Below are 249,444 nucleotides of genomic sequence, written 5' to 3' on the forward strand. Positions count from 1 at the left end.
CGCTTTTCCGCAAAAAGTGCTTTTCCAAAAATGCTTTTAACGGAAAACTTTTCCGTTAAAAGCATTTTTGGAAAATCATGCCAGTGTAGACGTAGCCCTTGTGACATTTATGTGCCAAGAAAGAAAAACAACAGGACAGGAAGAGATTGTTTACAGGCACTTGTGGCTGCCACTGAGAGGTTTGTAAAGCCACATGCAGCCCGGATAGACTGTCATGGGAAAGAACTACTCTCTGTACACACTGTGGGCCTTATTCTGCCATGCTTATAGGACATTGACCCTTCGCAACATAGGTGTATAATGTTACTATTCTGAGATTTACACCCATTTTGCACATAGGTAAATGAGAGCACAAGATGCGTGGCAAAGGAAAATAGGGCCCTGTGTGCTGGCAAATTGAAACCTGCACTTGTGCCATGCCAAACAGCACAACTGTGAATAGTCACTGTCAGAGAACGTATCCTCTTATCTGAAGTGAAGACAAACATTTCCAGCCCAGTATGAATAACACTAGATTGTGTAGGATTTCTTGAAAGACAAGTGCACACAGAATGAACCTTGGTTAGTGTGCTTTTCCATTCACAACTGCATACACAGTCTATCCAGTAGGTCTATTGCTGATCTCCCAGAGCAAAAGACAAACTGCTGTTCAACAAAGAGTTTTCCTAGAATAAATCTTATTTTTATATTATGCATTGGCATAGAGCCCAAACATTTTGCCACACCTTCACTGAATAGGTGCTTCATGAAACCTAGTAGGCTCAGAGCTTTTGGAAGTGGCCAGTCCTCTTAAGACAGAGGAAGAGCCTCATGCTGCTGGCCCCAGTAAGTACTTAATTGAAAAGGCAGAAGGGAGAAGAAAAGGGGTAGAGATCAGCACTAACAAGAAGATAAAAGGGAGAGGGAAGATAAGACTAAAGAGGGAGAGGCAGTAGAGGAGACTAAGGACAAAAATGGAAAGGAAAACCAGCAGAAGAACATGTTACCTAGTAATCTGCATTTTATCAATGTCAGTTCTATGAATGCTGATCACCTGTCCTGCTGAACTAGCCCTGCCAAGGTTAGTGCAGGATGCAAGCGATTGGCCAGAGGCTAGGTTTCTGGAAGGACCTTTAGCCACTGACAGTGGGCTCTGGTAACAATGACACAGTTGAGATTTTTTAAAATCTGTACTCCTGTACATCTGATCATCTCTAATCTACCCATCACTGTAGCATCAAGTCGTCCCCAAAAAGGAACTGGAGAGGGAAATGGACTCCGATCATGCTCAATGGTGATGCCCATATAAATGTTATTAACAGAGTTGTGGTCTATAAAAATGGAAGTCACTGAGGCAAACTTTTACAGAGTTAAAATTCTAGGCAAGACTCCCCTCTCCTCCTTAATGACCTAGCAAAATACCAACTATGGTTTAGATGTCGACAGTCTGGATTCACCAAAACACTGGCTTTCCCCCAAAATTATCAGCCCTCCCCCCACCCATTCCCTCTTCATCTATCCAGCTGTTCTGCCACCAGAATCCTTGTTATGTCTAGTCACTCCCCTGTGGAAAGGAATATGGGTCTATCACAACACATTAATGTTTATATTTCTTTGTGTGGGCACTTGCGACGGGGCGTGCCAGCCCCTCACTGGCCTGGCAGGGTTTAGCTTGGCTACCTGGGCTAAAGGAACCCTGCCCCCACAGCCCTGTCGGGCATACTCAGATTGCTGCCCAGCTATAAAAGCTGGAGGAGAGGCTCAGTTAGGGGTGGCTACGAGAGGGGAAGGAGCCCAGGCGAGAGTGTCTGACCCGCCCCTCCAGCAGCAGCCACTCCCCCGATGCAGACGCCATCTCAGCAGCCGCACCCTCAACTGCAACAACCACAGCTGCCGCGACCGCCCAAGCCAGGGAGGCAATCCAGAGGGAACCATCATACAGTGCGACACCCCGAGAACGGGGCAGCAACCCGAGTGATAGGACGTGGCCCAGGGCTGAGGATTGTCCTCCAGGAGCTCAGTGTGTATCAGCAGGAATACCTGCCAAGCAGACAGTAGAACTTGCCGCTATCTACAGGGCCCTGGACTGGGACCCAGTGGAGTGGGAGGGCCTGAGTCCTCCACCTCCCCACCCTGCCACAATCCAGCTCCCCAGACTTTGGAAGCAGGCTTACCTGTGAATGTGGCAGCAGAAAATACCCCAGCAGAGGGGCACTGGTGTTAAGCCAGCTTACAGACCGGGCCTACCCGAGGCATTAGAGACATGTGTATTGTCGAGGGGGAAGCGTGCCCCTCGATAGTACTATAATACCACAGGGGACATTTTCATATTAATTCCCAGATGTCAATATTTGGTTTAATGAGTTGTATATAAAAACTACATGCCATTTATACATGATGTGTTACAGATATTTTTGATTCACACTAGCAAAAGATGGACACCTTGACCTTTTCTTCCCCAGCCTGTACGCATGTGCTTGTTTTTTTCACTAATTTATTGTGGTATCTGAATTCCTTACACCACTGGGCCTGGACTCTAACCAGATAGAGAACCACCCCTTAAGATGCAGCAGTCATGATCTCAAGCCTGTTTTCAGGGAACTGGTAGCAAGCAGAATCCAGAACCTTGTCTGTTAACTCATTCATGCTAATCAGCTGCAAAGATGTTGCTAATCAGCGCTTTGCGTTACTGCCTGTGCTCTGAGCATGCTCAGATGTCACTGTGCTCTGAGCATGCTCAGATGTGTCCTCACATACTGAGGACCACTTCTCCTACATTATGAACATTTTGAAAAGGTGCAATGTGTGAGCATGTCCAAAGCAGGACACTGAGTTGCATGGGGACCTGCCACTCACTGCATCTTTTGATGTAGATAAAAGGGATATCTGCAAGGGAACAAAGCCCTAGAGAGTGTCCTGTGGAGAATCCACAGCACAAAACATGGAAAATAGCATCTCATGTATTCTCCTGGACACGTTTTCCTCTGATCACTGATAACGGTCTTGCTTTGCCATACACAGTGAACATTCTCCACAAAGCCAGCAAAGGCAATTGCTACTGCAGGCTCAGCTGATTATGATGCCTGCCACCTCGCTATGACACAGGAAACCCAACCTAACAGACACAGAACAGCTGGCATGGCCAATTCACATAGAACAGCAGCACCGGACCATTTTTTTTAAATGGACAGAAGTACTGATCCTAGACTGGTCAAGCTCCTCTTAGGATGCAGAATGCTACACTGAAAAATAAGGAAAGCAATTCAGGGAGGAGAAGAGAGGATGTGAATATATATCATTCAACAACACTAACAAAAAACAACCCCTGGCAGCAGCCAGCTATGCAATGCCTTGTTTATGCCAATCTCGGTTGCGGTTCCTGCTCTGATCAGAAGCACAACAAATTGTCTACTCTTCTGAATCCAATGGGCTCTGATAGCTACTGACCAAAGTGACAGAGCCCATTGCCTGCATTTGAATGTGAGAGCTGAGGAACAGAAAGATCCACGCTTGAACACACAAGTTTGTTTTTTTTCAAACCTGCAACTGCATTTGCACATTCTAGTTTGTCATGGGATAGAAATTCAGGCAACATTATTTGAACAGCAAAGTGTGATTTGCATGTTAGAAGTGTGAGATTCTTTTAAAGAATTTTTAAAAAATCATTTTTCCTCCATTCATTTTCTTTGAGTCCAGGGGAAAAAATGTAAATTAACAAGAGCTCAGACTGCAGTGTCTGGCTAAAGGTCTTTCATCTGAAACAAATAAAAATAGAAAAAGACCACCAGCATCCTTATATTTTATGTACAGTAATGCAAGTTATTTTCCACTCTGCTTAGACTTTTTACCTTTCTTTCATTTACCCTGTTTTTTACAGTTCAATAAATATTTTCCTAAGCTCCACTTGCCAAACAAAAGAGTTTAGCCTCAGTGTTACTCCTCTGACAAATATCCTTATGGTGTTGCACATGTGAGCCATTGATAAACAAATTAAAATTCTGTCCCAGCTCAGAGCTCAGCTGGCCCATTTCATCTTGCGGTATGGGTTTGTAAAGGTCTGGGTGTCTGTCATCCTCCCCTAACCTTGTCTTTGTCAAAGGGATACAAAAGCCTGTACGCTCGGGGCCTTACGATACTGATTAGTGTGAGTGACAAAGTGGAGTAGCAAGTCCACTCAGCCCTTCATAATAAATCTATCAAAGAGTAATAGAATTCCATCAATCCTGCATCATCCCCGAGGGTCGCTATGCTGGGATGGAAAGTGTGTTCCGTTGGGATTGTACAACTGTTATTATTCAATTACACTCTTTTCTTCCTAGTTAAAGACCATGATATCATTATCACTTAATGAATGCATATAATTGGATCTGGACTCTATGTTTGGCTGATGAATACCACTCACTATTCATTCAGTCTCAGCTCATCTTCTGACCATTTATTATAGACTTTTGGCTGAAAACCATGATGACAAAGGGAATTTGAAATTAGCTGAGATTTCATTCAATGCTCAGTTACACACAAAGGCAAAATACAATTCTGATGCCTAAATGAGGCTGAGGCCACATGGAGAAGTTATGCCTAAGTTAATAGCTCCTAATTTGTACATAAAATATATAGTTAAGTACAGAGATATTTTGCAAATGAGTCTCATAACTTTGAAAAACAGACAATCTGAGATTTCTCCTTATTTTCCCTACTTCCCTCCCAAAATATCCAAAAAGTTAATTCTACATTTTTTAAGTTAATGCTTTATTTTCCAATTTAGGCAAAATATTAGCTTTAAAGATGTCATCTGAGCCCATTATGCTCTTTAACTCAGCCGGACTAACCCAAACACCATTTTATGATTAAATAACATTTAAATTTGACAAAGCAAAAGTGCTTTCAATACAGTATATTTATTACATCTAATATCAAGACCATCATTAAGTTTCATCAAACAGTGTGCCCCCAAAGGAAACTGGCCCTCCTATTCATATTGTTGGGAGTAAATGTAGCATACCTCCTTTGGATCACTGGTGAACAGGCCACCTCATTAATCCTAGTTAGTAGGTGCTGCTGGGCATGTGGAGCAGCCAAATCCAGATGCTACCCACAGAGCCTCTCCAGGCAGTTAGGGAATCACAGAGTACCACCTCAAGCCTTCCATACATCACTTCAAATTAAATTTACATTAAGTGCTACTCCATCAGAGCTGAGGGAAGCTGACATCTTTGGAAAATGCAGATGATAATCCATTAAATCCTATTATATACATGTCTTCTAATTTTACTTAAGCTCATGCATACCAAAGTGTGAGTTTGTGTTAAAAATTAAAGACCCTTTTACTAGAACAAAAGACTTTATGAACTGTTGACTTTGGGAGGGTTTATTACAGGATCAGGCTATTCTGTCAAGACAAGTAGACTTTTTTTCTCCTCTTTCTCTGTAAAATTTCTGGTTAATCATTTGTTCCAGGGATCTTTTTTCAAATGCATAATGAGTCTTTGCTACTTCCACCTCAAATTCTTTGTTCTCTCAAATAAGAAAGCAGCCTCTTTAGCTTAATCAAATGTTATGAATGAAACAGTGGGGCACATATTGTCTCCTTTTGCAATTAAGAAAATATTTGCTGGCAGCTTCCAAACTGGCAACAGTGAGAAGGTGCTATAAAATCATCACTGTGAAAAAAGCTAAAGATTTAATTACCCTGTTACCACATATGTTAATCCCTTTATGTTTTCATAGTCCTTAGTCACAGTTACTTTTACTTTGATGAGTCTCTTCTAATTTCATAGCAGTGATCTTATTATTTTTGATTCAAGGTACTTACACTTTTAAATTTAAGTACTGTGTTTTATGTTTATGTTTGTTTGATTTACTTTTGTTGGAGAGCTAAACTAAAACTGTAAAAAACAGAATTCAAATATAAACTCATTATTAATATTTCAAAAACAATAAAAGCAGAAGTAACACACACAATTAATTAAACGCTATTTATCAAACCTTTTAATTTTTAATCAGAGTTTGGATTCCAGGCACTAGATGTGCTGTAACTTTCAAGTCATTTGTTCAAAACTGTTCCACTGTATATGCCTGTTTTGTAGTGCCAACAAATTGGAATATGTATAACTATTACATTTCTTAGTGAGATCATCCTTTTAATTGGTGTCAATTGTCATGGATCTCTCTTTCAGTAGAACTGATGTCAGGGTAGATATGCTGATTTACCCACACTCAGAATCTGGTACCCTGAGAGTATTTTTCTGTCGAGGATCTAATTGGCTAATTTTGACAGGTTGGGACTTGGGATATTCCATTCTGTTTGCAGAGTGTGCCAATCTTACATTTTACTTAGTGCCCAGAAGCTGTGGCAATAAGCAACAAACTAATCTATATTTCAATATATTGATCAGTTAATGAAAACTTCAACTTTGCATTTGGTCTATTTTTTGCACTAATTAAAAAAACTCAAATAATCTCTTTAACCATGAGTCACTGAGGACACAGATACTGATGTGAATAGACACAGTGCCAAGACTTCTCCCAGGATATGTGTGAAGTACCCCTTCATCATCTCTTTAGCATAGATATAAAATTCCTTTTTGAAATTTGTATTAGCTGTTCTAATGACATTTTACTCACCTGCCCATCATTAAGGAGGGCAAATGGCTTCACCTTTTAGATCAGCAGGTGGGCAGTGCAAGGAAGGCAGATGCGATTCATTCATTCTTGAGACTAATGGGATTTATGCACATAACTGCCCTAAACATAACTGGGTTCAAAAAAATAAATGGATAAAATGATAGAGGATAGGTTCATCACTAGCTGTTAGCCAAGATGGACAGGGAGGAAACCCCATGCTCTGAGTGTCCGTAAACCTCTGACTGCCAGGAGCTGGGACTGGACAATAGTGGATAGCTCACAAAAGGTATGTCTACACTACAGAATTTTGTCAGAAAAATGGCTGTTTTTCCGATAAAACTTGAGGAACGTCCACACTGCAATTGTGTTCTTCTGCAAGAAAATCAAAAGGACGGAGGGGTTTTTCCAGCATTGGTAATCCTCATTCTATGAGAAAGAAGCCTTTTTGCGAAAGAGCTCTTTTGCAAAAAGGTGTGTGTGAATGGGGAAGAGGAAGTTCTTTCAGAAGAAGAGGAAAGAGGAAAAAGCACAGGTGCCCTGATGGCCATTCCACCCATAGCAATCACAGCTTGCATGTGAGTGTCCATTCAGTCTGGGTGCTCTCTTTTGAAAAAGCAGAGCACTTTTTCGATGCACTTTTGCAGTGTGGACGCTCTCTCTTCGGAAGAAGTTTTTTCAGAAGAGATCTTCCGAAAAAAGTTTCTTCCGAAAGAAGCCTGTAGTCTAGATGTAGCCTAAGTGACTTGCCCTGAAGCATCTGGAGCAGCCACTGTCTGAAGACAAAGTACTGAATTGGATGGCTCATTGGCCCAGTATGGCCGTTCTTACATTATTATTAATGTTAATAGGAACTATAAACAAAATTTTCCTCCCACTGAAATGAGAACATACCCCCAAATGTACACTCCACGATGTATTTATCCACCCTGATTCCAAGCAATTCCAAGCTTATTGGAAAGCCGGTTGGAACAAGCTGCTATAAGTTAGAGTTGCCCCTGCATAAGCTAGGAATACAGGGGCACAAAGGTGGCTTTATGCCACTTTTGTCTTCACCATATGGACTCTCAGGAAGTACAGCCCAGAATCCAGCCAGGCATTCATGCTGCAGTATTTCAAGTCACATTTTACTTCCTATATATTTTGTTTATTAAAACTTAGTTGCAGCCCAAAGAAAGCAGAATATAGAAGTAGTTTATATGTTACACTGAAAATATCAATAGTAGGTTGGGAATGGTTGCCTTTTATTCTCTAGGGGAAATCTCTGTGTTTTCATTTGTTTAGATGTTCTTGTCATTCACTGCATACATTTTACAAATGTGTCTCTGGATATTTGTCAAGGTAAATCATCTTGCTCTGAAAATAACCTAGTAACTACATCACCAGAACTAGGGCAATTTATACCAGTGAAGCATCTGGCCTAGATCAATTAGTCAAGTCACAAAAAGACTAGCTCTGAAAAATTCTATGACATTTAGTGATACAAAGATGTTCTGTCTATTGGATGCACTTCTTAAATAATAGATCCCAGGAACGATGGGAAGGAGGGTGCAAGGGGAAGAAAATCCAGAGCCAAGCGAACATAAGAATAGTGAAGCAACTAAAAAAATGGTGAAGCAACTAAATACCAATATCCGTACAAAGCTAGGCAATACATGTTAATCCAATGTTTAGACATACATCTAGGGCTCGTTCCTACTCTTACTGAAGTCATCTGGAGTTTTGCCATTGATGTGAATAGAAACAGAATTGGGCCTATTTAAACATAATATCATTATAAGCAGGATATTAAATAATTTCTTTGGTCACATACAGGATTGAAATACCCATTTAACCTAAACATCCACCACTCTGCCTACACTGTGGCTGTGTCCAGACTCAGGGGTTTTTTCGGGAAAAGTAGCCTTTTTCCGAAAAAACTTCACCTGTGTCTAGACTGCAGCCGCGTTCTTTCGAAATTAAATCGAAAGAACGCGGCTTTTCTTTCGACGGTGGTAAACCTAATTCCACGAGGAAGAACGCCTTCTTTCGAAAGTGCTCTTTCGAAAGAAGGCGTTCTTGAAAGCAAACAGGCTTTTTAGAAAGAGAGCATCCAGACTCACTGGGTGCTTTCTTTCGAAAAAGCGGCTTGCTTTTTCGAAATTCCGTGTGCAGTCTAGACGCTCTCTTTCGAAAGAGGCTTGCAGTCTAGACATAGCCTGTGAAAGCAAAGGGCTCCAGCAGTATGGCCATACCTTCGTTTCCCATTCCGCACAAAATCAAGTAAAGTGTAGTACACTTCACTCAAGGTCAGTTTCTGTCATTAAGGCACATCCCAGGCATGAGAAGCACTGGTCTGCCACAAGAGCAGTGCTGGGGAAATGGTGGGATTGAGATAATGTGCAAAGTACAAATCTGGAGCCATTGCCAGATTTCAGTGTCAGTTGTTACAGAATTACAGAATTGTGCAGCAGGAAGAAACCTAGAAGAATCATCAAGTCCATCCATCTGAGCTGAGTAGAGGCAGGACACAGTAAACCTGCACCATTCCAGCAGGTGTTTATTTAACTTGTTCTTTAAAAACCTCCAAAGATGGGGATTCCGCATCCTCCTTTGGAAACCTATAATGGTATGTCTACACTATAAAGTTAGTTCGAACTAATGGACGTTAGTTCGAACTAACTTTCATAGGCGCTACACTAGCGCTCCATTAGTTCGAATTTAATTCGAACTAACGGAGCGCTTAGTTCGTACTAGGTAATCCTCATTCCACGAGGATTAAGCCTAGTTCGAACTAGCTAGTTCAAATTAAGGGGTGTGTAGCCCCTTAATTCGAACTAGTGAGAGGCTAGCCCTCCCCAGGTTTCCCTGGTGGCCACTCTGGCCAACACCAGGGAAACTCGTCTGCCCCCCTCCCGGCCCCGGACCCCTTAAAGGGGCACGGGCTGGCTACGGTGCCCGTGCCAGGTGCAAGCCTGCCAGCACCCAGCCAGCAGACTCTGCACCTGGCACGGATCGAGCCACCCACCCGATGCCCCCCAGCCCTCCCCCTCTTCCCGGGACCAGGCTGGTGGCTCCCGGGAGCTTGCCCGGGACCGCAAGAGGTGGGCACCCGCCTGGGCTAGTGCGGACATTGTGGACCTTGTCCACGATCTCCGCACTAGGCACAGGAAAGTGGCCGGCTTGGGCAGGATAGCTGCCAGCCTGGCCACCCAGGAGCAGGTGTGCAAGAGAATCAAGGTGGTCCACTGAGACCCCCGACCCTGAGCCCTGAGCTTACAATGGCCGTCCTGGGTCAGACCAAAGGTCCATCTAGCCCAGTAGCCTGTCTGCCGACAGCGGCCAACCCTAGGGACCGTGGAGGGGATGGACCGAAGACAGTGACCAAGCCATTTGTCTCGTGCCATCCCTCTCCAGCCTTCCACAAACCTTGGGCAGGGACACTACTCCTACCCCCTGGCTAATACCACACCATGGACCCAACCTGCATGACTTGATCTCACTTCCCTTTAAACTCTGTTCCAGTTCTAGCCTTCACAGCCTCCTGCAGCAAGGAGTTCCACAGGTTGACTCTTTGCTTTGTGAAGAAGAACTTTCTGTTACTAATTTGAAGCCTGCTACCCATTCCTTTCCTTTGGTGTCCTCTAGTCCTTCTTTATGGGAACTAATGAAGAACTTTTCTGTATGCACCGTCTCCACCCAACTCCTGCTTTTAGAGACCTCTATCCTGTCCCCCCTCCGTCTCCTCTTTTCTAAGCTGAAAAGTCCCAGTCTCTTTAGCCTCTCTTCATATGGGACCTGTTCCCAACCCCTGATCATTTTAGTTGCCCTCCCCTCTCCCAGCCTCTCTCTTCCCCTCTCCCACCTCCTTTTCCCAGTCTCCCCAAGTTTTGTTCAATAAAGACAGATTCCATTTTGGAAGACACGTTATCTTTATTTTGTACATCAGGAAAAGGGGCTAGGGAAGGGTAAGTGGAAGGAGGTGAGGGAGGAATGGGGCATGAGCCCCCGATGTGGAGGACTGGGCTGGCTCTGTGGGCTTCTGGGGGTGGAAGCACTCCTGCAGCCCCCCAATTGCCCCCTCTCTCCAGATGGCAGCCTGCGGCAAGTGCAGCCGGTCTGATGGCTGAGTGCTGTGATGTGCCCAATGTGGGCACTCTGGGCAATCCAAGCCAGGACTGCTTTGTAAGCGGGACACCCCTGAGAACTGTCTGTCCAGGGTGGGGGTCGGGACCCTTTAAGCACAGCCCTCGGCTAGCCTGAGACAGCATCTCCACGCTCTAAGTCCTCCTCTGATGCCCTGCCGGCACTGCTTCCGGCCATCCTTAACCCCGCTTCAGGGTCCACTTAATGTGGACACGCTAGTTCGAATTAGCAAAACTCTAATTCGAACTAGTTTTTAGTTCTAGATGCGTTAGTTCGAATTAGCTTAGTTTGAATTAACTAATTCGAACTAAGTTAGTTCGAATTAGCGCTGTAGTGTAGACATACCCTAAAAGAGTTTTGCTACCCTGGTTGTTAGAAAGTTTTTCCTAATATCCAACCTAAATCTCCCATATTATAGATCAAATCCCATTACTTCAGTGAACACAGAGAACAATTGGCCACCATCCTCTTTATAACAGCCTGTAACATGTTCCAGAGAAACAAGTCATAAAATTGGGCTCAGGATCCAGAGCCAAATTTTCCCAAACTTTGGGGCAGTTCCAATATGGGCTTTTTGTTTTGGGTCAGTAATGTAGTCATTGATCCAATCCCTGGCTGCTTAGTCCAGGTCACAGTATAGGGAAAACCTCTAGGGTGACATTAGCACTGTCATCCTGGGAGGCTGAGCGCCAGAGAAATCCATGGGGATTTTCTGTGTCTAGCAGTCTCATTTAAGAATCCCCTTTATATTGATTACTATTGAAACATGTGCATTGTGAAGCCCATCTCTAACATCTACAAATCAAAGAAGCACAGGTTTTGGAGATTATTATACGCCCCCCCCCCCCCCCCCCCCGTCGCCCCCGCCAGCCCTTGGAGACATGAAGCACAGGATAGAAGTAGAAAGGAGAGGAAAATGGAAAGGGTGAAAGTGTGCAAAAGTGCTTAAAATGTTTCTCCTTCCTCATCTGTAAAATTACTTCACTGGAAAAGGAGCCAGCCAGAGTGCATTCACCGTCTAATTCACAACTCAAGCGGGTGAGTTATAAAAATGGTGAGTAGTGTGGAAATAATTCATGGAGGCAAGGAAATAAATAACTCTTCATGCCCATATAAATACTGATCAGATGTTCATAAGGGAAATTTACATGGAGCCTTATTCAGTATTAAGGGCTAGTCCCCTATCTTCCATCATTCTTGCCGTGAAGGCAATTCAAAATATGGTGGCACAGACAGTACGCCCCCTCCCCCATCTAGCCATAGCACAATACATATAAAGCATTGTATTTGTGCTAAGTCATACTGTTATTGCTATTATGACTCGTGGTTGAGGCTTATCATTCATCCCACTTTTAATTTTTGGCAGCATGATCAGTTAGTGAATTCATTCAATGAATCCGAATTCTGGGCAAGTCACTTCACTTCTCTGTGCCTCTCAATCCCCTCCCACTCTTCTCTGTCTTCTCTATTTAGATTGTAAACTTTTAAGGCCTGGGACTATGGCCTCGACTATCCTACAAAGTTAGGTTAGTGGAAATCACCCTGGGTCAAACTAGTTGTACATGTCTGTACTTAAATTTGTCTCCGACCCATGTACTTGCCCTTTTACAGCACCACCTCCCTGAGTGCTGAGGGTAAACACAATGGCTGCGTCTAGATTGGCATGATTTTCCGGAAATGCTTTTAATGGAAAAGTTTTCCATTAAAAGCATTTTCGGAAAAGCGCGTCTAGATTGGCACAGACACTTTTCTGCAAAAGCACTTTTTGCGGAAAAGTGTCCATGGCCAATTTAGACACGCTTTTCCGCAAAAAAAGCCCCGATTGACATTTTCGCAATCAGGGCTTTTTTGTGGAAAACAAATCTGAGCTGTCTACACTGGCCCTTTTGCGCAAAAGGGACTTTTGCCTGAACAGGAACAGAATAATATTTCCGCAAGAAGCATTGATTTCAAGAAATCAGTGCTTTTGCGGAAATTCAAGCAGCCAGTGTAGACAGCTGGTAAGTTTTTCCGGAAATCGGCTGATTTTCCGGAAAAACTGGCCAGTCTAGACACAGCCAATGAGTGTAGCCACTGCACTACTCAACAGTCCTCCAGCAGCTGTCTCACAATGCCTGACATTGACTACTCTAGTCACAACTGTGGACTCCACCGACCAGGAGTCACAGACACTGGAAAACCTCTGTTCCCCTCTAATTTTTCAAACTTTTTCACCTTTGGCCCACCCTGCTCCATGCAGACCTTTCTACAGACCACCAGTCAACCAACCATGATGACAAAATGGGTGCAGGAGGGAGTGCATGTGCAGTATCTGGCTGCATTGTGGGGTGCAGGAACACACTGAAGGTAGGAGGGTCTGGCTGAGATTTGAGGTGCAGGAGCAGGGGTAGGGGGCCTTGGAAGAAGGAAGTGTTCAGGAGCAGGCTCTGGGTGTGGGGGAGGGTGCAAGAGCAGGCTGAGGGTGGGGGGGGGTCTGGGAGAGCGGGTGAAGGAGTGGGGCAGGGGTTCAGGGACTGGGAGGAAGGAGAATGAGGGGCGCTTACCTATTTCTGTGCCTTCTGCCACACCCAGGCACTGCCAGATAATGGGAGCAGTGGGAAAAGCCTCCAGATGAGAGGTGTCCTACATTGCCATTCCCTCAGGCATGGGGAGGGGAAATGGCAGCACATGGAGCTGCTTCTTTCCCCCACAAGCTGAATCCAGCTCATGAGGCTCCCCTGACACACAGAGGGAAGCTGGTGCTGGCGCCCCAACCTTGCAGCAGGGACATGGGTCTGGAGCACCACCACAGGCTCCCTGCTGCAGTGGGAGACCAATGTTTGATCCCACCGCCCATCTGCAGGACAGTTGCAGACCACTAGTAGACCATGGGCCACATATTGAGAACGACTGCTCTAAAGCGCTGCACATTTTTCTAAATGCCTTTTCCGGACTGTCCAATCTATTGCGGACACCTAGCAGCTCAACATCGCTTTGTGCAAGTGCCCAGCTCACCATGCCAGCTATATATGCCAGGAACACTCTGGTCTGGAGTAGACAGGAGATGTTGGATCTTCTGAGCCAGTACAGGGAAGAAGCTGTGCAAACTCAGCTATGGAGAAACATGGCCATCTGTGAGCAGATTGCCCAGGGAAGATAGGAGAAGGGATACGACAGGGACCAGCAGCTGCACTGTGTGAAAGCCAAGGAACTGTATTAGGCTTATTTTAAGTTCAGAGAGGCCAAGAGTTGATCTAGTACTAACCACAGACCTGCTGCTTTTACAAAGAGCCATATACTTGGTAGAGACATCACCCCCATCCCGCAGACGACTTCTGATACTTCCAAGAAGCCACCATCATAGCCCCCTGGTGTTAATATCAAGGTCAAGGAGGTGGGATAGGAAGAAGAAGAGCATGGGGATCCATCCATGCTGAGAACCAGGACCTTTCTGAGACTCCACCTCAGTCCAGTCAGTCCTGGCAGCTGAGCATGGGTGAGTCTAGTGCAGGGGAAAGAATCTCGGGTAAGTGTGTAATTGTTTTTCCCATTGCCATGATCCAACTTAGCAGGATGCAGCTATGGACTTTTCATTAATTGACTAGCAGTAGAAAAGGCCCATTTCCCTTCAGAGTTGGGCAAGGCAGAGCAGGGGACCTGTCTGTGTATGTGCACTGGGCTTTCCCTTGTATCCACTGGAGAGATTTCAATGGAACTTTCATGGGGTACTCTGCAGTCCTCTTCTGAAGGTTACTAGGAATGGTAGTGCATGTTCCTGTGACAATGTTAACCAGCACCATTGCAGTGCACAGGCTACTAGAACATGGACCCATGTGGCTTTGGAATGCCAGCAACAGCTGTGCTTTCGCGGGTGAGATATCAACTACCATCACTGCCTGTGATACCAGCTACCAGCTACTGCCTGTGAAAAATGGTGTTGATATTCAGTGCTGTGGCCCTATACTCATAATTTCATGCTACCGAGTGATTCCTTCCTCATTTCCCTCTCCTCTGGCAGGCCATGCTCACCAGATCTGAGGCTATGCACATCTGTCTTGTTTAAAACTTCAGGAGAGCAAGAGAGGGGGTCCCAAATCTTAACTTTTGCTTTCTATTGTGCCTAGGCTGCCAATGGTACCTTTGTGAATTTTAACTGCAGCTGCTGCCTTTGAGACTTCAATTGGTTCCCCCTCTACGCTCACAGAATTCTTGAGCGAGATGAGGAGGAGAAGGAAGATGTGGATGACATGTCCAGTGAGATCCCTCGAGCCAGTGCTGTATCAGCAAAGGGCCTGGTGCGTGAACACTGTAGACAGCCTGGAGAAAGGTCCAGGTGCAGGCAATGCTGGATTAAGGCATACACTAACTAATATACAGCTTAAAGCCTTGCAATAGCAGGGACCTCTAGAAAAGAAAAAATCTGTCTCCATTTCAAATGTGATCAAAAACAGTTAGTAAATAAAGGCGATATGGGAAAAATATTATTCAATCTAAATACGGACATATTCATTCAAATATACACATCTGGCTACACAAATACCCTTATTCTATCCTTAGCCTTCACTAAATGTTCATTATCGACAGGCAGGAGGCAGGTCATTGCACTTGTAAAATTAATATTTCTACGAATAAGTCTGCTACCAGTCCCTTAAGGCAGTGTTTTGTTAGCCAGCTGACACTGGTAAAATTCTGGCTGTGCCTTCAGAACTTATTGAAACAAATAAATTATCTCACTGCTGATAAAATCGGGAAAAATATGAGGTTGGAAATGGCAGTATCAGGAAGCAATCCTGCCACGCTCATACTCACGTGGGATATGGGGCCTCTTACACTTGCTATCGCGTAGGATCTCAGAACCCTGAGAAAGGGAGATTCATCAAGACATAATAAGGCTTCTTCAACAGCAAACACAGAAGCTGCAGACTTTGGTGGACCTACAGGTTCAACAATCATGGGCTTGTCTTCCTTTGCAGTCCATGTATAACTCCATTAGCCCTTCATCCATCCTGTACTTTGCTGCACATTGGGCTACCCCCTCAATATCTAACATGGTAGCAAGGGCTGTATCTTTACCTTTACCACTCCAACCTAGGAGACCTTAAAGATAACCAGAACTTCACCTATAGTGACCTGTGAAAGCCACACGCATGCTGTATGTAAAATGGACATGCTACGTTCCATTAAGTTATTAAGTTTTTTAAGTATTTGCTCTGAATTTTATCTTTGCATTGGTTTTGTTATTGAATACAATTTTATTATTGTAAAAATAATAAAAAAAATAATGGGCATAGGGCCATATAACACACACGGACCTCTGGATTATGTTTACAATTAGCATCAGCTCCATGAAAATTCAGTGTTATATTTAGAAGAGTAGAGAAATAAAAGATGACAATGTTGGAGCAGGAATTTTTCAACCAATGCCAATACCCATTTCAAGAGGAAAAATAAAGTCCACTCTAGGACTTGTGTCTGGTCATTTCTATAAAAATAAAATGCTAGCACAGAAACCATTTCTGTTAGTAAATAATAATAATAAATCAATGTCTTTGAGTCAGTGACCCCGAGTTCTGGTCTGTGCCCTGGTGCTTACATGCCAGTTTTGCTGGTGTATGGGCACCATAAACTGGGTGGAAGTTGTCACCTAGAAATATCCCTTATGTAAGAGGCTTTCTTAGTAGGCTCCAAGCAAGCAGAATAGTCCTCAGCTTCTTCTGTCTCGCCCTCCACCTCCCAGTCTCTGGTACAAGACATGCTGGATGGTTGCCAGGATAGGAAGGAACATGGAAGAGGCAGGAAATGAGGTCAAAACATACTGAACTCCAGTTATTCTGTGCTGCTGAAAGGCCATTTTAGGCAGCCATATATTATAGTACTCCATGGGACTTCTCTCATTTATGCTGGGAACTGGGATATCCCTGGTTGCCGTGAAAATCTAGGGATCTGCCAAGGAGCCACACAAAACTGTGGTCAGTTGGTCAACTTTTATGAGAAGTGATTATTCAGGCTATGGGGAGTTGCTTGAAGCTTTGGAGTCAGAAAAGGAATTAGAGAGTGTGCTCAGCAGACAACAGTCAGACTACTGTAAGCCTGGGGACAGCATGACTGACAACATGAGACAGGTGGAGGGATCCCCTTCTTCCAACACATCAATAATGGGAGAGGGAGGCTACTTCACTGCTCCTTGGAAGTTGGGGAACTCAGGAGTCCCTTCATCTCTGGAAGAATTTTTTAAAAAAGTAGCATCCCTTATGTCAGACCTTCAATGGAACTATCATTACACCCACACAGCAATTCCTGGGGAGTTACCCCAACTCACAGGATGAATTCACTGTCAGGCTACTGGGATGAATAATCATTGGAAAGCAAAGAGGCACAGAACACAGGTCCCTTGAGCCATTTGGTTGTCAGTCTTCCATAGCACATGGATCTTTCCCGTGGCTAACTCTGAAGAAGAGTCATCATGTCTTGCTGAGACTTGGTCTATCTGGAAAGCTGGAGCTGTGTTGTGTGATGAATCAGGCTTTCACATGCTAGCATTTGTCTTCCAGGAGAGCTGAGGGTGCAGGATTGGACACCCATCTGCTGCCCCATGAAATGTACAAGCAGTGCAGCTGCGCTTGGTTGTGTATGATGAGCCGTAATCCTGGCACCCCCCTTATACTAGAGCATCACAAGCCTGGCGCTCCCGGGAGAGGCAAAGGGGAGTTCAGATGAGCTCTGTATTTCACAGCAATGCCCTTGCACACTATTGGGAATTTTATTGTGACAGAGCAAATGAAATGCACGTTTCCCAGCTTCAAAACAACAGATAACTAGAATCAAGGGAGAATTGTCATGAGCTATTAGCTGCAGAGAACTTATAACACACACCTTTTGTAACTGCAGGTTACATGTGCCCAAGTCACAGAGAGTGTGAGTCTGTTCCAAATTTTCTGGGCTCAAGCTGTAGTGATGCCAGCTCTCAGTTCTCAAAGTAACTAGTTCAGTCCCTGGTGTCCTAACACACAGAGATGCTGGCTGTCATAACACACAGTTGGGTAATGATGACTCTCTCCAGTAGAGGGCAGTGATACATGCTAGCAAGCACTTAATGAGGACTCATACCAATTTTCAAGAAAAAGAAAATATTCCCAAACTTTAGATCAGGACATTGAGGCTCATCCTCTTCTCTGGCATGGGCTAAATCAATGCCTTGAACTCAGGGTGTTTTGGAAAAGTTGGCTGTGTGCAGAAACTTTTGGTATGTTCTAGGGCCCCTGCACTAGATCTACCAGGGCCAGATTCTCTACTCCAAAGTCACTTTGCACCACATAAGCAGGTTCTTAAAGCACCTGGATACAGACAATGGAACCCCCATACCATATATACCCCCAACTCTCTGCCAGCCACCCCCTAACCTGTGACATAGGACTGGGGGCAGGGCCTGGGACAGAAGAGGAAGATAAGCACACACACACACACACACCACTAGAGAGAAAATCAGTGCCTATGCTCCTTATTAGGCATATGGATAACACCAGCACTGAGTGGAGAGAGGTGAGGGCCCAGCTCCGTGGCTGTGCCTCCCAACATCTACTGCTTTTCAGATGTCTCCTTTTGTAGACTAGCCAAAAGGAGGCATCTGATGGAAGAGTGGGAGTTGGGAAGGAGTGCTGGGTAGGGTCTCAGTGAAATGGGAGTGCATCTCCTAGGGGCCAGGGCAGCAGAAATTGGGATATGCCCCACTGTTAGATGGAGCGTCTGGGACAGACAGTACCCAGCACAGCTTAGGGTACGTCTAGACTACATGCCTCTGTCGCCAGAGGCATGTAGATTAGGCTACCAGACATAGGAAAATGAAGCGGCGGTTTAAATAATCGCCGCTTCATTTAAATTTACATGGCTGCCGCGCTGAGCCGACAAACAGCTGATCAGCTGTTTGTCGGCTCAGCGCGATAGTCTGGACGCGTGGGTGTCGACATCAAAGGTATTTGTTGACCACCCAGGTATGCCTCCTGGGATGAGGTATACCTGGGTGGTCGACAAATACCTTTGATGTCGACACCCGCGCGTCCAGACTATCGCGCTGAGCCGACAAACAGCTAATCAGCTGTTTGTCGGCTCAGCGCGGCAGCCATGTAAATTTAAATGAAGCGGCGATTATTTAAACCGCCGCTTCATTTTACTATGTCTGGTAGCCTAATCTACATGCCTCTGGCAACAGAGGCATGTAGTCTTGACGTACCCTTAGTGTGCACATAGGGAATCAGAAGGCATCCTCAAGTCCAGTCTATGACTCAGGGCTTGTATTTCAGAAAGCCCATTTACTGCCAGCTACAGAAAGGTATGTGGGATGGAGACTAGTGTGGCTCAAAGCTCCCCCATCCAGTGGTCATATCGCCATCTAGGGTGAAACATCTATTCCTGTTCCCCTGTCTCAATTCCTTTGTGAAGGCCCATCCCTATGATGGACAAGAAGGTGCAGATTTCCTTTGTGCATGCTCTCTGCTGCCCAGCTCCCCACTACAGACAGACAGGTACGGGGTTCCACTGACTTTGAACCTGGTGTGAGCTACTGAAGGCTCTTCAAGATTAATCCCATTGACTTTAGCTGGTCTGAACCCCCAGATATGGATTCGTGTTAGCACTTTGGCAATAAGGATACAGACTGTTTGGCTCACTGAATTCTACCCTTAGGACTTCAGCAGCCGTCTGCAGAGAACAGGTCAAATTCACAGCTATGTAAATTCACCAGGCCAGATCTTCTGCTGGTGTAAATCAGATCTCCAGAGAGCTATCTTGATTTAGACCTACAAAGGATCTGGTCCAGTGACTTCATCAGTCATTTTGGTCACATTAGTAGGGAAATTTTCAAACAAAAACAAAGGAGACTGGTAGTGGCAGAGAACAGCTCCCTCACTCTTTTGCCTCAATAAAAAGTACATAATATTGTCCGTATTAGATTTTTTTAAAATATCCATAAGCAAGTTCATATTTCATACAGGCAAACTAAACTGCTCAATAGCTCTTAACTCATGATATTAACAGGAAGCTTGTGCCATGGGCAGATCAAAGCTTCTGTTTTCCCCAGTATTTTCCCCAGCATGTGTTTGGGTTTTTGTTTCTCATTGGTGGTTCTAGTTTATTAACATTTTATCGCTGAATGAGGTCAGAATTATCATAAACAAATATTACATTAATTTTAATATTAGGCTTTTCACCAATATTTATCCTCCATGGAAAATTAAATTATTTTTGCATGTGACTAAGAGAAATCCAGTGACATACAATTAAAAACAACAAATAAGAGTCACATTCTATACAAGCGTAATTATGTTCATGTGGTATTGCTGTAATTGAAAGACAGAAGACATTTCATTCTGTATTAAAAGAGAATTTCTTTCACTGGGCTTCCTGAAACTCATTAGATATTCCCTGGCCTATTCTCCTAAGTAATTAGATTTTAACAGGATTTTCAACAGATCAGAGCAATCTCTGAGGGTGCCAATAGGAGACTGTCCCTCTGGCCTTACCAGCAGGGCAGCATGGATAACATCCAGACTGGGAGTTAATAGGACAATTACTGGCCTCTTTTAAATGAGTTACATTAATGCACTTAAACTAAATGGCTCTGCATATGATTAAATATTAACATCTGCAAAATATGAAAGCATGATATGCAATCAAGTTTTGTTGTTTTAATTTCCCCAGCGCCAATTTTTAGTTGTGTATGAGAATTTACATTGGCTAGTGTATGTTAAACTTTCAAAACACACATCAACAGTATCTGCAAATTGTTCTTTTGGAGCTACTCAGTTACACATCTTAAAACAGCACTAGCTGAAAGGAATTGTATCAACAAAGGGATAACAAAAAAGCCCTATTTGATTGCCGCAGTGGGAAGTTGGTCAAAGATCTCCTGTTTACCTAATACAAAAATAGGGCCATTAAAGTCAGTGACAATAGAATTCCTACAGACTTCCAAGGAATAATGGCAGATCAGGCCTGCTTCTTGTATGAGACAGGCAGTCTGAATATGTTTCCTGAATTTGTGACTTTGGAATAGTCTGGGTCATTTCACTGTCAGTTTTTTAAAATACTTAAGAGTACATCTACCCTGCACGCTTATTTTGAAATAAGCTATTCTGGAATAGTTATTCCAAAATAGCTTATTTAGAAATAGCACGTCTACACTGTAGGGAAACCTCAAAATTAGTCCAAGGCAGACTTCCCTAATGTAGACATGTTATCTCGATTTAGAGCCCCAGGAGGCACTGGGAAGGAATAACTTAGAATGGCCCTGATGAGGGGCTATTTTGAAATAGCAGCAGTGAAGTGTGTACACATGCCTTATTTCAAAATAGCTATTTCAGAATAGGCATTATTCCTCATAGAATGAGGTTTACAGATTTTCGGAATAATCCTTCTGTTATTTCAAAATTATTTCAAAATAATGGAATGGCTGTATAGACGCTCGCATTGTTATTTTGAAATAACGCTAGTTATCTCAAAATAGCGGTGCCATGTAGGTTCATCCTAAGTGCTATGTGTTTTAAGATTCAGACTTTACCACTTTATGTATAGCAAGTACCCTGTATTCTGCACATTAAATTGATTCTATTTTGCGGAGCTTTCGAAAGTGAAAGTAGTCTAGACACGGCTTTTCCGGCGAACCCCCCTCCCCTTTGTCAAAAAGTCGCATAAACCTCAAAAAATGAGATAAGCCCAAAATGAGGTTTACAGGATCTTTCGAAAAGTGTTTTATTTTTGAAATAGCCCCGTCTAAACTGCCATTTTTCTATCAAAAAGCCCTGTTTTGCCGCCATTATGCAAATGAAGTGCAGGAAATTTAAATCCCGGCTTCATGCGCAATTTCGAAGTGTCTAATTTACATCCCTTTTTCGAGGAAGGGCTGTAGTGTAGACACAGCCCTTCACTGCACTGCCTCAGATGGTAGTTCTGAATTGTCACCACCTGTTCTCCAGAAAGAGTTTGACATGCAATACTGGCCTCCTGACAAATCTGAAGATGAAACACAAAGATGCACATGCTGCAAGAGCTAATGATGGCAGCTTTGGAACTGTCATGGAGAATGTTAGTGAAAGAGCATTAGTAAAACAAGGTGAGTGTAGTGATATATTTTACTAGGCAAATAACACATACCCAGGAGTGCCCTCCCAGGAGTTATCAGAGGTAGGCTCCTCTGTTATCCATTACTACAGGCTGTGCAGATAACAATGCCCCTAGTTAGAATGATCTGACACCTCCCATTATAAGACCCTTTTCTGTTGCTTATAACTTCACCAAACTTTCATTTGGAATGAGATTTCCCATGCTAACTGTCTCCTTCAGAGTGATTGTTTCCTAAAAGTCTTAGCAAAAATGGTTTAACTATTTAAAAAAATGTGTTGAGAAGATCTTGTGACACCACTCTTTGGAGAGAGGATGTCAAATTTGATGAGCGTGTGTATGTGTGTGTGCCTGCAGAAAGTGGGGGGAGAAGGAGACATGTTTCCTTTGCTATGTCTTTTGCTATTCCCAGGCCAAGTTATACATGCTTGATAGAGATTTGTTATAGTTTGGTAGCTAAATTCTCTAAAGAGTCTATTTGCAGAGAACACACTGTATCATAATGTGAGAAGGTGCTCAGATATTCTTGTGGGGCAATCAGCATAGGAAGACTTTGCAAATCGGTTGGGATTAAGAAGGAGAGGGAAGGTTGGAGTGCCTGGGTGGGAGAGGGTCACACAAAATGGTTCTCCATTTTGTTTCTCAAATTTCTACCTTGCCGCTAACTCATCTTGCATTCCCATGGCTGCCAGTGCTTGGGCAGTGCCACCGTTGACTCCTGACATATAATCACCTGCGCATTTGGGTCTGAATGAACGCTTTATAAACAAGGTTGTGTGCTAATGGTGGGCCAGACTGGGTGATTTATACAAGGGCTTAACACTGGAGATGGTGCAGTGCTGTCGTTCTAGGACAAGTCATGCCCCCAGAACTCCAGGAAGTGCTAGGGGAGATTGCCTGCTGCAGCAGCCATGGGGTGACACCAAGATGGAACAGACCCTTCACAGCAGCACAGGGCCTAGAGTTATGATCTACTTTTGCATGGAAAGTAAAAGGCAGAAGACACCCTACATCTTCCCTCACATTGATCTCCTGCACAAAGGCCAAAGGCCAGCCATCACATAGCTAGTACACACACACACACATTCCAGCTGTGCTACGAAGGTCTCTGCATTTCCTTTTATGATCAGGAGAAATGGGGATTTTATAGTAATACCAGGGTATTTTTATGAGACTCACCCCTTGCAATGTGTCGCTTTTATTAGAAACAAGCCTTCCCCCTGTCACTTATGATAAATAATGTTTATTGATGTTCACTTCCTCCAGTGAAAGTGTCAAACAGCACGTCAGTATTTGCCAATTTTCTTTTCACATTTCATGTTCTGTGCTTTTTATGTTACATGCCTGATTAAAAATTTAAACTTTGTCGCCGTCAGAGTTAAAATACATTGCCAGAGCATCTCTAATTATGCTTACTTGTCTGCTCTGAGCAGAGACTGACATTTCTGGGTCAGGATCTGGCTGTTGATCTGCAGCGTAGGAAGTAGCCACTCCCTGAAAAACAGCTTCTTCTCACTTTCACAAACATTGCATGGCATACAATGCAGAGCAATTACTGAGCAAATATTACTAAGGTTATAATAATTGCTGGGTAATAAGGATTTCAATTTTCCATCTAGCCAAATGCAGCCTTATCCGCCATTCACACTCTGCCTGGAATACAACGAACACTTCTTTTCTGCATGTCACTATAGTTTGAAAATAGTTTATTAATCTGAAATAAAATGAAAACAGGCAAACCCCCATAGAATGAAATTCATCCCTCTCCAAGGGCCCAGTGGGACTTAAATGGCACATAGGCTGGCCCTCAGTGTGTTGATTAAAGATAAAATTGTCATTAAAGGTGAAATTCAGCACTGTGTAAAGGCTTGGTGGTGATTTTCACCCCTAATGACAAGAAGCACAAACACAATGTTCTTTCTCATTGATTCAGAGAACCCTCAGTTCAGGTAATTCCAGTGAAAGAAGAGTTTTTGGAAACAGGCATTTTTATACCTTCCTTACCACTCCTTGTAGATTACCTAATGCAGTAAATGACTATTTGTTGTTTTTTTTAAGTTTTTCCAGTTATAGACTAACTCGGCTACCCCTCTGAAGCTTTTGACTAGCAGCTGTCTTTCAACATCTCTAATATTCCTTCCTGGTGTTGCATAAGCAAAGAGCATGCACCTAGGAAGTGGATGCAAGCCATTACACCTCTACAGTTTGGAAGTCTTCAGTAAGTGTCAAAGTGCCAGATCAAGCCATCCACACTCTAAATTCAGGTGGCCCTAGTTGTAAAGACATTCACAGCAACTTTACAAGTTTGGGGTATTATCTCTCCAATGGAGGTTTCCATTTTTCCTCCCAAGAGAAAATCAAAAAGTTTAAAGTTACCTTCATGGTTTCTCCCTTTAAAAATAGATTGTAATTATCCCTACTTTATGGGACAAATTATCCAAAACCAAAACATGCATCTCCTCTTACTAAAACCTCATCATCCAACGCTGTGGACAAATTTTCAGAAGTGGCCTTGAAAAGAGCACCTGTATTTGAACACACAAATTTCACATTCAGTTTCTAACTCATGAAGGAACTCAGAATTTTTTTCCATTCTGAGCATGCTCAGCCAGATCGTAAGATCACTAAAAACCTGATTCACACAGGGACATATGGAGGATCCATTTTCCACTATTAGCTTTTGTACATATGAAAATGCCAGCAATGCTGGGCACTTTCTGAGGTTGAGCTGAGGCTCTTATAGAAATGTGGACATTGTTTAAAACTTACAATCCAAGCAATGCAATTTTTAAATTCCCTAAATCTAATCAATAATAGACAGATTTCCTAATGGTGTCAACAATTTAGTTGTTCCCCATGATAGCTGGTAGGTGATCGGTCCTGTCCGAGACAGAACATCAGGAATGGCTGCCCGTTGCAGGGAGCCATAGCCTGTAATACCTCTAAGGCTGGTATAGGGGGCTCTGTCTGTGAGGTGGAGTGTTTTCCATATAAGGGCATGTAAATTAATAATCTTCCCCTGCTCGCTCCACCCATTGCAGTGAAAGATCAGCCAATGGGCTGACTTGTGCTCAGGCCTGCTACGCCACCCACTGCAGCAAAAACCAACCTATGGGGTGATAAGTTCACAGGCAATAAAACAGGCAGGCAGCCCCTCTCTCACTGGGGATTCGCATCGAGTGAACGCCTGGCCTGATCACCCAGACGCCTTGCACCCCCTGCTCTTGAGTCTTACTGAGCGTACTCCGAGTTGGTCGACCCAAGTGGAGACAGTTTATGAGCGTGTGACCGGTACTTGTGTTCCTGCTGTCTCCAGAATTGGTATAACCCCCCCCCCCCCACCCCCCGCCATTATCCCTATCCTAATTGATTTTTTAGTTGTCCTTATTGCTTGTCAAGTGACAGTGGTTTAAAAGTTACTAAGTTAGTTTATAAATAGTTGTGGTTTAGGGTTTTTACTGTTTCCTTGTATAAAGTTGTGTAAATAATTAGCCCTATGAACAATACCAGTGTTAATTCAACTGTTCCTAACCCCTGGGCAGTTATTGGGAATTATTGTGATTTAGAAAAGCCTCAGGGAATTGTTTTGTGTTGTCTGGCAATCTGTTTAATTTTTGTTCTGATGATTGTCTGGCGCCATCAAAATAAAATCAGTTTGTGCTTTTTAAAACCCCCAGTTGTGGTCTCATCCTTTCTGGCATCCCTTCGAAACTCGTGTATTACGGGGACTGACAGGTCCTTTTGAAAAATCTAGCCATAAATTATCACATGGGTTTTGAGGTTAGGTATAATAATGAATGGATCAATAGTTGTCAAGTACTTTAAGTATGTACTTAGTTGTTTTCCTTACAAAAGATACCTGAAAAACTAATCACAGAGTTAAATCCAGACCTGTGTGAGCAAATATAACTACATTAAATGAACGGAGTTATACCAGGTCCATATTTACAAGACATATTATAATTCCAATTTTGGAAAAATCCTGTGTCGTCATTGCCAGAGTTTTCTGTGCATCTCTGTTTACTGTCAGAAAGGTCATTTCCTGTCCTTTGGCGTTCTGTTGAAAAGATGTATAAAGCTCTTATAAAATATCTAACACTTTTTTAAACAATTCCAAACATTTTGGCTTAACTTCTCATGGATTTCTATGGATTGGAAATAATATTATAATTATAATTTTTGTAGGAAATTCATCAGTCATAGTTAATAGGTCCTGATTTTAGAGGGAAAACATATAATTACAGTGAATTTGTAAATAGCTTGGCTGTGTCTAGACTGGCCAGTTTTTCCGGAAAATCAGCCGCTTTTCCGTAAAAACTTGCCAGCTGCCTACACTGGCCACTTAAATTTCCGCAAAAGCACTGACTTCCTACTGTAAGAAATCAGTGCTTTTTGCGGAAATACTATGCTGCTCCCATTCGGGCAAAAGTTCCTTTTGCGCAAAACTTTTGCACAAAAGGGCCAGTGTAGACAGCTGAGATTTGTTTTGTGCAAAAGAGCCCCGATCACGAAAATGGCGATCGGGGCTTTTTTGCGAAAGAGGGCGTCTAGATTGGCCACAGACGCTTTTCCGCAAAAAGTGCTTTTGCGGAAAAGCGCTCTTTTCCGAAAATGCTTTTAACGGTTAACTTTTCCGTTAAAAGCATTTCCGGAAAATCACGCCAGTCTAGACGTAGCCCTTGGGTTTAAATGCTTTGCTGAATTTGAGCCATAGAAACAAAAAAGGTTGGTGAAATGTTGGGCCTTCAACTTCAGAAGAATCACTGTAAGTATCTGTGAAGGGGTATCTACACACTGTTAATAGCAGGCAGAGACCTCTGTTAACCTACTAATTGCACTGGAGGGTTGGGCCAAGCCTAATTAATGATGAAATCCAGTGGTGGGACAGGCAAGTTAGTTTTATAAATGACATTTAGAGAAAAAATGGGCTTGTAGAGAGAAATATTGCAATTACTTGCCTGATAGTGGGAGCAAAGGGACCTGTGAAATTCTTGCATAACCAGGGAAGGACTCAGGAGAGAGAAGATTGTGAGTTCCTGATGTCTGAGAATGGTATGATAGTAGGAAGCAGAGTATTAGGGAAGACTTGGGAAGGACTAAGATTCAAACATGGGAAGGCTGGACGTGGTTGAAGTTTGTAGTTTTGGTTTTGGGAAAACTCCAGGGAAGAGTTCTGTGAGCCTCAGAGGAAAGGAAAGAAGTCAAGGACCTTGGAAAAGCTGAGAAGAATGCAGGTAGCATAGCTATGAGAAAGACCTGCTGAGGCAAGAAAAAGCACAGGGAGGTAGCAGGCGGTAAGTCCAGATGTAAACTAGAGGTGAGCAATAAAACAATGGCGGTTCATCAGCGTTAGCCCCTGGCAGGCCACATCACTATATTTACCTGTGCCTATACAGGTACCAGCAATTGCAGCTCCCACTGACTGTGGATCGCCATTCCCAGTCAGCGGGAGTGACTTCAAGTGGCACAGACCAGAATATCACTTACCACAGCTCCCAGTGGTCAGGAACAGCAATCTGTGACCAACAGGAGCTTCAATCACCAGTACCTGTGGAGGCATAGGTAAATATAGTGGCGGGGGCCCACTAGGGGCTAACCCTGGCCGACCAGATCTGACCCACAGCCTGGTATTTGCCCACCTCTGGTGTAGACAGAATTTCATACTCAGTACAGGGTCCCTGAGCTGAAACCCAGGAGGGAGGGAGGCCCTGGTTTCTGTACAAGCCATGACAGAAGATGAGAAAACTTTCCTGAGATAAGGTGAATAAGGAGAAGTCTCTGGAACAACAGGGTGTAATGATCATGAGGTCTAGTGTTCAAAACCAAAAATCCAGATATTAAGACATTGGACTTTCTCTCAGTTGGAAGGGGTGGAAACAAAATGTGACCTGGAGAGAGGGCTAATTGCAAGAAAAAGCAGACCACATGTCATTGAGAGGCATTAGAGGAAGACAGCCTGCTGAACCATACCCCGCCACAAGGTGAGTCTACTCTTCCACAGTTTCCTTTTCCTGTGAAACAGGAGGTCTTATCACACTGAATTTATTTAGTGGTGTGTTTAACACAGAGATGCCAAAGCACACATTTACTCTGGGACTGAGCATCTTCTTTGTATAGAAGCTTTCCACAGAGATGAATTTCACCCACTGAGAAGAGAAAACATGCTAATGGTTTTCTTGATTTTGTCAATACCCTGAAATAGTTGACTATTCTGTTTGTTGTGATTTTTGTTCTTTTAAAGTTTCAACCAACTTTCACATGTTTGTTTTCCCTGCGACTTGTCTGTTTACCGTGCATTACCTTTATTGGGACTATGACTGGCCTTCCATAGTGGTATTCTGTCCATTGAACACCCTTTATTAAATTGTACTCTGGATAGGTCTCTCCTGGAGAACTATTTGAATGCAGAGTTCAAGTATAGGTACTGGTATTTTACCTGACTATACAAAGCAATTGTGTGAGCATTCACCCATAATTTATAGTTCATATTGTGTGTGTGACAAAACAGGGGTCCGTTATAGGTTGGATCATACATAATTTTTGCTATTCTGCCCTCTAGCACTGGAAGTACAGAAGAGACAGTAGAATAAAGATGGGTGATTGACAAGAAATATCTGCTCTAAAGTCTTCAGCAAAATAATCTGTGGGAAATTCATGGGAGAATTACTTCAATGCTATTTGCTTATGAGGCTTTTCCTGTTGCTGCCAATGCTGAGGCCCAGAAAGTTGTCGAAACAACAGCTGCTTCTTGTAACAAAGGAAAATGTATCACAAAGGGCCAAGATAAAGACATGCACAACCTTTCCATGGCAGAATGGAATCACAACCTTGAGAAAAGGACAACTCAGAAATGGAATTTTTATAGGGACACCTCCAAAAAAATCAGTCAAGACAAGGGGTGGACTGTTTTATAAACCCCATGTCCCGTTTTTCAAAAACGATGTTGATGCAAAGGAGCATCAACCTCTTGAAAGTCAGTGGCTCTTGGACAATTTAACTCAAGATCCTCTGCTCCTGGTTTGGGACTAAGGCAAGTATTGCCATCAATATGCATTGAATTAGCTTTGTAATAGCTATGATACATGTTTGTTCAAACAAAAAGAAAAGATAAAAAAAACACCCATTATGTGCCCAGCATTAACAGAAGCCCATTTATGCCATCTAGTTTGGAAAAATTATTGAAGAACAGTTTATCCAGGTGAAAATATTAGCATAATACTATCAAGGTCAGTGAGACCTACAGATTTACTGAGAAATCACCTTCATTTCGCCAGGTAAATAAAGACTTGATTTTCAGTGCAGCTTATCTGAGAAGGCACTCCCTAGCACAGTTAAATTATGAATACAGCACATATGTTCCATATCATATCATTTACAGCACACTTTAGCATAGACATAATGCTTTGTAACAAACTACAATACCATTCACAAAATGCATTTAAATAGCATAATTTAGTTCATTAAATTCAGTCATTTACAGTAAATCAAAATCATCACAGGAATTGAAGAGAGTACACAGTTGTTTGTTTGAATAGTTAAGCTAGGTAAGTCAATTTCTTTTTGAAGGTCAAGGACACAGTTGTTTCCATTTTCTGTTATAAAAAAGATACAGCCTGTGTCATGAGATAATTTAGTATCATCAGAATGTGATCAACTCTGTTTTCCCCCCGGTTGTTCCATATTATATAACTGACATGCCTAACCTACATCTAAGTCAAGAAAACACTTTACATATCATATTATCAAATTAGGGTTCATTTTCTTTCATAGATTGAATGAATGTGGTACCAGATTTTAAAAAGGGGTTTACTCTTGCAAATCTGCAGCATATTAGAAGCAAAGACGTATGTATTCTCCTAGTCCAGCCATCAATTGCTTGGCCAGTGAAAATATTAGTATAAAAGCAAAGTGGATTTTTTTTGCCTTCCCCAGAGATTCCGCCTCTTTCATCCAGAGGGGTGCACTATATCTGAGAGGGTGTGATGCATGTGCATGCACAGAAGCCTTGCTTCCACTAGAGACGAGAAGTCGGATAGAATTCCTTTTGGGACTCCTGAGAAGCTTTGCTACTGCCATAGTTCTGCTTCCCTAAGAGTGGGTGCTGTATTGCCCATCACAGTAGCTCAGCTCTGCTGCCGGTAGGGAGGCAGGCATAGGACCATGCACTTATCTTCTCATTTTCCTGCTCTTCTTTTCAGGCAGTGGGCACCCATTGGGGCTGTAGCAGGATACAAGGCTCTCTCTCTTCTGTAGAACTGTGGATGTAATGAAGAGCCATCCACCATACAGCTTGCTTGTGTAGCCGAGCGCTGTCACCAGGAAAGAGCTCTCCTATCACCGTAATAACACCACCTAAACGCATGGCAGTAGCTATATTGGCAGGAGAGCATCTCCCATCTACAAAGTGCTGTGCATACATGCATGTATGCCAGCAAAGCTTAAGTGGCTTGGAGGGCAGGGGTGTTTTTTCTCACACCCCTCAGTGACATCAGTTTTGCCACCACGACTGGAAGTGTAGTCATGGACCAACTGAGACGCCTACAAGGAATGTTCCCTTTAATATTTTCCATCCGTGGGCGGAATACATTTTGTTATGTGCACCAAGCCATGTGCAGATGGGCACCACCTATAGAAATATGCTACTGGCTGGGGACAACTAAGTCAGGGGGCTCTGCCAACCAGCTGGGTGGCGCCTGAGTGACTGCCCAAGCACTCATCGTACAGGGAACATTGCCTCTAAGCCACACTTCCTGCAATCTACATAGACACAGTGGAGTAAAGGAAGCAATTTGCATTAAAATGATTCAGACAGGAGAAGTAAAGGAGTGTACACTATATTAACACCCCTGAAGAGGTGCTAATGGATCACTCATCTAGCACTTCATTTAGGCTTAGGCAGGAACTGGTTGGCTTCACGGAATGGCATGGAAAAACCCGACTCAGGTTACTTATGCTAAAGCTGGAGCTACACTTCTCATTTCCTCCCCTCCTCCCGTCTACAGCTACATCCCATCAGCTAACCGCAAGAGCCAAGTGAGGACCACAAAAATTGGGTTTGAAAATACACCCAACTTCCAGCCCTACCACTTCAGTGGCCCTCTCTCTGAATAACTAATAGAGCAGGGAATCCTGTAGTGGTGCAGGAGCCGATCAGAGCATTGCCCTGTCTGTCTGTGAGACAGCACCCAGCCATGAACCATTGACCCCTCCCCAATAGACAGAGGAATATCTATTCAAGGTGCAGACAGGGAGAGACAATACGGTTCCAAACAAACCAGTTTTATGCTCGACACAGTGAACAAGGAGCTAGCAGCAGAAAATAACCTTCCCCATCTTACAGGACACTGAGGTGAGAAACTGTGAGCATGCACAAAAAACACAGATGGCGACTAAACTCCTTTGTAATAGACACTGCAACTACAGCTGTCCTGGGATTGACAGCTGGGAAGTAGCTAGTACAGATTATCCTGGGCATTGATGAAGTACCAACAGGCTTCACCAAGGTAGAAATGTGAATGTCTTTAGAAGGCTGGCTTGTCTAAAAGTGCAGTCTGAGCACAGCTAGTAATCTACCCTCCTTGAAAGATTCAACCATGCTGAAAGAAGGGACTTTGCAGAAGCTGTAGCCAAAGGCATAAAGGAGGGCAAGTGGTAAAGGATTAGTGGTGAAAGGGACAACAAAGGTGAGCCATAAAATAGCCCAAACCATTCCTCAATAATTTATCCGTCAGCCCAGAGCATCACAGGCCAGATTACGAGCAGTTCTGCGACAGGCTGGCAAACTTGGATGCAGACCAGCACAATCCAAATGTGAAGAGCTTGGGAAGGAAATGTCCATAGCATGTAAGTTTGTGGAGTTATATTTATGTAAACTTCTAATGCACCCATTGATAGGGAATCTGAGCACCACAAGGTACTACTTCAGTGCAGAAAGCATTTTGTTTGGGGAAACAGGCATATGGCATAAGAACTCACATTAGGAAAAGTCTCTAACATCAGCCCCACCACATTTCAGAAGTTGATAAGGAAACTGTCTGAATTCAAACCTTGTAAAAGTCACTGACTCACATAGATGAATGTTTCCAAAAGTACATCCTTGCTGAATGGACTTTTACCACCCACAGATGCACTAAATTCACCACTTATTTTATAGCAACACTAGTTGAATGCCACTAATAGTTTGCACCATCACATGTGTCTATTTTTCATGCAGAAGTGAACTTCAGTAGCAGTTTGCAGCTCAGGAACTGAATTGATTTCATTGGGATTAGTTAACTGAAAAAAAGCTAAGTACAAGCTTAATGGTCTGCAGGACCGAGGCCTTAGTTATATCACAGACAGAAAGTCAGCTTATCACTAAACTTCATGCTAACAAATGAGTCACATATTGATGCTACTATCAAGCATGATATTTGGACAGTTTGTGTTTCCAACCTCAACTGTTCAAAAATCACGAGTCAGGACCCAAAAAAGCTATGAAATCAATTTAGCTATCATAAGATTCATTAATAATATTCTGGGTTGTTGTTGGTTTTTTGGTTGATTGGTTTGTTTTGCTCTCTTGATTTTCAGCTTTTAGAATTTGCAAGTTCTAGCTTTTGTCTACAACCACCAGGGCTAGAAATTTACTTTAAAAAATAAATGAAAGCTGGGAGTGGATCCAAGCCCAAATGAAGACAGTGGGAAGAAGCAACAGAATTGTCTGCAAGGATATGGAAAAATGATTAGCAGAAAAACAGAAGAATTGTGTAGAAGGATTACTAGGAATAATGGGATTAAATCAAGCAAGGGAGCATTTATGGTGAATCTCAGGGCTGCAAAAGATTATGCTAGGAACGGTCCTAAAGGAAAGCTCTATTACTAGAAAGTGTTTTCCCTGGGAAGGTGGTAGGAGCCCAGGACATTAAAGTTATAGTGCATGAAGCGCAAACAACAGTAAGGGAAAATCCTGCACTGACAAAATGGCTTACCTGATTTATTTCATCTCCATATTGTGTAGTTTAGTGCAGTGACAGTCTGTGTTATCATGACTGTAAGTTGTTACAGGGTGAATACTGGCATGCCTCAGCTCAGCAACACTTACAAAAAGAGAGATTTTGTGTGTGATTTTCAAAAGCACTAAGTGTTGGCCTAATTGCCTCTATTAAAGTGTATGGGAGACAGTTACGTCTGACTTCAGTATGAGCAGTTTGAGCTATAGTTTTCATCATTAGATCTGAAAGTGCTTTACGAAGGTGGTCGATATTATTATCTCCATTATATAGACAGGGAAACTGAGGCATGGAGGAGGGCACTGACTTGTCCATTGACACCCAGGAGTCCAAAAGCAGAGCTGGGAATAGAATCCAGTTCTCCCAAGTCCAAGTCCAATGCTGAAAGCTGTTGAAAATTCCACAGAGGCATTAATTCTCCTCTGAAGTTAAGAATCTGTCATCTCAGGAACTTACATCTCTAAGCGTGCATCTACACTGCACCTGTAGCTTGAAATAAGCTACGCAATTTGAGCTACACATATTGCATAGCTGATTTCTAGTCAATTTCAAAATAGTTTATTTTGAAATTTGGTGCTGTCTACAGAGAACTTACTTTTAAATAAGTCACTTTTCCAAAACATCCCTTACTCCTCGTGGTATGAGATTTACAGGGACATCGGAATAGAGAGCCCATTGTATTTCAAACTAACAGGTGCGCTCAAAAGACACAAACTAGAGCTGCAGTGTAGACATAGCCTAATAGTTGTAATTGCCTATCTGATGGCTGTTGCTATTGACTATCAGATGGACATATCTCTACTAGAGAGTTTTAAAGATGGGTTATTTTTGTTGACAGTGGTATATTATTATTCTAAAACCAGAAAGAGATTTTTGCCTCCAAAACAACTACATTTCAGATTTAAGAGACTGATTTGTAAAGCAATGGAATCCAGACTTCAGAAGGAAAATTCTAGCTTTAATTGACAGAATGGGATGATTTTTTTTCACCTAGGGCCTAAATTAAGGCCAGAGCATTGGCCTAGAATTTTAACTTTAATTCTGAATGCCCTTGTTTTTCTGAACTTTAGCCAGACTCTTCGTGCTTTAATTATAAGGAGATAGAGGGTTAGCTGAACATTTACAAAGGGCCACTTTTACAAAGTAGCAGAGACTACTTTCTACTACTTCCCCCAGCACCTCAGAAGAAAGTAAAAAGTGACACAAAGGGAAACGGGCATCTCAGACACACTCCAGATGTCCCCTGCAGCAACCATTTCCTGTTATCCCCAAATCTGCATTTCCAGCTACTCCAATGACAGTAAAATCACTCTCCCTGACTCCCTTCTCTCATCAAGTTTAGAAAGAGAGAGACATCAGAATGGAGGACACTAGAAAACATCTGCCCAACATTGTTCTATTTAGCTATATTTCTAAAAAGAGTGTAGTTTAAGTAATCAAACAAAGTTTAAATAACAAGGATCTGATCCAAACACATAAAAGTAAGAAAATTCAAGATTCACAAATGAAAACACAGACTCTTTCACCATTTCTGCTCTTTCTTCCACTTACAGAGCGGGGAGTAAAGGAGGTAGAGGGACTATTCCCTCCAACAGTCCAGGGCCATTCCAACAGGCACATGTCTCAGAGCAGTTCTCGTTTGCATTGGCACCAGAATTGGCACCTGGCTACATCCAGAAAGGGGCAAATGTAGCAGAACTCTTACCCTTTCTGCAACAATCACCATTAGGGGAAACAGAGTGCAAAAGGCTAGGATATCTGGATCACCTGGAACCCTTTACAAGGTTTGTTTTTGGAAGGCTTCAGCTATCTAAAGGTGAACTATGAGCTTTAAATTACACACTGTGTGAAATCAAACTTTCTTACAACTACTGTGAACATTGGTTATTGGCTGCTGCCTGCTTTTCAGCCTCAATCTTCACCATGTTTTTCTCTCTTCTTTCAAAACATACTGACCATTACCATAATTACATTTACATATGCTAGTTAATGCTCCAGTCTCCATTAAACAATCTCAACATTTTCAGCAAAATCCACCTACAATGATGGAAGAAGAGACCAATACAAGAGATTACTGGAGTTGGGCAAACAGCCATTTCTGTGCAGAGTATTACTATTCACTCAAACTAAAAACTGATGTCCCCTTTTGGGGATTGATTCCTGTAAATATTCTAGGAAACATGTGATTGGGCAGGAAAATTCATGGAAAAAAAGAATCTGGAGCAAAAAGTAAAATTATTTGCATGAAAGGAATTTTTAACTCAGAAATGTAGGCATTCACCCTGGAAATCTTATTATGAAATTTACTCATCTAAGCAGAAATGAAAGACAAGAGCAGGTACTCTGCTTTCAATAAAATAACCGCATTTTATTTTGGGTTTCATAATCACAATGAATTTCCTGTGAATTAACTTAAGATCAAGAATTATTCACTTGGTTTTGAATGGCACATCCAGTCATGTAAATCAGAACCTGCTTGCAGGTAATTTGCTAACATTCTTGAAATGTATTATTAGTGATATAAATATAACATAATAAACATAAAAAAACTGTTATAATATTCGAACATAAATGTACAAAAATGCATTACATAAAATATTCCCTACAGATTATTCACTTAGCACCAGAAGCAACATACAAAAGATTGAAACTTTTGTCCCTGTCCTAGCGAGGGGTGCAAGTAAGAATAATGCAAAATGTGGCCCAAAATCACAGCAGAAAGGGAGAGGCAGCTGTTCCATTGAAGATTATTTTAGGGGTCAAATTCTGGATCAGTAGCTCAGCAACATCTCCTATTGTTATGGATGGGCATTGCGCACAGAGATCTGACATCTGCATTTGGCTCTGTGAGCGAGATTCTGCTTCCCTTGTCACCAGTGACAAACTCTCTGTGACTCCAGTAGGAACAGGAACATTCTATGTACATTAGTCTTTCGTCTTTCAAATGTGCCTGTGATTCTGCTACAGGCTCAGTGGTCGCAGCAGTGGAGTCTGCTGGTATAGACACAGCTCCAGGTGGGCACCCTCGTTTTAAGCACTGTATCTTTTAAACTTATTAAAATTAAGTCTGCTCCTACCCTCAAAGCTTTGTCTACATTAGTGCTCCCCACAGGAACTGCTGTGAGAAGTAGTTAAAGTAGGAAATCTTAGGGTACGTCTACACTGCAAGGCTATTTTTGGATACCAGAGGTATCCCAAAAAAGCTACCCTGTGTCTTTTGAACACATCTGCTATTGCAAAATATAGCAGACCTGCTATTTCAGCATCCCTATAAACCTTGTCTCGAAATACTGTTATTTCGAAATTTGGCACTGTGTAGATAGGTTATTTCAAAATAGCCTATTTCTAAATAGAATTTAAATAAGATACGCAATTTGCGTAGTGTAAATCACGTATCCTATTTCAAGCTAAGGTGCATGTAAATGCACCCGTTAGTGAAAATGTCTTCGAGTGAACAAGGCTTAAATGTGAACTTCTTCAAGGATGGAGAAATATTTCAGATTCCTTAGGCAAATACAGGTGCTCATAAACTTGTTCACTTACTCAGGGGTGTCCAAACTTTTTTCAAAGAGGGCCAGATTTGAAGAAGTGAACATGCGTGAGGGCCGTCCCCGCACTCTCAGCCCCAAGGCGGAGGGCCCGCGGGGTCGGAAGCGGGCGGAGAGCGCAGGGCACGCCGGCCTCACGGCGGCCTGGGGGCAGGGCGAACCCGCAGCCGAGTGGGGGAGCAGGGCTGCGGACGTGCCCTACAGGGCAGGCTCTAGGACCGCGGAGGCCATGGGCGGTGGTGGCGTGGCCGGAAGTGGCACGCTGGGCGCGCCAGTTCAAAGAGCGCCGGGGAGCCAGGAGAGGGGGAGGAAGCGGGGGCCATATTAAACCGGAACACGGGCCGCAATTGGCCCGCGGGTCGGACTTTGGACATGCCTGACTTACATGGAATGGGAAAACCAGATGCTTAAGTTGTGCCAATGCTGAGGCTTGGCAGCTCTAGGTTTAACTGTTCATTGCCACAACACCTCTGGGCTTGCTACATCTGTTCTGAATGTAGAAACAGTGCTTGATCCCCAGTATCTCTTTCATTACAGATTAAGCACTGGGGAAGACCACCATGCATGCACTGTAAAATGCTCAAGGTGTCTCTCTATTAGAATATAGGGAATAATTTAGTCTCCTGCTCTTTTCAGTCCTTCTGTGGAGACTGCCAACAAAAGGTGGCATTTCTGGTGGTGGTTTTGTGTTATAGATCCTTGCCATGTGCTGACTTGATCAGATGTGGATCATGGCCCTATAGGAATCATTCCTACTCTGCACAGCAATGTAGCCCCTTATGCACAGGAGATGTTGGCCCACGAAGTCCCATAATGTCAGGCAAAGAGTACCTGCAACTCAATGGGAATTGATGTGCTGGCAGGTGTGCAGCTCTCACAGGACCACGGCTACCAATGGGATAAAATCATTGCTGCTGCAGTTAACAAAGATTCTCTTTTTTGCTCCTGTGGAAGAATCTGCATTTTCTGGACAGCTCATTATTATTAATGTTGTGTGTTAATAATTAGATTCATTCAGCATCACCACCTAACAACACAAATATCACCTCTGTTCTAGTTAAACTACCTCCAGTTTTCATGGTTAATCTCTGTAGTCCGGTTGGGGGCAGGGCTCTGACCACCAGGGCTCAGGGAGGGGCTTCTCCCACTACAGGTTAATGGGCGGCCACTCCGCCTCACTATACACCTGGCTTAGTAGCACATGGAGAATCGGCTGGGTGACCAGTGTCATGAGTCGCCAGGGCCCTTTCCAGCAATACAGTCAGTGCACCCAGGCCCCGGGATCAGAGCAGGGCAGCAACCAGCTCAAGTGACTCAGGCCTGTACTCAGGCCAAGCACAGTCAGTAAGGGTATGTCTACACTGCATCCCTAGTTCGAACTAGGGATGCAAATGGAGACAATCAAAGTAGTTAATGAAGCGGGGATTTAAATATCCTGCGCTCCATTAACATGATCTCGCCAGCGCGCTAGTTCGAATCACAGCTGATTCAAACCAAAGTGCGCGCCGGGACGCGTTAGTTCGGACTAAAGCCCTTAGTCCGAACTAATGTTACTCCTCATTTTTTGAGGAGTAACATTAGTTTGGACTAAGGGCTTTAGTCCGAACTAACGCGTCCCGGCGCGCACTTCCTGGTTCGAATCAGCTGTGATTCGAACTAGCGTGCCGGCGAGATCATGTTAATGGAGCGCAGGATATTTAAATCCCCGCTTCATTAACTACTTCGATTGTCTCCATTTGCATCCCTAGTTCGAACTAGGGATGCAGTGTAGACGTACCCTAAGCCAGGCGCTCACTCAGGGCAGGGCCAACGATAGGGCCTGAGCTTGTAGTGAAGAGGACCTGAACATAGGCCTGAGCCCTTGAACTAATTCAGGGTGGGTCAACCAATAGTCAGGTCTCCTAACTCTGGTAGAGAGCCGACAAGCACAAGTGTTTTGCCTAGAGAAGCAGGAGGAAACTTCCCCCCACAGATTAGGATGGCAGAGGGGACGCAGGCCCACCCACTCCACTGTGTCCCAGCCTAACAACAACAGATCAGTCTGGGTCAGTGTGGATCCTGACAGCAACACACTGACTCACTCCTGGACCCAGTCTCAGCCAGACCACAGTTAGCTAACCCTGGGCTACTTTCTAACTTCCCCTCGCAACATACTTAGCTCAGTAGCAGGTTGTTTGGGTTGTTTGTGGAATGGAACCTCCCTCAGGTTTGGCAGCTGGGTCAGGATCCATCTGTGGGCCTGGCGGTTCTGGCCAGTCTTTTGCATCCTTCAAGTCTGTAATAGCCTCCCAACTTGGAGACTCAGGTAAGGCATCTGGCTCGTCCAGCAACTGGGCCCCAACTAAGCTCCTGGGCCTGCCTTTTATACATCTAGTCCTGCTCTCTGACTTCTGACAGGATGGTGAGTTGGAGCAGGGCTCTACCCAAGAGGGCTCAGGGAGGGGTTCCTCCCCCTCCAGGTCACAGGGTAGTCACTCTGCCTCACTACAATCTCTATTTGTAAAATAAAAGTTGACTAGCTGGGTTATTATAATCTCTTATCTGTATTACCAGAAGGCCACAGGGCCCCAGTCATGGATCAAGGACCCGTTTTGCTAGGTGCTGCACAAACAGATTGTCCCTGCCCAATTGGCTTACACTTGGCTGTAAAGACTAACCTATATTGACATAGCATATTTCCTAGAGTTATCATGGAATCAGATCTTGACCCTTCTCATGCTGGTGTTGAAAGCAACAAGAAAATCAGTGCAATTCCACTTTGGAGGGTCAGCAGGGGGTCCACACCCTTATGGACAACATAGCATAGCTCCATATAGATTTCTTTGGCACTTCTATGAAGTATGGGTTTGGAGGCAGTCAGAGATAATCTGGAGAGAAACAATGACGGGGCATAGGATGAAGGCAATGGATCCATGGCAAGGCCCCCCACAGACGGACTGTGGTGGAGGCATCCATTCAGGTTGCTATAATTTAGAACATAGTGTTGTATGAATATATTGCACTGAGAGTTTTGCTGGAATAAGGACTGAGAGTCTGGGTGCATCTGCACTGTACATTGACAAATCAGCACCCAAACAAATGTTTAATAAAGCAATAAACCTGCTGAAGGAATAAATTAACTGTACAGCAAGGTTATGCTTTGAGTATGTCTCCACAATAGAAAAGGTACATAGTGATTATCTTTATATTACAATGTAGCTCTAAGACTCACTGTGCTGAGTAAAAATTTAGCCAATTAATAATCTTATTTCTTAGGAAGAACTGCTTGCTATCGTATATTAATACAGATTTCATTCAATTAAAATTGTTCACAGTCAGCAAAAACAATTTCTGCACTGTAATGAAATAATTATATGCAAAGGAGTACTCCTGATCTTTTTAATTATTCTATTCTTCATTTTTAAAAGGGCTATTTGAAAATGCACTCTTATAATTGATTGCTATAAATCAGTCAAAAGCATTCTAAGGATCATAAATATTCTAACTTTTAAAAGACAAAGAAATGCTAAATATTCAATGAAATCCTTCAATATTCAGAAAATTTAATCTAGGGTAAAAGGATAGACTGCTCTTTGGAAAATAAAAAGTAAATTTGTTGTCCTGTGAAAGATGAAATATCTTGAATGTCAGTAACAGAAATGGAATTAACAAGAGATCTTTTTATTGTTTTTTAAGGTCATTAGCCTGTGAATTCTATAATTATGGAAATTGTCAGTCCAGTTCTGTAGAATGTTTGCTCCCATCCATAAGGTATTGGAATGTTCAATCAGTCTCTCTCGTGGGAAAGTTAGGTCATAACTGTAAGTGTACCAGCAAAATTGAATTAAGCAAAGAGATTTCATTAGTATTTATAGCCAGAAGGCATCTGTAAAAGTACAGGGCAAAGAAGTTATGTGGAAGTCAAAGGAGAGAAAAAAATGGGTTGCTGGTGACAAAGGCGAATCTGAAAGAGATATAAGAGTATAATGAATAAGAGCTATTGAACGCTGCTCCAAAGAGGGAGTTGCAAAGATGTCAAATATTGATTTTCTTGTGTATGCCTTTGGACTACATATGTAATTGTTTGGATTTGCTGTCTTCATGATACAACAATATTTGTTGTTGAAGGTTAAAAAGCAGGGTGTAAAACAACCCAAAAAGTCTGAAACATGTTGGAGAATTACAATAATCTTATAAGCAGGATTACAGAGAAGTTTACAATTTCTTGCAAAGAATTATATTTAAAATAATGAAAAGTATTTGTTGGCTTAAAAAATCCCACTACAGCCAATAGCAAGGAAGCCTATATCATATGGGATGCTATTATACTATATTGCATTTATTGATTACGAATATAAATTTATATATAACTAATTTGCTCGATTTATTATAGCACCAAGATATCCAGGATCTATGTGTAAGTACAAAGTATGTCTTTTTGTTCTACTGATTGCATACACTTAATTATAAAGAAACTGAAACCATGTTTCTCCTGCTACTTATTTTAATGTCAATCATGAAATAAACCTTTGCATTTATTGTTTGGATTCTATAAAAACAGATGGAATGGTCATCTTACACACTATTTCCCCTTTAATAACTGCATACGTTTGACATGGTATTTAATGTGGAGAAGTATGGAAATTTTTTGAATACCACGGTAACATTGTCTGGTAATAAAAAACAAAACTAGAGAAATGTTAAAGACAACCATTCTATAGTCATTACCCGTCTGATCCCACAGTCCTTTTGCATTGGGGATGAAATACCGGCCCTATTGAAATTAATTAGAAGTCTGCCATTGACTTTAAGGGGGCCAGGATTTCACCCTAGGAAAGCCTGGATGGCAGAACTATCTTCTAGAGAGGCTACAGTTAGGTGATATCCCAGAGTAATGTATGTAAGAAGGCTATCAAAGAGTTTTGCTTGGTAATTCAACCTTCCTTATGTTTTAGTAGAAGAAGTTAATGAAACATTATTCAAATATAACATACAAAATATTGGTTATACGTTATGTGGAAGCAGGGCCGGCCCGAGCCATTCGTGTGCCCTAGGCCCCGGGAGCGCGGCACCACCCCCGGGAGTGCAACACATGCGCAGCTTCGCCCCTGGGCACGTGGCGCTCACCTGCCCCAGGGCGCCCAGCGCATGTGTGGCCCTGTCCCGGGTGTGCGGCGCATGCACAGTGCCGTCCCCGCCCAGCCCAGCAGCCCCACGCGGCGCCCCCTACTATGGGGTGCCCCCGGCGGTAGCCCGGTTGGCCAGTACCTTGGGCTGGCTCTGTGTGGAAGCAATGCTTTGCTAAAATGTCTAAAACACAAGTAATAGTTGTATAACTTTGTTTCATTTCTGACTAGGGGCAGGCCCAAACCAAAAGCCTGACTTTACATACTACAAAATGTTGATTTAGCATATGTGGAAGCAGGGCGCCACATCCAGAGTGGATCTGAATGGAACAACTGACACCTAGCTATATTATCTGATAAAACAGGGGCATAGCCATGGATGGGCCTGAGTAGGCCACCCATTTTGGATACAGAAACACCCTACAGGGTGTACCCCACTTCTCTCCAGCAATCCAGCCAGGGAGCAGGGGTGCAGTTTACCCCCTCATCCCTCCTGTCCCATTCCTCTACGCCTCCCCATTCTTGCCCTCCCACCCAACGTTTCTGGCTATGCCACTGTGACAAACCCAAAACCCACATTTAAACACCACGAAACACTGGTGAAATATTATCTCTCTCTCTTTTAAGAAGCACAATTTTGAGACACTTTGGGCTTGATTTTCAGAAGTGCTGAACACACACCACTTCAAAAATGTGGCCATCCAAAAATCAATGCCCTTTGAAAATTTGGCTGTCATAAAGGCTAGAATAAGGCATGAGGTAAAATCCAGGCCCCATTGAAGTCAATGACAAAACTCCCATAACCTTGAGTGGGCTCAGGATTTCACCTAGGGCCTTTTAAAAAGTCTCAGGGGTTAGCTGTGTTAGAATTTAACTTTAAAAACAACATGTAATCTTGTGGCACCTTGGACTTTAGATATATATATAGTATCTTGAGATTTGGAGGGCAAAGCCCACTTTTTGGGATGAGCTGGAAGCTGTATAAGCCACTCCAACATCCAGCTCATTTGAAGACATGGGTTTTGCCCATGAAAACTCATAAATATATAGAGTATCGTTATTCTCAGGGGCTACATCTAGACCGCCCCCTCTTGCGCAATAAAATATGCAAATGAGGTGAAGTGGTGAATATCGCCGTGCCTCATTTGCATACTTAGTAAGCCACCATTTTGCACAAAAAAACCCTCTTGCGCAAGAGCCATTCTGATGCTTTGTTTCGGGCAGAACAGCTCTTGTGCAAGAGGGGGGTATTGCACAAAAGTCCCTTGTGCAAAAATGGCAGCTCATTAAGCATGCAAATGAGGCATGGCGATATTCACCGATTTGCCTCATTTGCATATTTTCTTGCATAAGAAGGAGCAGTCTAGATGTAGCCTAAGTCTGCATCTACAGGGCAGGCAATTTTTTCAATATAACGTCAAAATACTTTCAAGCTGGAGGACTCCTTACTCTGATTTCCTTAACCCTCATTGTATGAGGAGTAAGGGAAGACAGAGGAAAAGAGCTCAATTTCAAAATAAGTGCTTTGTAGACACTCCCAATTTTGAAATAGGCTATGCAATTGATGTAGCTCAATTTGTGTATCTTATTTGAGTTAAGCCCTAAAGGTACATCTATACAGCAGCATTATTTTGGAATAATTGATGTAATTTCGAAATAACAAAGAGCGTGTCCACACAGCAAACCATTATTCTGAAATAATTTTGAGATGGAAGACTTCTTACTTCAATTTCTGTAACCCACATTTCATGAGGAATAAGGGAAATTGAAGGAAGAGGGTTCTTCCTTCAACTTCCTGCTGTGTAGAGAGCACCAAAAGCCAAATTAAGCTATTTAGACTTCAGCTACACAATTGATGTAGCTGAAGTTGCGTATCTTAATTTGATTTTTGCCCGGCAATATAGACGCGCTCTTAGGTGCCACAGGACTATTCATTTTCCTAGGGCCTGTATGAGCTTAATCCAAATGGGGAATCACAAAGGTAAAATTATTAACTGTTCTATATTTTAATTCTTTTTAGTAGTGGAATCTGTACTAATTGGGCTTTCATGATCTGAGAAGGCTACTTATTGTGTGTATGTACATTTCTATGTAATTCTGCAAACATAACCACTATACTGCAATGCTACCCACTCCATCAACCTGCTAATCTCACTGCATATTCTACTAGAACTAAAGAGGTTGGAAGTTTTTGGAGCCCTGCTGTCAGAATACAGTGTTGCCTAAGTAAGCATTAAGAGATTATGGTAATAATAGGTGTGCTTACTCCAAATAAAATATTTCATTAATCAAACCATATTGAGATAAACCTGTCAGTGGACAGTGGAAATCAGAAATCAAATACTGTGAAAGTTCTGACAGATTATTAAATAGAAACCCTTTCAAACTGAATTTAATTTACTGTGATATTATAGATATTTATGCATCAATAGGCAAGTGCAAATTGAGTTCAGAGGCCAGCTACAGTGCTTGAAAATAAACGCATAGAATCAAACAAAAGGTGACAGTTACCTTTGTCAAAAATTAGGGTTTATTAAACCAAATATGAAGCTCCCATCTGATTCATACAACACATGGAGGCACAGAGCTAGACTATAATTTAATATGGGGAACCTAGATAACAGGTAAATACAATTAAAGAAAATGCCTCTGTTCTGTTAAAGACTTGTGTATAAACTTTACCAAAAGAAACTGAAGATAAATATTGTACCATACAAATAATCAACAAGGTACAAAAGGGTCACTTAGTAGAACTGCAGATATTGTTTCTAGTCTAGCTCTGTGCCTCCATGTGTTGTATGATTTATGGATGGCCACAATTGGGACCTGAGTCTGCTGTCCTGGGATTTTTTCCTAAATAGGAACTCCAGGATCAAATCCTTTCATTACATCATAAATTGATACAAAAAATTTAGGGTTTTTTTTTGGTGCAAGCTGCAACATGAGATTCTACCTTCTGATCTGTGATGCACAGAGGTTAACATTCTGAAAAGTGAAATTAGAATTTCATCACAGGATCCATGCTATCTAGGTAATATGGTAGGACTTGATCTATCCACTGTTGTCATGGACTTTCTATGGGAATCAAACCCTATCTAAGTATTAGGGCTGTCAAGAGATTAAAAAATTTAATCACGATTAATAACGTGCACTGCCCTTTTGAAATGCCGCGGCGACGTTTCAAAGGAGTAGCACTGTGGAAGCCCAGAATCAGCTGGAGTCCTCAGCTGACCCCAGGCTCAGTGCAGCTGCCCCTTTGAAACGCAGTGGCAGCGATACAAATGGGCAGCACTGCAGGTGCCCGGGATCAGCTGGAGCATAATGCAGAGCTGGGGATCAGCTGGGTACTGGGCAGCGTGTTAGGAGCCTGGGACAGCTGTAGTACCCAGCTGATCCCTGGCTCCGTGTTACGCTGCCCCTTTGTAGTATCGGTCCCGCGTTTCCAAGGGGCAGCGAGGCATGGAACCTGGGCTCCCACAGTGCTGCCCCTTGGAAACTTTACAAAAATTAACGTATTAATCCTGCCTTGCATTAATCACAGGCGTTGACGCAGATCAATTGATAGTCCTAAGTATCAGTAATGTTTAGGTGCTCACTCCTACAAGATGCTGATTGCTGGATACTCTCAATTTCCATCAAAATACATGAAAATTGAGTTCACTCAACTGAAAAGAAGGCTTTTGTTACTTTGAAAGATTGGGCCATTTCTAGCAAGATTATTTTGTAATAATACAATTAAAGTACACCCTGCCCGCAATGCAACACGTTTGACTCCTATTTATTTCATTTTTTTTCCTTGATTTTTTTTAACCTCCCCATTTTTTGAATTTTTCCAGCTTTGCTTATTATTCAAACTGGGTTATTTCTCTTCCTGTCTCTTATTGCTCATGAAAGTGGCAGCATCATAGAAAATAAAGGGGAAAAATCCAAGGAGAAATTTCTGCCTGGTGTCTCTGTTCCATGAGCAATACCATCTTCCATAAAACAATGCTGCACAAAGTTGCCTTCAAAGAGAACTACCCTTTCACTCCAGCCGCTGACAGGAAGGCAACTTATATTCTGAAAGTGAACAAAATTCTGGAGACTGATCTCTGAAGTGTCAGGGCAGGAGAATGAAATAAAGTTCCTGTATAAAGAAATTGCTGGGTATTTTTTACACACACACACAGTCAAATATAGACTGACATAAATCCTATGATAGTGACATAATGGATACTATTTAATGGTAGTATATATAAATTCATAACACACCCTTTGAGGAATCATTTTTTCATCGCACAGGTTCACTATCAGTGAAAATTCATTAGAACTAGAATCCCAGTTTGCACATTGCATCACATGGAAATAACCTGAACTTTCTGAACAGAATTTCTGTTTTAGCTGAATTATTTACCATGCCTACACCCATGTTCCAGACAATTCTAATCTAATCAGCTCTCCTAAGCAAAGCAGGATTGTATCAGGGAGATACATGCATTGCCAGAAATAGTGATGCTGATTCTTTTGGTGGTGCACTTTATTCTGAAAGAACCAATGCTCGTCCGTGCTAGGATGTGCTGGGGAGTTTTGATGAAAATCAGGACTGCAAGATGAAACCCTTAGTTAACAGTTAACATAAATCAAAATGGCAGTACATTGTAACAATTCACACCATTGCCCCACATCAGGTTAGTTTAAGTCTTCATCTGCGTTGTACAAAAACTACCCATTTAAGGCCATTTACACTGCCACTTTGTTTACTCAGCAGCTGCAGTTGTTGCAGCTTTGACACCAGAATGACCATTGCTCTAGGTCAGGGTTCAGGCAGAAATGAAGATACAGTAACAAAAACCCTGATAAAAGCACAAGACAAAGAAGAAAAAAATATTATCCAGCTCTCTCTTACATGACTATAAAAAGTTACCTCAACATTTAAGCTTAATAAGCCTTGACTAGAAACTAAGGCTCCAATTCAGCTTTAGAATATGCTTAACTTTAAGCACATGCTTAAGATCCATTAATTTACAGTTAGCACATGCTTACATGCCATGTTGAATCAGACTGCGAGATTCAATGAATATGGATAGATTTAAGTAAACTAATGTTCTAGAAACAAACTCAATTTATCAAAAATGAGTTGATATCCTGCATGTATCCAATTCAATGGGAGTTTTAGCTTCAGCTTGAGCAGAGCTTGAATCATGAACTAAATTTTCATGAGTTTTACCCCCACTCCAAAAAAGATTGATTTGAGTATGCAAAAGCGATGAGGAGTCCTGTGGCACCTTATAGACTAACAGATGTATTGGAGCATAAGCTTTCATGGGCAAAGACCCACTTTGTCAGACCCACTTTCTTTGCCCACAAAAGCTTATTCTCCAATAAATCTGTTAGTCTATAAGGTGCCACAGGACTCCTTGTCGCTTTTGCAGATTCAGACTAACATGGCTACCCCCTCTGATACTTGATTTGAGTAGGTGGGAGACATAAGTGGAATATTTATTTGAAGGTGAGAGGCAAAAAAAGATGTGCATCTATGCAAGAATCCATGTAATATAACATTATGATGCAGAAGAACTGTTTGAACACACAACTATTACATTAATCAAACAATTTAAGAGAGAGTCATTGGGAGTTTTGAATGTGCAAAGAATGAAGAATCAGGAATCAGTCATTAATTTTCCATCCATATGGTGATCAAGAATTAAAAATGCATCTTTTCAAGTTGCCCTCCATAATTCTCTCATATTTCGTTGCTTCAGAACAGATCTCCATGGCATGGGGTCCAATCCCCCTACGGTGTTGAGCATCTCCTGCAAATTAACATGTACCCTCAGAGGTGAGGATGCCGCATGCCTTGCAGAATTTTACCCTAGAGCAATATAGACTTTGTCCAGCGCCTCCATTTACTTCAAGGTGGAGCAGATTGGGTCCCCATTTATCTGGAATAAGACCGAGAATAAAAGCTGAAGCAGTGGGGGGGGGGACTTGGAACAACTTGCTGAACTTCCCACCTCGCAATATCAAAGGCTGTGTCTTGACAGGGCTCATCTGTAAAAGTATTCATACTGGGGTGACTTACTGGATCAAGAAGACCAAACTGGGAGAGGGAAAGAGAGAAGGAGAAAACAAAAATGAACTAGTGATATAAAGTGACTGGTCTGCATCATATTCAGTTCTGTTTACTGATTTCCTTATACTTTATAATAGTAAAGCTATGTCTACACTGCACTCTAAACTCGAAATAAGATACACAATTTGCATAGTGCATATTGTGTAGCTTATTTATTTCAAAGTAAAGTGCTATTTCAAGTCATTCTTTAACCCTCATAGAACAAGGGTTACCAGGATGCTGAAATAGTGCACCCATTATTTTGAAAAATATTTTGATAGAATGGATGGCTTGTGAAGACACGGAGTAGCTATTTTGGGATACCTCTTGTATCCTGAAATAACTTTGATGTGTATACATACCCTCAATGACAAAATAAAGCACTGGTTTTTTTAAATGATTTTTAAGAAGGACAATCTTGTCTGTAAAAAGAATGGCAACCCATCATGTTGGCCCAATATTGTCTTGTTTTCTTGTATGCTCCCATCTGTCTGCAACCATATGCTGTACTTTGTCTTAGATTGTAAGCCCCTGATGGGTGGAGCAGGGACCATCATTTTGTTCAGCGCCTGGTACAATGACATCCTGGCCCATGACTAGGAATCTGAGGTGCTACGGTAATACACATTAATAACCACAATACAACCCAAACATGCCTGAGCTCCATATCCTTTATACACCAGTATGTCCATCTTCCGTAGGCTCATTTCATTCCATCCACAACCCAGGGCCACACTTGGTGTGATTTTGGCACTAGTGACAGTTAAGGGTGGTTGTTTAATGTAAAATAAAAAGAGCCTTTCAAAAAGGTGAGGCTGGTCACAAGGCTACCACACAGATCAGTGAGTTGGAGAGCTGAGTTCTAGTCCCAGTTCTTCCACAGACCACCTGTGTGAGCTGGAACAAGTCATTCTACACCTCAGTTTCTTCTCTTGAGGAAAAATAGGTCTCCCCCACAAGGGCTATTATGAGGCTAAATTAATTAATATTTGTAAAATATTTGGAGATTATTGTCATGAAAGGGCCATATAAGAACCCGTGTATTATTCTTATAAATGATCATTAACTGCAGCCATATTAAGGGGTGGGACAAGCAGTAATGGGATGAAATTAATAAATGGGCTGTGAAGGCTAATGATCAGGACAATCACCAATTAGACTGTAGAATATTTACCCAGGAGAAGTAGGGGAAACTCCCCTCCTCCCATTCATCTTATTTTAAGAATTTCAATGTAACAAAACACTAGAAAATGTAGTAGAGGGATGAACTAGATAACATAATACATATTTTCTAGCAGTCAGGCTGAGAGGGACTGCATTAGAAGCCTCTGGACCAGAGCAAAAAGATGTAGAGGACTTCTTACAAGATACCGGTAGGAAGTAGTCCAGAGCAAGGAATTGATCCATTAGAATTGATCAGCATGTTGTAGTGGGATTCCCTGCTGAGCTAGGAGTGGACTGCTCCACTGCTAACAGGGCCCTGGGCTGGGGCCTGGTGGAAAGGGAAGGCCTGGGTCCCCCATTCCCTTTCCTCAGACACCCCCATGTGGGGGAGCTTTGTCTACTATATATTGACGCTGTGGCTGCTGGGCCATACTTCCCTGATCCCAGAGGGACTCAATATATTAACTTGGTGGCTGATAGGCCATGTTCCCCTGAACATGGGGGTCGAGTGAGCATTTAGACTCTGTGGCCACTAGTCCAGTGTTTCTTAAACTGTGTTCCACGGCAGTCGGAGGTGTGCTGCAGAGAACAACAGAGTTCAAAATGGCTGCCCTTAATGGGGCAGGCAACCTTCTTTTTCTCTCCCAACCCTTTTTTTTTTTTTTTTTTTTTTTTTTTTTGTTCAACAAAAAATCCTTGGTGTTCCTCATTAAAAAAAATTGTTTGGTGTTCCTTAGTCTTAAAAAGTTTAAGAAACACTGCACTAGGCTGTACTGCCCCGAACTCAAGTTGCAGTGCATAAACTCTGTAGCTGATTGGACTCCCACTCAGAATAGGGTGGCCTAGGAGCTGCATCAAATCTGTTACTACCCTCTCTGTTGGCTTCCCTCAACATACTGCCACAACCAACCCTTTGACAAGGTTCATACCTCAGGAGTCCTCAGTCACTCCCAGGGTTGGCAGGACTCAAGTCCCCAACCCTATGCTCCCAGGCAAATGCCCTAAGCCACTCTAGAATCCACCCCACCTCCCTACCTTCAGCCAGTCCCTTATCCTGCTTTCCTAATGCAGGAGCCAGGTCTATCCCTCTTGGGAATCTGAGCATCACCTTAAGCTGCAAGTGCTTCTAGGAGTTTTGCTGATAAAACTGTGCAGCAAGATGCTCCTTTTAACCTAAAAAGATGATAGATATAGACCACACAGTACTGGCTGTGGGAGTAGCTCTAAATTGTATTTAATGAGTTTACAAAGCAATTCAGGCATTTTGGCACAGTATCGGGGCACATTTCTTCCCATGCGATGTATCCTTCATGACTTTTTTTTCTATTCTCTTTCAGGCAGATACACATTTTTCAGCTCCAGAGGCATATTTCCTTTCTGTCCAACTTCTTAGAATTCATTTAAACGTGTCTGTTGAAATTCCCCATCATGCAATATTTTAACAAGGTACTTTAAATATGGCCCATTTACAAAATAAAAATACTGCCTGACGTGCTTGCTACAATATTCTTTTTCTTGCTTCAGTGCTTCATCAGCTGGAGTTCCTCTTCGAAACCCTTCTGATCTGGACAAAAACAAGAACATGAAATCAAAACAAAAAAATAGCATCAGTTTCAGCTAAGGAACAAAGACTGGTATCTAGCCACTCAGGTTCATATACAGTGAATATTATTTAAGCATATGAACCCCCAGATCAGTTGGGCTGTAGAGGAATGAGGAAGGACAAAATACCCCCCACAGCATGTAGCCAAAGCGGAACAATGAACATTGTGCCATAGGTTTTCAATAGCATCCAGGGACCACCCTGTTGTCTTCTCTCCCAGGTGTTTCTGCTGGTAGATCTACACAAGCCTGGACACACTAGCCACAACCTATATCCTTCTCCCCAGCCCATTGAAGAAACTACTGCAGGACTGAGCTCCACAGCATGAACCTTTCCTTCAGCTCTCTGTCCCTGTGTAGCCTCACTACATTTTGCCCATCCCTACACTGGCTCGGCTGTATTTGTAGCAACCAACAGACAGATTTGTTTCTAGGGTACTATAACACAGAGGGGTTTATATTCAAACAGAATCCCAGAGGTGCAAGCACCTTTTTATATGGGCTATACATGCCTCCAGTGAAGCAAACCAATAATCATAATTCATTATGAATATACACACTGACCAATTTTGTCTCCTTGTTTCCTTCCCCAACTGGCAGTATCAATCTGTGGTCTCTTGTAGTTAGATTCTAAGATTTTGGAGGCAGCAGGAGTGTCTTGTTTTTCTGTGTTTATATGACACCTAACAGAATGGAATCCTGGTCATTGATTAGGGCTACTAGATGTTACCATAATAAATAATATTTGCTAGGGTAGCCATTCATTTTTAAAGCCTCTAAACAAACACAAAAAGAAAATACTCACACATTTAATAAAGGCAGCCCTACCCAACCCATAGAAACTTGAGGCATAAGGGCAGTAAATAAATACATCCTCAAACTCAGCTCCATTTAACTGGAAACAACACACAATAAACACCTTCAGACTCACTCAGCGGAACACCAGTGTAATGTTTAGGCCTGTAACGGGATGGGCACTCATCCCCACAGCGCATCCCATTGGTCATTCGGGGAAATAAGCATTCCTGCCTCAGAGTGCCCTCTGCTGGTTGATGTCCCAGCCTGTGTTGCATATCATCTGCTCGTTCGGCTTTGTGTCCCTTCCTGGCTATGATGCCCTTTCCTCCTCATGCTGCCCTAGGTCAGTGCCCCTGAACTCTGGGGTCTTCCACTCCCAGAGAACCCTCAATTCCCCTGTGCCACCTTGCCTCTGTGACCCACTGCCAGTTGTCATCTAGTCATCTGTCTCCCTGCAGCCCTAGTACACTCAGGCCTTGCCTCAGGCCCTGAACCCTGGGAGTGAGGTCAGGCCACAGCTCCACAACTCTGTCTACCTTTTCCCAGCACTGCCCTGCCTCAGCTTCCCTGGAAGCCAGGTCCCTCCTTCTCCCCAGCTAGAGTAAGAGTGTGTCTGTTCTCCTCCTTCCTTATTTATACAGCACCAGCTGGGTCCTAATTGGTTGTTGTGAGCTCTGTTCTCTCAGCCCTCTCCCAGGATTGGGTTTTAACCCTTAAAGGGCCAGTGTGAGGCAGACACCCCGAAACAAGGCCTATACCAATGAAGCAGAGCATTCCACACTTGTAGGATCTTTGGGTTAAAAGGTGCATTCTCTTGGCTGAACACTGTTGAACAGCAGCTCCAACTCCAGCCCTGGTGCTATCAAGGGATGTTGGGTAATAAGTGGCCTAATCTGAAATATCATCCCTTAATAATTTTTCACAAACCAAACTTGTTATCCACCTTCCCTCTTGCCAGGCATTATTTACAGAGATGAAACGTGTCCAAGGAACACAAGTTACAAAAATTCTCACTGAGGTTATTGCACCTGTAATATTGTGACAAACCTCTTGATTTTTTCAAGGGTGCTTTTGAAACAAATGATACTTCCAATTATCCATAGGCAGGCATTCAGAGACAACGGTGTATGTAGAGTGTAATTTAAACTTATAAAAGCAAGGAAAAGTATAGCTATGGCAAATAACTGGTGCTTTCCCCCAGCTTGTTCTCTTGTCCCTAGCTTATGCAGTACACGGCATATAGCCGTACATACTGCTCATACTTTTTGAATTAGAGCTGATTGAAAAATGCTGGAGGGGTTCTGCTGAAAGTTTTAACTTTTCATCAAAAAGCAAAAAAAAATGGCTAAAACCCAAAAGTTTCTGTTTATGAGGTTGTCAATCTTTTGACAAATTCAAAATTTTCCACAGAAAGCAGATATTTTTCACAAATAACTATGCCTAAGATTCTGTGGAAATCCCAATTTCCAACTGATGACAAAAAAAAACTTTGACAGAAAGTCCTATATGAAATGCATAAACGTGTACATACCAGAGTGGATCTTCTGGTTTGTACTGTTAAATCAGAAACCTGAAGATTTTGCAGTTTGAATTTTCTTTGCTTCTACAAAGGGAAAAGTTCCCATAAAAAATATCTTTAAAACTCTCCAGATAGACAGCTACCTAGTTTACCACATAAATAAGTGACCAGGGAGTTTTTAAAACAGAGATTATGAACCTGATTAGATAAATATCTGATATGGAGTTTAATCTACCCTATGCATATTGGGTGAAATTCACCATCATTCAGAGGGCCCATAAAAGACATATGAACCACTTAAGCCCCACCTAGGCCCTATTTTGAGGGCTTTAGCGATTCACAGACTTTGTGTTGGTCTTCTGCACAGGGGAAATTGTCCCAAATTAGGAATTAAAAATATTCGTTGAGAAGGGGAACAATGTTGTCAAAGTAATTCCATTTACTGTAGTAGCATTTCAACACTTGGCTTTCACTGTTTAATAAAGGGAATCAAGGGTATTGTCCACATGGCAAAGTAACAGACTAGTAGAAAGCTGTATCCTGAAAGACAAACAAAGCCTTATCTGAAGCCAGGAAAACAAGAAAAGAAAATATATCTGACTGCACTGGAAGTTTTTCCTGTGTAAGGATTTCAGGCTAGAACCCTGACTGCTGATTTAAAAGAAGTTCTGAGCCTGATCATGGTCGGTCATAGAAAAGCCCCTCGGCACAATGAAATTACACAGCAATATCTGTGAATTGACAATCAATGAGTTTTGTAGTTCCATCCTGTTGCATAGAAGGTTGGGCAGGTCTCTAGAGGACAGAGTGCATCTACACTGCAGGGCTTAACTTGAAATAAGCTATGCAAATTGAGCTACATCTATAGGGATACGTAAATTGAGCTACGTCAATTGTCAATTCAAAATAGGGAGCATCTACACAGCACTTATTTCGAAATAGAGCACTCTTCCTCTGACTTCCCTTATTCCTCATACAATGAGGGTTACAGGAGTCAGAGTAAGAAGTCTTCCAGCTTGACAGTATTTTGGTGCTATTTTGAAATAATTGACCACTGTGTAGACACGGACTAAGTTATTTCGGAATAGTGCTAGTTATTTTGAAATAGTGTTGCAGTGTAGACGTACCCAAAGTGTTTTCCTTCTGGCTACATAGGTTTCCCACCTTTCACAGAGAAATTCCAGCTATATGCAAAAAGCTGGGGCATCTTCTGTAATGAGCGGCCAGTGACTTTGGCCGTCTCCCCATGACCTTACTCTCCTTTGGGGCTCACTGGGGAGACAAGACGCTACTATTTCTCCCCCCGCCCCTGTACATCACCTCCCTTTTCATGGAGAAGGTGGAGACTCAGTCTCACGTTAGTTTTCATTGAAATTTTGGGGATTTGCCAAGGTGCAGTGCCTCAGAGCCACTCTCCACAGCCACGTTCTCTCAGCCTGTCAACTCCTTGAGTCACAATCTGGTGGTATTCCTATGGGGCTTTATGGTGTACATTTACACAGAGAACACGCAGTCAACCTGTGGAACTCTGACAGAGAATGTTGTGAAGACCAGAACTTCAACAAAGTTCAAAAATGAACTAGACAAATTCATGAAGAATAGGTCCAACAGTGGCTAACTTGCATTCGAACTTGCAAATGAAGCCTGGGATTTAAATATCCTGGACTTCATTTGCATGTTCCCAGGCACCACCATTTTTAAATGCCCCGTAGTTCGAACTACCTGGCCGCGGCTACACGTAGCACGGACTAGGTAGTTTGAATTAAAGCTCCTAATTTGAACTACCATTATTCCTCCTGCAATTCCTCCTGTAGCCACAGGCAGGTAGTTTGAACAACTGGGCATTTAAAAATGGCGGCGCCTGGGAACATGCAAATGAAGCCCAGGATATTTAAATCCCGGGCTTCATTTGCAAGTTTGAATGCCTACATTAGCCACCCTAGTTCAAACTAGAGTGGCAGTGTAGACACACCCCCATGAGGGAGGACATGCATACAAGGGATTCCTTTGAGTGTTGGGGCATGGTCCTATCATGTTGGCTCAACTTCCAACCCCAGCCCCTAACAAAATCTGGAACAAAAGTATCACTTTCCTGGTCTTTTCATTCCTTTTGTGAGTAAAAAAGATGAGAATGGAGATCTGGCTTTTGTGAAGACTACAGGATTGGAATCTGTGATTTGTTCCCGTGTATTTGATTAGTTATGCCTTACAGCATAGAGGCTTCCAGCTGGAATAAACATTGGATGGAGTCTGTTTAGAAGAGGCTTTGTATTCATTTGCTCTCTATATTCCTGTTTGCTTTTATATAAAAGTGAGCAAATGTACATCTTTTTTGGAGCAGCTGTTGGAGGATAACTAGTATGTCTAGTGACTGTAGAGAGCACTGGACAGATTTATTTTTAAGCCACCATTTACATAAGACACTTCTGTACCTGATGTGATCTGTTTCATATTATCTTATATTGGGTGCTTGCTATCCAAAATGCTTATGAAAAGCTGTGGAATGAATTTACAGCATGTGTTCAGTAGCTTGTCCATGCTTTGGTCTGAACGTCTGCCACATGTGCATGTCTTTTCGAGGCAACTAAAATGCACCTGTTCTTTTAGGTACTAGAGTGAATGGGATTTCAAATAATCTAAACCAGTATTTCTCAACCAGTGGTAAAAATACCCTGAGGGGTACTTAAGATAAGTCTGGGGGTATGTCAACACAACTGAAATTTGGAGAAAACTGAATTTTTGTGTTAAGTTTTATTATTTTTGTACTTTTTACACCCAAAAATTTCATTGCCCATCTGGCTACTATTAAGTTGTTAAAAAAATGTGTTGCAATGGTAGAAAAAAATTGTGTGTCTGAAAACTGTAAGTACTGGAGATACTTATAATTTTTAAAGGGGTACTTTATTAAAAAAAAAAAAAAAAGGTGAGAAACACTAATCTAAACTAACCATACATTTTTCTTCAAGACAAAGGAGCTAAGAAGATATTTCTGTGGGACAGGAGGCACTGGCCAAAAAGGGCATTTCACTAAGGAGGGCTGAGGAGTCCTTGTGGCTTTTTTCTTTACTCTATGGCAGCGCGTCCAAACTGCCATGTGCTTTTGCACAAGAGCGTCCATGACAGTGTGGACGCTCTCTTGCGCAAGAAAGCTCTGATGGCCATTTTAGCCATAGGGGTTTCTTGCGCCAGAAACCCCGTCCATACTGCCTTCTTGCGCAAGAGCTCTTGCACAAGAGGGCTTATTCCTCGTGGGGAGAGGAATAACTCTTGCACAAGAAGCCCTCTGTTCCGACGCCTTACTGTAAATTTACTTGTGCAAGAACGCACGTGCAGTGTAGACGCTCCACACGTTTTTGCGCAAGAACAATTGTTCTTGCGCAAAAAGCCTGCAGTGTAGACGTAGCCTATAACACCACCAATAAGCATCATAGCATCTCAGTTCAAACAGAAAAAGGGCAGCAGCCACATGGCACCAATGAAATGGATGATTGCTAAAGGTGTGAAACAGGTGGGTAGGTTTGGTTAGAGTTGAATAAATAGTTTGTAACTAAAAATTGATTAGATGAACTTTGCCTCACTGTTCCTCCACAAGCATTACCTGATGGCATTTTTTCATGAATTTCATTGACTATTAATTAATACTTGATACTTTATATGGAAGTCTAAGCTCTGTTCTTTGTTACAATTAATTACATAGTATTTCTGTTCCTTGACTAGATGAGCAGGTTTCCTGTACAAATACTATGTATCAATGCTAATTTACTATTTGTTAGACTGGGACATGTAGATTTAAAATTAGCATTTCACAAGCATTACTTCTCGCTAGTATAATTCAGTTATATGTTTATCCTTGTAAGTGACCACTAAAGGAAAACAAGTATAAAGAGCCCAAGCAAACAGATAGTTGAAGTCTAATTAATATCATGGGAGGCTTATTAAACTTTTATATATACACATTTTGTTGTTTGTCTGTCCATTTTGCATAAGGTATTTATCTTAGATTTGTCATTTATATCCCCTTTAAATCATACATGGAGAAGATCCCCAAAGAGCGGAATAAAACACAAAGTTTCAGTGTTTAACCATAAAGACTCATGCAGCATTAATATATTATTTAAGGGACACTTAGAAAAAAGTCAAATTACTGTCTGAAAATGTTTTACCCATTATTGTTATAATAAAATTGCAGTAATTTAAAGAGATTGGGAATTATATGTTTTTCCAGACTGCTGATTTTCTGTATGCAGCACAGCACTTTTGTCTATTTGGCCCTGATCCTGCAATTACAGGCAGTCCCCGGGTTATGTACAAAATAGGGACTGTAGGTTTGTTCTTAAGTTGAATCTGTATGTAAGTTGGAACTGGCGTCCAGATTCAGCCGCTGCTGAAACTGACCAGCGGATGACTACAGGAAGCCCGAGGCAGCGCTGGTCAGTTTCAGCAGCGGCTGACTTGGGGACGCCTGTGGCAGAGCAGCTGTGGTGCTGCTTTGCTCCAGTAGCGCCGCTCCTCGGCGCTACTGGACCAACCCAGCAGCACCCCAGCTGCTCTGCCCCAGGCGTCCTGATTCAGCCGATGCTGAAACTGACCAGCAGCGGCTGAATCAGGACGCCTGGGGCAGAGCAGCTGGGGTGCTGCTTTGCTCCAGTAGCGCCGCTCCTCGGCGCTACTGGACCAACCCAGCAGCACCCCAGCTGCTCTGCCCCAGGCGTCCTGATTCAGCCGATGCTGAAACTGACCAGCAGCGGCTGAATCAGGACGCCTGGGGCAGAGCAGCTGGGGTGCTACCGGGTTGGTCCAGTAGCACCCAGAGCAGCGCTGCGGGACCAACCGGTAGCGCCTCAGCTGCTCTACCACAGGCATCCGGAGAAAAGCCTGGTCTGCGGGGGGGGGGGGGGAGGAGTGCACTAGCTGCGCCCCTCCCCCCCAGCAGACCAGGGAGACACAGGCGGCGGGACCGAGACGCGCCACGGTCCCGCCGCCTGGGTCCTCCGCGGCTTTGCCCCCCGTCTCCCTGGTATGCTGGGGGGAGCCCCCCCCCAGCAGACCAGAGAGACGCAGAGCAAAGCCGCAGAGCACGGGGGCAGCGGGACAGCCCAGACGCGCCATGGCTGTCCCGCTGCCAGCATCCCCCGAGGCTTTGCTCCCCGTCTCCCTGGTCTTCTGGGGGGTCTATCCCCCCCAGCAGACCAGGGAGACGCGGAGCAGCTTTTCTCGCCCCGGAGGACGCGGGCGGCGGGACCGCGGCGCATCTGGGCGTCTCGCCGCTCCTGTCCTCCGGGGTGAGAAAAGCCCCGTTCGTAACTGCGGATCCGACATAAGTCGGATCCGCGTAACTCGGGGACTGCCTGTACTTATGCCAGGGACAAAAAACAGGACTATGTAGCACTTTAAAGACTAACAAGGTGGTTTATTAGGTGATGAGCTTTCGTGGGCCAGACCCACTTCCTCAGATCAAATAGTGGAAGAAAATGGTCACATATATACCAAAGGATACAATTAAAAAAATGAACACATATGAAAAGGACAAATCAAATTTCAGAACAGAAGGGTGATGGGGGGGAGGTAAATGTCTGTGAGCTATGCAGGTGAGTAGCACTATGGACTTTAGTAAGTCTGTTCATAAAGTAACCTGTAGTTTTGCACGGTTGGAACCTTAGTAAGTCAGTTTGCCTTTTGGTGTGTGTTTGTGTGTGTAGGTCTTTCACTTGGTAACAACTCAAGGGAAATTAAAAATTGTCTGGAAATCCACAAAAATTGGCCAGGGTGAAATCAGGGCAGTCTTAAGTACCAGGAAACTACTTTTAAACATTTTGTTTATAAAGGACTACATTTCAAGTGGACAGTGCTTTACATGGTGTCATGAGTCATGAGTTTGTGAAAGCAACCCTAAAAAGTGCCCCTGTGCGAAAGAACAGCTTGATAGTTTGCCTTATGTGTTTGGCCTCTGGACCCACAGGTTTAGTTATTTTTTGAGGAAAAAAATATTTTTACTACATCAGTCAACTGTAGCATAAGAAAACAAAGGGATGTCTCAGAAGCTGGTCCTGAGAATAGAGAGGCTTACATCATATAACAGCCAGTGTCTGTTAATACTCACTCATTAGATCTGTCCCAGCACCATGAATCTGGGAGGAGGTTTCTGTTTACAGCAGATCAAAGCCAAAATAAGCACCTCCCAGTGTCCTTTACCCCCAGTTCAGAATGGGGTTTTCTTCACCTGCAGAAGACAAAAGGTCAGTGCATCTTCCAAGCAAAAATTCATGTGTAACTTTGGAAAGAATCAAATACTGAGACAGACTCCCCTGTTACACAACTAACTTAGGCTACTTCTTCACTGTGAGTTCTTCCAGCAGAAAATATGCTAATGAGGGATTCATTAGCATAAGTTGCAGTCTCATTAGCATATTTTCTGCCATTTCTTTTTGTGCAAAAAGAAGCAGTGTGGATGGGGGGGGGTTGCCCAAATCCCCCATTTTGCGCAAAAAAACCCAGTCCACACTGCTTCTTTTTGCGCAAAAAAACCCTACCTCAACAGGAAACAGCAGAAAATATGCTAATGAGATTGCAACTTAGGTTAATGAGTCCCTCATTAGCATATTTTCTGCTGCCAAAACTGACAGTGAAGACAAAGCCTTAGGGTGTGTCTACACAGCAGGGCTTAACTCGAAATAAGCTACACAAGTTGAGCTGTCAATTGTGTAGCTTATTTCAAAATTGGGAGCGCCTACACACTTATTTTGACATAGAGCAGTCTTTCTCTGACTTCCCTTACTCCTCATACAATGCGCAAAAAGTCCTGCAACTTGACAGTATTTTGACATTATTTCGAAATAACAGCCTGCTGTGCACACGGACTAAGTTATTTCAAAATAATGCTAGTTATTTTGAAATAATGTTGCACTGTAGACGTACCCTTAGGGTGCATCTACACTGCACCCTAAACTCAAAATAAGATACACAATTTGTGCTGCACAAATTGCGTATCTTAATTTGAATCTATTTCGAAATAGCTTATTTTGAAATTTGGCATGTCTACACAGAATCAAATTTCAAAATAATGTACTATTTTGAGCCATCCCTTATTAACCCTTGTGCAACGAGGTTTATCAGGATGGTGAAATAGTGCACCCATTATTTCAAAAAATAATTCAAAATAACAGGCAGCTTGTGTACATGTGGGGTAGCTATTTTGGGATACGGCCGGCGGTATTCCGAAATAGCCGTGCAGTGTAGATGTACCTTTAGTCATCACACCTTGAACCTACCTCACAGGATTCGACCAGTGAAACAAAGGGAGCCCTGTTAACTGGTATCAGGGATGAATTTGACCCCAGGTAACAAAATTTCCCCACAATGTCCTTTAGCGTGTCTCAAAGGGGTGTGGCTCCCCTCAGCCTTAGGAACTGTTTTGGGGGAAGGAGAATCTCCTTTATTTCCCAGTCACCATTCCCTTGCGCCCTTCACCCGTTGGTTTGACCACTGATCAAAGCTCTCAGTGCTTGGACCGAGAACAGCTGAAGTGGTGAACTATTGAGAAGCAAACCTGCCGGAAAATTCTTATCTCGGTGATGGGTGACACCAGGAGACTCATCCTCCATTGGGTCTGGAAGCAAAACTCAGCACCAGGGCTTGAGAACTTCTGGCAATTTGAGTCGAGAATATTCAGCCCGTCTGAACTTCTCTGTGGAGGCCACTTTAACTCTTCAATTCAGTGCCTGAGATATTATAATTAACGATTCCCCTCTGGAAACTCTTTTCTCTCCCATTTCCGTGCAGACTTTAAAACATCGAGTAGCACCTGAGAAAGGGAGAGAGATTCTTACGAGCGTTCGTGGGCAAAACCCACTTTGGTGCCACAGGACTACTTGTTGTTTCTAAAGTTACAAACTAACGCGGCTACCCCTCTGAGACTTTTATCCAGATTTGGTTTTATTTTCGATGGGATACCCATTTGGGGTTTTTACAGAAATATTTTTCTTTAGCTGAAGCATGTTGAACAATTGCTTAAATATCAGTGTGTGTTTGATTATATACTTTAGGTGGACTCTGAAGTCAGAGGCATCAGGTTTAGTGTGTAACATTCTCCGGAATCCCACGGGAACTTCTTCTGATAGATGTCCCTGGGAAATGTAACATTAAAAGTACATTCGTCGTAGCCTTGTGGAATCTGTGTCGCCGCTAATCTGGTTATTATCCACCTGATGCAATCTTTAAAGTGAGTGACCACAGTGAGATTTGCAAATCCACTTTTAAATCTCTGCTTGAAGGACTGTAGCGGGGTGATAAAGGTTTCTAGGACAGAGGTCCGATCCTGCATTTCCCAACTGTTTAATCGATGGGCAAAGAGAAGTTTTCAAACTTAGTGCCAGTGGGGCAAGAGAGAGACTCGGGTAACTATTAGCTTTATCCCGCACACCTGGGATCTGCGCGGAACCATGCCAGGATCCCAGCACAGAAACTGTGGCAGCGATGTTATTGCAATTGAGAAGCAGGGCTGAGTGATGCTCGGAGAACATTGAGCGTTACGGGGAGGGGGGATGTTTTTCCATTCACTTCCAAACTCTCCCAGGAATAGCTCTTCACCTCTTTCACATGGCGATTGGAGCGGAGCCCCGGTGTATCCCTCCTGGGAGGGGGAGGTTTATCGGATTCCAATCGGAGTCGAACTCGGAGTTCACTACAAGTGAATTTAGCCTAAACAATGAATCAATCTAAATTTAACCGGAGGAATGGAATCGCTCTAAAAATAAATTAGCAGCTGCTTTCTCCGCATCCTCCTTCTCTGGTGAAGAAAAAGCAGAGGGAGGGTGTGTGAAAGTATCTTCCCACAAGTTTAACGAATAAGCGGCCCCTGCTGACCCGGCCAAGAACAGACACACACACGCTCCAGGCAGGACAGGGGACTCGACGGTGTGTCCACACAAAGCTGATCTGACAGAGGGTAGATCAGGAGGGGATCTTGTGCCACCGGGCCAGCTTGGACTCCGCTGACAAACTGAGCTTTACTGGGGCTGGAAAACCCGGAGCCCTGCGCGGGGGCTTTGTTTTCTCTGGCAATGCCGGTTCAGGGCGAGCACTGATTGACTGTTGAGTCCAGGACTGTCCAGGGTTTCCCTGCTCATCCCGCCCCATCCTCCTTAGAAAAAGCAACTGGTCGCCAGATTGGTCTATAACGTGCCCGGCCGGCTGGGTGATTGTCTTCGCTGGTTTTCAGTTTTTTTCCCTGACAGGAGGGAAGCGCATTTGTTGCGTATTTGGGGAGTGGATCAACCTCTCCCCCCCACTGCAACCTGCTCGAACTTCCCTCCACCCACCCCCACCATCCCTCACGGCGAGGGCAGTTTGCTGAGGCCAGGCCGGGCTGTCCCTTTGAACCGAGGCGCCCCACACAAAGCGACTGGACAGCGCGCAGCTCCAAACATGCCCTTTCAGTGAAAGTGGGGCCCACCCTAAGTCACTGGCTGGTTTCAAAGGCTGCCGAGCCGACGGGTACCTAGACTGCTGGCGCTGAGGAAGCCCAGGCAATCTCGGGAGGGGAGGGGGCTGCGCGCCCTTTTGCGCTACAGCTGTGCAAGGACTAGAGCAGAAGGGGTGGGGAGGGACAGCGGGCACAGCCCAGTGCAGCTTCAGGGGGAGAGGGTGGGGAGGGGGCATTAAAGCGGCGTCTGAGAGGCAGCTAGCAAGGTGCTGCGTTCGCAGAGCGGGTGCTGAGCGCTACTGAACCAAACAGCAACTCCCAGCTGGGACAGAGAGCGCTCCTAGCACCCCTGGTTCTAGCCCCGCTCGGGGCAGGGAGAGACTCCGGGCTTCGGATCTCGGCCGCTTTCTGTATTCCCGGCTTGTCTCTTTGATTCTTTTGTGCTCGGGCGTGTTGTCCTGGCCAGCGGTGTGAATGGGGGTTTTGTAAACCGGGACAGATAAAAACGAGCAGCATCATATTGTTTGACAGAGTGATCCAAGATGATGAAGTGCCTTCTCCGAAGGGGGTGAAAATGGTTGAATTCCTAAAAAACAGACCGCAGCTCGCGCGCTCTGCCGGCAGTAGCCTAGAGGGATCCGCCGCCTGCAGCTCCCAGGCTCACGTCCAACCGGCTCCCGCTCCGTGCAAAGTCTTTTTATTTATTTTTTTCCTAAAGGCAGTTCCGGCTCGGGACCTCCTTCCCCCCCTTCCTCGTGGCAGATGAAAAGCCCAATTTTCGAGAGAAAGGCTCGTTTTGATTAAACCTGACATGCTGCTGATAACTCCATGCTAATGTGAAATAATTAACATAATAGCCATAATTAAAAGCACGCTAACAATGCCATAAATTTATCACACAATTTTACTAGCTTGCTGCCCCTAACTGCTCTCTCATCGTTAATTAAACGTGTTGCCTTTTACAGAATGGATGTTTATACATTTCCAATACAAATAAATCCGCAGCGGCGCTGGAAACATGACCAATTTGGTTCTACACGGTGGTCTCCTGGTTTTATGGGCGATTTGTGGCGATTGGAACATCCCGTGCAAATAGTGTTTTCTTTTAAAAGGGGGCAGACCCGTGCAAATGGTTTCGAAATCAACATCTTTCTAAAAGCTGGGGGTGGGAGGAGCAGGCAGGGGCCACCAGTCATCCGCGGGCCGGGCCATGAGAATGAAATTGGACATGGGCTCTTTTCCCCCTGCTTTAGGGTGGGGATCCGATCCCACCCCTGCTTTAAGCACAGGGCATCTTGAACTACCTCTCTCTCCCCCCTTACTTTCAGTAACCCTGGAGAAATGTTATTTACAAATACTTGCAAGGAAGACAATAGAGGCAAACGTGATAATACCGGCCCCAGTGCAAGGGGCATGGACATCTCACCCAGGGTCAGTTTCATTTCAGTAACAAGATTGTCACCGAGAGAGAAACAACTAACCTTACCCCCATTTTGGCCACAGGATTTTTTTTAAAACTCGGTTTGACATTAGGACAAGCCTCCCCCCTTCCCACCTATAACAAACCACAATGCCGGTGTAATCCAGGTCAGGTCAACGATTTATATAACTCATTAGTGAAAGTAATAGGCTTAAGGAGATGAAAGAGGACACCTTTGATTCCCCTTTCCGTTAAAACGATTACAGAAGGAGGATCTGCCCCAGCATTGCCATTTCTCTCCAGCCTATCCCCAAAAAATCAGCCTCCGGATTTTATTTTTAACTCGCTTCCCAACCAGGAACTTGGTTTGCCTTATTAGAACCAAACTGAGTTGTAATTAATTTCTCCCTCTCTATCATAAATTGTTCAATCTTCTCTTTCCTGGAAGCTGGATGTGTCTCTATTTGACTCCATATCGATCTGGACTATGCAGATTTCTTTTCTCCTGTTGCTAAACCTCTTTGTATATTCCCCCCACACACACACACACACACACACACACCTCCCCGGTGTTTTTTTCAATCCCTCGCGCACGTTCCCCTAATCATTTTAGTGCTTTGCTGTGTACATCCTCTGATTTTAGTCCATGTTAATCCTTTAAATTTGAGTAGATTGGGTGGCTGCGTGCCATCCCTCACTACCAGATTCATTTTGGGAAAGTTTGCTTATTATTATAAAAGGTTTCTTCCTCCCTCTACCCCCAATCCTGGCTAAACTCCGGCCAAATGATGGAAGACTTATGGGTTTAATAACACACTGCAATTAGTCTTAAAACAGGATTTACTTAACGCCCAAATACTGTCAGATGGACAGGAGCACAGGTTCCTAAACACTTTCTTATGGTTCTGCCGTTTCTGCTTATTCAGCACTTCTTAATTGTTCAATCCTGCAGGGAATTCTTGCTACACAAATTTTACCGTACCACCCCCCATATAACAATGTATTCCAGAATGCCGGACTAAGATAGAGAGACACTCATAAACACAACCGTCCGTGGCAGAATTAAGAGCTGGACTTGCCATGGTCCGGCGTGGACCCTAAGCCTGTCAGAATTGCAAATCACTTGCTTCCTCCCCAGATCTAAATCGGTTTTAAAAAGAGGAGTGCACGGGTACGAAAGCTCGAGGGAGAAAACTGAAGCATCGGGTCTAAAAATCTCCAATACGAAGCGAAAAGTTTCTGTGAACGAGATGGGGCCCCCTCTCAGATGGTAACACTGATTGAACAAGAGATTAGCACAATAGATCTCTAATCGAGGGGAGACGTTTCTTTTCACGCTAAGCACCGTAATTAATGGTATGAATCAATTAATTTGACTTTTATTGTGTCGAAGAAAAGCTCAACAAATGAAACGGTGGGTTTTCAGAGTGGATCCCCCCCCCTCCTATCCCCAGGAGATTTCAGAGTGAGATACTCTCTAATATACATACACACTCACAGAGAATCCTGTGTCTGTGAGTGTTAATGGTAGGACAAATTCAGCTCCCTGCGAGAAGGCTCGGCCACAGCTCCAGCAGGTTTTTAAAGCACCAGAAGAAGAGCTTTGTTGTCCAGATGGCAAAATATAAATTAGGATCATTTGGAGAAAGCGCAAAGAAGACACAAGACGGCAATCAATAAAGCACAGATACACACACATAAAAATCATCGAGAAAAACAGTGGCTTTCAAAGCACAAAGCGAGGCTTCTGGGCAGAAGAGAAACAGGGATAGTTAAATGTTGGGGGCTTTCTTTCTTGTCTAAAATCTTCCTTGGGTGCGTGTGGGGGGCAAGGGGGTTGGTTTGCTTGTTTGTTAAATACTGCACAATCATTCTAAAATCCAAAACAATCAGAAAGTTATTTCAGGACAGTAAAGGAAATATATTTTGTCTCTCAAAACTGAAATGTATTTTGACTTTTTGGTTTAACACATTTACAATGGTAACTTTAGAAGAGGGTTTTTTTCCTTTTGCATTTTAAGTGTTGTAACTTTTTTATTTAAAAATACCCATTCATTAAACTTTGGGTAGGTCAGACCTACACGTGAGATTTATTTGTATGAAGCTCTATCCTGAAAATTAATGCTCACGTTATCTCGAATTACTTTTCTTTCCTCCCAGTATAAAAACAACAGATTTAGCACAAGTGCTAGCGGCTAATGGTGATCTTTTAAATAGCAATACTGCCTTGTATGCCCAACATCTTTTGTAAAATATGTCACCAAATCTTTACTCATCATTATTTTTATCTCTTTCAGGCAAGCGCTACTCTATAGTTGCTCACCTGCCCTTAGCAGTATAAAATGGACCTCAGATTTTTGCTTAAACCGAATAAACCTTTCAGACATCGGAAAGCAATTGACATGGTTTTTCCCCCCATAATTGTTCATAGAAAGGTGGGAAGGATTATTGATTTCTCTTTGCGGACGGTTATATGTTCTTTTTAGGCAGGGAGGGATCTTAATGGAAGACCAATATGTTAATACAGACATTACCGATCCCTCTGATTTATTTTAACGGGGGAAGGGGCGGAGGGAACAGTTTATGTGCCCTTTACAACAACAATTGCTCATCGGAAATGGTTTTATTCTTTTGCAGTTTTTCTAAATATATATATATATTAAAACACAAAACATGTGCGATTGTTCAAACAATACATAGAGATTTTTTTAAAAGCAGAACACGTAAAGAAAAGAAAACCACTGAGCAAACCGTTTCCGTCCTACCCAGGTGTTATTGTTCTCTGTTTAAACAGATCCCGTTGGTACAAAAGGAATAGAATTTGTAACCCTTCCTCCCCCTCTTTGGAGCACCCTCTCCTTGGGACAAAGCTTACCTTGCACTCTGGTGAATAGAGTCTTCACACACTCCCTCATTTCCTACTTTTTCATATGCTAACGCTGGCAATGATTATGTCGTTAACACCTCTGCCCCCAAAAAAGGCAGCTAAAGGCTTCTTTATTTATAGTTTCCCTTTGTTATTTTACGTCTTTTTATTTCTCTCTGCAACTAATCTAATAGATTAATCAATAGCCATTTTCTGATCTTCGGTTTCCAGCTGATGCTGCTGTTGGAAAAAAAACCCACCGGAAGGTGATTTCAGAGCCAAAAGTTGTTGTTGTTGTTGTTAAGTATTAATATGATGCTGCTGCCGTTTAGTGTATATTTGGTCAGAGGCGACGGTGCTAATATAACATGTTGGCAATGCCTACACAGTTCAGGTTCTGCTCCTGACCTTTGGCATTTCACAGGGTGTTTGCATTTCAGTAAAAAACAACAGCACTAACTTTTTTAATGCTGAAATCGGAATGATTGTTTCTCTTTTGCCTATTCATAGACTTGCAGCATTACTATTGTTGTGGGGGAAAAAAGCTCCAGTCAGAATGTAATAAAAATGAAAAGCTTCCAACCTGTAGTCTTAAAGGCAGACTAATGGTTTCACACTGATATAGTCCTATTTTGGAGTCCCTAGCTAACGTGAAGGGAGGATGTGGGCTGAAATGATGCTTGTATATGATCATGATAAGTAGAGCCACTGTTGTCTCTTTGTTGACAATTCCATGAAACAACTTGAGTTTTGCATGGCTTAACAGTGGGGAGCCTGACGTCAGGCGGTCACGTGGCCACGCCTCCTAGTATATCTTTAACTGGAAAGTAATCTATCAGCCAGTCTTTAAAAAAGGACTTTCAAAGTGGCAAGTGAGTTCTTATAACACCCTGATTTTTCCCCCTCCCTCTCTCTCCGCGTCTAGAAATACCTTTCCCCCTCCCTCCAAAAAGGGGAAAGAGAAACAAGAGAGACGAAGTGTGTGTGTGTGGTGGGGGGAAGCTACTGAGAGGACTGAAGCAATACACCCTTTAAGAGAAGCGGTGGAAAGGCTGAGTTTAAAGAGATCTAACCTGCAGCAGCAGCTCAGATGAGCAGTAGAGGAGTTTTGATCGGATCCCAGTTGCTGGCTGGAGGAAGCTACCAGCCCCGCTGCTAGATCTGATCCCCGTGTCTGCTGGGGGGGAGCAGGATCCAGCAGCGCCGTTTGATCTCACCTACCTGCTCATAGGAACCGGCCAAGGAGTTGGACCGGTTGGGGAAACCCCCACGTTCAGCAGCAAGGAACCGGCGGAGGAGTCTGACCCGATGCCGGGTACCCTGCCCCCAAGAAGCCCAGCAGCTCCAAGAGGAGTTTGACCGGATCCGAGGTGCCTTTCTGAGGAAGCCCCCAAGAAGGCCAGCAGAGCGGAGAGGAATTTGAACGGATCCCAGATGCCTGGAGGAGAAGGCACCGCGCCCCGCAGAGAGGGGACTTTGGTGTGATCCCAGGTACCTGTTGGGGGAAGCCAGCCAGCAGCCCAGCAGCTGGGGAGGGGGGGGGCTGAGCCCAGGTGCCAGCTGGAGAAGCCACCAAGCCCAGCTCACCTCTTTCCCCTCCCCTGACTTTTTCTCCCCCCTCCCCTACCCCCACCCTCTCCCTTTTCCCTGGGCCCCCCCTTCCCCTGAGCGGGGATGACCCTGTCAGGCAGCAGCAGCACCAGCGACATGTCCGGCCAGACCGTGCTGACGGCCGAAGATGTGGATATCGACGTGGTGGGGGAAGGGGACGAGGGGCTGGAGAAGGACAGCGACGGCGAGGCCGGCAGCCCGGCCGGGCTGCCCCTGGAGGAGGCGGAGGAGCTGCTGCTCCCCAAGGAGGCGGGGGCAGGCGGGGAGCGCAGCGGCAGCGGCAGCCCGGCGGAGGCCACCCCTAGCGGGGCGGCGGACGGGGCCAAAGGAGCCGGCAGCGGCGGCGGCGGCGGCGGGGGGGAGGAAGGCGGCGGCGGCGGCGCGGGCCTGGCGGGGCAGAGCAAGCCGAAGAACAGCCTGGTGAAGCCGCCCTACTCCTACATCGCGCTCATCACCATGGCCATCCTGCAGAGCCCGCAGAAGAAGCTGACGCTGAGCGGCATCTGCGAGTTCATCAGCAACCGCTTCCCCTACTACCGGGAGAAGTTCCCCGCCTGGCAGAACAGCATCCGCCACAACCTGTCGCTCAACGACTGCTTCGTCAAGATCCCCCGCGAGCCCGGCAACCCGGGCAAGGGCAACTACTGGACGCTGGACCCCCAGTCCGAGGACATGTTCGACAACGGCAGCTTCCTGCGCCGCAGGAAGCGCTTCAAGCGCCACCAGCAGGAGCACCTGCGCGAGCAGACGGCGCTCATGATGCAGAGCTTCGGCGCCTACAGCCTGGCCAGCCCCTACGGCCGGCCCTACGGGCTGCCCCCCGGCGCCTACCCGCACCCGGCCGCCGCCGCCCTGCAGTACCCCTACATCCCGCCCGTGGGGCCCATGCTGCCGCCCGCCGTGCCCCTGCTGCCTTCCAGCGAGCTGAGCCGCAAAGCCTTCAACTCCCAGCTCAGCCCCAGCCTCCAGCTGCAGCTCAACAGCCTGAGCGCCGCCGGCTCGCTCATCAAGTCGGAGCCCAGCAGCCGGCCCTCGTTCAGCATCGAGAACATCATCGGGGTGGCGGCCACCAGCTCAGGGAGCAGCGCACAGACTTTCCTCCGGCCGCCGGTCACCGTCCAGTCCGCCCTCATGGCCCACCAGCCGCTGTCCCTCACCCGGACCACAGCAGCCATCGCCCCCATCCTGAGCGTGCCTACAAACATTCTCTCGGGACAGTTCCTGCAGCCTGCGGCATCGGCGGCAGCCGTGCAGGCCAAATGGCCAGCCCAGTAACTCAGAGCTACCCCGGTCTCTTTGCTTCTTCTTTTTTTTTTCAATTTTATATCCATCACTAAATAAGAGACTTGAGGGGGGAAAGCATTCAACTCTCTTCCTGTCATCCAGACACAACCCCCCAGGACTCCAACAAAAACAAACTAAAAACTTGCACAAAAATGGTAGGATTCAAACTATACTCGCAAAGAAACATCCCCCACTCCTGTATTTAAAAAAAAAAAAAGCCAAACACACAATCACACAAGGAATGCTTTCTGTACAGGTAAAAAAAAGGAGAGAGAAATCCAACCAACATTTGTACATATTTGTATTAAAAATTATTGACTTTACTTTTGGGGTTTTTATTTTTTTAAAAGGGCAAATAACCGTAGGGTATAGGAGCTTTGAACTTTCACTTTTTTTGAAGGTTCTTACTCTCCAGGCAAGTTTTATCTGAAAGAACAAAAAAAGTATTAAAGCGGGGAAAATTTTAAATATTAAACAAACAAAAAATTTGGGGGAAAAAAGAGACAAACCAGTCGTTCTATTATAGAAGTCTGTTTATATATGAATGAATATATGTATTCTAAATGTTATTCCTTCGTGTTGTACACAACTTTGTAAATAAATTTTTAAAATGCTGTTCCTTGTGTTATTTGATAATTATAATTTTATATATCAAGAAAGAGTTTCATCGGGTGATAATTAAGGTGTAGATTGTACAGGTGAGACGAGTTTTTAAAAAATGATTGAAACTAACCTATTTCTGTAAATACCCAACTTTCACTTTAATTAAAAAACCTTTCCAGGGGTTATTAAATAACATGGTAGTTACGTTATTGTTTTCTAGATCTTCACTAATTTTAAGATCTCAAATTTGTTTAGTGCATGCTATAATAAAACGGACGATCAGTGCAGATAACTTCAGTTTATTCAATCTAAATGGTCAGCGCAATTGCGCAGTGAGCGGGCAAGCAATCCAGTTATAATTCAGGAAGCTTTGCCATGGCAAAATCTAATTTAAATCAACGGTATAAAAATAAAGCATTCTGGCAATCAGATTATTTCTGAAACCCATTAACGCTTTAGAACATGAGATATTTTCCCAAAGCATTATTTTTACTATGACAAAGTATTTATACACTCAGTTAACAAAGCACAAAATTCATAATACCTATAATTATTCTGAATATACTTTGTAGGTGTATTTCTTTGCCATTTTTTAAATAAAGTTTTAAATTAAACCTTATGGCAATCACAAGATTGTTACTAATTTATTTTGCGATAGAATTAAAATGTGTGCCCAATCTAATTATATGAATTTTCATTATTTATAGAGGCAAATACTAGAAAATTAAACAATTGAACCCGTATTTTAGCAAAAATACTATTTTTCATATGAGAATTTTAATATATTTACGGTCATTTTATGTTGTAGAGTCCTAATAATTAAGTTTGGAGAACAGTTGCTATATATATTTGAGCCAAATTAAATTGACTACCAACTATGCAGAAATTAATTCGCTATAAAGTGTGATAGAATTAAAACGTGCTTGTTTTCAGTCTGAAAAATATAGAAGCATGACATTAACGAAAGTATTCATTCATATGCAATGAAAATATTCTATTACTGTATTCTGTCCCTCGTCTAAAAAAAAGTGTCAGTTTCACCTCAGGTATTGGAATTAAAATGTCAGTGTTGATATTCAACATAGACAAGAATCTCTTCTTGTAAAGTAAAATGTAGTGCATAAAATGCATGTACAATCAATCAGTTCTATTAAGGCGTTAACGAGTTCTTTCTACAGCGCTGATTTTGTTGCTTATTTCAAGTACGGGCTCTGATAGGATCTGCTGTAAAAATGTGTTCTTGCCTTATATACATTTGGTTTTCTTGGTAAACAGTAAATATTATTGTATCCTAAGTAAACATTTATACCTCGGGATACATGTACTAAAATAAAACAAGCTGCCTGGTGACTGGATAGTTTTAAACTTTATAAATAAGGACCTGATAATCATCTGACACGGAAAGGAAAAACAGTCACCTTAACCAAGAAGAGATTATATATCAGAGGCTCTTCATGCAGGTCCCTACATGGACACTCCTCTAATCTCTTTTTACAAGGAAAACCAAACAGATCTAAATTTGTTTGTGTGCTGCGGCTATAAAAGTAACAAGTTGTTTCACAGTTGTGTCTAGCTAATCGGTTTTACACAAACAGCAAATGGTGCATGATTTGTGCAACACACGCAGAGGTTATTTCTATATTTAGCTGATACCCCTGGGAAAAGAGAAAGGAGGCTCTTCTTGAATTCACTTTTAGGCTCAAGAAGCTGCTGATCCAGTGCTTCTCACTGACATTGGATAACAGGGGGCTCATTCCATTCCTGATCCTTTGTTACTTATAAAATTACTCCCTCATATTTCCGTGCATAGCACTAATACCTCCCGGCCCTGCATGTGTGTTCAGAACAAGCAGCAGCCTTGAAACTGGAAGGCCTTTTCGTACTATTTATTAGGCAGCCCTGGGTGGGAACAAGGCAAAATAGCCGGCAACTTTCTTCCCAGTTAGTTTTCTTTGACACGGAGATCGGAGACTTTTCTTTTTCTTTTCTTTCCCCGAGGATCTGCAACCCAAACCAACAGTGAGGGGGCCTCCATAGAACCGCCGTTTCTATAACGCTGATCAATAGTTCTCTTTAGATTCCACAGACCAGCGACTTATTTGAGAGAAACGAAAATGTCGTTACAGTGCAAACGTTTTAGGGAGCAGGAAAATGTGCAAATCGAATTAGACCAAACAAACCTGGGGAACGGAAGCGCTAGTATATTCTCCACTACTTGGAACATTACAATAATTGAAATTAAGAGGTTATAAAAGAATACGGAGTTGCTCATTTGTTAGCCTCGGTTCTTTAGTCAATTAAGAGTGGATTCAATTGAATCGCCTTTGGTGTGCTTGTAACGAGGGGATATTTAACTGCTAGGTGCATTTATTTTTCGGAAGGTCTAGTATAGCATCTTTCTGTCTCTCGGCCCCGATGACCCGCTCCACACACCGCTGACTCAAGACCTAGGATTTGCCATTCTTGCTTCTGCTACCGCCGCCTCTGCAAAGCAAACGCCAAACGATCAGTTGTCCTGTATGACAGGCAAAAGGCACCAGGATATTGCTGGGCAAAGAAGCCGTCACTTAAAAGAAGGGAAGGGAAGGTTTGAAAGGGTCATTAATTGAAAGAGAGAGAAAGGATTTGGGGAGCAAATTAAACCCAGAGGCCGCAGGTGGTGTCTGACTTGGGGGCTTCCAGAGGGCCACAGAATTGTAATAGTGGAGTGGGACCTGTAGGGGGCGTGAGGTCTATATAATGAATTTCCCAGACGTCTGGAGCAGCTTCTGACAGTCTATATAGCTGCTTCTCCAGGCTTCTTTCCCTCCCTCTGCCTACCCCCTCCTCAGTGAAATACGGTGCTGTGATTTGCAATGGGAAACTTTCTGCGGAGTTCTGGAGGGAATCATTGGGTTAAGGCTGATGGCGAGAAACCAAGGACTTTGAAGTGAGTTCTGGAGAAAAGTAGATCCTTTATTTTCATAGTGCCGTGAAAATAGTACGAAAGTACGAAAATATCGTACTTTGGGAAGATCTACAAATAGCACAAAGACAGCGCCACACACTCCTGAATCCAGCAGTTACACTGTTTCATGCCTTCCAAAAATCACTTTCTGAGTCTGCTTCTACTCAGGTCAATGGGAAGCTTGCCAGAAGGCGGGATCGAGCCCTTCCTTTGCAGATTTGTCTTTTCGTGTGGAAAGAAAATGTCTGGGAACAGATGCAGTGGCGTTCAAAAAATTACACTGCAATAATTTAAATTAATAGGTTCGAGTTTAAAGGAATCCCAGGTAGAACAGACTTGTAGGAAGAGAGAAGAAACATTCCTAACCCATTGCCATAGATTTTATGGAAGAGATTCAGCAAAAACAAAATATTCGATTGCTGACGGGGAAAAGCAATTCGAAGTGTAGTGGCTCTCCTAGGACTTCTCGCACGCCTTTAACTGCGCCGTTTTACATTGGTGGAAGTCCTGGGACAGCGACGCGCCCCGTCTCCCTGACCTCTGCACATAACTATCCCAGCAGAGTAGGATATTTTCCACAACGGACGGCAAACCCGCTCGACTCAACCAATCAACGAAAGTCGCATTTGCTAGGGGGTTTCCACAAACCGTCCGACACATATGGCAAAACCTGACACGGTTGGTGACAGATGCCTGTTAGTGTAAGACATGTCATGCTGGCCTCGGGGGTGTATTAAAAGTAACCAGATCCTAAACACTGGGAAAATGACCATGGTCTGCAGTTGGTGTGGTTTATCCAGAGCCAATTTTTTTCCTCGCTCTGGTTAAATGCAATAACATTCTTCATTCACCACAGAGGTGTAGTAGAATAATACAAAACGCAAGCCATGAGACCATACTTGGAATCGTTTACATTGCCTGAAATGGGGATTACACCGTCTAATTTAAGGGGCCTGTAGATCGGTGTAACTCCAGCGAACTTCTGCTACTGACGCCTCCTGAGGTTCTGGCCCTTACTCTAAGAGCAGGTTTTATTTGGAAAGACAAACAATCCGACACGCCTTTGAAATCCTGTAGTAAAGCGGAAACGCTCGCTCCGGACCCAACGCCACCGCTGGTGTGTTCCGCTTCCGAAGCGCTCTGCACGCCTCGGAGTTACAGGGTAATTGGTCTGTCACCGGGCATAAAGGCAGAGGCGAGGATGCCAGCGTGAGGGGCATTAAAAGAAGATGCGGAGGTGTCTGAGGATTCACGAAAAGAGGTCTCTGAGGTTTTTTTAAACGTCCTATGTTAAATGAACACTGATTCCCCAGCACCACTTGTTGGCAATACCGCAACCAGAGGATCAAGGCGACTGAACTAGCTGTTGCTTTGGCACGGGTATGTCTACACAGCAGAATAATTGATACTACACAGCAAGCCACTGTTTCCAAATAATGTCAAGCTGGAGGACTTCTTACTCCAACTCCTGTAACCCTCATTTCAGGAGGAGTAAGGGAAGCTGAAGGAAGACTGTTCCTCCTTTGACTTCCTGCTGTGAAGACAGTACCCAAAGCCTAATTAGACTATTTTGACTTCAGCTATGCAGCTGAATTGATGCAGCTGAAGTTAGGGATCTTAATTTGACTTTTGCCTGCAGTGTAAACATGCCCTGGGTATACCCTTTGGGTATGTCTACCATGCAGGGCTATTTTGGGATATCAGAGGTATCCCAAAATATCAACCCGGTGTCTTTTGAATGCGTCCGCTATTTCGAAATATAGCGGATGTGCTATTTCACCATCCCTGTAAATCTCATTCTAAGAGGAGTAAGGGGCGGCTCAAAATAGTGCTTTATTTTGACATAGATTCAAAATAAGCTGCACAACTTGCATAGTGCAAATTGCATATCTTATTTCGAGTTTCAGGTGCTGTGTAGGTGCACCCAGGGTAGGGCTAAAGTCAGAATACACTATGCAACTTGAGCCATGTCAATTGCATAGCTTAAGTCAAAACAGCTTATTTTGGCTTTTGACACTGTCTACACAGCAGGAAGTTGAAGGAAGAACACTCTTTCTTCAGCTTTCCTTACTCCTCATGAAATGAGAGTTATAGGAGTCAGAGTAAGAAGTCCTCCAGTTGGACATTAATTTTAAATAAAGGCTGGCAGTGTAACATCAGTTATTCCAAAATAACAATCCTGTGTAGACATAGCCTTAGGGTATGTCTACACTATGGCTACATCTACATTAAAGGCTTCTTGCTCAAGAAGCCTTTTGCCCTAGAGTTCTTGTGCAAAAACATTTTGCCCAAGAGCATGTCCACACCTCAAATCACATTGCAAAAGCATTGTGTTTTTGTGCAAGACAGCGTCCACACTGCTCTTGTGCAAGAAAGCTCTGACGGCCATGGCCATCAGATCACCTTTGCTTTTTTCCATAGGGGTTTCTTGTGCAAGGGTTTCCCACAGGGGTTTCCATAGGGGTTTCTCTGGAGCGTCCACATGGGACTTTTTGTGCAATAGTTGGAGTGCTAAAAGCAGTTATGCCTCAGAAAAGGAGGTTAGCTATGGTGGAAAAAGCCCTCTGTTCTGCCATTTTAACTGCCCATTTAATTGCACAAGAGCTCATTTGAGGAGTGGACGCTCCCCAGAGGTACACTGCACCCCAAACTAGAATAAGATACACAATTTGCACTATACAAATTGTGTATCTTATTTTGAATCTATTTCAAAATAGCTTCTTTTGAAATTTGGAGCCAAATTTCAAAATAACACACTATTTCAAGCCATCCCTTATCCCTGCAGCAATGAGGTGTATTGGAATGGTAAAATAGCACACCCATTATTTTGAAAATATTTCAAAATAATAGGTGGCTTGTGTAGATGCCGGGTAACTATTTTGGGATACCTCTGCAGTGTAGAGATACCGGTAGGGACAGGGTTGAATGAAGATATGCAACTTCAGCTATGGTAATTGTGTAGCTCAAGTCAAAGTAGCTTAATTGGACTTTTGTTACATGGGACTTTTGTCACTGTCCACACTGCAGGAAGTGGAAAGGAGAACACTCTGGTTATGTCCACACTACTAGTTTTCTCTGCAAAAAAAATGCTAATGAGGGACTTATTTGCATGAGTCACAAGCTCATTTGCATATTTTCTGCCATTCTGTTTTTTCGCTAGTGTTTTTGTGCCAAAAAAAAAAGCAGTGTGAATGTGTTCTTGTTGCTCAAAACCCCCTTTTCCCACAAGATTGGTAAACCTCCTTTTTTGAGGCATAAGTATCTTGCAGGAAAAGGGGTTTTTGTGCAAAAAGAAAATGTTCACACTGCTTGTTTTTGCACAAAAACTCTAGTGAAAAAACGAGCCCCTCATTAGCACAATGAGCCCCTCATTAGCATATTTTTGCTGAGAAAGCTCAACGTGTAGACATAGCCTCTCTTTTCAACTTCTCTTACTCCTCATGGAAGCAGGACTACCAGCATGGACCAGAGTGCCCCTCAGTTCTAATTAGCTGTCTTAACTAGACCTGCTAATTCCAACCCTGGAAGATAGACAACATAGCTTCCATCATTCTCTGTAGATGTAGTACCCTAAGGTGCCACAGGACATGACTACGCTTTTTGAAAAGTTACAGCCTAACACCGCTCGGAGCCCCCTTTGATGGTGTATCCCTGACACCAGAAGCGCAACACCCGTCCGTGCTCGAGAAGCCATCCCCAGTGCTGGCTGTGGCTAATTCAGGGACACCTGCCTGGCTATTCCTTGCCGCTTAGAACCCAGACAAGGTCTAGGCAGTGCCCGGAGGGACTCCCCTCTCGTGTTGTGACTCCATCCCCACCGGGAGCCGGAGGGAAGCGCTCTCCTACGGTGCGTACATTAACCGGCCTTTGCACTGTCCCACTGTGGAGCCAGGACCCTCGAGTTTCCTCGAGGTCTGGCTGCTCTGCAGACGCAACAAAAATATCAACCCCGCTACTGCTGCAAGGAGGGGAGGGGAAGCAGCCAGCTTCAAAGCCTCGCAATGCAAACTAGCCTGCCTGTCTCTAGGGCAGCAGGATCGGTCCCGTGGGGGGGAGTACTCAGAAGGCCTAGCTCCACCAGTTACAATTGTTCCCGATCTGTCTTCTCTTCCCTGTATATGGAAGGAGACCTTCCCCCACCTTGAACTTTGCTCATGAAATAGAGGCTGCTGGTACACTTGGCCGGTCCAATGAAGGAAGCCAATTAATACATTTATGTTACTCATCGGAGTCAGGCAACTAAAGGGTTAAAATGAATAACTCCTCCCGCAAATCCCAAGGGATTTAGCCCCCCCCCCCCTGGCAGGATGGTGGAGTTTGCCCGGCACCTGTGAGATTTTATATATATATATGGAGTCCTTTCCTTCGTCCTCCCCAGGCAGTTTCCAAGGCCGTGCTTTTTAAACCAGCTTTCCCTCCATGTGAGCAACGCCGTCTCGCCACTTGAAAGAGTTTTGTGAGTGGAAACAAAGTGACAGTTTCGCCCATACGAACCCGTGGCGATTTCACGGAGCGCCCCCCGCTCAGCCCAAGTGCTCTGCCAAACGACGCTGGTGAGCTCTGCAGCCCTCCCCAGGTACCCAGAGCTAACGCCTGGGTCTCCTCTCCTACTCCCTATTGCCACCGGTTAGATCGCAGCAGAGGCAGCGCCCTCCGGTCTCGGGGTAGCCCCTTAGCTCTCCCCACCCTACACATGCTCACCGCGGGACACACCAGGGGCTTTGGACTTTCTTTGGCTGCATCCACTGGCGGACGGCGCAGGGGGAGGCTGCCTGGCCAGGAACCAGCCGCGTAGGAGCTAAGATCACCCAAGGCGAAAGCTGCTTTCATCCGTTTGCGTTGGTCAGAACCGGGGGCCCTCCTGTGTGAAATGAGCGCTCCAAAGAGCCCAAAGCCAGGACGTTGAAAAGGGGCCTCCCCTGTCCTCAGCTCACCCATCAGAGGGGGCTGGTGAAAGGTCCAGGGGCCTATGAAGAGGTGGGGAGAAGTTCGGAGCTATGAGCCCCTGACCATGAATTTTAGGGCATGGAGGTGGACTATGTAGCTTATCCATCGTGTCTGTTATGTATACTCTAGTATAGCGTTCGTGGCAGGCTTTGCCTTTCCCAAGCTACAAGAACACAAGACTCGTTTCTGGGATGATGAAAACGGAGACTATACTTTGCTACAGAGACCCGGTCTCTGGGAAATATCCACTAAGGGCAGGGGGCGTAATGGATAGTTTTTACGCAGCGCTGCAGTTGTACAGATGTTTAACAAGCTGCCTTACTACACAATTAAGTACATGCTTTGGGGGTGTGCAGACTGTGTTGTGCGTCTGATCTGCCAGACAACGAAGTACACGGCCAGCAAATGTTTGCTGGAGTGGTTTATGAAAAGGTCAATTGGTGGCGATAGACCGGGGCTCCTGTGAGTTTTGCTTAAGGAAGGCCCGTAGGTCTGGCTCCTGTGTTGACGCCGCTGCATGGTCTTCTTTACAGGCATTGATGCGCTCTCTTGTTAAGTCATATCCACTAAATTAAAGCGCTAAAAGCCTTTATTGTAGATGAAAATCATTCTCCCTCCTCATCATATTTCTTAATATAATCCATAGGCCACTCTTTATTTTTCTTCCATGATCTGCTTTTAGAGCTCTCAAAAGTAATATCAAACCTTCACCTTCTCTTTGCTTAAAGCAGAATTCTTTGTAGCAATCCTGCAACCGAAAAAAAATATTGTGAACTACTACTCTAGTCTGATACCTTTTTAAAAATAGCAACACAGGACATTTTTTGGAGGAGATCCTGAACTCCCTTGCATTTCCAAAACTCCCATTGGTCCAGGATGAGGATGGAGCCCATAATTGCAAAATAGCCGATTGCACTTGCTGCAAATACAGGGCATCGGCCCCTGGGTAATTCCTTAATCTAGTATTTTCCAATTACTGTGTAATTAAATTATGCCTACCTAATTTCCTCTGTTTTAATTCACCTCTTAAAATGAGCTGTTTGCCGTTACTGTGCTCTGTTACCCTCAGAGATCTGGCCCAGAGAGAGCTGGATTTATGCGGGTGAAGCGATTTCCATCTACTTACAAGGCCACATCCAACTGGCTTTACTAACTTCTGTTCCTTTCATTGACTTTTCATTTGGACCGCTGGCAGGAATTAGATACCCAAGATTTGACCAATAGACCTTAAAACAACGTACACACTTCCAGACAAAAGGTGATTGAGTATATAGGTGGGATGCTTTATGCCTATATTTATCCATGGCCACGTTCTAAATCTTAAAAACGATATTGTATGATGAGAAGTTAGCACTAAGTTTCCCACCAGCATCACTCTCATTTAAGGAGGATTGTGCGACTCTTTAGAGTGCAACAATTTGTCAGTGTCCCCAAAATATTTCCTATTTTCAGAATTGCTCCAGGGGCAGAGTAGAAAAATGCCCTTTGTCCTGAATCAAATCTCAGGCTGACCCGGGATTTCTAAAAGTATTCAGAGTGATTCAGTCTGCATGCACATTCCATTAACACCAACCAAAACGTCCATAGCAGATGCCCTGGGTTTATGTCATCTGGGTCATTTTTAGGTTACGTTGATGCAAAGGAGAAGGAGTAAAAGAAATCGGGTGCTTTGTTTGTGTTTTATTATTCAAAACGATCTAGAATAAATTTAAAATGAATTTAAAATACATATGAATGAATTTAAAAAGCGCACGGTACGTGTTGTTGCTGGCAGGTTCCTTAAGAGGGCTCAGTCGGAAGAAGCAGCTATAGAGCAGGAGCTAAACCACCATCCATCTAAGTACCGATACAGTTTCTGATTTCTGGTCCCTACCGATCATCCTTGTGAAGAAGGTTGGGGGACTGCTGGTCATCCCCTAGTGTTCTGTGAATCAACGACGTTGGGCTTAAGAATTAATCACGGGGGGGGGGGGAGTTCATTCTGCAGCCTAGCATGAGCCTGGAGGATGGAGTTATAAGGAGGGATTTTCAAAGCTGCTCGAAGGAATATGAAACCCTATTCCCATCGAAAATCTCATCCCATAAGCAAAGACGTTCTCTTGTTTATTTGTAAAACATAAAGGATCTACTCCTTCTCTTTTACAGTGAAGTCAAGGGGAAGCCACTGGCTCCAACAGGTGCAGGAGCGAGCATTATGTTTTAGGCTATATTTTTAAATACGTTAGACAGCGCAATCTGAAAATGACGCGCTGCGATTACTTCATCAAACAGGCGTTGAGTGCACAGGTTACAGAGATGCAGTTTATTCACTAATTATAGCAATGTTTGCATACACCCTCTTTAGGTGTACTCCAGTATTAAAGTGCATTGAAATACAACATATCTCAGTTACTTGAACCAGTGACTAGTCTGCCAGAGATTCACAAGCTACGCGTTATGTTTAGCACACTCCGACCTAATTTCCCCCCTCTAGTTGTAAAGCTACTATTGAAAACAGACCCTGCAGTGACAAACTCACAGACTCGAGGAGATTCCTAGGTCAATTCTCTGCTCGCCTTTAACCTAGCGTTCTCGGAGCCATGCAAGGAGAGTTCAGCTGGGAATGGGACTTACCTCTCGCCCATTTGCTGTCTTAGTTTGATACACACTTTACCATAGTTTGTATTTTGATTTTCAAAATCTGATCACCTTTAGATGCCAACTCGTGTTAATGGAGCAAGGAAACCATATAATTGGTCAAATATGAACCACATATTTTTCTTGAGGGACCACACTTACGTTCTAGGGACTTTTATTGAGTTACGTTTTACTAGTCCTAAAACATTTAGCGTTATGCACTTAAAAGATACAGATCATAGGTATTACAGCCACCGAAAATATTTTAGTCAGTGAATGTTCAATGTAGCAGGTAGAGATGAACTTAGCACGTCTTTGAGACTGAGCTGGGAACAGACTCTTCAGCCATAAAATGCACTTAACAGTCTATTTAATAGCGGCGAGGTCCTTGAAAATGCAATATCCATGCTAATCTTGCCTTTTTCTAAATCAGAAATGAAAAATAGGTCAGTAAGGTAGAGCCTTCTCCGTTCATTTAAAATGTGACATTTAGTCTATTTAAATAACTAAGTAAACTTTATTAATTCAAGATTTGGTAAGCAAGCTGAGGAAGGAGGCACTCCGCAACTTTATTAAGATCACAGAATGTCCTTGAACTCAAGGTTTAATAACATCCCTCCTTACTTCAGATGGGAAAAGCCAATTCACCCTCTCCTCTCAATTAAGCAATGAAATGGCTGCCCCCACACACTCTTTAACTCAACCATGCCCTTTTAACCAATTTATTAATGATTATTTTTGTTATTGTTGTGATTCGTATTACAATGGTTGTTATTATAGCACGATGCCTATCATGATACAGATTTAAAAAGAGAAATAAGAGAAATAATAAAAGTCAAGATGCAAAATAAGTGACTGAACCGCTCTATTTAAAAGGAAACAATCAGAGTGACGGGTTTCAACGTTCCAGCTTTTTGACTGAACTTGCACTTACTTCTTCTGCAAATTTACCAAACACGTGAGCCATAAAGACAGGTACATACAGTTTTGAGAGTATTGAGGTTCCAGTAAAAAAGTCCAACTGAAAAAAAGTCTCTAAAGTGTGTTTTCCCACTGCCTCCTGCATCCCAGCTCAGTTCAGGAACTAAATCCTTACATGATCTGAAAAAGGCAACTTTCTAGAGCTGCAACTTCTTCCAAGTCTCTTCCTTTCCTATCTGTTCCCGGAAGGAGTTTCCCCCCGTTCTAATTACATGCCATTCTAGAGTTATGGAACACAGTAACGATATTCGTGTTTCGATTATGCAGCAAGTTTACTTCAGTCGTAACTGCTGTAATTAAAACGGCCAGCAAACTCATTCAAACGTCACGAGGATGTGAAAAGGGTTAATAGAAACCCATCTTCCTGATCGTTATTCGTTTCTCTCTCCTAGAAAGGACCAAAATCCGCTTGTCTACTGCTCCATTTTTACACCGTGTCCTTAATGCCTTTCCCAGTCATTGATCTGGTCAAAGTCACTGCAGAAATACTAGTGACAGGGACTCGATTTCAGGCAACGTGGCCAATATAAGTATTTAGAAAGCATTCAATAAAAACCTTTCCCGGGGAAGTGAATGATTTAACCTCGCCACAAAGGCAGCTAAGCTAATTGAACCAATGCACTCGAACTTACACAATATAGTCTAACAGGGCCCTAAGAATTCTCTGCCAAATGTACATTTGAAAATAGAATGCCTCCAAATGATGAGAAGTTAGGGAATAATATTAATAGTCTAAAGGACATAGATGTATTGCTTTTGCTGTTGAATTAAGAAGTTAGTAACTCAGGTACTATGAAGAAAGCATATGATTGGTGGGTTTGCTTAACATTGTCCTGCTTGTCATTTTACATAAGGAATAACAATCAGTTACTTAATTGTGGGTAGGTCTACACTGCATGGCTATTTTGGGATACTGGAGGTATCCCTAAATAGCTACCCCGCATCTATACAAACTGCCCATTATTTTGAATTTTTTTTTAATAACAGGTGTGCTATTTCGCCATCCTGGTAAGCCTCGTTGCATCTGTGGAGATGCACCAAATTTCAAAATAAGCGATTTCAAAATAGATTTGAGATAAGACACACCATTTGCGTGGTGCAAATTGTGTATCTTATTTCAAGTTTAGAGTGCTGTATAGATGCACCCAGTGACATAACCATAAAGAAAACAGAAGAAAAAAAACACAGCAAAGGAGCCACAGCTGGCTAGCTGGCTAGCTAGATTAAAATAGTGCTCTGGCCTAACTACAGTGTGGATGCTCTCATGCGCTTTGAGGTGTGGATGTGCTTTTGCGTAAGAAGTTTTTGCGCAATAATTCTTCTGCAAAAGACTTCTTCTGCAAAAACCCTGCAGTGTAAACATAGCCATAGAGAGCATCCACACTGCCAAAGCACATAGAAAAAGCTATCTGCTTTTTCGAAAGATAGCTTCCACACTGAATGGACGCTATCTCACATTTTAACTGTGATTACTATGGACCGAGTCACCACCAGGATACCAGTGCTTTTTCCTCTTTCCTTTTCTTTCAGAAGAACTCCCTCTTCCCTGTCTTCCCCATCTACACACACCTTTTTCTGAAACAGCTCTTTTGGGAAAAGGCTTCTTCCCTGTAGAAAGAGGTTTGCCAATGTTGGAAAAACCTCTCTCTTCTTTTGATTTTTTTCTTGAAAGAACACAATTACAATGTGGACGTAAGTGAAGTTTTTTCAGAAAAATGGCCGTTTTTCCGAAAAAACTCTATAATGTAGACATAGCCTAACTCTTCACATCAACTCACAATAATTTTTAAAAGGGGACTACAAGTTAAATAGCAATTGTTGTTAGTGTTCTTTATACATCCACATCTAATACCATTCTAATTCTAATTTATTTGAACTTGTAACCAATACATTTTTGAGTTTGAATTTGTTATAGATACATTTGTTTAGAACCCCATAAGACATTCTCTTGGTTCATCTCTTGCACAACTGATTATTGAATTAAGTAACCATTATGAGTCCATAAAGTTAGCTGGTTTCTTAGTGCTCATTGTAAAAATCTGATGCTCTGATAATGTCATGATGTCCTTGTTCTACTATCTTCAACTAGATATAGGGATCCAAAGCTGCTCATTGATCTCAAGGGTTAGAAACCCATAAGTGTTTGATATTATCATGTGTACAAGATCTTATATTTTTAGTCTTCTGAAACTTTAAGAATACACTGAGTGGGATGATAAGCAAAGAGCAGAAATGGCTTCAAATGGTTAAACAACTACCATGTGGTGATATGTTTGTTGCCGAATTGGTTTATACTCAGAAGATGCAGGATACTGGCACTTGTATCCTATCCTATATATTAATTAGAAAATACTTTTGAGAAGTAGCCAAAAGACATTTCTGCTGACATACAAGACTAGACTAGACAAAATACTATTGTCATATCTTTAAAATTTTCCAACTTTTGCTTTTTTAACCAATCCTCTCTAATTTTTTGGGCAGGTTTCCCACCAGTTCTATTGATTTTTAGTAAGAATAATAACAACAACGTATATGATAGTCAATGTTCCCTCTAATTTTTTTCAATGCACGTGCAAAATAAATTTTTTTATATGCACTGAGGCATGTGTGGATGTGTACCACTAGTAGGAACACATGTTGCTGGTTGTGGGAACTCTGTTAATCAGCTGGATGGTTACCCAAATGCTCAATTTACAGGGAACACTGATTATAGTGCCATTCAAAGGCCTTATTTCGGTGTGGGGTTTCATTGACTTGGGCACAGTACAAAGCGTACAAATCCTGCTCCAGAGACCTTCCAAAAGACATAATATAGCTACAGGGTACAGGTTTGGGAAGCAAAGTATAACCAAATGAATATGGTGAAGAATTAGCATAGCTTGTTAGTGACATGATTTTTTTTTATCTGAATGTTGTTTTTTTAATTGGCAGTAGAGGTAAGTGAGGAAAGGCAGGAATGAAGAGATTAGTGAGAATAGGGAAATGTCCTACATCAGTGGTCTCCAGCCTTTTTATGCACAAGATCACTTTTTCAATTTAAGTGCAATCCAGGATATACCTCAAACCCAAACACTCTTGCCCTACCCCTTCTCTGAAACCCTTCCCGTGCCTCACCCCTTCTCCAAGACATCACCTTTTTCACTTCCTTCCCCTCCTTTCTCCACTGTTAGGGTATGTCTACACTACCACCCTAGTTCGAACTAGGGTGGTAATGTAGTCAACCGGAGTTGCAAATGAAGCCCGGGATTTGAATTTCCCAGGCTTCATTTGTATGTTGCCGGGCGCCGCCATTTTTAAATGTCCGCTAGTTCGGACTCCATGCCCGCGGCTACACTTTGGCCTCCCCCCCTTTTCTTTTTCTCAACAGAATTTTTTGCCAGTGGTTTTTTTTTTTTTTGGTCGGGGGGGATGGTGTTCGGTATTTTTTGTTAAACTATCTGGCAACCCTAGTCCCTTCCCCTCCTCTGGTGGTGGACTCGGGGTTGGAAACACCTGTTGTCATCCACCCTGGAGTTCCAGCCCATGAAGAGGAGGATGCAGCCAGCATGGTGACCACCATCACCCTGGAGCCAGTACCCCATGGTCTGGATGTAACCCAGGCATCCTCTGATGCTGGGAAGGAATCATCAGGTGAGTGATCTTAGTTTTCTCATACACACAGGGTGGGGGTGGCGGGCTCTGAGGGGCTGTGGTGCAGTCGTTGCTTGGCCTTCTTGGCCTGGCTGTTGCACTGCAGTCCATTCACATGGATGCATGTACAGAGCCAATCTGTGCCACACAGCCCCAGGAGGCAGCACCGGAGCACCCCTGGACTCCTGCTCATAGGCTCTGGGGAGGCCGTCCACACTTCTGACCCCCCAGGGTGGGGGGATGCCCTCCTACCACAAGCCACTGCAGGAAGGAGGATGGGGACAAGGACACACCCACGCACGCACATACACTCTGAAGTGCCGCACATAGCACACGGGCATGCCTGCAAGCTCAGGCAGCACCCGCTCCCAGGGAAAGTGCTGCCAGGTGCAGGTGTGTGTGTGGCACTGATGGAGGCAGCTCGAGGCCCCTCTCCCACGCATTGGATCCCAGTGTGGCTGGCCATTTCCCTTGTCTGCTTCTCTGTGGGACATAGGATGGGAAGCATGGTCCCCTGGGGATGTCAGGGCCCCGTATGACAGGGCCTACTGTACAGACCACACATGGCCTTTCTCCCAGGACATCACCTTCCTCAGACCCAGGAAACGTTGCTCTCAGCTCATGGATGAGGACTAGGCTTCATGGACAGTGTCTCTAGGGATGACTGATCATCTCTCTTTATTGTCCCCAGACAGACCAGTTTTGACAGTTGGGCAACCTACAGCCCCTGAGCCAGCCGCCTGACCATAGGGGAACCGCAGGCGCCGGAGGGTCCAGGAGGACCTCATGAGGGAGCATGTTTCCTTCCTCCAGGACATGCAGCAGACGCTGGCCTAGAAGGTCTGGGACGACACGCAGCGATGGACACAGATGTGGAATGAGCTGCTTAGCAGGAACACAACATGTGTGCGACTGTCCAGGATCTCCTGACTCACCCGGAGCCAGCTCCTGCTCTTACCCCAGTCCCAGTCCCTGCTCCTGCTGCCCCTCCCATGCCTGACCCCGCTCCAGCCCCCCCTCCTGCCTATCCCCCATCCTCCCCAGATCCCCCCACCTCCGAGGTCGCGGATGTCCCCGCACACAAGGCAGAGGAAGCACCCAAGCCATGTGCCACTCTCAGCCCCAGCCCTGAGCCTCTCCACCCCGCTCCAAGATTCCCAGCCCCCTTCCCCTCCCCATTTCCAGGTTCTCAGCCCCCTTCTTCCCAGTTACTTCTATCCCAAATAAATCACCACAAAGCCCTGAGGAGAGTCACTGAGGGTCCTTGTGGGAAACTCTCCCTCAGAGCCTCCCGGATGTGCATCCCTGCCTGATGGGCCTGCCGAATGGCAGCTGTGTGCGGCTGCTCAAAGGCCCTTCCCTCCTGGCCAGCCTCTGCCCCACCACCCTAGAAGGAGGGCCTCCCTCTTCCTCTCCACAATGTTGTGAAGCACACAACATTCTGACACCATCTGGGGGATGTTCTGCTCCCCCACATCCAGGAAGTTCAGTAGGCACCTGAACCTCACCTTCAAATGGCCAAAGGCACATTCAGCCTTCATGTGGGCCCTCGCCAGGCAGCCACTGAAGAGGTTCTTGGTCTGGTCCAGGTGGCCAGTGTATGGCTTCATCAGCCACAGCATGAGGGAGTAATCTACGTTCTCCATGATGCACAGTGGCATTTCCATGTCCTCAACACTGATGCACATGGGGAAGAAAGTGCCGGCCTCCAGCTTGTAGTAGAGGCTGGAGTTGCAGAAGACGCGGGCGTCCTGCACTTTCCCAACCAGCCTATGAAGATGTCCATAAACTGGCCACAGTGGTCGACCAGGGCCATCGAGAAGTATCCCTTCCAGTTGATGTACTGCGCTACCTGATGGTTGGGTAGCCTGGATAGGGATGTGTGTGTTGTCAATAGTCCCCCCGCAGTTGGGGAAGCCCCCAGCAGCAAATACGGTGATGATGGCATCCAAGTCACTCAGGGTATGTCTACACTACCCCACTAGTTCGAACTAGCGGGGTAATGTAGGCATACCGCAATTGCAAATGAAGCCTGGGATTTGAATTTCCCAGGCTTCATTTGCATAAGCGGGGCGCTGCCATTTTTAAATCCCCGCTCGTTCGAACCCCGTGCTGCGTGGCTACACGAGGCACGGGGTTCGAACGAACGGGGATTTAAAAATGGCGGCGCCCTGCGTATGCAAATGAAGCCCGGGAAATTCAAATCCCGGGCTTCATTTGCAATTGCGGTATGCCTACATTATCCCGCTAGTTCGAACTAGCGGGGTAGTGTAGACATACCCTCGGTCAGATGACCGTGCACAGCAGGATGGTGTTGATGGCCATCACCACCTGCAGAAGGAGACAAACAAAGAAACAAAACAGAGAATCAAAAGGGGGGCCTTGAGCCCTCCCTTCCCCCCATAAACACCCCAGAAGCCACCCCCCTATGAAGCCTGTCCCCTGCTCAGGGCTGTTTGAGTGCAGGACTGTAGAACCCCCCCGGGGATGGTGTTCTCCCCGCCACCTCCATCCCACCCCCTGCAACACCTTCTTTCCCGAGGGTCTCCTTTCCAGTATTCCGCCCCTTCCAGGGACTTCAGCCCGAGAGCACCATACGTGCATGACAAGAGCCCTGACGGTTGACTTCCCCATGCTGAATTGATTGCCCACAGACCGGTAACTGTCTGGCGTGGAGAGCTTCCAGATGGCGATGGCGACCCACTTCTCCAAAGGGATGGCAGGTCACAGCTTCGTCTCCTGTCGCCTGAGGGCAGGGGCGAGCCAGGCACACAGCTCCAGGAATGTCTCCTTCCTCATGCAGAAGTTTTGGAGCCACCATGGGTCGTCCCACTTCTCCATCACTAGCTGGTCCCACCAGTCAGAACTGGTGTCCAGCCGCCAGAAGCATCACTTCACAGTAGGGTGCAGTTGCAAGTGCAGTGCTTCTGCACACATGCAGAGGTTCTCCACAGTCAGCTCAGGGTTGAGTTCATGCAGGGCCATGAGGGCAGCCTGCAGAAATTGCTGCCGAAACTGCAGCATGGCAGTGTGGGGCTGTCACATGCTCAGAGGCAGCCACGGCTCCATAGCAGGGAGTGCTGTGGTGTCCTGAAGCAGGGCAACAAAAGCACACCATGAAAATGCTTTGCTGTCCTTCAGAGAGGTAAGCAAGTAAGCAGAAGAACTTGAGAAACCACTTTCTGGGGGGGGCCCTTTAAGCACCTGTATCAGATAGCCTCAGGTAGCAGCTCCAGGAAGCAACTACTGACCTGACACCCTACCTGAACTGGTTCCAGGTGGCCTTAAATGCGAGATAGCATCCAATTAGTGTGGACGATATCTTCCAGAAAAGCTTATTCCAAAAGACACTTGCAGTGTAGACATACCCTTATAAATGTTCTTGAAAAAAGGCTGAACAGGAACTAATCCAAAACTGACTTAAAGAATTACAATGGGATTTCACAAAACTGGGTGATTGGGCAACAGAAGGGCAGATGGAATTCAGTGTGGGTAAGTACAAAGTAATGCACATGGAAACATATAGTCCTAACAATAGATACGAAATAGTTGTACCACTCGAGACAGAGATATTGGAATCATTGTGAACAGTTTCCTGAAAACATCTGCTCAATGTGCAGTGGCAGTCTAAAAACTAAAAAAGCTAAGAAAACACTGGGAATCATTAGGAAATGAATAGATAATAAGACAAAATACCATATTGCCTCTATAGGAAGTCATGGTATGCCCACATCTTGAATACAATATGCAGATCTGATCTTCCCATCTACAAAGATATATTGGATTTGGAAAAGGTACAGAAAGGGCCACATAAATGATTATGGGTAAGGAACAGCTTCCATATGAGGAAAGATTAACAAGACTGGGACTTTTCAGCTTGGAAAAGAAATGACTAAAGGGTGGGGGGATATATTAGAGGTCTAGAAATCATGAATGGTATGGAAAAATAGAATAAGGAAATGTTATTAATTCCTTTATTAACATAACACAAGAAGCTGACCCAATTCAATTTATAGGCAGCAGATTTAAAAGAAACCAACACATTATTTCTTCACAGTCAACTTGTGGAACTCTTTGCCAGGGATGGTGGAAAGGCCCAGACTATAACAGAGTTCCAACAAGAATCAAATAAGTTCAAGGAGGATAGGTCCATCAATGGCTACTAGCCAGAATATGCAAGGATGGTGTCTCTAGCTTCTGTCTCCCAGAAGCTGGGAATGGGCAATAGAGGATGGATTATGATGACTGCCTCCTTTGTTTATTCCTTCTGAAGCACCTGGCATTGGCCACTCTTGGAAGACAGGATACAAGGCGAGAAGGTCCTTTGGTTTGACCCCACATGGCCATTCTGATGTTCTTTGATAGGGCTGAAATGTATCTGTTCCCTTGCCGTAACCCACTCACCTTCCAGTGCTAAAATAGAGCCCAGGAGCCCTGATGGGGTCTGCCTCTCTCCACAGAGGTAGTAACAAAGTAAGAATATACATTAACATTTTAAGGCTAATCATTGTCCCTTAAGTGATTTGCCACAAGATGTCAGAATATGTTAGTGTTAGAGCTGACTGGGTCTACTATTTATTTATTTTCTTTATTTTCTATAGGAATTAGATACAGTGCTCCCATCAGCTAACTGCTAAGTTGTCTGCCAAAAAAAGTAAGAGTTTTCCAGTGCCTTAGTACCCTTTGATAAAGATGATGGGTGTGTGTGTACGGGAGAGTGAATGGGGTTGGTTCCCTGCCCCCATTTGTGCTTGGCTTGTACTGAGCATGCTTAGTAACACAGCTGAAGCCTCTGTCCTCAGTCCACCCAGCCATGCTGTCACTCTTCCTACATCATGACATGCACAAGTTCCTTTCCCCCCTCCCCCATCTGAAATGGCATCCCTGATTGGCCCTGGTTCTCTATTCCAAGCCAATGAGAGCTGCAAGAGTGGAGCTTGCAGGCAAAGGCAGCATTTGTAGGCTCCCTGCCCTGCCTTCCCCAGGGCTGCAAGGATGTGCCAGTTGTTTCCAGGAGCAGCACAGGGAGTCTGCCTTAACTGTTCTCTGCTGCTGCTGGACTGTTAGCAGCTGATCTGCCAATTTTAAGCCCAAATCTAGGAAGCTTCCATCCAGTGTTCTGCATATGTCTGGAAAAGATTAGAGAGAATGAATTTTGTTATGTGCACCAATACTGGGGTAATGTACAGATGTGCACCACCAGTAGAAATGAAAACCCTAGATATAATATATATATTTTTAAATTACCATAGGGATAATTACTCAAGTCACAAGTTAGGCATTTGAGAATTCACTACTCAAAAAATGAAACTTAAGCATGAGAGAAATAAAAATTACAAAATGCACAACTAAAAAAACCTAAAATAACACACTTTGAAAGAAATAAAAGAAGCAACAACAACAGCAACACAAGCAAGTGATAGAGTTCTTGCGCAAAAAGTTCTTGCACAAGAGCACATCCACACTGCCATGCGCTTTTGCGCAAGAGCGTCCATGGCAGTGTGGACGCTCTCTTGCGCAAGAAAGCTCTGATGGCCATTTTATCCAGAGGGGTTTCTTGCGTAAGAAACCCCTATTCCCGTCCACACTAGCCTTTTTGCGCAAGAGCTCTTGAGCAAAAAGGCTTATTCCTTGTGTGGAGAGGAATAACTCTTGCACAAAAAGCCCTATGTTCTTACACTTTACTGCAGTTTTTCTTGTGCAAGAACAGGCTTGTAGTGTGGACACTGCAAGTTTTTGCACAAAAACTCAGCAGTGTAGACATAGCCACAGTGTGTGAGAGTGATAGAGATTTGCATTGTCCTTTAAATATGCTGACCACATTCAGACATGGGAGACAGGAAACTCCCTCTGTCCCAAGCACTGTTGTGTCCTCCTCCGCCCCCCCTTTTTCTGCCCCCTCCCAGATTAAAAATGGAGTGGATGGGGGGGAAACTCTCTGGCAAAAGGTCCCCCCTTTATATACTTCCCCCACCCTGCACAGCAAGCAGGAGGCTCGGGGGGTGGCGGCTCTAAGTCAGAGGGCAAGAGAAGCATGATAATGGTGAGAGGGACAGCTGAAGTATGGGCACTTGATAGCCTCATGGTCAAACCAGTTAGGATCATCCATCAGAAGCTCCAATATCTAGCAGTCAATCGCAATCGAGTGGCTGGTGACCTGTTCTACAGGTTGCATGATTATCCTTGAAAGATTTTTTCCTCTTCTCCCTCACGACTATCTAGGGGCCTGATACCGCAAAGACTTAAGCAGCTGCTTAATTTTACTACCATTACTTCCAATGATTCTTCATTACAACAACAGTTTTAACTATGTGCATAAGTCTTTGCAGGATTGAGGTTTAAAACTTTAATATTAATATTTGTAAATTAAATGCATGAGTTCCAAGTAATATTTTCCTGAAAAAGTGATTAAAGAAATGTCACATTAACAGTTTTACTTGTGTATCAGAAAAAATGAAGTATACCTTTCTTTACACGTATATGCTGTCTATGAAACAGTAATTGACAATATAAATATCTACCTTTTCTAGCATTCATGCTAAAATCCTATAAAACTCCCCTACTTGGAACTCCATTTGAATGACAGTTCTGTTCCTTACTATTTGTGCTTTGTATTATCAGAAGAAATAACCTATATTCTGCTAAAACCACTGTCCGAGGAACAAACAGATACACATACACACAAAAGACACAAAAGCATTAATCAAGGGAGAAACTTGGAAAATGGATCAATTCATATTGCACTGTTGGCAATAGGTAATGGTCATGTGAATCTTGTCTAGGACTATCCACTGAGTAATGTTCTTTAGGTTAAGTTGTCAGGGTCCTTGACAGTATTACTGAAAGTAAAGAAATAACTGGAGTATGAAAAATTTGAAAGAGATGATCGATGTAGATCTCTCCTTTGCTCCCAAACTGCTCCCTAGATCTTTTCCCCCTGATGCACAGCCGGATTCCAAGCTGGCAAAGAACAGGACTTCAGACTACTCCCAGTAAGGTCAGATCTTTGGGAGTTAGGTGCATAAATAGCTGTCAGCTGCCTGAAGCCCTATCTGCCCTAGTGCTGCCACTAGAAGAGCTGAACATTTGGTGAATTACAGGTCCTGTATTTTGGCAGCAGACCAGGCCTGTGTGGTGACTGAGTCAACAGTTATTCTAAGTGTGAATTTGGCACCTTCTGACATTTAAAACCTATGCATGTTCAGGCCAGGATGCTATGGGTCAATGTAGGTGTTTTGCCTTGAGACATCGGGGGTAACAAGCCAGGTGTAAAACAGGGCAAGAGGTGCCTTGTTAGCACCCATTAGCTAACACCCTGCAAGCCTCTAACGCTGGAGAGGAGCCCACGGTAAACTGGTGACCTTAAAGCCCTGGTGGAGGCCCCTCGCTTGGCTAAAGGGAGGCCACAGGAGAGCCCGATGCAGCGCCTCAGGCAGCGGGCACGCTCCAAACGGGTAGCGCTTAGGGCTGTGGGGGCTCGGCCTGGCAGGCCACGTGCTGTCCTTCCACTCCCCATTCCCCTGGACGCTCCCGGCTCCCCTTCTCTCTGTGCCTGCCCCATCCCCTCTTCGCGCCCAACGTCCTCGCGCCCGCGTGACGCTGCCGGGCGCGTGCACGCCAACCGCACCCGGAAGCAGCTCGACTCGGGCGCGGAATCGCTGGCGGGGGCGCGTGAGGCGCGCGTCACGGTGAGTCCCTGTGTCCAGTGGGATGCGGGGAGCTCGCGCGGGAGGGAAGGGGGCGGGCGGCCGGGAGCGCGCTCCCGTGCTGAGGGAGCCAGAGGCAGCGGTGCGTGTGAGGCGGGCCACGCTCCACAGGTGTCACCCCGGGGCGGGGCCTCTGGAGTCGCGGCGGGAAGTTCACGCGGGGATTTGGCGCGGGCCCGAGCTGCCTACGTGAAGCGGGCCCGGGTGGGGCCTTCTGCGGTGTGGCGGGGGGAGTCCGCCCCCATCGTGTGGGAGAACCAAGGGCTGGCGGGAAGCGTCTGGTCCTGTCAGATGGGGGCAGGTCCGCAGCCCCCTGACGGGGAGCATGTGGCCTCCCCCTGCCACTGATCTCGTGGGGAGGGCGGATGGCCGTTGAGCTCCGAGGAAACCCGCATGGTGCGAGACGGGGAAGTGGATCTCTCCTGGGGTCCCTGGTGGGGTCATCTGCCCACCGAGCAGACCCCCCCTCGTCGGAGAAATCAAGAGCTTGAAAAATTCACCCCCGTGACCTTTTCCTCTTTGCCTTGTTGAGCTGCACTTGGGTCCCATCACAGTGCTCCTAAGAGCCTGATAACATCACACACAGGCATGTGGCGCGCACACTAGGGTTATCATATCTGAACGTTTGAAAAAGAGGACACACCGGAGAGGGAGTGTATCTGTATCAGTGTCTACCTACTCACGTATTCATGTGTGATATTAATTAATCTACAACGTGAGTTGGTAGATACTGATAGAGATACACTCCCTCTCAGGTGTGTCCTCTTTTTATTTAAAAAAAGAAACTGCCATCTTTGTTCAAACAGATCAGCTACTGTGTGGGTTCCCAAAGGGGGGGCACATGAAGCGACCCAGGCCTCCCCCCTGGTCAGTCCCCTTTCCCCCCAAGTTTTGCTCCTATTTTTGTTTTTTGGCCCTGGTCAGTTTCTTTTTTCTTTTCTTTTCTTTTCTTTTCTTTTCTTTTCTTTTCTTTTCTTTTCTTTTATCAACAAGTTTTGCAGCTGTTTTTTTGGTGGGGAAGAGGGGCATGAGGGTTTCTGAAAAATCAAAAAGGGGGTGTGATGCCGAAAAGTTTGGGAACCACTGAGCTACTGCTTCTTCCTCTTCTTTCACATTGCCCTTTTATTTATGTGGTCACTGGGATGTAATAGTGCACATGTCAATTGAGCCTGGGCTCGTTGGTTAACCTTTACGGTTACAAGTAAGGCCCCCACCCTCCTGTGCTGCTGCCTCTGTGTCAGAGGCAGCACATTGGGGGAGGGGAGAGAGGTGGGAGCTTTGCCTCTAATCCAGAGGCAGCAGCACAGGGAGCAGCTGAAAGCCCTTCTGGCTACCCATGCTCTCACTCTCCACACACCAGCTCCTGGGGAAACACCCCTGCATGTAAACGTGTAACTGTTGAATTTTTTCAGTGCTTACACGTTTACATAAATATGTACATTTTAACATCCCCAGTTGACACAATTTGAAAAGACTGGAAATGCCTCATACATTATTATACCTCGAGTTGAACAAACATTCATTTTTGTATACAAGGGTCCAAGCCAATAAGTTTTTTTGGGATAGATCCCAGAGGTTTTCTGTGTTTTTGCCTGGTCCACTTATATGTGAGTAGTAAGTAGTTCATTAGATAGCACAGAAAGAAATTAATAATGAATCACTGACAAAATACAAAATATCAATAACTGAGATCTAGAACTAACTTACTATCCCACAAGATCTTATAATTGTAGCTTGACCATAGACAGTATAAAACATGGATCTATGAAATCATGCTGGTATTGAAATGAGTATTAGGATAAGCAATATGATAGTCAGAATGACTAGATTTGATTACTTGGGTGTCACCTATTTTATAATTATGTTCAGTTCTTTTTGGTGGTGTTGCATGTGATTGGTTTCAGAAAATGTTGAAAAATGCTAATTATTGCACCTCAGTTGCAATTTCCTCTCTGGTCAAATGTTTAGAGACTGGTTCAGGGCTGCTGCTGACATTTTAAGTGTTTCCTTTTCTGCATCTGACAGGAGCTTCAACAGTTTAATAAAGTTAAAGTTTTACTTAACATTCAGTAGCAACAAAAATAGTGAAAACATTACATTAATGACACTAACAAGTAGAAGTCTAATGTTTCCTGGCTTGACAAAACAGAAACACTGTGGTGGAACAGCATGAGTGTTTTTAAGACTAGTACCTATTCTTAAGCACTCATCCTGAACAAGTAATCAGAAAGGAATTGATTTTTTTTTTCTGAGTCACAACAGCATTATGCACCTACATCCTATGAGGTGGTAGATTTCCTGTTCAAATTTTGTCTCCTCATCAGTCACAGTGGGGACTTAAACCAAGAGACCCACATCCCATGTAAGAATCTTTAACCCAATAGAGTAATAAGTAAGGTCCTCCTTTCTCTCCTCCCTCTAGTCATGTTGTGAAGTTAGGCAGCTTCTGAGCACACCTATTGAATTGGGTTCGGCACAATTTAAGCAGAGGAACACTTCTCTTTCCCCTGACTTGTGGATCCCTTAGTTGGGAGATAAGCTTCTAGGCACCTGGAGTGTGGCATTGGTGCACATTTTCAAAATAAGGAATGTAGGTGCCTAGAGAACTTTTAGTGCCAAAACTTAGGTGCTGGGTGAGTTTAGGTACCAACAGGGTTAGGCAGAAGCTAAGCAGAAGTTTTGTGGATTGCAGTGTTCCTAAAAATAGGCATCATTTAGGTGCTTAAGTATCTTTGTGTTCTCTGTCCATAGGTGTTCTTTATTGTTACTACTATTTGTTTTGCATTATACATCTATGCATCACTTTCCTTATCAGAGTATGAAGTTGTCTGTTCTCCAAGGAGCATAGAATATCACACAGACAAAACACAGGGCAACCATTGGTCAAGGAAGAGTATGGAGCAGTTATTAATGAGGAGGACAAAGTAATATGGAATTCTTTAAGAACTGGGTTTTTAAGAAGGAGAAAGAGGGAATTTGATAGACAAGAAAAGAGAGCTTGTTCTAATAATAAGGAACTGTGCGATGGAATGTGAAAGCAAGAATGGCAGCAGAAGATGAAAAGAGTAGAAGAGAAGGAGAGTCTAGGTATTGGGGAGGATGGGATTATTTAGGACTTGACAGGTATCTTAAATTTAATCTTGAAAAGACAGGAAGCCAGAAAAGGGATTCAGGATGAGCGCACCTATAGGTTGGAGGGAAAGATTACTTTAGCAGTAGTATTTTGAATAGACTGGAGTGAGGGCACATTATGGAGGAAAAGGTCACCGTTTACATTTCTATCTTGACACTGATAAGAGATGGGTTTTAGCTGGGATATAGAGATTTTGGTATGTTACAAGAAGAAACAACAAGACATATGCAGCACTTGTCTGTGGTGTCGGGGTTAAAGACTGATGTTACAAGCCAAGGGGAAGGGAGAACTCATTTAGAATGACATTACTGATCATTTTGTCAATCTTAGTTTAATATTTTATTTAGACATGTAACATATGCATAAGCTATATAAAAATCACACAGATATCAGAGTTAATATCCATTTATGCAACTCGAGGACTGCTGGAGAGAGCAATTCTGGGTGGCACAAGATTCAGTCATTGGTACATAAAGTGTGGGTAGGTACATAACCTAAAAATATCTGGTGATGTTGTTGCTCTGTCACAGACACAGCTGGTGTGAATGCTCATGCTGCTGTTTCTTGGCAGTAGCACAAATGTTAAAATTTACTGACTCTCAGTGCTGTCTCTTCTTCTCAGAGGACAGAGACTTTGGCTCTCAAATCCAGAGTTAGACTCCTCCACTGCATGGAATCTTCTGTGGAGGAGATGCTACTGCTGTTTTGTCTCTGGCTGGGCTGCCTGTTTTAAATTTATGTTCTGATTAATATGGCTAATGCAGTTTCTTCCTCAAACTTCTTACACGGTTGAGTGAGAAGAAAACATTTGGGGCCATAGAGGTTTGTGAGTTGTACAAGATTGCTGCATCAAACCCTACAGTGGATGTAATATATTTGATGTGAATGTTCCCCTGTGTTTTGGACACAATTATATCAGACCCGGATTCGGTGTTGCCACTAGGTTCTTAGGATGGACAACCAAGCTCTATAGCAGGCAAGCTGAGGGCAGGCCAGCCCTTCTGTGTCCTTGGTTTCACCCCTCATATATGCTTAGAAAATTTCACCCTGAATATCTTCTGTGGAAGGCATCTGTGATCAGTAGAGTCCCGTAAGTGGAGGTGGGGTCCCTGATTCCTTTTTGCATTTAAAACCAGCATAAAAGAAAAAGTAAAACTCACCTGCTGTGACTCTATTATCATTTTTAGCTTCTCATTTCACTCTATGTGTGGCCCAGCAAAACTATGTTACACTTCCACCCTCTACAGGTAACATTTGTAATCCCTGTTTATAGAAATGGACTTAATATTTTAATGAAACGTTAAGGACTAAGGGCCTAGTTCAGCTCTGGTTAGTATCAGACTCCTGGAACCAAAAGTAAGTTGGCTTCAGAGGAGCAGTACCCATATATGCCATTACCGAATTTAACCCTATGTTTCCAGGTTATTAAAATGTGTTTGTTTTGTTTGCTATAAAAAAAGGTGAGGAATCATAGACTGAAATTAAAGGCATGGAAAATAAGGAATGATTTCTCTTAGTCGGGGGAGTGCTTTTGACACTGCAGCCTGGTGGTATAGCTGTGGCATGTATATAAGAATCCAAACTAAAGCTATAGCTTTCTTGTGCTTTGTGGAGCTTAACTCTCAGGAGACTGCAAAAAGACATGAGTTCTTGTCCTCATAAATGGTTATAAGAAAAAGCATATAATATTTATTCAAAAGAACATGAAAGAAATAGCACGGGGGGCAGGAGGGAATCACCCTCTTCTCTCCCTGCATTTTCAGCAGTTACACATTTATTTGAATAAATGTATTAGTAGTCCCATTGGTGTAAACAGGACTACTCATTTCAGTAATCTCTACTTCTGGGCATTTTTTTTTTCAGAATCAGGTCTGTATTTAGAATGAGCACAGTGACACCAATCAAACATCCATTCTTAGCCTAAGTCATCATGTAAGCATACGATAATGCAGTAGAAAAAGTGGTTAAATGTCACTATCAATTCTGTATTTGCTATTGTTAGTTGATTAATAGTTGAGGAATTTTCAGAATTGTACAGAAATCCTTGAAAATTTTGCAGGTTTTCAGTAGTAAGTAAACTAATGAGCTGCTTATGGTTATGGATATGGAGCAGCCGAAGTATTTTCTTTCCTCCAATTTAAACATTGTAACAGGAAGTTTTTTCAAATTATATTGTCCATAAAGAAACCACATTCCACCTAGCTGTATTACATGTATAGTCCCCAACATACTAAGGAATTGGAGTCTAATAATGTACACATGTGTGCAACATAACATTGGTTTGAGACTTGGGTTCCTTTCAGTAGTTCAAAGTCTTTCACTCTTTCTTTTGTCAGAAGCCTTGTCAGCTTGTGGCTCAGAAATGGGAGACAATATTTCTGTTTGGTTTTATGTTGAGAAACTTTTCAGTGCTTGGAACAAACTCTCTCATTCAGGACTAAAATTGCAGCATGGAGAAAGAAGCAATATTGCTACACCATATGTATACAGTAGTGTGGGGCAGAGTGAGACTACCATCAGTGTCTCTAAATCAGTGGTCTCCAACCTTTTGGGGCTGTCGGGCGCCCGGGGGTGGGGCCACTCACACGCCGGGCACCCAGTGGCGGGGCTACCCATATGCTGCGTGCCCAGGCTGGCGCCACCCATGCACCGCACTCCCGGGGCTGGCGCCGCTCCTGTGCTGCACGCCCAGGGGTGGGGCTGCCCATACACCACATGCCCTGGGCTGGCTCTGCTCCTGTGCCACGTGTCCGGGGCAGGGATGCCCATACGCCACGCGCCCAGGGCCGTAACAGCCCATGCACTGCATGCCCGGGGCCGGCACCACTCCTGTGCCGCGCGCCCAAGGGCATGGACACCCGTACGCCGCACGTCCAGGAGCCGGCAGCGCCCGTGCACCTCAGGCTGGCGCCGCTCCTGTGCCGCATGACCAGGGGCCGGCGCTGCCCCCGTGCCATGCACCCGGAGCTGACACAGCCCTTGCGCCATGCACCCAGGGGTGGGGCCGCCCATTCACTGCGCACCATGGGGCCGGCACCACCCACACGCCCAGGAGTGGGGCCGGCCCCGATCACCCAGCGGGCGCCATGTTGGGGACCACTGCTCTAAATTATCATGGGATTCCAAGTGCATAAAGGAACAGTAACATAAGCCGAATGATAGAGTTTGTTTTCTTGTTTTCAGGTACCTTCTGGATTGATTTGAACAGCAGCTATGGAAAAATGGAGCTTAATTACAATTACTATCCTACTAGGACTTATTGTACGCTGGGCAGTATCGTTTGGGTCTTATTCAGGTAATGTATAGTTACAGTCTGCAAAACAGATATATAAAAGTGAATTGCAAAGCTTTTGTTAAGAATTAAAAATTTGTTTGCAAGGTGTTATAAACAGGAAGCAGTACATAGCCATATTATAATAGTCACTGTGCCTCTCTAAGGTTCTGAGAATTTGAGTTGCCATTTCTCTGGAGTTAGTAGTGAGCCATATCACAGCCACTGCAATCCAAATGTTGAAAAAAGCTATTTCATTCTAATCCCCCTATTTCTGTTTAATCCTGTTTTACAAAGTCCACCACTAAAATGTGCTAGAAGGAATAAAAGAGCAGCCAGCTTTCTTTCCTGCACCTTAAATAGTGGAGTAGTTGCAGATTAGAACTATAGTATGGATAGTTAGTCTTGCCCTTCAAAATTGCTCATTTACTTAAAGCTGTACTGGTAGTAGTGAAAGAAGGGTGATACCGGTGGTTTGGAATGAAGATAGATTTTTACAATCATCATCCACATTTGCCTGAATTTGTTGTGAGTTAAACCACAGTTGTAACATTTACTGGATCCATTTCTTCTCCATTCTCCTACTTTGTGTTTCTTGTAAAAGAATAACATAAATGTTTTCAAGACTCCTTGATGGCTCTTCTACATTGGCTGTTGGACGCCTTAGTCAATTTTTACAAAGCTTCCTTTGGTTAAATGCTTAAACACTTCCAATCTCTGCCAGGTAGGAGAACCACAAAGTGAGATTAGGACTAACCCCTAATTTCTCATAAAATAGCTCAAAGCCTTGACCTAAAACCACAAGAATTGTCCAGGTTTTTTTCCCGTCTAAATTGATGCATGACACTTTGGTTTCATTTACTTGGAGTGGTCGTTTGCTGTTAAACTGAAAAAATTAAGCATGATTGTTTGCTTTCATAATTGTTAGTAAAGAAGCAGGAAGCCACTAAACAACCAGTGGTGTCCTTGGACAATCAAGATGTTAAAGGAGCACTCAAAGATGATAAAGTCATTGTGGAGAACCTAAATTAATTCTTTGCTTCAATCTTCAAGGCTGAGGATATTGGGGAGATTCCCAAACATGAGACATTCTTTTTAGGTGACAGATCTGTGGAATTGTCCCAGATTGAGGTGTCATTAGAGGAGGTTTTGGAACAAATTGATAAATTTAACAGCAACAAGTCATCGGGACCAGATGGCATTCACCGAAGAGTTCTGAAATAACTCAAATGTGAAATTGCAGGACTATTAACTGTGGTTTGTAACCTATCCTTTAAATCAGCTTCCGTACCTAATGACTGGAAGATAGCTAACATGATGCTATATAAAACCATGTTATGCCCACATCTTGCATACTGTGTACAGATGTGGTTGCCTCATCTCAAAAAAGATATATTGGCATTGGAAAAGGTTCAGAAAAGGGCAACAAAAATGATTAGGGGTTTTGAATGGATCCCATATGAAGAGAGATTAAAAAGACTTGGATTTTTCAGTTTAGAAAAGAGGAAATATGATAGAGGCTTATAAAATTATGACTCTGATTGGGGTGAAAAAAGTTAATAAGGAAAAGTTATTTGTTTATTCCCACAATATAAGAACTAGAGGTCACCAAATGAAATTAATAGGCAGCCGGTTTAAAACAAACAAAAGGAAATTTTTCTTCACTCAGCACACAGTCAACCTCTGGAACTCTATGCCAGAGGATGTGGTGAAGGCTAGGACATTAACAGGGTTCAAAAAAGAGCTAGATAGATTCATGGAGGTTAGGTCCATCAATGGCTATTAGCCAGGATGGGTAGGAATGGTGTCCCTAGCCTCTGTTTGTCTGGAAATGGGTGACAGGGGAGGGATCACATGATCCCTCTGTTTGTCTGGAAATGGGTGACAGAGGAGGGAACCTGTTGTGTTTCGTCCATCCGTCTGGGGCATCTTGTATTGGCCACTGTCGGCAGACAGGATATTGGGCTAGATGGATCGTTGGTCTGATCCAGTATGGCTGTTCTTATGTAACTTGCATGCATTCTAAAGATATAAATTTGAGACCTCTCTGGTAGATAGCTTAGGTCTTGGAGAATTCATCTATGTAAACTTACACACAAAATTCAATAACTTTTCTATTAATATCACTGTATTACTGTGTTATGTTGCTGTGCTGCATGCACTCACCATGTTAAAGGGACAGTATTAATTAGATTATTTTTAATGAATTAATTCCAGAATTATCCAGCTTCTGAGACAGTACCCTTTAAATAATGTTTTGAGTTTTAAAAAATTTCCTTAAGTTTTTTTCATAAGGAATTTGTTGTTCTATAATTTGTCCTTACAAAAGAATTTTCAGCAAGGAAGGAATTGAGTAAGTCATGTGCTTTTACTGAATTATGTGAGTAGTATCATTGATTTTACTGGGACTTTTTGTGTACTTTGTTGGCTCATGGCCTAATTGACTATATAGGGGAAATAGTAGACCTGATTATAAACCAGGACTGTCAAATGCATAAAGTACATTGGAAAAGATAAATGTTTTTACACATGGGTGATTGGTGATGTAGGCAAAGGACGTCTCAGCCTTCCCAAAACTGCCTACTTGCCCAACCACCTAAGGCTGGGGCTGCTGCTGGAGGAGGCTGGTACCATGGCGCAGCAACCCAGATCTGCCCGGCCCTGGAAGACTGGAACTGCGGCACGGCAGCCTGGCCCCCGGGGAAGGCTGGAATCGCGGCGCCGAAGCCCGGCTTCTCTGAGCCACCAGGGAAGGCTGGAACCATGGCACAGCAGCCCGGCTTCGCCCGGCTTCCAGGGAAAACTGGAACCGTGGTGTGGCAGCCAGGTTTCATCTGGTCTCTGGGGAACGCTTGGACCGTGGCATGGCAGTCTCCAGTCTCTGGAGAGGATGGGGCCAAAGCGCGGCAGCCTGGCTTTCCCCGGCCACTGGGGAGAGCTAGGCCAGGGCTGCATCACATAGCTGTGGCTCTCCACGTGGCCAAGCGGGATAGGGCTGGGAGTTGTCTCCAGGGAAGGGGCCTTGGGTGGAAGAGGCAGGGCTGGGCCTTGCCTTCCCCAGCTGGGCCTTCACCCGACACCCATGTCTTTACAGAATGTAATTTTTAGGAAGATGTAATCCCTTTATTTTGCTTTGCCACTATTGCTCAGTGACGTTACACATTTGATCAAAAGATTAGAAGTAGTTGTTTGCTGTTTTCTGAAGCAGACTCTGCTGGCAATGCTGATTCAGCATTGTTCAGAATAGTGTGGCATGAATGACCAGACTCCAGGAGGTTATTTCCACTCCTATTAACTATACTAGTCTTCTCTATATTATGTATCTTGTTTGTCCTGTGATGCCTTTTTGAGGCATTACTAGTCTTGTTGAATTAGAGTTATGTTCGGGAGAGGACAGATGCATGGCAGTGAAGGTCACTATCCAAGGCAGCATGGTTAAGGCTACTGGTTTTAGACAGTTATTCAGGAATAGTAGTTTATAGTACATTCAGGTCTGGTCTATGCTATACCGCTGCTGTCGATCTAATCTCAGCTATGTAAATAGCGTAGCTGTTACAGATGTGCTTACCACACAGTCTTCCACGTGGTAAGGTCGTTGGCAGGTGCTCTCTTGTCAACTTCACCTACACTTCTTGTCCTGGAGAGTTGGGAGAGCTCTTGGAGGCCAATTTATTGTGTCTGAGTAGATGTGCTAAATTAGCCACCGGTAGGTTGATCACTGTAGCATTGATCCACTGTGTAGTGAAGACAAGCTCTTAGAGCTGTGGTGTAGGGATGTAAGCGACTAGTTGACTATCCAATAAGTAAAAGCTTATCGGATAGTTGACTAGTCCCTCGATTAGTCACTTCCCCTCCTCCCCCCCATGCTGTTTCTATTAGAAGCAGCAAGTTGGGGAGCAGGAGCCGGTGCTGGGGAGAGCTGGCTTAAATGCCGGTTTCCCCCAGCACCATCTCCATGGGGGACAGGGAGGCAGCGGGTAGCAGGGACTGGGTGTGAGCTGGGAATCAGCAGACTCTGTGCCTCTGCTTTTTAAATGGCCAGCTGATTCTCAGCTTGTGCCAGGTCCCCGCACTGAGCACTAGCCTGTTTCATTTAAGGCTGGTGTGCAAGGGGACGGGATGGTGCGAACTGGGAATCAGCTGTCCTGGCTTGCACCAGGTCACCCATACTATGCTTCAGCCTTTTAAATGTACTAAGAGCCTGGCAGCTCTTAATACATTTAAAAGGCAGAGCCATAGTGGAGTTAGCTCCCAGGCTACTACATAGCCAGGGTGGGAGCTAACCCTGCTGCGGGTCCCTGGCTTATCACCTAATTGACTTGTCAGGGGAAAATCCATCAACTAGTTGATTTAAACTAAATTTAACATCCCTACCGTGGTGTCCAACCAGTTCTGAAGCATTATAAGGGCTACTGCTATAGCGAACTAGCCACACTCAACTGGCCAAATAGCCACATGTTCTTAGTGGCTAGCCTGTTGGACACCATGGCCTTAGGGCAGTGGTTCCCAAACTTTTTGGCATCATGCCCCCTTTTTGATTTTTGAGAAACCCTCACGCCCCCCTCTCCCCAAAAAATAGCAGCAAAACTTGGGGTGGGATTGATGGGGGTGTGTGTGACTGGGTTGCTTTGCACCCCCCCTGTAATTTCTTCCCGCCCTCCCCCCCCCGGGGGGTACGTCTCCCAGTTTGGGAACCCATGCCTTAAGGTTTTAAGGGCCAGATTTTGTCTTCTAATAAGTTTTCAACGCCTCCTTTAAATGAGTAGAAACCAACTGCCATGTACCTGAAGGCAGAATTAGGCTCTTGAAATCTCCAGTTTCCAGACAGCAATAAAACGGAACAAAGCAAGGGTTGATTTAAAGAGCCTGTGTGCAGTATCTGGGGCTTTTCTTGTAAGAATGGAAAATTGGAATGCATGTGAACAACAATATATTTTTCTTAGATTCTGAATCCTAGTTGGCTATATATCTGCTGCTAGCTTCAGAAAGGTGTATTAATTAATGTGGTAGGATTCCTTTTGCCTTTCTTGAGTAAAGATTCCTTAGGCATGGTTGACATGTTCTTCTGGTCTGGTTTAGAGCATGCTAATATTTAAAAAAATGTAAGTACCTATTCTGGAGCTAGCAAATTACTTAGTTCACCAGCTAGCTGAATATAGAAAGTAGGACTTGTCTTAATCCACTGTCTGACCTAATTTGCTAATTCTAAAATGATCTGATTTCCATTCCTTATCTCTTTTGGACGGAAACAGTGATACAATTCCTGTATATCCACAAAAATTTTGAGATGGTGAGAAAAATGTGGTTAATATCATTCCTTATATTTAGTAAATTCTGTGACAGATTCTGTCTGTTCTGTGGATTTATCATTGCAGGGTGGGCATTGATGAGACTTTTACTCTCAGATGACCTCACCTATTTGGGAATCTTTCATCTAAATGTTTCTTATTATAAAAATAATGCACAGTCATTGTGTGACCACAAAGAAATCACATATATTTGTGCTTGTGTGAATCCCACAAACATAGATCATGTGAAAGAATTATAGATGGATTTCCTACATCTAAAAGAAACTCTTCAATCTCCATGAGATTGGAGTCAATATCTCAGTGGAAGAAACTGTTAGCCATGTTTTTGTTCTTAATAAGTAAGCATAAGATAAAGGCAGTGAATATTCTGTATACCATGCCTGTATAATGTGTGGCTACCCATCACACCATTTCAAGGAACTTGTTTGTGAGGAAACCTATGAAGACTTTGCATTGATAAAGATTTTTTTCATGGCATACTGAACTAACCTCCCAAGAGTCTTGTAAATGGTGTGCATGTGTGTGAGAAGCTTCCTTTGACATTGGTCATCACTCAGAATTGCTACATAACAATCACTCAGGGTATGTCTACACTACCCTCCTAGTTCGAACTAGGAGGGTAATGTAGGCATACCGCACTTGCAAATGAAGCCCGGGATTTGAATTTCCCGGGCTTCATTTGCATAAGCGGGGCGCCGCCATTTTTAAAACCCCGCTGGTTCGAACCCCGTGCAGCGCGGCTACACGGGGCACGAACTAGGTAGTTCAAACTAGGCTTCCTAGTTCGAACTACCGTTACTCCTCATTTCACGAGGAAATTCAAATCCCGGGCTTCATTTGCAAGTGCGGTATGCCTACATTACCCCGCTAGTTCGAACTAGGAGGGTAGTGTAGACATACCCTGAGTGATTGTTATGTAGCAATTCTGAGTGATGACCAATGTCAAAGGCAGCTTCTCACACACATGCACACCATTTACAAGACTCTTGGGAGGTTAGTTCAGTATGCCATGAAAAAAATCTTTATCAATGCAAAGTGTAGACATACCCTCAGTTGAAAGATGTGGGAAAAAAGATTCTGGTAAACAAAAATGGAGAATAGACAGTCTGGTAACTCAGAAACATTTGTGAAAATTAGTTCTTCCTACTCGCTATATGGGGCCATTTTAATAGAATAATATTACATCACACATTAGAAATAAGTAAACTGCTTACAGTGTTAACACTGTTAAGAACTGTGGAAGAAGGGCAATTCATTTACTGTTTGATTTCAGAAAGTGTAGTAGTGCATTTTTGCAAACAACAAATGTATAGAAATGCAGTAATTTTACATGGTCTTATTTCTGAGAAAATGCAACAGTTTTCATGCTATATTTGATAACATTACCAATGACTTTTTAAAATGATCAGACTTCTGCATCTGTTTCTTAAAAATTGTACTAGTTGATAACTGCACATCTGAGAAATATTCAGATCAGAAGTATGCTTGTATTATATTACATATGTATGTTTTTATAGGAAACATCCATTATTCATTCTGTATCAGTTTTATATAGTAGTAATAGTGATGTACCCAGAACAAGTATGATATTAATTTTCAGATGCATTCTTGGAGGAAAAGCAGTGTCAGACACAAAAAATAAATACTTAAGCATTCTTTGCCATCTCTTGCTTTTTTAGGTGCAGGAAAACCTCCTATGTATGGAGACTATGAAGCTCAGAGACATTGGCAAGAAGTTACTTATAATCTACCTATCAAGCATTGGTATGTATCACTTTTAAATTTCAGGTTACAATGTGTAATGAGAAAATTCAACTTAGAGGTGCATAAAAATAAGATTTGAGACTTTTAAATCTATTCAAAAGATTCTCTGAATTACTCTAAACACACAACCTCTTCCTGTTCTCAGACTGAGGTTCTGCTGTTTTCACTTAATAAATGTGCAAGTGTTCAGAACTTAATTTTGATTTGTTAGGCCTTTGTATTCAAACATAAAAGTATGACAAGCAATAGTCTGAGAATGCAGTAAAGATACAAAGAATGTGCCATGTTTTAGCTCATCCTGTGTAAAAGTAGTAAGATGAGCTACTGCTATTAGATGAGAAGGAATTGTGTCCCTAGACTCTGTTTGTCAGAAGCTGGGAATGGGCGACAGGGTTGGGATCACTTAATGATTACCTATTCTGTTCATTCCCTCTGGGGGCACCTAGCATTGGCCAGTGTCGGAAGAAAAGGATACTGGGCTAGATGGATCTTTGGTCTGACCCAGTATGGCCGTTCTTATGTTCTTATGCCATTGGAACTACAGGAGACCATAGTATTCAAGTGTAAAATGTACAGTCTTCTGTATCTGTTCAATGAGGATCTTCTGTTAAATAAAACAAGCCCTTGTGTACGGATAATACTTCAAGTAGTGTTGTTATGTTTGCTCACTGCATTTTGACAGTGTCTGTTGTTCCTAAGTCCTTAACAATTGTTAGAATTATGAAGAACAACATAACTCTGGAATCTGCACCATTTGAAAGACATCTCACTTGTATTCAATTTTGGGATACTTGTAGACTAGTATCTCAACTCTTATATTCAGTATCTGAAACTTAGAAGATGAAGCTTGTTTTGGATAGGATGGAAATATCCAGTATGAGAGCTTGCTACACTCTAACATGTAAAAGCACTGTTAATCTATAAAGGTTAAGAATCTGAGTAATTTTGGTTGCACTCATTTAAGTTTGCTATCTAATAGAACTGTTATGCAGCAGCAAATGAGCTGCAATATACATTTGTTTTGCTTAGGTACAGGGCGATGTCCTCTGAAGTTGGCATGCTTCTAAAATACATCTTGATATTTTCATAGACTTGAATCCTAATTTAATATTAGAAATGTTAAAAATTGCTTTAGTAAACTATGATATGATTTGTATATAGTTTCCTTGTATGAGATTTCTCTGAGCCAGAGGCTGGAATTTAAATATTTGTCTTTTTTCCTGTCTTTCTCTAGAACCCATACATACAGTAATTGCTCATTTAACACTATAGACATGTTTCAGAAAATGATTGTGTTAAGTGAAAACGTGATATGCGGGGTCAATTTTCCCATTGAAAATAATGGAAAAGGTGGGGTTGCATTTCAAGCGGTGGTGTCTGTTGGGACCGGGACATAAGGTTGGGGGAGAAAGGGGACTGGGTTACAGCAGGGAGGGGAGGTGTTTGGCTCTGGGGAAGGAAAGGGAAGGACAAGGCAGGGGGCTTGCAGCTGGCGGCTGCATTTCCCCAGCTGACCGGTCGCCGGCAGCTGCACGGGGCTTCCCCAGCCTCCTTGCAAAGCAGTGGAGGTTCGCAGCTGGCCACACTGTTCCCCAGCGACCCTCTCTGGCCAGATGCCTCACTCTCTCCTCTGCCCCCTGCTTGCAGCCCGTGGCTGGGTTTCCCCAGCTTGCAGGTCGCCGGCAGCTGCACGGGCTTCCCCTGCCTCCTGGCAAAGTGGCGGTGGTTCGCAGCTGGCCGCGCTGTTCCCCGGCGACCCCCTCTGGCTGGACAGAAGGAGGCAGGGGAAGCTCCGCGCAGCTACCAGCGACCGGCCAACTGGGGAAACCCAGCTGCGGGCTGCAAGCGGGGGGGGGGAAGGAGAGAGAGCGAGGCATCTGGCCAGAGGGGGTCGCCAGGGAACAGCGCGTCCAGCTGTGAATTGCTGCCACTTTGCCAGGAGGCGGGGAAGCCCGTGCAGGTGCCGGCGACCTGCCAGCTGGGGAAACCCAGCCACGGGCTGCAAGCAGGGGGCAGAGGAGAGGGAGTGAGGCATCTGGCCAGAGAGGGTCGCTGGGGAACAGTGTGGCCAGCTGCAAACCTCCGCTGCTTTGCAAGGAGGCAAGGGAAGCCCCGTGCAGCTGCTGGCGACCGGCCGGCTGGTCAGGGAAATCGTGTTATTGCGGGGACGGTCGTGTTGTTCGAAAAATGTTCCCTAAAAAAAAATCGTGTTATCGCGAAAACATGTTAAGCAGGCACATGTTAAGCAAGGAATTACTGTATTTATCAAAGGCTATGTTCATGGCATCCGGTTTTCATGTATTTCTAATTTAAAATGAGGGAATTGTAATGTGCCATTTTCCCATTGAAACTACAAATTTAGAGAAGGATAAGAATTAAAATACATTAAGTACCTGGGAAACTTGCTCGTAAATTGCAGAATATTAAAATCCATGGAAAGAGCTGAACTACCACGGCATGAGAAATCTTGAGTGTTAGAAGAACAAGTGGAGATGCAGCTTAAAGAAATACGATTTATCATCAATTGTTCATAAGGTACTTCAGGCAGCTCATACGGAATTGAAGAAATATAATTTACTGTAATAAATGTCAAATATTGGCTGCATTTGAGTGGATAGACTGGAAAAGCCAAGAACTTGCCGCATGGCAATTATAAAAGACTAGACAGTCTGTTTCATTCTGAGATTTAAAGAGTCTGATGTCTTATTTTTGTAACTTTTATTTTCCTTGAATAAAACCTTCCTCCTTTCATCTGGAAGATGTAGCTAAATTCTAACAGCTGCCAGCCTTCCACCGAAACATCGACAAAGCAGAATTCTAGGCAGGAAAACCCTTCCCTTGTATACCCTCACATATTGTCCTCCAGAGTTTTCTTTCTAAGTTAGAACTAGGTAAAGTGGCTATTGCTGACACCTCTGATCCAGGTTCATGGCCTTGTGTCAGCTATTTAGAAGGTATTACTTTGACAGCTCAGTTAAATCTGCTGTTAAATTTCCTTTAGGCTTTTGTTTCTTCTACATACTGATAGAATTACCCAAAAGTAAGTGTAATATCCATCTATATTAAACTCCACTTTGTCTACATATGTATTCTTGTATGTCTGCCCCTAATTGATTATGGTATACTTTATAATCTAAAAGTAGGGGGAACTAGGTTCAGAATTTTCCAACAGGTACTGTTGTGCTTCACAAAATGTATGTTATCAAATCCAACTTTGTTTGTTATTTATTCATTCCTGTCATGATTGTGAAGGGCAAGAGCCTGCCCTCAGACTTTAACAGCAGCTCATTACTCAGATAATATTTTCTGCCTCTGTGTGAGGAACATCTATTGATGTTCGTAAGAGTTCTTTGTATAAAGAAAAGCAAAATTGGATCCAAGGTCTACAACGTGGATCAGAGAAGGTGAATTCTTCCTTACAGTAGTTCTGTGTAAGCTCTCTACCTCCTTGTTTCACTCAGTGATGACACAGTTTAGTATCAGAAATACAATGTTTTCTTTCAAAGTAATCAATTGTGATATTACAAAAGTGAACATTGCAAAATGAATTGCCAGGAGAAGCAGTTCTGATTTCAAAAAGATTTCTTCATACCTTTGTCATTCCGGGGTTCATCAGTGAAAGGAGTGAAATAGAGTGCTGCTGCACCTGACTGTTTAATGAGATTTAGGTACTGTATTTTAACAAATGAGTGCATATGTATGCATGTGAAACATGGGGTACTGTAGTGAAGAAAACATACATTTCTTGGTTCTGTTTCAGTAATGATTTGGCTCTGTGGCTATTTGTCAGCAGATGTTTTTCTGGCTTTAGCTTTGCAAGTTATTGGGCCTTCCACTGATCTGTGGCTTTGTCCATCATGGATCTAAATATGACAGTTGTGCAAAGCATGTGAAAGGTGCTTTATGAAGTAAGAGAATTCTCCTGTATCCAGTCAGGAACAAATCTGGTGAGCTGATGTGCCCTCTGAAGGTAAAAATGGACTGCCTAAATCCAAAGAACAGAAATTGAGAACCTTAATGTAAGGGAAACCACCCTACAGATGAGATCAAATCAATATTCTTTAAAAGTTGCCCTTTTTTGAGCTCTGCTAAATCTGTGTTCCTTTTTTGAAGAATTTGCATTTGACTTAAAATTGGTGAGGATTTCTGTCGTAACAGGTTCTGGATTTGTTTTTCCAACCCCGTACTGTTTTGCATTTTGATGGCAACTGGTCACTAGCTGTGGTATTGCTTTAGCACAGTGCTCTATTGTAAGAAACATTTTGGATTTGCATTTTTCATTTTGTCTCTCATGTTGACTTATTTTAGTTTTGAACTGTAACTTACAATAGTGTACATCTTTCATTTCAAAACATGTTCACATTCAAGTTCAACTTCTGGTTCATGCACAAACTGGTGAGTAGGGCTATACCACATGGCTGTGGATTGAGTTGGGGATGATCTTATCAAATCAGGAATTGTGGACTTTGGCGGATGTAGGAAGCTCATTTTGTTCAAGCATTCTATGTCTCATTAGGCGCTGGATCCCAACAAACTGGCTCCATGTAAAGCCGGAGCACCAGCATAATGTGCTCTGTATAACAAGTAAAACAAAAGGAAAAAATATGCAGCACTTTAAAGACTAACAAGATAGTTTATTAAGTGATGAGCTTTCGTGGGCCAGACCCACTTCTTTAGATCAGGCGAACATGGCTACCTCTCTATTACTGTGTAACAAGTGTTAGTTATAACTATTAGTTTCAAACTAGAGTAAATAATAAAATTGTCAAACACATAGATGAACATAATTTGTTAGGGAAAAATCAGCATGGTTGGTGTAAAGGGAAATAATGCATTACTAGTTTCCTAGAGTTCTTTGAGGGGATCAACAAACGTGGTCAAGGGGGATCCAGTGGATATAGTGTACTTAGATTTCCAGAAAGCCTTTGACAAGGTCCCTCACCAAAAGCTTTTAAGTAAAGTTATTTGTCATGGGATCAGAACGAAGGTCCTCTCATGGATTGATAACTGTTTAAATGACAGGAAAAAAGGATAGGAATAAATAGTAAGTTTTCAAAATAGAGAGAGGTAAGTAGTGGTGTCCCCCAAGAGTCTGTACTGGGACCAATCCTATTCAATCTTTTTATAAATGATCTGGAAAAAGGGATGAACAGTGAATTGGCAAAATTTGCAGATGATAGTAAACTGCTCAAGATATTTAAGACCAAAGCAGACTGTGAAGAGCTTCAAAAAGATCTCACAAAACTCAACAAAATGGCAAATGAATTTTAATGTTGATAAGTGCAAAGTAATGCACATTGGAAAAAATAATCTCAACTATACATACAATATGATGGGGACTAATTTAGCTATAACTACTCGAGAGAGATCTTGGAGTCATTGTGGATAGTTCTCTGAAAATATTCACTCAATGTATAGCGGCAGTCAAAAAGGCAAACAGAATGTTAGAAATAATTTAAAAAGGGATAGAGAATAAGATAGAGAATATCTTACTGCATGTATAGAAATCCATGGTACGTCCACATCTGGAATACTGCATGCAGATGTGGTTACCTCATCTCAAAAAAGATATATTGGCATTGGAAAAGGTTCAGAAAAGGGGAACAAAAATGATTAGGAATTTGGAATGAGTTCCATATGAAGAGAGATTAAAAAGACTGGGACTTTTCATCTTAGAAAAGAGGACACTAAGGGGGGATATGATAGAGGTCTATAAAATCATGACTGGTGTGGAAAAAAGTGTATAAGGAAAATGTATTTACTTTTTTCCATAACATAAGAACTAGGGGTCACCAAATTTAAATTAATAAAATTTAAAACAAAAGGAAGTTTTTCTTCATGCAGCGCACAGTCAACCTGTGGAGCTCCTTGCCAAAGAATGTTGTGAAGAACAGGACTTTAATAGGCTTCAAAAAAGAACTAGATACATTCATGGAGGTTTAGGTCCATCCATGGCCATTAGCCAGGATGGGTAGGAATGGTGTCCCTAGCCTCTGTTTGTCTGGAAATGGATGACAGGACAGGGTCACTTGATGATTTACCTATTCTGTTCATTCCCTCTTGGGCATCTGGCATTGGCCACTGTTGGAAGACAGGATACTAGGCTAGATGGACCTTTGGTCTGACCCAGTATGGCCATTCTGATGTACTTATGAATGTGCATAACTAGGTTTAGGGCCAGTTTTCACATCTCTATCAGCTTCTTACAGTCTTACACACCACAGTCGTCAGTAAGTGTATACTGAATTGTTTGCTAATTTTGTTTTACTGTTTAAAGTTGTTTCTAGTAAAGCAAAACAAAAAAATCCCAGTTTGCCTTAAAGTGCATATTCTTTAGGCTGAATGAAATTAGAATGATGGAATCCTAGATCCATTTTTAAGTGTCCTTTTGTTTTTCAGGTACTTCAATACCAGTGACAATAATCTGCAATACTGGGGCCTTGATTATCCACCTCTTACTGCTTATCACAGTCTTGTATGTGCTTATGTGTAAGTTAACCATTTAAGGATTATCTTAAATGTTCTCTGTTGGTGGAGAATGAAAAAATGAATGCATTATCCCTTTCCTTCCAGAGGAGAGAAACAAAGCAAATCACAGAGATTTACGTCTTTGGCATAGTTTACTTATTTAAAAGCATTATATAAAAGGTGTTGTAGAAACACTAGACTAGATAAAGAATTACGACTTTAGCCCTCTTGCTTCAAACCTGATCCTGCATTTGTTCCACATTGAAATCAATTGGGGGGAGCTTTTCCTGCAAAAGGACTGCAGGATCAATTCCTTAGGTATTCCAGTGCCTCCAGTGGGTGCAAATTACATTTTAGCCTAAGCTATGGGTCATAGTCATAGCTTTCTGAGTAAGTCATTTAGGGTCAGTGATGCACATAGTAAGGCATGTCAGAAATTGTTTACAGCAAATTGAAAATTAATCTTGTATTGAGAGCCCAAGTGGCATTTGATGAGTGGGATGCTCTTTCCATATGGCAGAGGTGGGGAGCCTCCAGCATGCTGGCCATGCATGGTTTGTCAGGGTTAGCCACTGGCAGGCTTTGTTTACTTGAGCTCCACAGCTCCCAGTGGCTAACATTTGCCATTTCTAGCCAATGGGAGGTGCAGGGCTCTTTGCCTTTGAATGCTCAGGTAAACAAACCATCCAGTGGCCTACCAGCAGCTAACCCTGATGAACCCTGTGTTCCCCACCCATGCTATCTGGTCTTTGACCAGTATTGGAACAGCTTTTAGAATGGAGTGTTATGTTCAGGGGGAGACAGAAAAAGGGTGCTGCAGGTCAAGTTAAGTTGTACTGGCAGAGATATGTGGGGGAAGTTTGCTTCACCTCTGTCTGCATTATGCCTACTTTCTGCTTAATGCTTTTTTTTAAAAAAAATCACAAGTTAGCTTTCAGTTTGAGAAATGACAAACTAGTAGATGCAAAATAGTAATAGAATTAAATTTTTATCTGCACAAGGTAATTATTTTAAATTTTGGTATTGCTGATTAGCGGCTAAAGATGATAAAATAAACTGTTCTAGTGACGAGAAAACCCCTTTCCTGGTCACTATTGCTTTTTGATAAAGTTGCCTCATTCATCTTAACCTTCTGTATGTGCCCTGTGCATATCATCTTTATTGCTGAAAAGGATGTAAAGAGAAATGAGAACTGTCCACATTTTGATGTGTCTATACTTTGTTTTACAGTGCAAAGTTAATAAATCCCGATTGGATTGCTCTCCACACATCCCATGGGTATGAGAGTCAGCCACACAAGTTATTCATGCGCGCAACAGGTAGGAAAAATTGCGTTTCTGTTACTTGATCTTAGTTTCTCTGCTCACTAATTTAGCACATTTAATTTGGCATCACTTTTTTCTTATTCAATTTCTGCTGCAAAATTGATGGACTTTGAGGGTCCTGCAGGTCTGACATTGTTAACTGAGCCTCAAAGTGTATGTCTACACAGCAGCGTTATTTCAGAATAACTGATGTTATTCCAAAATAATAAAGAGTGCATCTACACAGCAAGCAATTATTTTTAAATAATGGCGAGCTGGAGGACTTGTTACTTCAACTCCTTGTAACCCTCATTTCACAAGGAGTAAGGGAAGTCGAAGGAAGAGTGTTCTTCCTTCAATTTCCTGCTGTGTAGACCGGGCCAAAAGCCAAATTAAGCTATTTCAACTTCAGCTACACAATTGACGTAGCTGTAGTTGCGTTGCTTAATTCGAATTTTGCCCTGTTGTATAGACATGTCCTAAGTGTCGCCAACTCTGATCTCATTGTGAAAGTGGCAGATATTGTTAAATTGAATCTTTAAGCAGAATCTTTAAATTGAACTGGTCTTAGTAACAACTTTAAAAGCTTTTTTTTCAGTAGTTTGGATCTCAAATTTAGATTTTAAAGGTGAACTGCAAAGGATTTTTTAAAGTGGATTTGCAACTTTATAATGCCTGAAGGTTTTATTTTATTTTTAATTCTGCTTGCTTTTTATCTTCTCCGTATCAAGAGTATTAAGACTGGCCTATATTGCATTTGGAGAAAAAAACTCTTAGGGGTTTCAGGGATATATATTGTGAGTTTTCATATCTTAATTGGAAGGGAGAGTATTTAATCTTTATAACAAAGACAACCTTTCTCCAAAATGTTCACCAGCCACTAGCATTAAATAGGTGTTAACAAAAACATGGAAAATCAAAGTGTTTTGAGCAGTGTGATTAAAAATCTCAAAATCACTTTCTGATCATATTAGCACTTTGAACAGCATCTATAATGAAAATGTAATGTAATATATTTGGACTCCATTAAGATAGAAAATAATTTCATTTCTTCTCATGAGCATGATAGTGGAACAGCTGCTGATATGTCCAGTGGCTTGTAGCTAGTGAAGAATAGTGGGAGCAGTGATGTGACAGTAGCTGTAAAGGCAGCCAAATCACCCCATTATTTTTTAAAGTTTAGTCATATGTTTTGGTTCAGATGGCAGTGCAATCCCATAAAATGCCTGTGTTGGGCAAGCATCCTTATTTTGCTGATTATATTGAGCAGAATCTGATGCTCATCAATAGTACTTCCTTTTGTTGCCCACAAACCTTTCAGTGTGGTTTCTAGTAATTGATTATATTTAGAAAAAAATCACTAGGATGAAATTACCCTTGAAATGGTCTGTATTAATGTTCAAATCAGCACGCTTGACAAAACATTGATGTACAGACTAAGAAAATTGAAGTACGTCCTTTTAACAATAGCCATTAAACTAGTGCATCAGGATTACAAACTCAGCACAGTTCAATGTTGACCATTGATGTTATAGTCTCGTTTTGAATTTTAAACATGTACATTTGAAAACATTTTCTCCAACAAGTGACAAGTTGATAATGTTTCACAGGCTGTGTTAGTCTTGTGGTCTTGCTCATTTGGAGTTTGCTTCTTCAGGTTGCTGAACACTAGACTTCAGTTCTAGCAAAGCACTTAGAACAGTGGACTCCAACTTTTTAACCACAAGATCACTTTTTCAATATAAAAGTAAGATCTACCTAAAACTCAAATACCCTTCCTTCCCGCCCCTTCTCTGAGGTCTCAACCTGCTCATTCCATCCTTCTTCCTCCCCCATCCTCACTCGCTTGCACCAGGCTGGGGTAGGAGGTTGGGGTACATGCTCTGGTCTTTGGCCAAAGGGTTTGGAGTGTGGGAGGGGCTCCGGGCTTAGCCAGGGTGGGGGATTGAAATCTAGGAGGGGGTTTGGGTGCAAGCTCTGGGAAGGAGTTTGGGTGCAGGGAGACTTACATCTGGGGCAGAAGGTTGGGTGCAGGAGGATGTTCAGGGCTGGGACAGGGGTTTAGAAGGCAGGCTTTGGCTGGACACTGTTTAACTGAGATGGCTTCCAGGTGGTGGAGCAGTGGGGTTAAAGCAGGCTTACTCCTGCCCTGGCCTTGCACCACTCCTGAAAGCAACTGGCATGTATATTAGTGGTTCCATGTGCTGCCCTTCATTTATGGACATTGAGCCCACAGCTTCTACTGGCCACGGTTCCCTGTTGTTGCACAATGGGAGCTGCAGGAGTGGTGTTTGCAGGCAAGGACAGCATGTAGAGAACCTCTGCTCTGGCTTTCTCAGGGGCTACAGGGACATGCAAGCCACAACCAGGAGCAACCACAGGGATAATTACTCCATCCATGACAGATTAGGCATGTTAGAGCTCACTACTCAAAGAATTAAATTTAAGTGTAAGAGAGAAATGAAAATTATGAAATGCACTGGCCTGTCAAAAACCAAAACCAACAGACTCTGCAAGCAGTAACAGAAGTAACAATAAACCCCCACGTGTGTGTTGGATTGGGAGATAAGAGTGAAGGACAGTGTGTGTTTGTGAGAACGACAGACACACACAGTGTGTGGACGTGACAGATTTGCATTGCCAAGCTCCGTCCATCCCCTTCTCTCTGTGTGGAGATGGGGTACAGGAATGGAGGGAAGAGGGACACCCTGACATCAGCACCTCCACTTCTCCCTCCCACGGCCTGCACAGCAAGCAGGAGGCTCCCAGGGGGACAGCTCCAAGGCAGAGGACAGGAGCAGCATGACAGTGGGTAGAGGGGCAACTGAAGTACCAGCACTTGAAAGCTTCCCGGCCAAACCAGTCAGGATCACCTGCCTGCAGTTCCAAGATCTACCGGTAGATCCTGATCTACTGGTTGGTGACCTCTGACTTAGAACAATGGTTCTGAAAGTGTGGTCCCTCTAGTGGTCTGTGACTGTCTTGTAGGTGGGCAGCAGGCTCGGGGCTTGGTCTGCCATCTTGCTGTTCCAGCCCTGTGCCCCTCTCTGCATGGTTGAAGCGTCAGCGCCAGTTTCCTCACTGTGTAGGGGGAGCCCTGAGCCACGCAGATTGGATCTGGCTAGTGAGGGTGGGAAGCAGCTTCACACACTGCCGCTCCCCTCCCCCTGAGCTAGGGGAATGGCAGCAAAGGAAACTGCTCACGGTGAGGCTTTTCCTGCTGCTCCCATTGGCCAGAGTCATGGTGCCTTGGAGTGCGCAGAGCCAGATAAGCATCTCCTAGCTCCCTCATGCCCAGAGCGTACATCCCATTGCCCACTAAGACCCCACTTCCCCACCCTGCTCCTGCACCCTCCCTCCTGCCCAGATCTTGCACACCCACCTGCACCTCACCTTCTGCCCAGACACCCTACCCTCAGCCCTTTCCTGCACCCTACCACCCCCTGAAACTCCCACCCGGTTCTTGCACCCTACCTCGCACCCTCACCTCCTCCTTAACCCCACCTCCCGCCCGTACCCTGCTCCCCCATCCCTATCCTGCTCCCTGGTAGCTCCCTCTTGCACACTGAACCTCTCATTTTTGGTCCCACCTCAGGGAGCCCAAAACATCTACTGGCCCAGGAACCCCTGAAGAATTAATCTGGCCTGTGGGAAGCCCTGAACTTCTGTCCTCCCTTCCTTCCTCATCCCCCATGGGGTTGTAGTGTGAGGGGAGCGAGGTATGTCAGCCAGGAGCCACATTATAAGGGTTCGGGGCTTTTGTTGGTTTTTTTAGTTGGTATGTTTTTTTTCTTCTAACTTTTGTGTGGCCCCGGATTGATTTTTCTGTGGGTCAGTGGCCCCGATCCAAAAAGTTTCCCCACCCCTGCCATAAAGACAATGTTGAAACCTTTGGTTTTGGACATAAATTAATATTTTACTTTATTTAAAACAAAGTTTGATAAAAATGATAAAGTTAAATCTGTTTAATAGTTTTGATGAATAATGTTTCCTTTCCTAATGATTGTATATGCCCCTTTATGTTATATCTGAGTATTTGTTTTTATGCTCCTATAGCCTAATACGAATAATTTAGTATTTAAGGTTTTATAGAGTTAAGCAAAGGTATTTTGTCATCATGGGTGGTTGGCTGGTGGTCCGCGGAAATGTTTGCATTGAACAGGGTGTACCGGGGGCCAAAATGTTTGAGAACCACTGACTTAGAAGATTCTTAACGCTAAGGGCATGTCTTCACTTTCGGAAGAGCGACCTCATGTTGATCTTCTGTCATTCAATTTAGTGTGGGTCTGGTAAGGAACTGTCAAATTAAATGCTGAGGGTGCCCCCATCAACCCCAGAACTCCTCTCCCTTGATGGGAGAATTTCTCCTGTCAACCTCCTGCTGTGGGCCACCCAAGAAAATCAGTGCAAGGTACGTTGACTCCAGCTTTGTAATTCATGTAGCTGGAGTTGTGAATCTTGCATCAGTTATTTTTTCCGCCAATGCAGACCTGACTTAAGCACGAGAAGTCCCATTGAATTTAAGCACTTTGCTGGATCATTCTGTTGTTCATTCTAGACTGAAAATAATGCAGCAACATAATTACGTTTTCAGAGAGAAACAGGCCAAGGTTTTCGGAAGTCAGTAGTGATTTTGGGTACCTCAGTTTCTTGGTGCCAGATTTGAGACACTTGAAAGGGACATGATTGTCTGAAAGTGCTGAGACATACACTTCAGGCCCTTCAAGTTCTGAAAATTAGGCTGTTCAAGTTCTCTCTCGTTCCCCACCCCATATCACTAATGAATTTTTAAAATTTAGATCCCATTATTTGAAATGTCAAGTCCCAACAGTTTCATAACAGAATTACTACAAGGGACCTTGGAAGCCATCAAATCCAGCCCACTGCACTGAGGCAGGACCAAGCAAACCAGTACCGTCTCTAACAGGTTTGTCCAACCTGTTCTTAAAATATTCAGTGATGAGTTTGCACAGCCTCCGTTGGAAGCCTGTTACATAACTTAAACTACATTTCAGTTAGAAAGTTTTCTCTATCATCTAACCTAGCTGTCCCTTGCTGCAGATTATAAGCCCTTTACTACTTCTCCTAATTTCAGTGGACATAGACAACAATTGATCTCCATCCTTTTTATAATAGCACTTACTATGTTATAGAGAAACAAGTCACAAAATTGGGATCTTTATTTTGCTGGTCTCACACCTTCCTTTCCTTAGAATAATGAAATCTGTCTTTCAAAGTCAGGATTTTTTCTTAAAACTTTATTTTCTTTGTCTACATTGTTTTGTAATATTGTTTCCTCTGATCAGAGGGGTGAATGCTCACACAAGATATTACTAGAGTATTTGTAAATTTCCTTTTATATGAAAGGAAATTTTGAGATATGAAAGTTTTGAAAAATGAGCCAATTATAGAAACATATCCAACTGTATATTAGGGATATAATAGAATAGCAGTTTACACAGTTAACTGATAAGCCAACGTTTATTGGTTACGCACAGGCTCCCATCCTGCTGCCATGGAGCTGGCTGCTGCCCCACACTGCTGCTTCTGTATTAAAGGCAGCAGGGTGGGGTAGCAGCCAGCTTCTCGGAAGCATGGTGGCAGGCCCACGCTGCAGGTGCATGTAACTGCTGAAATTTTTCCTACAGGAGTTTAACTGATAACAGAACTGATAATCTGATGTTTATCGGTTAACTGGTTAAACTCTTACACTCCTACTGTAAATAGTAGGTAATTAGAACAAAGTGAAGTATGTTTTATTTTGGAAGAGAGACAGTAAAACCTGCCAAGAGCAATCACTCTTTAGCAAAAGTGGTTGCTTGTAAGCAGTGATCTCTTTTCAAAGGTTTGGTGTAAAATAGTCATTTTTACGATGCACAGAAAGGCTATAATTGTTACCAGTGTTTTCTGTTTAATTTTAATTGATTTTTAAAAGACATTACATACGATATGCTGTATTGTAGTTAACATCTCATGGTGGCTTTATTAATACGGTATTGCAGTAGAGGTTGAAACTCTCATAACCAGGATTCTCTGGTCCGGCAATATCCATGGTCCGGCACAGATGTTGCAAGACTAAAGAATCCCAGTGGACGGCCAGTGGTAAGGATCCCTGCGGGGCCAGCAGGGCAGTGGGATGCCTGCAGCGAACCCACCATCAGAACATGGCAGCAGGTCTGCCCGTCGGGTTTGGGAGACACACACGTAGCTGCCCAGCAGGGCTGGGAGCTGCAGTAGTTCGGAGGGGCAGGGATCCACAGCTCGCAGCTGCCCAGTAGGTCTTGGAGTCCCAGTGCAGTGTGCATGGCTGCCCTGTGGGACCCAGAACCAGGGCAGCGATGGCTGCCCAGCGGAGTCGGCAGGGCAGTGGGGCCAGCAGGAGGTGAGGAGCTGGCCAGAGGGGCCAGTAATTACCTCCCTCATCCGGGACTGGTCAGGTCCCGAGGGTGCCAGACCAGGGAGGACCAACCTGTATTTGTGTTACTCAAAAGAGGAAATTCAGTGCACTAATACTTATCTTCTAGACTTAAGCCAAAAAAAAATTAATGGTGCATGTGTTATTAAAAAAAAAGTCCTAGTTTCAATCTAAAGTAGTCTGTATTTATTTGAAAAAGTTACTTTTTCTTGTCTGCCTCTGTGATGATAGGAGCATGTTTATGACTACTTCTGCATCATTGAACAGCTCTGTAAGTCGGTTGTTGCCCTTTAGATTGGCAAATGCGTTCATGTCTTTAATCATATTCTTGGCTGCAGGCACAGAAATGATATTCCTGGGAGTTGAGAGGAACCATTGCTATCCTTTTCATCATCATCATTATCATTCGTTTCTAGGAGTTTTGTAGCAGGCCATGACCAGTCTGTGACCTCTTCAGTTTCTGAAAGGTTCTCATCAGTCTGGTACGTCGTTTTAGTCAGTACACCAAAAAAACTGCGACATATTAACTACTGCAGGTGGAAGCTCATGTTCATCTTTTGGATGAACATCTTCATTTGGTGAATCTGCAGTTGACTTGGAAAGGGTGAATGACATTGAACAAAACATTTTTTTGACGTGCTTTGCTCAATCTCACTTCATACTTAATGAACCCCATGTATGGCATTCAAGAGTGAAATCTTTTTCAAAAGCTTTAGGCCCAATGAAGTTATATCAGATGCAATTTGATGAAGAATAAATTAAATTTGCCTTTTGTGAAATTTCAGTTTCAGGGTCTGAATAACCCCGGCATCCATAGGTTACAACACAGAGGTGCTGTTTGGAGGGAAGAAGCAGAGTTTAATGTTTGTGCATTTAACAGGGCAGTGGCATGACATTATTCACAAACAATAGAATTTTTTGTCCATTTACTAGCAATTTGTGATTAAATCTTTGTAATTATTTTTCAAAAAGCTCTGAGCTGATCTGTGCTTTTTTTGCTGAATTCATATTCCATGGACAGCTCCTTGATACTCAGCTTGATAAAGCATCCTGTATGTTGAGATTTACGGACCAGTATAGGCTTTTCTTTATCTCTATTCATGTTGGTGTATAAAGCAAGTGCCATTCTGTTCTTTGAATATTTCCTATTTGAATATTGCTTGCCTTTGACAAGGAGAGTTTTGTTGATGCCACTGCCTTTAAAAAAACAATCCATTGTCATTCATGTTGTAGATTTCAGATGGTTGATAATACTGGATGTGTTCAGATAACTTTTGCTTCTGGTCTGAAACCACATCTTGCTTAACGTTTCTAGTCTTACCACATGCTGCCCCATCAGCTCCACTTACGTGATGCAGTTCTGCAGTGATCTGGAAACCTATTTTCAGCATCTCCAACTGAAGGAATATTTCCAACACACCAATGAATATTGCACTGACCCACAGGATCCCTCCTACTAACACTATAAAGAGAAGAATTATATATGTGGACTCCTCCTAATGGTCGAAATGACAGTCTGGACTTCTACACTGATTGCTTCTGTGAACGTGCACAGGCTGACATTGTGAACAAACAACATCATGTGGCACATACATGCAGGAGGCTGCCAGGCCACATTCTACAGGCCTTTTTTCTCTGATCCCGCTGAGGAATATCAAAAGAAACTACAGTATCTGCTCAGGAAATTCCCTGCTATCACATGGAACCAAATTTACAGATACACTCCCAGATCCCCGACCAGGAGCATTTTATCTGCTACTCAAGATCCATAAACCTGGGAATCCCAGACATCCCATCATCTCAGGCACTGGCACCCTTACAGAAGAATTATCCGGCTGTGTTGACTCTCTCCTCAGATCCTATACTACCAGCACTCCTATCTATCTTTGAGACACCACCGACTTCCTAAGGAAACTACAGAGCATCAGTAATCTTCCTGAATACCATGGAGCATCAGTTATCTTCCTGGCTACCATGTCTGTAAAAGCTCTTTACATCAATATTCCACACAAGGATGCACTACAAGCTGTCAGTAATACCATCTTTGATGATGCCACAGCACACCTGGAGGGTGAGCTATGTGATTTTTGTCTTCACCCACAATTATTTCCAATTTGGGGACAATTTATATCTTCAAGTCAGTGGCACTGCTATGGGTACCCTCATGGCTCCACAATATGCTAGTGTTTTTATGACTGACCTAGAACAACATATTCTCAGCTCCTGTCCCCTAGTACTCCTCCTCTATTCACGTTACATTGATGACATCTTCATCATATGGACCCATGGGAAGGAGACCCTTGAAAAATTCCACAGGGATTTCAACAATTTCCACCCCACCATCAATGTCAGCTTGGATCAGTCCACTCAAGAGATCCACTTCCTGGACACTACAGTACAAATAAATGATGGCCACATAAACACTATCCTATACTGGAAAAGTATTGACTGCTGTTCTTACTTAGGTGCCTCTAGCTTCCAACTAGAACACATCACATGATCCATTGTCTACAGCAGGCATGTCCAAAGTCCGGCCCGCGGGCCAATTGCGGCCCGTGTTCCGATTTAATACGGCCCCCGCTTTCTCCCCCTCTCCTGGCTCCCCGGCGCAATTTTGAACTGGCGCGCCCAGCGCGCCGCTTCCGGCCACGCCGCCACCGCCGCCACCCATGGCCTCCGCGGTCCTAGAGCCTGCCCTGTAGGGCACGTCCGCAGCCCCGCTCCCCCGCTCGGCTGCGGGTTCGCCCTGCGCCCGGGCCGCCGTGAGGCCGGCGTGCCCTGCGCTCTCCGCCCACCTCCGGCCCTGCGGGCCCTCTGCCTTAGGGCTGAGAGTGCGGGGACAGCCCTCACACATGTTCACTTCTTCAGATCTGGCCCTCTTTGAAAAAAGTTTGGACACCCCTGGTCTACAGCCAAGATACAACTGGATGTGCTTCAGTCCCACAGACGGAGACACCTACAAGATCTTTATCAAGAATTCTTAAAACTTAAATACCCACTAGGGAAGAGAGGTAACAGATTGACAGAGTCAGACAAATACCTAGAAGTCACCTACTTCAAGACAGGGCCAACAAGGAAAATAACAGAACAACTCTGGCCATCACCTACAACCCCCAGCTTAAAAGCTTCCAGCACATCATTGACAATCTACAACCTATCCTGGAAAATGATCCCTCGCTCTCACAGACCTTGGGAGACAGGCCAGTCCTCGCCTACAGACAGTCTCCCAAGTTGAAGCAAATACTTAACTAGCAGCAGTGTTATTACAGTATCACTGTATAATACAGATACGCTTACCCAGGAACCTATCCCTGCAACAAACCTGTTACCAACTTTGTCCACATATCTATGCAAGCGACACCATCACAGGACCTAACCACATAAGCCACAATATCATGGGCTCATACATCTGCACACCCCTAATGTGATACATGTTATCAAGTGCCAGCAATGCCTCTTTGCCATGTATATTGGTCAAATTGGACAGTCTCTGCACCAAAGGATAAATGGAGACACAAAGCAGACATGAGAATGGTAACATACGTAAACCTGTATTCCCAATCTGTGGTCAGTGGACCTCTGGGGGTCTGTGAGGGTACTGCAAGGGTCCGCAGAAAGTTTTTAAAAGTAAGGATCGGGATCCTTACATTTCTTTTCCTTTTCTTCTCTCCCCCCCCCCCCACCCGAAGCACAAGGGGGAGGGGGAAGCAGCTGCATGCGCCTGGACATGGCTTGATTTTGATCCCTTTTTTCCGGAAGCTAAGGGAGCATGGAAAAAGTGCTTGCGTGCCATGCATGCCTCTCACACCAGAGCTCCCTTTGGCCATGAGAGCCCCCACGCTCCGTGGATGGGCTGGGGATGGAGGGGACAGGAGCCGAGGAAGCAGCACGGGTGAACAGCAGCCAGTGGGACCCGAGAAGCTCCATGCCCTGCAGTCTGCACATTCCTCACACTGAAGTTGACAAGCTGCGACTGTCCTCTGGAGTCAGCTTATAAACGGGTCTGCCACTTTTTACCATTCCCCCGCCCCCTCCTTTTTGAATACGTCACCCTGCTCTAACCATTCAAAAGCTATTAGAGTGGCAGGAAGGGTTTAGTTGGGCTAGCAAAAATGGATTGCTTGGGGAGAGGATGTTTGTGAAATTTTAATAGATTGAAAAGGGGTCCGTATCCTTGAAAAGGTTGGGAACCACTGCTGTAGGGGAACATTTGAATCCCCTTGGACATTCAATAATGGATTTAAAAGTAGGCCAAAGGAATTTTATCACCCAATTACAGAGGGAGACATGAACTGGAATTCAAGATCAACACTGTTAACGTAGGCTTGAATAAAGATCTTAACTGGTTAACACACTACAAAGGCAACTTCCTTGTCATTGATATTCACATTTCCACATCACAGGTTATGAATGAGACACATTCTCAGGGCAGCCAGCTCCATGTGGGCTGGGACAGCTCTGTACTGGGATTAGCGGGGAAGCTGCCAGTGAAGCAAGTCTGGCTTCTGCTCAGATCTGTGGCTGCTTCTGGGGTGAAGTGTGATACTCAAAGATAGGCAGGCACCAGGCAGCCTGCCATAGCACCATTGACCAGGAGCCACACAGGTAAGCCTGAGCCCCAACCCTCCATTCTGAGCCCCTGCAACTGAGAGCCACCTCCTGCACCCTAAATCCATCATCTCCAGCCCCACCCCAAGTCCCACACCTGCAGCCCAGAGCCAGTACCTCAGCCCCCAGCCCTGAGCCCCTCTCCAAACCTGGAGCTCCCTCTTGCATCCGAAACCCCTCATCTCTGAGTCCCTCCCTAGAATCTGTGCCCCCTGCCTCAGCCCAGAGGCCCCTTCTGTATTAAAAATCCTTTGGCCCCTCATTCTCCAGAGGGCTTATACCCCAACAGGGGCGCCATTTCAGATTTTGGAGGGGGAAGACAATGTGTGCATGCCATGATGGGGGTGGGGGAAAGAGGGTGAGAGCATGGGGATGGCAGACAGAGGAGAGAGGCTTCAGCAGTGTTATTGATCATGCTTTGTACAAGCAAAGTATCAAATGTGTGGGGGGTAGTCCACCTTCCCCCCCCCCCATATCTCTCTATCCAGGGGCTACTAAGGCACTGGAAAACTCTACTTTTTTGGCAGATAATTCAACAGTTAGCTTACGGGAGCACTGTATCTAATTACTATATAAAAGAAAGAAAATTAAATAAATATTAAATCCATTCAGCTCTAACACTAACATATTCTGATATCTTGTGGCAAGTCACTTAAGGGATCTGAAAAGGTAACACACAGAAACCTGTTGGGGAACATTTTAACTTTCCTGGGCACTCATTAATGGATCTCAAAGTCACTGTACTGTTTCAGGCCAATTCCACAAGCCAAATACACAGGGAAGCCTTGGAACTTAATTTCATTTGCAGGTTTGATTCCTATCACAAAGTATGAATAAAGACGTTGGCTGGATGACCCGCTACATTCTATATCCTAATGACATAAAAAACCAAACAAGGGGTACTGAAGAACAATTTGCAACTTCGTTATCAGCTTCAAGTAGCATGGAGACTCTAACTGGCTCTTTTTTTCTCTTGTTTTTCCCTTCTCTCTCTCCCATCCCTTATTCAAAACTGGACCTTTAATAACACCTTTCATCTGAAGAAGTGCCCGCGAAAGCTCATGAAACCATTTATATGTTTTTGTTAGTCTTTTAAGGTGCTGCAAGACTATTTGTTATTTTTTAAATTTTGTTAAGGGACACTGGTTAGCCTTCAAATTTTAATGTAATTCTTACTTTGTTACTAACTCTATAGAAAGAGACAGACCCTGTCAGGACTCCTGGTCTCTATCTCAGCTCTGGATATGTGGCTACATCGCTTGAGGGTTTTATATAGGCTAAACAATACGCAGTTATTGCTCCCATCTTGCAGGTGTATGTAAGTTTTAATCTTTCCTTTTTCTTAAATGGTTTCACAAAACATCAGATGAAAGCCATATAAGTTGGAAGGGAAAAATGGAGAATAAAGCCACCTACTAACAATCCAGAGACAAATTATAAATTGTTATAGACAATTTCAGTGAATTGTGATGAGCTATATTTAAAGTTTGAGGAGATTCTTATGCATAGTTCATCTGTTTGTTTTTCAGTTCTTATTGCTGATTTGCTGGTTTACATACCTGCAGTTGTCTTGTATTGCTGTTGTTTAAAAGAAACATCAACTAAAAAAAAGGCAAGTATAAGTCTATGGGGGGGAAGGGGTGTGTTGTGTGTGTGTGTGTGTGTGTGTGTGTGTGTGTGTGTGTGTGTGTGTGTGTGTGTGTGAAAAAGTATAAAAATATAGTGAACTGGAATATAAATTTAAAAAGCTGAAAAAAGGTTAATGTTACAAAACCACGCAATGCTTTCTGTTTACATTATCTGAATGACAATCAGTATATGTTGCATTAAAGACTTTTCAGTAAGAAAACATGAGGTTATTTTACAGTAATTATTTTATGTCTTTCAATAACAAGTTGCACTGTTTTTAGTAACCATGAACTGCTGCATTACACTTGTCAAATTTATTGCTTGGGTAGTGTAAACAAGATTTGTGCTGTGACAAGGGTGAATCTATGGACAGCCTTGGGTCTTTACACTTTAGATAGCAGAACTGAAATGCATTGGGAAAGTGACATTATGCACAGGGTTTCTGGTACTCATTCTTCTCAGGCATCTGTGGTCTGTCAAGTCATGGAGCAGTTCCCAGGATTAAATTGAGCACAGTCATGTTTGTGATTTGGCTGGCAGAAGACACTGATGTTACTTGTAATGCCCTTTCCCACTGGGGCTCTCTTCCTCCACTTGCACCCTTGAAGCTATCAGTGGGGGACACATAACTGGAGGAAAAGAATGTTCTGCAGATACATGAGTAAAAGATCCATAGGAACTTGACTGGGCGAGGCTTGTTAAAGGAGAACCAATCATGTTCTGGTTCCAGGGTGAAATGAACTGTTATGAAATAAAATGCCTTGTTTTTGTGTGTTTAAAATTTTTCTTTTTTTCTTTTCTCCCAGATTGCCACTGCTCTCTGTATATTGCTTTATCCTGGCCTCATTCTCATTGACTATGGACACTTTCAGTATCCTTGCATTTGCTCTAAAATGAAAGAATTTCAGTCCCTTCTATAACATAAAACATCACTTTTAGTGGGGGGAAGGGGAAGGGAGGAGGGAAGTTGGATTTGTTAGCTGACAGTTGAGGGCCTCCCTCCCCCTGCAAAAGTTTTGAAAGGAAAACAGTAACCCTTAAATGGATTGGAGCAGAAGATAAATTGTGGGGGCAAATCCGTTTAACATGGATGGATGGATTTCTTTGCATCTCAAGTCCTACTTTGTTTGAGTAAATGTTGTTGACAGTCTGGTTTTGAAAAGAATGGATACTCCTTGCTTGTATATCATATTACCCGTATAAGTTTCAGAAGTCTTAAAGCCTCCATGCCAATGTTTATATACCCAAAATATAGGCTGAGATTTTCAAAGCCACCAAGGGAAATTGGAAGCACAATTCCCATTAATTGTAATGAGAATGGGGCATGTCACATTTGTATGGGAAGTTTGAAAATTCAACCCTAATGGTATTCATGCAAGTGTGTCCATTGTTCTAGCATTAGTTTTAAAAATAAGTACATCTACACATTTAGCTTGTATTGGAAAATTAGCCGTTGTGACTAGCCATAAGTAAATGCAACAGCTGTAGCAGTGTGTCCCAGGTAACAGAGATAGGAGTAAGTCCTGTGGCTGTGATAAAAGCTCCTGGGCCTTGGCTCTGCTCCTAGCTGCAGTACAAGGCTTACTTCTGACCCTGGCCTCAGCCTCCAGGCTCCTGACATCAGCCTGGTCTCCTGACCATGACTCCTGGGGGAGGGACATGGTCAGATTACATTATAGGTAAATATGGGCACAACCTAAAAAGTTTGGGGTCAACTGCTGTAGAAAATTCAGATGTCCAGAGAGAAACAGTAGTAGAAACCAAATGTTTAAGAAACAGACTTTACTTTCATAAAATATATTAGCTATACAGGCAGTCCCCGACTTACGCGGATCCGACTTATGTCGGATCCGCAGCTACGAACACGGACTGCGGGACCGCGCGGTCCCGCCGCCCGTGTACTCCCGGGCAAGAAAAGCTGCTCCGCATCTCCCTGGTCGGCAGACCAGGAAGACGCGGAGCAAAGCCGCGGAGGGGCTCTGGCAGCAGAGCAGCCCAGGCGCGCCTGGGCTGCTCCGCTGCGTGAGCCCCTCCGCACCCTTGCAAAGCTGTGGGGGAAGCCGGCAGGGGGGCAGCCCAGGGGCACCTCGGCTGATCCGCTGCACGAGCCCCTCCGCGGCTTTGCAAAGCCGCGGGGGAAGCCGGCAGGGGGGCAGCCCAGGCGCGCCTGGGCTGCTCCGCTGCCGGCGTCCTCAGAGGCTTTGCTCCCCGTCTCCCTGGACTGCTGGTCTCCAGCAGACTAGGGAAACTGGGAGCAAAGCCATGGAGGACCCGGGCGGCGTGACCGCGGTGCGTCTCGGTCCGCCGCCCACATCTTCCTGGTCTGCTGGGGGGGTGGGGCGCAGCTAGTACGCCTCCCCCCCCAGCAGACTAGGCTTTTCTCCGTCGCCTGTGGCAGAGCAGCTGGGGCGCTGCCGGTTGGTCCCGCAGCGCTGGGCGCTACTGGACCAACCCGGCAGCATCCCAGCTGCTCTGCCCCAGGCGTCCTGATTCAGCCCCTGCTGGTCAGTTTCAGCAGCGGCTGAATCAGGACACCTGGGGCAGAGCAGCTGGGGTGCTGCTGGGTTGGTCCAGTAGCGCCGGATCGGTGCTACTGGAGCAACCCAGCAGAACCCCAGCTGCTCTGCCCCAGGCGTCCCCAAGTCAGCTGCTGCTGAAAATGACCAGTGCTGACTACAGGAAGCCCGAGGCAGAGTTGCTCTGCCCCGGGCTTCCTGGAATCAGCCGCTGATCAGTTTCAGCAGCAGCTGACTTGGGGACGCTTGGGGTTCTTAAGTTGATTCTGTATGTAAGTTGGAACTGGTGGTCAGTTTCAGCAGCGGCTGAATCTGGACGCCAGTTCCGACTTACATACAGATTCAACTTAAGAACAAACCTACAGTCCCTATCTTGTACGTAACCCGGGGACTGCCTGTATTTACTGCTTCAATTTATCCTGAAGTCCTAATTTTGACACGAATTATACAAAGACTTAGGCATGTGCATAATTTATAAATTGTGACTAGTTCAGCTGAAGCCATTGGAGCTACTTAGAATGCACAAGTCTTTGTAGGACCATGGCCTTTTGGCATCATAGTTAGTTGCTGTGGAAGTGACAGTATGACAGATAGGATTATGAGTTTTGATAAGGGAGTAAATAGATTGAGAAATGATTTATAAAACCCAAATATATTGTCTTGTAGCTATCTGTGCTGGCAAAGAGGAAGTAGAGAGAGAAACATATATTGTTTCAGTATTTCTTAGGATATCAGTGGCATCTCTCTCATTCAGTTTCTTTCATTATACTTTAATTGCTACATTTGATGCATATAGGGCCTTAGCTGTAGCTCAACAAGAGTCTCTTCATTGACTTCACTGGGTTTTTGATCAGGCCTCAAGTGTCAAAAGTAGATAACAGATTTGTTTTGTTGTAACTATTATTATTTATTATTATTATTATTATTGTTGTTGTTATGAATTATTATTATTTATTTGTTTGGTTTCCAATAGTGTTTATGGGCCCTAATCATGGATTGAGGCCTCTCTGTTTCTAGCATTGTACAGACACATAACAAGACAGTCCCTGCCCTGAAGAGAGTGCAGTTTAAGTATGTTTAAATATTCCACACAAAGCTGTACTGCAAAAAAGTTTTAGGACTTTTGACAATTGTATCCATTACCCTAGACTAACCACAAGAAAATGTGGAATTGCTCTTGATTGTATCCTGCTGAGTACTGTCAGTGTAATGTTTTTATTAACCCTAGCTAATTGAATGTATTATACTAGTGTAGTAAAAGTCTGTACAACCATAAAACTCTCTTTCCTTTTTACTTTCTGGATGTTTGATTAGGTTCCCAAACACAGAGTTACAGTTGGCTAATCTGTTTAAATAGAATTTAAAGTATTTCTGTGCATGAACAAAATGGTTGCATATTTGGCACTACATTTTTAAAAATGAAGACTAATTTATAAAACTTTTGTTGTAAAATATTTTACATCTGTCATCTGTGGGATTAGTTCACTTTTAACTTGTCACAATACTCAGCATGTTCCCTGTCTTGCACATTATGTCCTTAACGTAAAACAGATATAACTCTGTGAGCCTAGGCTTTGCTTTGTGGGGTGTACTTTGTCTCTCTCATGATTGGGACCTGTTAGGATCACTGGCATTTTGCTTGGCTATAAATTATAAACAAATGGAACTTTACCATTCACTGCCATTCTTTTGCTACCTTCTTGGAAAATGCTTCCAAAAAGGCCTTACAGGAAAGGGGTGAGTATCTTTAAAACTCAGTAGCCAAACACTAGCTCAAGAGTGCACTTTGACAACCTAGCCTTGGGAATTTGATTAATCCTATTTGCATTTCCATTTTTTCTCTATTATGCTCCAAGGGAAGTTACTCGTGTCATAATTTCCTCTGTTCTTTTAGAACAAGTCTCTTTCTAGCCATTAAATAGCTAACTAGCTCTCTGAGGATGCAGAAAATATAGCAAAATATATTAAATGTAGAGCTGGGTAGAATTTTTAGGCTGACTCTGTTTTCAGCAAAAAAGCAGACATGGTGTCACTGAAATGTTTAATCAGTTTGTCTGTTTCCCCAAATTGTTCAGTGGGGTGGAGCACCCCGAAACATTAAAAAAAGACTGAAAGACAAATATTTTGTTTTGACATTTTCAAAATGTAACATTTAGTTATTTAATTCAATCCAACTGTCTCTTAGAAATTTCCTTTTATTTTTTAAAAAAATTAAAAAATGATAAATGCTCAAAATAGAGTTTCATTTTGGGATGAAGGACTATTTTGTTCAACCCCAAATTAATAAGACTTAAGTTGCCACAAATTTTGGAATATTTCATTTTTGATTTGACCTGAAAATGTGTGTGTTTCAGTTTTTTTGGAATTTGAAGTGAACCGAAAAAGCTGTTGTTCACATGTTGTCATTAACCATCCTTTTTCTGAACACCTTCATCATGCTGGAATCAAAGTTAAATATGAATCAAAAGTAGATAACCAGATTAGCGAGACAAATGCTAGTAGATTTGACACAGTCGTAGTGGATATTCTGTGGATATTCTGTTGAGGGGATGACATACCTTTCCTCTTGGCAGCTCTCTGCTCAAATTTGTCACATTTTATGATCTTACGCACATTCAGTTATATACTGTAAATAGACTTTATGTTAGAAGCCCCAACAGTCTGATTTATATAAACAGCGTTTTTGCATCTTAATATCTTGACTTAAACTCTTCTATTACAGGTTAGTGTTGTTAGTTAAAATAGCATTTACAGTAGTTGCTTCTTTTGTGATTTGCTGGCTCCCGTTCTGCACAGAAGTGGAACAAATCCTGCAAGTACTCAGAAGACTTTTTCCCATTGATCGAGGCTTGTTTGAGGTATGTGGGTTGTTTTGTTTGTGTAAATGTTCTGTATTCTTAGATCCCTAGAGAAACCTTCACTGTGACCTTTAGGGATTTCATTTGGAAGACACACCACAGAACGAGTAATCTGAACTGCCTTCTTCAGCAGTCATTTCTTGCCAGTCATTTAATCCAGTATTTAACCCCTAGCTCAGCTGGCATCTTCTAGGATATTATATGAGTAGACAACACTTATCCTATCATCAAATCCATACTTCAGTCACACATTTTTCCATTGACATGGATTCCATAGTAATTGACAGTGTCAGAAGATGTAACTATATGGTTAACAGCTTCAGAGTCTGCCTTTTGTTAGCATAATACTCAGCTTTATTGAAAGGAATTATTTCTACAGCTAATAATGGCTGTAATGTTTCAGGTGTAAATTGAGGCCTGCTTTGTATCCTAGCTGTTATTCTCAGTCTCAACTTTCTTCAAGAGTTTATTTAGACCATTTGTTTTTTTACTATTCCTAAGCAGTAGTTTGATTGAACACAGTGGGCTTGATTTTGCAAAATGCTGAGCACTGTCATCCAGTTCAGCAGAGCTGTCAAGCATGTACTAACTCTGAGCACACAAGTAGTCTCATTGATACCAGTGGGTCTGCTACATACATGCTTAAAAAGGCACTTCAGTAGATTGGGGTCAGCGTGCTTAACTCCTGGCAAGATCAAACCTCTATTGTACAAATTTAAAAGCAAATTTTGAAACCTTAACCTTCCCCAAAGTACAAATGAAGGCAGGGGTGGGCAATAATTTTTTAAGTGGCCCCAGGCCATCCCGGAAGGGGCGGGGCCTAAACTCAAAGGGACAGAGCAGTGATGCTTCTGGGCTTCCCCATCCTCAGACCATGATTGATCTGGAGATGGGGGAGCCCCTTTGCCCCCCCATTCCCAGTAGGTACCCATGCCCCTTGCTGGGCGGGAAGAGGCTTTGCATGCTCCCCCATCCTCAGCCCAATCAGGGTCTGGGGCAGTGGGTCTGTGTGAAGCATCCTTCGCCCTGCCCCCGCCCTGCGTGATCATACAGCACTTTGAAGTGCCGCACGCGTCTCACAGGAAGTTTCCCGTAGCTCCCCCTCCCCCAGGCCAATCAGGGCAGGAGGAAGCTTCACATGCTCCTCTGCCCCCAGGTCCTAATTGGCCTGGGGGCGGGGAGCTGCAGGGCTGCCGCGGGCCAGATCACTACCCGCTTGGCAGGCCAGATCTGGCCCGCTGAGGCCCTTTTGCCCACCCCTGAACTAAGGGCTTGAGTCAGTAATGCTTCAGTGGGACGTTAGCTCATGCTTAAGTGTTTTGCTGAATCTGGCCCTGAGTGACTTGTTACTAAATGGTTTGCCTTATATATGTGGCTTCTGTTAGTAATTCTCCACTAGCTACTAGTGATATTAAAAATAGTTTAATAGGGTATCAGTATACCTGCTGAAAATCTTAGTGGTTACATGGTTACACGTGCTGCAGGCTCTGCAGTATAAAGCTAAGAGCCTGTAGTGAAGCCTCCTTTGGAGCCGGACCACCAGCCCCTGCCGGCCTGGGTCCCGGGGAGGAGGCTGAGTGTTACTGACACCACTAATCTTATCGGCTAAACGGTTAGTCATTTAACATCCCTATTAGCTACAAATGATACCACAACCTACAATATATTTGCCCTGAAAACATAACATTCTGGACACACTGAGGGCGGTATTTAATTTATATGCAGCCATAGGAGTATTTTCGGAACGTTCTCCAGCAGCTTGTTAAAAAATAATTGCAGCTTAAGAGATAAAGAAATTTACAAACCAAAATACCTTTTGTCACTTTGCATTTTTTATGCATTGCTAAGTTTAAAAATAAAAGCTGTAAATGTCAACAAACAATGCATCCAAAAGAGCCCAAGGATTTTAGTCTAATATTAGACCAAATATTTTCAGACTGAATAGGGCAATGACTTACTTGGATACTAATCTGGATAAACTGAGAAATTGTCTACGTAAGCAATGCACAGTAAGTTTATACTCTGTTGCCTGTAACAGGTTCTTTGAATTGATTCCCATTTACAGAAACAGCAACAAATGCTGAGGGTTGTAAAATCTTACTGGCTATGAAGTCGGCATCTTATGTGTTTGCTGGTGCTGCCAAACCCTCTGTTCACTTGTAGTTCTCAGCAGATTTGAAGAGCATATTCTGTATTGCTAGTAAACATACAAGGAAGCTGGGCTGGTGCTAGTAGCTTCCTTGATGTTATGTCTACACAGCTGTGATTCTAGCAGCTGTTTAGGGATGAGTTTCATGACCATGATAGCTGTGGTTACGAATGTAATTTTGAAAGTGATCCTAGCACAACTGCTAATGTCTTTAGACTTCTTGATTTATTATGGTTAACTCTGTCATTGCTAGTAAGCAGATTTAAGTACATTCTACTATGTAATAAAATGTGACAATATTTAGTATGTGTTCACATTTGAAAATAGTCATAGCTGCTATCATTTTGATGTAAATTTTCCTAGAGATGAATGGTTTCAGAGCTTTATTTTCAGTGTGTGGTCTTGACTTCAGACTGATGGCCTCTTGTGTTCGAGAAAGTATTTCTCAGTTATTTTAATACATGTTTTAATTCAGTTTCTTTTAGATTTTAATATTCTATGTTAGAGCCAAAGTCATACTGACTCAATACTGTCTTTCATTATAGCATGTGGCACTGGGTATTGAAATGTGGTCTTTGGTGAAATATTAAATAATCCTCTTATTATTTGAACAGCAAACTAACATGGATACAACTCACTAAATATATTTTCAGGATAAAGTAGCCAATATTTGGTGCAGTATGAGTGTCCTTGTAAAGATAAAGAATGTGCTGTCACATCAAACCCAACTTAAACTCAGGTAAGGGAACTGAAGGCTTTTTAGGTAACTTTCACTTTTATTCATATTGTGGGGGATTTTCAAAAAGCATTTACATATTTTAGGAGCACAAATCCTATTGAAAGCCAAGAGAACTTGTGCTCCTACATCACAGAGACACTTATTCATTTTTGGCAAGAACTGAGAGATGCAATTTTCAGAGTTCTTAAAGAGACTTTTTTATTTATGGTGTATTTTTTAGTTCCAAGTAATACAAAGAAAATTAAAATTTTCCCCAGGATTGTGTGTTTAGAATTTTATGAAACTTTTTTCTATGTGTGTTGAATGATGATTTGAGCCTAATAATTAGTTAAAATTAGAAAGTAGCAAACACATGCATTAACTTTTTCCATTATTTTTTCTAAATGGCTAAAGTTTGTATAATCCAAAATATTTCAAATAAGCAAATAATACAGGATGAGGGTTCATTCAGTATGGAAGATGGATTAAAAATTATTAAAGAGTAAAATTTTCAAAAGCACCTAAATCAGTTAGGAGCACACACCAAATTGACTTACCTTGCTATGTGATTTGTGTTTTTAAAAACGAAACATGGGTTCCTAAGTCACCTAGTTTCTTTTGAAAATATTTGAAAACATCAAAGTAGTTATTTACCTATGAAAGGTTAACTTATATCTTTTTTAAAATAATCTTTTAGCTTTGCTTTTACATTTCTGAGCCTACTTCCGGCTTGTATAAAACTAACCCTCCAGCCCACTCTCCGAGGATTTAAATTTGCTCTGGTAAGTGTATTTTTTAATTGTTTCTTATTTTAAATCTATCAGTGAGCTTTGAAGCATAGCTAACAGTTCTCCTTAAAATTGTCCCACTGAGCAGAGTTATGTATATTGTTAAATGTCATTTGGTATCTGCTGAAGAGACTGTTTAAAAGCATATTACCAATAGAACTGAATATCAAAATTGTATCGGAGGACCTATCTAGTGTCTTTTAAATCTCAGGCTTTCCTCTTGTGTATACTTCTTTGTTTCTCTTATTCTCAATTTTCTTTAATTCTGTATTTTTATTATTTTCCTCTGAAAATACATTGGAAGATTCTCCACACAATAAAGCTTTGTATGGGTTTGAGATTTCCTTTCTCTTTAATTTTGTTTCCAAAGTGATAGTTTTTTTTTAATGCACTGGCTGCCAAATTCAATAAAAATTCCCACAATAGTCATTGCAGGCTCATTAGTAGTTTGAGAAGGGAATGATACCATTTTTTGGTTTTGTTTTTTCAAATGTTTGCTTTTCTCTCTCTGTAGCTTAACATCATTGAACATAAATTTAGGCATATCAACACATGAATGTAAAATGCTCCTTTTAAACTATAAAAGCAATTTTATACCAAGACCAATATCACTTTAAACATTAGTGGATTTATATGTTTAAAATAAAAATTGTGTGCTATTTCAATTTATAATAGTGAGGCATCTACATCTTTTCTGAGAATTGACTTGTAGGTTGATTCCTGCTCAATATATTTTTAGTTCTATAAAAAGAATAGACCTTTTGCTGTTACTTCTGAGGTGCTGGTTGTTCATGAGTCCATTTGACCCAGCATAATACAGCCTACTTCAGGTATGGTAGTTCTGACTTGATATAGTAGGGCCCCAATCCTGCAATCATTCATATCTGTGAGTAATTTAGTTTACTTTGATGGGAATGCTACTGTGGGTATAGTTATGCACTAATGTTTGCAAAATAGGGGCTTTATTACATGACGCATGTTCTAAATAGTCTGAATCAAACTTGGAAAAGGCTCCTATTTGCAGCCACAATCTGTTATAGGTGCAGATCTGTGTACTTGTCTCTAATTTTATTGAAATATGTAAATTGTTCTGGAGTTGTATATATTTAATACAGATTAGATACTTACTTATATTGGGCACTTCATGCTGATGTCACAAATTTAGCCCAATTTAAAAACCGAAACCTACTCTTTCCACAGGGGAGATATAGACTAACCTGTTCTACTTGACTCTTTTAGGCTAGTTGTGCATTGTCATTCTTCCTGTTCTCCTTCCAAGTACATGAAAAATCCATTCTTCTAGTATCTATGTAAGTCATTTATTTTTTATATAGAAACTATTTTGATACCCTTTCCCCCAATTTGCATGATGATACAGGCTTCTCTCTCACATAGAAAGAATGTATCCATTAAAACAGATACTTTTTTTTTAATTGTGCATATAGTTTTCATTCTTTAAGAGCATCTGAATGATAAGTAATGAAAGTAGTTCATTTCACAGGGGCTATGAAAGTAGACATTTCCTTTTTGATCATTTCCATTATCTAAACAGGATGTACTAATGGGCGTTGTACTAGGGTCTGATCCAGCATACAATATGGGTGACTGTCCAGGTGATAGGGTGATTTTGGGATGCGAAGGGTGACAGTGGAAATCAAAGAAGCCCCAGATATGTAGTTGCCCAGCAAGGGGAGAGCATATGTAAGGTCAGTTATAATGATGAGTGAAATAAGGTGAACACTCCCTCATTTCCCAATAATTAGATGGCAAAGGGACTCCAGTCTTGGTCATTCATGTATATAATCTCCCAGCAAAGGAAAGAGATGGAGAAAAGTCCTAAGGCAGTGGGTCATCTTCACCTGGAGGGAAGTATAGCCATCATGTTTGAAGAATTTGAACACTGGAGCAGCAGTACCTTTAATATTCCTTTCCTAGATTTACATTAGAAAGATCACATATAGGCCTACAAGAGGCAATATTATCTAGTCTGGCCCCATAACCATTGTTTCTAGCTTTCTGGCAGAACACACTTTACCATTCTTACTAAAGTGACTAGGCACAGATGCTCATAAACTGCAACTGTTGTTGCATATTGTGCTGCAAATCAAAACACAGCGTAGAATATCTCTTGCACTAGACCTCTGTTTGGTGTGATCACAGCTTCTTTGGTTTTTAGGATCAGCCCATCACTGCCTTAGGGTATTCTATCTACATAAACACTTAATGCATGGCAGCTGTGTAAAAATTTACAGTACTCCAATCTGTAGTATGTTCCCTTGTGTACATAGTTCGTGCATGGCAGATGAGGTACTGTAGATTTACACCTCAGCTTGTTGTGCACTAACTGTTGATATAGAAATGCCCTAAGGCAGTTAGAGGTTGACTTCAAGAATCAAAGAAGCTATAACCAAGTGTTACATCAAGTATAGATCTCATGCAGGAGATATTTTACCTTGGTATATGCCAGTGGAAGATAAGCAGAGTGGAGTTCTGCTATGCCTCCTATCCTGAGTGAGAGGGTGGGAGGAAGGCAGGATAAGGGACACTCTGTACCTGAAGGTAGGGCACTCTGTACCGGCACTCTGGCCCTGGGAGAGAGTTCTCCAAATAGCTGCAGTTAGTGTCTGACTCCAGATGGCAAAAAAGGGGCCAGATCACAATAGAGTCTCCCACCCAGAATAAATAAAACTTGTGTACAATAAAATGTTTTATACCTTTTTTCTTTCTTTTTTTTTTTTTACCATAGACCAGTCTGTTTAATTATACATGAAATTCCTTTTATGTCTACGTGGTTTTTACTTGTCTCAACCTTCAGGTGAGTCAGACCCTATTAACTCAATACAGTATTCTTGTGACCTTGATTCTAAGTACACGCTGAACCTCTCTTAACCGGGACTCTCTGGTCCAGCAACATCCCTGGTCCGGTAGGACCACAGATGTCCCAGGACCAGAGTGTTCCTGTGGAGGGCTGGTGGCTGGAAGCCCTACACTGGGGCTAGAGCCCAGTAGTGGGGCAGCCCTGTGGCAGTGAAACTGGGAGCCTAGCAATAAGGCTGCTGTCCGGTGCCAACACTGCAGAGGATTGGGGGGAGGGGGGGGGGCAGCAGCCCAGCAGTGAAACTGCCTGGTGAGACGGTGAGGAAGCGCGGCCACCTGGCAGCCCCACTACTGCCGAGTGGCTCAGTTGCCCAGCAGGACTGGGCGGCAGCATGGCTGCCCCACGGGGCCATCTGGTGGCAGGGCCAGAAACCTGGGAGTGGAGCTGCTCAACTATGCAGCAAAAAGCCCAGCAGTCCCAGTGCTACCCAGTGGAACTGCTTGGTGAGGCCAGGAGGCAGCGGGGCTGCCCAGTCAGGTTGAAGCCCAGGTGGGGCTTATTGCCTAATGGCGTACCTGTACCTCTTTCTAAGCATATTCTTTTTGCCTCACCTTTTAATGTGTTACTTAGAATGTAAATTTATTGGAATGCACTTCTGTTTTAACAGCTTGCTGCCCCTTCTATTGAAGGATGGCTTGCTTCTAGCCTATGTAGTGACAACACTGGCATTCCTTACAGTGTGTGTGGCTTCTTTTTCAATATTTGAAAAGATGTCAGAAGAAGACCTACAGCTGAAATCACTTTCCCTTTCTATTAGAGGATACATTCCTTCATTTAAGGCATTCCCAAAGATTATTAAGAGTCTGGTAAGAAACTTTCAACTGTTCATACTATGTTGTTAAAATCACAATAAACAAGCTTTATACCCATAGTTATGCACATTTGTTTGGCCAGTGGATTTACATACTCTTTATGGAATATACCCGATTGCACATTTGTTCTTAATAGAAGTTTCATGTGAACAACTTCATGTTGAAAACCACACAAGAGACCCATGTGTCTTTTTCGGAACAGCATCTGTATATGTAATGCTTTTCCAATTCCATCTCCCCCTTCAAGTTCCTCCTATAAGCCCAGAATAAGTAAGGCTTTGTCTACACTACCAAATTTTGTCGATTAAACTTATATCAGTACCCAAATATTAGCTCAATAAAAACTGGAAATGCTTGTTAACACTCAACGGATGACAGATCACATCCATGTTGGGGACACCACTATGGGCGGTAGAAAAAAAATGTTGTATGTCTGAAAACTGTAGGTACTGGAAGTACTTAAATTTTTTTTTTTTAAAGGGGCTACTTACAATTTTTTAAGGGGTACTTTATAAAAAAAGCTTGAGAAACTTTGTCCTAGAAGACACCTCGCTGCTGAGGTTAAGCAGGGAAAATAGGGTATACCTACTGTATATTTGCAGTTTCTATCATGCTCTATATGCAGCTCACCAATGTGCCACTTTAGTCCTTGCACAAGTGATTGCAGAATGGCACAGAATAGAGTCCTACAAGGGGGAAAGGAACAAACCTGCACCACCATGCAACCTGCAGCAGAGGTTTGGAGGATTCCCGTGAGATCCCAGCTTTGCATCATCACCCTATTCTACTCTACTCTACTAATTAGCTACAGAGAGAAATGTCCAGCTCAGAGAACATAGCCAGCCTCCCACTTTTCTATACTATAGTCTTCCTCTGCAATACACGAGCCACAAACACATACCCTGCATCTCATCTCCTGCTTCCTTTTCCCTGAAGAACAACTGCTGAGACTAGCTAGGTACCTCAGGAGTGGAGAAGTGTTCTTGGTTGCCTGTGTCACTGGCAATTCCACCATGAACGCCACACCCTCATCTAGCTCCACCTCTTAATCAGTAATGTCATCCTCCAGGTTAGGTCCTCTTTCCACCACTTCCATGCCCTCTGCAGGATCCACAGGACTCTTGGCGGTAGAAGCAGGGTCATCAGTGAGGGTAGCTACTTATCAAAATGGCAGGTCTTAGATGCAGCAATAGAGCAACGGGTTTCCTCTCTCACCTTATGATATGCCTGCCTCAGCTCCTTTATCTTCAGTCTGCACACAAGCCTTGAGGAAATGTGCCCACAGAGATCCCAATTTCTCAAGTGCAGCTGGGATTGTGGACTCTTCTCCATATACTGATAAGCTCCAACATTCCCTGGTGGTCCAAATGGGAGAGTGTTTGGTACAAGAGCCAGCCACGGTCATCTGGGAAGACATGATGAGATCTCACCGGGCCATACCAGCAAGCAGGAAATGAAATTTAAAATTCCTGGGGCTTGCATAGGGGAGGGGCAGAGTGGATCATAGTAGAGTATGTACAAATGCATTGTTTTGTTGCCAAAGGCAGTTTTTGGTGACAAACTCTGGTCGTGTAGACAAAGCTAAGTTAGGAATAAAGGCGAGAGTGAGGAATCCCATCTAGATCCTTCCTCTCCTCTTTTAATGAGAGCATTGTTGGACCTTTAATTTCAAGCCTTGTGAGCTGGGACTGTCTTCACACTTCCTTTATACAGCTTTTCTTTTATTAAATACTATCAGGCTGTGTCTACACTGGCCTCCCTTTTGGAAAAGGGATGCTAATGTAGCACTTTGGAATAGGCAAATCCGCGGGGGATTTAAATATCCCCCGCAGCATTTGCATTAACATGGCTGCCGCTTTTTTCCGGCTTGGAGATAAGGAATAAGAGATCCTCCGAAAAAGGCTTTATTTTCCAGAGAATCACATCTAGACTGGTGCTTTTCTCCGGCTTATCTCCAAGCCGGAAAAAAGCGGCAGCCATGTTAATGCAAATGCCGCTGGGGATATTTAAATCCCCCGGGGATTTGCCTATTCCAAAGTGCTACATTAGCATCCCTTTTCCAAAAGGGAGGCCAGTGTAGACACAGCCCATGTGTTTAATAGTAATGAGATCACTCTAATTTGGCAGCAAAATGTCAAAAGACCGAATTCCAAAATACTCTGTAGCGTACTGAATATATAATACAAAACTAATATCTGGGGGATTTTTAGGTCATCAGCTTGACTGTATTTATATCAGCTCAGAACTTGGCACACAATGTTAGTGAAAATATACAATATATTTTCTAAAGGGTCATCCATGTAGAGGATGAAGGAGGAAGTACCTAATGAAAGTAACAACTTATTCATTTGACTCTATAAATCAATGTTAAGTAATTTATCATTCTTTATCTTACAGTTTATCGTCTCAATAACTCTTATGGGCTTCCTCACTTTAATGAGTGCAACACTGACTCCTCCACAGAAGCTACCAGATTTATTTCCTGTATCTGTGTCTGTTGTTTCCTGCTTACATTTCTTATTCTTCTTGATGTATTTTAATGCTGTTGTACTGTGGGACTCAAGAAATGGTAGAAATCAGAAGAAAATCAGTTAACTTTTAACCTGTGAAGACTCAAGACTAAACTGTAAAGAGACATTTTCAGTGAAAATATCAATTACAACAGCATCTCTAAATCACTGATTTCCTACATTTAAACACAAAGGATAAATTAAGGACTCTTATTTTGATGAAGAGTATTTGACATTTATCTCGACTTTTACAATGTTTAACAATGGAAGCTAATTTTGAGATTATTCTATTAAGTTTCAGATTTAACATCTCACTGAGATAAATTGAGCCAGTTTATACTTCTCAGTTATTACAGACAGTCAGCAGATGCAGGAAGACAAAACTGCCTAAGTTTACAATGTTCACCTTTGCTAAGTTCCTGTTCATGTGATTAATGCTTCTAGGATTTTAAACGTTGTATGTAAGCAAAATGTTTACTAGAAATGGAAGCTGACATACTATAGCACACTTCGGGAGCAAGGAGTGAGTGGATTCTGCAGCAAGAACTATTGATGTGGAATAACTTCCAGCCTGAGCTACTTGCTTAACTTTTTTTTCTGAATGGCATGCTGCATAGTACAGAAGCAGCTCGGAGTATGCAAACTAATTAATTAGTACAAAAGCAGAGAACCAAAATAGGAGGGCTGAATGGGGAAAAGGAGCCCTGGAGCTGGTATCAGAGATCGATACAGCCTAAAAGCTGAAATTGGATTGGACATATTTGAAAGAATAAGCCCTCTGAGCAAAATATACCATCTGCCATTGATATTAAAATATTCTAGAGCCGTCTCTGGTGTGCAGCATAAGGCATGAATTTAAGTATGTTGTTCTATGAACTTACTTCCACATGTATGAATTAAAAGCATCTACCCAATGAGTTTACATGTCAATTAAAAAAAGAACATTTACTTGTGGGTGAAACAATGTCTTAATCTTTTTAACAATTACCAAGACTTCTAGAAGGCAGTTTTATATTGTACAAAGTAAAAAATTCCATTGAACAAATAAGGCATTACTGACCTTCAATTATGTATGTAAACAGACTGAGTGTATGACAGTTGATTCCTAGCTGGGTAACTGTAATCTTTCCATAAGCATTTAACATTCTTCTGAGAGGGTGTTACCATGATAATTATCCATGTGCAAAGTATGCAAAATTTCCATACACAAAGTCTTTTCTTTCTTTTAAAAAGGAGTGGGTAGTTGTGTCAAACCACAGAAAGAGGAATCATTGTCCACAGTGACTTGGTCAAATAACACCTACAGAATTCTGCACAAATAAACTTAGCACTGCCAGAAGTTAAAACAGTGTGGAGAACCTCTATTTTCAATTTAAAAAAAATGTGTAAAACAGCCACCTAAGATGGAAGAAAGTAGAATGGTTTCACATTTCAGTCAGTCTCTTGTGTCATATTCATCACAAGATTAGGGCCAAGTGTTTCCCACCATATGAAAACATTAGTTTTGTATGTATCTCTTTTCTTTGTCCTTCAGATGGCCTCCAAGGGTGCTAAAGCGAGAGTCATCTGATCTACCTTGTGTAGAATTGGGAAATGGCTCTTAGCAGACCCAGCTGTTTCTGAAAGGCAAAAGCTTATTATAACAAGGGGTCAAAGCAACAGTAATTGCTTTAACAGCATTAAGGTATACACAGTTAAGAGTAATACCTGGAGCAGGTGTAGGCAATAAAAAAAAAAAAGCAACCCACAAGGTTAGTCCCTGGCAGCAGTGGCCTGCCATGTTTACCTGCTCCTCCACAGCTATCGGAAGATCACAGCTCTGGTTGGATGTGAATGACTGTTTGTGGCCAATGCGAGTGACAGGAAGTATCAGAGTGGGACACCCCTTCCTGTTGCTCGCATTGGTCACAAACAGTGATTCACTGCCAACCAGAGGTGCAGGTAAACATGGAAGTGGGAGCCTGCCAGGATCTAACACTGCTGACTGGATCTGGCCTGTGGGCTGGAATTTGCCCACCCCGATCTAGAGCAAAACCTTAAAATATATTACCTTGCATTTTCTGTTTTTAATTAAATGTTCTAATCTTGATTATTCTGACATTATAGGGTCCAAGTAAAGATCATTCACTAACTTAACATTAGCAGTCAACTTGTCCCTTATCTAACTTGAGAAGTGTTCTTGTGCACATACAAGAGAGGTCATAGCTGACTTTACAAATTTGGCAACTCTACCCTGAAAACTCTCCACCTTTAGGCAATCAGAAATATTCAAAGTGTCACAGAAACAGATCCATTTTTACACCAACTGATCCCTTATATTACTAAGTATCTACATTATACTAAAGTAAACAATCATTCTTTAAGCTTTAGAGAGGTAGCCGAAATAGTCTGTAACAGGAAAAACTTAAACAAATAGTCTAGTAGCACCTTAAAGACTAATAAAACATATAGATGGTGGTATGAGTTTTCATGGGCACAACCAACTTCTTTAGATGAGTACACGCATGAAAACAGTAAGGCCTGCCTCGGATACCTTTACAAAAGTTCAGTAATGCCTTACTCTACAAACATTCTCATTGAAGTCAATAGGATCCACTTGTGCAGTATAAATCTGGACCTGGGTTAGGGAGCACTGCTACCTATTGGAAAACAAATTGGACTTGTAGAGAATTCAGAATTAACTTCTTCAACACAATTTCCCAGGTTATTTGATCGCAATCAACCAACAAACTTTGGAGTATGTGAGCATTTGCTGAAAATATCATGGAACTGCTACAATTTGTTTTGACTAGCATCTCACTAACTTTTGGGTGGGCTGATGAATTGCATCAGCATAGCCCTACCAACTGGTACTGATGCTCTTGGTGAAACTGGCACCCAGTCCTAAAGCTGGAGCAGATCATTAATGCAAAATTTCAGTTTCTCTGAAGGCCTAGGAATAAATATTCATGCCTCAACATACAGATTCTTCCTGCTCAATGTTTTTATACCAAGACAGCACGATTACTGTTTGTAGTAATGGCACATAGCAAAAAGAGTTTATATTCTATACAACAGTAAATCTTGATCAGCTTATAGACATAAACATGCATAAAAGAGCCATGAATAAATGAATTATTTACATGGAGATTATCTGGTTGGGCACATTGTAAAGTTTAAATTAGATACCAGAAATTTTATCTTTATGTGCACCTGCCTAGTGCAATGAGCAGTCCTTAATTGGTATTTGCTGGGGAGATAGATTTACAGGCATTTCTTCTCTCCTTTTAAGTACAATAAAGCAGATGTAGAACTTTGTGTTGATATGGAATGCATTTTTCACACAATGCCTGTGGGTTAAAAAGAATGACTGAAATAAGACATAATTAGACAACATTATTATATGCATACTCTGTTCACAATAACATCACAATAATATCTTTCTAACCCTAACTTCACTATGGAAAACCACATGGCCATACAACTGAAAATGAATAATTCTGTGTTTCTCTTACATTAAGGTAAACTGTTTTTGATGTTAGAAGGATAAAGGGTGTTTTAAATTCATAATTAATTCTTTTCTGGTTCTGTTGAAAACTGAAGTGGACAACTTAATACTGCCAACTGCAGAAAGCTTCTCCCATCATCATTAGATTTTCTATTTGCTTTTTTATAGTAAGAAAATGGACTGTCACTTTACATACAAATATATATAAAAAAAGCAGGAAACAGTAGATACGCCTTTAGTAGGACATAACTGACACAGGTTGATATCACTGACTACCTATCAGAAAGCTTCCACAGTGTCCTGTCTTGAAGACAAAATTAAAAGTTAGCACTGTAGATTTGTGGCATTTTAAAAAATATATTCTATGAATATCTGTGAGCAAATCTCTTCTTCATACTATATTATGAATATTCAGAATAACATGACTTTTTAAAGAAGGGTGTATACTCATACCGTCCATCAGTCCCCATTAGTCTGCAGATAAGTCTGTACGCCTAATGATGAAAATATGTCTGACAAGAATTTGTGAAACATGACACCCTGAGCAGACAATTTTCTTATGCATAAGTGGTGTTATGCTGATTGACAGGGTCAGTCTCTAGTTCGGCTTTTGCTGGAATAGCAAGAACCAGCCACTGGAAAAAGAGAAATTGAAAACCCACAAAGTTTGCCTTATGGCTGCTTGTTAGCTTCCCAGTGTGAATGGCACAAAACAGAGTATAAAACAATAAGTGAGAAGCTAGGAGACCATGACATATCTGGCTTAAATGAAATTAGAGAAAGAAAGGAACTTTATTAAAAGGAAATTTTATCCAGCAAGTGTATATAGTTAACACTCTGTCTATGAACAATTCAAAAATAGGATAGCAGCAAGCACAAGACATTGCTAATACAAGTGAAGGTGGAGCATGGGGAAGTGGCCATGTCAAGTGGAAAAGGTTCCAGACACAATTCCTCCTTTGAGCCAAGGAGATATTACTGCTCAAATAATGGACAACAATGTCTCCCAAGCAGCACAGGTCTCAGGAATAGAAGAGAATAGAAAATGTATGTGTTCATGATAAGGGGTGGGCAGTCCTCTTTGAAACAGCCCATTACGAAAGTCACCCATAATATCGAAGAATGTGTAACCTGTTCTGCCACTCATATTATCTTACTCCTTAGGTGTCACATGCTCATTTGAGTGTGAAATATTTGAAAAACCTAGTTATCACCTGACCATGGCAACTTGGAGAATCCTTCTGTAATAGTCTCCAGGATGCTAGATTTCTGTAGATTCAACAGGCATCAATTTGTACAACAAATCAGCAGAATTTTTAAATAGATTTGTTTATTATTATTAAGGTATTACATTCATGGACAACAACTGTCTTCAGATCAAAATACGACAATTTGATCATGCACATTTGTACCTACTATGATTGTTCTGCAAATGTATAAGAAATTTCAGTCCTTGTAATTACTGCTAGTTGTAAACATTAGTTTGTGTAGTCAACCCCTAAAGTAGGAAAGCTCGCTTACCTTTGTTAATGAGGGATTTAAGGAATTCATAGCTGTTACCAGATTGTACACATTCTGTGGATGAAACAAAACCAAATTTTCACAAACCAGAATGTTTTATTTGTAATAAAAATAAAAATCTCAAAATTAACATGCTGTTAAAGTAAAATATTCCAGGTCATACTTTGCAATATTGTAAACTGCAGCTTCTACAATGTATGTTTTGCTGTTTACATTTTCATTATTCTTTTACTTAACTCAGACCACTTAAATACAATAAGTTTATATATATATATACACACACACACACACACATACACACAGAGTACACACACACAAAAATAAAGATTTGGATAAACACCAGGAAATGTCAAATTAAGAGCTACAATAATTTAATGTGTATACTATCAGGGCTTGAGTGGAAATATTGACAGATAAAGAGAGACTAGAATTGTTCATTTGTTTACATACTTCTGCAATCTAGGCTTAATTTTTTTAGGGGGAATCTTAAATTATACTCAGATGCACCGACAATATTAAACATTTTATAGCCTATAGATATTATACATAAGGGGCACTGTGGGCCAGATTTCCTATTCCCATCCTCTTGGAAGGGTGAAATTATCAATTCTCCATTTAAAGGAATCCCACAATAGCGTGGAACTAGCACAGATGGCCTTATGTTAAAGGTGTGTCTGCAACAAGACTGGGGGCTACTGATGGTCTGAAATGTTGCTGTATCCTTGCAATGTGAAATGGCCACTTAGGGGTCTATGGGTATGTCTACAATTTGCTGCCAACTCCAGCAGACATTCCAGCTCTCACTCAGATTGTGACTGCATGCTAACAGTAGAAGTATAGCTCAAGCAGTGTGAGTCTCCAGCTGGGCTAGCAGTGTGTGTATTGCATCCCTGGCAGTTTGCATGACACATGGCTTGTGTTGCCACTGCTTCTCTCTTCTCTTTTTAGAATGCTAGCAGAGTCAGAACTAGCAAGAGTATGTCTACCTGAGCTTATGTCTCCAGTGCTAGTGTAGACACACCTGGAGACGGAATATACAATCTCTGCTTTATTCATGAGCAGCTACGGGCTCAGGCGGGCCCATCATCACACCTGTGAAGCACACCTCAAAGGGAGTAAACCCGCTCAGAAATTCCTAGCCCCAGGAGGGGACAGATCTCCCATTCTCAGCTCTCCCAGAGGAGCAAGCTGCCTTTGGTAGCCCGTGAACATGGAGCAGTAGCAGAGGCGGATATAGGGCATGGCGAACGGGGCGGCCGCCCCGGGCCCCGCGCTTAAAAAAGCCCCGCACATGCGCCGTGGCACCACCGCACATGTGCATGGCGTCACGGCGCATGTGCCGTGGCAAATGGGGGGCCCCGCAAAACTGTCATCTGCCCCTGAGCAGTAGTACAAATGGCTGAAGAACCTTGCAGGACGGGATGTAGGGTTGCCAGGTGTCCGGTATTCACCCGGACAGTCCGGTATTTTTGGCTCCTGTACAGTAAAAAAATTCAGAGAATACTGGACACCTAAAATGTCTGGTATTTTCTGAATTTTTCCCCAGCCAGGAGGCGAAAATGCCAGGCACCTGGCAACCCTACAAACACTCAGCGCCCGGTCTCCCAGCCTCTCTCTAGCCCCCAACACCTCCAGCCCCCATGCTTACCAGGTTTGCAAGGCTGCCGGCACAAAATGACTGCCGGCCAAAATACCTAGGGGAAGCAATGCTTTCCCTGGGTCTGAGTGCTCAACCACTCCCCTGTTCCTAGCCCTGCACTTAAAGGGGACATGCTATTTTAATGCTGTTTTATTTTTTTAAATTTTTTTTTTGGCTTAATAAGGTTTCTGTTTACATCCAGTTGGATAGACTTGGGTGATGCATGATCTAGGAAAGCAGGGATGGAAAAGAAAAAGGGATAGAAAATAAGATGAATATCTTATTACTGTTATATAATCCATGGTGTGCCCACATCTGGAATACTGTGTACAGAAGTGGTCTCCTCATCTCAAAAAAGATATATTGGCATTGGAAAAGGTTCAGAGAAGGGCAACTAAAATGATTAGGGGTTTGGAATGGGTCCTATATGAGGATAGATTAGAGACTGGGACTTTTCAGCGTGGAAAAGAGGAGACTAAGGGGGGATATCATAGAGGTCTATAAAATCATGAGTGGTGTGGAGAAAGTGAATAAGGAAAAGTTATTTACTTGTTCCCATAATATAAGAACTAGGGGCCACCAAATGAAATTAATGGGCAGCAGGTTTAAAACAAATAAAAGGAAGTTCTTCTTCATATAGTGCATAGTCAATCTGTGGAACTCCTTGCCTGAGGAGGCTGTGAAGGCTAGGACTATAACAGAGTTTAAAAGAGAACTAGATACATTCATGGAGGTTAAGTCCATAAATGGCTATTATCCAGTATGGGTAAGGAATGGTGTCCCCAGCCTCTGTTTGTCAGAGGGTGGAGATGGATGGCAGAGAGAGATCGCTTGATCAGTACCTGTTCGATTCACTCCCTCTGGGGCACCTGGCATTGGCCACTGTCGGCAGACAGGGTACTGGGCTGGATGGACCTTTGGTCTGACCCAGTATGGCCGTTCTTATGTTCTTATGAGATAATGGTGTCACTTGACTGAGTTTCTTCTTAGTGTGCACATGCTTAAACATGCCACCTGTCACAGACTAAACTTCACCTTTACAAAGGGTGCAGGGGGACAGCACACATATATGAAAGTCCAACGTTCCCCGTTTGGTTGTCGCCAGCCTCAGGCTGCCTGTCCCAGCCCATCAAAGAGTATAAGCAGCAGACTCAGAAATTCCAAAACAGTGCCTGGGTCTGGGCCAAATTTGACAAGGAATTCTGGCCCCACCTAGGTTTGATAAAGTCATTTCACAAATACTGCATCCAGTGGGACTTTACTCCATGTGTACTTGTATCTAGAGCCTTCTACCCACTAAGTAATTTTACTGTTTGCACAAGTAGCCATTAAAAAGCAATTATACTGACAGTTACTTGTATTTAGACTAGGAAAACAACTGAAATCACAGATTGTGTCATCTGTAACGGATAGTAACAGACTGAGATTTAATAGTGAACACTGGATTTCCAAACTGCTGGGGTTTTTGTACTAATTGTAATTTCTGAATTAAAAAAAATCCTCTCTTGTAAGAGCTCTTATTTGCAAGTAATTGCTTAAGAAATCAACTAGTGAAAAGACATGCAAATCACACAGTCTGTAAAAGTATATATACAAAATGTCTCACACACCCTGTGTTAGACTCCACTACATTCATTGAGGTTTGGCCAAGAAACCTCACATGACTTACTATACCTGTCCTAAGTTTGGTTAAGCACTTTTCTTCATGAAGCTAACAAGGAGATGATCAAGTCCCTCCTACCTTCGGCCCGTGGAATATAACAGTCTAGTCTCCTGTCTAGTCTCATTTCTGTTGTTGGGTTTTATATAGTTGGGGGCTTGTGATACACAAGAGGTCAGGGTAGATGACCTCTGGCCTTAAACATTATGGGTATGTCTATACAGCAGGGTTTTTCTGAAATAAAGAGTGCGTCCACACTACAAGCATTTTGAAATAATGTCGAGCTGGAGGACTTCTTACTCTGAGTCATGGTAACCCTCATTTTATGAGGAGTAAGGGAAATCAAAGGAAGAGTGCTCTTCCTTCAACTTCCTGCTGTGTAGACCAAAAGCCAAAATAAGCTTTTTTTACTTAAGCTACACAATTGATATACGCTAAAGTTGTGTAGCTTATTCCAACTTTAGCCCTTCTGTGTAGATGTACCCTATGACTCAAACAATAATAATACACATTTTCATAATGTTCAACACCTTTATACGCATAAGTCTTAATTAATACCCCCCCCCAATCTTTTAATAAATACAAACCTAACAAAATTTACCCAACCTTCACCACTGTCAAATCCTGTCTTGGCCACTGCAACTAGAAAAAATGCTACCCAGTGCATACCCTGCTGTGGAAACCCAGTCGGCCAGAGCAGAATTCTAGGAAGTTCACCAGAAAAGCAGAGGTAGAAGGATTGTTGCAGTCTTTGCTCTAATAAAAGCTCCCAGCTAGCAGAGACTGCTTTCTCCAACACGTTCCCCAACTGGATAAGGGAGCTAGACAAGAAACCCAAACTAAAGTCCTTGGGGTCTCAGCGCATAGGCGTGCATGACAGTTGCTTGAATACTGGGTACAAATCCTGCCCTGCAGCTTCTATGGGATGGCAGAAGTTCCCAACTACAGAAAAAAGGACAGGATCTTTCCAAGGCCTGTCTCCTGTCCCCTCCCACTCCTCAATTGGACTGCTCTGAAACATTTACACATCTAAAAAGAAGAGAGAAAAAATGTTCACCTGTCAGGTGCTATAAAACCAATCTTCTACTAAATGTGCCAGAATAATTTTTCTTCACCTCAACCACAGTTAAAACCTTCAGTCTATTCATTACTGTCTTTTTATAGTATTTTTATTTAATAAAACCTATTAAGACTACCATACAAATCTCTTTACTTATGCTTTTATCTTTTAACTGATCAATTTTTATATTGCTGACATCCCTTCTTCACCACTTGCTCATTTAAAAATTCATAGTATATGAGCTATGTCTCTGGAGAAAATGTCTATAAAATTTGTTACAGCTGGCAAATGTGTATGAGTCAGTGATAGCACATGACTAAATGCTTCACAGAAAATAAAATTTGTTTCTGTAGTAAGCAGAACTGTTTAAATGTTATTTATTTTTATGTTTCAAAGAAAATATATTGTGAAGTGCTGCATTGATTTAATACACAACAATGTCTGTGTACACGCTGTACAGGGAAAATTTATGAAACCTTTGCACAACTCCTTTAATTGAATTTTCCAAATCTCTCACCACACACAAATAATCAATATCTTCTGCAGAGAAAACCAGTCAGAATTATTACAGTCTTTCTTTTCAATTTTGTTGTCATCAGCACATACAGAGCACCTGGATATTTGTAATGTCTGGATAGAAAGTTATTTACACCTCTTAAACGTAAGATTGCTATTAAGTGAGTTCAAACTGTTTCTTTATTTAAAATAATTATATTCCTAGGAGATTACAGACAGAGTATTTATAGCCATGTGGAAGTTGTTATACATATTCATATTGTAATGAATCAGTAGTTCTTTTTAATTTTTCATTAGGCTTCGTATTCTAAAGTCTCAATTGGCCAGATTATTTTAAAAATTGATTCTGAAAAAAGTAGATAGGAAAATAGGGAATAAACAAAGGTGTGAAAGTTCTTGAATCCATATGGTTGATACCCACATAGAGAAGGTAAGTTGACAGTCTAGTATATACATATGTCTGAAGTCTAATAGCTGTGTGTCTCGTGCATTTCTGTCAGCCAACAGTTAATAGCTTAATATTTCATCTGCATAGCACAGGATGTTAAATCATCGGAGAAGTTTATGACTTACTCCCCAAAAAGTTCATGTCTCTGACCTCAGACTTTCATACCTTCCAAATTTCAAAATGTATTTTATATTTACACTCTAAGGTACACATGCAACACAGTAAAACCAGAGCCTGCTGGGAAATTTTTTTAAACAATGAAGAAAGAAAATATAATACACCATGAGTCAAAAAAAACTGTCTACAATCTTACACATCAATGGTATTTCTCTCATGGAGAAAGTTAGTTTCTCACTTCAACCAAGACAGTCACTTGAACCTACAACAATTCAATGGCACTATAGAATTTGGACACTGGTCTAGACACTTATTGCCTTCTTCAGCCTGTAAGGCCATCAAATTTTCCATAAGTATAATTCCAAGCTAGGAGGACAATGACTCTTGGATGGATCACAAAAAGATGTATTCAAGCTTCGGCAAAGAAACCACTTTTATCCACAAAATGCAAGTTACAATGAAACAAAAATCTTTGTTGTGCATGAAATAGAACAGCATTAAAGACTTAAGTATGAAAACAAATAGAATGAAGGGAAACTGATCTTGTTACTAAAGAAATCCCTTTACAGATGGTTTGCTCTTTATAGTCTATTGTGTAAGTGCAGAATAATGTCCAGATAGTTTAGACCAGGGGTGTCCAAACTTTTTTCAAAGAGGGCCAGATTTGAAGAAGTGAACATGCGTGAGGGCCGTCCCCGCACTCTCAGCCCCAAGGCGGAGGGCCCGCAGGGTCGGAGGTGGGCGGAGAGCGCAGGGCACGCCAGCCTCACGGTGGCCCGGGGGCAGGGCGAACCCACAGCCGAGCGGGGGAGCGGGGCTGCGGACGTGCCCTAGAGGGCAGGCTCTAGGACCGCGGAGGCCATGGGCAGCGGCGGCACGGCCGGAAGCAGCGTGCTGGACGCGCCAGTTCAAAAGAGCGCCGGGGAGCCAGGAGAGGGGGAGGAAGCGGGGGCCGTATTAAATCGGAACACGGGCCGCAATTGGCCCGCGGGCCGGACTTTGGACATGCCTGGTTTAGACTGAGCAGTGAGTTTGAGCAACTGTAGTCTGGTATCAACTGATGGTTGAGAACATGATGTTTAAGAATTTATGTACAAGTGACAGAAAAACCCAGTTGGAGCAGTTTGCACTGCTTGCATGCAGGAGCAGTTATTTGTTTTCTTGTCAGCCTCCTCTGGTATATAAGGTATAACTAACCAGAGACAAGAAAACTACCATCCACCTTGTGAGGTACAGCAAGACTGGAGGCTAACAGGAACTTGAAATCATCTAGACTGATATCTCATACAGTTTTAACTTCCTTAGTTGCACATACCTGTTCCCATGTGGTTAAGTTAAAGAGTGACTTGTTCACCTGAAAACCAATATTGTTAGTGTTTTTGTAGGGAGAGGGGAAAATTGGTTCCATTGCCCTGAACAAAAATAGGGAGGAGTTAAAACTTCCTTATTGGTGTCAGGGAAGAGTAATACCAAATTTACCTAATTTCTTGCAAGCATGAGTACCTGGAAAATGGGCTCATTTCCCTATTTGAATGTAGCCTATAAATTAAAGTTCTGAATATAGTTTTCTTAACACTGTAAATATATGATCATCTGAGAATATTTAGCCAGAAGACTCTCTACTGAGCCTTGCAGAACACAACAGACTCATTCATGGGCATGGTTTGTGCTCATTTTAGTGCTACAATGTTTTTCTTCTCAGGAAATGTAGAGAAACTATTAATATTTTGTAACTGCCAGCTAAAGTTGCTTCACTGTTTTGAATTTTATCATCAGTCCTCTAAATGCTGAAACTGTTAAGCATTCTTTAAAATATGCACAAAGCAACCTATATATTTATTCTCAACATACACAAAGCATGTTTTGGACTGCAGCAAGCTGATGAGATTTCATCTCTTGGCAGCTGCTCTAGAGTTTGCTTACATTTTATTCAAAAACATTTTGTTTACTGTAAATGCTAGTCATGGACCAACAATGATGCCATTTTTTATGCTGATCACACAAAATGATATACTGAGTCCTACATAAAGCTGCTCATTGACTAAGGAATTTTCTGTATTAAGTTGTTTTAAGCAGAGGTTGTTTATGTAAAGTAAATAAATTTCATGCCTCACCATGTGATGATAATGTGACATTCCAGCTGTATCAAGCCACAGAATAGTCATAGGTTTCAAGTTTTGAGCATAACTAATTAAAAATAATTATGAAAAAACCACATCCAAAACTAAAAGGGCAAAATAAAATAAAAAAATCTCCAAATACTTTCTTTTATCACACATTTTCTTTGCTCCTCTTTTTCCCATATTTTTAAAGACAGCACAATGAAGCTTACTTAGTCCTTGTTGAAGTGGAATTAAAGTGATTAAAGTTGTAACTACATTAAAGTTGTTTAACTTAAAGTGGTAGCTATGCTTCTGTCCTACTTTCAGACAACGAATTCAGATTCAGGGTGAAAAAAATGTTGTCTAATGAGCATGATAAGTTGGCATGGACTATCTTCTGTAGCACAAATGGGCCCATACATTGGTTTCACTGTGGCAGCTAAAAAGCATTTCACAAGAGAGACACCAACTGCCTGTCAGCAATGGCCCAAGATGCTCTCTATTGGTTTTCACTTTGCACAAATGGTTTAATTCCTCCCCCCTCCCCACACACACACACAAAAGGGAGTTGCAACTAGTTCCTTTTCTCTCTTAGTCTCTTCCGAGCGAGCAAGAGTGTCTTGAATTAAGATTTTTTTTCCACTGTAGGAGGAGAATTTGCTATAGCAGAAAGCATAGGGACCTGCAGCTAAGAAGCAATCCATGCTGATTTGATGGGTTGGTATCTAGAACAGTTTCTGTGGGTTAGGAACTTAAAATAGACAAAAAGTTTAGCTTCTTTTGCAATCACAACACAGGATAGTAGAAATTCCCTCATTTTATTTTTTTCAATTATACTTGTCTACATTTTAAATTAATTGAAACATGTCTTTTGTGTCTTACACTTTATCAGTCATCAGAAAATAATGGATACTTGATTCGGAGGTGGAATAGGAAGAACACATGTAGGGCGCAGGCAGTAAATTACTAATGGCTACAGTGTTTCATCAGATTATTTATCTACCAGGGAATTTCAGAAGTCCATGAAACTCAAAGAACCTAGGTTCATATCTGGCTTTACCCTTCATGTTATTAGAAACTACTACTCCCCTAGTGAGACTCCAATCATACCTGTCTGTAAGATGCTTAAACAGGAGGGCAGTAGGATTATCTCCATTTTACAGATATGAAAACAAGGCACAGAGAGGGGCAGTTACTTGCCTAAGGGCACTAATCCAACCAGTGGCAGTGCCCTGGAAGACAGAACCTAGATCTCTGAGTCATAATCCAGTGTTCTATTCCTTTCATCACTTGACTCGGTCACGTCTTTCAGGATCGGCATAAAGGCCCAGTGATGAGATGGTAAATCACTGGTTTGCAGAGTGCAGTTGTTGTTACTTTGATGGCGCCACTGCTGCTCCAAAGATTCCTGCTACATCAAGTGCCAAGCACTTTCCAGAAAAGAAAATCCTTTAATTGGTCGTCATTTCATCTCCTCAAAGTTATGACAAGTTTGCAATAGTCCTATAGTGACACTTTTTCTCGTCTTAAAGATGACATTGGTCTATTGCTATAACAGCCCATAGTCAGTGGTACATTAATACATACTCACTCAGTTCACACCATTTCTTTGCTTTGAACTCACCATTTATTGCAGTTAAAGTTCTTAACACTTTTCTTTCTCTACCCTACAGAAGTATTGATTCTCGTGAACTAGGACACAATCTCATTCTTTTTCTGCTGTAGTTTCAATTGTATTTTTAATCAGCTTAGTCAGAATTTTTATCTGCCAGAATAAGAGTTATGAAATGATGTAATGTTTAGTATTTCAGTGTCCTCAAGAGTGTACTAGTAACCTCATAACAGAGATAAAGCAATATGGTCTCTGAAGCAAAAAGATGCAAAGAAAGTTGCGTGTGATGGAAGACGAGGATGAATAATGGCAACTGGTAGATAGTATGTTTATAAATAAAAAGGCTAAAGGGCATGACTAACTTCAATGGCCTTTAGATAAGGCCCCCAATGCATTAATACTTAACTGCCCTCCTTATGCATTGTTTCTTCAATAAGAACTTCTGCGTACAACAAAACAGCTAAAAAGAAACAAAGTTTCAAAGAACATAAAAGAAAGATTAGTTTAGCCTATATATAGGAAGGAAACACAAATCTGATATGGTTCTTTGCTAAAGGTTATTTGAAGACTTTCAAAAGGAAGTCAGTGAAAGGAGCCCAATGATAGCTATTAACCATCAAAGCAGATGCTACATAACAAATTTAAAAATAAATATTACCTCGGGCAGGATGGTTTGCATTACTCCTTTTCAGCAGCTTCAGTTTTTCTGCTTCAGTCACTAATGAATAAAACACATTTAAAGGTCAAGAACACTTTACACTAAAGATTTTAATGAAAGCAGCTAAAGACAAGATACCTTTTCTTTATCCCCTCACGCAGATGGACTTTTTAAAAGATATTAAAACCAGCACACATTGTTGGCTAAAACTCATAATAAAAAATAATCTGAAAAATCCAAGCTCAGTGTCTCAAATTAGTGCTTCTGTTCCACCCATTATTTTTCTTACGCTCTCACTTGATGCTAACATAACATTTTGTCTCAAGATCAGAGAAATAGTTCTTTCCTTTTACTGTTAGCAGAAATGCTTGCATGCCACAAAGATCTGACATCTTGTTTGCTAAGTCCAGGAGGCTGATGTAATGCCCTATCTCAGTGGGTTTCAAACTGTGGGACTAGATCCCAAAGTGGGTCATGACCCCATTTTAATGGAGTTACCAGGGCTGGCTGGCTGAGGCATGCTGGGATCCAGAGTTGAAGTCGAAGCCCAAAACCCACTACTCAGGGCTGAAGCTAAAGCCCCAAGGGCTTCAGTCCTGGACAGTGGGCTGAGGATGAAGTCCTTTGGGTTTGGCCCCCTGGCTGGGGCAGTGGGACTCATTCAGCTTCAGGCTTTGGCTTCAGGCTCCTGTCCTGGGAGTTAGGTAGTAATTTTTATTGTCAGAAGGGGGTAATGGTGCAGTGAAGTTTGAAAGTTTGGGCCTATCCTGAACGTACTTGCTTTGGTTAGTAAAGTAAGCATAAAGACACTTAAACACTAGCATCCTGTTTACAAAAATGCTATTTGTATTGCTGCACCTAATATTAGTGACTGTAGTATTGTAAAATTCAAAATTAGCATATTTATTATGAAATCTGATCCATGTTATTTGTTAAATAATAGTAAAGGGGTTAAAACTGTTAAAGCTTACCTAGCGCTTTGGTCTTTTGCACTTCAGCCTTCAAGTTACAGGCAGAGTCTGAGACACCAAAAATATTTTCAAGCTCTCCACTGCCCTCTAGAGCCTGAAAGTAGAATTAAAAACAATATTACTGTAATTCTATTCCTAAACCCAGGCAACATACAGAGTGAGAAAAGGTAGGTGAAATAATATTTTCTATTGGACCAACTTCTGTGAGAGAGACAAGCTTTCAAGCTTACACAGAGTTCTTCTTCAGCTATTATCTCACCTACTTTGTCTCTCTAATGTCCTGTCACCAACACAGCTACTGCCCTGCATAATCAGTCTAACAAGCATTTTCAATTCAACTTATAATTAACCTACCCCAGCAAAGGGTGAAATTTTCATAAGCACCTAAGTGAATTAAGTGAGTGAAAGGCACTGGGACTTAAGCTCCTAAATAAATAGTTCCATTTTCAAAAATGACCTTGTGTACTTTTAAATGCGTCTGTTATTTTTGCTTCATTTATATATTTTCAGCTTTTTCAATAGAGAGAGTCACATCTGATTCCCAGAAGAGCAATTCTGGTATGTGTATGAATGTGCCTTAATGTGATAGTAAAGAAAGAATTTCTATCAAGCTTTTAAGATTCTCTTCTACATGGTCTTCAGCTTTAATAAAAAAACCTAAAAATCCCCACTGTATCTATTAAACATTCACATTCCTGTTGCTTATGTAACTGGTTAACCAGGAAGGCTGTCTGCGATGGGCCTGAGTGCCTCGCAGGCAGGGGCTGCTCCAACCAGGACACAGCAGCAGCCTCTGCCTGTGGGGTTCCCTGGCTGCTCCAGGCAGGGGCTACTCTGGCCGAGATGCTGAAGTAGCCCCTGCCTTGGACGGAGGGAAGATAGGGGGTTGCTCCAGCCCAACAGTGTGACCACCGCAGCCAGTCTACAGTGACATCCCCCCATCTATCCTCCCCTTAAATTGGTTAACCAGTTAAATGATACGTTTAACAGGGTAACCAATAAAACACGGCTTTACGTCCCTAATTTGCAAGACCAAGATTTTATTTTTAAAGGCATCTGAAAAAGCCACATTGAAATACTCTTTAACTAAAAAGATTTCAAAAACAGTGCAAGGGTGGCAATCTAAATACATCTTTTTGAAACAATAGTGGCAGCCTGCATATTTTAAGTAAAATAAATCAAAACAATAATTTGAACAGGCAGAATTATTTCTGAGTATATTGACGTATGTGAGAGCTCTTTCATGAATTGATTCAGTGTGCACAACATTTTACAGACTGTATCAAAAGCTGACATATTAACAATTAATTGAATTGTATGATCACTTCAACCTAAACAGGTGTTTAATTTTTAATTCCTTACAGGAGTAGGACTGACAGAAATTAGGATTAGATGACAAGGACTGGATCACCTGGTAATTGCCCAGGTCTGTTCATTCCCACTAAACTAGTAGCCACTGTCAGAAGACAAGCTAGTTGGACCATTCTTATGGTCCAGATAGCAAATTTACCTGGTGTTGCTTGGATCTGTAATTCAGCAATTCTATTAAGTGTATTTTGTTTCTTCATCACTATAAACTCCTATCATTCAATATGTTTTAATAAAAAAAGGGCTAGAGTCAATTTGGTTTCCAATAACATTTTCTTCTAATTTTTAAACCTTAAGCATTGATTTAGCTGTTCCAAAACAGCCCATTACTCCAAATTAATCAGTTTTATCTCTTTTCTGTAAAGTTTATTAAGATGCAATCCTATTCCAGGTTCATCCTATTTTTCTTCCTCATCTTGGTTCAGTCTCTTATCATTTCCTCAGTTATGTCAATTTTGAGGACTGTGTTTCTGTCTCATTTCTGTTTGGCTGGATAAGAAGCAATTCCATTTCAGGCACATCTAAACCATTATGTTACTTTAAGTTATGATAAGAGGAAGCTGCACACTGAATTTGGCAATCCTAGCTCTTACCGTTCAGTAGGGATGTTAGATATCGTATAATTAGCAGTTACACGACTATCCAATAGTCCCCAGAGCAGGGCCGGCAGCCAATGTGTTCCCGGCCCCACTCCTGGGGAGAACCCCTGCTACGTTGCGCTGCTGCCTCTGTACCAGCTGCCTGCTGCATGGGGTGGCAGAAGCCCCTGTCCGTAGGGGATCCATACTCCCTGTGGACAGAGGCCCACCACTGACAGAGGCTGCTTTGTGGCAGCCTTCCCTAACCCCCCGATAGAAGAAGCAGTGTGGAGTTGGGGAGGCAGGTGGCAGCAAGGGAGGGGGCGAAGGTGTGTAGTCAATAAGATTAACCGATGATTTTAGGCTTATCGGTTAATTGTGTAATTGTCTACATGATGACATCCCTACCATTTAAGAGTTCTTGATTACCAGACAGACATACTCTCTAAAATATACAGTACATTCATTCTACAAAGCAATAATTTACAACATTAACTGTCAATGCAAGTTAGTAATGACCTTATGCTGTGCAATTTGCATACAACCTAGACACCAGGATACAAGTTAAGAACAGTCGATTTGGCTCACTGGTTTAGAGGTATGAATTTTTCTCTTGATGTGGGATTTGTTTCTGCTTCAAATTGTGGACAAGCAAAGATATTACCGTGTTATGCAGGAGGTCATACTTAGTCGGTGCAAGTGTACTCTGAAAAGTGACTTGGTGAAAAAAAAGTGACTTGGTGCCATGAGCTTCTCTATTTGTGTCTCAATGATTTTCAGTCAAATCTGTTCAATTTATATGTAGCTTTCTTTTCTTGCCTTTAAGTCTCAAAGACTACTTTATACAGCATTTCATTTTCTTCAAGTTTCTTTTTAAAATACATCAAGAAAATTAAAACCAGTGGAAAACAGACCTGTAAACTTGTTAAGCTTTGTCTCATTTTCAGAAATCTCAACAATGATTTTTCAACTTCAGATTGCAACATCATAAACCTACAAAAAAGAAATAAAAGTGAAATAATTTAAATCAATGATATTGATGACATCCACTGGGAATAATCATTTAAAATGTCTTTTTAGGCCCCCTTCCCCCCCCCCAGACAACCGTAATACCACTATCTAAACAATAGTTTTTCCAGATAACTAGGTCTCTACCAAATTCACAGTACATTTTGGTCAATTTCATGGTCATAGAATTTTAATAAATGTCATGCCATTAATAAATGGGACACACCCAGCTGCAGTAATTGCAGGCTCTCTGACCAGCCACTGCGTGAACCAACAATAGAGAAGCTATAGCCAAGACAACCCCCAGCTCTGCAGACATGCAGTTCCTCCTCTCTCGCATTAGTGAATAAACCAAAAATTATACTACCTTGCACTGCACAGGGAACTGTATAGCATACATTCATAGAGTTCACACACACACCTCCAATATGGAGAGGACATGCAATAGTCCCTGCCCCTTGAATTAAGATTCCCAAGCATTTCATTTCAAACGTAATGGTTTAGATTAAAACATAAAATAAGTTTATTAATCAGAAAAAGATAGATTTTAAGTGATAACCAACAGATTTAAGCACAATACCTAATAAATGAACAAAAATGCAAACTAAGCTTACCATACTAGAAGGACAGGACTTGAATTGACAATCTCTCACTGTGACTGATGACACAACCAGACTTGCAGATTCTTAAGGCACAAGATGCACTTGCTTTGCATCTTGGGATCTCTATCCCTGTTCCAAGTCCTTTTCTATCTGAAGTAGTAGCCATTATAGTGACTACTGCTATAGTGAACTAGCCACACTCAACTGGCCAAACAGCCACATGTGGCTAGTGTGTTGAACATCATGGTCTTAGCTGTTCTGTTATGGGGGAGTGAAGAACAACTGATGATGTCACGCTTTGCCTTAGATAACTGTAGCCTATTTCCCTTTCCCACAAACCCTTTCCCACAAACTGAGCTTGGAATAAAACACCCAAGATGAAGTTCCATGTCATATGGCCTAGTCACATGCCCTTGCATGCCTTGCTGAGTCACAGCAGCCATTACTTAACAGGCTGTCTGGAGCATTCTTATGAATGCTCACCCAGTAGGGGATATGCTTTTCCTAAGGTCTATTGTTCTTTTTAATGGCCCTTTACATTGAATAAGCCCTTCACAACCACCTATCTAGACTGGAAGCAATGATTACATGTGAAATACACAGTCATATTCATAACTTCAGATAAAAAATGATACATCATACAAATAGGATGATCATAACTTTTCCATGACACCTTACATAACTTATCTTGTACAAAATGGGTCATAATCAGGGCTCGACAAATTATACAATCTACTCGCCCAAGGCGAGTAGATTGTAACCCAGAAGAGTCAGGTTCGGGCGATCTGCGCATGCAATAATTAGATCAGAACAAAATTACTAGGATGAACATGGGGTGTAATGTTACAGAACTAGCCATCAAATGTATGCAAATTGCAATTTTTAAAAAGGTTTATAACATGGCCAAATCTGGATATATTTTTACAGAGGCAGCAAAATTCACATCGCTGACATAAAAGCCATTCCCTGCCAAATTGGAAGGCCTTGCTCCAAAGCAAGGAGGCAACAGAAATTTTCAAAGAAAAGTTCTCCTAGCATTTATCATAGGCACAACATGTTCCTTCTCCAACTTCATTTTTGAAAACAGATGAACCATTTTGGATGAAATTTCCCCCCAATTGATATCTCCGACAGATATCTGGTATGGAAAATTTCAACCACATTTTTAAAGTTTGGTAAAATTATAAGCAACAGAAAATAGTTTTATAATAGGCAATGCCAGGCAATTTTAATATGTATTACACTACCAGCCCTATATATACAGGCAGTCCCCGGGTTACGTACAAGATAGGGACTGTAGGTTAGTTCTTAAGTTGAATCTGTATGTAAGTCGGAACTGGCGTCCAGATTCAGACACTGCTGAAACTGATCAGTTTCAACAGTGGCTGAATCTGGACGCCAGTTCTGACTTACATACAGATTCAACTTAAGAACCCCAGGCATCCCCAAGTCAGCTGCTGCTGAAACTGATCAGCGGCTGATTCCAGGAAGCCCGGGGCAGGGGCTTCCTGTAGTCAGCCACTGGTCATTTTCAGCAGCTGCTGACTTGGGGACACCTGGGGCAGAGCAGCTGGGGTGCTGCTGGGTTGGTCCAGTGGCGCCCAGAGCGGCACTACGGGACCAACCGGCAGCGCCCCAGCTGCTGTACCACAGGCGTCCGGAGCAAAGCCGCGGAGCACAGGGGCAGCGGGACAGCCCAGACGCGCCGTGGCTATCCTGCTGCCCTCGGGCTCCGTGGCTTTGCTCTGCTTTGCTCCCCGTCCCCCTGGTCTACAGACCAGGGGGACGGGGAGCAAAGCGGCGGAACACGCGGGCAGCGGGACAGCCCAGACGCGCCGTGGCTATCCTGCTGCCTTCGGGCTCCGCGGCTTTGCTCTGCTCTGCTCCCCGTCCCCCAGGTCTGCAGACCAGGGGGAGGGGGAGCAGAGCAGAGCAGAGCGGCGGAACGGGCGGCCAGCTGACAGCCCAGACGCGTCTGGGCTGTCAGCTGGCCGCGTGCTCCGCTCTGTTCCCCCCCCCCTCCATGGTCTGCAGAACAGGGGGAGGGGGAGCAGAGCGGAGCAGAGCAGAGCGGCAGAACGCGCGGCCAGCTGACAGCCCAGACGCTTCTGGGCTGTCAGCTGGCCGCATGCTCCGCTCTGGTCCCCCTCCCCCTGGTCTGCAGACCAGGGGGAGGGGGAGCAGAGCAGAGCGGAGCACAGCAGAGCGGCGGAACGCGCGGCCAGCTGACAGCCCAGACGCGTCTGGGCTGTCAGCTGGCCGCGTGCTCCGCTCTGGTCCCCCTCCCCCTGGTCTGCAGACCAGGGGGAGGAGGAGGGGGAGAGCAGAGCGGAGCACGCGGCCAGCTGACAGCCCAGACGCGTCTGGGCTGTCAGCTGGCCGCGCGTTCCGCCGCTTTGCTTCCTCTCCCTGGTCTGCTGGAGACCAGGGAGAGGAAGTGCCCCGTTCGTAACTGCGGATCCGACATAAGTCGGATCCGCGTAACTCGGGGACTGCCTGTATATATATATATATATATATATATATATATATATATATATATATATATATATATAAAATCAACTCTGACTTCAATTCAGCAAAACACTTAAGCATTCCTTCCTTATAAAATCATAGAAGATTTGGGTTGGACGTGACCTCAGGAGGTCATCTAGTCCATCTCCCTGCTCAAAGCAGGATCAAGCCTAATTAAATGGTTCCAGCTAGGGCTCTGTCAAACCAAATCTGGAAGGATAGAGATTCTACCACTTCTGTAGGTAACCATTCTAGTGCTTTACCACTCTGCTAGTGAAATAGTTTTCCCTAATATCCAATAATAATAATCTTCCCCATCACAACATGAGACCATTGCTTCTTGTTCTGTCATCTGTCACCACTGATAATAGCTTAGCTCCATCCATTTTGGAACCCACTTCAGGAAGTTGAAGGCTGCTATCAAATCCCACCATAATCTTCTCTTCTGCAGACTAAATAAGACCAGTTTCCTCAGCCTATCCTCATAAGTTATGTGTCCTAGCCATCCTAATCATTTTTGGTGCCCTCTGTTGGGCTCTTCCATTTTTTCACATCCTTTCAGTAGTGGGGGACCCCCAGAATTCAACACAAAACTCCAGATGCAGCCTCAACAATGCTGAACAGAGGGGAATGATTACTTCCCTCGATTTGCTGGCAATACTCCTCCTAATGCAGCCCAATATTTCATTAGTCTTCTTTGAAACAAGGGCACACTGTTGACTCTCATCCAACTTCTCTTCTACTATTGTCCCCAGGTCCTTTTCTACAGAACTGCCGCTTAGCCAGTTGGACTTCGGTCTATGATAGTACTTGGAATTCTTCCTTCCTAAATGCAGGATTCCACACTTGTCCTTGTTGAATCGCAGCAGATTTCTTTGGGTCCAATACTCCAATTTGTCTAGGTCACTCTGGATCCTATACCTATCCAACAACATATCTAATAGTGTCATCCATGAACTTGCTGAGGGTGCAATCCATCCCATCATCCAGATCATTAATGAAGATATTGAACAAAACTATCCCAGGACCGTCCCCTGGGGCACTGTGCTTGATACTGTCAACTAGACATCGAACCATTGATCACTACCCCTTGAGCCTAATGATCTAACCAATTTTTTATGCACTTATAGTCCATTCATCCAAGCTATACTTCTTTAAGTTGCTAGCAAGAATACTGTGGGAGACAATATCAAAAGCTTTGCTAAAATCAAAGTATATCATGCCCACTGCTTTCTCCACATCTACAGAGCCAGTTATTTTATCACAGCAGGCAATGCTGAGTATTCCTGATCACCTTCCTTTCCTCCAAGTGTTTCAAAATTGATTTCTTGAGGCTGACCAGTCTAATACCCTGGATTCTCCCATTACCCCCTTTTAAAGGACGTGCACTAGATTTGCCTTTCTCCAATTGTTCGGGAGCTCCCCAGAATGCTATGAATTTGTAAAGATGAACAACAACTTTGCAATCACAGCTCTCTCAGCACTCTCAGATGCATTAGATCCGGCCCCACAGACTTGTGCATGTCCAGCTTTTTAAATAATCGTTAGCCTGTTCTTTCACCACTGAGGGCTGCCCTCCTCCTCCCGCTACTGTGCTGTCCAGTGCACCAGTCTGAGATCTGACCTTGTCTGTGAAGACTGAAGCAAAAAAAAACATTGAGTACTTCAGCTTTTTCCACATCATTTTATTACAGTAATAGCCTTATGCACTTCTTATGTGCCATCCTATTTAGCAAAGCACCTGAACAGCCACCTAACTTGACATATCCGCTTAAGTGCTTTGCTGAATTGAGGCATATAAACATCCATTACTGTCAGAAGACACATGTATTAAAGTGAATTTGTAGCAAGACAAACAAGATTGTTATGGGAAAGCTTTAGCAAAACAAATATATATTTGAAGTTAGAGCCATGTCCCATTGTGCTGAAAGCTATCAAACACTAAAATCTGGTAATGCGTCTTTGCCACAAGCAATGCTTCCAGAAAAATCTAAAAAGCTTGCACAAATGAAACAGTTTGGAAAATATCAAAACGCAATCCTTTGTGTACCTTAATTATAGTATTGCCATTATGGGTGGGATTTCTAATAATGGTACAGGACTTAGCTTATCAAATCCCATTGTATATCAAATCTCAAGTATAAAGGAACAATCATTCTAAGTTTTTTCTCTCTAAGGAAATAGTCACTTGTCTCATAACTGAAAATGATGCTATTTTATCGCCACATACTATTATACTTACTTATCATCCTTTTCTGTTAGAGGCTGCCCTCTTCCGGATAAACTGATTTCTGAGTCAGTCAGCTCAACACTGTCTCCTAAGGTAAATATTAAAGAAATAAACAATACAGATAAAAATGAAACAGATGTACAGTATAGACACTGTTTGAAGCTGTAGGAAGAAGAGGTGTTAGCATACATCCTGACTACTGAGAAATCTCTTGAAAATAGTTCGCTCATGAAACAAGAGTGACTGTTCCATGAACCAACACACAACATATTTTTATTTGCCACCTCAGTGGCTTCTGTAACTTTTAGAAATAGGCAGCTTGGAACTTCAATATCAGTGACTGGAATCTGGTAGGGCTCTATCAGAAATTAGAAGAGCAAAAACTGTCGAACGTCTCTCTATATAAAAAAAGTTTTTCCTGCTGAGCGACAGAATGATGTCATCAGACTCTCTGGCTGCGAAAGCGGCCAGAGGGGGAGTTGGCAAGGTAGCAAGCAGTGGGCATAGCCCCCTACTCTTGTTTAAGAATAGTTTTCAAAATACAGCATGTTGAAGAACAATCTTTGCCTATAAAGCATTGCTGTGACCGAGAAGTAAAACCTTCACTTTCTTTAACAAGAAAGCATGTGCCTGTACCCTAATCCCTGTCTTGTAACTATAAGGCGACGATGAAACTTCTTTCCAAATGCTCTGACACAGTACATTGATATTATAGTATTCTAGCTGAGTGCCTGTCATACGATAGGGCATGATCAATAAATCATATGCTAGTTGACAATACTGCATGCAAAGTCATATTTCTGTATTTCAATATATAGATTCTTAGAATGTTATATAAATTGTTAGAGTGTTTGCATGTTTCTGTCAGGAAATAGGAGAGAAGGGGAAGAGAGGGGGAAAATCACCAGAAAACTCTACTTCTATGGCTTTTCTAATTAAACTTGAGAGCTCAGATGTGGTGCAAAGAAAACAAACTGCCTTTTTGGTGAGAAATCTGTATGGCTTACAGAGATGCCAGCTGAGCAATTATATAGATCACAAGCTTTAGACTGTTGTACTGTACATTCAGATCAATTTAACTGGGAAAAAGTTTTTCAATTGAACAATCAAATAGACAAATTTAGAAAACTACTGTAGTACTTACTAATCAAGGAGGAGCAGATGTAGTTATATGCTGGAGCTATTTGGATAGCCATATACAAATGCCAAGAAACATACAGTATACTTATACTGAGTGACAAATCCCTCCCCACCTTAATCAAATACTCTGTGTAAATTTCCTTTCAGTATATTTTCACAATATTTCTGCCAATACCACTTTATGAAAAAGTTATACCGGAGCAATATTAGAAAAACATTTTGTACTATAAATCAATTTCTGCACTGGCTTTCTAAGAAGTATTACATTAGTCTGAGCACCAGGAATCACTGAATAAAGATATGCCCTGTGAGATTTCATTACATTGATGGCAAAATATACAATACATCTTTAATGTGTTTAATTTCACTTCCATGCACTTCAGGTGGAGAGCAAGTAAGGAGCTGTATGATTATTCTCTCGCTCTCACCAATTATTTATTCTGAAGGTTTTATAGAAACCCACCATGATGCTTTCATAACAAAGAAATAATTGCATGAGGATCAAAAGTTCTCAAAGGCAGAAAGCTCTCAAACAACCAGACCCAATATAGTGTTATCTGGAGTCACAGTCTCTTCAAAAATGAAATTCTGTCCAGATAAAATAGTGTCTTCACTTCTGATTGTCCTCGGACCGGTGATGGGGGCAAGGGGATGGTGCTCCAATAGAAAAATTGTGCTAAATGGCAACAGAGATCTCTCTTCCCCCATCATTCTTGTTCTTATGTCAGCTGACCTGACTGCTCAGACAGTGAATACATTTTATATAAATATGACTTAAAGCTCATTGACAAAAGGATAAAAAGAGAGCCCTTTTTATCATATCTTCAACCATATTAAAGACTATCATCACTATAAACCTCAATTAACTTGTAGTTCAGAGATTTCATTTTGTTATTTACATACGGCCTTAGAAATACATAGCATTTTATGTATGTGCAGGAAAAAAGTCCCTGCTCAAAGGATCTTATTGGGTAAAACAGATTGATACAACACAGATTATAAAAGGATTAGTGTAAGAGTGGCAGGAGACTGCCCTGGAAAGGATACTAGTGATAGAAGAATAAGTGGAAGGATTAAGTTTTAAGGAAGGACTTCATAGAGGAGGAGAAGACAAAGTCATAAAAATAAGAATATTTAAGCTAAATTTAAGTTCAGGAAAAATAAGTTTGAATCCATATGACTTCAATAGGTTTTGATTCATGTACAAACTCAGATCTTCTATTTAAAGGTTCACATCCTCTTTTTTCCTATTTGCCTAGAGAGACGGGGAATAATAGGTTTATGGTGACTTGGGGCCCAAAAGCAAAGAGACTTTTGTTTTGTTGAATATAACCAGTTTCCATAGTAGAAGACAATTCCTTCTCTTTACTGTAGTTTTCAAGGAAATAATTACTAAAAAAATCCTCCCCTTGGGGTTCGTGTTATTAGGACTATGCCTCAAAAAAGTGCAATATTGCATCTCATATAAATCCATAAAGTGTATATGCAGTTTCCATGTACTAAAGTCAGATTCCTGGAAAGAAACCTGAAGATATTTAGGATACAGATCTCCAACAATGTAATTAATAAAGCCAGGATCCTAATATTTGTGTCTCTCTCTCTCTCTCCATTTATAAACCCCTTACAGAACAGATGCCTTCTGGCAGGAACTAAAAGTGGTAATTCATGACAGCGGTGCTCTGACTAATTCAGCCTACATAAGCAGCAACAAGTTAAACACTGCAATGGCCTAGATTCCAGCAACAATCACAGACTATCTCTTCCTCTATGTCCCTTTGGGTACGTCTAGACTACACGCTTCTGTCGACAGAAGTTTTGTCAACAGATACTGTCAACAAAACTTCTGACGACAAAGAGCGTCTAGACTACATTGAGTTCTGTCAACAAAGCAAGCTGCTTTGTCGACATGGTAGTGTGGACGCAAAGGACAGTTTACATGCAATAACACCTTCTGTCGACAGAAACTCTGTCGACAGAAGGCGTTATGCCTTGAAAAATAAGGTTTACCAGCGTCGACAAAACTGCAGCGTTCTGTCGACATTATGTCGACAGAACTCATTGGTAGTGTGGACGCAGGTATAGTTTTGTCGACAAAAGTTCACTTTTGTCGACAAAACCCTGTAGTCTAGACACACCCTTTAGTCGCAGACTAGCAGAATACTTCAGCTGTCTGTCCCAAAGGCTGAACTTGAAAGCACTGTATACAGAGCAGTGTCTCCTCAACTGTGAGCCCTCAGCTCTGGAATTTGCTCCCAACAAATATCCATCAAAGCCAATCCTTGTCACTTTTGGGTGCAATGTAAGATTTCTCCTTGTTTAGGCTCTCTCCTAATCACTGGACTTTGTCTTCCAAATCAACTGGTCCCCTGATTAAATTGTCACTTGGATCTGCCATTCATTAAGAAGTGATGATGCAAGGTATTTTTTTTTTTTTTTAACAGGATAGCACTTAAAAAAAACCTAGTTATGTTATTGGTGCCTAGACAGTAATGGATGCCTTAGAAGCACCTGTTATGCAAGACGGCTACGTCTACACTGGCCCCATAAAACGGAATAGTCATGCAAAGCAGGTAAGTCAGAATAGGGAAATCCGCAGGGGATTTAAATATCCCCCTCAGATTTAAATAAACATGTCCGCCGCTTTTTTTCCGGCTTGGGGAAAAGCCGGAAAAAAGCGTCTAGACTGGCACGATCCTCCGGAATAAAGCCCTTTTCCGGAGGATCTCTTATTCCTACTTTCAAAAGGGCTTTATTCCGGAGGATCGCGCCAGTCTAGACGCTTTTTTCCGGCTTTTCCCCAAGCCAGAAAAAAAGCGGCGGATATGTTTATTTAAATCCGCGGGGGATATTTAAATCCCCCGCAGATTTCCCTATTCTGACTTACCTGCTTTGCATGACTATTCCGTTTTATGGGGCCAGTGTAGACGTAGCCAACAAGTTTAATGTCCACAGCACTTACAGCTCAGCAGACATGATCTAATAGAATCATAGAATCATAGAATACTAGGACTGGAAGGGACCTCGAGAGGACATCGAGTCCAGTCCCCTGCCCTCATGGCAGGACCAAATACTGTCTAGACCATACCGGATAGACATTTATCTGACCTACCCTTAAATATCTCCAGAGATGGAGATTCCACAACCTCTCTGGGCAACTTATACCTAAACCTCCCTTGCTGCAGTTTAAGCCCATTGCTTCTTGTTCTATCCTCGGAGGCCAAGATGAACAAGTTTTCTCCCTTCTCCTTATGACACCCTTTTAGATACCTGAAAACTGCTATCATGTCCCCCCTCAATCTTCTCTTTTCTAAACTAAACAAACCCAGTTCTTTCAGTCTTCCCTCATAGGTCATGTTCTCTAGACTTTTAATCATTCTCATTGCTCTTCTCTGGACCCTCTCCAATTTCTCCACATCTTTCTTGAAATGCGGTGCCCAGAACTCGACACAATACTCAAATTGAGGCCTAACCAGCGCAGAGTAGAGCGGAAGAATGACTTCTTTGTCTTGCTCACAACACACCTGTTAATGCATCCCAGAATCATGTTTGCTTTCTTTGCAACAGCATCACACTGCTGACTCATATTCAGCTTGTGGTCCACTATAACCCCTAGTTCCCTTTCTGCCATACTCCTTCCCAGACAGTCGCTTCCCATTCTGTAGGTATGAAACTGATTGTTCCTTCCTAAGTGGAGCACTTTGCATTTGTCCTTATTAAACTTCATCCTATTCACCTCAGACCATTTCTCCAATTTGTCCAGGTCATTTTGAATTAAGACCCTATCCTCCAGAGCAGTTGCAACCCCTCCCATCTTGGTATCATCTGCAAACTTAATAAGCGTACTTTCTATACCAATATCTAAATCGTTGATGAAGATATTGAACAGAGCCAGTCCCAAAACAGACCCCTGCTGAACTAATACAATGCTTAGTTCTTCTATTTCAAAAAATAATAAAGATCAGCATTGTTTAACCCAAACAATTTCATAAACATTTTCACTTAATTCTTAAAATACCTACTCCCTCCTCAATACACACAGCTTAATTCCCAAACAGTATGCAGTGTCTCATTGCCTCTGTGAGGTGGAATTCATCCTAGGGGCAGAGGCTTGCCACAAGGACCCTTAATGTAGGGTTTTAACAAGAGGTACATAGGCACCAGGGCAGGCCTTCTGCACTGGGGTAGATTTCATCCTTAGCTATTATATACCACCTTTTTGATATTAGAAATGGCCCCACCTTTCTCTTGATTCAGTCTAAATGTTAAGTACTTTCATTTCTTTTCACTGGCTTTTAAATGATTGCATGTAAGTATTAACTCTGTAGGATGGATTAAGTTTTAATTTTAATGTTTTGTAAAGCGTTTTGAGATTCCTCAGCGTGACAAAGTGCTATAAAAGTTTAAGTTGTTCCACTACAATAGCTGAGAGCCCTAGCCCCAAGTTATTTAAAATTTAACTTTAAGTACTTGTAGCAAATTGGCCATCAGTTATAAGACTGAAATTACCACTGGTCCAGTGACGTAGAAGGGCTGAACCCTAAGTGCATTTGAAAATTAGTGAATTAATTTAAAAATCAATCTTAAAAATATACTAGCTATTAAGGAAGAGAAACTGAAGAAGAGATAATATCATTTATTTAGAATGTAATAAATGGGCAATGTACTTCAAGGTAGTCTGCCAATGCACACAGAAGTTATCAGGCAGCCCAACAGAGCATTGCAGCAATTAATTCTTGACATCATAAATGTGTACTTACATCAGGGCAGTTAGATTCTGAAAAATACAGTATATTTTTAATCATCTCTATCCTGGGCTAGGCATTTAGACTTCTTGAAGGCTATAGTCACTCTAATTCAAAGAAAAAAACATATTTACCGTGTTCGCAAATACATAGCTTTTATATATGGAACTTCTTGTACTTTGTACAATGTAAATAGGAAAGTCTTTAAAGCTAAAATTCATTTTCTAATAACATTCTCTATTGTTGTATTCCTCATTACTTAGTAAAATCCTAAAATATTTAAAATAAAATTTAAAATGTCTTTGAGAGAGAGAGAAGCAGTCTGTTGAAAGGATGTAATACAGCAGTCTTTGCCACCATTTTGTAGCAATATGAATGTAGAAAAAAGGTAGTTACTTCTCCATTACTGAATAATTATCCATCGAAATGTCAGCTGTGAACATGTGATCAGTCTTTTTATGAGCAAAAAGAATGTTCCCTTATGTCCATATTTAATTTCAGTATGGAAATACAGTTCATGCTCACCTTTCCCATTGACATCTCAATACACAAGAATTCTAGTCCTTAAGGCATTTTTTTTCTTTTTATAAAAAAGAAGGCATGCAACACAAGTCTAGAGTTTGTAGCTCTGCAGAAAACTGTTTAACACCAATAGTATATACAGACACTTTTAGGTATGAATTGAGGAAGGTACTGCCCACATCCAAATGAAAGAGCTTGCCTATACAATGGGTTAGTCAATAATACTTCATGTTTTATAAGTCCCAGCTGGTTAATTTTTGGAAGAGATCAAAGCTGCATATAATGCTAAAATCAGACATAAAATGAATGTATGAATCTTCTGGGGTATATATCCAACTAGGCTTAGGCACAGCATTATCTGCAGGCACCCATAAATCCGCATCTTGCCGCTCACAAGAACACATTCCTTTTTGTTATCTGTCTTCTAAGATGTGGGAACACTGGTAGATAAATGGATGAGTCTTCCTCATCAATCAGTCTGCCAAGATGTAGCCAAGTGGGGACACAGGATTTCCCGCCCATTTCCCTTTCCTCCCAGAATGCAGGCAAGTTTCCCATGTTGAGAACATCAAAGCTGGAGCATAATTATGGTTAATAGGGGGCCCCATACTCAGCAACTCCTACACCACCGTTACAGAGCTTCTGGAGTGCCACAAATAGCTGATTTGCAGTGTTCAAGCTCAGAGAGGGAAGGGAAGGAGCAGTGGTAGAGGCACTTTGAGTATGAGGCCAGGGACCCTTGGCTGGGAGTACAGGTTTATGGCCAATGGTGGGGGCCAGAAGCTCAGCCCAGCAGTCATGGGGCTCTACCATCAGCCACCGGGCTCCACCACCAGCCACAGGGCTTTTGTTCCTGACCCTGGTTGGGGGCTTTGCAGCTGTCCCACCTCTTCTCCCAAGCACCTTCTATCCCCACTCCATCAATGCTGGTCCCTCTGCAGCTGCCGGAGTGGAGTCCCACAGTGGTCAGCAGCAGAGGAGCTAACATTGACCTCCCTTTGTCCAGTAAATTCCCTGGTTTGGGACTCATCAGGTCCCAAGGATGCTGGATCAGAGAGCTTCACTCTGTTGTCACTTTGCCCAAAGCTGATTGCCTATTGGGTCATTCAGGGTTGGTGTACATGCTAGTGCCATTACATCACGGAAAACAATTACCAAGGCATGAGATACCTGCTTTTCCATTAAATGACTACTGCTATTATGGACAAAGATCTAATTCAATGACCACACTAAGTGACAGAAGGAGTAACTAGCCAGCCCATTTTTCCTTCTCCATAAAGTGTCAAGAAGAAAGAAACTGGCAGAAGGAAGTGGGTAAATAACACTAGATAGAGCCTGTTGGGATGCGAAGACCTCCCAAAGGCTTTTGTAGAATGACCTATCTGAAAACTTGCCAATGGCCTAGTTAAATCCTAAAACATTTGAAATAAATATGAAATACCTTTAGAGAATGAAAGAGAAACGATCAGTTGAAAGGTTGGGATGCAGCATCAGTATTAGCCACCATTTTGTAGCTATATGAATGTAGAAAAAAGTAGTTGCTGCTCTGTTGTGTACATCAGTACAAAACTTTTCACATAACCATGTTAATATGAGAGAAACTTACTCAGGAAGGTTTCTCAAGTCTTGGATGGGATTAACTGACCAAAACCAGAAAGAGACCTACATAACACTTTCCAAACAGCTTAGTGGTCAGGGTACTCTGGGGTGTGGAATACCTTTTACTTGATTCGAAGCATGAACTTGAATCTGGGTCCTATTGAACCTGGGCTGTTGGTGATTCCAGGAGGTTTCCATATCTCATGTTTTTGTAACATTTCATGAGGGTCTTGGTTTCATCCCAATGAATGGGAATTAGAAACATTTCTGAAATTTCAAAAACTTTCATGGATAGGAAAAGATTTCCACTTAGCTCGAACACAGAAATTACAAACCAGGCTGAGTTCCCCAACTCTCTAAGCCAAGTACTAACCGCTAGAAAGGCTACCTTCCACAATATAGAAGAGATAGATAAGAATAGTGAGTGTGGATTCAAAAGGGTCCAAGCAAAGAGCATTTAGCTTTAGGCTTCAAGAAAAATCAAGTAGTTAACAAAGGGAAAAAGTAATTGCTTTGAAGAACTAACTGGGTTACAATGGAGTAGAACTCCACAGAGAAATCTCCTATAGACACCCCCCCCCCCCCCCCCACGAGTGACCTGGATCTTACAGGGCTGAAGACAATCATTTTTCAAAGGAATTCTGGAAGAACTCTAGAATGAAGGGACAGTGGAGATTCTATGAAATCTATACCAAGAAAACAGGCCACACCCCATAGAAAGCAGAGAAGCATTTTTTCATGAATTGAGATGAGGAGGTCCCTAGAATCTTAGTTTTAATAGAAAATAATGTTCATTAAGTTATGGAGCATAAAGGTCATGAAGGCCTTGGCTTTTGGGGGCATAGACCTCAGGAGAGCTAGAGATCAGTGAAATCGGTCTACTTTGGCCACTCAAGCTATGAGAACCAGAAGGTACTGATGCCCTTCTGTTTTCTTCAAAACCTATCAGTCAGGGGAAGGGAAAGAAGGCAAATGCTACATTTCTTTCTTAGGACATGGAGAAGTTATCCTGTGGCTTTGGGATCTAGGTATTGGCTCTTTGGATTTGGAGATTAGGGAGCTGCATATCAACATGAAGTAGTCAACTGAAGGACATCAATTGCTTTGTTAAAGACTTCCTGGTCTTCCTAGAATGGGGACCATTCTCCCACAGAGAGGGCTCTGGCATAGACACTTGGCTTCAAGTGTGACAACTCAGTACAAATGGATGTGGAGCTTTTATTCTCACGGGGATAGTGTTCCTTGTAAAGACTGATGAATTCCGGGCTCCGCATCCCCAATCTATTCATGGCATTTGTAGCTTTGTTGAGGTAATGGTCCCAAAGTAGACACTCATAGTGTGAGACCTGCACAGCCAATTGAGAGGTGAAGTTACTCATTGAAGGGAAGGAACTGAGCTCTCCAGCTGCTCCTCTGTTGAGTACAAGGAGGGTAATAGAACTTTCTGCCTGATGCAGCTCATAGTCATTTGCTTGGGACAGGAAGCCTGTACTTGATACATCTTTGGGGACAATGGCAGACTGACAGGTAGAATGTGGAGAACCTGTGGGTATGAAAATAAGGATAGGAGGAGGGTTATCACCCTTCCAGATCTCAAATCACTACCATGAAGTAGAGAATACCAGAACACAATCACTCACTTGGGAGCTGCTTCTGCTATTGCTTTCACCTTAATTCAGCACAAGCCTGTGAGGAATGGGAGAGCTAAATATGTATGAGAGATTCAGCTGATAAAGGCTGCAAAAAGAAGAATTTTTTGCCTTTCCCTGGCTGTTTTTTGGGTGGGGAGGGAGGATGTTTCCTTTAATTTCCTAGTCCATGTTGTTCTGGAGGTCCACTGAGGCTTAAAAGGAATATGGTACTTCATCACAAAGACACCAACTTTAGCTGCTTCCATTAAAGCAGGAGGACAATTGGGGAAGCGCAGCAGCAAGCTGAGAGGAAGATCTGCACACAAAAATCAAGCAACTGGACTGCCTGCCTGATAGTTAGGTGAGGTGGACTCTAACACTTGTCCATGCTAATGGCAGCACAGAAAGGAAAATAAACTCAGTCCAAATAGAGTAATTGTGCTTCTGTCTAACTGGATATAAAAAAAAAAAGTTTAGAATAAGCAGATTTATAAGCACAAAAAGAAGGCTAGCTTTAGAGTACAGGCAGTCCCCGGGTTACGTACAAGATAGGGACTGTAGGTTTGTTCTTAAGTTGAATCTGTATGTAAGTCGGAACTGGCGTCCAGTTTCAGCCGCTGCCTCGCTGCCCGAGCCCCCCCGCGGCTTTGCTCCGCGTCTTCCTGGTCTGCAGACCAGGGAGACGCGGAGAAAGCCCCGGAGTACACGGGCGGCAGGACCGCGAGGTCCCGCAGTCCATGTCCTCCTGGGGAGCCCCGTTCGTAACTGCGGATCCGACATAAGTCGGATCCGCGTAAGTCGGGGACTGCCTGTATTTAACCCTACAATGATCTTGGAAGTGGATGGCTATATTATGTAGAGCTAATATTTATATACTCAAAATATAAATTAAGGACAACTGCTCTGATATGCTAATACAGTATCCAAAGATCATTAGCTAATTAAAACACAGTAAGTTGATATGCCCATGGAAACAATGACAAGCAGCAATAGATTCACAGCTTCCAAGATGAGAAGGGACCACTGTAATCATCTAGTTTGACTTTGCATATAACACAGGCCACAGAATTTCATCAAAGTAATTCCTAGAGCAGATCTTTAAGAAAAAAATCCAATCTTGATTTAACAACTGTCAACGAAGGAAAATCTGAGGGGAGGAGGGAACAGACTAGATCAGTTTCTCAACCTTTTTTTTTTTAAATAAAGTACCCCTTTAAAAAAAATTGAAAGTACCTCCTTTAAAAAAAATTGTAAGCACCCCCAGTATCTAGTTTTCAGAAACACAAATTTTTTTTCTACCATTGTAACACATTTGTTTAAACAACTTAATCATAGCCGGATGTAATTTGTACAAAATTTGGATGTAAAATGTACAAAAATAATAAAAAGCGTAAAACTTAAAACAAAAATTCAGTTTTCTCCAAATTTCAGTTGTGTTGACATACCCACCAGACATCTCTCGAGTACCCCTAAAGGTACCACTGGTTGAGAAACACTGGATTAGATGATCCTTACAGTCCCTTCTAACCCTATAACTCTATGAATCTATCAAAATCCTTGTAATGGCTAATGACCCAGATAATGCCTAGTTATCTGCACTGAAAAAACAAAAAGGAGTTCTTCACAAGTCAGATAAAAAAGAAAAGATCAAGGATGGTAAGGGTCTGCTGCTCTATAGAAAAGGTGAGCTGGTAACAGAAAATGATAGGAAGGCAGGCATTGAGCAGCTCTACTTTGCTTCTGAAAAAAACCCCTCAACATGTGACCATACAGCTAGGGAAATTACCATAGATAATAGAAGGGAAGGGATGAGGATCAGAAAAAGTAAAGAATATGTCCGATCTTCTGCGGGACCAGATGCTGTTCACCTACGTGTACTGGAAGGATTAGTTGAAGAAATTTCTGAGCACCACTGGCAAGACTATTTGCAAACTCATGAGTAAGAGAAGTCCCAGAAGGCTGGAAAAAGGCTAACATTGTGCCCATCTTTAAAAAGGGGGGTAGGGAAGAGTTGGAGAACTACAGAGCAGTTAACCTGACTTTAATAGCTGGCGAGCTACCAGAGCAGTGTATAAAACATTCAATTTGAGAATACCTGGAGGATGAAGGTGTAATCACTAGCAACCAGCATGGATATACCAAGAACAAACTATGCTTAGTTTAGAACAAATTATGTTTAGTTTAAAAAAGAAGACTGAAGGGAACACGATAGCAGTTTTCAAGTATCTAAAAAGGTGTTATAAGGAGGAGGGAGAAAAATTATTCTCCTTGGCCTCTGATAATAGGACAAGAAGTAATAGGCTTAAATTGCAGAAAGGGAAGTTTAGGTTGGACATTAGAAAAAACTTCCTAACTGCCGGGGTGGTTAAACACTGGAATAAATTGACTATGGAGGTTGTGGAATTTCCATCACTAGAAATATTTAAGAGCAGGTTGGATAGACATCTATCAGGGATGATCTAGATAGTGCTTGGTCCTGCCGTGAAGGTAGGGGACTGGACTCGATGACCTCTTGAGGTCCCTTCCAGTTCTAGAATTCTATGCCAAACCAGTGTCAGATATAGAGATTAAAAAACCCTCTCTTCTCCTCCTTGAAATTCCCATTTATGCAACCCAGGATCACATTAGCTCTTTTTGGCCACAGTTTCACATTGGGAACTCACGTTCAGCTATTATCCATCATAACGTACCAATCTTTTTCAAGTCACTGCTTCCTAGAATAGCATCTCCCATATTGTCTGCATTCTTTGTTTCTAGATGTATACATTTACTTTTAACAGTTATGTAGTTTACTTTTGTTATGTTTACCAAGTTATACAGATAGTTCTAAACCAGTGACCTGTGCTCTTCATTATCTATCTCTCCCCCAATTTTGTGTCAACTGCAGTGATGATTTTCTTTTAGGTAATTGATGATGATGTGGAAATATCATAAGGATGAGAATTAATCCCTGCAGGACCCTACTAGAAAAACATCCACTTGATGATGACTCCCCATTCACAATTACATTGAGACTTGTCAGTTTGCCAATTTTTAATTCATTTAGTGTATGCCATATTAATGTTATATCATTATAGTATTTTAATCAAAATATCATGTGGTACCAAGTCAAATGCCTTACAGAGATCTAAGTAAGTTACATCAACACTATAACCTTTATTGACGAAACCTGCAAATCTCATTAAAAAAAGATATTAAGTTAGTTTGACAGGATCTCTTTTCCATAAACTCATATTGATACGCATAAATTGCATTACCCTCCTTTAATTCTTTCTTAATCAAGTCCTGTATCAGCTGCTCCATTACCTTGCTCAGATCAATGTCAGGCTAGCAAGCCTACAATTATGCGGATTATTATGTTTATGCCTTTTAAAAACTGGCATAACATTAGCTTTCTTCCAATCTTCTGGAACTTCCTCAGAGATGCAGACTTATTGAAAATCAACATTAATAGTCTACTGAGATAATCAGCCAGCTCTTTTAAAACTCCTGAATGCACATTACTGGGACCTGTTGATTTTACAATATCTAACGTTAGGAGCTTTTGTTTAATATCCTGCAGAGATACTAATGGATTCCCAAGTATAATAAATATTTTTACTGATTAAATCCTCTCTCCTAGCTCACTGGACTCATAACTGTTTTCAGGTTTGTGAAACTGGTCCTATTAAAGCATCAAGTATAGCTATTACCAGTCTGGATTTTATTCTGCATGTACATTATGAATGTTATGGAGTCATGATCACTTGTACCTAAGCTAAGAGTAATTCTTATTTCTATGATCAGTTCCTTTTTATCTGTAGGAACAAGGTCTAATAAAGAATTACCTCCATGCTGGTTGCAACAGTTTTAGAGTTAAGAAACATCTATGAAGTTTGGAAATTCCAAATATGTTTTAATAATTTCAGAATGAAACCCACGAACTATGTCTTTCAAATTCAAGTGCCTTATGATCACGCAGTTTTATCCCCTATGCAAAAGGAGGCGGTCATTCAATATTCTAGTATGATCCGATGGTTGCTAGGACACACCAATTAATACCCCATCTTGTACTAAAGTATCAATGGTTAGTCTAGGGATATTAAATATTGGTTAATTGAATAGTCGAGTAACCTCATGAAAGTTTATTGGTTAGTTGACTAGTCTATAGTCCCCAGGGGCAGGGCCAACAGCCACTGTGTTAGAGGCAGCAACGCGGGATGCCAGGTGGGAGCTGGTCCATGAGGGGAGCCAGTTTAAAAACCAGCTCCCCTAGTGGACCAGCTGCCTATCACCCTGTGCTGCTTCTTCTGAGAAAGAGGCAGTAGCGTGGGGTGGCAACAGTCCCTATCTAGGAGGGGTCTGAGCTCCCAGACCCAGCATGAACCAGAACTGAGCTGAGCTGCCTGCCCACCTAGCTGGCTCTTAACACACTTGAAGTGCAGAGCTGAAACAAGGATAAGTCCCAGACCCAGCGTGAGCCAGGACTGAGCCAGGCTGCCTGCCCGCCCAGCTCCTAATACACTTTAAATGCAGAGCCACAGCAGGGGCAGGTCTCGGACCTGTCGCAAGCCAGGACTGATCCAGGCTGCTGGCCAGCCTGCTAAAAAATTTACTGACAGGGAGAGGGGAAAGAGGGAAATGTGTGTAGTCTGTAGCATTAACCTATAACCTTTTATTTACTGGTTAATCGACTATAGCAGCGCAGGATGGCTGGGGGCTCTCCGGGAGTGGGGCCAGGAATGCAATGGCTTCTGGCCCCACCTCCAAGGACTACTGAATAATTGTGTAACTGCTAAGTTTTGATGCGGTTACCCAGTTATTCAGTTAATTGGTATCTAACTTCCCTATCTTGTACATGACCTGTTAGGAAATTGGTCCATTACCAGTGACTCAGAAACAGCTATAGGTTGAACTTCTCTAAACTGGGACACTCTGGTTCAGCAATATCCGTAATTCAGCAGGACCATGGGTGTTCCAGAACAAGAGAGCCCTGGTGGCCAAGAGTCTGGCAGCAGAAGGGCCAGTGACTGGGAGTCCTGCTAGAGCTGGTGGCAGTGGGGCCAGCAGCCCTCCCCAGTTCCAGATCGCAGCATTGGGGGTAGGGGGGAGAAGAGCGGGGGGGGGGGGTGAAGGGATCTGGCGTTGACTTTCTCTGGTCCGGCAAAATCCCTTGTTCAGGACTGGTCAGGTCCTGAGAGTGCTGGACCAGGTAGGTCCAAATTGTAATGCTATTTTTGACATATAGTGCCAATCCGTCCCCCTTTTTGCCTATTCAATCCTTTCTAAGTGGGTGATAACCATTGATTTTAACTTTCCATTCGTGCAAATAATCCCATCAGGCTTCAGTAATACATTTTAAAATCAAATTTATGCCAGTAAATGAGGAATTCCAGTTCCTGTTGTTGTTATCTAGGCTCCTAGCATTGCCCTTCGCACAGGCAATAGAGGAATTTCTTCTCTTCACATCCTAAGGCTCCTTAATTTTGTTCCAAGCATTTCAATTTTCTGCTGAGTGCTCTCATCTTCCCTCTTTTTATCCTCCCCAACTAATATTAGTTTAACACTCCCCTGAATGTTATAATCTGTCTGTCCCCAAGAATATTGGTCCCCCGTCTACTGAAGTGGACATCAAACTATACTGACTCCACTTCCCACAGAAGGTGGCCCAACATTCCACAAATCAAAAACCTATACCACTTTTTCCAGTCCCACAGAACTGGAAATACAGCCCAGGAGCCCTATCTCCTAATCCTCTATTCTAACCACTAGATTATATTGCCTTCAAAATGATTAAAACTTGATTTCTTTTAACATTCTCAGGTAATAAGAATGCTGCGAGATGGAGAGAGAATGGGCAATAGTTCATTGTGGGCAAAAGTTGGTCTAATTCCAGGAAGAATGGAGTCACCCGCACACATGCTAGTGGTGAATTTGGTCTGGAGCAAAATAACCCTTAAACTAAAGGAAGAAAAATAAAGCCTGTTACAGGATGGTCATCACAATGACCTCAAAAACTTACATTTATGCGATAAGAGCCCTACAAAGAGTTGGATTTTACCAGAAAGATCAAAACTCCTTAAGAGAAAAAAGAAACTAGACATACCAGATGAGACATAAATTACTAAATCAAGACCCTGATTTAACCAATAACAAGAATTTTTTTTGCAATAAGTAAAACAGAATGTTCAACTAACCATTTGATAGACCATTTCCAAGCTTCTGTACATTATGACTCGTGGGAGATGAAAATAGACTGATCTGGCAAGTTCCTGTTATCGGTGAATATAAGCTGACATTTTTCTTTCTGGTCTTCAAAGGCGTTACTTGATGTGGCTAAACAAAATTTTAAAAAAGAATAAATGTGTGTGTATTCATAGGGAGAACCTTCCATATTCTTTACATGACTGTGACAATTCCAATTCCTCCCTCCAACTTCAATTCTCAATTCTTCACAATCGCAGCCTCCACATTTCCTGTTAAGGTGACCTACACATGCTCCCAGAGCCAATCAGCATACAGTGTCTAAATATAAGTAAATTAGGCCATTTTAAATAAAGCAGTATAGGCCAGTTGTAACAGTATTTTCAAAGACATTCCCAATTTTGAGTATCTCCATTTATGAACATCTCCAAATTGAACATAAACAGCACTGAAAAATGCAAATTAAGCTCTTAGATGTCAACCTCTCAGCTTTCATCCACAAATCCATACAGGCTACCTAAAGCTATAGATATCTAAACTCTTTTTAGCAGTTCATCTGAGGGTTAATTCTATTTTTCACCAATATGGAAAAATAAGTTAATTTGATGTTACTATTGCATGCACTTTCCATTCTAACAATGATTAAAAATCATGGTCAGAATTTTTACTCTTCTAAAGCTTCTGCTGATTATCAAGTGTGTTTTGTCCTAAAAACAAAAGAAAAATTAGTGTTAAGAGTGCAGAGGTCCATTTAAATCAAAATTAAGTCTCTAGTTTAAAGTTATGTGATTACTGACCTAAAGGAAGTTGTGTACTAAACTATTAGTGAATATTTTTGCATATTTCATAAGAAAACACACTGACTGGAATTCTGTGGTACAGCAGAAGCTCAGAGTTACAAACAACCTGCATTCCCAAGCTGTTTTTAACTCTGATCAAAACATTATCGTTGTTCTTTCAAAAGTTGTAAACATTTTGAAAGAACAGTTATGAAGATTGATTTAATACAGCTTTAAAACTTTATTACTATGAAGAAGAAAAAAATGCTTTTAACTAGGGATGTAAAATTCCATTTCATTATCTGGTTCACCGATTAAAGGGAGGGGAGCATGGAGCGGCTCCTGCCCATCTCTGGTTTGGAACCCCTCCGTCCGCCCAGGCTGCTCCAGGCCAGGTAAGCAGCCCCTATATGACTCTAGCCCCACTGGTTAACCTTAACCAGCTTACCAATTAAACATTCACATCCCTACTTTTAGCCATCTTAATATAAATGAAACAAGCACAAAACAGTTTCCTTACCATATCAATTTCCCCCTTTTTTCAGTAGTTTAAATTTAACACAGTACTTTTGCATGCATGCACATGTGCATGTATGTCTCTGCTGCTGCTGCCTGACTGCATAATTCCTTTTCTAAGTGAGATGTGTGGTTGATCAGTGAGTATATAACTCTGGTGTTCGTAACACTGAATTCTACTGTATACATTTTGCTTGTTGGAGCAAATGTTACAATGCAACCCTGAAAAAAATTAAGCTTCACTGCATTAGCACTACACAAGAAATAAGGAACCCGCCTTTACATCAAACACCTAAATTCCGATGACAATTTGCATCTTACTAAGGAAAAAATAGCAGCTTAAGTAACACCAGTGATGACTAGGTCAAAAAGGAAACATACCATCAAAGTCAAATAAACACTAAAAAAAGAAAGCCTCCCATTTCACTGAAGCCAAGATTTTACCATACATTCTTTAGGGATGATCTAACCCAGGCACTTTCAAATGGTATAGCTACCATCAATTTTTACCTCTGACTAAATTGAAAATATTAAGCAACTGTATAATAGTCAATACACAATAGTATACTGACAATTTCAAAGTAAAATAAGCAACCAACTGACCAACTAGTTGAACAAGGCCCCCCAAGAATGAAACATGGGCACAAGTGGAAGGCCTACCTTCAGTATTTGCATAATAAGGTCTGCCTTACATCTAGCAGCTTTCATACCAAAGGACCTCAAGCTACCATGCAAGATCTCTCTATTGTACACACAGTTGGCACTGAAGCTAGTAATGGATTGGTGCACAAGAGGTACTGGCACAATAAAGAGAAAAGGACATTTTGGATATGGACATTTTTAAGGTAAATTACTAATCCATTAAAAATACTACACCTAGTGATTTTACAGTTTTTTCCTCTCCTGAATAACAAGAGCTTTCAGAAAGACATCCGCACAGAAAGACAGAATAAAAATCAAAAGTGCTCTTCGCCATTTTAATTTTTTTAATTGTTGAATTTAGTTTAGCATGTTATGCAGCAACTTTATAACTCCACACTTTCTCAAATACAGTAAAACTCCATTAGTCCGGCATCCAATGCTCTGGGACTCCTGATGGTCCGGCACCATCAGGAACCCGGAAGTGCTGGGGCAGCCGGACAGGCTTCCCCCATTCAGCTGCTGCTGAAACTGACCAGCAGCTGAATCGGGGAAGCCGGGAGCAGAGCAGCTGGGGTGCTGCCAGATTGGTCTCGTAGCGCTGCCCCTCAGGGCTGCAGGACCAACCCGGCAGCACCCCAGCTGCTCTTGGGGACGCCTGGGGCAGACCAGCTGGAGTGCTTCCGGGCTGGTCCCGCAGCACCAAATGACGGCGCTGCGGACCCAACCCCGGAGCACCCCAGCTGCTCTGCCCCAGGCGTCCAGATTCAGCCTGCTGCTGAAACTGACCAGCAGCGTCAGTTTCAGCAGCGGCTGAATCCCAACGCCTGGGGCAAAGCAGCTGGGGTGCTGCCGGGTTGGTCCCGTAGCGCCGCCCCTTGGCGCTGCGGGAGCAACCCGGCAGGACCCCAGCTGCTCTGCCCCAGGGGTCCCCAAGTCAGCCGCTGCTGAAACAGATCAGCGGCTGATTCCAGGAAGCCTGGGGCAGAGCAGCTCTGCCCGGGGCTTCCTGGAATCAGCCGCTGATCTGTTTCAGCAGCGGCTGAATCGGGGACCCCTGGGGCAGAGCAGCTGGGGTCCTGCCGGGTGGGTCCCGCAGCGCCAAAGGACGGCGCTGCGGGACCCACCCGGCAGGACCCCAGCTGCTCTGCCTCAGGCATCCCCAAGAGCAGCTGGGGTGCTGCCAGGTTGGTCCCACAGCCCCGAGGGGCAGCGCTACGAGACCAACCCAGCAGCACCCCAGCTGCTCTGCTCCCGGCTTCCACGATTCAGCTGCTGGTCAGTTTCAGCAGCAGCTGAATGGGGGAAGCCTGTCTGGCTGCGCCAGCACTTCCGGGTTCCTGATGGTGCCGGACCATCAGGAGTCCCGGAGCATTGGATGCCGGACTAATGGAGTTTTACTGTATTTATTTACATTATTCTAAATGTTTTTCAGAAATGGATTAGTTCTAGGGAAGAATACTCTTGTCATAAGTCTACAGAGACAAACATGAAAAAGGAAGGATGGATGTGTACCATAATGTCTAATGGTCAAGTATGTAGCAACCTGCACAAAGGAGAAGTTTCTTCCTAACTTCAGGCAACCCCATTTTTTTACTCTGTGCAGCTTTTTATGAATAGTCTCATTATGCATATAAATGCCCATTTATAAGTTTTCTGCCCGTAGCTATTGGTGACACTACGAGTTCCACAGGTTAATTATTTGTGGGGTAAGAAAAAACATCCTTTTCAGTTTTAAATATGCTGCCTTTCAATTTCATTGACTGTCCTCATATTCTTGTATTAAAGGAATGCTTGTATTAAATAGGAATGCTCAAATTACCTTCCCAATAACAATATTGTTAAGACCTCTATTTCTTCCCCCCTTCATCATCTTCTTTAAAAACCCCAATCTTTTAATCTAACTTTATATTAAAACCTTTCTATGCCTCTCCTCATTTTCACTGGACCCCTTCTATTCCTTCAATTCCTTTTGTAACGGGGTGTCTGAAAATTGACAATTTCAGATGATAGAGCACTGTTTCACAGAATAGTCTCATATTTTAAGCAGCGCTTTCTAGGTCTGTCTTTATGCTTTCTAACATTTGTTTGCTTTGTTGTCTTTTGACCACCTTTGCAGACTAAGGGTACATCTACACTGCAAGCTTATTTTGGAAAAAGCTATTCCGGAAGATATCTTCCAGAATAGCTTATTTTGAAATAGAGCGTCCACACTACAGGAAAGCCTCAAAATTAGTCCAAGGGGAGCTCCCCTAATGTGGACACACTCTCTTGATTTAGAGCCCCAGGAGACACTGGGGAGGAATAACTTAGAATGGCCCTGGTGAGGAGCTATTTCAACATAGTGGCAGTGGAGCATCCACACACACCCTTTTCCAAAAGAGCTTTTTTAGAAGAGGTGTTACTCCTCGTGGAATGAGGTTCACCAATGTCGGAAAAAACCCTCCATTATTTTGATTTTCTTTCAAATTAATTGCTGTGTAGACACTAGTATTGTTTTTCTGGAATAATGGCCATTATTCTGGAATAATGGTGCAGTGTAGACACACCCCAAGTTGAAGTTTTCACTCAATTACCAACAGTGCTACACAGTTTTTTACTGAGCAGTTACTGTTATAGCAATGCTTATGAGTTGATCTAATTCAGTTTTACAATGTGCATTATCCTGTATTTATTAATACTGAATTTTGATTTGGTGCCCATTCATCTAGCTTTTCTATATCCCTTTGTAGTTACTCAATCTTCTCCATAGTTCTGAGTAGCTTAAATAATGTTGTGCCATCTGCAGATTTAATAATATAATATTATTATCATTGCATCCCTTTTCCCAGTTAATATTTTAAATAGCTTCTATATTAGTAGGAAACCGTGGGCTCCCCACTGTTAACCTTTTACCACATTAAGATGAACTGAGCTCATTACAATGGGTAAACAGTTATTCAAGAAATATTATTTACACTAATCAAGGGTACATTAGGCATTAAACCTACACCCACTCTGTTTTGCAATATGGGAGATCATCTGTGTCCCTGCTGCAACCTCAAAGAGCCCTCTCTGTTTAACCTTGAATGCCTGCATAACATTGCAGCCACTATATTTCTGGATATGAAGGAAGCCTCCTTTGAGCATCTACCAGGGAACAGAGTTACTGCAGCACATAACCAAAGCTTTATACCTCTGTGGCAATCAGAGTTTTTCCTTAGGGAAGCAGCCAGGCAAATCCTTACAATGTCATACCAATATTACACAGTTTTAATGACTCATTCCTGACTTTTTAAATACAGAAACAGAAGTCACATCATGTGACACGATTGTGGCAGAACCTACACATGTTGTGGGCTAGGGAGATGGTCCTAGGACACAAAGGAGAAGCAGTAGTTTTGGATAGAGATGCAATCTGAGGTGACATATACATTACAACTTTATTGTATAGTCATGTTACCATCGATATTCTCCCAGTATAGAAAACACTTCAAATGAACATTTTAACCCATCATATTCTGAGAAGCTGTTGTAAACAAGGGCTTTTATTTCAATCATTTTGGTGCATAAGGAGAGTCTGGTCTGAAATGCAATTCTTCTCTGTTAAAATACCTTTGTTCCCATCTCAGAAAAATAACAGCTTTAGAGTAGGAAAAAAACCTGTGTTTAATTTCAAGCTGGACCACTCATCCACAAAAATGCTACTCCGACCAGAGAAACAGATGCAAAATTACAGTCACAGCTGCATTCTGTGCAGAACAAGTTGGGTAATGGTATACTAAACAGCTAATTAAATTGCTAATGATTTTTTTTTAGTGCCACTGCGGTATTTTGCTATCTTTATTTAAATAAAAAAGTATCCAACATATTTTTAAAATTGCAAGTTTCTATTTTACTAAACACCAATGAGACTTCTAAATATGTATCACATATAAACCAATCTCTCTCTAAAATGACATAGCCAAGTGGAGATTTACCGGAGGCTCATTTACTGATAAGCTAGTCTTTCTAATATATCTTTCCAATAATTTCCCTTCCTTTTAAGGCTACCATCCTCATGAACTCCTCCATGTTAGTGTTTGTAGCAACACCCACTGTTGATACAGATAGATAGTAAACTGACATATGTCATGACATGCTGGCAAAGGGAATATACAACGGCTGCATTTACAAAAATAATAGCAACAGTACAATTTTATTTTTATTGTGATAACTGCGGTGAAATTTATTGCAGTGTTAGTATTTTATTGTTTCATTATGCCAGATTAGCTAAGGGATGTAATTATATCCTTGACATAAAAATGCCTTTAATGTTTTCATTTCAATTTTGCAGCTTATAATATGAAGATTATAGCATTATCATAATTCCATATTGTTACATGTGCAATTAGATAGCAGAACATTTGCTTCCACAATTATGGAGCAAATTTTTAATAAATGCTTTCAACAAGGTTCCTAACTTATTCGGCTCTTGGACTAGTAGTGAAGGTAACAAAAAAATATGTCTATTTCTCCAGTTATAGTCAATTTCTTCATGCAGAAAAACACATAACTTATTGACAGGTAATGTATATAAAACACAATAATTTCATGCCAAAGACTTTTAGCAATCACTTCTCCTTAGTGAGACTTTTGTATATTGTCAGTCAATCTGCTACAACATAACCCTAATGAAATGCTATGTATTTATGTAAATTCCATATAATTTCAATCACAAAACTGAATACTTACATTTTGTTTTGGAAAGGTCTCCAAATTCAGTGCTCTCTTAGCTCTGTAAGCAAAAGAGAGAAGAGTTTTACACATCTTCAAACACAAAATATTTAGCAATAAGATATATTATCTGTGGTTTTAAAAGAATTATTTTTTCCTAGTTATGAATGCATGAATTAAATCGTCTATGCTACTTCAGGGAAACTGATCTCAGATACAGCAAATTGATTACTGATTCAAAGAACATGTGACAAAAGGGTTGCTTTTTGGCAGCTGGAACACAAGTACTTCTACTAAAAAAAAATCCACCTCTCCACTTTATATATAGCAGCTTGAACCAAGATAACAGAATATATATTAAAAAATGGGTATTTGACGCTTTCATAAAAAATACCAATAATTAAAATAATTGTACACAAGTGCACTCCAATTTACATGTCTTCTGGGTAGGCATTATTTTGACATTAGTAAAAATAATGTATTAAGTGCTTAAACCTGGGTTCAGCAAGGTGAAAAAAATAGTTCCCTCCCATCATTTTAGCTCTTAACATGACTGAATGCTACCAGACTATGACTTAAATGGGGAACAGATGCTCTATGTCTTTACAAGTCCCCAAACCATAAGAAACTATTTTTTAGTCTTCTTCACCATACTGATTCAGGAACATGCCAAACTCTCTCTGCAAAATTTGCTCTGCTGAACTGGATGCCCAGCTGTTAATGGCAACACTAGGAAAGGAAAGCTGAATATTTATAATACTTTATATCGTACAGCTGTCTTCTAAAGAGCAGTCATCAAAATTTTATTGAATGCAGGCTAAATACTCAAAGGAAAGAAAGGTCAACATAAATTAAGACTATTTTACACAGAGGCAACTGCAACTTAAGTACTTTCTTAAATCTTAAATAATAACTTAAAGCATTACATAAAGTAACTAAAAAATCAGGAACATTTTTATATAGTCACTCTATAAGTACTTTACAAATTCATTTCAGATTAAACAAACTTTAGAAAATGCACTTATTTCAAACTGTAACTGCACACATTTCATCTTAAAAAAGATTGTTTTGATTCATTAGTAAGTGAGATGACCTCATTTAAGCTATCCTGTTGTATGGACTGTACTGTACCACTGTTTCTGAGATTCAAATGTGAAGGCATCCCAAACTAAATTAAAATGCATCTTTGAAATATTATTCATGTTATACAAGATAAGACTTGCTTAAAATTATCTGTATTTTTTCCAAAATGTTAAAAAAGCCAAACATGTAAGATTTACATTTGCCATATAAAAAAAAAATTCTTGCCAAGAGATGTCTACACTCCAATAGAATCTTTACTGTGTGTGTGGGGGGGAGGAGGGGGAAGAGAGGGAGTTGTTTTAATATAGTGGTCCATGTTGCTTAAAGAATGCAGATTCCATTATATCTCCCACCCCAGTGGCAGAGAAAAACATTATAATGCATTAATACATTTCCTCTGTTAAGGGGCTCTAGGGGCCAATGTATTTGCATGTTATACTAAGGCATCCCTTCCAGCCCTACATTTCTGATGGAAGTTTTTTATGATGGACTTCAAAGGGCGCTGGAAGACAAAGTACAGCAGAATCTGGATTCGAGGTAACTTTATGATGAGGATAAATGAAAAACTGCATGAAAATACTAAATTAAAGGGATTTGGGAAATTTCTCAGAGAAAAAGCTATGGTGTGGTCCGTCCCATGTTTTTTAAAATATGTCAGATATTGTATAGAAAGAGTTCCAGTCGACCCAAATTTGCCTCTGTTGGTCTGTAAGCCCCTTAAGCTATACAGCTGCAGAGGAAGAGTCTCACATAAGTACTTCTATATCACAAATGGCTGAATAATGATCATTTTGGCTTTCTGTGATCATTTAAGTCTTGCTTTTTCTAGTAAAAACATTAGATTTTATCCCATCTGGCAGGCAAATCACTAGTCAACTATCATTCAATCATGATCATATGGGTGGGAGGTGGTCTTAAAGTACAAACTAGGGATGTAAAAGTGTAGTTGATTAACCAATAAGCAAAAGCTTATAGGTTAATGTCATAGACCAGACTACTCAACTTTTGAAGCCCCGGGAGCCACAAAGATACTCACAGCACACGCCAAGGGCTGCAACTTAAGTATGGTTGAATATACATGCAAATATATATGCAAATATATACAAATAGCTTCTTTCACGGTGACAGGCATGAATACAAAGATTAAGGCAAAACTACACAACATGCAGGCCCCATTTAAACCAGGATTTGTAGCATCATAACTTACAGTCAATTAAAGTAATATTTATAGGGATCCCCTACCTGCTAGTGTGGTGTTCTGTCTTCCTCTATTGGAAACTAGACCAATTAGAGATTAACGAGTCCTCTATAACCTTAACTAACAGAGAGGTGGCTTTAGTTCATGCTGTAAAGGCTCATGCATTTAGCTCCAGGTTCATTCCCAAGTTCAATACCAGGGTTACATAAACTAATTAATGTATTACAACCAAGAGCTAATTTAATATTTTACATTTTAGTCACTTATTTAGGCTGTTTTATTAAGCCCATACTACATTCTTTTACACTGGTTACTTATGAAATGGTGGATTTACTTTAAATTAGACCTACTAATTTTATAGCTCTTCATGGTGTTGACTATAGCTACATTCAAGACCAGCTTCTGTCCTATTAATTAAATGCAATATTTACCCAATTTCCACCCATATGACAGCACTTTTAATGAGCAATGCCAGTCCAGGAATTTAACTACTCAAAAACATATCAACAGAAGACCATTATATTGACTACTTTTTTGTTTTGTCTCCCACCCGTAGGCCACGTGTTTAGCACCATGTGTTGAGCCCCAAGTAAACCTAAACCGCACCGTGGGCCGCAAACAAACGGGCCACGTGTTGAGTAGCCCTGCTATAGACTACATGCATTCCCCCCTTCCCAGTAAATCTTTTAGCAGGCTAGCCAGCAGCCTGGCTCAGTCCTGGGTTGCAACAGGTCTGGGACCTACCCCCACTGCAGTTCCGCATTTAAAGTGTATTAGAAGCCAGGTGGGCAGGCAGCCCAACTCAGTTCTGGCTCTCGCTGGGTCTGGAAACTCAAATCACCCCTTAGACAAGGGCTGGTTACACCCACACCGCTGCCTCTTTATCAGAGGCAGCAGCAGAAGGCAACAGGCAGCTGCTCCAAAAGGGGAGATGTTTTTTAAACTAGCTCCCCTCATAAACCAGCTCCCACCTGACACCCCACACTGGTGTTTCTGATACAGAGGCAGCAGCGTGGAGTGGCAGGGGTTTTCTCAGGAATGAAGCTTGAGCACACTGGCTGCCGGCCCCAGTGACAATAGAATAGTCGACTAACTGATAAGAATTCATGAGGTTACTGGACTACTCCATTAACTGATATTTAACATCCCTAGTACAAACTACTGTCCATGGCTAAAAGTTCTGAAACAAAGTTCATTTGAGAAATTAAAAAGGAGCCGCACTGGGCCACAGGAATTTTATTCCATCACTCACTCCCACATGCATTCAAAAAGATGCATGCGGGGAGAAGAGAAAAACCTCAAAACAATCTAAAGTGTGGAAATCAGAACCTCACATTAAGGGTACGTCTAAACTGCAGGCTTCCGTCAACAGAGAGAGTCCAGACTACATTGCTTTGTCGACAAAGAGCGTCCAGACTGCGCTCTTTGTGTGTTAATTTGGCTTTTTTAGCAATGGAGCCTGAGCTGCCCCTGGGCAGGCAATGGCCCCACCGTGCTGCTGGAAGCTCTGTAACATGCTCAGGAGAGCATGATGACCTTGGTGGCAGAGCTGGATTCTGAGCCCAGCTTTGAGCCCCTCGCTCAGGCTGCAGCTCTGCTGCCCTTGCCCCGCAACTTATTCCTGGAGAGGCAAGTTTGGAGGCTGGACACTAGTTTGGACTGGTGGGACCAGCTAGTGCTGCAGCAGTGGGACTATGACCAGTGTCTCTGAAACTTCCACATGCGGAAGGCCACCTTCCAGGAGCTCTGTGTATGGCTCACTCTTGCCCTGCAACGCCAGGACACCCACTTGCGGCCTGCCATCCCCCTGGAGAAGCACGTCACCACTGCGGTGTGGAAGCTGGCCACCCCCGATAGGGCTCGCTTCCAGGTGGAGTGCGCCTTTGGCCGTCTGAAGGACAGGTTTCAGTGCCTGCTCACGCGGCTAGACATGGGGGGAACACAACATCCCCGATGTGGTTGCAGCATGCTGTGGGCTGCACAACCTGGTGGAGAGGAATGAGGAGGCTTTCCTCCCTGCATGGGGGACATGGGCTGATGTGGAGGGGAGGCACTTTGAGCAGCCCCGGACAGCTGCCATCCGGTAAGCCCACCAGCTGGGCTTGCAAATCTGAGAAGCCCTGGGGGAGCAATTCTCCCATGGAGGCCGATGAGTTTCCCCAGGGCCTTCCAAATGTGGGATTGCCCCATGCCCCCGGTGCCTTCCTCCCAAAACCCCTCCTGACCCCACAGTCACTCCTTCCTCACACACTGAGAACAGAGACAAATGTGGGTGAAAACATTTCAACTGTTTATTGCACGGTTGATTTTTTGACAAAATAAAATAAACTCTTTTGTTCAGAGAAATAAATAACTCTTTTTTTCAGAGAAAATACAAAACTCTTTTGTGCAGAAAAAATAAACTGTAAACAAAGGAAGTGCTTCCCTCAGTTACTGTCACTGGTGGGAAGGGGGAATGTCAACCAGACAGGGGGGAGGTAAACTCAGGGCTGAGGGGGCTGCCTGGAGGAAGAGCCCCTGGCAGATTGGCTCCGGAGACCTTCTTGCCTCCGGCTGCACGTGCGGGCTGCCACAGCAGAGGGCTGGGCAGGAGGTGGGGCTGGACCTGAGTCTAGGATGGCAGGGGCTGAGGAGAAGGGGCAGGACCAGGCACAGGACTGGGGAAGACCATGGCCTCCTGGATTGCTGCGCAGATGTCCCTGTGCTGCTAGGCAAATTCAGCCAGCAACTGCTGGCACCACTCGGCCTCTGCCTCCAACCTCCTCTCCATTGAGTCCTGCATCCTTTTCAGGACTCCAACATGCTTGCACACGAGGTCTAAGTGGGTGCGCCAGTGCCGCCAGGTTCCCTGCAGCCATCTGGGTGGTGGGGCAGGTAGGGCACCCCCCCTCCCGATCAACTGCTCCGGCTGTGGAGGACAAGAGGGAAAAGTCATCAGTCATGCATACTCACCCTTTCCCTGAGGGCATGCCCTCCTTCTTGTCAGCAGGCAGTGCCTGTCCTAGGGTCAGAGGCTGCTCATGTGCGTCTCAGTAAGGCATGGTGTGGCCTGGCCCACAGCCACAGTCTTCCTGGAGCCCAGAAAGTGTGCAGGACACCATCCTGTCCCCCCCCACCCGCCCCCGCACACATCCCATGGCCCAGCAGCACAAACAAGTGTCAGGCCACGGTTGGGGTTCCTGCAGAGTACTGAGAGGCCTGCAGCTGTGAGGCAATCCCGGCGTCCCAGACCCATGCCTGCCCCTGGAATCACTTCCTGCAGGAGCAGGTGGTAACTAGCAGCCGTGAGGATGCAGGGGTATGATGGCTGTCCCTGAGGGCAGCCGTGGGTGTTCTCCCCTTCCTCCCAGGCTGTGATCAGCATGACATGTCACAGTACTGCACCGTGCACTTTGCTCCCGCCTGCCCTGCCCTGTGTGTGTTGGACCTTCACCTGATGTTCTCTCCCCGGTGTCCGAAGTTGCCCGGGAGGCCTCCTGTGCCTGGGCATCTGGCTCCTGGGTGCTCCGGGTGCTGTTCTCCTCCTCCTCTAGGAGCTCTAGGTTCTCAAGCTGCTGTTGCAACTGCTGCTGAGCAAGGGTCTCTAACCCAGACTCCACCAGCCGCTCAGGAGACAAGGGTTCCCCTAGCCCCAGGATCCTGTCCAGCTCCTCGAAATATGCACAGGTGTGTGCCATTTCCCCGGAGTGGGAGCTGTGTTGATGTACCCCTGCCCGACCTCCTTGACTTTGGCCCTGACCTGTGGTGCCGTTCGGGGATGGTGGCCTTTCCTAGCCAGGCTGTCAGCCATTTGGCCATAGATGTCAGCATTCCTGTGCCTGCTCTGAGGGAGCTGAAGAGCCTCCCCCTTGGCCCACAGCTCCAGGAGGGCTTTCATTTCTGGCCCTGACCAGAAGAGTGCCCGCCATTTGGTGCCCCTTGCTTCCCAGGGGGATGAGTCCCTGGAAGAGTCAGGGAGGGTCTTGGGCGGCTTGTCCCTGGGACATGGCTCACCACACAACAGAGCTGCTCAGTCAGGGTCCTCTCTGGAGGTGGCTTGTTGCCAGATTGCAGATTCTGGGTGCCTGTGCCTTTTAAAGATGGCTGCAGGCAGGAACAATAGAGTTGAAAGCTGTGGCAGGAGTGTCTACCAGGGGTTCTTCCTGGAGGCCTTTTCTGTCAACATAACTTCTCCCCTTCGTCCACACCTGCCTTTTGTTGACATAACTATGTTGACAAAGGAGTTATTCTTCATGGAATGAAGTTTACAGCCATCGACAAAACTGCTGAATTACGTCGACATTATGTCGACATAACTCGACAGCAGTGTGGACGCAGGTATAGTTTTGTCTACAAAAGTGGACTTTTGTTGACAAAACCCTGTAGTCTAGACACATCTTAAGATATAAAGGGCAGCAGCATTACTTCCGTTAGTTCCAACTCTCTTCTTCCCATGGCTGCACAAAGTTACTACAGCACCAGGACAGTAAGGGCACGTCTAGTCTTGCTTTCACTTTTCAAAGAAGATATGCAAATTTGATGCAAATTTGCATATCTTCTTCCGATCGCTTTTTTGAAAGAGGTTCTTTCGAAAAAAAAAAGTCTAGACGTGGTTCTTTCGAGAAAAAAAACCCTTTTTCGAAATAACCGTTCTTCCTTAAAAAATACAAAAGGGTTTTTTTTCCTCGAAAGAACCATGTCTAGACTTTCTTTTTCGAAAGAACCTCTTTCAAAAAAGCAATCAGAAGAAGATATGCAAATTTGCACCAAATTTGCTTATCTTCTTTCGAAAGTGAAAGCAAGTCTAGATGTGCCCTAAAAGTCACAGTCTGCACAAATAAGGAAGAGGAAGGAAAAAGCTAGCATATGAAACTAGTGTCCAAGAGGGCTCATTTACCTGAGTCCCCTAGCCTCAAGTTGACCTCAAATCTCCAGGGACACTTCTCATTCTGTTTTCTTAACTGTGCACAGTAAATGGTGGTGGTATGCATTTATGCAAGTACAGGCATACTAGCAACTTATACTTTACACATAATATTTACCAATCTAAAAAAACGTTATAGCTATAGCTTGTTATAACATATTGAAAAATTCTTATAGGCCAGATTGAAAGTCTCTTGCTAACACTGGTGAGCATTTACTTACAAAAGTACTCCTATTTATTTTGTGTGAGTAACTGCTCTGAGTATGGGTTTCACCATCTAGCCCTTCATAAGGAAGTGATATTTTCCAGTCTCCTGGTACAAAAAGATGTACCTTTAAACTTTGCATGTATTTAAGCAAATTATATTAAAAAACGAGTGAAGAAAGGTATTTACGTGAGGTGGTAGTAAGTAAAGAAGGAGTACGTGGCTTGATGAAATGGCTGTGTCCCTTAATGGAGAATTTATTTTGAGATCACAATGCATTTATAGACACCACTGACTCACAGTTTCAACCTTACTATTTTTTAACTCACTTTGTAGACATTAAGTTTTACAAAAACATGGTGATGAGTATTGTAAGAAACTAAATATAGAAAGGGTGTGCAGCAGATCAGAGGCGGATTCATAAGCCAAAAGTGTCCTATACCATATCCTATTATAAGAAATGACAGCATGAAGACTGTAATAAGGAAGGTACATTTAATTAGAATACATTTCTCTCATTGTTAGTAGAAATACAAAAATGTGCCCCAAAAAGAATCTTTAGTTTCCACCCCACAGCAGTGTGAAAACAGCATTTAAATTGAGAAAATGTGTGTGTAATCTTTTTGTATAAATATGGGTTATGTATTTTCAGCTTAATACAATCCGATTTCACAGTTAAGACAACATAACAAGACTTCACAAAGTTTTTAGTTGCAATTGACTTTTCAATAGGCTACATTACTAAAAATCTCTATTTGGCTCTCATTAAATGAATAATCAGCAGGTATTTACATGTTAGAAAAACAGGAAGGAAAAATGGCATATCAGCAGGGAAAATTTGAAGAAAAAACATTACTATTTTCCAGCTTTGAACTGAAATATAACACATATACTCAAGTAAAATGAGGAATGTGCTCATGTACTGCAATCAAGTAAGGGGCTTGCTCTGGCATTCTGAATCAAAATCTCCTCTTCCAACCCTGCTACTGTGCAGTGTGATGAGAGCTGTCTAGAAAATTACTAGCTGAATTTTGGTGGCCCTCTAAGTAGAAATGCTTAACATTTTCAAATTGGGGTAACTTCACAATAAGCCAGTGGTGGGCAATCTGCAACTCACCAGGGCTCTATATGAGGCCCACAATGATATTTTGCTTATCATTGCCCATGTGCAAGGTTGCTAAATTATATTGGTTTCTGTCTGTTAAGGTTTTTTTACCAATATTGCTAAAGTGACACATATAAAACAAGGGCACATAAAGTGAGATGCATGCTAATTCCACACAACACTGTGAGAGCTATGCAGGCCCACTGAATCCAGTCAAAGATATGTCAGGATTCAATTGCCATGCCCCAAATTCTAGGTGCAGAAGTGCAGTTAGCAAAATTACCCTATCCCGGGACACGGTCTTGGTTACAACAATCTTGCAGACCACTGAGATGAAGGAGGGCCACTCATGAGACTCACTAATGTAGGTTGCATATCACTGTTTTCAGCACTGAAATAGGTGGAGGTGCTAGAGGAAATAGTCAATTATTTAGCTGCCAAACTTTAAAGCAAATTTGAAAGTCTTGCCATTACACACGCTGGCATCTGTGATGACTCAGAGACTCTAGGACTGCTGGCAAGATACAGCCTCTGGGCTGGCTCTGACTGGCCAGGCCTTTGGATCTCCCCGTCTGAAGGTCCTGCTGGGCTATTGGCTGGGAGCCACCTTAGTAAGCACCTCTAAGCCAGAGACAATTTGTGGCACCCCAGTCTCTCCCTCCCCTAACTCCCTGCTCCAGTTTCATCCCTCCCAGAGCTTGCCCGCCCTCCTACACTTCTCCCCAAGCCGAAATCCTCTCCTGCACCCTCACCCCCTCCTGGATCCTGCCCCAGGTCACAACCCCCTCCTTCACCCGGACCCCCTCTCAGACCCTACGCCCTCTCCTGCACCCCCGCAGAGCTCCCTTCTGCACCCAGCCTCTGTCGCACGACCTCCTGGAGCCACCCACCCCTCGGAAACCATTGCCCGCCCCTGCCCTGGGAGAACTTGCCCTTATTCAGCGGGAAAACTTAAAAAAAAAAGCAACCAACCGCCTAGCAGCGCCGTGAAGACCCACGGCCCGTGAGGCAGCCCCGAGTCTGAGCGTGCGGCCAGAGCCCGCCCCGCCCTTTCCGAGCCGGCTCGGGTTCAAGTCAGTGATCGCGCCTCCGCTCGCCCAGCGCCAACCCCCCAGCTCCCCCGCATGCCCCCTGGCCCGCTACCTACGGCATGACGGCAGCGCTCCCGCCGCTCCGGGACTTCCCGCCCGGCGTGTCCCACCCAAACCCCGCCGGCTGGAAACGCCGCCCAGGGGAAGCGGCCGGCTCCTGGTAGGCCGGGGGCGGCGCGGGGCAGGGTGCGCAGCGGCGGCAGGCCCGGGCCGGGGAAAGGTACGAAACAAGGAGCCGCCCAGGTCAGCCCGGGGAGGGGGGAACCCCGCCCCCCCCCTCTCTCGTGCTGCCCCGTCCTGAGCGCGGGGGGAGCCGCCTGCCCTGCTCGCTGCCCGGGGGGAGGGGGGGGGTGGAAATGTACCTTGGGTGGGAGAAGGGGGCAAAGTCCCCTCAGCTGGCAGGAGCAGGCGGCCCCCGCCCCCCTTGGCGGCAGCCTCCCTGCGCCGAGCTCTGCCCAGCCCGGGGCGCGCTGCTGCGGCGCCTTCCACCCGCGAGGGGCGCGGGAGGTGGGATGCGCTGGGGGGGTTGATCGCCTGAGGGGGGGGGGGGATTTTGTTAATTGCCTTCAACTGAGGTTGAAATCGCCCAGAAACAGGCGTCTGCGCTCAGCAGCGGGGGCTGTTGAGGAAGAGGCTTAATAACGAGAGAGCTTCTTGCTCCCAAAGGGGTGGGACCTGCGAGGTTTGCCTTTCCTATGGGGGTGTGGTAAGAAACTAGACCAGTGGTCTCCAACCTTCTTACACCCAAGATCACTTTTTAAATGACAGACCAAGCCAAGATCTACCGCCCCGCCCCGCCCCTTCCTTGAAGCCCCGCCCTCTCTATTCTCCTCCTCTCCATCACTTGCTATCCCCAATCCTTATACTGCTGCTTTTTAAAAAGATTTTCCACATTTGGAAGTGGTGCTCAGCCAGGGTGCACCACGCTCCAGTGGGCTGGTGCAGTGAAGAAGCTGCCTGGACTGCTGGCTCTGGCCTTCAGCCCGGAGGAGGCTGAACTGCGCTCCAGCTGATCGGGCGGCTTCCCCTCTGCACCTGCCCACGTGGAGCTTGGTGCACCCTGGCTGAGCACCATGGCCAGCTGGCCGGGAAGCAGCTTCTCTTCGCTTCTGCCCGGCTACCCTGCGCTCAGCCCGGGAAGCTTGCTCCAGCACAGCTGGAGCTAGACGCATCCTCCCTGGGCTGAGTGCAGGGCAGCCGGGCTGGAGGGAAGAGAAGTGGCTGCCCGGCCAGCTGGCCATGGTGCTCAGCCAGGGTGCACCAAGCTCCACATGGGCAGGCGCAGAGGGGAAACAGCCCGATCAGCTAGAGCACAGGGCAGCCTCTTTCAGCTGAAAGCCACAGTCAGCTGGCTAGGGTGTTTCAGCCCTCCCGACCTCCCAGCTCCCACCATTCCTCGCAGCTACTCACCTGTGTTGTTGCTTGGTGAGTAGCTACTCCTCAAATGAGGAAATCTAATGTAAATGCACTGCGCAGGTGTGCAGTTCAGAGAGGGCTCAAGAGCTACTCTTAGAGCCCCTGAGATCTACCGGTAGATCGCGATCTACTGGTTGGTGACCACGGAACTAGACTATAGACACCATAGATGTGATCAGATCAGAAGGGAAAGGGTGCACGCTCTTCGGCTACGTCTAGACTGGCATGATTTTCCGCAAATGCTTTTAACGGAAAACTTTTCCGTTAAAAGCATTTGCGGAAAAGAACATCTAGATTAAAAAAAGCACTTTTTGCAGAAAAGCGTCCGTGCCAATCTAGACAAGGTTTTGCGCAAGGAAGCCCTGATCGCCATTTTCGCCATCCGGGCTTTTTTGCGCAAAACAGTACCGCATTGTCTACACTGATCCTCTTGCGCAAATGCTTTTGTGCAAGAGGGCTTTTGCCCGAACGGGAGCAGCATAGTATTTCCGCAAGAACACTGACAATCTTACATGAGATTGCCAGTGTTCTTGCGGAAATTCAAGTGGCCGGTGTAGACAGCTGGCAAGTTTTTCCGCAAGGAAAATCAGTCGGCGACTACACAAGTGAGAAGCAAAAAAACAATACCTCCAAAGCCATCCAACCCTCACTAATGTGGCCCTCAACTGAGACACCTCACACCCCTGGTGCTCCAGCCCCATGGGTGGGGGGGAGGAGGTCAGGGAGGACTGAGATTCAAGGCCCCTTCTGAGTTTCCAGGGTTGGTGGATTTTGTGCCCCCCCACCCCCGCAGCCTCTGGGGTGGGGCCAAAAATGAGGGGTTCAGTGTGCAGGGCAGAGCTGCCAGTAAGTGGGATAGGGATGGGGGTGCAGAATCTGGGTGGGAGGTAGGGTGCAGGAGCAAGCTGGGGGTAGATGTCTGGCCAGGGGGTAGGGGGCAGGAGCAGGGTGCAGGTGGGTGTCTGGCCAGCGGAAAGAGGACAGGAGCAGGGTGCTTGCTGGTGGGTGTCTGGTCGGGAGCAGGAACAGGGTACGGGTGGGTGTCTGGCGAGGGCAGAGGGAGCAGGGACAGGGTACTGGTGGGTGTTGGAGGAGGGAGTAGGAGAGCTCCACCGGTATCTGCTGGTCTTCAGAGACGAGTGGCTTTCTGGCAGGATCTGCAGGCAGTGCTGGCACATTCTGCTCCTTTAGGAAATCCATCTACTCCTCATTCCCAAAGTCTGGATCCTCCGCCGCCATCTTAGCTCCAGCTCCCTCTCCCCACAATGCCTACATGCTCTATGTGCAGCACCACCATATCCGGCTCTCTCTGGTGATCACCAGGCAGAGAGGGCTGCACAGCTCCTGTGTTCTGCCTCCCCGGAGTACAGGGGAAGGTAGGATGGATAAGGAAGCATGTGTGTTGCTGTGGGGAGCGGAGAAGCAGCACATATGCTTCCCTGCAAGCTGGATCCTCAGGGCTTCCCCTTCTCCCCCCATCCAGGAAGCTCTGGATCCAATCTTGCAGGGCGCGCAATGCTGGATCGCCAGCACAGGCTCCTCATTACGGGTTGGGGGGAAGTGAGGAGAGGGGAACAGAGCTCAAGCCACGAGCCTTATTTGGCTCCTAAGTGAGCCATAGGTTGCTGACCCCTGAACTAGGCCATGCCTGACATGTGTGTGTCTACCCCATTCTTAAAAACTTCCAAGGATGGGGAGGCCACAACCTCCTTTGGAAGACTAGTCTAGTGCTTAGTTACCCTGGTACTTAGGAAGTTTCTTCTGTCATCCAATTTAAAGCACCCTGGCTGCAGATTAAACTGATTACTTCTTGTGCAACCTTGGTCGGCCCAGAGGAAAACTGATCACCATCTTCTTTGTAACAGTCTTTAACATATTTGAAGACTGTTATCAGATCCCATCTCAGTCTTCTTTTCTCAGGAATCTTGGCGAGAACTGTAATATCATCTGGTCCCTCCCATGTCCTCTGAAACACAATGGTTCTTTACTGTATATATATATTAGTGCTGCATCATATGTCCAGTTGAGATTTTAATGACCCAAGCCGTGGAGCTTCCCCCAGTTCAGTGGGAAACTATTGCACACTAGACTTCAAAGAACATTGGCAGCACCTTTGTGCGTAGCTGCTGTGCCAATAATAAATTGGTTGGTAATGAGTGGGCTGAGGGGCATAAACAACAGTTCATATTTTATAAAGCTAGTTACAGGAAAATTAACATTTATTCTCCTTTTCCTCCTTGACTTTAACCCACTTCCATTTTGTGAATGTAACACTGGTGCTTAATTATAGTGACATCCGTTTGCAGTAACCAGACTGCATCACTGTGTCCCTATGGGGTCCTTCTAATGCCAGTGTAATATGAAAGTGTCAGGCAGGCGGTCTGTGTATTACAAATAGGGTACTTCATCCATGATAAGCGATTATTATCTTTCTTTCCCAAGTGGAAAAGACCTATATAACTCAAGAAAGTGCGAGTGATTTAGCCCTCCTGAGTAAGAATCCAATGAGTCCTGAAGGGGACCCTAGCTAGGCCGTTATCTTGTTGTTGAACTTGAGGTATTCAATTTATTATACAGGAATATATTTTCAGAAGTCAACACTGGGTAAAATAATGTTAGAGGCTGTTAGACCAACAGTACAGCACAATTTAGTGTCCCTCCGTGATGGCCTTCTAAAAACCTTAATCACCTTTGGTAAAGACGAAAACAACTGTTGAAGTTCACTGGCTGTTTATGAGCAAAAGGTGTTATTGCCTTGAATTATTTCAATTATTTAAAAAAAACTTGGACTTTTCCCCATTCTGTTTTGTGCATTTTTGTGGGGATACTGTTGTAGTTTTAAGGTCTTAAATGCTGCAAATGCTTAAGACGTAGTTAGTTTTCAGTATCCAAATAGTTCCATTGATTTGAATGGATATACTTAATTTTATGTGTTTGAAAGATGGGTGTGTACAATTTTAATAGTTTCCACTGATGGACATGCTTTTTAAGAAATTATACCTAGGGAAAAATTCTCCCAAATATGGGCTTTAAGCCTGACAAATAACTTTATTAACTTACATTTTTTTAATCTTGAATGCAAAATATATTTTTTCTAGCAGATTTTCTCTGCTGAAATAGTGTGGAACTGATCGGTCTAATGGTTTCTAATCTGCTGGGTTTCAGATTTGTGAGGATGAATAAAACACAGTAACATAAGCAACACAGAGGCATCGAACCATAATCCTTTAGTGCACCGTTACTCTTACAAATATGTCTCCAAATTACCCAGTTAATTGGAGCACAGTGGGCATGGCCTGGCCAGAGCAGCCCCCCGCCCATGCAGTGGAGAGGTGAGCTTGGCTTGGCCTGAGCAGCCCAATGTGCCACCAGTGGGGTGCGTTCCCGGCTGGCGAGGCCTGCCACGCCGCAGCAGGAGGCCCACTCCAGCCCAACCACGCCCACCAGGTTGGAACAGTCCTCCGTCCACTCCTGTTTAAGCGGTTAATCAGTTCCACTTAACCGTTAACCAATTAACTGATTAAACAAGATTTTACATCGCTATTCCAGATACAGCTAGTCTGTGGTAATAAGAAGCTTGCAAAGAAGCCAATCTATATGCCATACAATATGAGGACTTTTAACATGTACATTTATTACAGTGCTTGTCTTATAATTATTTCCTACCTCCCTGATAAGGCTATTAGGAGACGGGTAATTGGGTAATCATGCAATCAATACAATTTGTATTGACTACACGATTAGTCAATAAGGGAAAGTGCTAAGGAGCTATCCCCGCTGCAGATCTGCAGTTTAAATGTAGTAAGAGCTGGGTGCACAGGCAGTCCATCTCCTACTACATTTAAACCGCAGAGCCGCAGCAAGGGTAGCTCCTAGACCCAGCACAAGCCAGGACTGAACTGGGCTTGCTCCATCCTGGCCCATGCCGGGTCCAGCAGCCCCTCTGTTCGTGGCAGCCGGGGCTGGCCGTGGACAGGAGCTGCTGCTGGAGTAGCCTCTCCTGGCCCCACCTACGCTGTTGCCTCTGACATAGAGGCAGCAAGTGGGGAGGGAAATTCAAGTAGTCAACTCAACTATCTGATAAGCCTAAGCGTATTGGGTAGTCAACTAATCAACTATTCTTTTACATCCCTACTCCCCGGCTTTTTCAAATGTGTTTTACATCTCCATATAGAATTTTGAGTTAAATCTGTTAGCTTTTTGAGTCTGAGATTGTGTCTTACTCTGTATAGTGCCTAATATAATTGTGGGGGTTCATCACTGGTTGGGGCCTCTCCAGGTTACCGTTATACCTGTGCATTGTCACCAAGGTCTGTCAAACTCACCTGACATCACCTCATATGGTATCTGAAAATTTGCTGCTGTGTTTGCATTCAGTATAGATAAATAATGAATAATAGTACCTACATGGTTTAAATGCATGGATCTCAACACACTTTACAAAGGAAGTTCAGCAGCAATACCCCCATTTTACAGCCAGGGAAACAGCTTCACAGATAGTTTAACTGAATCTGTGTGTGAGGGGAGAAAGCAAAAGTGACAAACTTTAAATATGTTTGTATTATTCACAGAATGGCCAGCAGTCCTGGAAGTAATGCATCCCTCTCCAGTCAGAAAATCGTACTCTCCGAAAGTTCTCAAGCAAAGAAATCGCAGTATTCTGAAGAGGAGACCTTTTATATGAACTGCAGAGCAGCCTACCTAGCTGTTTTTAAAAGCAGCTTAGAAAACATTAAATCAAAAGAACAACTGTGTTTAGGTAATAAGTAGGAGATAATTTTCTTTACTTGAATTTTGAGTGCAAAGATTACAGTGGTAGATGTTCAAACCAACAGCCAGCATTTCATTTGTTGGACATACCTGGCAGTTGGAGCTCAGTCACAATAGTTTCTTTTAATGATTCAGGCTGTTCTTGGTGAGGTTTGTTTTTTCAAGCATCAGTGGCTATATCTATAAAGACACTTACAAGGTTTATACCTATTATAAAATGTATAATAGTTTTCCACATAGTTTGTAAAAATATTTTTTCTCAGTATTTTTCATTTTCTTCAAATTCTTAATGTATATTACTAGATATTGGATGATTCATGGAAGTGGGAACAAGATATAGAGCCTTTCACTTCTAAGGCCAAGTCTACACTCCGCCCCTCCATCATTCTAAGATACGTAACTTCAGCTACGCAAATAGTGTAGCTGAAGTCAATATACTTCTCGTAGTGTCTTTCATGCGGTAACGTTGGTGACTGATGCTCTCTTGTTGAGTCCAGGGCTGGCCCAAGCCATTTTGGCGCCCCGGGCCCGAGCGTGCGGTGCCGCCCCCAGGGCGCACGGCTCATGTGCGGGCCTGCCCCCGGGGCGCACGGCGCATGCGCTGCCCAGCCACCGCTGCTGGCGTGCAGCCCAGGGCGGGCTGTGCCTGGCTGTGCAGGGCCCCGCGGCCGTGGGGAGAAAGGCGCTGCTGGCCGGTGCCATGGGGATGGGGGGGCTGGGCGCGTGGCGCCTGATGGCAGCTATAAGGGACGCTGCACTCCTCTTACAGCTGCCATCAGGTGCCCCCCATAGGTTGGTGCCCTGAGCAGCTGCCCGGCTCGCCCACCCCTTAGTCCGGCCTCTTCTCATCTTGGGGAGTACTGGAGTCAACAAGAGAGTGCTCCAAGGTCGATCTATGTGTAGCGAAGACAAGCCCCTAAATTGCCACTCTGAATGAACAAAAATCAGTACTACCTGACAGCTATTGGGAGACTAAGTGAGTTATTTAAGAGCACCACATTTGATGGCTGAATATGTTTTGTGCATAAATTAATAGCTTCACTGTTTTATAAGAATTACATTAATTTTTCACAATGCAAATGTACCTTAAGTACTTTTCAGTTTCCTGAATTTCAAGGCAGATGTTCTATTCTTTTATCAGTATTATTTAACTTTGATGTGTGATTAGGTGTCTTCCTCCTCATTCCAGCAGCGTATCTTTTTGGTTTGGTAAAAGTAGTCCGTAATAGTAATATGAATATTTGATTGAAAATTATGAAACTTAGAGTCTACAGAAATAACTGGAAGATCCACAGCTAACTAGGTGGAACTATGAAAATGACAATTTACACAGTAAGTTGAGGGGTGGGAAATGATTTCTAAGTTGGGCCAGGGACTGGGAATTAGTTTACTTAAAATGTTTTCATTAGTTATTATGTTAAATGGATATTTCGAATAAGTTTCACAGTTCCATCTAGAAATCTGTTAAGCTAATGTGGTGGTGGTGGTGGTGTTGCCAGCTCTTGCAAGTTTACTCTCGCATGTAGTATTTGGTGTTTTTCTTAAAGCCCCAGTACAGTATGTGGACTCCTATGATTAAGAAAAAAAATGTAACTTATTTTTTTTTAAATAAAAGTTTCATGGTTGTAGAGAGAAGCTTGAAAACATGTATCCTAGAAAAGCCTAAAAACCAGGAGGCAAATAAAAAGAATCCAAATCTATTATTTTAAAAAAACAAACAAACCCTCTCATGGTGTTACAGCTAACACGATTTTTGAACCTTTCAAATTGGAATTGGCAATACTGTGGTGTTGCTTGCTATGGGTTTATCAATAGTAGATTATGACATCAGGGAATGGCATCTTTGTATAAGATTGCAGAGGTCATGAAAGCACAGAACAAACAAAAATTAAAATGAAGCAGCGTTCTGCCACACTATGGTCAGGCATAATATTTAGGGGCACTGTGCTCCTCTTTTCCTCAGCACAAAACTCATCTCCAGCTATTCCCTAGGGATGTAAGAGGTTAACCGATTAACTGGTAAGCAGGTGATTTTTCGGCCTGTTTACAAGGTAACTGGTTAACTGGCCTGGCCTGCTGGCCATGGCAGGCTTAGTAGGAGTAACACTCCCCTTTCTCTTGCCTGCAGGCCAGAGTAGCACCCGCTTGCCCACGGCTGGGGCACGGCAGACTGGGGCCGGAGTAGCCCTCTTCCCAATTAACTGGTTAAACAAATAGTTTAACCAGTTGACTATTTTAGGCAGTTTTTAATATCTCTAATTTTCACTCTCTTTCATCTTAGTACAGTCCAGATCTACAACAGCTGAGTTTTCTGCCAGGAAAGCCAGTTAGCATGTAAACTGATGTGTGCTTGCTGAGGTACTCTGATGGTTTCAGGTTGACAGCTTCTGTCCAAATACAAATGTCAGTACTTGAAATACCATTCTCTAACACGCATACTCTTTCTGCATGTGACTCAGTCTTATGCAGACTGTCAGGGTTAAGATAGGAGCCCCTGTATAACATCCTAATGATGGTTTTAAAGTAAGAGTGGTGTGAACAAATGTCATCCCTTTTATATACGCTGTGCCTTTCATCTCTATCCATGTGCCACTTGGGCACATAGCAAGTGTTTTGGCATTTTGGTTTCAAGGTCAGCTAAGAAAGGGCAATTACTAGTTCAGGCTCCCAGTCTTCTCAGAGCTGTGTGTGAACTTTTTTTCTTTTAAACTTGTAAGTGTTAAGAGTTATTATAGGCTTATGTAAAAGCTTAGCGTAAATCCTGGCAAAGAATCCAGTCAGAGGTGTGAATATTGAAGCATCTGTGGTTATATGATGTTTGGTTAATAACATAAACTGTGCTAGTCATTTAGAGCCTGTTCTGGCAAAACCTTAGAGGAGCTGTAGTTGCTCACTGAATGCACTGTAATGTCCTATCTTGTTACTCAGGCATTTAACAGAAAGCAGTTACTAAAGAAACATCAATAAAAGATGCAGTCTAAACAGGCTTTCAAAAATATGTCTTGGGAGATATGTTTGCAGCAAGCACTGATCTCCCCGGAATTATAAGCAATATAGGTAGCAGCATCTCTCAGTATATCAAAAAACATATACAGTCATGTGAATAATCAGCTCCTGAATGGTGCTAGATTGACAGCTCAGGATACTGAGCTATCTGCATAACAACACACATTGAGAATAGTTGCCCTTTCTTAGCTGGCCTTGAAACAGAAATGCTAAAACAGTTGCTATGTGCCCCAGAGACCCATGAATAAAGACAAAAGCTACCCCGTATTTACCAGCCTCCATGGTTGTCTAAAGGAACCACCTGCAGAGGAGCATGGTCACACTTTAGATTAGCAACGAAGGTGCCATTTATGAAAAGGGTTTTGGGGGGGATTTTTTCTTTATATGGCCCATATACTAAGTATTGTGATCATATGACTAACTCATTTCAAATAGGCTACTGAACAGCTCTGAGCTGGTAGACTAGTCGTTGCAGATCTGGATGAAAATCAAACTACTGATCTACTTAACTCTCCTAAACTATCTAAATACTCTGAAGTGAGTGGAGGGTTATGACATCTGATGAACTAGACATCATATTTGAGTTTAGTTTGCATTTAAGATAATACCTTCTTCACCATTATAAACTAATGAAAGCAAGATTTCTCAGAAGCTAGCTAGAAATAGCTAGTCCATCTTCTGCAACTGCCATGCACAGGAGCAGAGGGACTTGTTGCAGATAGACTATTGTCTAATTTATTATTAATAATAATAATTATTATTATTATATTATATTTATTAATTATTTATTTTACTATTTAATGGTTTACTAAGAATTATTTTTCTTTGCATTTGAAATTCATGTTATATAATATGAACTATTTGATAGCTACAGAAATAATTCTACAGCTTATTTATAGTAGGCTCTGCACTGAGAATCTGACCCAGTTCTATTAAAGTAAATATAATGACTGTTGTTGACCTCAGTAAACGGATCTAGTCCAGAATATGCAGCTTTACAAATAACAGATTGTTTGTAATATTAAAACCTGTGGATTACATGCAGTGGGCCAAATCCCACACTTGCTACTTGTGTGTGGAGGAATCTTCCTTATCTGTGGATATTTTGCCTAATTGAGTATTGAAAGTGTGATCCTGCCGGTCTCAACTCAATGGGACTATTCACAAAAGTTAAGCAGTTATATGCACACAAGTAAGAAATAGTCATTGACTAGATCTTAAGTGCTAGACTTTGGCTTTGCCTCAGTACTGCTAAATTGTCCTCTCTCCTAAACATGATAATTATGGGGTCCTCGATCTCATTACAGTCATGACAAAAATACTACATGACTGTAGCTATACTCTTGAGTTCAGGCTCTTACCTTATCAAGTTGCACAATGTAAGCTGTGACAGGGCTAGAAGCATATAGTTCTAAAGACTTTGACTCTTTAAGTGGCAGGAGGGAGTGACAGGAGTGTGCCAACCCTGTTTTTGGCACTTTGTACTTCCCCAGGATGCCACTCAGTGCATTGGGAGAGAAAGAAACCAAGGCACTGCCTATTTCCACCAACATATAGTACCCCTTTGGAGGCTTAGGCTTCACTGATGTACATGCTGCTACCAATGGTATGGGTAGCCTTTCACCCTCTTTCCTTCCCAGTGTGGGTGAACAGGATGGTCCACCATATAGCACTAAATCTGGAACCCAGGATTGCGTCTACCTCTATGTCACAGCTATTGCAATTAAGCAAAGGTTTATCATTCACACCTACTACATTTACCTTTGACTGGATTAAATAAATCTGTTTTAACCTATGAACTGATTAAAGGCTATTTTGAGGAAACCATATATATTGTGTCTGTCAATTGTGAAGTGTTGATATTATATTTTATTGTACAGTGCTTCAACAAGCTGGAAGAAATCCATCTCAGAAGGTGATTCATAAATACTGGACTCCCCAAACTACCGCACTAAATTTTGATGATTTTTGTAATATCTTAAAAAAAGAAAAACCAGCTACAGAAACCGAACTGCTCAAAGCATTTTTAAAAGTAGATGTAAATAATGATGGATATATTTTGCATACTGAACTTCATAAAATTCTAACAACGGTAAGTATCGTGGAAGGTAAATTACAAATTTTGATATAGAGTTATAAGTTGCAGAAAATCATTATAGTAGAAGAACCAATCTATTTAAAATTTTAAGACTCACAGAAACAATCCCAAATATTCAAAATTTGATTTTGTAGGGGGGGAAATTCTGCATTTTTTAATTATTTGTTTGTGTCATGCTCCCTTGGTCATCCAAATTCTCTTTCTCTCTTTCTTATTTTTGTCCCCTTTCAGTCCTGAAGCTGAGTGGCCACCCAACTATTTCTTTCAATTCCAGTCTGTATAGATTAAAATCACCCGGAAAATAATTCATTTACTTTTTTTAAAAAATGGAAACACTAGCTGTCCTGAGCTGCTGCAGCAGAATTGGCAGCACATAACCCTTGCTAAGTTTACTGCCTAGTTCCTTTTTGTTCTAGCAATTTTCTATACAACTCTCTGCTTTGTGGGACTTTTTGCAGCCCTTTGAGACTGTTTCATTAACTTAGTGATGTTTGTTCATTTACTATCCTCCCTTCATGCATTTTGTCTCATTCATGCATGCTCAGAAATAATTTCCCTTCCTCCTAAACATGATAATTATGGGCTCTTTGATCTCATTACAGCCATGACAAAAAAATAAATACATTGCTGTAGCCGTACAAGAGTTTAGGCTCTTACCTCATCAAGTTGCACAATGTAAGCTATGATAGGGCTAGAACCATAGTGCATAACAAAGTGCAGTGTGAATTTACAGTGGAATAGCTTCTTGCTCATTAAGTGGCCAGGCCACATAGACTCTACTGCCACTCACTAAAAGTCCATAGTATTCTTTGATTGGCAGACTATGGTGCATTTTATGTACAGTAGCAGGGTCCACATGGACAGATGGCAGAATCCTTAACCATCGGGCACAGAATGAGCATAAACATTGATAGTAGCAACAACAGGGATCTCAGATCTCTGTATAGCACAAGATGACAGGAGCTGGTCTTGAATGTAACTATAGTCAACATCATGAAGAGCTATAAAATTAGTAGGTCTAATTTAAAGTAAATCCACAATTTCATAAGGAACCAGTGTAAAATAATGTAGTATGGGCTTAATAAAACAGCCTAAATAAGTGACTAAAATGTAAAATATTAAATTAGCTCTTGGTTGTAATACATTAATTAGTTTATGTAACCCTGGTATTGAACTTGGGAATGAACCTGGAGCTAAATGCATGAGCCTTTACAGCATGAACTAAAGCCACCTCTCTGTTAGTTAAGGTTATAGAGGACTTGTTAATCTCTAATTGGTCTAGTTTCCAATAGAGGAAGACAGAACACCACACTAGCAGGTAGGGGATCCCTATAAATATTACTTTAATTGACTGTAAGTTATGATGCTACAAATCCTCAGTGCATGGAATGCCTACTAAAGTACACATGGAAGGCTTGTAGAATGGGATCTTGAAATTGCATGAACTTAGTTACCAAGTATTCATCTTCCAAGTATTTAGTAGTGTTTGAAATATATTAAAATATTATTTACAGTCTGATCACTATTTTGGGGATTCAAACTCAGACCAATATAAATGTGCTACAGATAAGATTTCTGGAAAGAATGCTAAAGTATACCTATTTCCTTTGATAATCTTCAAATCAATGATGTGCATGAATAGTGTTCTTTAGCAGGAGCTGACATTTAAACTGTTTATCACAGAGAGGTGAGAAGATGACTGTAGAGGAAGTGAACGCCATCACTAAACTGGCAGATGTAAATAGCAATGGCAAGCTTTATTACAACAAGGTACGCTAAACAAGATGACAATAGTTTAGTATGAGATGTTGGATGAATCAAATTCTGCAGATACTTCCTAAGCCACATTAATAGCTCTTACTGATGTTAGTTTGAGGCTTGCAGATTATCAAGGGCTGGAGAGAGGGCTGGTGTAGGTGATATGGTCCCCATTGTGCTAAGGAGCACTACTTCTTTGGCTCCATCCCACAATGCACTTCCAATATCCTCAGACAAAGGTCACTTTGTACTGGTGAACCTAGTTTTGTTCAAGGATACAACCTGGTTCCGGTACTGGCAACAGAAGCAAGTCAAGGGTGGCAACTGAAAGCAAGCCTGGATGTTCAGTATGGATTAGCACCGAAATGCCTTTTAAATATATATTATATTTCTTTCGTGGATAATACACAGTTTCTTTGATGTGGGAGGTTATTGCATGTATTTGGCATCTATTTTTTTTAAAGTAGAATAACTCTTCAGTTTTATGTTATTTCAAACTGCACCTCTTAAGCAATGACTAAATTTTAAACAATCAACATTCCACAAAAGACTTGCACCATAAACACAGTTTTATTGAAAAAGAACAACTCTCCATTAAAAATTAGACATAAAAATGAGTCCACAAATGTCTAGTAGATGATAAATCATCTGTTGGAATGAAATTCATATTTTATTTTCACTTTATAGTGTGACCACTCCAAGGAATCATGGCTCCATTTTTACTATGTCACTTGAGAGTGGTCATTCTGATTCATGAAAATAAAATGAGTATTGTGCTTCAAGAGAAACTAGATTCCAGATTTATCCTGTGCTTACTAATGTGTGTGCTTCCCTTAAAACTGTATTAAAGAGTATTTCACTTTTTCATTGTGAAAAGTTTTGTAAATTATACACGACAACCAATGAGCAATGTCGTAAAACTGCACTTGATAAACTAGAAGATAACAGTAGACTGAGGCGTCAGCAGTTTGGAAGTCACGTTGAAACCTCCTCTCAAAGCGCATCATCATCAATATCAAAACCGTCATCAAGGACCACAAGGAAAATTGATCACAAGACGGCACCAAAGAGAGGTATTTACTTTTCATGCAAGGAGGCTTCATTCCAGGCTCTTCCAAGTGACTCAGCAGATTGAGTAACTTTTTTAAAAAAACTTTTCTCCTACTAGCACAGATTTAGTTGACTAATAATCATTTTGACTGGCCACCACAGAAATCACTAGGATTTCTGAGCCTCTTGCTCAAATGGACTTTGTCTGCGTCTCTTGCCTAAGGCCATCAAATTTTCCTTTGGATTAAAGTAAATTGATTGTTGTGAGACACAGTCTAGAGCAGGGTTTCCCAACCTATGGGTGGGGACGCAAATATGGGTCACCTTTATATTTCAAAAGGGTCGCCAGGTGTCTTCCCAGGTGGCTCTTAAGGAGCCATTCACACATTTGAATTGCCCTCACCTAGTCTTCCTGATTTGGCAAAATGGGTCCCCATCTGAAAAAGGTTGGGAACCGCTGGTCTGGAGTATATCGGTCACCTTGGTTGCCTTAATTCAAGGTTTAGGGCTGGTGCAGTGTATTGGTGTGCCAGGTTGGGCACGGGCTTACCAGCAGAGCAATAGGGATTCTAGGGCTGGCTTCCCATCTGTCCTGGTACCTCAGACCATGTTGTGCCCCGAAAGCAGCCAGTAGCAAGTCTGTGTCCTAGGCAGAGATGCACAAGTGGCTCTGCATGCTGCTCTCACACACAGGCACTGTTCTCCCCAGCTCCCATTGGCCTGGAACCATCCAATGGGAGTGTGGAGTTAGTGCTCAGAGGGAGGGCAGTGTGTGGAGCGCTGTGGCCCCCTGCCTAGGAGCTGGACCCTCAGCTGGCCATTTCTGGGTGCAGTGTAGTCTGTGATGCCAGAACAGGCAGGAAGCCTGCCTTAGCAACCCCCACTAGTCACCTGGTCATCTTACAGACAAGCGACCCAGTGCCTTGCACTCCACAACCCAGTACTGGGTCGTGACCCGTGCTTTGAAAACCACTGGTTTAAAAGGAACGTAAAGAAAAGTTGCTTGATGTGTGAAAGGTGGTAAATGGTGGCAGTGAGACTAGCCAATGGTCAGTGACTAAATAATCATAGAGAAATCAGTTTGTTTTAATGAAGTTAAGTTATTCTTTGAATGTAAAGATATACAAATAAATATGATTTGTAACATTCTGAATCAATGGAAAGCAGACAGTGTAAATAAATAAATGTCTGTTATAGGTGATAACAGAACTTCAAGGCCTTCGTCAGCCCAAAATTGCAAAGCATCCATTTCTTCCAGTATCATCATGGGCACAATCAATAACACAAATTCAGAGCTCATTGAGCCAAACACATTAAAGGTACTCTGCATGTTAGTTCTGTTTAAATTATGCTGTTTTTGTTTAAATACACACGTTGCATTTTTAATAGATACGTTTTTCTCTGATTTTTTTCTTTTATGTTAGTAGATTGTCAAAGACAGCTATACACTACAAAGAGATTTCATGATGCACAATATTATTTAATATTTTTATATATTGTTGGTTTTTCTGACATCTAGTTACTGAAAATAATTTTCCAGGTGTGAAGGTTTAATAGAACAAAGTGTATTTTTATAAATGAAACTAGTGTTGGATAAAACATATAATGACTTTTTGAAAAATTTAAAATTGAATAATTTATTGGATTGGTGAGAACTTTAAATGCTTAAGTAGTCTGAAAGATTTGTATCATAAACCTTTATAAGAATAGTAATTGGATATAAATAACACAACTCCAGATATATTCAGTTCAATGAACATTAATTTGTAAATATATCCTGTAGCCTGAAAATATTGATTTTATATTTAGACTAATATGTTCTATAAGTATTTTTGTTTAAATAAATCACTCATTCAATATAAATTCCTGTGGGAGAAGACAACAAAGTCACTTTGTTAAGTCAATATTTGTAGAGTGTTAATATTGATCTTTTTCCTTTGTTTTCCCTTCCTTGACTCAACCTTTACTAGTTTTCTTTCAACAGAAAATAATAGCTACAAAAATATAAAACATTAACTAGAAACTGCTAGGATACATTAAAAATGTGCAACTTGAGACCTCTGTGTAAAAGGGAAAAAATGGTTATGACCACATAGTATAACTGCTGCTAGAAAACTGAACTGATTGTTCTCATGAGGTACATTTTGTTTCAAATAACAACTCTGTATTTGTTATTGAACTCTGAAGTCCTTTATATCTTTAACATTGCTGGATAGTGACATTTGTTCTATATTAAAATTTAAGAACATCATCTCCAAGGAATTTTTTTCAATCTGTTTAGGTATCTGCACCCCCATGCAATTTAACCTCAATTCCAGCATGCTCAAACATGATCTATAGTGTGTAAAATCTTATAGTGTTCCAATTTTGGATGCCTCTTTCTTTTTCACAAGCAAATAAAGTTGTAATGAAAAGCAGCTTTAGAAAGAAACAATTAGTGATTACCACCATATCTTTTGTCAGAAATTAGATCAAATATTTGTCAATAAAAATAAACAGATGTAACTGGTACAGCTAATTTTTTAATCCATTCTAACTAAGGGTCCATTCAAAGCCCATTGAAATGAATGGACAGACATACAATCATTTCTTGGGCCTTGGATCAGGACCTAAAAGCATACATCAGCCTCATTCATTTTATATGCTCTTTTATTTTTCACTATAATTCAGCTGTTTTCTGGGACAGTTAGTACTATTTTGGTGGACTTGCACCATTACCATCACTGGTGTTACAGTTCTGATAGCTGAAAATAGTGTAATTCAGAACATTTTGAACCTTTATATATTAAAATTGCCATGGACATATTTAGCGTATTGTAGCCAATGCACAGTGTAACCCTTTCAAGTACTCTTTATTCAGTGGAGCTGTGTGACAAATTCAAAGAAAGTAATGTTCAATATTTTAAGGCTCTCATAAACTAGAATAGATTCCCAGCCATTTATCATCTGTATCCATGGAAAACTTTAAAAAGGGGCTCTTTTTTTTTTCAGAAGCAAATTGTAGAGATAAGTTTTTGCCATGTGGCTCCCACTTGGAAAACAATAGCAAGGATTAGGCATCAAGTATATGCAGGTCAAAACAGCTTTCAAAAAATTAGATATTGTTAACTCTTACTGAGGGTTGAGGATGGTCATTTGAATTAATTCTGGCAGAAGTTAAGAGTCAGTGTCGTGTCCCTGCTCTTCCAAAGACTACTTGTGTAACCCTTATGCAACTCATTTCTCTCTATGTCCCGGCTTCTCGTTTGTAAAAAAAAAAAAAAGATAAAGATGCTTTCTTAAATCACAGGGATGTTGTGAAGCTGGTCACATATAAGGTTCCATTTCAGAATAGTTCGCAAAAGGTAAATTAATCTGTCATGGTGAGCATGCGTCAGACACAAACAGTATTATATATGGTTATGCGCATATTAGTGGAAGATATATAGATGGTGTTAAGCCACCTGTCTTTGTGTGCACATTACCTCTGGGTGTGATTCCCTTTGCAGGTAGACAAAGTGGGTTGTGCCCACAAAAGCTCATGATACCAGTTACATTTTTTTTTTTTTAGTCTCTAAGGTGCTGCAAGACTATTCATTATTATTTTTTTTTCAGTTCCAGACTAACACAGCTACCCTTCAAACTTTTGCACTACAAATAGTCATGTAGTCTTTGGCATTGATGATGGCTCAGGCTAGTCAAACCCCAGGCGACTGAGCAGGATTATATTCAGATGACTAGCCCAAGTCACCAGTCATGCTCCAAGGTCTGCACTGCTATTTTAACACATTAGCTCAGGGGTGGGCAATAATTTTTGACTGGGGGCCACTTCAGAAATTTTTGAAGTGGCCCCGGGCCACTTTGCAAGGGGCTGGGCCTCAGGCAGAAGGGGCGGGGCCAGGACACTTCTGTGCTTCGCCACTCACAGACCCTGATTGGTCTAGGGGTGGGCGAGCGTGCAAAGTCTTTGCCGCCTCCCTCCGAGAGAACCGCTAGCTATTCTGAACAGCTGGCAGTTCCCTCTAGGTACCTGTGCCCCTGGCAGTGGGAGGAGACTTCACGTGCTGCCTCCAGGTTAATCGGGCTGAGGAGGGGTAGCACGTGAAGTCTCTTGCTCCCTGCCCCCACCCTGCAAGGGAATGTCATGCTTAGAGTCAACTGCCAGCTGAGCAGCAGCGGGTGGTTGATTTTAAGCGTGGAGCCCTTCCCTCCGACCCCAAGCCTTGATTGGCTTGGGGGCAGGGGGAGCACGAAGTCTCCTCCCACCCTACCTTCGTCCTGCAAGGAGTACGTGGTGCTTCCTTGCAGGGCAGGAGGAGACTTTGTGCGCTGCCCCCTGCCCCCAGGGCAGTCAGGGCTTGGGTAGGGGGGGAGCATACAAAGTCTCCTTCCGCCCTGCCAGGAGCACACAGCACTTCTAAGAGCTGCGCACTCCCTGCAGGCTAGGGGCAGGGAGGAAGGAGACTTTGTGCACTTCTCCCCGCCCACAGGTCCTTATTGGCTTGAGGGCTGGCGGAGTGGCAGGGCTTCTGCGGGCTGGATCAACTCACTTGGCAGACCGGATCTGCCCACGGAGGCCCTTTTGCCCACCCCTGCACTAGCTGCAACTGAGCTAGCACAAGTCTGTCTACCCATGCTGGGAATCACACCTCCCAGCAGAAGTGCAGACACATCCTACAACAAAGTATAACAACAACTATTGAGTAAAACATTTCTTTAGTTCTATGAACCATTATTAATTTAGTTCTCAGTGCAGATTTAAAACAAGACTAAATAAAAACACTTTAAAAAAAAAAAGCATTGTATCCTATTTTCATATTGTACTGGTGCATCTGGCAAGTGAATCGCCGAGAACAAGCTTCTCCTGCCAAGAATGCTCATCTTCAGAATTCTGCTCTTTCTGTAGGTGAGAATCTCTCCACTGACATCAGTGGAAGATCTGGACACATAGCAAAATAAAGAAAAAGAGATCTGAGAAGAGACTTGTGCCCCAAAGCAACATAGTTATGTACCTTTTTATGCAGTTCATATACTGCACAGAAATTTCATGGGGAAAAACAAAAAAAATAAGTGCAGCCAACTCAATTCCTAGTGAACTATATGCTGTGAACTACTCCCGAGGGATAAATCCTGATTCCTCTGTGTGGAGGGGCATCTTGCAGTGGAACCAGTGAGATTCTGTTTTTCAGGATAGCAGGGATAGGATAGATATTAGTAGTTCAGGACTGGGCAGCGATCTAAAATTTGGCTTCAAGTGTGTGAACAGTCTCTTGCACTAAAGAGGCTTTTCTATATGTAGGTGTAAGAAACTGTACATTTACAATAATTGCCATGATAATTTAAAATTGGAATGCCAATACATAAGACTCACATACAAATGAAGTATTCTACAGTAATGGATACTGGAAGCATAAACACTTTTCTGATATTTCTCACATTCACATTTCACACTTTTTTGATAAGTATATGTTTTCTAATTTATTTTATATTTTCACATTCTCCATTATGAATTGGAATAAAATACACTATTTGTAGGCTAAAAATCAAGCCAGGCAGGAATTCTTTAAGTGTTTATAATGCACATGGTTTTGCAATATGGTATTGCTGATAAATGAAAGAGAGCATAGCACCACCTCATGCTCTGTTTAAGCATAACAAGCCAGTATATGAAATCTCAAGGGCTCTCAAACTATTTCATAGTGTTGACTGCATCTTAATGGAGGGAAAAATTGTCTCGAGAACCGCTTACCTCTGCATTTTGGAGTTACAGCACATCCTTAAGTTAACCACCTAAATTGCTTAACATGGAAAAAGTAATGGGAAGAAAGTAGTACAGGTTGAACCTCTCTAGTCTGGCACCCTCAGGATCTGACAGGTGCAGAACCAGAGAATTTTCTGTGTGGCTGTGTCCAGATTCAAGGGTTTTTTTCGAAAAAAGTAGCCTTTTTTCGAAAAAACTTAACCTGCGTCTAGACTACAGCCGCGTTCTTTCGAAATTAAATCGAAAGAACGCAGCTTTTCTTTTGACTGCGGAAAACCTCATTTCACAAGGAAGAACGCCTTTTTTCGAAAGTGCTCTTTCAAAAAAAGGCGTTCTTAAATGCAAACAGGGCTTTTTCGAAAAAGAGCGTCCCGACTGCCTGGGTGCTTTCTTTCGAAAAAGCGGCTTGCTTTTTCGAAAGTACTGCTTGCAGTCTAGACGCTCTTTTTTGAAAGAGGCTTTTGTATCTTTCGAAAAAGCCTCTTTCGAAAGAGGCTTGCAGTCTAGACGTAGCCTGTCACAGGAGGTCTGTATTGTTGTGAGTGGGTATCTTTATTTTTATTTCACTGAGGCAAATTAATGGAACAATGTTTGTAATGCTGCTTAATAATATATGACTGTACTGATATACCCTATATAAAGCTATGCCTAGCCAAGGCTTATCAGCCCTCTTCATAACAAAGTATTAATGTTGTTACACAATTGTATTGTATTGGCATAAGGAAACAAGTAGGTAAACCATAAAAGCCATGTTTATGCTTAGCAGCATTTCCAGCCTTTCCATTGCTTGCTGGGCTCTTAGAACACATTTAGAGGTAATTTAGAGCTAAATAACAGCACAGAACACTGAGATCCAGGACTGGTGGCTATAAACAAACTTTATGGGACCATGGGAAACTTGGCCACACCCAAGGTAAGTGGATATCTGGCTAACTAAAATCATGCCAGACCATGAATGTTACTGGACCAGAGAGTGCCAGACTAGAGAGGTTCCACCTGTAGCTGTCTTTAATTTGATATAACATTTGGAATCAAGGAGAACCATCAGATATATGGTGAAGGAAGCTCCCTGCAGAACAGCAACATTCAACGTATCACTGTGGTAACCTCTTCCATAGTAAGAAAGGGGAGGTAGGAAATTATTTATAGAGAGGAATTTTTGCATGTGATGATTTACTGTATCTTTTTGAAAAGCTACAGCACATTTGGGATGCTGTTCAAACAGTTTTCTGTATACCTTTAAATCTCTTAAAACCCAATCCCATTTCATTAGTTTACCCCTTGAAATTCATCTTGCCTGAAATGTTGATTGTTTTTCAAACATTATGTAAGTTATTAAGTTTAGAGACTAAAGTGAGTTAACCAAAGGCTTTTGTTTAATGTCCTCAGCTGTGTCAAATTTTAAGGGCAATCTCATTTTGCATCAAGGATTTTAGGGTAAATGAAATTTGTGTGTGTATGGTACCAACAGTTCACCTGGGAAGAAATATTCTCCTCAGACATGCTATAGGGTGCTAACTTGCATATTCTTTTAGAACTGAATTATGCTACTCCAGCCTTAGTATACTATTAAAATGTTAACCCTAACTTCATCTTTTATTCAACCTCAATCTTTTCACCATTGATCTCCAGTTGTTTTATTTAATTTATTTATTTATTTATATATATATATATATATATATATATATATATATATATATATATCATCCTTGCAGGTTAGGTGAGTTTTTCCCTTCACATTTTAGGGGACAGAGTTTGTTTGGTAAAGATTAGAGAGAAACATTAAACCTGTATTCAGGTATCTCATTGAGATCAGGTCTTTCTCTTTCTACAGGCAAAAACCAAATAACTAAGAGTATGTCTACACTGCATGCATATTTCAAAATAAGCTACTCTGGAAAAGTTATTCTGAAATAACATGTCTACACTGCAGGGAAGCCTCAAAATTAGTCTGAGGCAGTTTTCCCTAATGTAGACGTGCTATCTCGATTTAGAGCCCCAGGATGCATTAGGGAGGAATAACTTAGAATTGCCCTGGTGAGGGGCTATTTCAAAATAATAGCAGTGGAGCGACTACACACACCTTATTTTGAAATAGCTATTTCGGAATAGGCCTTCTTCCTGTAGAAAGAGATTTACAGATTTCAGAATAAGCCTTCCATTATTTCAAAATAACAGAATGGCTGTGTAGATGCTCACATTATTTCAAATTAATGCTAGTTATCTCGAATTAACAGCGCAGTGTAGATGCACCCCAAATGCCTCTTGTCATTCCTGTAAAAATGATGGGTGGAATTTTGCAATAAAGATAGTAGGTAAAAGAAAGAGACTTGGATACATACTTCCCATTAGGGATTGCATGTCAAGATACCTATGCTCAGACACAATGTCAATAGACTAAAATGTCAGAGGATAATGATCTTCCATTGCTAGGAAAATATTCACAAAATCAATCATTCCTTTCTTCCTTCAAGGTTGGAAACATCCAGTGACAATGCTCCTATAATGACTTTGTTTCTGTTTTTCCAAGTGATAGCTTGTGGGAAGTTTTGGAACATGCCATTTTTTAAAATATAATTGTTGTGTCTTGGCAATAACAACATGACGTCCCTAGAAACCTTGTATGCAAATAATGCAGTCTTCCCTTTTTATGTTTCCAATAGCTTCAGGAATAGCCAAGAAGAAATTGTTTTATGTAAAAAGAGGGAGAAGAATTCATATTCGCTTTAGCCAAATTCTGGCAAACTATGTATCATAGTGTAGGACTGTGTTTCTCAAAATTTGCCATGGGAAAGCTGCTAGTGGGCCTGGGCCGCTTTTGTTTACCTTGTGTTTTCCATTGGCTCTGGTTCACTGTTTCCAGCCAAGGGGAGCCACAAGAAGCTGGAAATGGTGAACTAGAGCCAATGGGATCCGCAAGGCTATGGACCCTTTAATTAAACAAAGCGGCGCGGGCCCATCTGCAGCCCGCTTTGAGAAACACTGGTTTAGGGCACCTGCACTTGTAGTTTCCCCTTACTGACTTAGGAAATGCACCCATTTTCAGGCCCAGTCCCTTCTAACCTTTCCCTAAGTAACCCTACCCTGGACTGAAGGACTTGTCCATTTGCTGGATCAGGAAGAAGGCCATGAACCACTTTAAAACCAGACTATCCAAAACTCTTTGTTTTGTCGGTTGGTCTCTGAATAATCTAGTTTGATCTAGCATATGCATCTCTCTCCAGAGGGATGGTTTCTCTGGAGATGTTACAACCTGAACGAATTTGCCTAATCGTCCCCTGTTGTCCTATTTATCCTTTCCATGGATGCACATATAGTTCCACAATACCACATAAACAATTGCATTTTTAATACAATGGACGCCCAGAGATTTATACAGTTTAATTTAATTCGGCCAAGTTCATTCAGGATATTGCAGAAAATTGTTCAGTTTGCCACATCCTGAATGAAGTGTGTATATTAGGCCAATTTGTGTTAGATTTATGTGGATGATAAAAACTACGTGTTCTTTGGTTCAGATCCCCTAAAGTTATTTAGGTGCCTAACAACCATTGAAATGAATAGGACTTAGGTGCCTTAATATCTTTTGAGGACCTTTGCTCAGGACCCAGTTCAACAAAGCACTAAAGCACATGTTTTAGTCCCAGTGAGTTCAATGAGACTTTTGCAAAAGCTCAAGTACTTTTCGGAATTGAGATGGATTTAAGTTCATGCTGAACTGGGTTTTCAAAGAGTGTCTTCGGTGAATAATTCATGATTAATTTATTTGACAAATGTTACCTGCTTGTGACTTGTCTGAACAAAGAATTCTTGGTTGTTCAGCCAGTTCATTAGGTTCCCAGATTGGATGATCTGATAAAACTAATAACAGCACCTTTTAAAATTGCATATTCAAGTATTAAATTCTCAATTTGGAGTTCACATAACTGGTTAGTTATGCAGCTCAAAAATCACTTTCTGTAAGTATTTCAGCATCTGATAATAAAATTTGTGAAGTGGGTTTGCCAGAATATCTGCAGAAAGTGAATACAAAAGAGGAGTACATGCTGCCTAAGGGAATTCATTTAAAAATTCAAAGGAGTATTGCAGGAGATTTTATGCAGTATTCACCCAGCAGGAGCTCAGACCAAAACAATTTTTAAGAGAGAAGCATTAAAGACCAAGATGAACTTCTAATATACACATTTATTTTGTTTTGTTTCCAGGATTGGCAGTGTGCACAGTCCAAAGGATGCTTCTTCTTAGAGGAAGATGGTGAAATCATTACACATAAATATAGATTGTACTTACCTCAAAGGTCAACAGTATATATCACCATTAAACCTTTAAACCTTAGCCAGTTAGAAGGTAAGCATATTTATATTTTGTTTGTTTGGAGAATCTGCAGGGAGGTCTGAGAAACTGACAGATCCTGCAGAATACCCTATGGAAGTGCATGTGCTTTTTTTGATTGGCTCTTTTTTCAGAAAAAAAAACGTTCTCGTCCCCACATACCTTTTTGCGCAAGAACGCTTATGCAAAAAAGGAATTATTCCGCGTAGAAAGAGGAATACCTACACTGCAAAAACCCCCTCTGTTCTTTTGATTTACTGTAAATTTATTTGCGCAAAAAAGCACTTGAGGTGTGGACACTCCATGGGTTTTTGCACAAAAATGGCCGTGTAGCCTAATGCAATAGTGGACACCCATAGTTGATGGTCACGATTTAGCCTTGGATTTACCAGCAATGTTATTCCCCTTTTACCTAGCAGTATGGTGTCTGATCATGTACAGGTGAAATCCTCCACTATCCCTCTGCCAAGTTAGGATCTCTGCCCCAGGTTTATAGAGAATTTCCTGTTTAATCAATAAAGATACGATCTGAAGTTACTGGGTAAGTAACTGTTGACTTCAGTATGTGTTATATCAGGCCCTAAAGTTATAGCTTTTTAACCTATCCCTGTTGCCTGAGTCTTTCTCATACACTGGATAAAGAAGGGTTTGTTGTGTGTCTTTATACATATGAATCAACCATATATATCTATGTGTAATGTGGGTGATCAATTTGAAGCATCTTAAAATAGCCTATTTTCCAGAAAGCGCTGAATACCATCCATCCTCTGAAAATCAGGCTCCTTTTGAGTTGTCCCACCATTTGTAAATAAGCATATTTTCATAGATTATTCGTTACACATTTAGAATATTAAAAACACATTACATGAACACCATCAACTTCAAGTCTCATCGATTTCAAAATATGAGTTTATGGTAGATTCAGTTACTGTCTCTGCCCCCTGTCAATCTTTTGTGCTTTTATAATCACATCTTTCTATTTTTTTCTTTGCCATGGTTGTATGAAAAACTTCAGGATGAACCAACTTTCACAAAACTGACCAACACACACACACAAACCGCCAGGAAAAATAGAGAAAAATATTTTTCTCCCATCTCTTTCAGTAATAATTATCTTAGATGTTATTTGTACCAATAGCTGGCTAAAAATTTTCTGATGGGTGTAATTTTTGAGTTGTCCCTTTAAAACACATGCTCTTTGTTTATTGTCTGCCTTTCTTTTTGCAAAGTCAGTGTACATCACTAGGGCTCTACCAAATTCATGGCCAGGAAAATGTGTGAAATCCAAGAAATCTGTTCTCCCCCTTTGAAATTTGGTATTTTGTGTGCTTTTACCTTCACCAGGGAGATAGTTTTTCTCAAATTGGGAGCCCTTACCCCCAAAAGGAGTTGCAGGGAATTCACATTGCTATTTTAGGGGCGATCATGGTATTGCCACCCTTACTTCTGTGCTGCCTTCAAAGCTGGGTGGCCAGAGAGTGGCTGCAGTTAGCCAGGCACCCCGATCTGAAGACAGTGCCCCGCCAGCCACAGTGCAGAAGTTAGGGTGGCAATACCATACCATGCCATCCTTTTTTCTGCATTGCTGCCTTCAGAGCCGGGTAACTCTGCAGGCAGTAGCACAAAAGGAAAGTTGTCAATACCGTTCCATGCCTCCTTACTCCTGTGATGCTGCTGGTGGCAACTCTGCCTTCAGAGCTGGGCTTCTGGTCAGCAGCCACTATTCTTCAGCTGCCCACCTCTGAAGGCAGTACCACTTCCAGTAGCAGTGTAGAAGTAAGAGTAGCAGTACTGCAACTCCTCCCAACCCCCGCACCATAGCTTTGTGAGCCCCACACAACTTCTTTATGAGTCAAGACCCCTACAATCACTATACCTGAAATGATGAAATTTGCAATTTTTAAAATCCCAGGACTGTGAAATTGACCAAAATGAACTGTGAATTTGGAGGCGACCTAAACATCACTGAAGTTAGTTATACTTCTTCTGTTCATAGTCATCCATGCTCTTAGGTTCTTCGTATTGCAATGTTGATGCCCCAAACTCTTGAGCAGTATGTTTATTTGCTTAGAATTTGCTTTCATTGGAATTAAAAAAAAATCTACACACCTCAGATTTGATAAGAGCTTGTTATTACAAAATTTAACTAGTAGCAACAAATTTAATAATCTCTCTTGATATATAAAAAAAGTTTTTCTGTGGAACGACACAGCAACGTCAGCCCTCCCATGGGCTCCCTGCCCCAGACACTGTTCAGGGACAGTACAACTTGCTCCAGGGCCAGTTGCTTGCACCACTGGTGTTCTTGGCACTCACCGGCTGCTGGACCAGCAGGCTCAAGAGAAGCGCCAGGCACAGGGCAAGGCGTCCCGCGTCCCCAGCTGCCCGCCATTCCATCCTCTGCTGCGCCCAAGAGGCCACGTCCTCAGCCTAGTGCCAAGCCGCTCTGCTGAGACTCAAGCTCAGCCCTCAGACTGCCTCCCTCTCAATTTCCTGCCCAGTCACATGCAGGGCTGCAGCAGCGAGTGGTACTTCTGCAAGGTAGGGCTGCGGCAGCACAGGCCTGAGCTGCCTGGGCCCCTTTGGCCTGGTGCTGCAGCCCCTTGCTCTTCCTCCTCCCCTGCATGCTGCAGCTCCTTGCTTTTCCTCATTCCCCGTATGTGCTAGCACTGGCTTCTGCTACGGCAGGGGTGGGCAATAATTTTTGGCTAGAGGCCATTTTAAAAAGTGTCTCAGGGCCGTCCGGAAGGGGCGGGGTCTGAACTGGAAGGGTGGGGCCCGTACATTTCTAGGCTACCCCACCCACAGACCATGATTGGTCTGGGGGTGGGGGAGCCCCTTTGCCTCCCGCCTTCCCACCAGGCATCCACACCATGCCCTGACGCGTGCTCCTCACAGGGCGGAGGTAAGACAGGAGGAGGCTTCGAGCACTCGTCTGCCCCCAGGCTCTAATTGGCCTGGGGACGGGGGGGGAAGGGGGGTGCCCGAAGCCTCCTCCCACCCTGCGAGGAGCATGTGGCACTTCAAAGTGCTGTGCACTACTCACAGGGTGGAAGGAGGCTTCGCGCTCTCCCCCCACCCTCAGACCAATCAGGCCAATCAGCAAGTCTCACTGTCAAGCATAACACCTTGATATGACTTGCTTGTGTCAGGTAAACAAGCCTAACGACTCCACTGATGTGATCTTGTCAGTAAGTCATATGTTTTCGTGTTATTTAGCTAGACTAGCTAGTGAGATCTTATGTATGAATTTAACAGTGGAGGAAATAAAATTAAGATATATTCCACCCTATTAAATAAACAGAAGCTAGGTTTCCAATCAAGATACATTTTAATAACTTTTACAGAATCTCAAAAAAGGGATTCATAATTTTTTATATACATTTAATTGCAAATGTCTAGGAATAGCTTGTTCAATAACAAGAAAAGTAATAAACAATGTTTGTAGTGGAAAGGCACGAGTGTAACTTCTGCAGCTACCAAAATACCTGACATTTGAGACCTTTTAATAGTAATCGCCATGGCTATGTCTATTCTGCAGCCTTCTTCCGCAAAAGCTTCTGCAAATGAAGTGAGGAGTAGAATATCACCGCGCTTCATTTGCATAACTAATTACAGAAGAGTCTCGATTATCCGACCTAAATGGGACCGGAGGATGGTCGGATAAAGGAAATGTCGGATAATACGGAAAATTCTTTTAATACAGTAATTTATACCTTGCAAGGTCCAGTTCTAAACCTTCTGAATCTGCTGCCTTGACCAGCCCTTGTATTTCTCCCCAAACGGGAGTAAGATTCAGGGCTCAGCCTTGCAGCAGGAGCACAGCACTCGCCCTGCACCACTCCATGTCCCCTGGTGATGACGTGACGCAGGGCAAGGTGCTCACTCCTTTTCCCAAAAACAGGAAAAACAGGGGGAAAAAAGCTGACTGCGAATTCTTCAGCCACAAGAGGGAGCTGCAGACTTGCCAACCAGAGCTCCCACCCAGCCCTGGAAAAGGGAAAGGGAAAACAAGGCCATTGTCCAGCGTCCCTTGCCATGATGTGACGGGCAGCATGTCGGATAAATGAAGGTCGGATAATTGAGACTTTACTGTAGCAGATGTTTTTGCTCAAGAGGCTTTTGCGCATAAAGGAGCTGTGTATATGGCTCCTTTTTGCACAAAACACCCCTCTTGCTCAAGAGCCATTCTTTCTCTTATTTTCAGGAAGAACAGCTCTTTTGCAAGGAGGGGGGGTTTGCACAAAAAGGAGCTATGTAGAAAACTGTTTACATGGCTCCTTTTTGCTCAAAAGCCCCTTGCACAAAAAGGGCTTCTAATTAATTATGCAAATGAAGCGCAGCAATATTCTGTTCCGCGCTTCATTTGCATAAGCTTTTGCAGAAGAAGGCTTCAGTACAGACGTAGCCTATGTGTCACAGATTAAAGACAGATTGTCTGCTCTGATATATCATGGGGATATCAATTGCATACTATAAACTCATTCTGTGTGTGGTTCTTCCATTGAAGTCAATAGGAGCTCTGCATGTGAAATGAACGGAATATAGAAAGATCCATAGTGTGGATCAGAAAAGAGAACTGTGCCCTGAATTTATGCAGTTATCATCAAATATTTGTTTTTTGGAGTAGGAGAGGGAGATTGGGGGAGGGAGGGTGCTGCTGATTGATTGAGGGTTTTTTTGTTTTGTAGGAAAAACTTCTCTGTGGTTATCAACGGACACAGCTTTATATGTTCTCAAGGAAAATGAAAGCCAAGAAAACCTACAGCTCATGGGCTTTACTGAAGTACGAAATAAGGAGGTTAGATATTTTCCTTAATTTTCTCATGTTGATTTTTAAAAATATCTTTATGTATGTGTCAACACAGAATAGGTTAAGGATGCACAAGTTTGGGATGGTGACCTGCTGGGATGTGAGCGGGACAGAAATAAGGAGCAACTGCCCCAGGTCAGCAGAAGTTAATGTTATGGTAGCAACATTAACATCATTCCACACCTTTCAAACTACAACCTAATGGGATGCAAGCAATTGCAGTGCAGAAGGGTTGCGGTTGCTCTTGAAAGAGCTGAGTACCCAATGGGTAGCGAGAAATGTTGAGTTTTTGGTTCTCTGTACAGATGTGCCTTCCAAGAGCCAAGGGATTTACCTGGGGAAAGTTCAGCCATCTTCTCTCTCTGCTTCCAAGGAGTCAAAACATCACAACATTGGCCTCACAGACTTTCCTCTCACTCCTCTTTCCCTTTGCCATGGGAATGAGTCCAGACATAGTTACGTACTGTATGTGCTTTTCTTCTATGGTAAAACCCACAGAGGGAGAAATGACAGTGTGAAATCATCTCCCCAGCTATCAAGTCATAGAGAAACGAGCTTGAGGCCAGATTGTTCTGAGAGCTCTATAGGCATATTCCAGCAATGCTCCCTGGTTTGTGGAATTTACAGTCTAAATAAACCAGAGCGAACCATTACATCCACTTTACAGATAGGGAGTTAAAACAGAGAGATTAAGTGACTGGGTCACACAGAAAGACTTTGGCAGAACTAGGAATTGAACTTAAAGGTCTTCTGAATGTAAATTGTGTCATGAGCCTATCTCTTGCATCTCTTGTTACTTGTGAGCATTGACAAGGAGCCATGCAAAATGTTTGTGGCAAATTTGATGCAGGCTGATGAATCAGGGCCAGATTGTGAGCCAGCCTGTAGTTAATTTATACTCTCAGAGGAAAGAGTGAGAAAGTCGGTGGGGTTTTGTCAATCTGCCTCCTTTGTCAGGAAAAGTGTCGTGTTTTGTTTTTATTTTCAAGTTTAAAATGTTAAAAGGATAAAAAAATCTGTGAAGCAACAGAAATATTGTTGATCTATTCCAATCAGGAAAGTCCCATGGCTGCCTGTGTCCTGCCCAGCTATGTAACTGTTACCACAGCTGGCAGACCCACTAGTTCTCAGGTTCACATGCTGGTATGAAAAACATATTGTAGGGATATGCCATCTCTAACAAAAGAAAATGCGGGGACTCTAACAAGTCAGTATCTTCTATTAATTGATCATTATTGTGGGAATATTAATAATGAAGGCAGGCTTTGGATAAACAATGGCTCATAGATTTCTCCATTTTCCTTTGAGAATAGATGTTTAAGTGGAAAGGTGAACTGGGATCTGGTATTTACTGGCTAATTCCATTCACAACTGGCTGTAGGCTCAAGAAGATAAAAAACCAAATTACTGGAGAAGCCAAACTTGTTTACAGAGATGAAGACGGAGAGCTGGCCCTTACCAAAGAGTTCAAGTGAGTCATGTTAGCCAGGAGGCATGCTAGCTTTTGTAAAAGGACATACTCTCAGTATCCTTTATGCTGCTGAATTCATTTTTGTCTGAATGCTATTGCTTTGGAAAAATGTTTGTCAACTTACAGGATCATTCGATGCAAGAGCATGAGGAAGGAAGCAAAAGTATTTAAAAACTGTCTTGTCTTCTGTGTCTCTAGAGCAGCTTTATCAGACATATTTGAAATAATTGATTTAGATGGAAATGGCCTTGTAAGCCTGGAGGAATATAATTTCTTTGAACTGAGGACTAGTGGTGAGAAATGTGACGAGGAAGCCTGGGCTGTATGCAAGGGTAAGATGTTACTCTGCTTAAATAAACTGACCAGAAATTATGAATTTTTGGTTACAAGTTACCTACATTCATCTACAATATTATTCTTAATATAGATTTGTGAGATAGATACTGATTACCTTCCCCATTTTCTTCTAGCCATACCTCCATCTTCTTTCCATGTTTTCCTTTCCTCCACTCTCCTATCACTTATTCTTCCTCTGTCCCATTTGCTTGCAGTAATCATGTTTAATAGCCCATCTACAGAAGGAATGCTTCTCATGGCTATATGTGTATTACAAGTTTTGTATGTGAGAGATGCGTTCTGAGTACAGACCGGAGTGCCAAGAAGTATAGAGTTCTAATTGTGGGTCTTATATTGAATCCACCTGCTGCAATTAATTACTCTCTGCCTCAGTTGACTCATCTATAAAATAGAGATGAAAATGCTTTTCTACCTCACAGGATAATGCAAGGAGCAGTTAGTCAATGCATGTAGAGAGCTTTGAATTTGAAAAACATGGCACTTACTGTATATTATTTTCTCTAGAAAATATCAATTGGAGCAATGTTTCTCCAGATGTAGGCATTTTTCTTTGGAAGTCAGTCTCTTAAAGTTTCATAAACACTTCATAAAGATGTCCATATTGACCTTCTCACAGCTGTAAACGTGCTTCCCAAGACCTCTGTGAGTGGGCTTGAAAGTCTACGGGGTTTTTAGGACTCTTTCAGCCATATATTGCCCTTGATTTGTAAGCACAGTTCTAATTAATGGAGTCACGCATTTTTCGAAGGAAGTATTTGGCCTTTAATGTCAATTGGTAGGGGAAAACCCCCATATTTTTTGTGGGATTATTGACAAACATTTAAAATCAGTCCTGATGACATACAGCTCTGCCTCACAAGGAACAAATTCCTTAATAATTTTGCAGTGCACAGCCACTACAGTGATGGGACTGTATAAGTGACTAGATAGAAAGGCAGATAAGAGCTAGTTGACAGTGATGATTTGGCTACAATCTCCTGTCACACTTCAATTAATTCTGGCCACAAAATTTGAAATTTTGCAGATCTTATTATATATTTATCTCTAAAATCCCCACGGTGTATCTGGTACTTTTTCTAAAAAATAGAAAAGTCATCCAAATATTGTTCTCCTGTAAATCAGTTTTTTTCCTCCTGTTTCATCTCCCTAGATTCTGCACCACTTTTTATACCTTTATTTATATTTGTGTGTGGGTCTGAGAGAGAGGGGAAGTGAACATGGTGGATGGATTACCAGACATTAATCAGTTGAAGGACTCAGATGAATATTATAAATCTTGAGGGCTAAGTTCAAGCCGTTTGTAATAGCATCTCAACCCTGAGATAGATTTATTAAATTGATAATCCCTTTTTAATAATATATAGTCAAGATTTAGCATTGTTATGATGAAAAAACCATTTTTAAAATTCTCTGACATAGGAACATTTCAATTATATGTTTGCTGACACTAGAGAAGTTGATCTGCTACATTCTGTCATGAGTTCCCCCAAAGCACTATAGCCCCACGGGACTTTCGTTTCCTATTCCCAGAGTTCTATTTTCCTAAAATCTTACTCAATTGCAGATATTACCATGGGGTAGAGAAATAATTCAAGCCACACTCTACATTATGAGACCTCACCTTCTTTTGGCCAATAAGCCTGCGGCCCCTGTCATCCCCTAAAATCTTGGAAGATGCCCTGTAAACAGCTTTCACTCAAGAGAATCCTTTACTATTTCCTCATTTTATAATGAAATTTGGAGAACCAGAGGCTGCAAGACTGATGGACAAAACGTCAAAGGGAGCTTTGCCTATGAAAGGCCAGGGTGAAGACTGCAGAATTGTGTGCCTTAGGAAGCAGTAATTTAAGAACTACTTGATTCCCCTTTATACAGAGAATTTTGACACAAAGAAGAATGAGCTCACAAGACAGGGATTTATGGATCTGCATCTCATGGAGGCCAATGACCGTGAAGGGGACACTAGTGACCTCTGGCTCACTTTACTGTCACTGGGCTACAATAAAGCACTGGAAATGACAGAGGTATGATAGTTGTGTATCAAAAATAACAGTTTCTCATATCACTCGCTGCACATTTAACTGCAATGCTGCTTCTGTCCTTCATAAATGGATTTCAGTGCACCAGCAACGCTGCTTGAAAGGTTTTCACTCTGCATTTCAGGTCAGGCAGTCTGTTCCCTAGGCTAGCACTGATGAGTGGGACTCTAGAGGAGGTAGAGATCAGAGCTGCTGCAGTAAAATCTCTTAGTGCTCAAAGAAAGAACTCAACTCAGCTGCTGGATACCAGTATTTTACAGGGCCTGTTGAGAGAAAAGGACTAGGGACATATCTGCTGAAGGCCTTGGTTTGAACTGCTAGGGAGGAGCAGTTCTCGGTGAAGTGGTGGGTGAGAAGAAAGAGGCAAAAAATGGTGGCCTATCAGTACATCCAGAGTTCCAGGGCTCACGCTGGCCAAGATCTGGATATGTCTTCCAACATGGCCTAGTCAACAGGGAAAGAATCCCTCTCTTTGTCCAAACCAAAAAAACCATCTCTGTGGCATGGTGGTAAACATCGCTTGAAAGCAATAAGAGGCTGCCATTTGCATTCATTTCAAAATTAACCGGGAAGGTACAGAATGAGGCATCAAGGATGAAAGCCAAGGCTCCTGGAGGGTGTTTGCACTGACCAGAACAAGAAAAACCTACCCATGGGTGAAAATAATAAATAAATAATAAGCCATTCAGGGCCAGGTAATATATTTTTACATGGACTCAGAGTTCAAACTCTCCAGCTAGGATTACCTAGCTATTCTAGGGGTTTTACTGCTGCCTCTCCCCACGGTGCCATAACAATGCTGAGAAGGCAATCTGTGTCTCATGTAGGATCTAGTCCGGGAACGCTCGTGATGCAGAGGAGGAAGTGGCTCTGCGCTGCTGCTTTCCCCAAGGCTTTTCCTCACCACTCAGGCCCACTATGGCAACAGCAGCAGCACCCAGAGCCATGGGCCCTTTCAGTTGCCACCGGAATGCTGCATAGCATGCTCCCAGGAGCTCTACGGGCAGTGCTTAGAGCTGGCTGCCTGGCCCGCTCCTTCTGCCTGAGGCTCTGCCCCTTCTGGTAGTACAGAGCTGCTGCCCCCAACTTGCCCAACAGCCCGGCATAGCTGTCAGCTCTCCTGCTGCCACTCTCATGGCAGTGGAGGGGCAATGCCTGGGAGCAGTAGGGAGCACAGAGCTACTTGTGCCCCTGGGAGTGGGGCACAGGGAAGCATCCTATCCCCACCCTCTCGTGCACAGACTCCACAGCTCTCTCCGTGACCTGGAAAAATCTTTAATCTGGCATACCCTGTTTCCCATGGTTGCCTGATTAAAAAGGTTAAAAAGTGAATTACCACACCATTACCAGAAGGAGCTTTAGCAAAAAACTCGGGAGGAAAAGCAAAACTAAGTATAAAGACACACCAAAAACTCCATTAAAAATGCAGAAAAGTCCAGTGTTTGTAGCTTGTTTCCAAGAAAAGAATGTTTTTATTACCCTGTTATCATTTTCTTTTCCTTGTTTACTTTCTGTCAAACCAAAGCCATTCAGGGCCATGAGACTATGTAATTGGCAAAGAAAACCATTCTGTGCAGGTGAAACAAAAATATACTAACACAAAAACAGTGAAGCCATGATATTTTAAGAGGCTAGAATTAGCCATTCTCTTATCAATTATTAGATTTAAACAATTAGCAAACAGTTGTGAATAATGTCACACTGAGTTAATTATCCCTAAGAAAGCTGGAAAAGAGATGATGCTCTGTCTTTCTGCAGTTTGGACACTAGAGGGAGCTGGTCTCTAACAAGGACGGTTTCCTTGTTTCAGAGTCTTTTGAGTTCCTTATGGAGATTCTTTGCCTTTCACAACTGTAGTTTGTGGTTAGAAGCTTTGTTTTCCGAAGGATAAGAACAAACTATGTATTGTGTGCTTCAGCTGTTTGGATCAAGAGCATATATAATTTAACCCCTTAGTTAAATGGTGCACCTACAATTGGACAATTTTTACAGATAACCTGACACAGAACAGGTCTGAGGGTAAAAATCTGATTAGTCATAAATTAACAAGAACTAAACAACATATACAGTTACTGTATTTTTCTTCTATAACAGGCATGCCCTTTTGTCATTGATATCTATGCAGAAAAATGCAAACCCAAAATTAAAGCTATTTATCTGGAGGCAGGCAGCAGGCAACTTAACAAAGCCATTTGCAAGTCTGTTGTTAACCAGGGAGATGCCAAAGTACTGGATAATGGTGAAAGTATAATTGTCTATACCTACAAAAGTGACACACGGATCACTTCTGTTATTGAAAATAAGGTATTTTCTGATATTTTTCTTATGCACATTGCACAAAAGAATTTTCATGCTAATGTACATCATTGTTACTTCTTCCTCATTAAGCTTGCTGATATATAGATTCTGTACCCACTTAATACAAAAAAATCCTCCTTTTTAAGGGACTGCTCCAAAGTCCACTGAAAACAATGGGAATTTGTCCATCTATTCCAATAGACATTGGATCAGGATGATGTAGGGCGCTTGCTTATTGTATTATTAGCTGAGTTCCTGTCTGTATTTACAAAGGCTCATGGCAAATGTGTAGTGTAAAAGATCAGCAACATTATGTCTGTATGATTAGAACTGATCAGGATTTTTTCAAATAAAGAGTTTTTGTCACTGGAAAATGCTGGTCAGTTCAAACCAAAACTGTGGATTGAAAACAGTCAGTTTCTACAAATTTATTTAGAAAACATGAGTACTAAGCATGAACAGTATGATATACACACGTTTTGGTTTTATGGGATTATTATGGGTGACATTTCAACTATTAACTTCTTTCTGTATCCTCTCACCCCTCAAGTGCATAGGACATCCATCAGTTTCCACCATTTATTTTGAATCTTGTTTTGTCTGTTCAGGTTTTTGAGTGGGATGTTGAAGTAATCCAAATTAATGAATGTAAACCCAGGCAAACATGTTCCGTAAAATGGAAGCAGAAATTCCAAATCCTTTTGCATGGGGCCTAATGCTAATTCTGTTCACAGTTTCCCTTATATTAGGATTTCTGAATAAGGAAATAGTATAGTTAGATGCTAAAATAAAGCTAGGTCCAATGTGCCAATTTTTTTAGAAGGGAACACTTATCAGGAAGGGATGGCTCAGAGATAGAACAGTAAATTAAAAATATCTAGACTCTCTAGATCCACAGGTTAAAGTCCTAGTAGGTCTCATTCAGCACTTCATCCTTCAGATGTAAATAAGTTAAATGTAGCTTGGGGATTTGTCAGAGATATTCTTAAATACCAATCACCAAATTCTCTTCTGGTTAGTGGAACTGTCACTTACAACAATGGAGATTTTGGCCCCACAAGCTTTTCTGCTCTGTACTGGACCTGTTTGTTGAACTTTCATGAACATTTTAGTATGATTTTTTTTTATTACAAAACACTGAGAAACATAATGGTTTCCAAAGAGTTTACTGTTAACCTTTCAAATCACAAATATGGGCATTAATTACAAGTATAATGGAAATAATGTTTTGTGATTTCTAAAGTAAATTATAAGCTAATTATAAGTAAGAGATTAATTGTCTGGCACTTTCCCGCAGTTAAGTGGAGTAAAAGGTCTTCCTCCCGTTCTTCTGTGGTCCATATAAGATTATCTGTCTCTGAACAAACAGCTCCAAAAGTTATAGAGACTAGGTGGAGCTCTGACTGTTACCTGCCCTTAAAGAAACTCTGTTATCAGATTATAGCCTATAACTTGAAGTAAAAATGTATTAAATATTATCTGCACCTGTTTCTATGTCCAAAAGTTATTCATCTTATAGATATTGTCTCTGTGAACCTTCTTCATCTTGCTTCCCATGTAGAACTATAGACATTTCCCAAAGAAAATATCAAGGCACAAAAATAATGAAAAGAAATACACAAAGTGATGTTTGTTTTTTGCAGCCTCTATTTTAAACATGATTATATTCACATTCTAAGCTACATAAACCTTTAGTACTGTGAGTATCATAGACTGCATTTCTGCAAATCTTTATCCGTATAGAGTCATAGCAAACCTTTAAGTTCAGGGGGGAGGCTGCTGTGTGAAATAATCATATTCCTATTTCATTTCACAATAAGAAGCATGATTGATGGGATTATTCGAAAAATTTTCAGCATTTCTGAGTGTTAAATCTAAATGTATCTAAATATGAGTGACAGTACACATTAGCATGTCTTTAATTTAAGTCTAGTCTGAAATAGCTGGTTTGATTGTTTTTCTAAGTTAGATCAGCTCGGTGTGAGTCCTGTCTGAGCTCATTTTGTACAGCAATAAGTAACAGGTTTAATATATCAATTCTGCATTGGGCCAATTAATGATTAGGCCCAGTTCATAGAGGCTTTGTAATTTGCTTGGTATCCATAGAGGAAAGAAGCTTGAAGCTTCTCCTTTTCTATAAGCTGGCCTATGTAGATTTTGACCATCTGTACTTTTCACTGTGGTGCAGAGATTACAAAAGAGGACAAGAGAGATGAGATCTTAAAATGTATGGGGCTATCTCTCTCCGATTCTCCCCATCTTCAGCCCAGTGGCCTGACAGCTCCATTCCAGTAATTCATTGCAAGTTGGCCTGGAGAATATGGCCTGTTCAGTCATACCCAAACCCTTGGTTGCTCAGATGTTCAAAACTCAGTGTCCTTATGCAGTGCCTTGACTGCCAAAAGTGACTGGGGGGAGGGGATATCACAGTCCATCCCTTGTGGAGTTGGACAGTCATTTAGCACTATCCATCTGCCCAGAGGTGGGCAGGCTTTGCAAACATTCCTGGTTTTAGAGCTAGATGATATCAAAGAACTACATGAGGTTCTGTGTTGTGATTGGGCCAGACTATCCATTTCTTAACCAGTTGGACTGTCTCCTTTCCTGTGTAATTACTGGGTCCTATTTCATTCTTAGAAGTGTGCACACAGCTGCAGCATGTGCCATGGACACATGTCCAAAGTCAAGATTTAGCTCATTATCTAATCTGTTTTAAGCACATTAATTTTGTAGATTTATTTAAGAATTATTTCATATGTAGGCTAGTTGTATTTTGGAAGAGAGTATTTGTAACAAATCCACAACCTGCGTATAATGGACACAGCTACATACATTTGTGTGTGTGTGTGTGTGTGTGTGTGTGTGTGTGTGTGTGTGTGAACACAACTACATACATTTGTGTGTGTGTGTGTGTGTGTCTTTCTCTCTTTTTGTGTGCATGCACACACACGGTCTCTCTCTCTCTCTCTCTCTCTCTCTCTCTCGCTTTTAAATCTTGCTTCTTCAGCTCCCAAACCAGACATCTACTACTTGAGATCTTCCATAGTATGTCTGATATCTTGGATATGGGGCTGACACCAGAGGGTTGCATTGTTACTCGTGCATGCTCAACAAGTACACTGTGCACCAAATTCTCTGCTGGTGTCAATTGGCAGAGCTTTAGTGAAGATAGAGGCTGTGCCAATTTACATTATCAGAGAATTGAGCACTGTGAGTGACATTTTCAAAAGCACTTGTGTCACATAGGAGTTCAAGTCTCATTGACTGTCAGAAAGAACTGAGCTCCTAAGTGATACCAGAGCTTCTGAAAACATTACCTCGCCTATTTAAAACTTTTCATCCCAGTTTCAGATGAAGCTACCAGAATATTTAAGTTGCTTTATAAGAAGCAGCCATTTAATTATGAAAACTAACGAGACCTCTAATATTTTCCACTTGCAGTCTGAAAACAAAGTGGTAATTCATGTCAACAATGAGCAGAGTAAGAACTGTGTAAATAATAGGGGACTCAACATTTTTGCTGTTGAAGTGGCACCAAAATCCATGATGGTAATGTTATTATTTCCATTATTTAAGATCTTAGTAAAAATGTCATATATGAGATCTTTAGAGTTTGTTTTTGCACATCTTTGTATATTAAAATTGAGTACGTGGATATGAAGCAAAAGGAGAAATGTCCATCTGCCTGAGAAATGTAGTTAAGATGAGGGACTGATTTTCAAAATTTTTCAAGGGCAGGTATTTCCTTGTGCAGAGGACCAGATAAATGTATAACTAGCCAGTTTTTGCCTCCATATGCTTTGCTTGCCCTTTTTCTATAATCATACTAGTTATGAACACCTTTCAGCATTCACTCCAATTTAAGCAAGCTCATACTGTCAATAGAAAGAGAGTTGTCATAGCAGATTGGTCACCAATCAGTAAATCTTGGAAATGCTAATGCAAATCCAACACATTTATTTTCAGAGCAGGAAACATCATGAAACATCAATTTTAATGACTATACCTCTTAAATGATTAGTGTAAATTAAATCATGTTTATTATGTGTCTTGTTGCAGTAGAGTGATGCATGTTCATTATACTACAGTAAACTTCTGATAATCCGGCACCTTTAGGACCCAGGGGGTGCCGGATTATCAGATATGCCGGACTATCAAAAGGGGGGCTATGAGGAGTCTTGGGTGGGGTGGGGGTGATGCCACCCCAGACTTCTCATAGCCCCCCCTTCCAATAGTCCGGCTCTGCCCCAGGCGTCCCCGATTCAGCCGCTGCTGGTCAGTTTCAGCAGCAGCTGAATCGGGGAAGCCAGGGGCAGAGCAGCTGGGGTGCTGCCGGGTTGGTCCCGTAGCGCTGCCCCTCGGGGCTGCGGGACCAACCCGGCAGCACCCCAGCTGCTCTTGGGGACGCCTGGAGCAGAGCAGCCGGAGTGCTGCCGGAGAGCTGCTCTGCCCCGGGCTTCCCGGAATCAGCCGCTGGTCATTTTCAGCAGTGGCTAAATAGGTGCGCCTGGGGACCAACCCCGATTCAGCCGCTGCTGAAACTGACCAGCAGCTGAATCGGGGAAGCCAGGGGCAGAGCAGCTGGGGTGCTGCTGGGTTGGTCCCATAGCGCTGCCCCTTGGCGCTGCGGGACCAAATGGGCAGCACTCCGGCTGCTCTGCTCCAGGCGTCCCCAAGAGCAGCTGGGGTGCTGCCAGGTTGGTCCCGCAGCCCCTAGGGGCAGCGCTACGGGACCAACTCGGCAGCACCCCAGCTGTTCTTCCCCTGGCTTCCCCGATTCAGCTGCTGGTCAGTTTCAGCAGCAGCTGAATCGGGGAAGTCGGGCGCAGAGCAGCTCCATTTGTCCAGCTGCCCCGAACACTTCCGGGTTCCTGATGGTGCCGGACCATCAGGAGTGCCGGAGCATTGGATGCTAGACTAATGGAGTTTTACTGTATTATGAAAGAGAGACAGTTAACCTAACATCTATAGACTGGAAATGATTAATGTTTATAATATTAGTGACGCCTTAGATTATTAAAAATCAAAAACTTAAAAAATCCATTTTACTTATAATTATTTGTGTGATTTGTTTGCTTAGCTTGGACAATTAATGCAAATGAAGGCAGTTTCACTTTCGTGTAAAATCAATTTACTGTTGCAGTGTTTGGATTTCAGACATCTGCAGTGGCACATCTGTTTCTTTTCATTGTCATTATTTTTATTAAGTTTGCTTTTTAAAAAAAGGAGCTGTTAGACATTTTGATTTTGGATCAAATTTAAGTTTTCTCTTCATCCAATGCATTCCAGTAACCATGAAACACAGACTTAGCGTGACCTTTTACTAGTCACACACAAAAATACATCTATATAATGTATGTTATGGGCAATATAACTTCCCACAGGCTGAATTTTTTTTAAAAAAGCATAATTTATGGACAGTATTTAGATAAATGGTAATTCTATTGTCTGACTCCCATTCCAGAAATTGTACTATATTTAGTAAACGTTGCATTAAATGAGGATACAAATAAAAAAATCAATATGTATTTTGATAAGTCTTGTATTTCTTTCCAAGTCATTCATTTATGAAGCAAACCTACTTTATAAAGTGCTAAAAGTACAGCGATTCTCTTTCAAATGCAGCTCATTCAGGTGAAATAATTCTGTATGTCTTCATTATCCAACCTATGGCCCTAATCCTGCCATGTACAAATGGCCTGTTGCACTTGCTCGTAGCCACATTTAAATTGATGCAGTATCATGGGAGTGTAGGATCAGGACTATTCCAAAACTGTTGCAGATACCTTTAACCAGCCAGAGGAGGTTCCAGGCCACAAGGTGTTCTATTTGGCTCCTTTTTGTGCTGGAATCAATTAGAATTGTGGGCTGACAGCCCTTCCCTGGATTTTACCAATAATATAGTTATATGCTGTAATAATACCTGTTATTACATAATTTGAATTTTGCACCAGCTAACTTTTCCAGTATGTGTCCTAGAAATAAAAAGGGTAGTATCATTTAGATGACTTTTTAAATAAAAAATGTACATCAGTGTAGGAATTAAGGAAAGAGTAGTAAATAAAGATAGTTCATTATATTTTCCTCTTTTTACATGCAGATTTGTCAGCATGTGATGCCTCTGAACGAGCAAGAAGAATGGATATATAACTGTGTGCATTCTCTCTTTCCTTAAATATCATGTTTAGAAGACAGTTCTCTCTCGGAGCTACTAAAACAAGAACTAAATCAGGATTGTCCTGTGATTTATAGAAAATTGATTAATATTGCACACTTCAAAACTAAGACTGATACAGATCATTTATTTGATCCCAGAGCTTCAGCTATTGAAGCCAATGAATCATGAGGGCTGAATTCAGTCTTGTCGAGTTCCTCATGGCGGATTCCCTAACATGGCTGGTAGGGTTGAAAGAAGTATCAACCAGGTCCTCCACCTGCAGCAGGATCACAAACATATACGCTTTTTACATAGAATGAATCATTTATGCTTTCAGTGTATCCCAGAGAACCAGCGTGGTACACCCTCTTTCGCATCCTTAGCTCATCTTGTGTAGAATGATAGACAAGAGTCATTTATCTGGCATGGAAGTGCAAGTTATCATTTCTCAGCTTTGCCTAACAAATGTCAAGGCTTCCTCGGCCAGCAGTCTTTCCTGTAGCCTTCTTTGCAACTGCTTGTCCCTCTGACTGCTCGCTCCTTTTTAGATAGCCCACCACTCTCTCGAACTCCTCTTGTCATAAACTGAGTGCATATCTCTCCTCTTTACCTCACCCCAATACACCACCTCAAATTTTGATATTACTTTTGACTCCTCTCCTCTTTTAGATCTAGGTTTTTGGCCTATCCAATTTCTTCTTCTTCCATATCTCTTAAAATCTGTCCTTTCCTCTCCATCACTGCCACTGTGTTACAAATCTGACCCTCTGTTATCTTTTACCCAGAGCAGTGTAACTTCCCTCGCCACGCTTCTCTCCTTTCCACTGTCTCCAGAAATAACGCTCCCTTAATGGGCTTCCACGCTTTATCCAGTTCAGACTCCTTGTGCTCCACTTTGAGTTGTGCCTCTGCACTCCTGACTACATCTCTGCTCTGATACCCTCCTGTACTTCTTTTCATGCTCTCTGTTCAGTGTTTTTCTTCTCAGTGCTTGCTTTTTCTGCTTCTTCCAATATTGACTTCATGCCTTTTTTCATGCTTCAGTCTGTGTAGGACCGCACTACACAGACTATACCAATATAGCTGTGTAACCTTTGTTGTGCCAGTATAAGCCTGTGGTGTAGATGCAGTTTACACTAACAGAAGAGATTTTTCCATCCAAACTCCACTTCCCCAGTTGAGGGTAGCTGCGTCAATGGAAGCACTCTTTATTAATGTTAGCCGTGTCTACACTGGGGGTTAGGCCCATCTCGCTCCAAGACCTCCAGACAGACTTTTTATTATGAAGAACATTTATTTCCTAACAGAACCAGTGCTTAGTTATTGCAATGCTGTCTCTCTCTGAAAAATTGCTAGTGTGGTGAGTGAGCCATAATGGAGGAATGTTGAAAGTTTTATGGAATTATGTAATCGTGTATTCCTTTCTCGCTTCCTTCGCTACAACCCTCTTGACCTTGTTATGCAGCTGGCCAACATAGCTGTGTTGAGCTACCTTTTAAGTGTAGACCAGGCCTGTGTTTAAAATTGCTTCTGCTTTTCTATGTATGCCTAATTCCATCCCTTTGCTCCTTAAAGCTTACTATTATGTTGACCTCTTCCCACATGCACCTGATCCTTATTTGTATGTGTTTTGTTTAGTTGACATGATCAGACACTTCTTGAGGCTGGTCCTTATTTTCCTACGAATCTGTAAAAAGTCACTAGCACCACAAACACCATAATCCAGATTTCTATTTTTGGTGCTGTATACTTCAGAATTAAAATACTACACCTTTTTACATTTGTGGTGGTGTTTCTCTGTTTTGGTGTGTATAAAGTAGATTCCATGCTACAAATACTGCTATCCCCAGTAATAAGAAGAGAAGATTACAGAATATCTTATATAAAATATTGGCGCCAAGCCACTGTCTTCAGTTGATTTCATCTGCTTTAGTATTTATGCTTGGAAATATTGAAAAGGAGCCATTCTTTACAATTACAGTATGCTGGACATGAAAATGGGGATGGCAATAATTAGAAGTGGACAGGAAGTGTAACTGACAAGTTGATAAGGTAATTGAGCCCTGTGGGCTCTTACTACATTTAAAATGCAGAGTCATAACAGGGTTAGCTCTCGGGGTTGGTGTGAGCCAGGACTGAACAATCCCAGCTTACTCCGGGATGGTGCAGCTCTGCCCGCTTGCACCTCCACCCCCCACAGTGGAGACAGTGCTGGGGGGAACCAGATCCAGCTTTTAAGCCAGCTCCCCTCAGCATCGGCTCCTGCTTCCCCCACCCTTGGTGCCTCTGACACAGAGGCACCAAGGCAGGGGGGGAAGCGAGTAGTCAACTCAACTACCCCCTTACGCCCCTAATCTATACTACAAATGTATGAAGAATCTACATCCCTGAGCGACATAACTGTACCAACCCTAGTCTCTCTGTAGACTTCTCCCACCAGCATAGCTACCGCCTCTTAGGGAGGTGAGTGAACTATGTGGATGGGAAAGCTCTCTCCCATTGACATAAGAGCATCTTCACTTAAGTACTATAGCAATGCAACTGTACCAATGTAGCCTTTTAAGTGTAGATCTACCCTTTGTCTTCGAAATGTAGAGCTGGGGCCTATGGTTTTATTTTCCAATCCATCAGAGATGTGATTATTTCCTGTTAGTGTTTGTTGCTGTCAGTGTTTGACTCAGACACTAAGCCTGGAAGGTCGGCTTCAGGTATGCAACTCCAGCTACATAGAATACATAGCTGGAGTCGGCTTACCGTAAGCCAGTGGTCTCCCACCTTCTTACACCCAAGATCACTTTTTAAATGTCAGGGCAAGCCAGGATCTATCCCCTCCCTTCTCTGAGACACCATCCTTTCCTTAAGGCCTTACTCTATCCAGACCTTTCTGCAGACTGCCAGTTGCTAATGGAAACTCACTGTTAATTACATAATTATTACTCACGAGCCATTTTGCTAGTGCTGCAGCTGGGGAGAACAGTTTCATTTAAATGATTAAACAGATTAAACATTTTAACTTTCTCATGTTAGTTTATCAAACTTCATTTTAAATAAAATAAAACATTATAACCAACACAAAAGGTTTCAATGTTTTCTTTATGGAAGCGGTGGGGAACCTTTTTTGGATCTGGGGCCACTGACTCACAGAGAAATTAGCTGGGGACCACACAAGTGAGAAGCAAAAAAACTTCTCCCAAAACCTGCACTGATGTGGCCCCCAACTGAAACACCTCACTCTTCTGGCACTCCAGCCCCCATGGGGTGAGTGGACGGGACAGAGAGGATTGAGGTTCAGGGCTTCCTATAAGCCAGATTTACTTTTCTGGGGTTCCAGAGTTAGTGGATTTTGTGGCCCCTCTTAGACCCTGGGGTGGGAACAAAAATGAGGAGCTCAGTGCGCGGGACAGGACTGCCAGTGATTGGGATAAGGATGCAGGATCTGGGTGGGAGGTGGGGTGCAGGATGGGGTGATGAGGGCAGGGTCTAGAAGGGAGCGTGGTAGTAGGAAAGGATGTGGAGTAGGGGGACAAGAGGGAGTTTGGGGGTGGGAAGGAGTTGAAGTAACAGAGAAAAGGTGAGAGGGTGAGAATGCAGCAAAATAGCTAGTTGGGGAGGGAGGCAAAGAAGTGTGACGTGCCAGTTAATTATGTAATTAACAGTGAGGGGGGAAGCCCCGAGCCTCCCCGCCAGACCCACCCTGTGGGGAAGAAGCGGAGCCAGAAGCAGATCTGCATGTTGTCACTCCTCCTCTCCCATCCCCTGGGTGGGAAAACAGCGGCGCACAGATGTGCTGCCTGGTGGCTTGCCCCGCTCCTCCCATTAGCCAGAGTTGCGGCCAATGGGAGCAGCAGGTGGCCGAGCCTGAGACACAGTGCCTGGGAGTAGGGTGGGTCACGAAAGCAAGTAAGTGCCCACCCCACCCCTTCACACCCAGACCCTACACCCCAGCCTGCTCCTGCATCCTATCCTCTGGTCAGACACCCTCCCCTAAGCCTGATCCTGCACCCTCCCCCTGGTCAGACACCCTACTCCCCCTTGCTCCTGCACCCTCCCTTCTGGCCACATACTGCACCTTCCCTTGCTCTTGCCGCTTCCCCCTTGGCCAGACACCCTACTTACAGCCTGCTCCTGCACCCTACCTCCCACCCAGACTTCAGTCCCTCACCCTCTCCTGCACCCCACCTCCCAGCCAGATCCTACACCCCCATCCCTATCCCACTCGCAGACAGTCCTGTCCCACACACTAAACCCCTCATTTTTGTTCCCACCCTAGAGCCTGGGGGGTCCACAAAATCCACTAACCCCGGAACTCCAGAAAAGTAAATCTGGCCCCTGGGAAGCTCTGAATCTCAGTTCTCCTTGTCCCTCCTCTTTGCCCCATGGGGCTGGAGCGCCAGAGGAGCGAAATGTGTCAGTTGGGGGCCACATCAGTGAGGATTGGGGGGTTTTGGAGGGGTTTTTTGCTTCTCACTTCTGTGGTCTCCAAGGGTACGTCTAGACTACATGCCTCTGTCACCAGAGGCATGTAGATTAGACTACTCAGCATAGGAAAATGAAGTGGCGATTTAAATAAATTTCAATGGCTGCTGCGCTGAGAGGATCAGCTGTTTGTCGGCTCAGCATGGTAGTCTGGACACTCTGCGGTTGACATCAAAGGCATTTGTCGACCTCCCAGGTATGAGGCATCCAGACTACCGCGCTGAGCCGACAAACAGCTGATCGGCTCAGCGCGGCAGCCATTTAAATTTAAATGAAGCAGCGATTCAGAGGCATGTAGTCTAGAAGTACCCCATCTGATTTTTCTGTGGGTCAGTGGCCCCTGATCTGAAAAAGATTCCATCCTGCCATGAACAAAGAAACTATTGAAACCTTTTGTGTGGGGGACATAAATTACTATTTTACTTTACAGGCAGTCCCTGACTTACGCGGATCCGACTTATGTCAGATCCGCAGTTACGAACGGGGCTGCCCCGGAGGACACAGACTGCGGGACCTCGCGGTCCTGCCGCCCGTGTACTCCGGGGCTTTCTCCGCGTCTCCCTGGTCTGCAGACCAGGAAGACGCGGAGCAAAGCCGCGGAGGGGCTTGGGCAGCGAGGCAGCCCAGGCGCGCCTGGGCTGCTCCGCTGCCGGCTTCCCCGAGGCTTTGCAAAGCCTCGGGGGAAGCCAGCAGTGGGGCAGCCCAGACGCCCGGAGGCTGTCCCGCTGCTGGCGTCCTCAGAGGCTTTGCTCCCCATCTGCCTCGGGCTTCCTGTAGTCAGCGCTGGTGAGTTTCAGCAGCAGCTGATTCAGGACGCCTGGGGAAGAGAAGATGGGGTGCTGCTGGGTTGGTCCAGTAGCGCCGAGGAGCGGCGCTACTGGAGCAACCCAGCAGCACCCCAGGTGCTCTGCCCCAGGCGTCCCCAAGTCAGCTGCTGCTGAAACTGACCAGCGCTGACTACAGGAAGCCCGACGCAGAGTTGCTCTGCCCCGGGCTTCCTGGAATCAGCTGCTGATCAGTTTCAGCAGCAGCTGACTTGGGGACGCTTGAGGTTCTTAAGTTGATTCTGTATGTAAGTCAGAACTGGCGGTCAGTTTCAGCAGCGGCTGAATCTGGATGCCAGTTCCGACTTACATACAGATTCAACTTAAGAACAAACCTACAGTCCCTATCTTGTATGTAACCTGGGGACTGCCTGTATTTAAAATGAAGTTAGATAAACTAACGTAAGAAAGTTAAAGTGCTTAATCTATTTAATAATTTAATATTTCCTTTCTTACAGTTTAAATTAAATCATTTTCTCTAGCTGCAGCACTACCAAAATGGCTCAGGTGTAATTATGTAATTAACAGTGAGTTTCCATTAACAACTGGTGGTCTGCGGAAAGGTTTGCATTTAGCCAGGTGGGCCACGGGCCAAAAAGTTGGAGTACCACTGGAATAAGGTGTCACAGTCAAAGCTCCATCTGCTAGACACTAACAAAACTGTTATATTTAGGTCCCAACTTGCTGAACCCAGTGTGATTTTAAGTTCTCCTTTGTCATTAGGTAAGCTCTAGCCACTGCCTCTCCAGGCTCTCTTGTGGAGATTTTCCACTTCTCCAAATTCTCCTCCTAACAAACCTCTTGTAATGACTGTATTCTCCTGGTTTGAGCACCCTCCTCTTTTTCTCATGCTCATTTTCCTTCCAGTCATTAGATGTTAGCAGCTTCTTCTGTTATGTAGCTTCTTGGGGTGGAAAGGACTTGACAAGTCCTTTTCAGCCCGTGTCTGGTTTGCTACACATAAAGGATTGGAGTTGTCCATAAGAGTTCATAAAATTATCCATAAGTTGTACAGAGACAGGTCACCCAGATTGTCAGATAAGGTCATAAGGAAATAAGCCTTTCAAGAAAGATAAAAGCTTTGCATTGGGTTCTTAGCTGCTGACTTCAACTATCTACCTCCAGGGTGAGCGGGAATAAAGAAGGTGGATGTGACACCCAAGACTAAGCTGAAACAAATTACACAAAAAATTCTGTGTGTGTCAGACACTTTGTTTATTGCAGTTTTTATAGTTATTCTAAGCATCAACATAAAGAACTGTGACACCAGTGACTGGTTTCTTAAAAGGAGTCTGTTTAAAATAGGTATGAAATGTATGTGACCTTGTCTGGGTAGCAAGTAGTTTTGAAAAGCTATATTTATCCACCAGCAATTCTTGTACTCTGGCTTATTCTGCTGTAACAGTATATTAGGCAATGAAAGGTCAGTTCTGAAATGGGAGCACTGTTACAGGACTGCCACATTTTACATGCTGGAGGCACCAGTGTTCAGACAGATCTTACTTGTAACCTGGTTTTCTTTAACCTGTAGAACAGACAATAAAGGTCCATTTTCAATATCATTTGGAAAAAGTCTGTTGTAGCAACATGCTTTGTAAATATTTAACCTCATAGGCCTGAAAATCTAAACCAGCCAACACTAAAACCCTTCTCTAAGGGTACTCAGAAAAGATGGCAATAGAACAGATCTATCTGCCTCAGGGTCTTGGTAGAACATAAACTGAGCCTGGAAATTTCATACCACCGAGAAAAAGACGATCGATTGCCTGGGAAACAATAGCAAGATTTTGCTAGATACACTGGTTTAAAATACATGATTCCTTTCATTGCATTCCCTATGTTTGAAAAGTCAAAGTCCAGCTGGCTGCAGTAGAAATCTTTCTGGGTATGTCTACACTACAGCACTAATTCGAACTAACTTAATTCGAATTAGTTAATTCGAACTAAGCTAATTCGAACTAGTGCATCTAGACCTAAAAACTAGTTCGAATTAGCACTAGTTCGAATTAGCATTTTGCTAATTCGAACTAGCATGCCCACATTGAGTGGACCCTGAACCGAGGTTAAGGATGGCCGGAAGCAGTGCCGGCAGGGCATCAGATTAGGACTTAGAGTGTGGAGCTGCTGTCTCAGGCTAGCTGAGGGCTGTGCTTAAAGGGACCCGACCCCCCACCCCGGACAGACAGTTCTCAGGGGTTCCCTGCTCGCTTGTCTAAATCGATGAGGGACAACAAAGCAGTCCTGGCTTGGAGTGCCCTCACTCGGCACATCACAGCACTCGGCCATCAGCCCGGTTACACTTGCCACAGGCTGCCATCTGGGGGGGTGTCAATCGGGGGGCTGCAGGAGAGCTTCCACCCAGAGGAGCCCGCAGAGCCACCCCAGTCCTCCCCATTGGGGGCTCGTACCCCATTCCTCCTTCACCTCCTTCCACTTACCCCTCTCTAGCCCCCCCTTCCTGATGTACAAAATAAAGGACACGTGTGTTCAAAAATAGAAACTCTCTTTATTGAACTAAACTTGGGGAGACTGGGAAAAGGAGGTGGGAGAGGGGAGGGCAACTAAAATGATCAGGGGTTTGGAACAGGTCCCATATGAAGAGAGGCTAGAGAGACTGGGACTTCTCAGCTTACAAAAGAGGAGACTGAGGGGGGATATGATAGAGGTCTATAAAAGCACGAGTAGTGTGGAGAGGGGGCATAAAGAAAAATTCTTAATTAGTTCCCATAATAGAAGGACTAGAGGACACCAAATGAAATGAATGGGTAGCAGGCTTCAAACTAATAACAGAAAGTTCTTCTTCACAAAGCAAATAGTCAACCTGTGGAACTCCTTGCTGCAGGAGGCTGTGAAGGCTAGAACTAGAACAGAGTTTAAAGAGAAGTCAGATAAATTCATGGAGGTTGGGTCCATAGAGTGCTATTAGCCAGGGGGTAGGAATAGTGTCCCTGGTCTCTGTTTGTGGAAGGCTGGAGATGGATGGCACGAGACAAATGGCTTGGTCATTGCCTTTGGTCCATCCCCTCCAGGGTCCCTAGTGTTGGCCGCTGTTGGCAGACAGGCTACTGGGCTAGATCGACCTTTGGTCTGACCCAGTACAGCCATTCTAAGCTCAGGGCTTAGGGTCGGGGGTCTCAGTGGACCACCGTGATTTTCATGCAAACCTGCTCCTGGGTGGCCAGGCTGGCAGCTATCCTGCCCTAGACGGCCACTTTCCTGTGCCTAGTGCGGAGGTCGTGGATGAGTTCCACGATCTCTGCACTAGACCAGGTGGGCGCCCGCCTCTTGCGGACCTGGGCAGGCTCCCAGGAGCCGCCAGCCTGGTCCCGGGAAGAGGCGGAGGGCTGGGTGGCAGCGGGTGGCTGGTTCGTGTCGTGCCAGGTGCAGGGTCTGCTGGCTGGGTGCTGGCAGGCTTGCACCTGGCACGGGCACCGTAGCCAGACCGTGCCCCTTTAAGGGCTCCGGGGCCGGGAGGGGGGCAGATGAGTTTCCCTGGTGGTGCCCAGAGTGGCCACCAGGGAAAGCTGGGGAGGGCTAGCCTCCCACTAGTTCGAATTAAGTGGCTACACACCCCTTAATTCAAACTACTTAATTCGAACTAGGCGTTAGTCCTCGTAGAATGAGGTTTACCTAGTTCGAATTAAGTGCTCCGCTAGTTCGAATTAAGTTCGAACTAGTGGTTTGCCTGTGTAGCGCCTATCAAAGTTAATTTGAACTAACGTCTGTAGTGTAGACATACCCTCTGATACTCCTTGTATACTCATTTCAAAAGTTGTTCAAAATGCTTAGACAGTTATTCTCCCAATTTTGAAGAAACCACTTGCTTTGGAGTAAATCTGCCAATTTCCTGGTTTACCAGTTTTCCAAACCAAAGTTACAAAGAAACTGAAATGGGCTTGGATAACATTAGCGGCTGCTACATTACCTATAGTCCTATAAAATCTCCATGATTTATGGAGGCACTAGGTGTAGCTCATGCCCATCCAAGAGCTGACATATTCAGAGACAGCTGACTGATACAGACACCTGCTCACTGGGAACTGGACGGAATGCAAAACAATTGGTTTTATATGGCCAAAAAAAAAAAAAAAAAAACCCAACCTAGGTTCCCAAATTTAAGATCCTAAATCCATATTTAGATGGCTAATAAAAATTTTTGAGGTGCTGAGTAGCCCTCGTTTCCAGTGACTTAACAGCTTTCACTGTACTTCTATTTAATTTTTTTCAGTAGCAACTTTGCTCTATTCACTCTCAACACCTGAAGAAGGAAGCTGGAGCATCATAGCTATTTGTATTGTATCTTAAATATAAAGCAAACGCTTCAGACACTGGGTTGAAAAGACTTTAGATAACTTCAGTGAGAATATCAAGTTTTTGAGGCTGTTTCTGCCCCCGGCTCAGGCCCCTGTGAGCTATTTTGGAGGTATAATGGAATTGTTGAGCACTGCAATGGGCCAGAAGAGAGTCCCAACAGCTCAAGCACTGCCCTTAGAGAAGGGTTTTAAGTGTTATCTGGTTTAGCTTTTCACGCCCAAGAGATTAAATATTTACAAAACATGTTTCTACAACTTATACTTTTCCCAAATGATATTGAAAATGGACATTTATTGAGCAATTGGGAGCGGGAGGGGATTGACTAATAGCACTAATTTAAATATGTTTAGGGTCCCTATTTCTGCACTAGCTGAGGGTCTCACAATCTTTAATGAATTTATCACAACACCCTTGTAAGACAGGGAAATGCTGTTCCTCCCATTTTATAGCAGGGGAACAGAAAAGGAGGCACAGAGATCCTGAAACTTGCCCAATCTATTGCTGGAAGTTTAAGAAGCAGGACACTGAACCTGAGTCCCAGGCTGCTGCCCTAACCATTGGACCAGGCTTCCTCGCTCATGGGGGATGCGGAGCTGAGCTGAACTGC

The 249,444-nt window shown here is 42.8% G+C and overlaps 4 protein-coding genes and 1 long non-coding RNA gene across 11 annotated transcripts; 4 read left to right on the plus strand and 1 right to left on the minus strand.

Annotated features, from left to right (window-relative positions):
• Nucleotides 1-67,193: 67,193 nt before the first annotated feature.
• On the plus strand, nucleotides 67,194-69,852 carry FOXD3 (forkhead box D3). Its single transcript, XM_075936147.2, has one exon. The coding sequence runs from the start codon at nucleotides 68,016-68,018 to the stop codon at nucleotides 69,225-69,227; it is 1,212 nt and encodes a 403-aa protein (XP_075792262.1). The 5' UTR covers nucleotides 67,194-68,015; the 3' UTR covers nucleotides 69,228-69,852.
• Nucleotides 69,853-92,502: 22,650 nt separating this feature from the next.
• On the plus strand, nucleotides 92,503-142,744 carry ALG6 (ALG6 alpha-1,3-glucosyltransferase). Of its 3 annotated transcripts, none has more exons than XM_075936152.2 (15): nucleotides 92,503-92,648; nucleotides 98,983-99,094; nucleotides 106,059-106,143; nucleotides 112,543-112,632; nucleotides 113,842-113,930; nucleotides 126,468-126,550; nucleotides 127,374-127,438; nucleotides 130,635-130,820; nucleotides 131,806-131,941; nucleotides 134,744-134,829; nucleotides 135,506-135,590; nucleotides 136,836-136,906; nucleotides 138,343-138,411; nucleotides 139,082-139,280; nucleotides 141,684-142,744. In XM_075936152.2, exons 2-15 carry the CDS (start codon nucleotides 99,013-99,015, stop codon nucleotides 141,879-141,881), a joined length of 1,524 nt encoding a protein of 507 aa, XP_075792267.2. In that variant the 5' UTR covers nucleotides 92,503-92,648; nucleotides 98,983-99,012; the 3' UTR covers nucleotides 141,882-142,744. The 3 variants fall into 3 exon arrangements, with proteins under 3 accessions (XP_075792267.2, XP_075792268.2, XP_075792269.2); XM_075936153.2 differs by lacking the exon at nucleotides 92,503-92,648 and adding an exon at nucleotides 92,666-92,748; XM_075936154.2 differs by lacking the exon at nucleotides 92,503-92,648 and adding an exon at nucleotides 92,758-92,777.
• Nucleotides 142,741-198,064, minus strand: ITGB3BP (integrin subunit beta 3 binding protein). 2 transcript variants are annotated; one of them, XR_012905900.2, is made up of 10 exons: nucleotides 197,975-198,064; nucleotides 188,352-188,394; nucleotides 181,698-181,836; nucleotides 165,900-165,975; nucleotides 160,448-160,526; nucleotides 157,588-157,681; nucleotides 156,617-156,676; nucleotides 146,805-146,858; nucleotides 144,993-145,125; nucleotides 142,741-143,415 (listed from the first exon to the last, which is right to left on the minus strand). XR_012905900.2 is itself a non-coding variant. In XM_075936155.2 (9 exons), exons 1-9 carry the CDS (start codon nucleotides 197,977-197,979, stop codon nucleotides 145,115-145,117), a joined length of 561 nt encoding a protein of 186 aa, XP_075792270.1. In that variant the 5' UTR covers nucleotides 197,980-198,064; the 3' UTR covers nucleotides 144,760-145,114. The 2 variants fall into 2 exon arrangements, 1 of the variants encoding a protein (XP_075792270.1); XM_075936155.2 differs by lacking the exon at nucleotides 142,741-143,415 and having other exon boundaries at nucleotides 144,760-145,125.
• LOC142830558 (uncharacterized) lies at nucleotides 175,790-181,499 on the plus strand. Its single transcript, XR_016350248.1, has 2 exons — nucleotides 175,790-175,882; nucleotides 181,324-181,499. It is a non-coding gene; the product is annotated as an uncharacterized LOC142830558 (long non-coding RNA).
• EFCAB7 (EF-hand calcium binding domain 7) lies at nucleotides 197,991-242,300 on the plus strand. Of its 4 annotated transcripts, none has more exons than XM_075936148.2 (14): nucleotides 197,992-198,138; nucleotides 203,906-204,093; nucleotides 208,991-209,202; nucleotides 210,892-210,978; nucleotides 211,844-212,039; nucleotides 213,214-213,335; nucleotides 221,962-222,103; nucleotides 226,780-226,889; nucleotides 228,215-228,372; nucleotides 228,571-228,704; nucleotides 230,605-230,753; nucleotides 232,863-233,072; nucleotides 236,508-236,615; nucleotides 239,167-242,300. In XM_075936148.2, the coding sequence occupies exons 2-14, from the start codon at nucleotides 203,907-203,909 to the stop codon at nucleotides 239,239-239,241; spliced, it is 1,890 nt and encodes a 629-aa protein (XP_075792263.2). In that variant the 5' UTR covers nucleotides 197,992-198,138; nucleotide 203,906; the 3' UTR covers nucleotides 239,242-242,300. The 4 variants fall into 4 exon arrangements, 3 of the variants coding, with proteins under 3 accessions (XP_075792266.2, XP_075792263.2, XP_075792264.2); XM_075936149.2 differs by having other exon boundaries at nucleotides 198,023-198,161; XR_012905899.2 differs by lacking the exon at nucleotides 239,167-242,300 and having other exon boundaries at nucleotides 197,991-198,138; nucleotides 232,894-233,072.
• Nucleotides 242,301-249,444: the final 7,144 nt, after the last annotated feature.

Source organism: Pelodiscus sinensis, chromosome 9, assembly GCF_052426305.1.
Source record: "Pelodiscus sinensis isolate ZL-2025 chromosome 9, ASM5242630v1, whole genome shotgun sequence".
Lineage (NCBI taxonomy): Eukaryota > Metazoa > Chordata > Testudines > Trionychidae > Pelodiscus > Pelodiscus sinensis.

Coding starts and splice junctions, on each gene's coding strand:
- ITGB3BP (XM_075936155.2), bottom strand. Junction 156,677..157,587: donor GCAAAAGACCAAAGCGCTAG/GTAAGCTTTAAC, acceptor TTTATTCATTAG/TGACTGAAGCAGAAAAACTG. Junction 146,859..156,616: donor TGCAAACCATCCTGCCCGAG/GTAATATTTATT, acceptor TTTCATCCACAG/AATGTGTACAATCTGGTAAC.
- FOXD3 (XM_075936147.2), top strand. CDS start 68,016: ATGACCCTGTCAGGCAGCAGCAGCACCAGCGACATGTCCGGCCAGACC.
- ALG6 (XM_075936152.2), top strand. CDS start 99,013: ATGGAAAAATGGAGCTTAATTACAATTACTATCCTACTAGGACTTATT. Junction 131,942..134,743: donor TTGATCGAGGCTTGTTTGAG/GTATGTGGGTTG, acceptor ATATATTTTCAG/GATAAAGTAGCCAATATTTG. Junction 139,281..141,683: donor CAAAGATTATTAAGAGTCTG/GTAAGAAACTTT, acceptor TTTATCTTACAG/TTTATCGTCTCAATAACTCT.
- EFCAB7 (XM_075936148.2), top strand. CDS start 203,907: ATGGCCAGCAGTCCTGGAAGTAATGCATCCCTCTCCAGTCAGAAAATC. Junction 226,890..228,214: donor CTGAAGTACGAAATAAGGAG/GTTAGATATTTT, acceptor CTTTGAGAATAG/ATGTTTAAGTGGAAAGGTGA. Junction 233,073..236,507: donor CTTCTGTTATTGAAAATAAG/GTATTTTCTGAT, acceptor TTCCACTTGCAG/TCTGAAAACAAAGTGGTAAT.